We start from the raw sequence: 280,884 nt of genomic DNA on the forward strand, positions 1-280,884 counted from the left end.
GACTAAAGAACTGAAGACCAAAAAAAGCACTTTGGGGGATAAAAGGATAACTTTATTCTCATTGTCGTTTTTGTAAAAAAAAAAAAAAAAAATATTCAAAAGATAACTTTTTGGGGGGTAAATATATTTACTTTTGTAAAAATGCAACTTTACTCAAGTACAAATGCAATGTTTTCTAAAGATTGACATCTGCCTAAAAAACACGACTTTATTTGCGCAAAATTAGTTATTAGTATTAGTAAATAAAAATCCACATGAAAATGGCATATTGAAGTTTTTTTTTTACATTTGATTTTCAACAAATTAAGTAAATTATTTAGTAAAATAAAAAAAATACAACTAAAATACTTAATGGTACAATATACATTTTTGTATTATTTACAATAAATACATTAAAAATCTGCCTAAAAAACACAACTTTATTTGCGCAAAATTAGTTATTAGTATTAGTAAATAAAAATCCACATGAAAATGGCATATTTAACTTTTTTTTTTACATTTGATTTTCAACAAATTAAGTAAATTATCTAATAAAATAAAAAAAATACAACTAAAATACTTAATGGTACAATATACATTTTTGTATTATTTACAATAAATACATTAAAAATCTGCCTAAAAAACACAACTTTATTCACGGAAGATTACAATTTTTTAATCAGTGGAAAAAAAGTAGTAAGATTGACTTTTCTCGAAAACAATTGAAGCCCCCCCCCACCCACCACTCCCCCACCCCAAAAAAAATTACAATTGTATTTTTGTAAAAATTGTGAATTTATTTTTGGCAAATCACGAGCCCTCGGGGAAAAAAAGACTACTGTAGTGAGATTGAGATGACTTTTGGGGAGGAAAAATGATAACTTCATTTAAAAATAATTCTAAACAAACTTCTAAACAAGAATAAATTTAAATATTTAAAAAAAAAAATCTTTATTCCACCCAAAAAAAACAACAACTTAATTCTCACTGAACTTTATCATTTATCTGTCAAATAAAAGCAACATTTTTGGTGTAAAATTACAACAACAAAAAAAAACGCTCTACTGGTAATATCCAGCCTTTTTTTCCTGGAAAAAAAAATCGTAGTGTTTTCGCAGGAAAAAATATAACTTCATCATTTAAAAAAAATCTAACTTCTAAAAAAGAAAAAAATCGATATTTAAAAAAAACAAAAAAAACTTTATTCCACCCAAAAAACCCACAACTTGATTTTCACTGGACTTTTTCATTTTTCAGTCAAATAAAAGCAACATTTTTGGTGTAAAATTACAACAACAACATCAAAAAACGCTCTACTGGTAATATCCAGCCTTTTTTTTCCTGGAAAAAAAAATTCGTAGTGTTTTCGCGGCGGAATGACGGCGAGGGGCGTGGCGTAGTGAGACGAGCGGGCGGGCGGGCAAGCGGAGGGCGCATTGTCCCACATGTCTGCGGGGGGGCTGTCGTGGGGCCAATGGCGACGCAAGAATGCTGACGGGACAAAAGGCCATAACTGGCTTGTGCGGCAGCACAAGCGGGCCATTGTGCACTTACAGGCACGCAGCGCCACCACAACACACAAACCGCAGCAAAGCCCTGCGTGGCACGCCGGCGGGCCGGCGAGCTGCAAACGCTTTCCCACAGCGGCAGCCACAGGACGGAGGGTTTTGGAACTTTGGGCGAGCGAGCATAGGAAATGCAGAGAGAGAGAGAGAGAGAGAGAGAGAGAGAGAAAGAGAGCGAAGGTCCTTGGCTCGGTTGAGTTGTTGTGTCTTCACGCCAAGGACAATTCCCACTGCAGGGACGTCCTCCCTCAACAAAACAAGAACACAAAACAGAGGGGCCAGGTCATTAAGAAATGAGGAAATAAAAACATAACATTTAAAAAAATGTGCAAAATCATTGACAATAATTCAATTTTTAACTGTATTTTATACACACTAATTAGAATTAGTCAATTTAGCAAATGTAAAATATACTTATACAATGGTTTATTTTGTTTTTTCAAATGTATTATTTACAATCAATCAAAAGAAATGTCAAATGGTTTGCGCTACCTACACTATTTTTTTTTTACATTTGACCTATTTTTAATGAGGTATCTGAATTTTAAAAAGTTGTAAATGTGTAGTTATATTTGAGTAATACATTTAAAATGTCATTTACAAAAATCCACGAATTAATAATTTAGTAAATTTAAATCCACATGAAAATGGCACATTTAACTTTTCTTACATTTTATTTTCAACTAATTAAGTAAACAATTATTTAATCAAATAAGAAAATACATCTGTAAAATATTTTATGGTAGAATATACACTTTTGTATTTATTTCAATAAATACATTAAAATTTTTTAATGAAATAAATACATTTAATATATTTTTTTAATTAATTAAAAATTGTTTATTCAACTAAATAATTCAATCAGATTTTTCATCGAATTATTTACTATTCGAATTATAATTATACAATCCGTTGTATAAAAAAAAGTTTGACCAGTATTCAGTTTTTCTAAACCAACTAACAAATTGTTGAGATAAATTAATAGAAAATGAGTACAATACATTTCAATTAGCAATTTGGGGGGAGACTATGACTGAATGAATGCAACAGTACTTTAATTCATGTCTTGCCACAGTTCTCGTTCCCGCCATGCTACGGGAAATCTGTGAACGGTCACTGAATAATACTGAAAACCCCCCAAGAAGAGCGTCTGCTCACCTCTGCCTGTCAGACAGGTGAGCCGCCTACGACGAGCCAAGAATGCGTCAGCACCTCGCGGCCAAACGCGTCACGGCCAGTGGGCGGAAAAGGGCCCAAACCCAAACAGCGCAGACGGTCGACATTCTGCGGCGCCGTGTGAAGGCAGGTTCCCGGCTCGGCTGTTTTGGGAGCCATGCTGACGGATTGACTTCAGCACACGGGAGAGAAAGTCGCAGGCGATAAGGATATTTTTGACAAAGCTGTGTGAAGAATTTCAAGGTCTGAGTGGCGGCCGCTGGAAAACAAGATTAGCGGGCTGTTACATAAAAACAACACACAAGACAACAGCGAGAGAATCAGGAAAAAACACAAACTTTCAAGTTAAACATTAAAATTCTGCTTTTTGGTGTCTATGTCACTGAAATTTGCTAGGTGGCTTTGCTATCATGTGTAAATATGGGTAAGTTAGCCTAGCCTAGCATCAGTTTCTGAGCAAAGTTAGCCTATTGGCTACAGTTGTTAGCTGGGTTGCTTGAGTTTTAGGAAAAAAATGTTGAGTAAAGCTAGCTAGCAAAGTTAGTCTAGTAGCTTCACTTTTTCCAGACAGTTAGCCACTTAGCTTCAGTCTTTGAGTAGAGATGTAACAATCCATTAACCAACATGTTGAAATCTTTTATTCCAATTCACCTGACATTTTTTTCCTGTAAAGTTAGCCTTTGAGCTTTACATTTTCTCATCATGTTGACCAGGTAGTTTCAGTTTTTGAGAAAAAAAAATCTGGAGTAAAGCTAATCAAGTAACTTTAGAAAAGTAGCGTCACTTCCCAGTTTAGGTGAGAAAAGTTAGCTTCATTTTTTGAAAATAGCTTACCAAATAGCTTACCTTTCGACTGCCGCAGTCAGCTCCTGCTACATTCCTGATCATTCATAAACTTAGAGAGTTTTTGGGATGAAAAAGAGTAATATTAGTCACAGTCAGGTTGCTTTAGTTCTGAAGTCATGAGTAAAGTTAGCCAGCTAGCCAAGTAGCTTTAGCCTAGCTTCAGTTTCTGAGCAAAGTTAGCCTCATAGCGTCAAACTTTCATGAAGTATGTGAGCAGCTTTAACCAGGTAGCTTCAGTTTTTAATTACAATTGAGTAAATGTCATAATATATATATTTTTTTGGTATTATGTTTCAAAATTACGGAAGCGTATTGCATTCACATGAAAAAAAAAATCCTGTTTTTCTGAGTATTTTTTTTGGCCTTTGTTTTTTTTTATTTGTTTTTTTTCATTTTTTTTGAATATTTTTTTTCTATAACAAAAAAATATACAGAAAAACAGAAAAAAATATTCAGAAAAACAAAAACAAATATTTCAAAAAACAGGAAAAAAATATTCAGAAAAAAAATTATTTCAAAAAACAGGAAAAAAATATTCAGAAAAACAGCATGCCAGTTTCTGTTTTTCGGAATAATATATATTTTTTTTACCTCTGAACGCCAAGTGACGTGTTGCAGACTCGCTAATGGCAGACTCCTTCCCGCAAACCTCATCCTGCCTTCAACTTTATACCTAAGCCGGTTCAATTAAAGTAAGGCATGTACCGTAATTAGTAACACAAAGTATTAGCTGTGTTTTATGCTTTTTAACTGTATACGTTCCTCATAATGTAAGATTATATCATTTTTAAAATTATTCAGAAAAACAGAAAAAAAATATTCAGAAAAACTGAAAAAAAAATATTCCAAAAAACTGAAAAAGAATTACTCTGAAAAACAGAAAAAAAATTCCATAAAACAGAACAAAAATTATTTAAAAAAACAAGAAAAAAATTACTCTGAAAAACAGAAAAAAAATATTCCATAAAACAGAGAAAAAATAAAAAATAAAAAAAAACAAATCCCCCCCCAAAACATTTCCCAGAAAAACAGGATTTTTTTTTTCATGTGAATGCAATACGCTTCCATACAAAATAGCCTCACTTCAGTTTCTGATCAAAGTTAGCAGAGAAGAATCCATTTTTTCATTTTTTTTCCTACCCAGTTAGCCTCACTTAATCAGTAAACCGTATTAAAGGGAGGCACTAACATTACCCAAATATCTTAAGTAATTTGAATACTTGTGCTGTAAACATTCACGGGAAAAAAAAAATACATGAGAAAAAGTCATGGTGCGTTGATAATTGTATTATCATTGCATTGAAAAAGCCCTCGGGGATGGCAAACAGCGCGCGTGTCGTGGTGATACGATGCTACAAAAACCGTACAAGCAAAAACTATCATAAAGCTGAAACATTGCTGTCACATGACAATAATAATATTTAAATCGATATACAAATAACACTGTACAAAGAGCACATGGAAGGAAGGAAGGATGAGTTGTAATAGAACTGAAGATGAAAAAAAAAAAAAAAGAGCTGGACTGGGACTGTGCTCGTGCTTAAACCTCCTCATTCGATTCTCCTCAACACGTGTGCGCGCACACACGCTTCGACGTACACACACTCAGGCTAATACATTCACGTTTGGGGGCAATTGGCTGCCATTTCGCACCCGGACCGGCGAGGACCGAACCACCTGCCGTGGCTCGTATGGCTTGTTCTCTCTCTCACTGCGAGTGTGTGTGAGTTTTGCGCGTGTGTGCGTGTCCACTGTGTGTGTACGTGCATCTTTGTGCGTCCATATTCCATTCCAGTCCATCTCGCTGGTTAAAGTGCGCAGAGAGCTTTTTTTTTTTTTTTCTTTTTTTTTTTCCCCCACCATCGTCAATCCGGGTAACGAGGCCAAAATGATAATCCGAGTTGAATAATCCAGGCGCGGAGGCCGTCTCCGGGAAATAGTCTCACCCGTGCGTGTGCGGGTCTACCAGTTGCAGTCCTTCTTGAGCAGCGCCAGCACTTTGCGGCCCAAGCTGGCCGTCCAGGGCTTGACGAAGCTTTTCATGTTGACCAGCAGGTGGCCCCGCTTCCTGTCGGCGTGGCCCGCCACCAGGTACTCCACACCTGAGCAACGTCACAAACAGCGGAGTCACACGAAAGAAAATGTTCCTTCCCTAGCTACGCTTTGATTTTTTTTTTTTTTTTTTTCACAATGATTTACAGCTAATTGTTTTGTTTACAAAATTTGAAACCCACATTTCACATCACTAATCCTGTTTTGAGTTTTTGACACCCTCATTTGAAAGCCTACTTTGAAGACCTAACCCTTATTTAAAATCTCAAACCAGACTTGAAACCCTAATCCTGTCTAAAAAGCCTCGCTGGAAACCCTAAACACTAATTTTGCTTTTAATTCTGTGAAGCACATTGAGTTGGCTCAAATTGAAACCCGAACTTAACCCTTGTTTGATAATTGTGTATTTATTATCTTAAAGCGAGTCATAATTAATGATCAGCTAATCAAAAGTAGAACGCGGCCACGCTTGGAAAAACGAGCACGATAAGGACGTCGGCCAAGTCAACAGCGCTTCTCCTCATCTCACCTCGGACTGGAGGGAAAAGTGAAAACTGACCTGGGTTGAGGATGGGGCAGGTGCAGCCCCTCGCCGTCCACGACTCGGGGTAGAGCGTGACGCGGCCCCGCTGGAGCTTCACCTTCTGACTCAGCACCTTCTGGACCTTCACCTCCACCTCGGCATGCGAGCCCTTGTCGTGGGCCGACAGCACCTTCACCTTCAGAACTGAAACCAACAGGCGCGTGCGCGCATTTTTTAGGGCAGGTGCTCAAGCCACCCATCGTCAAAATATCCATTTTTAATAGTGCTGTCAAACGATTAAAATGTTTTAACTAATTAATCGCAAAACAAATTCCATAATTAATCGCAATTAATTATATTTTTCAACTACATTTTTTTTTACAAACCTTGATATTCACTTGAGTGAAATCTTGGAGTTAATGTGGGAAAAAAATTGAAAGTATATTTTGAAAGTATATTAGCTTTCTTAGATTCTTGAATACGACTCTTTCAACTGTCGAATGTTGAAATCACCATTATTCAAACGATCATTTAATTTTGGGTACAAAGCAAGAAAATGTTCAAACTAGTGCTGTCAAGCGATTACATTTTTTTAACTAGTTAATCGCAAAATTTTCCATAATTGATCGCAATTAATCGCATTTTTCAACGACTATTTTTTGGGGGGAAGCTTGGAACCGATATTTACTTGCGTAAAACCATGGAATTGTGGAAAAAAAATCAAAGTATGTTCCGATTCAAAGACTGCTCTAATAGCTTTCTTTGATCCTTAAATACAACTCTTTCCTGTAAAATACAAAAAGTCGAACAACAAAAGACGTCCAACTAATATGGTATTTGAATTTGGCTTTGCAAAGTGGGCAAATTATTTTGGATTTCTCCAATGAGCCGTCGAACAACTTTTTAAAATAAAACTACGTAAAAGTCCGTCTTCGCGACAGTGAGCAGAAGTTAATTAAACTGAGTTAACTGAGTTAAAAAATGTTAACGCGTTATAAAATGTAAATTAATCTCCATAGTTAATGCTTTAACACGCATTCTGTTTTTGCGCGTGGGCCGGTAGCCACGTCATCTTTTCAACAGCGCTATTGTGGTTAATTTTGCACCAAACCTTATCAGGGAATGCACAAACATTCCTACCGGTCTGTTTTGAGTCGCCCAACTACATGGGAGCCAAAAGGAAGATGACGAGGAGGGAGGGAGGGAGGGAAGGCTGGGGGCAAGCATGGGCATAGCTGTACAATTCCCCCGAGGGCTCAAAAAATACCCATCAGATATGAAAACACTTTAGGTGGAATTGACGACAGAGTGTAATTTTTCACCCTTTTACATATTGACGAATGACGACAAAGATGGGGCTGCAGAAATTAGGGCACTCTTTTTCATCCGGGGCAAAAGCGCGCCACCTAGTGGCTACGTCCGCACGTGCCTGGAAAGCGCCGCCGCCACCAAGCTGGCGCTCAACTCGCGCGCCGTGTGCGCAGAATGGCTTACCGTAGGCGTAGTTGGTGGTGCAGAAGAGTTTACTGTTGGTCAGCGGCTGCTCTTTGCACTCGCACTTCTCTGCGGGGGGCAATCACAGCATCCATTAATGTGCGTGCGTGCGTGTGTGTGTGTGTCCGCTGAGGAATGTGCCTATGAAAGCTACCGGTGGGGTCCGAGTCATGGAACACACACACACACACACAAATCGTTGTTCTGTGTTCGATTTTCATAAGCGGACAGTCAACGCTTGGCCACTGGACGGCGGAGAAACGGGAATAACACACACACACACACACACACACACACACACTCACGAACACACCTGAGTAGTGGAGGGCAGAGAAGAGCTCGTCCACTCTGAAGATCCTGACAGGCTCGCTGGAGTTTCCCTCCAAGTTGTACAAGTCCGACCTGCAGCACAACACAGCAATTTATTTGCAGATTCAGCGCCAATCAAAAGTATTGGGACGTTCAGAAATTGATTTACTAAAGAAGGCCTTCTCAAACATTTGACGACGAACGTTATGACTCTCTAGTTTGAGAAACGCTGGTCCAGAGGATGTGTCCGGATAATTTTATGCGTGACTCACCCGAGCACGCAGTCGCCCGTGAAAGGGTCGCAGTCCCCGGCGCAGTCGCACGGCCGACAGCCGTACTCGTGGAAGCCCCAGTATCCCACCATGCACCTGTCGCAGTGGGCGCCGCCCACGCCGGGCTTACAGATGCAGTCGCCGTTGGCCGGGTCGCACAGCGCGTCGCTGGCGGCGTGCACGGCCATGGAGCCCAAAGGGTGACAGTTGCATGCTGGAAGGAGCCAGGAGGGGAGGTCAACTTCAGCGAAGATTAGCTACGTAGGGTTAAGTTTATTTGTTCCAGTCTTTGTAGGCAACGTTAGCTACGTAGCTTCAGTTTTTTTTTTAAAGCAACGTTAGCCACACATTTACTCTTTTATTGGTCGACGTAAGCAACGTTAGTCATCTTTGAGCAAGGTTAGCCAGATAGGAAATGTTTCTGAGCAAAATTAGCCACATATTTACTCTTTTGTTGGTTTACATAAGCAACGTTAGCCATGTAGCTTCAGTTTTTGAGTCATCTTTGAGCAAAGTTAGCCAGGTAGAAAATGCTTCCGAGCAAAATTAGCCACATATTTACTCTTTTGTTGGTTTACATAAGCAACGTTAGCCATGTAGCTTCAGTTTTTGAGTAATCTTTGAGCAAAATTAGCCAGATAGCAAATTTTTCCTAGCAAAATTAGCCACATATTTACTTTTATTGGTCTAGGTAAGCAATGTTAGCCATATAGCTTCAGTTTTTGAGTAATCTTTGAGCAAGGTTAGCCAGATAGCAAACGCTTCCTAGCAAAATTAGCCTCATATTTACTCTTTTATTGGTCTACTTGAGCAACGTTAGCTATGTAGCTTCAGTTTTTGAGTCATCTTTGAGCAAGGTTAGCCAGATAGGAAATGTTTCCTAGCAAAATTAGCCACACATTTACTCTTTTATTGGTTTACGTAAGCAACGTTAGCCATGTAGCTTCAGTTTTTCAGCTTATGTTTCTCAGTCGATGGCGTAGTAACTTCAAACTTTTTCCAACCTACGTGAGCAATGTTAGCCACGTAGCGTCAACTACCCTGTTTTCAATTTTTAAGATAAGTGAGCCTTCCTTTTCCCCGTTTTATACGACCATCATTAGCCAGTTAGCTTCAGTGTGTGAGTAATCCTTGAGCAAAATTAGCCAAATAGCTTACATTTCTGATCAAAATCTGCCAACTAAATTTGAACATCTTTGTATTTTGAACCCACATGAATTTTTCTTTGTTTTTATGTCTATTAATCTAGGCGGTGTCATCCCGACGAAGGCAGACAGACTTATCACACACCCAAGCGTGAGAAGATAAACTACTCCCGTGGCAGACAACACCAATAAAATCATAAAGATATCACGTTCGGGGCCTTTACGAGCACATTTATGTGCATTTTTACGTGCTTATCTAGCGTGTTAATGTTCAACAAAGATTACAGTCAGCTCCATGTGATACCGGAAACGTGCATGTTAATGTTTTTGAATATCACACTATTGACAATCTGAAAGTGATGGGAAGCAGTGCGGTACAAATACTTGGTTGCTGTCCTTAAGTAGCTCGCCCTCCTGCTGTGTACTAGCTTGTGTGGCGCATGACAAGATTGTTTTCTTTACGCCGACCCCCCCCCCCCCGCCCCCCCCCCCGCCCCCGCCGACTCTGGTATGATCAAAATGTTCCTCGCCAAGGAGGGAAATTCCTCCATTGTCGGCGCGAGAGGAGAGGATTTCACAACCTTGATCGTTTTGATCCTCAGTCACACGCAGCCCCTCTTGGACGTTCCATTAGGTACACCTGGTGTGCACTCCTGCTCATATTTTGACCGTCTCTCGATTCAAAAACGCGGTTCCATTTTTGCCATGCATACTATTCGTGTAGGCATTTAAAAAAGCTGGAATTATACTTTATATTGAAGTGTTATCCATGTTTTTAAAATAAAAAAATGAAAAAACACCTCCATAGATATAAGGTCTGGGACGATACAAGTTTGTTCCAATACGATACGGGTTGCGATCCGATATATAGTGCGATACTTAAATATTATAAAAACATATATATATAAAAAATGAGGCGTGTGTTTCCAAAATTTTAACTTAAGGGCCATTTGACATTTATTCAAGTGTCACGATTGAAAAGTGCATAAACTGTTCCAGTAACTGTTCCTGATACACAAGAGTGGAATAAATAAAACTGCATTCACAAAGCTCAACTTTAAGGACCTCAAATGTTCCGAAAGTATTGACACTTCAAAGTATCGATAACTGGTATCGGTATGAAAAGCATCACGATACATCGCGATACACTATTTTTTCCCAGCCCTAATAAATATATATATTTTTTAAAAGGAACATGATAAAATATGATCAGATATCCTCATAAGGCCCTTTGGTTACCATGGTTACAATTAAAATCAGCAGCAAATTGATTGCGGGTAAACACGGCGTGTTTTGGGATGGTCTGGTGCATTTTGACAGTTGTTTTGGACACACACACACACTGCAGCATACCTGCAAGGCTAGCTCACAACGGGGTCACATCTGACAGATAATCGCTGGCGAGAATGTAGCCAGCGCCGCGTGTTTATAGATGACTATCTGGTGTTTACTCAAGACTTGTCTCATCGGCGGAGGCCCGGCAGCACGCCGCTCGGCCCACGCGCACGCAAGGAACGCGCAAACACACGCATGCGAGGTGGGGACCGGTCTGGAATGATTACCCTGCCGCCGTGATTTAGAAAGCACCCAAAAAGCCAAGATGGCCTCCGGCGCAAATTCCGCCGGGAATGAGGAAGAGCGTTGGCGGCGCGTGTGTGTGCGTGCTTTTCCCGCACGCGTGTGTCTTACGCTTGCAAGAGTCGGGGGCCGCGTGCGGCCGCCGGGGGTCCCGGTAGAAGCCGGCCCTGCAGTTCTGACACTGCCGCCCCTCGGTGTGGTGCAGGCAGTCGCACACGCCGCCGCTGCGCTGGCCCGAGTCCCGCCACGCCGTCCAATCGAAATGGCAGCTGTGAGCGTGGCCGTTACACTTGCACTCTGGCGGAGAGGGAGAGAAAGGTGAGTGGGTGGGCCGCATGCAAGGAAGCAGTCATAACAAGATTGCAAATAATCCTTGGTATCTATAGCTACAGTTACTATTTACATTAGCCGGCTAATTAACAAGCAGCGTCGCCAGGCAACTGCATATCAAAACACCCGAGCCTCACACATGTACCATACCAATATGGCCGCCCAACACACAAATTTGAAGCAATTTAATGTCAGGGCGAGCAGTATATTGCAAAATAGACTCATCGGGCCGTCAATTAATTCCACATGAACAAAAATCCAAAATAGAATGTGTGTAAAATTATGTTTATATAGAAAATGATCCTTTAAATGTGTGCGTTTGACGGCCATATTGGAGTGGTACAAGTGTGAGGCTCAGATTAGCATTTGTTGTCCGGTCTGGAGTAGTTATTAAAGCGGAAGTCAACCCAAACATATTTTTTTCAAGAATATGTTCCCAGCAGGAACACTAGCTGAAAGACGACATTCTGATTAATTTTGCGTTTGTGGAATATAAATTAAGCAGCAAAATGTACTCGGTTTTAGCCACCTCTGGGGGCGGCCATTTTTTCTTCTGTCGACTGAAAATGACATCACGACTGCTCACAACGACTAATCGCGGCTGACCTGTTTTCTAAAAGTGAGCCGTGATTGGTCGTTGTGAGCAGTCGTGATGTCATTTTCAGTCGACAGAAGACAAAATGGCCGCCCCAAGAGATGGCTAAAAACGAGTGGATTAACACTTATTCCACAAACGCAATATTTATCAGAATGCCCTGTTTCAACTAGTGGGCTTGCATACAAGATATAATAAGTCGGCTTCGGCTTTAAATTCTTGTCCGGACATTCAACACTGCTGGGCGGCCATGTTGGTAAGGTCGCATCCCCACTCACTGCGACACTCGTGCGGCGCCCCCGTCAGGCCGTCGGCGGGCTGCCACGGTCGGTCGTTGTAGAGCGCGGCGCAGCGCTCGCAGTGGTCGCCGGCCGTGTTGTGTCGGCACACACACTTCCCATGGACCTGCCGCACATCGGACGAGGGAGGGCTTCATTAGCGACAGATTCGAGGGGACCAAAAAAGACGTCGGTTTGACGGCGAGGCCCGTTTTTTCCCCACGTGAGACGTCACAACCCCGCCGAGTCGTCCTCCCTAACCCGATCTTCCTTCTTCACCTCTGACAACTTTTGACCCTTCCGGAATATCCTCCCACTCCATCTCTTTCTCTGGCCTATTACCTCCGCTGAAATTAGTGAATGGAGATTGATTGTTTGGCTTCATCGCTGGGAAACAATAAAAAAAAAAAAAAAAGGGGGGCTCGCGTCTGAAAAGCCCGCGTGTGCGCGCGTGCGCGCGCCCGCATGAGAAGAGTGCAAGTATGCAGCACCGAGAGCACAATAACAATCTCCTTGTCATTCCTGAGAGCTGGAATGCCATGTATGCTGGATAATGATTGAATGGGGGGGAGGGGTGGGGGTGGGGGGCTCAAGGCATCTGAGGAAGCTCTTTATTTGTTTGCGCTACACCGTGCTACTGCTATGTGGGACACACACGGTTATACAACATGATACATGCCAACAAAAAGTATGTTTTCTGAACTCCAACATGGTTTCCCACGGTGTGTGTGTGTGCGTGTGACGTGTCGCCAACTTGAGCCCAACACGTGACGGGCCCGATGTGTCCTCTCGCTGAACTGACCTCGGATCAGCCCGCCACATACACACACGCACTGGGAAAGGATTCTTGCATCACATGTGTGCGGACCCGAATGTGTATTATCGTCTGGTAAATTTGAAAAATTACTTAAAACAAGCAAAAATTGGCAAGTATGTGAGATGAGAACAATCGATGAAAAAATAAAATATATAGATATTTTTTTTATTAAATCGAGAAAAAAAAAAAAAAAAAAAAAAAAAAAAAAAAAATCGAGGAAAAAAAATAAATCGAGAAAAATCAAGCTGTTGCGGTGAAACCACATCCTGCTCACTTGTCAAACAACAACCTTACGACCTGTAAAAAAAAAAAAAATGGACGGTGACAATAAGGCACTCTAATGCGATAATGCGAAGCCCTGGTCCGCATGCTGGTTGTCAAATCGGATGTAAAAAAAACAAAAAAAACCCAATAATTATAATAATCAATAACACATCTTCCTGGTGCTTTTCTCACTGGAATGTGCGTGCACTCATGGCCGACAATGAGGTGCTCTAAAGCCTCCAATCCAAATGGAAAATACATTTTCAGGATGGTGGCACAGATGCAAGATGCATCGCTGATGTGAACAAAGACGCTTATGTTTTTATAAATTGTGGGAGGGTCGAGTTGACTAGAAGTGCATCACGATGCTTAACTCTTTAACTGCCAGATATTTTCAACCCCCCTTTTATCCTAGCGTTTGAAAAAATATATAAATAAATTCCTGGGATTGATTGGCTGGACTGTGAAAAGACGAATAAAAACGTTTTTGGCACGGAATGAGTTTAAAAAAAAAATCTGGAAAACTGAAATAGTGAAAAACTACAACTGAGTACTACATAGTCTTTGCACATTTTCCGCAACTATCTTCAAAAATGTATTTTGTCTTTCCAAGAAAATCTCTCCATTTTCTTTACAGGGTCAAGGTTACATAATTCATCTGAGTGGATTAGGCACCCAAAAATGAGCAGATCAGCATTTTCAAGAGTGAGCGGAAACAAGCAGCAACAAGATTATTCAAGTGGACCAATTAGTCCGGCCACTGTGTGTGCGTGTGTGTGTGTGTGTGTTTCCCCCCATGTGTGTGTGTGTGTGTGTGCTCCTATGGCTGTCCAGGGACGTCATTATGACCATGTGTATGAGTGTTAGCTTTGTGGCTAACTAACAGACAGTGTAATCACTCTGAACAGGAGTTCCCTTCATCCAAACATTCACACACACACTGTCTGGACTCTAATGACTCCACTTCCACACACGCACGCACACACTTGGCCAAACCAAAACACATTCTGCCCACCCCCCCTATTGCGCAGCACACTTTTGTTAGGTTACTAGCTTCTTTTTGAAAAAAAAAAAAAAAAAACAATTCAAAGCGTGGACGTGCTCTCCAAAACACAGCCACAGGATATTACACTGCGTTACATTCATTTCCTGGGACTTAGCCATGAGCGATACTGGCTTAGCATTTAAGCTAACCCGCTGTCTTCAACTTTTATTGAGCCTTGAAAAAACAGGTGTCAAATTCATATATTAAAAGATGTATCATAGTTTAAGTACGAATATATTATTTTTTGTCATTAAATCCAAAAAAAGGGTTTGACACGCCCCCTTTCTGGGTTGCGCCTCTCCTCATAAGCCGTCTTGTAGGGCTTTAGCGCCAGCGCCGCTTATGTAACCGTGTTTGTCCAAAAGCTGTCCAGGTGCCGCTCGCTCGCTTAGCTCTCTCTCTCTCTCGCTCGCTCGCCCGCCCGCCCCGGAGACGCTTGAGAGAGGATTTACTGTTCAAACCTGCGCCGCCGCGCAAATATTTGCAGGCAATATAGCACACTAAGACCGGCGTCGGAATCTGGCCTTTCAATATGGCAACAGCCGAGCAATAAAAGAGAAAATGATCGGTGTTATTGTTTTGGGTTTAATATGCTCGGCAAAGCGCCAGAGGATTGTCAGGCACTCGCAAAAAGGAAATCAAGTCAGCTACCAAATTAACCACAGCACGCCTTCTTGTGGTACCAACTATACTTGTACCTGGATCACTTTTTGGCACCTTCTGTTGTTCTACCAGGGGTACAAATACGTGTCTCATTTTACCGCTTTTTGGGCACCCTCCTGGATGAGAAATGTACTGGATCACTTTTTGGCACCTTGATGTTTGTGTTCCCCGATGGAACCCCAAAAAACAAATCTCCACTGTAATAATTTCAGTGGTCTATATTGGAACACTTTTTGGCACTCCCCCTTGGACTAATATCCACTTTCAAAGGTACCAACGATCCCCTACACGGCCTTCAAAAGCATCTCTCCAACACACTTAGCGCTTTTTTTTTTTTTTTTTTTTTAAGAACTACTGCCAACTGTAAAAGTCAACAAACGGCAAAGCAAACACGAGCCGCTTGGCACGGCGTAAAAAGTCCCGAGTGAAAAGAGGAAACGGATCAACGTGTTTGTTTCCCGCCGCTGATTGCAAAAGGAGATGGATGTGTGTGTGTGATTATCGGAGTGGGCGGGGCCGAAAGCAAGCACAAAAGGTGACTGGCAACCCCATCGTCAATCATACTCTCATAACACCAACACCCCCCCCCCCCCCGCCCCCCTTCTCCGGCTACCATTATTATCATCAAGACGAGTGGCAACACAAAGCGGCTGCACGTATCATTAAGGCCGCTAATGGCGTGTTTGCGTGTTAGCTTCCTGAACAAACATAGCCGCCGCCGCGCGTCCGTTTGACAGTAACGACGAAAGCAAAACCATTACGAGCGCAAATGTCAAAACAGCTACCGGTACTTGATTGTAGCAACGCCAGAATGACTTTCAAGAATCGGAATGTCACTCAGTCAAGCAAATACCGCCGCTAGCTAGGGACAAAAAAGCTAATAAAAAAAAACAAAAAAAGACTTTGTTTCAAAATTCTAAACCGTCTCGTTAGCTTACCACATGGTTGGTACGGTCCCGGATGGGTTGGTACCCCGGCGCGGGGACGCACTGCTCGGCGTGCCCGTTGCAGAAGCAGCTGCCTTTAACGATCAGGTCATAGATGGCGAAGTGGCGGGTGGGCGGAGCTTGGCCCGGCGCGGCGGCGGCGGCGGCGTCTTTGGCCTGGCACGGACACGGCTGCCGTTTGAGCAACCGGATGCGGACGTTGGTAACCCGCAGCTGCTGCTGGCCCTCCAGGCCGAACGGGTCCAGAGACTCCCACTTGGGGAGGGTGCGGTAGATCACCTTGGGGAGGGGGGAGGGGGGGGGGAATAATTGAAAAGAAAAAGCAGTGATTAGACTGCAGAATTTGACTAGAGGCTTTCTGTGAGGGTCAACTTCAGACAAACCTTTTGACATTTTTCTCTTGGCGTACAAACGACAACTGGCAGCCATCTTTGTCATATCAATTATTGGGGTACCAAAATAAAAGATGTACAATATCGCTTTCAGCACCTTGAGGGGTCTCATTTGTCATTTTTGGCGCTCGAAACGTTGCATCCCGTCGTCGTGGCAACGAGGCCAGGACATCTTTTAAAATGGAAGATCCCCTTTATGGTTCCCGTCGCCATAGCGACGGCTGCCGCTGGTAACCAACGCCCCGAGGAAAGTGTGTGTTTGCAGTGTCGCTTCATCAAAGTGTGTGTGTGTGTGTCTGTGTGTGTGCGTGCCTCGCCCTGATTGGTCAACCTGGCGGGCACCAAAAGTGTGATGGGAGGAGAGCTATTAATTTCCTGCTTGTTGCAAAAAGGTGGCGGGGTCGTGGCATTGTGGGGGTGCACGGGGAGGGGGGGGGGGGGGTCCATTGGGGGTGTCGGTCTGCGGGAGAGCACGGAGAGCCCGGCCAGTCAAAGACGGGGGACAGAGACGCGGTCGCACATAACTCAGGGCGCCACAAAAGGACCGAGACAGCGCGGCCATTCCACACGCACACACACGCACACACACACACACACACTTGCACAAAACGTCCTGTTCAGGTTTTTACTACTCCTCATACATACAATTGATTTTTTTGGAGAGGTACCAAAACAACACGTCTTGTATCACTTTTTGGCAGGTACCAAACCAACTAATTGGTACAGCGCCACTTTTTGGCAGCCAACTATTCTGAGCCTACTAAAACGACCAAACTGGACTCTGCCACTTTTCGCACCCTTCCGTCGTCCTATTGTTTAAATTGCATCCGCGTGTGTACGTCTAACCTAAATAGAACCTTTGCACCGTGTTAGCATATTAATGATTAGCGCTCAGGGTGAGAAAGGCTCTAAACGTTTGGGTGAGCGGGATCCATATTTGACTTTTTATGAGGGCTGAGTGAGCGAGCAGGTTCACTGCGGGCCACTCGTAATCTTCCTCGCCCGAGTTCCGGCCTGCGAAAAAAGCAAGTCTGGCTTTGAGGCGTCTAATTCCATCAAAGCACACTGGACTGTAACCTGGTAAACAGGCACAATGGGCATTGATGGAAGGGGTGGTGGGGGGGTGGGGGGGTGCGTCTGGCTCATAACATCCATCGGGGCAACAGCGGCCACTTCCTTCCCAGCAGACATTTCGCTGACTTCAAGTGTTTATATGGAAGTATGTCGGCCTTCCGCTCGGCGTTTCGCAACACTCGCATTCTTCAAGTGTAAATAATACATGCGCGCGGAACGCAGATGAAAACCCCGCTCGCCTGCTCGCGGCGGATGAACTCACCGCCCCTCGCCATCCATCACAGCTCGCGTCTTTATCAGATCCCCCGCTCACATGCTTTGATGCCCGCCGCAGGCCGTCCCCATCGTATTACGTTACAATAACTCGATATTCCTAACCCTGCTATTGTCTATGGAATTTAATAGCCCCAAAATCAAATTACGCCAACTGTAAATGGTGGTCCCGGGTTATTTTGGCACCCTTCAAAATGCTTGCTAACAAAGCAGAATTGTGCCCAAAGGTGGTACGGTGCTAATTTAAATGAGGTCCAACATATGGATAGGAGCCTGTCAGGATTTAGGAAGGGCATTGATAAAAACCTCTTAATAGTCTATGTACTTCAATAGTCATTATACAGTAGCTGTATAATTGATGCCAATTGCAGAGGTGCCAAAAGTGGTTGTAATTTATTTTGCCGCATTTAAAATGATACCAAACAAAGCCGGAGGGTGTCCAACGCTGGTATGAAACCGATTTCAAAAACTCATGCTCTGTTAACAATATGCCTTTAAGACTTAAGTGGGGGCAAGAATAAAAACGACCTTATTGTCTATGGAGTTCAATAACTCCAAATTCTTACCCGACTGTATCGTATCCAAGTCAACAAGCCGTTATCGGTTATTTTTGATGACTTCAACATGGTTGGCAACTAAGCAGAAGGTTGCCTAAAGGTCAAACGATAGCGGTTTCAATAGCTCACGGCATATTGGTAACACGCCTGCCAGACTTAAAGGGGTGCATGGGTAAAAATCCCTTTATTGCCTATGGATTGAAGTAAAGATTAAAGAAGAATAAACAGGGATGGATCCACATTACATATGCACACGCGCGCACAGACTGCTTGCATTAAACATCAATGGCGTGCGGGGTGCTCTCATGCTGCGTCAAAGGCACGCCTGTTAAACACTCACTCATGCACACACACACAATTCCGTGCACATGTGTCTGTGGCATGTCGCCTCAGCATCTGCATGAATTTATTCCACTACGACTGGCAATCAATGATTTATTGCAAGCTGGCGATGATGTCACCATAATTTGACCCCAATGTGAGCTGTCGAGGTATTTTTTTGGTACCCTCAAAATGGTAACAAAGCAGATGGATGCTTTTTTTTTTTTTTGTATTATGCATCCTACGGAGTACCAAAATAATAAATCTGGACTTGTGCCACCATTTGACACTCTTATGTTGGTGTCTCAACTATTACAGAGGGAATCTAGGGTTGACCCATTTTTGAGGGGCACCAAAATATGACAGGTACCACTTTTGGCATCTTTGTGTTAAGGTAACAAACCAGCAAATAAGTCATGGAGCACTTTTTGGCACCCATGCGTTGGTGCTCCAACCATTTTGTACTGTATCAAAATCCATTCTGAAGGTTAGCAAAATAATGTTAGCAGTCAAGCAGGAGTCCAAAATGTTATTTTGGTTCCCTTCAACACCACCTTGGTGTCATTGTGTGTCTATTATTAATTACCAATTGCTGCATCTAGGAGCCTGTTATTAGCATGCTACCCTGGCATTAGCACGGCTAGCATGTTAGCGTTGGCCACGCCACGTGACGTTTGGCGCCTCACCTCCCCTCGGGTGCACGGGTACGCCCCGGAGTACTTGGCCGTGCAGGTGGCTCCGTCCCGCCCCGACGCGGCCGCCTTGCCCCCCTGGATCCCGAAGGCGGCGCTGCAATTACGGGCGTAGTACTGCAGCATGTGCCAGGTGCGCCCGAAATCCTGCGAGCGCTCCAGCGTCATGGCGGCGGGCCTCGGCGAGCGGAAGACGGCAATGAGGTGCGTGAAGTAGAACTCGGCCTCCAGGTCCAGCTGCACCGTCTCCGACTCGGCGCCCTCGGCCGACTGCCACCAGGTGTCGGGGTGGCGGAAGGACGAGTCGGACATGGCGCCCGCCAAGTGGGACAGGTGGGGCAGGGCGGCGTTGCACTTGCCGCACTTGGCGGCGCCGCACGCCAGGCCCGGCTCGGCGTAGGCGCAGTACGGCTCGGTGCCGTTATTGCCGCACGCGCTCTGCGTCAGGACGCGGCGGCCCAGCGCCAGGTTGCCCATGCGGGGGTTGCAGGCGCGGCTCTCGCATCGCGGGGCCACGCCCGCGCGCGACAATGCCTCCGGCGGGGCGCCTGGGGAACCAAACAAGAAAAAGAAACCCTTTAAATCAAACCACCTTTAAACCCTGAGTGAGGCCGAGCTGGATCGGAAGCGTTACGCAAACGGGATAATGTGCACCTGCCGGCCTCCCGCCGTGACGCCGATCAAGTTTGGCAGCTCGGCCGGGCCCGAGCGGCGTTCGGACGCCTTCCGGACACTCCGCTAACAACGCCTAGGGGCCGGCCCCGGCCCATTTATTGCCTATGTGCGTCAGATGCTCAACACGTTCAACATGAGTGTCGGCCGGCCTGTCGTGTCAAGGGCCATGTTTTGCGTTAAACAGGAGCTGCTGGTGGATTACGTAACTGTCTGCAGGTGGGGAGAGGTCACCCGAGGAACACATTGTGCTCATCACCGGGGGGGGGGCAAATTAACACTTGTAGCGCAGCTTTTTACACACCAGACTCCAATCGAAATATCATGAATTTAACAACAATGACACTCCAACATATTTGACGTGATTGCGGCCATTCATGGGATTAAGATTGAGAATATGAGGTTGGTGATGTGACTGTTATAGAAAAATAAAAGTTCAACACTAGCCATAAGCGGGACAGCGTGTTAAATGTACATCAAAGCTTCTCTGATGTTGTAATATAACAAATAGTCAATATTCAAAGAGAGTTTTGCATTCGCCAGGGATGTCATGTTATGATACCAGACTTCATTCCAAATCGCAGGAAATTAACAACAGTGAAAAGGCCAAAATATTAACTGTTATCATGTGCATTAATGGGATTGCCATTAAAATATTAGGTTGCTGCCATTATTGTCACAGCAGAACAAAAGTGAAACCGTGACTACAAGTGAAACTGCGCGTTGGAACTGTTTCGTAACTCTTTTCGTGCTCAGTGATTCAAAACGACTACTTTTTCAGTGGACTTCTGTATAGAAATGCCAAAACTACTGACCTGCACCTGACAACACCGCCACGCTCAGCAGCAGCAGCAGCAGCATGTCGGCTCAACTCAACAATCCACGAAGACCCGCACGGAGGGCAGGTGGAGATGTTCTATGAGCGAAAAAAAAAAACAAAACAAAAAAAAACGGCGCGGGTTCAAATCCGGTGCTGCCTGTGTCTGTCACTCAGCTGAGGCGAAGGTGCGCGGCGGAGGAGGAGGAGGAGGATGAGGAAGACAGCGGCGGGAGGAGGAAGCATGATCCCGTGAGGAAGCGCGCCGAGCAGGAGGAGGAGGAGGAGGAAGACGAGTGAAAGTCCAGCTCGTGTGCAGCCGCTCCGGAACCTGCCGCGTCTTTCATTTCCACGCGCAGCGCTTCTTCGCCCTGCCAGTCGAACTGAGGGCACACACGCGCACGCACCCGCGCGCGCACACAGCGAGGAAGTCGGCTCCTCCTCCTCCACTCTTGCGCTTCACTTAAAGGAACATCCCCGAATGGGATGGAGCTCCTCGCGCATACAGAGCAGCTCAAGTGGTGTAATAAAGATATTTTTTCCCAAATGACAATAGTTTATTGGATGTTTTAAAGTAGTTGTTTGCATATTCACTTGTTTTTTTTTTTGTTAAACACTTTAGTCTAACATAAACATAGTGCTTTGGCACCATCTTGTGGCATCCTGGTGTCAAGGAGCTAAATTGAAGTAAGTTGAGGAGCTTCATTGGTCAAGCTTTGCCGCCATCTTGAGGCGCCGAAAGCCAAACTGGACACTTCATTAGGTACACCTGCACGATTTAGATTGCCGTAGTTTTGACTTTATTGACGTGCCGAGAGGTGTTCTGGATATTCTGGTGACCTTTTTGAGCCCTCAGTATGCAAGGTGAACTACGAGAATAACGATAAAAATATGCCAATGAAAATTAAGCACTTTTATCATCATGAAGGCATTTTCCCCAATTTGATTTCATGAGATTTGTGTACCTAATGAAGTGTCCGGCGAGTGGGAGCTATGAAAGAGGGGAAATGGCGCCATCTGGTGGCTTTTTCATGGCACATAATGTGAGAATTTCTCTCTCTGTTTGAGATTTGCTCTGTTTCTCTGCTGCAAAATTAGACCACGACCTCCATTTTGCGCATCTGACCCACCTGTTGCGCCGCTGACGTCAATCATTTTTTGGGAGGGCGCGGGGGTGTTGACGCGATCATCTCCAAAGTCGGGTTAATACTTTGCGCAAACAGAGCGACAAGAGCCGTCAGCACGCCGCGGTCATCACGCCCTAAGTGACACGGCTGCTGATGGACATGCCGCTTATTAACGAGTCAAAAGGTGATGTAAGAGCAGCAGTATTCCAAATATGCGCCAACAACTGCTGGGAGTTTGTTCTGCGAGAGAAAAGCACGCCCTTTGGCGGGCAAAAAAAGATCAGGTTTAAACTTGCCACATGGTTCGGCAACGCTTGGGTGCGTAAAACCGAGGTACGCTTTCAGACAATTTAGCGCCCGGAGAGAAAGAGCTCCCCAGACATAAAGTCACGGCGACCCAGATATGACAATCATTTCTCTTCTTGCTCCATTTCCTACGCCGGGGTCAAGTGGATGTCAAGTATTTCTTACAGAATGTGTTTTATATAGCATACACATTCACAAAAATAAAAAAAACAGCATTTTGGTGACTTTTTGAACAATGATATTGGAATGATCAAAAAAATTGAAAATCATCCAAAACTGATGTGGGCTTTGAATGAATATATTCATGACATAGCTGGAATGGAGAGTGCAAGTGGTGGTATGCATGGTGAGCAATGAGTAAAGATAGGGAGTCTAACCAATGGGTGTTGTTTTTAATAAACACAGCACAATAAATTTGCATTTGCGCTGTGGAAAGAGGGCAGTCTGGAGGGAGGAACTAGGAGCATTAAAAAAAAAAAAAAAAAGTGTTACGGCATAAAAATTGGTTAAGAGTGCCCAAACAGCGCATTTTATATTGTTGATGTAAATATTGAAAATATTAATTTATAAGGGTTGACATGAGTGCAGGAAAGGATGTGTCCGGGCAGGATAAGTATAACAATACATTGTTTGCAAAACTAGACGTATGGCTAGGATGACTGTGAACAATCGATAATCTTGGTTAAGAACACTGATGGGCCTGTAACTGGAGCATTTCTTTTCATTTTTTCCCTCATTCGGAATCACCGATATTTTTTAGTTATTAAATTACGGAGACAATTTGACATGTTTTTAAATATCACTACAGCATAATTGCTTTTAACTTATTGTTGCAATAACAATAAAGAAATGCTTGCTAAAAAAAAAAAGTTCTGCCTCAAGCAACTAAGCTACTATAATATTAGGCTAACAATAGTTTAAGCCTTCTTTTTTCCTACCGTACCTACAAATAACGTGATCTATCTGTCCGATTTAAATATCCAATGAGGATAAATGATATCAAAGCACTGATAAAACGCTTTCAAATCAATTTGTTTTAGTAAAGAGGGATTTGCTGTAATGTGCCCCTCCCGCCAATAGATGGCGGTATGAAAACATACCACGACTTCACGGAGGTCAATCCTTAGTTCTTCCGGTTAGGCGGGCAGCGCGTGAGTGCGCTATTGTGACGACAAGCTAGCGACGAAACTCCAAACTAACGCGTTACATACTTGCAACAAGTCAAAATGGTGAGTCTGCTTTATTTAATCCGCCCTCTTGTATGAGATTAAGTTTTGTTCTCTCCGCGGTTTTGTTCCCGGCGTTTTCTCGCCGGTTAGCAGTTAGCCGCGTTAGCTCCTTCGCAGTGTATTCCAATGGAATGAATGAAGCGCCTCGCATCCACTCCTGCTAGCGTTTAAATAGATTCAGTCAGACTTCTTATAGTACGGGATGAAACAGGAAGGCTTTATGAAATACCCCTTTGTTGTTGCCTTTTTAGAGTTTACCACTGAACCCCAAGCCCTTCCTGAACGGGCTGACAGGCAAACCGGTGATGGTGAAGCTCAAGTGGGGCATGGAGTACAAAGGCTACCTGGTCTCCGTGGACGGCTACATGAACATGCAGGTGAGCGGGACGAACACTTCACGTGATTAAATGTGAACGTTTACCTTATCGTGAGCGTTGTGTGACATGTTTGTGGGCAGCTGGCGAACACGGAAGAGTACGTGGACGGAGCGCTTGCGGGTCATCTCGGGGAAGTCCTCATCAGGTAATCCCAATTGAATCTGGATTCAAAGCAAGTGTAAATGAATCAGGAACACTGCCCAAGACGCTTTTGTGCAAGTGGTAAAAAATAAAAAAAAAATCTTCTCCTGCAGGTGCAACAATGTTCTGTACATCCGAGGTGTGGAAGAAGAAGAGGAAGACGGAGAAATGAGAGAGTGATGCCAACAAGGACGGAGTGCGTGTGGTTTATAGTCAAAGTGTGCTTGTGTTTTCACCATGTGAATCTAAATGAATGCTTGATTCCTTTTTTTGTACTGTTTGAGACCAACTTTTTTTGTTGTTGCAACAATAAAAAAAACATAATAGTGCTCTTTGTTATGAAACTGGACACCTCTGTTTATTCGATAAATGCATGTATTACATCCAGGTTTTGATTATTATTGGGAATAATAAGGGAAAAAGACGGGTGATCGTTCTCTGGATGTGAAGGCAGTTCAACAGGACAAGAATAAATGCAAACAGAAAAATTTGACAAGTATATATCTAAAAGATAAAGATGAGCAAAATCGATACAATACACCAAACAAACATGTGCATTGTATTAAGTAGAATTACTGCACTTTATTTAAACTGTTCTTTGACTTTACACGTGCATATTTATTGCACTTTATTAGATTACATATTTTAATTATTGCACCTGTTAGACTAAAGTCACTTTAGTGTGGAGTACATATTGATTTTTACTATACAGAATGGTAACAGGGCTGCTTATTATATTAATCATTTTGTTAACTGAAATTAGCATGTCGTCACTGTCCCGTGAAAAACACTTATATCCCAATTTTAAAAACTTTAAATTTTCACTTTAATACGATGTCTGTAACGCGGAAACACGATTCATCTAAAAGTAAGAAAAAAAAAATGGAGATAAGTAATTTTCACGTGAGAGCGACAATGTATTTTTTGGTCCAAAACAAGAAAATGTTTAAACGTAAAAAATATAAAGACAAATGTAAGTTCCTTTTGGACTAAACAAAATTTCTAAAATAAAAAGGTGCAAATGTACAGTATTTAATTCAAGTATGATTTCCTTGTGTAAACAGTGAATTGGATAGAAATGACGATTAATCGTTGACGATTGTCAATTTTGTAATTGTGGCGTGTAATAATCTTACATTTTTATAATTGCGCAGCCCTAGTAATTAAGTATTGCATTTTAGCCAATTATGCTTCTTTATTGCAATTCCTCTGACTTAGTCTAATTTAAATGTGCTTATTAAATGCACTTCCTATGTCTAGCTTTATTTTTTTGCAGTTTATTTGACTTGATTTACATATTGATTTACTGCACTTTAGGTTGATTATTTCTTAGTAGTAGTAGTTAATTAGTAAATTTATTGAACATGTTGATAAAAAAAATTACAAACAGAAGCGCATTGCGTTCCGTAATCAACTTTGGAAAATAAATCCTTAACCCAACAATGCATTTTTTTTTTTTTTTTTAAGTTTTCGAGTCCAACCCACCACAAGCCTCTTTAGTTTAACCGTTTCTGTCTCAAAATCTATTTGAGTGCTTATTCATGAATGTTACATTTAATGTAAGGAGTAGACAAGACTTACATGTTGACTGCAGGCTTACCTGTTTTTCCTTTTTGGAACTTTGGAGCCCCGCCCCTTGTGCACTTCAGCCTCTGCTGCTCAAATATTTGTTAAAGAACAACGGGAAAAAAAAAAGAATAGAAAAGCCAGGCTGCTCCTTGAAGCGTAAAGCTCGCACACATCCAGACAAAGAGACAACATGTCGACAGCTGCTTTCAAATTACTGGTGAAAAACGCACAGCAGGTGCTTGTGATTTGTAACAAGGGCGAGAAATACCTGACAAAAGTCAACGGCGAAATCGACATTCACCTCATCGAAAATGCAAGCGTCGTCATCGGCAGGTTAGTAAAAAAAAAAAAAAAAAATCAAGCTACAAAATAATTGACACAATTCCCGTTAAAGCAACACTGGAATTTTGCTGAGGGGGATTTTTGCTGCGGTTGATTGGGATCCATCACATTTCAACAGCGCCCCCAGAGGCTAATGCTGGTCACTGCACCACAACACATGCTGAATTAAAAATTGTATTTCTTTTTTTCCTAATTCATTATCACCATTGGAATTGATAATTTTAATTGAATTATTTTTCAACATTTAGATGAATTCAAAGTTATTGTGATTTTTATTGCCTCTAATACATATTTCTAATAGTTAGTGGTTGATTTCAATTTATTTTTGGGTTACTTTTTGAATTTATAAATTTTGTATTTTAATTCATTATTATCAGCATGGGATTTTTATTACTTTTCATTTGTCATCTTATGTCCCTGTAGGCTTTAGAAATGCATTTGTATTGACATGATATTATCAATTGCGAATGATGCCTGTTTTTGTGCTGGCCAGCGACGGTCTAATTAAAGCGGTCGGTCCCGCCGACGTGATCGGGTCCGAGTATTCACACGCTTCCTTCGATCGCGTGATCGACGCCACGGGGAAGTGCGTCCTGCCTGGTGAGTGTCGGCCATCTCCGCTCACCTTGTCGAGTGTTTAAAAAAAAAATCTTTCGATGATGATGATGATGATGGCAGGCTTGGTCGACGCTCACACTCACCCCATTTGGGCCGGCGACCGCGTGCACGAGTTTGCCATGAAGGTAAGCCGGCGCATCGCCGCGACGACGCTTTCGCACATACTGACGCCGTTTCCCGCGCAGCTGGCGGGCGCCACCTACATGGACGTGCACCGCGCGGGGGGCGGCATCCACTTCACGGTGGAGCGCACGCGGGCGGCCGCCGCCCGGGACCTCCTGGCCTCGCTGAGCGGCAGGCTGGAGCGGATGCGGCGGGCCGGCACCACCTTGGCGGAGGTCAAAAGCGGCTACGGCCTGGAGCTGGCCACCGAGTTGAAGATGTTGGAGGTGATGGAGGAGGCCCGCCGCACCCTACCCGTCAACATCTCCTCCACGTACTGCGGCGCCCATGCCGTGCCCAAGTATGCCACACTTCAACTTTTTCCTCCATAGACTCTGCGGGTTCACTTTTTTTTCACCATTGTTTTTCACCTAAATATTTCTGGAGTGATTCTGAAACTCATATGTACTTACTTCCATGCCCTGTGGTGCTCCGGCGCCCACGCTGTGGCCAAGTATGTCACATTTCAACTTTTTCCTCCATAGACTCTGCGGGCTCACTTTTTTTTTCCACCATTGTTTTTCACCTAAATATTTCTGGAGTGATTCTGAAACTCATATGTACTTACTTCCATGCCCTGTGGTGCTCCGCCGCGCATCGCAAGAGGGAAGACAGTGGAAGAAGCCACCGCGGACATCCTGCAGGTTCAACTTCCCGCGTTGAAGGAGCGCATGGCGGCCGGGACGCTGCGGGTGGACAACATCGACGTCTTCTGCGAGGAGGGCGTCTTCGATGTGCCCTCGACACGTGCCATCTTGCAGGCGGGCAAGGACATGGGCCTCAACGCCAACTTCCACGGAGACGAGCTGCACCCCATGAACGCCGCCCAGGTAGGCGTCCGTTTCGCGGCCGGCGCAAAGCGTCTTTTTTAACGTCCCGTCTACAGCTGGGGGCCGAGCTGGGAGCGTTGGCCGTCAGCCACCTGGAGGAGGTGACGGACCAGGGCATCGCCGCCATGGCCCGGGCGAAGACGGCGGCCATCTTGCTGCCGACCACGGCTTACATTCTCAGGTTACACACACACACATTCCTAGGATGGGAAGAAACTGGACAGATGTATCCCCATATCGATCAATAATTGCCATTGGTGTGTGAATATTACAACGGAGCGATACACAATTAGGGTAGCAACTAACGATTATTTTAAACCGATGATCATTTTTTCCACTGATTCAATAAATCAGATTAAAAAAATAAATAATAATTAAAAACCAGGATATTATTACAGAAATTGACAGGGAAGAAAATGTCGCCATGAAAATGTTGATCGTTGTTTTCCAAAGTAAAAGCAGATTTTTGCAAACTTCTTATTTTGATTCAACACAAAGATGATCACGCTTGCTTTCATGGAGGACTAAAATAATTGGACAATATTTATTTACTGTTGAGAATCTGAAATTCCGAGGATTTGGACAATTTGAAGTTCAAAAATGTCTTGAAACGATTATCAAAATAGCTGTCGATTAATTTCATAATCGATTAGATGTTGCACCATCACAATATCAACACTGGATGGTAGGAGTATTGATACTGGAGTGTATATATATATATATATATATTAAAAAAAAAAAAAAAAAACATCACCGCATCAATATTAATTCTCATCATATAACCAAACAAAATATCCGATGACAATACGATGACGTCACAATGATGAAATTTAATGTTAGCGTGTGTTTACTGTACCTCAAAGGACCACAAAGCGATATTTGACGATATCAAAATATTCCATCCCGGATACAATATATCGCCATATTGATTTTTGATGCCTTTGTATTGACTCTCTCCATGTCCTAAAAATTCCCATGGCGCTAACCGGCGCGCGGCCAGGCTAGCTCAACCGCGGGCGCGAGCCATGTTGGACGCGGGCGTGATCGTGGCCCTGGGCAGTGACTTCAACCCCAACGCGTACTGTTGCTCCATGGTGAGTCGTGCGCCGCGCATGCTCCAAGCGCCATTGCCAATTTCCCCGCCTTTCCCTCCCCCGCCCGAAGCCGCTCGTCATGCACCTGGCCTGCGTCAACATGAGGATGTCCATGCCCGAGGCCTTGGCGGCGGCCACCATCAACGCCGCCTACGCCCTCGGACGTTCGCACACGCACGGCTCGTTGGAGGCGGGAAAACACGGCGACCTGCTGGTCATCGATGCACCGCGGTAAATAGCGACAATATATATTTCTTTTCATGGAAATAACCTCAAGTATTGGTGTTTTTTTTGGGGGGAGGGTCTTCCGTAATACCCTAAAGTGCCACAAGATGGCGTAGGGGATTACTGTACTGTTAATCATCATGAAAAAAAAAAAGAACGGGATTTTTGGGTTTGTTTACAGGTGGGAGCATCTCATCTACCAGCTGGGCGGACATCAGGAGCTCATCCGCTACGTGGTTGTCAAGGGCGACGTCGTCTACGACAACGACAAGACGCTGGCCTTGTGAAGACGAGTGCCGGAATAAAAACAAATGATTCGGTGTATCTTGTGAGTTCCGTTGACGATAAACGCCTTGAGAGACGAGTGACCCCGACTAACATGTTTGTGGAGATACGATTATGAGCTAATAATAATATTACTGCAGTTTGCTGACCAGCTATGACCTTCAACACCAAGGCACGCACACCGGAAGGAGCAGCACAATGTCCACTGAGCTGAAGCAAAAAATGTAGCAAAAACTATTTGTCATTGCTGTATGTTTTAAACTCATTCACTGCCAGATATTCAGATTTCAGACCCTTTTTTACCCTTACGTTTGGAAAAATGTGAAAAAAAATATAAATAAATGGTTACCTGTGAAAAGACGGGTAAATCCGTCATTGGCAGTGAATGAGTTAATCACAGAATGCATATATGAAGGCATCACTCCACTTGTATGTAGAACAAAAAACTGGAACAACTGTGTGCTTTTATTGAACATGTCAGGACACTTAACACTTGTAACAAATATTTTGCGGTATTAAAAGTGATTACTCATAGTAATAAACGAATGTGTAACAGCATATGCTAAAAATATCGAGGTGTGTATATACCGCATACTGTATGTCGAAAGTACCGGGTTAGGCTTCGTATTTCTTCCCGGCGCGGTGAATCTGCTGGTACAAGGTCATGGAGAAGGCCATGCCGAGGAGCTGAAAGCGACACGGGCGATTAAAAACGTGCCGCCGCGCCACAAAATGGCGGCCGGCCAAGTTTGTCGCCCACCTGAATGACCAACACACACATGGCGATGGTGCCCAGCAGGTGCTTGTTGTCGTCCAGCCACTCCTCCACCTTTTCGTAGCAGCCCTTGAAACAAACGCAAAATGGAAGCCACGCTACAATATGGCTAACGGCTAACTGGAAGTTTAAAATATGGCAAAATTGACATTGCATGATAACAAGGAAACATTTTCTTTCGAAAATCAATAACATACCCGCGTCCAGAAGGCGTTGGAAGCGTTGCGTCCGCATCCCGAATGGACGAGCTGACAGCAGCTGTCGGGGACGGCGTTGACCTGTAGCGCCGCGTGCCAGTCGCTGAAACTCGTCACGCCGCAGCAGCGCCACTGCGCACGCATCATCGAGACGTCACAGTGAGCCGCTTTTTTTTTTTTTTTTTTCTGGGGGGGGGGGGGGCTCACACATTACGTCTTACCTCCCCCTGGATGGCGTTCCACGCGTCCCTCAGGCCGGCGTTGTTGTCCGTGTTGTACAGGACCAGCCCGTCCTTCAGATCCCGTCGGGCGTTTTCCCTCACCTACGGCAAGTTGACGGACGGATGAATCAGGCAGTTATGCGGAGTGGATACGAGAGGCGTCCTACCTTGTCGGTGTAGACGAAGAAGAGGATGAGGAGGATGAGCTCGGCCAGCAGGATGATCAACAGGACAATGAAAAACTGAGGGGGACAAAGTGCATACTTTTTTAGTAACTTTGCAGCTGTGGCAACAAGAGGAATAATTAGAGTAATAATATTTGCAAGATTTGTAACCCAATTTTTCACGTCAGTTAAAAGAGCAAAATTAGGGCATAAGTCATGAAATCAAAAAGAAAAGTCATAACAATTAAAAAAAAAAAAAACAATAGTTTGAAATTTTATGTACTAAATGTAACAATAATCGCATAAAAAATATAAGATTGTAAAAAAAAGAAGTATAAATTAATTTTAAAAAATATGAAAAAAAAAAAAAAAATCTGTCATACCATAAATAGTTTTGTTGTTTTTCTTTTCTTCAAGTAACGCTGAATAAAAGGCAACGATGCCCGCTGGCTAATTTGAGTAATAATATAATATTTGCAAGATTTGTAGCCCACCAATATTAACAATTGAAAAAAATAATAATAATTATACAATAGTTTGAAATTTTATGAACTAAATGTAACAATAATAGCATAAAAAATATAAGATTGTAAAAAAAAAAAAAAAAAAAAAAAAAAAAGGGAAGTATAAGTTAATTTAAAAAAATTATGGAAAAAAATACATAGCCTGTCATGCTATAAATGTTTTGTTAACGCTGGATAAAAGGCAACGATGCCCGCTGGCTAGCAGCTCGCAGCTGACTCACACTAAGCAGGAGGCACTTGTTCTCCTTAATGGCGCCCAGGCATCCCAGGAAGCCTGTCACCATGACGACGGTGCCCAGCGTGACGATGAGGTTGGCGGCCGACAGCGACGGGAAGGACGGCGACAGCGTGGCGAAGTTGCCCTGCGACACCGACAGCCACACGCCCACGCCCAGCAGGCCGCACCCGCCCAGCTGCAACAAAGACAGACGCGGGTCACTCACTTCCTGTCACGTGCGGGACGGGGTTCGATTCCCAGCGAGTCGTGCCATTACCCAAAAAAGCAGGTTGAAGAGGAAGAGCATGTACTTGACGCAGCAGACGCAGCCGCGAGCCATCTTGCAGATCGCTGGACCTGGAGGAGGACACTTTTAAAAATAATCATTTACTCTCTGTTGAAGTACTGTATATTTTTTAGATTAGAACATCACAACAAACTTACCGCTTGAATACGATGACAGGGGAGAAACTAGAACGATCTGGAAAACATCAACATTGACACTTAAGTGATACTTCACATTCTGGATTCATTTAAAATACACTTATAATTAACGGCAGACGTATTATACTTGTCTTTCCCTATTTCGTGGCCTAATAATGAAGCCATCTTAAGGCTCAATTCTATAATAATAGCGTTAAGTGTAATACTATCATTATCCTAACCTATAATTAACTTCATTCACCGTCAACTCCTAACAAACTCTTGCCAAGTGACGTCACTGGAGTAAACTTCAAATGAGGCTTTAACAAAGTTTACGCTTAAAAAAACCCCCGCAAATTCAAAACCCATGCTACGTTTGAATTAAACTCCCACAACTACAACGCTTATAAGACGGGAAAGACAAATAATAGTTTTGAGCCCACTTTGGAGGGCTTTCTCGAAGGCCATGACCGCTTTTTGTGCCAGGAAAAAAAAATCACAACAAGCGTAGAGGGACTATTTCTTACCGCCCTATGCACTGAAGCTCGTCATTCCGCAGATTACTTGCCAGTCGTCATCTTTCACATGCTGCTTCTGCGGGAAAAGTTAATTTAAAACAAAAAACGAAGGCTCGGATTCGATAGAGAGCCTGTCAAACTTTAAACCACGACCGAAGCACTTCCACAGTACGAGGGGGAGGTTCTATGTGCGGAAGGCGGAGCCTCCGCACGGCGGAGGAAGAAACCGCACAAGGTCCCGTTTTGTGCGCATGACCGAAAATCACTGATAAATGTTTGTATAAATCACATTTGACGCGTTTAAGTACATCAACGAGAAAATAAGTCGGTTATGTTTATTTGCGTGACTTTATTTAAAAAAATCGCTCACATAATTCAAAAGGAAAATCGAAGTTATGACCGTTATAATTTGTACTTCCTGTGTGAATCGTTAACTCTTGTGTGTAAATACCGCCACTCCAAAACGGCGGCCAAGTAAGGTACTGCAGCTGCGTGACAAAATAAAATGCAAATCACTGAAAAACAGTCATAAAGGACTTTATTAAACTTTAATAAACAACACTGATATAAATACATGACTCTCAAAAGAAACCCAAATAAAAATGTACCCAAAAAATACAAAGAGGTCCGTTTTTTCATCCCGTCACAATTGATACTCGAGGCGCAGTAAACCGCTGACTTGAGCGTTTCTTGCTTAAGTGATTCCAGGACACCTATCCCAGTACCCAGCGGTCCGCCTGGGAGCTGTTGAGCTGCACAGATTCACTGCTGTCACCTCGTTCATGCTGAAAGACACAATTTGGGACATTATTGAAGTAGAAAATTTACATTAAATTAAAAAAAAAAAAATCTCTCTCTTGAAAGATATCCCTTGACCCGAAAAGTTTGAGAACCCCTGACTTTTAGGATCCAAAAATGGGCGCGCACACACCTTGTTGGCGATGGCGCGGAGCTTCCCCAGCAGGGAGGGTTTGCGGGGGCAGACGGCGTCGTCATCGGGGTCGTCTCCCTCTTCCAGGCCGCAGCTGTCGGCGGCGGGCAGCTCGCACTCCTTGTTAGCCGTCATCACCAGACGAGAGTACTTGTACTCCAGCCTGTCGCAAGTAAAAACCACGTCACGTGATGTCATACGTAGTCAAAAGATGAGGACGAACCTCTTGTTCTTTTTCCAGAAATAGCAGGTGAGGCCGACGAGCAGCACGGCCAAAAACGCTCCGCCGCCCACGCCCAACTTCAGCCACAAGGCGACCGACTCGCAAGGGGCGGAGCTTCTGGGAGGCAGCGGGACGCCTTGGCTGCACAGCTTGGGCTCGTTCCACAAGTAAAACGTTTCCTGGAGACGCAGCAGGATGATGAAGGGAACGCGGCCACACGTCGGGATGTCCCCGCGATGAATGCGTGTGCGTGCGTGCGTGCGTGCGTGGCGGCTTACCTGGACGCCACCCTTGCAGGCGCCGTCCAGCTGGTGGTAGTCGTCGTGCGTGCAAAGCGGGCAGGCACTGGCGCTCTCCCACAGGAAGTGGAAGGCGCAGCCGTCACACGTTCCCGCAGGACAGGAGCTAGAAAACCAAAAAGACACATTGACTCCCAACTTAATTGGCAGGCTTGCTTTGTTTTCATCAAACTGCATTTTGCATGTCAGATTTTTGTATTTCTTTTGACTTTGTGTTATTTCTGAATATTCATGTTGTGATTATTTCAACAATTGTATTTTTTTTCTTCAAATGTTCAATATTTGTGTATTTTTCCCTAATATGTTTTAAAATATTTTGTCCAATATTTATTGTCTAATATGTCGTAATATTTTTGTACTTCTGAGCCATTGCCGTAATACTTGTGTATATTACAAAAAAATATATATACCTACATACACATATATATAACATTTTTAATTCGTACAGTATTTTAATATTTCTTCCTAATATTTCGGGGAGTTTTTTTCCCAATCTTAGTTTTTTTTCCCCAAAAATATTTTTCAAATATCTAATATCCTAATCTATTTTCAAATATTTTATGAAACATAATTCAAATATTTTTGTCTAATATTTTGAAATATTTTTGTAACTATATTATATGGATATTTGATTTTTTTCTCATTATTTGTCTATTTTGCATATAATTTAATATTTCATCCCAAAACTTTGATATTTTAGAGCATCACTTATGCATTTTCTAATAATTTTGTTACGATATTTCATTCAATTAGTATTTTTATCTTTCCAAAATATATATTTTTTCCATTCAAAATTTTATTTATTATTTTCCTGTTTTGTTTTGGGGGTTTTTTGTAATTTTTTTTTTCACAACTTTATCAAAAACCTTGATATTTTCAAAATAATTTGGCTCTTGCGTACCTAATGTTTGGACTCGTACCATATCCCGTTAGGAAATCCCTGACATAGTTCTTTTTGCAGTATCATAACAATACTGATAGCTGTGATAATTCTGTTGATTATAACGATGATTTAACATTTCCATACTTTTTTTTTTTAAAAATCTCTCCGCAGCAGCTTCGCCATATTTCCGCCATCCCTTTCGACACTCGACGTCATTGACTGACCTGGGCACAGAGAGCTCTCCGCGTTGGGATTTTTTGGGATTACAGCGAACCACGATGACCGAACTACGGCCTTGATCGCACGAAGATGTCACCTGCGTCGACCTGAAATGAAAATTAAATGAATAAACACGTCAGGTGGACAGAAAAACAGAAAAAGTCTGTCCTCTAATTGTCCACCTGTAGAAGAAGTTAATATCAGGAATATTGTTGGCGCTTTCCGGGAAGAGCTCGGCGTTAGCGCTCACGCCGTCGAGGAAGCGCTCCACCGTTGCTCCTGCGGGGGGCGCCAAAAACAACACTGACAGCCAGCTGAGCAAAACGCAGCCGCCCCGCCCGTTAAACAGCCGACGCACCGAGAAACCTGTCGGCCAGGCTGACGGACTGCGAGGAAATGGGCGTCCGGAAGCCGCGCCCGTCGGCCGGGATGATGGTGGACTGGCAGATGAAGCCGTCCGCGGCGTTAGCTAGCTGCGCGGCGCCGTTGTCGCCCCGCTCGTCTTTGCTGAACATGCCGCCGAAGTCGGTCAGGTTGTTCCTGCACACTGCTGCTCTCCCGCCCTGTCCACCACATGTAGCTTTTATTTTCATATTGACTTTTGTTTTTTCAAATTCAGTTTTAATTTGTTTTCAGAGCTGTTTTTTTTTTTTAAGTTTGTGTACTCATATTGTTGCACACCTGGTGCCCGCACAGGCTGATGTTGAAAAGGTGAAGGTACTTGGTGCCCTTGGTGGTGAAGCTGGGGTCAAGGGTCAGCGAGGCCACGTCGCTCAGCGCTCCAAAATTGTAGCGCAGCGTGCGGTTGTCGCGCAGGTGTGAGAAGGAGCAGTCGCTATAGCAACGGGAATGCTCCTGGTAAACAACGTATGTGTTTTATTTATTTTTCAAATGTTTTTTTTTTTTTTTTTTCCCAAATCAATCAATCACCCACCTGGTTGCTGACGCTGCCGGGCCCGCACGGCACGCACGCTTCGCGGCCGTAGGTGTGGCGTCCCGCCAGGTGAGTGCCGGGCGGGCACTCCTTGCAGCGGTTGCTCTCGGCGTGGATGTAGAAGCCCGGCGGGCACGGCACGCACGAGGAGCCGGCCCGCTGGGAGTCGTCGGGCACCAGGGCGCACGCCCGGCAGCCCGAGGCCACGCCCTCCAGCACGTTGCTCACGTGGATGGAGAAGAGCTTCGCGTTGTCGCCCACGTAGCGACGCACCTGCGCCAATGGGACGCTTCATTATTCACAATGATATTGACACCCCAAAAATTTGACTGCGTCTCTGATTATTACGATTTTTAATGTTTTTTTTTTTTTGGTTTTTTTTTCAAACTTACATCCAGAGCGCGACTGGTCCTCTGGAAGGCCCACGTGAAGGTGACGGAGTCGTTCCTGCTCATGCTGTGCGAATACGACTGGCGGCCTTTGCTGCCCTCCCACGACTCCACCACGGTGGTGCTCTTGCTGTGCACGTCCTGCGGGGGGCGCCACAAGCCAATCAGCCTCACCGCCCTTCTCTCTCTGCCAGGCCATCGGCGCTCACCATCATGAAGTACAACTCGCAGTCTCCGCTGCACGCCGTCTCAAACTCGAAGGTGATCCGACCCACCTCGCCGCCGCTCATGCCCGACAGCGACGCTGGCACCCTGCATGCCAAAAAAAAAAAACAACAACAACAAAAAAAACATTCACGCGGCCACTCCCTTATGAACACTTTTGACCCTTTCAGCCTTCCTTACTTAAAGCCCAGAACGTGCAGGCTGAGGATAAGGTAGTCGTTGTCCGACGATCCGGTTCCGCTGCGGACGTGGTCGCCCGCTACTTCCCAACCTGAATGTCAACACGCACACTTCACGTTTGGATTTGGATTGGCTTTATCGAAGCTAATCAAATGTCTCATGCTCGACGTATTAGGCGCAGGAAGCTAACGGGAAGTCGCGTTAGCAAATTCGTACCGTTCATGCCGTCGCATTTGGAATTCCCCACGTTGAAGCAGGAAGTCTTCATGTTGGGGGGCAGGACGTTCCACCATCTGTACTCGTAGCCCAGAACCGGCTCTGTGCCTGAGGGGCATGGCGTGCATGCTACACGCACACACAAAAATGTCAGGAGTAGCCAAGCTGGGGGCTTATCAGGGGTGGGGCATTGCGATTTCCTAGGAACGGTGTAGAGGTGATCTTTTAAAAATGTAAACGCTTACAGATATGTATCAAAATAAAAACGTTGTATATTGATATTCATTTTGTTCCTACCTTGTTAAATCATCAATCAACAACAGATTGCGCAATTCGGATGCTACCATGCGCTGTCATTTATAGCTGAACCTAACCATTCATAAATATTAGATTATGATTTTTTTTCTTTTTTTACGATGATAACCCGATGCACTAGAGGAAAAAAAAAACCAAGGCCAGATTCGGAATCTGCGACGCCACTCGACATCGGCTTGCCTCGTGTCATGACTGCTTCTTCAGGACCAACCAGTCCGGACACATGCCGGGGCCGAGATAACATAGTGCGCCTGTTACCGTAGGTGCCGTCCGAGCGGGTTCCGGGCGGGCACGGCGAGCAGGTGGAGTCGTTGCTGTTGTAGAAGCCCGGGTTGCACGGCGGGCACGGCTTCCTGGGCTCCGAGGCGGGCAGCGCCGCGGCGCCGCTAGCGTTCTCGGCGCAGATCTTGGGCTGGACCCAGCGGTACACCGCCTGCGTCTGTGCTCACAGTTGATGCATTATGTTGATGTTGCAGACAGACTAGTGTGTGTGTGTGTGTCTGCTGACCTTTCCTTCGCTGTCACAAGGCGTGTGGATCTGGAAATAGTCCTTGTCACCACACGGCGGCCTCACCTTGCACTCGGCCCAACCCTCCACTGAAACGCAGGCACGAAACCACGACGGCATCAAAACGACACACTTATAATTAGCTTAAATCTGCTTTCAATTGGAACACACGGCAAAAATGGAACCGTTTATTTGCTGGCAAGCCATGATTCAGCACATGTGCATCTTACGCTACGGTTAGGGGTGTGACGATTAATCGAAAATCGATTCGCCCCGATAAGTCGATTCGATTAATCAAAATGACACATTTATAATGAGCTTAATCTGCTTTTAATTGGAACACACGGCGGAAATGGAACCGTTTATTTGCTGGCAAGCCATGATTCAGCACATGTGCATTTTATGCTACAGTTAGGGATGTAACGATTAATCGAAAATCAATTCGCCGCAATTAATTGATTGGATTAATCGAGTTGATTAAATTCATCTAGAAAATGATGTCTGTTAGCAATTTTTGAAAAATGGAATCGAATCGAAAATCGGGAACTGAAAATCGAAAATCAAATTGAATCAGGGCTTGAGTGAATCATTACATATCTAGCTACAGTTCATTTCAAAATGGAATATATAAATTTTTCCCCCGAACGCTTACCTGAAGTCATCGCTGTTTTTGCTGTATGTACATTTGTTGTCTATTTTATTTGTAATCAATTGGCAACAAAAAATAAAATAAATCAAAGATTTTTCAAACTCGCTTCACTTCCCGAAACAAATGTGCGCGCGTACGTACGTGAGTAGTGGTTATCGGGGCAGGCGGTGCAAGACGTGGCGCTCTTGCCGGAGAAGGTGTTGCTGGGACACGGCCGGCAGGAGGACGAGCCGGCGCTGGCGCTGAACCAGCCGGGTCGGCAGGGAAAGCACTCGGACGTGTAGGCCACGCCTTTTGCCGACAACCGAAAAGAACCGGGAGCAAAATGAGCGTCCGGATGGGACATCGGCCACTTTCAGAGGGAGGGGTGTGACCTTCGATTTTGATGTCCTTGAGCAGGACGGGTTTGACCATCTTGACGCCCACCAGGATGCCCGTCGTTCTCCAGTACAGGATGTTGGTGCCGGCCCACAGGTTGATCTGCAACGCAACTTCCGATTAGTCACACGGACTGCGTATGTGTGCGCCGTTTGTCTTTGTGTGGCACTGACCGCGTGCGTCCCCCATTCTCCATTTCCGGTGACCTTGATCCACTTCTGCTCATCACTCTGGCTCATCTCCTGGCACTGCTCGTTCTGCACCTGAACACAAAGGCGTCACGGCCCGAAAAACGGCCCAACGCGCGGGCGGCGACGGTTTTCTCACGTAGAACTCAAAGAAGATGTTGTTGTCGGGGTACTGGTAGGTAAAGGTGACGGAGCCCTGCTTCTCCAGGTGGACCACGTACACCAGCGACACGGTGCACTCGTCCCGGTTGGACTCCAGGTACACGCCCTGCGGCGTCCACGTCGAGCTGCGCCAAAAGGACGATTACAAAATTGGCATAATCGTAAAAAAAGATTACGATTAATTTGTTTACATATGGAAATGATACATTTGTACATTTTATAAAAGCAATATAATAATAATAATATAATAAGTAATTTTATACATTTTGTTTTGGTCCAAAAGCAACTTACTTTACATTACATTTGTCTTTGTTTTTTTACGTTTAAATCTTTTCTTGTTTTGCAGCAAAAATAAATGATCGTTTGAGTGATCGTGATTTCAATTATTACCAAAATAATGACGATTAACTCATTCACAGCCAGACATTTTCAGATCCTCTTTCACCCGAACGTTTGAAAAAATATGAATAAATTCCTGTGATTGAATGACTGGACTGTGAAAAAACGAATAAATACGTCAATGGCAGTGAATGAGTTCATAAAAATCATAATCAAGCAGGCCTATTTCATACACTTTTTTTCCCCTCCCCTACATTCGTCCTATCATACCATTCTTTCCTGACATAAGTCGACTATATATTCTTTATCGCTGATTGTGGAAACGTAAACATGACGTACTTGCTACAGGCCTGGAAGTCGCCGTTGGGCGGCCTGGCGTTGAGGAAGCTGGCGATGCTGATGAATCCGGTGGGGAGGGCGTCCCACTGATCGAAGCGCAGCCCGCTGCCCAGCGAGTAGGAGCCGGCCGCGCACGGCGTACACGACTGCGTGGACATCTCCAGGAACTTTCCGGCCGAGCAGGAGAAACCTGAATGGAGACGGATGAAAATTAAAAATAAAAAAAACACACTAAAATAAAATAAGCCCAGGAAAGACCATATGAAATATTGATGCGGGTGAACCCTAGTGGTGCTATACTCACTGCAGTCCGTCCCCCTGCTGGGGGGCGGGAGGCCCGAGCAGGTGCCCGGATTGAGCGGGATGGCCACCCTCCAGCGTGACCCCATGGTGTCGCACTCAGTGTACTGGTAGTAATAGTCCATCTGCACAAACAACGCACACATTAGCGTTAGCAACATCCCCATTAGGTTGCTAGCGGCAATCACTAATGGACAGCGGTGGGGCCAAAGTGGCATCGGTGACCCTGATCGCCGCGGCAACCAATGCCACTAATGGGACGGAAATGGAAAGAGTAGCGGGTCAGGCTACATGCTTGTGATGCGTGTTTTCGCCCGAGGAGCGGCTTACTCAAATATGAGATATGGTACATCCACAAGGCTATTTATAATAACACCACAGCGATGCTCAAGCATGCCTGAAACCGATAAGGAGCCGAGGAAAAAGACAAACAGCTAGCTCGTGTGATGTGTCGGTCTCCCGGGTGACTCATGCCGGTCGCCATGGTGACTGATGAGCGGACGAGAGGAGGGAGAGAGATTGAAAAGGGGGCAGGCTATAAAACAAAAAGAGGCAGTCATAACAACTGAAGCTGAGAGGAAGAAGGCAGCATGAGTAAAAAAAAAAAAACGGCATTATATTACACTAATGGTGAAGATAGCTGGCTAGCTTAGCATAAGCTTGGCTAGGGAAAGGGCCCTTTAATGGCAACACATTTCATATGGAGCGGAGGATGATATCAAAGCTTCAATGTGCAATAAAACTACTTTGCTAACATGTTATGCATAACAATTTGGGTATACTATAATTCATCACTGTTATTATATATATCACATCGTCTAGAATGTTTTTGCAGCACAATTATTTAAATAAAATATTAGAAAGAGGACCACGGTATCAATTAACACTGACGGCCGCTTTTGAGCGTCAACCAGGAAGTTGGTTGAAATATGAAACAGTATTATTCAAAGTATTGCATAAATATAATCGATAGTGCGCGCTAACCTCATCGCATGGCGGTAGCGTCGTTTCGGCGCAGGTTACCCTGCGAGCGGCGATAATAACGAGCACCAGCAGGCAGCGGGGGGACCAGGAGGCCCGCGCCGGTTCCCACATCCTCAACTCGGATTATTAACAGCGGACGGCTCGCTGCCTGGAGCCGGAGAGTCGAGAATGTCCGGGCGTGTGGCGCCCAAGTCATTGATGCGCCGCTGTCTGTCCGTCAAACAACAGCATACACACCAACGTCAAGCCACACGGAATGCATAAATGACATGTACGGCTTTCAAATTAAAAGATAAATCCAGAGGGAACGCATAATGTCATTTCCTGGTTTCAAATTAAAAGACCATCGGAGAGAACATTTTACAACCTGTCACAAATGACGATAAGTATTAAGGGGTTCTTCCAAATCAGGTTTTACAAACCTGTTCGACTCGTTATTTATCATGAAAGAAGCAGAGAGTTATAGAAAAAAATAACTCGCCAATCAAGTCAAACTGGACGAGGCGCTGTGCTGTTGCGCTCAGGGGCCGCAAGGTGGCGGCAGCACACAGCAGTTACACAATAGAGCTACAACGAAGACGTGCGCTCGGAACCAAAACAATCCCAAAGTTGGCAGCGAAGGCTGACAAAATGAGACGCAATTCACCACTGTCGCTTTTGGGAGCAATTTACGTCACTTTACTACAACTTTAATGATCTGGGGAGTCAATTAACAACGGCCTCACGCGGAGTGTTGAAGCGCGCCTGTTTGTGCTTGGTGCCTGTGTCGTTAGCAGGTTAGCTTCCATGGCTACAGAAAGTTGCTCGATGACGACCTATGGGCCGAACATGGCCATATTTGGAGCGCTCCACACCGGTGAGATGTAAACAAAACCAATTTCAGTCGGCCTGCTGGAAACGCACTCTTTTCGACATGTCGTCGGAGCAGAACATCGCCATCGTGATGGAGGACAAAACGTACGAGGTGAACAAGAGGAAGCTGATCGAGAAGAGCGACTACTTCCGTGCGCTGTACAGCTCGGGGATGAGGGAGTCCACGGAGGACTCCGTGCAGCTGCAGGGCCTCAGCGTCCCCGGCCTGGAGCTGGTCCTGGAGTTCATCAACACCTCCAAGGTGGAGATCGCCAATGAGACCCTTGAGGACCTGATCGAGACCGCCTCCTTCCTGCAGGTCACCTCCATCCTCAAGCTCCTGACGGCGGAGATCCGGCTGGACAACTGCGTGGAGCTCTACAGCCTCTCTAAAGTCTACGGAACCCACGAGCTGCGCGGCGCCTGCCTCAAATTCATGAGCTGCTACTACCACCCCATGATGAGGCGACCCGAGTTCTGCAGCCTGCCACCCGCCGTCAGGGAGCAAGCAAGGGAGATGCGGATGAGGGGCGCCGACACCCTGGTGGCCATGGGGGACTTCAGCAGCCTGTGCCTGGACGTGCCGGACCAGGACGAACCTTGGTCCATGCTGAGGTACGGCGAAGCCGAACAGCGCTGGAAGCCCCTGGCCAACAACCTGCCGGCGGACATGATCAACGTGAGAGGCTACGGTTCGGCCGTGCTGGACAACTACCTCTTCGTCGTCGGAGGCTACCGAGCCAGCAGCCACGAGATCTCGGCCGCGCACTGCTACAACCCCTGCAGGAATGAGTGGACGCAGGTGGCGCCACTCAACCAGAAGAGGTATCGTCAACAATCATGAAGCGGTTTTGGCAGACAGTCGAACCATTCCTTTAAAAAGAGCCTACAAGCTCCGTCAAACTAAACATGAAAAAAACCTGTGTATTTAAAACAACCACATAGCTTTGCCATAGATAAGTGTGTTAAGCTTAATGCTAACAAAAAATGCAAAACGCTATAGACAGGATAACAAATAGCGTCAGTGTCACAGCGTTATAACCCTTTAAGCAACGGCTATTCAAACACAAAAATGGAGCAATAGGTGGACAGATAATATAGCAATGCTCACATGCATATATTATTTATCCTCTGTGAAGAACAGCTAGTTTTACTGTAGCTTACGGAGAAGCTGTGACCACCTTATACTACCCCGAGAAGCACAATGTCCGTTGAATTGAAGCAAAACATGGAATAAACAACTTACATTTCTGTTGTACAATATTAGAGTGCTATATTTTTAAAATTGTGAAACACCTCACAATTTTTTTTTGGGGGGGGGTGAGGTTGGAATGGATTAATGGCATTTTAATGAGGAAAGGTGATGAGTGTCTTGGGTTAAGTAGAAGTACTGATTAAAAGGTACTGACTCAGAAATGTACTTCAGTTCAAAAGTACAAATGAATGAAAAGACCACACATTAGCCACAATTCTCTACTTACATCTTGAGGTTAAAAAAAAAAAGTAAACGGCACTGCTTTGTTTTTAAATGCAGGGGCGAAAAGTAAAAAGTTGTCGGCACTATAAACACACAAGTACAGCCTGTCACAATACTAATCTGTGCTTTCACTTTTGACACCTGACAAAGTGGAACTGACTACTTTTGCTGTTTTCCAGATCCAACTTCAAGCTTCTGGCCGTGCAAGGGAAGCTGTACGCCGTGGGGGGCCAGAGTCTGGGCACGGTGGAGTGCTACAGCCCGGAGAACGACTTCTGGACCAGCGTGTCGTCCATGCCTGACCCGCTGGCTGAGTTCTCAGCCTGCGAGTGCCAGGGAATGATCTACGTCATGGGGGGATACACGACCAGAGGTGGGCACAAGGGCTGAAACCGCAAAAGTCCCGTTTCCACCCAATCAAGCTACTTCGCTTATTTCTTGCGCTAGGTTGCAATATCTAAATTGAGAAATTCTGACATCATCAGAGTTTAAAATCACGTTGGGATGGGCCAACAACTCGGATTTGGCGGTGACGTTTGTGTCTCCCAGCAGTGCGGAACACCAACCTCCTGCGCTACTGCCCCGTGGCCGACACGTGGACGGCGTTCCGCCCGTGCGCGGTGCACGTGCGCAAGCAGCAGATGCTGTCGGTGGAGGACACCATCTACCTGGTGGGCGGCTACACGCACAAACTGGAGAACGCCCGGCGCTGGCCCAGCGAGACGGAGGACGTGCTGACCGTGCAGTCGTACAACGTCACCACCGGCGAGTGGCTGCAGCTCAAGGAGAACACGTCCAAGTCGGGCCTCAACCTGACGTGCGCGCTGCACAACGACGGCATCTACATCATGAGCCGCGACGTCGGGCTGTCCACCAGCATGGAGCACCGCGTCTTCCTCAAGTATAACATTTTCAACGACGCCTGGGAAGGCTTCCGCCGCCTGCGGGCGTTCGGACAGAACATGCTGCTCTGCTCGCTTTACCTCCCCAACGTGCTCTGATGGAACCTCGGAGACAAGACTGCGGAGTTGCTTGTTTTAAACACACCTCCTACAAAATTGAGGCCAAATTGAGCCGACTTGCACTTTGTATTTCACACTCCAGACCAACAGGGGGCGGGCTATGAGCAAAGCGCTGGGAACTTTGCTAGCATACGTTGATGTTGAAAATCATGTTAGCGGTCCAAAAACACCCAATAGTTAAAGTCAAAATGGTTGTTATTGTTGCAATGCTATAAATATTCACTACGAACCTTAAAAAGCATTCCCATGATGGAAAAAAAAAAAAAGTTGAAATTGCGTGACATTCAATTGCACACGTGCCTTTTCCATTACCAACTTAATCCTCCCAATAAAAAAAGCACTAAATGACCATACTGCTGTTTTTGTTGCTAAAAGCAGACTTATTTGTTGTTTGAATAAAGGTGCTTTTCACTCCCAAATAAGTGAATACATGAAACATTTGGGGGTGAATGCTTTAAATGTCTGATTTAAGCTTGTTTGACACTTTCATGAGACAATAAAGTTGATGTTCAGGGCTCTGTTCGTTGTCAAGTCAACCAGATTTTTCCATTTAAATGGCACTCCCAACATTCTCATATAAGGCACTATATGCACCTAAGATATTATATGAATAGAATGAAGTTGTTAAGTTGGATCGAAAAATAAGCTTCGGATGGATAGAAAAGCGTGTAGTGGACAAGTGGCCAACAGAGGGCGACAGATACCATCCAGAAATCCAACCTAAATCACGTTCACAGAGACACCAGAACTGCATCTAAAAATCTGTGCAATCCAGTTTCTGTCAGTAAAAAAAAAAAATTTAGGAGTGGGAAGCCCGTTTCCACTTGTTAGAAAAATACAAATACTGGCAGAAAAAGGCTTCCAACTACTGGAGTAAAGCAAACAAATGTAAATAAAAATAACGGGCTTCCCGTCACTATTTTTAAACGAACAGAAATCGGCTTCCGTAAAAATCTATCCAAACTGATATAAATAATAGAAAATGTATTTTGAGACAAATTGGACAATGACCAAATACCTACAGTGCAGGAAGGTGACCAACAGAGGGTGACAAACCAAAAATCGACCTAAATTCACCTTCATGAGCACTCAACGACTTCTGTTTACAATCCAACCAGACTGATGTCATTATTCAAAATGCAGCTCAGTGTCAGCACAGATTAATTTGACGAGAGAAATGCAGACAAACTGCCCACAGAGGGCGCCAAACACCACTAAGAAATCCAAAACAATTTAACCTTCACAATGACAAGAATTCCTGTTCAAATTCCGCACCAGATTGATGTCATTACTAAAGACCAAATCCTCGTGTTAACACAGACATTTCATTCTGTGTTTACTGGTGTGAAAGGGACCCAGTGTGACATGTTGGAAACAATCGTTGCTGCACGATTGATCGGCTCAGGCTGTGTGGGGTCATACCGCCAGAGCGGAAGCGCAGGGGCTATTCACCAAGCATCCAGCAAGCATCCACCAGGACGCCAGATACAAGTGAGCAAACGTTCGCTCTTCATCGGGGTCTGACAAGGGGAGGGAGGGGGAGGAGGGTCGAGGGAAGAGAGAAAGCAAGCGAGCGAGGGAGGAGAATCCACTCGGAAGGAAGCATAGACGGGAAAACACGCAGGAGGATGCTCGACCAAACCAGACCATCATCCAGGAGAAACACAAGAAATCAACACTGTTCTCCTTGAAGATCCACATTCCTACATCTCTGTTGTCTTTTTTCGGGGTTGGAGGGTGGATTCCAATTTTTAAGACCATGAGTGAGGCCAAAAAAGGTGAGCTGGCCATCCGAGATAAAGCCATCCTGCACCAGCAGCGTCGTCTCAAGCAGGCCACTCAGTTCACACACAAGGACTCGGCTGACCTGCTGCCCCTGGACGGTCTCAAGAGACTGGGGACGTCTAAAGACCTGGTAAGTGAGCACACCCTGAAGGACATCAATATTGAACTACTTTACATGTCACTGGTGCCTCTACATGGTTGTTTAAGAGCAGCAAGTAGCAGTCAATGGAAAACCTCACAGTCAATTTTCCAGTCATGGAAAACCTCACTTATCATACTTAAACCAACACTAATGTCACTACTACTAGCATAAATGTATATAGCGCCTTTCAAGGGACCCAAGGATGCCTAACAATAACTCATGATGGTAATTAAAAGTCCACCTGCTGATAGCCGGCCAGCCTGGCAGTAAATGGCAGTCAGGTGACGCTCCTTGTGGATTGGATGCTAAACTCAAATTGGAAGCTAATTTTAAAGCTAATGTTGGGGCCAAGGTCTGGTGCTAACATTGGTCTTTCTTAGCGCCAATGTTGTAAGCTAATTTTGGAAGAGAATATTGGTGGTGACGTTGAAGCTAACATAGGAAGATAAATAGAATCTAACGTTGCAGGAATCAGTTTTACTTAGCTCCAACATTTATGGTAATGTTGGACACTAACTTCAAATGTTAACATTGAAGATTAACACTGGAAGTTAAAATCGGAAGCTAATATTGGAGGCATCATTGGTTGGAAGCTAATGTTGAAGCTAATGTTTGAGCTATTGTCAGAAGCTAACTTCAGTTTTCTTTAACTCTGACATTAGAGGTTACCCTGAAAGCTAACATCAAAATCTAATGTTGGAGGTAACATTTCAAGCTAATGTTAGAGGTAAGGTCGAACCTAACAAGCTAACTTCAAAATCCAACTCTGGAGGCACTGTTGGCTGGAAGTGTAAGTTGGAGCTAATGTCAGAAGCTAAGCTCTGACAGTAGAGTTAACTTCAGAAGCTAATGCTGGAGGTCACCTGGGAAGCTAACTGTGATAGCTTAACTTAGAGGCATGGCTGAAGCTAGCGTTAGATGTAACATTGTTGTTGATATTGAAAGCAAATGTTAGTAACATTGGAAGCTAGCGTTCATTAATTCTAACGTTCAAACTAACCTTGGAGGTAGCACTGGAAGCTAACATGTAGTTGTAGAAATGGTAAAGTTGGCAAACTATAATTTCATCACCTTTTTGTTTGAAAATGTCTTTAAAAATTCCTTAGTGTATTAACATCCTCTATTTAGGCATGCTCTTGCTGGGTGACAAACAGATGAAAAATAATCAATGTGATTCATTTTAAAACTTCCAGATGTATGTACAACGATGGCTGGCTAAAAGCTAACGGAATAGCTGGGATTATTTTCCTGCATGTCTTGTTGCTAGCTGGAATTGTGGAGCACATAACCAATAAATAGAAAAAATACCAGTCACTAAAAAAGGACGCCCCCCCCCACTACCATTTAACCACATTGCTGCGTTACATTTTCATCAACCTTTTCATTACAAATATCATAAAAACGAAATAGTGCAGCGCATTAGCATGATCTATTTTCCAAATCTTTCTAGCTAAGCCTAACAGAATTGAAGAGGTTATTTTTTCTGTGTGGGGTGTAAACCCAATAAAAAGGAAATTAAGTCACTGGGAAAGGAAATTTAAAATACCATGAATCTGGCTTTGAATGGCTAAAACTTGATTAGCTTTGAGGAGCTTAACACGCTAGTCATTCATTAGCTGTCCGCGCTCCAACCGCTAGATCAGGCACCCGGTCTGCCTCTCATGATAAAACCAATTATCTGGAATGACACTCGTCTCGGCGCTGATGGGGGAAAAAAATACAATCCGTCAAGCGTGGCGTTGACGACTTGAGGCGGCGGGAGTGGAAATTGTCCATCAGACGAGAGCCTGGGTCGCTATTTAGCCACTTGAAAAACTCATTAAATGACAAGAAAGAAGGTTCTGCAAGGATTCCAATTATTCATAAGGATGTGTGCAAGCTTACATCTATCGCATCTATTTCTTTCATCTTGTTCACATTTTTAGCATTTTCCCTCTGGATGAAACGTAGCAAAATAGCATGCTAAGTAGGGTGTTTAAAGACACGGATCTGGACAGTGTGCAGCGTGTTGATTGGTGAACATAGAAGGGTCAATTCCTGATCGGCAAAACCACGAAAAACAAACATGATGCCAATGAGCTAAAAGTTAGCTGTTGAGCCTGTAGCTTGCTGTCGACGAGCTAGCAGTTAGCTTTTGACAAGTGGATAGCCGCTACTTAGCTGCTAGTTTAGTTGAGCTAATCACCAGCGAGGAGTTGGCTATCAGGGATTAGCTAAAAGCTATTTGCCAGATGTTAACGATTAATTAGCAGTTGCAAGTTGGTTGTTAGCTGATGTGTAGCTTTTGACAAAAGACTAGCTAGTATTTACAAGTTTGTCATGGTTCACTGGGTAATAGACCCTATTTGCTCGTTGGCAGCTTGTTTTTAGCTACCAATTAACAAAAAAAAAAACAACAACCACACATTTATTTGATTTTAAAATAAGCCTTTAAAATGTGGAAAAAGTGAAGCATTGTTAATACTTTCCGGAAGCACTCTATATGAATACATAAATATTCACGTCATAGTTGGCAGCTAAATAGCATCCTACACTCACAATTACTTGAGAAAGGCATCAACAATCCACCGCCGGCGTTTCCACTCTGATGTGTAATTCAGCAGTGTTGGTTACGCAACCTTTGTTTTTGTGCTCTTTCGCCTGAGGTGCTGAGCAGATAGCATCAGCGAGCATGTATAAAAAAAAAAAAAAGAAAAAGGCCACATTCTAAAGCAAAGTAAACGTCGTCTTGAGACTGGGTCACGGAGGACCTGTGCTCCTTCATTATGCAATCATGTGTGCATTAAATGAAAAGAAAAAAGCACAGACGCGTGGGAATTGTGTGTTTGGGAAGTCAACATCTGAGTCCAGTGACCAATCCAGGATATACCCCGGTCCCCGTTCGCCTAGTCATCTGGGCTAGACTCGATTTCAACCAGCCACATAAATGAAGCGCTGTAGAAAATGTAGGCACTAGTCGATGTGTTTTTGCTCCACAAATTCTGCCTAGCAACAAGCTTTACAGGTTGTAAGAAATGAAAATAAGGGACCGCCACCACCATCTCTGGCAATTTATCCCCTCGGTTCGGATACATGCACACAGAAACTAAAACGTTTAAAATACAACTACGAGCGAAACTGGAATATTGTCACTCAACCCTGCTCTACAAAATCAGACGGCAACTATAGCTTCGCTCTGGGCAGCACCCGACTCAGTGGTGAGTTGAATAGGGCACTCTACATTTAATGGCCAAACAGGGAACCATTACGTATTTTACAGAACGGGTGGCAATGGCTACTTACAGGGCAACCTGCTGAATTGAAGGGAACGTTGTGGCCAGAAGATGTGCTGCGCGCGGGCAGATGGTGCAGAGTTGACTTAATCCTGCAGCAGGTGTTTTATATTCCTCTCCAAATGTGAGTTTTTCCCCCCCCCTATCAGGCAGCAGCAGAAAAGAACAGCACTTCAAAGTCAAGCACACTCACAGGAAACCTTGTTCCCCCAAAATAAAGACAGCTTAAATGTACCCTGCATTGTTATTATTATTATTAGCCACAAGACAATTAGCTGTGTTAAGCATCAGTGCATGTGTGTGTTGTGTGGGAAGACGGGCGGCTAAAAATAGTCGACTTAAACAACCCCAACAACGGTGAAGTACAAAACGAGCCGACAGCAAGATACAAGCTAACAACTTGTCAACATTTAAGTACAGCATCAGCAAACAACTAAGTCAATAGCTAAACAACTGCTATCAACCACAAACTAGTCAACAGTTAGCAACAGGCTAGTCAACAGCTAAGTGCAGTATCAGCTACCTCCTTGTCAATAGCTAAATAACGGCTATCCACTTGTCGAAGGTTAACCGCTAAGTATTCAATGCATTGCAATCGGTTACCAATTTGTCAAAAGCCAACAAATAACTACCCCGACAGCTAGCTACAAGCTAACAACCAGTCACAGCTACTGTAAGTGTAATATTAGCAAAGACTTGTCAAAAGCGAACTGCTCACCAGCCGAGCAGCTGGCAAGTAGTCAAAGGTCGCGTTCAGTAATAACTAATGACTGATCAATCAATCGACTGGTTAGCGGCTAATAGCAACCATTCACTCGCTAAAAGATAAATAGCAGCTCGCGACTGGTCATATTTTCTTTTGAGGTGTTTCCTCTGTGCAGGGAAGCAGACCGTTGGGATAAATTCAATTTATGAACACAATTGAATCTGGAGCTCCATCGTCGTCTGGTTGTGCTCCGGGGGCGGGGGCTGCACCCCTGGCACAAATCACGTTAGGAAGCAAGCGGCTAGCAGGCGGGTCCGTAGTGTCGCCACTTTATTAGGTACAATGCACAACGGTGAAAAATGTGCGGTATTCATTTAATAGCAATCGGTAGGCGGCAGATGTAAGGCCGCCATCGGGAGCCTCCTGCTCGGTGCCACGGGGAGTCCCAAAGAGGTTGTTCCAAAGACCACACGTCTGAAAGCTGATGCAAATCAGTAATTAGCTGCCACGCCGATTAGCCTCGAAACACACTAACAGAACACTGTGTTCATAGGACATTTCAAGTACAGTTTTATCATTTACTTTACTACTTCTTATCCAGAGTACTAACGAGTACTTAGCGGTTAACCAGTTGCTCGTGGGTTGTTAGCTGGTTCTCCAATAACGTTTTGACCAGAGAGCAGTGACTATTTACATTCTATGAGGCGCACTTGGGCCGCTTGAAAGGCGCTATATAAACGCAAGTTAGCATGAATTATTTTTGTTATTCTGAGAAGTGTCTAGTAAGCAAGCAATTAGCAGGTGGCAGTCTGGAACTAGCTGGCGCATTTGCCAGATGCTACTGGTTCCGGTTTGTTTAGGCCAGTTAGTTAGCGATTAGCTTAAGTAGCCAATTCGATTTGACCGGGCGGGAAAAAAAATGATTAAAGGATTTGACAATGACCTCAAATGTGGAGAGTAAAGGAGTCAAAATGAAGTGATGAAGAGAGCCTTTTGGCTTTCTGGTGCTCAGCCAAGCAGACAATGTACTCTCTCTAAATCTTACCGGCACACGGCTGCCAAATGCGACTCCCTGGTGTAACGACGGCGTGGAGCTGAGCTTCTTCCCAGATGGACGCTGAAAGGCAATAAGAGACACGGCCAGACATGAGAAGACTTCATTACATCCATGACAGCATCACACTGATACGCTGTCGCATTTCCATAGCAACCGCACAGCATCGTGCAGCGCCGCCTCCTGGAGGGCAACATCACGCGGCTGCGGGGCGAGGCCAGGGAACCCGCCGGCCACGTCCGCTCGCCGCTGGCCGACAACGGCGGTAAGGATGGGCCGGCGGACGGCCAGGACGACAGCGCCGACGACTCCTCGGCCGAGGAGAGCGACAAGAGTCTACAATCGGACGACGACGACAGTGGCGACGCGGGGGCTTCCGAACCGACACGCCTCGCGGCTCTGCTCGTTCACTGCAAGGTATCCAAATCAAAAAGCAGCACTGATTTTTTTTAAATTAATAAGTAAAAGTTAGCTTTGGTGTCACTCTGACTTGGAATATCCATCACTGAAAGGACCCACAGATATTATCAAAACATCCCTAGAATGGCTGACTACCTGTGTCGGTTTCTGGCATGACTTCCTGACTTTCTTTTTTTTTTTTTGTGGGTTTACTCATGATAGACACACCTACCAAATTTCAAAGTGCTATGTGAAACTGGATATGGGCTGAATTTTTCAAACAATATTAAGGACAGAGACTGCCTGGAAAGGACCCCTAAAATGGCTGCTTCATCAGGGCTTCTTGAAGCTTTTTTGTGAGTCTACTCAAGATTGACATGCCTACCAAATTTCATGTTCCTAAGTGAAACTGGTTTTGAGGGCTGAATTAAAAAAGTAAATCCTGGTCTTCTGTCTTGGAAGGATTCCTGGAAATTACAACAAAAATGACCACTTCAAAAGAAAATGGCAGGCTTAGTATGTCTTTCTGGTCATGGCTTCTTGAGACTTTTTTTGTGGGCCTACTAAAGATAGTCAAGCCTACCAAATTCTGGGTTCCTAAGTGAAACTGGTTTTGGGGGCTGAATTTTCAGGATCTGTGCTTGGGCCCAAATGATAAAAATCCATCCAAAAATAATCTATACAATATCACTTTGATCACCCAAATGAAATATTTGTGCAACCTTTCTGCAATATTCAGCAGTTTTCTTTGCACTTTGCTAACGCGCACCATTGCTAAGTGCTCTAGCTGCATGCTTACTTATCCGGCATCTATTTTTAAACTTCACAGCGAGAAACGAGTGAGAGATTTTAGCACCGAGACAAAACAAAAAAAGCGTTTGTGGTGTTGCTGATAAGCTACTCTGCTTCTGTGGACAAAAGGAAGTAGGCTCAGCTTGAGCACTTCAAAACAATGGAGAAAAAAAAAAAGCTCACCTTTTTTCCAAGGGAAAAATAACTCGAGGGGCTTGAGTGGACCAACTATTGATTTATTTTAAAAAAATGCCAGAAAAACAACACCTTCAAACCAAGATGGACGACAAACTGTGCTCTGGGGGCCCAAGATTTTCCGACTTTGTTAAAGCCCTAAAAAGGTGATTTATTTGCTATGAAATAATAAGAATTAAAGCTACTGAGTGGGTGACCTCTGACCTAATGGGCCTTGTTAATATTTGATGACGCATGAATGAAGAGTCAATCATGGCTTCATGTTTAACTCCATTCATTATGGATAATTAACCAGCAATTTATTTTTGATGTCAAAGTTTTACAAGTCAGCACAAAGGTGGCATCCATTTTGCGTTTTGACAATAACATACTGCATTTTCTGCCCTCCCTACAGTGCTGTGAGAGTGAAGTGAAGGTTTCTGTAAACACCAACAGCGTACACAACCACATCTCTGCACCTTGCTGCCAAAGGCTCGGGTAAGAACATCAACGCACAAGCGTCTTATTTCGTCTTCAACTAATCACTTCATGTGGCTGTAAAGGTCCAATTTAAACATGAAGCTTCATACTACAGTGATACGCATTCAAACACATCACTATGACACGATAGAAGCACTAAGAAAAAGAAAAGGCATCATAAAAAAACATTCATTGCCAGACATTGTCAGACGCTCTATTACCCTAATGTCTGAAAAAAATGTGAAAAAAATATAAATAAGTTTCTATGATTGAATGGCTGGACTGTGAAAAGACGAGTAAATTCGTCAAAGGCAGTGAATGAGTTAAAAAATAAATGAATAAATTAAATTAAAAAAGAGAGATCCTGTTCCACTCCAGGCCTGAAGGTGGCAGCAATTGCGCACCAAAGAGTTTGCCGAACAGATTTTTTCATAATTCATCATTACTACTATTATCATTTAATCAGAACGTATACATTTTGTAATAATAATCTTATAGTAATACTTTATTTAATAACACTTTACGAATATGTTTAAGTTATGTATATGTTCTTCGTTACAGTGTTTTTTTACCTGTTGTAGTTGTGATCCACTTCGACCTTTGTGATGACGTTTTCGCGTTTCCACAGCCTCTCGGCGACCAGCCGGGACCGAAGCGGCTCGGTGAGCGGCCTCAATCTTCAGCTGGGCTCAAGGACGATCCAGTGCTCTGCTTTGGTCCAAGGTACCGACAATAAAAACATTCCAAAACATACACTTTTGTTGAAGATCTTCAAACCCCTGTGCATGTTTTACCTCTCAGAGGACGAGACGTGCGAGCTGAGCCTCGGCCTTCACACTCTGCTCCAACTCAAAGTAAGATTACGCTTCAACAAATACAAATAAACAGAAAAAGAGGACGATACAGATGAAATATGCTCATACTTGCCTTTTGCAGTGCTGCCTGGACCTGAACCGCCGGGTCTTGAAGCTAGGGGGCGCTGAGGAGCTTCCCTTCCTGAGTGACGAAAAACCCGACAGTGCAGAGGTGTGAGCGCCCCCCTGCTGCCGCGCTCGCATCTCGGTCGTCATCGCGGTGGTTTGGGAACCACTCGGGCCCTCGGACCGCAAGCGTTTCACGCCATCAGAGCCCGGATGAGCGTTAGCCGCCGAAGAAATTAGCCTCGTTGGTTGAGCCCATGTGTGTTAACTGGCGCTTTTCTGTCAAATGATTTGAGGTATAAAAGGTACACGAATCACTTGTTCAAGATAACAATTCAAATTGGGTTTTGTCCTTGTCTAAATGTTGACGCGAAGCTAAATATCAACTGTTAGCTTAGCCTAGTCTAGCTTAGCATAAGACCAGGAAAACATACTCCCAGTGAGTAAAAATGTTAATCAGCTGAGCTTCCTGTCAATTCAACAATTCAACATTTCAGTAGCAGTAGGCTATGCTAAGCTAACGACTGCCACTTTAGCGTGTGCACACGCTCATGCGGGAAGCGGCTGCGCTCACCAAGAGTTCAAGCGTTTCGTCCTCCCTCTACCTCCACGACACACAAGGACAGAAGAATTTGAAATAGCGATTAGCGGCTGAGCTATAAGCCAGCCGCGCACTTAGCGATCTCATCCTTCCATATTTATCATTGATATAAATCAAGAGAATTCGGGCTCGTACTTTTAATGTCCTCGCATTTTTTATTAATTCACATTTTGCATGTTAACATTTCCAAATTAACGGAGGCATTTTACAAATGGACCTAATCCTTCCACATCCAACTCATTCAGGAATATCCATAACTATATTATCACATTCCCAAATTTCTTTTAAAATTCCCAAATGTGTTGCTCAGTCCCAACATTTTCCAGTTTTTGCAAAGCAATTCCATATTTTCCTTGAAAACTTCCCAAATCAATAATGACATGACAAGTTTTCCAACATTCTGAAATTTTCAAACGAGTCAACATTGTACAAATTCTTATTCATTGCAACAATTCAATTAACCATGGGTTATCACACTTGGTGTGCGGCTGGCTTTAGCAATTCCGCCTGCTAAAAATAGCCTGTCACACATTTATATCCGGGTCACACTCGGAAATATGAAAACATTCCATGTGCGTGGCGTCGTGGCATTCCGCATGCATGTTTGTGTACTCGTCTGATGGCGTGAACCCCGGCCGGGAGTGTGTGTGTTTTTTTCCCGCTCACACAGAGAAAAAAAAAAAAAAAGAAAAAAAAGCCGAGCGGGTACAAACAAGCTGCCAAACAAGCTGCCTTCCTACCCCGCCTTTGTCACATCTTCACAAGCTTTGCAACTTTTTGGGATCATTTTGTGCATTTTAGCACCTTTTGAGACCTCTCGACGTTTGCCTGTCGGAAATAGAGTGCCACCTGCCTTTATCGTTTTATATTTAAGAAAAAACTAAATTAGCACGTTAGGATCCTGCAAATCACAGATGTACGGATACATAAAAAAATCATGTAAATAAACTAGAATTTAAAAAAAATCCCCACCAAATAAAAAAAAAACCCACCAAATTTGAAAATTGCGGCAAAGTGAATTTTCATTTAGTGAAAAAAAAGGAAACTCTTCTATAATATGGCTACCTAAATGTAGTTACCAGATAAGCTAACAGCTATCTTAGCTTCTTCACTAGTTTGTATTTTACCGATGCCCTCTGGCACCACGCTGCCTCTCACTGGTCATTCCAGGTACTACGCCACAATTCAGGTGTTGAACTGAACAAGGCTGAGATGTCCAAATGACGCACTTCGTCGACAGCCACTCGTTTTTCTGGCAGATAATTGTTGCACATCTGTGGTTGGCAGATAATCGGCGCAGCTGCTTGTTTTTTGTTTTTGTTTTTGTTTTACGTTCCGCCTTTCACGCTCCGTCAACCAGTGCCGTTACGATACGACAGAAGTTTATTTTTGGTGTTTCTCCTTGCTCGTCTTCTGTATAACAGTATTTTCTCTGGCTGACAAATAAAAGATATGTATTCTGGCTAGCTCTGTGCGTCTTTTTCCCTTTTAAAGGGCACACATGTTAAATATGTCATCTTATCTGCGCCCAAGCAGACAGCTGGTGGCTTGGCAAAGGTTACCTCTCACACTCCCTTGAACGGCAAAAAAAAAAAAGCTCAGAATGTGCGACGAAATAAGGACTCATGACCGAGGAAGCAAAACAAATTGTGGTTACCTCATTTTGCGACATGAGAGGCTCTTAAACACTTGAGGCAGCTCGCACAAATGAGCATTACTAATCCTCTTCAAATTGCTTGATTTAGGACAAACAATTCAGTTTTTGAGGGTTTTCCCATACTAGCCCCTGCCAGAATGTTTAGAAAATTCAGCTGCCGAAGCCTGTTAAACTTGGCAATGTGAAATATGGGAGACAGGTGGAATTCATGACTAGACCCACCAAAAAAAGCCAAGAGGCCGGGCCCAAAAATACACACAAAGTCTGCCATTTTGCTTTTAAGCAGCCGTTTTGGAGGTGATTTCTATGCATCTTTTGTTTTGGATTTTTTTTGGGGAAAAAAAAAAAAAAAAAAAAAAAATCAGCGCACAAAGTCAATTTGACTTAGCGACACAAAAATTGGTAGGTAGCTCGATAATGAGTAGACCCACAAAAAAGTCTCAAGATGCCATGCCCAAAAATATGCACAAAGTCTGCCATTTTGCTTTTAAGCAGCCATTTTGGAGGCGATAAGACAATTTGACTTAGCGACACAAAAATTGGTAGGCAGATCGATAATGAGTAGACGCACAAAAAAGTCTCAAGAGGCCATGCCAAAAATACACACAAAGTCTGCCATTTTGCTTTTAAGCAGCCATTTTGGAGGTGATTTCTAGGGATCTTGCGTTTTGGATTTTTTAGGGGGGGAAAAAAAAAATCAGCGCATGAAGACAATTTGACTTGGCGACACAAATATTGGTAGGCATATTGATAATGAGAAGACCCACAAAAAAGTCTCAAGAGGCCATGCCCAAAAATACGCCCAAAGTCTGCCATTTTGCTTTTAAGCAGCCATTTTGGAGGCGATAAGACAATTTGACTTAGCGACACAAAAATTGGTAGGCAGATCGATAATGAGTAGACGCACAAAAAAGTCTCAAGAGGCCATGCCAAAAATACACACAAAGTCTGCCATTTTGCTTTTAAGCAGCCATTTTGGAGGTGATTTCTAGGGATCTTGCATTTTGGATTTTTTTGGGGGGGAAAAAAAAAATCAGCGCATGAAGACAATTTGACTTGGCGACACAAATATTGGTAGGCATATTGATAATGAGAAGACCCACAAAAAAGTCTCAAGAGGCCATGCCCAAAAATACGCACAAAGTCTGCCATTTTGCTTTTAAGCAGCCATTTTGGAGGCGATAAGACAATTTGACTTAGCGACACAAAAATTGGTAGGCAGATCAATAATGAGTAGACCCACAAAAAAGCAATTGGCGCAAAGACACAGGATGTCTGCCATTTTGCTTTCAAGCAGCCATTTTGGAGGCGGTAAACAATTTGACTTGGCGAAACAAAAATTGGTAGGCAGATCGATAATGAGTAGACCCTCAAAAAAAGCAATTGGCGCAAAGACACAGGATGTCTGCCATTTTGCTTTTAAGCCTCCATTTTAGGATCCTCACAGATCCTTGTTCGTCGATTTCAAAGAAAATCCAGCCCCTGAAACCGGTTTGACTTAGCATCATAAATTTGGTAGCCATGTTTGTCATGATGAGTAGACTCACAAAAAAAGCCTCATCAAGCCATGCCCATGCTCCTTCAAAGTAGAGCTTGTCTGGAAGATTTTTTTCCAAATTGGCAACTCGCATACTAGACTGAGTAGTGTGAGTCATTGCATGTGGGCTGAGCAGGATGGTGAAGTTTGATGTCTAACCATAAAAAAAAGAGAAACTCAACTTTTATCTACTGGCTTTAATTAAACCGAAGAAGTGTCCGAAATGAGCCAGCACTGGGCTTCTTGTCCTTAATACCCCCTTGCTAGTTAAGTCTCTCCTCTTCGAATTGGGCAAATATCTTTAGTTTTTTCACGCCGGCGATAAGCCGAGCACAACAAGAAGGCGACGACGGAAGTACGAGTAGGCGTGCGAGAGAAAATCCCCGCTTCAATCAGCCGCCTCGCTTGCTCCCTCTCGCCTTGCCACATCCTGTTAGCGAGCTAGCGGTGACACCTGTGCGCACGCAAAAAAAAAAAAAAAAAAAAAAAAGATATCGCTTTCGCCTCTAAACCGCACACATATACACACACAAAATGATATAAGTGGAACGTTCTTCCCGTCGGCGACCCAATACTTTTGCAGCTAGCGTAGCTGAGCTCGTCTCTCCGCAGGGAAGCGAATATTGATCGGCTCGTCTGTAAGCGGGGCTTATGTAACGCTCCGCCGAGAGCGAGTGAGACCTGTGAGCCAGCCAGGCAACGAATACACGCTCTCTCGAATGTCTTATGTTGCCATATGTTAAATGTGGAAAGCCGAAAAAATATGTTTAAAAGGGCTAATATTGGGTGATGAAATCATCATTAATCAAGATTCCTGTAATATTCTCTGCGTTCATTTTTTTAATGAAACGATTGATCGTTTGCAGTGCTCATTTTTCAAACTCGTGCAATACTCCCTCAAATGATTTTGGGGTGTTTACATAAAGCAAAACCGCAAAAAGGTCTGCCTTGACAAAGCTAAGAATGCTCATTTTTTCGCCGACAACAGTCAAATGATAGTCTTGTTTTTGTGGGCTGAGGTGTCATGTGATGAAGTTCCCGAGGCGGGAGGCGCAGCTGCCTGTCACCGCCGATCGGATCAGGTTTACGTAACGAGCTCACCGGGCAAACGCCTTCCAAAGCCAGCAAGGATCGTCTTGCTACGCCCTTTGATTTGTATTCTTGACGCCGACTGAACGACCAAATCAATCGACTGTCAGGTCCCGGCCGTGGCGTTTAACGGGCGCCGTGTCGTGACATCGGCGCTCGAGTCGGCGCGTGACGAGCGCTGTTATTTTGTCGCCGTGCGTGAGGAGCATGAGGGAGCTTATGAAACGTCCTGGAGGAGAAGAAGATTGACAGGAGGGAAAAAAAGGGAGGCGGCGCCAAGTGACTGAAGCGCTCCCACCGGCCTGTCACATTTGATTGGCGGCGGCTTTTTAAGATGAAGAGGAGGAGGAGGAGGAGGAGGAGGCGTGTTGCCAAGTGTTTATTAGCACGGACAAGACTAAAGATGAAGATCAGTGCGCGTCCTTGTAGAGAACGTCCGACAGCAGCGATCTGACGGCCGCCGGGTCCGAGCCACCTGCGGAGAGTAGGGGCGACAAACAAAGACCTCTTAAGGGCCGAGCTTGCGGCGCGGCGCTCTTAAGGCAGCAGGGGGCGCTAGGAACGAGGGGGCGGGACTTACCCGGTAACTTGAGATGCCCTCTATAATTTATGATATTGCCATCGCAGAATTGCGCCATAACTCACCAAACGGTATCGTGCCATGACATCATAGGGCATGACATGCCGTTGGATATGAGGATTTTTCTCTAACGTCGACATCAGTAGATATAAAAAGTCTACACACCCCTTTTGAAATGCCAGTTTTTTTATTTTTTTTATAAACTTTATCCACCATCACGCCACCGCGACGGTTTATTTTTTTTCCTCCCCCGCGTACTCACCGAGCCCCAGCGCCGAAAGCTGCCGTCTGAACTCGGGTCGCTGGTCCAGCACGCGCATCAGGTTGGTGGACTCCATGCGCTCCAGCTGCACCTTCCAGTACACGAAGATCTTGTGGTTGAAGCTGACGTACACCAGACACGGGCTGTTCTTGCCCTCCTTGCACGTGTACTGACCTGCACGCACGCATGCAAAAACAACCTGGATTCATCAATTTGTATATTTTGTAATTAACTCATTCACTGCCAGACATTTTCAGACCCTCTTTTAGCCTATCATTTGAAAAAAATATTCATAAATTCCTGGGATTGAATGGTTGGACTGTGAAAAGACAAGTAAATTCATCAATGGTAGTGAATGAGTTAAAAAAAAAAAAAAAAATGACTATTGAATATCATATTTAAAATGTACTAGAATGACAATTAAAACAACTGTTTTGCTTTTTAATTCGTTCATTCTTATTTAATTGGCTTTACACTGATTTCGTTTGCACACAAAGTAATTGGCTTGAGAATGTGTGGCTCTCTGCTGCCACCTGTTGGCCGAATGAGGTGGTTTATGTTTTCATTTTTATAGTTGGGATAAAATTACAAATAAAAACATTAAAATCATAAATGGTTTCAAAAATAATATTGTATTCAGAGATTAAAATGAGTATAATAAATGCAATAGTGTTAAAATTAGTAAAAGGAATTTTTTAAGGTAAAATGGAAGCCATGTTTTTGCTTTGTTAGACGCTCGTGGGGACAAGTCAGTTCCATGGATGGATAACTTTTAAAAAATGATCATTCAAAAATCTATTAAATTGGTTAATTGGAAAATGAAATCCTTTCAGGAATAAAATGAATATTTTAAAATACTTTTTTTTTACGAGCACTGCAAAATGGCATTTTGTTAAGATAAAATTAATCAATGTTTTATTTCTTTAATTACCAAAAAAAAATCAAAAGTCTAAGTTCATTAAAAAAAATCTACTTTTATGGATTCAAATTACTGTTTTAAATATAATACAATCTAGAGGTGCAACGATTCATCAGCTTAACCGATAATTCTTTTTGATAATGAATCAATCATGTAGATACCTCTGTCTTGAAAAATTTATTCAATTAAAAAATAATTATGAAAAAATTATAAAAAAAAGAATTTACAAGGGAATTTCCTTTATGGGAAATTCCATTGAAAAGGTGAAAACGGTAACTCGTTACATTAAAATGGAGGCCATTCCTCACCAGCGCAGAAGGCGTTGACGTTCTCGTCAAACTGGAAGCGCACCACGGCGCGGTTGTGGTCGATGATGTACGTCTGGCCGTCCCAGGCGCACGCCACCACCTCCTCGCGCCCGTCCCTCTGCCACAATCAAAACACGACATTTGCTTTCTTTCTTTCAGTGAGTGAGAAATTCGTGAAATAGTCCACAAAAGAAAAAAAAAAAAAAGGGACCGTGACGTCGAGCTTCTGCAGGGCGAAGAGTTGATGGTCCACCTGCACCGACCACAGCAGCTGCTCCGAGCTGTCCATCAACTTCAGCGTCCCTGCAGCACATAATCACACATCTTATTTGTCATTTTTGGACGCGTTTGCCTTTTAATATCTCTCATTGCATAAAGAGTGAAATTCCACAAGAGGAATTGTACAATTGCATCCAATTGAGGACTTTTTGGCCTTGGCAGAGGTCGCGCTCTCGTTCTATTTGAATCCTGATGTCTAATTGGAATGTAGTGCACACTGGAAGCCTTGGGGGAGGTCGCATAATCCCACTCGTACTCGTCATGAATTATTGATGCTCTTACCATCCAAAGTGCAGAGAGCAAAGAGGCCACATTTGGAAGACTCCTCCTTTGAGCCTGTTAACGACATGACATCAATGTTCAGCCTGCTAATCATCAATATCATCTATTGATTCCCAACCAATTTCACTTAGCTGAACGGATTTTTTTTTTTAACTAATGTAAAAAAAAAAATAAAATAAAATAAAAAAATGGGCTCAGTGACGGTTGTGAAATTAATCAATGAAATGAGTCTCACCTTTACTGATGCTCCCAATGAGATGCGTGGAAACGTTCTTGTTGTGGATCCGCCCGGTGGTCAGATGGAGAATGACATCTCGCGAAGGCCCCTCACTTGAAAGAAATAAACGTGAGCAAATTCTATTGTTGACGTGACGCGAGATCACGGCCGGGTTTTGGCACCTGCCGGACGCGGCGCTCGCATCCTCGTTGTCGCTGCCGTGGCCGTCGCCCTCGCCCGGCGAGTCCTGCTGCGTCCAGGAGCAGAGCAGGATGGCGTAGCCACAGCCGGGCTGGGACACCATGAGCTCCGGCAGGCCCTCGGGACCCGGGTTCACCGATAGACTGTCCACCTGAAACACAAGTAGCATGAAGACGCGCTACCGACATTTTGTGACATTCACTTTAGTCGACTAAAATCGCCCTTTATTTTCGTTGACTTAAAATTAGACTAAAACTAAAATACAGTCAGATGACTAATTTATGACTAAAACTTTAAATTTAGTCAAAAGACTAAAACTAGATTAAAATATCTTGTCAAAATTTCCACTGGTGTTGAACGAACTTTTCATTTTAAAATTGTCATCGCTTCTTTTTAATCAAATGAAAATGGCAGCGTCCCACGAATGCTACGGGAAATACCATTTTTGTCCACCAGGCGGTGCTCCTTCTCCCCATCGACGCAAACAGCAATATTTATACATTCATGGCTGTTTTCTGCATTGGTGCTTCGCTACTCAACTGGTATGCGCGTCACTACTGATGTTCGACAAACTAATTCCATATTTTATTGAAAAGATAAATAAATAAAAAAAACATTTAAACCAAAACCATCTTCCTAGCAATTTATGTGACTGTCACTTGGTCAAATACGTTATAGCAATACAATACAATACAGTACAGACATATATCCTTAAAAATAGTCTTTGAAATTTATTTTAGGTTAATTCATTTTTTTTCAATAAAATCCATATTATGTTAAGTCAATTAAAGAGTTCAAATGCTTTCCAAATTCAATTTTAAAAGATTTTAAAAGACAGCTGGCATAGGCTCCAGCACACCCGCGACCCTTGTGACGATAAGCGGTTTGGATAATGGCGGGATGAATTTAAAAGATATCAAATATGCCACATATAATGTAAGTCATTCCCGTTTTCAATCTTAAAACTGCTCAATGTAGACCTGAAAACAGGCCAAAATGCCAAAAAATAAATAAATTGAATGTGAAAATAGCCCAAATATGAATGTGAAAATAGCCCAAATATGAATATGAAAACAGCTCCTATGTTTAACGGAAAACTGCCCCAAAAGACGCAGTCCCAATTTAAACCTGTAAGCGGTGACTTCAAATCAGCTTCAAATCAGACTGCCATATTTGAAGCAAGCAATAAAAATTCTCCATCTGAAGGAAAACTGAGATGACTTCATTAAAAGCCCTGAATACAAAGATTAAAGAACACAAAAGGTGGAACCTGTCCTTCCAGCAGCCATTTCTTGAGCAGAACCAGCTGACCACATCCCGAGTCGGCAGTGTCCGAAGGTTCTTCCCATCGGAACGCTCGCACCACCCGGTCGGTGTAGCCCACCACCAGCTCGCTGCGGCCGTCGCCGTCTGTCATGGAGAAAAACGTTTCAATTCACAAGATGGCTTCAAACGAATGCAACAAGGCCGATCAACCAGTACCGATATCGCTGATGAGGATGACTTTGGTGTTGGCCGGGATGTGCTGCGTGAAAAACGGCTTCTGCTCGTCCAGGGCGAAACCTTCGTGTTGACTCGCAGAGTCGGCCTTGGCGGCGCTCAGGTCGAACAGGTGGAACCAGCCCTCCGCTCCCACGGCCACCACAAAGTTCTGAACCGGTACCTTTCATTAGCACGCGTTCAAAACACACGCTCACGCCGGCGGTCTCGGACGTACCTTCCCTTTGTTGCACACGTCTCCCACGGCGACGCATGTCAGCTGACCGACAGCGGCAAATTGTCAGTTGAGGGATTATTACCATGGGAAATTGAAAAATGAACCAACTGGATTGGACCGACCATGCCCACGCAGCTCCTGGTGATCCACGCTTTGCTGTCGTCGTTCTTGTACACGTGCAACTTGCCGCTCGTGTCGCCCACCACAAGCTCGTTCAGCTGCGGACGCGCGGGCGGAAGAATTGGCCAAAATTCTGACAGGCAAATCTCAAAACACATTTAGGCGGACAGTGATGGCGGAAGGTATAGAGGATGAAAGAAGAGAATGTGACAGAAAAGGTAGGAAAGGAAGGCTGGAAGGAGGAAGTAAAGCTGATAGGAAGGTACGAAGGAAACAAAGGGGAAGGCTGAAATGTAAGGAGTTAAGGAAGGAAGGAAGGCAGAAAAGTAAATTGAAGGTCGCGTGAATAAAAAGTAGGTCAGAGGAAAGAAGGGAAAGAAAGAAAGGTCAAGTCTTAGAAAAAGGAGAAAAGTCCGAAAGGCTGTCGCGAAGTCAAATTTAACATGAATGGCTTTCGTCCCCAACGAATGTGTGCTTACCGTGTCGTTGTCGGCATCTCCCAGGCAGATGGCGTGAGGAAAGAGCGTGCCCGTAAAGTCCAAACTAACACGCTGCACGTAATTCAGCGACCTCATGGCGACGAAATTTAGCCAAGTGGAAACTTTGACATCAGTTTCGTCCCAACCTTCCCGTAGCTGCTTGTAAACCCTTGTGTGGTGTTCGTGTTTTTGTCACTCAGCCATTGTTCATCGCTCTGGTGGGCCCGCGAGAGTTTGGGGTTTTCAAAACACAAATAATTTTGTTAAAATACTCAACAGAAGTTTACGACATCCCAATTGCAAATCACATGAACAATATTTGCCCTTTATCTCTTGTTAGATCACATTTATGAATGAATGTGCTACTGCTTTTTAAAATAATAAAATGTAATCTAAAAAAAAAAAGAGAAATTCCAATAACAAGAACGGGTCCCACGACCCGAACACCATACAAGGGGTAAACTAGCCGACGGTAAGCTAGAAACTAAACTTGAATGAAACCGCAACCTTGAAAATAAACGGCGTCCTTGTTCAACACCTGTTTCCTGAAGTACATTTTAATTTCGTAAACAAGTCTCCTTTACCTTCGTTCTTTGCTAACGTAATTGTCGGACGCGCTCTTCCTGGTAAACAAACTCACGTGACTGAACACCGTATGGAAAAGCAGAAGAGACAAAATAGAACATTTGCGCTAAATCTTGCAATGTCAATTCTGTCCACAGGAGGGCGGTGTTCGCTACAATTTTGTGATACATGACAATCACTGCAGAGTACAGTTCAGCTGCGTCGAACTTTTTTAAGTTAAAGTGCTTGTTTTAAACATTTAGGCTTTTCTAAAGTCACTCTTATGTACAGTGTACTTTATTTGACTGATTATTTAAGTTTTAGTTGTTTTTGTTAGAATCCAAAAGCAAAATCTATCTGCAGTATTTGCCAATTGGTGGATTTCACATTCAGCAAGACAAGTTTTTTGTTTCGTCATAAAAGTACATTTAATTGATGGATTACACCTTCACAAAATGCATGGTGTTAAAAACAAAAACAAAAAAAAAACCCCAAAAAACAAAAAAAAACCTTTTTTGTTACTTTTCTAAAAAAACAAGTTGTGTTGCATTACGTTTTGCTTTATTTTACTCCCTTTCCTCCTACAATGCAAAAAAAAAAAAATCTGCAGTAGAGTGGAACCCCAATAAGTGAACCGCGATATGGCGATGGACGACTGCAATATCAAATATCATTTTGTCGTTTTTGATTAACACATATAGGCCTACTGGCTACTGCATTTAAATGTTGGTCATGCAGGTGCAAATTATTTTTTGGGTGGTGTAAAAAGTTTGAGAACCACTCATCCATAAGACATTTACTTCAGAGGGAACTGGGAGCGGGTCTCATCTCATTTGTCCATCACATGACTACAAGTTCACAATGTCATTTGCTGCTCTTCAGTTATCTGGCCAGCAAACTCCCTTGCCACTTTGGCCAGTAGCTATTCCTATTTCTCTCGAGTGAAGCACTCAGTGAGTGGGAAGGTGTTTGGAAGTGCGCCCAGATGTCACGTCCTTCATGACGGCGCACGGGAAGCCCCCCGTGGGCCCGCGCGCGAGTGGACTACAAGTCCTCAAAGCGCTAATTGAACCCGGCGAGCGGCTGAGAGCGCCTGGATTGGTTTCACAGAGGCCGGCCCGGGCCGGGGCCTGAATAGAACCCACGCTCCTTTTCCAAACTCCCTTGCTGGGCCAAACACACAGGCAGGCCTGAAGGGGGGCCGGTGGGGTGAGGGACAAATAAAGGAAAGTATTGGTGGAGTGAGAGAGTGGGGGTCTCCCTCAATGCAAGCCTGATTTTGAATGCCACGGCCAATGCAGAAAATTGCACAATTTATTACAATCCCTCTTCAGGACGCAGGGACGGGAATAAAGGAGGGAGTAGGAAAGGAAGGGGGGACAGAGGTGCAGGGGGTGAGGTGGGGACTACACTTTGCTGTGTTTTGTTCCAGCCTGACTGACAAGTCTTATTATGCCGCACTCTCCCAAAGCGACAATAACGCACACAGCGCAGCGCCTGCTGGACGCTACTGTAACACTATCAAGTGGAGCCAATCGCACACAAAGACAAACCCCCCCCCCCCCCACCTCACCCCCTCGCCTCATGTGGACGATGATCCGCTCCAATCAAAGTGGAAAATTTCAGCCTGGGACATCATCGGTAGAAGTCTTCACTCTGGAGCGAAACATGAAAAGAATCCGAATGAGAATCACAACAATCGCTGCTAATTGTTGTTCCAGCAACGCTGTCATGAGCAGATTGCACAGAAGTCCTTTATTACGCAATGTGAGCCAAACACATTTTAAAAGAGCCGAAAACGAAATGAAAAGTGCCAATTTGAAGAAGTTAGACTTACAGTTTACAGTCCGCAAAGTATTCAGACCCCTTGATAATGTTCACTTTGTCATTTGCCAAAATCAAAAAAGTTCATTAATGTACACTCAGCACCCCATCTTGACAGAAAAAAATCAGAAATGCAGATTTTTTTTTTGCAATTTTTTTTTTTTTTTTAAAGATGAAATATCATATGGTCATAAGTATTCAGTATTTCAGTTTTTCAAAAAATTTCTACGTTTCTGATTTTTTTCTGTTTAGATGGGATGCTGAGTGTACATTAATGAGAAATAGAATTCACTTTTTTTTTTTCTTTTTCGTCCAAAAGACACAAAGTGAAAAATTTCAAGGGGTCTGAATCATTTCCGTACCCACTTTATGACAGATGAATATCAGTAAAATGTCATAAAACAACAACTTGAATGCATTTGCTTGCAGGCACAAAACAACCACAAAGTGAAACAAGCAAGCCAAGACAACAAAGCAAGGCGGGAAAAGTGTTAAAAATCTGCAGGTGTGTTATTTTTCCGAATAATAACTTTGATATTCTATTTTATCATTACACACGCACAAAACATAAGCAGTCATTTTGAAAAAATGTCACAACAGAGCCTAAAAAGTTCAGATTTGATGTTTGAAAAATACTTTAGGGGCAGTCAGGTTTTAATAGCATATAACCTAAACACACAGAAAAAAAGTGCCAATTGATTTCATATCTTAAACACTAATTTGTGCTAATAAATGATTCGAACATTAGCAAAATGTCATAAAAACAAAGAACTATTGTTTTCCTAATGAAGAGCAAACATCAACCATGCATGTTTGCATATATTAATATTCTGCTATTTGTTAAATCTCCATGATAGGAACTTCGTTAACTTCACTTGTTTGTTTTTCTCGACAACTCCCCCCCTCCCGCCCCCCCCACTCGTCACGCACACATGCAAAAAGAACACACACGCATGCACACACACAGCCAGGCTGTTTGTTTAGTGCTCCAAGTGGCACGCGTCAGGCGCGCGCAACGCACCGGCGCAATGGGCGGAGCCAAGGTGTGGCCACGCGGTCGGCCGTCCGTCGGCGGCCGTTGAAAAGCGGCCGCCTCTTGTCTGCTGGTCACACTCCACCCGCCAAGCGACGCGACACGCACGGAGGTGACGCGCGCGTCCAACCACGTGACCGGCACGAGCGAGACACGCACCGAAAGAAAATTCGAATTCATTTTTAAAAAGTTTTTGGGGTGTTTTTTTTTGTTTTTCCCGCGCAACTTATTTTTATTAATGCTCCCAACTTTTCCTTGTTTACAAAGCTTTTAGGAAAAGTAATTTCTTTCATTTTTTATTTTTTGCACACTTCACTTTTTTTTTTTCTTTTTTTTTTAACTTTACAAGCAATTTTCTAATTGAAATTCTCCGGAGCGCACCATGGAGCTCGCCCCTCCCGCTTGCTTATTCACCGCGCAGAGCGTCCCGCTGAGCCCGAGCGGCAAGTCCGCGGCGGCGGCGGCGGCGTCCGCCAAGCGTCCCCGCTCGTCCTCCCCGGAGCTTCTCCGCTGCAAGCGCCGCCTCAACTTCGCCGCCTTCGGCTACTCGCTGCCGCCGCAGCAGCCTCACGCGGTGGCGCGCCGCAACGAGCGCGAGCGCAACCGCGTCAAGTTGGTCAACAACGGCTTCGCCACCCTCCGCGAGCACGTCCCCAACGGCGCCGCCAACAAGAAGATGAGCAAGGTGGAGACCCTCCGCTCGGCAGTCGAGTACATCCGCGCGCTGCAGCAGCTGCTGGACGAGCACGACGCCGTCAGCGCCGCTTTCCAAGCGGGCGTGCTGCACGCGTCGTCGCCCGGCATGGCGCAAGGCTACCCGGCGGCCGACATGAACTCCATGGCCGGCTCGCCCGTGTCCTCCTACTCCTCGGATGAAGTGTCGTACGACCCCCTCAGCCCGGAGGAGCAGGAACTCCTCGACTTCACCAACTGGTTCTGAACTCCTACTACTGGGTAAGGCCCAACCCATACACCAAGAGCCTCAAAAGACTACTCTCCTTCACATTAGAAACCAACTTTCCTTTTCCTTCCACACAGGAGTTAAGAAAAAAGTTCGTCTGCAAGCCCCGGGTGGTCGCGGCCGGAGGTGGCTCATGAAGAAGCACCCAGCTCGGGATGACAACAACAGCAACAAAGGACAAAACGTCTGGAAAAGTTGGGAGGAGAAGCCCGCGGGACGTCGAGAAGGGGGACGCGCACACGCAGAGACTTCTGGGGGTCCGCTGGCCACACACAAAAACGAGCAGCACATTATTTAATATGAATAATAATAAGGATAGGAAGAATAAACTATGCTAAATCCAATCAGCCTTTGTCACAACAGCTTCCAAGTTGTAGGAAAGTCTCTCAAATGCTCCGTTGTTGTTTATTTGCAAATATCTAAACTATTTTTCTATGTAAAGAGATTTATAGACCTTTTTGTACACATCCTTTTTTTGTATATATATTTTGCTTACATAATTCTATATACTATGTCACGTGTGTTATTCCCTCCCTGAACGCAGCACCGACGTGTCTTATTTAAACGTGTCAACTTTGTCCATGATCAAAACTTATTATGCAGCTAGTGTCCAAACAAGCCAGCACCATGTTGTTAACTATTATTATTATCTGCCTGATAATAATAATAATAATAATAATAATAATAATAATAATAATAAAAAGCATATTTTCTATAGTGCAACAATAAATGATTTGCTACTGAAACCTACTGTGTGCGGATTTGTGGGGACATTTTACACACAATTTAACAATAATATACATATATATATATATATATATATATATATATATATATATATATTTTTTTTTTTTTTTTAAGGAAGTTGAATGTAATGAAACGGCCTTTTTAGGGCATCAAAACAAGGAGAAAGAGTATGCTGTGCAGGAAGCGGGACTTAAGGGGGTTGTGTGTGTGTGTGTGTGTGTGTGTGTGTGTGTGTGTGTGTGTGTGTGTGTGTGTGTTTGTTTCAGCCCAAACCAAGTTTGACAGGTGAGGGAGGGGACGGGAGGCTTTTGGCGTGTGCCTGCTGACACGCAGCGTCGAGCCACGCGAGTCACTCGCCGTCCAAATTCCCGCCCAAAAAAAAAAAAAAGCACTTGGTGCGCTTGTTTCGTTTGATTTTCGACCAATAAGAATGGAAACATGCAAATGTTTCATCCAATTTACGTCAGTTGAATTATTCACACGAGATGAGTCACTGGCGGACAAAATGGATAAAACATGGCATCCAAACAGGACCATTTGCACACAGATTGTCATTTACCCGATGGCACTTGAATGCAACACGTCTGCTATATGTCAGCAATTAAAAAAAAAAAAAAAAGTGATCCAGGAGGATAAAAGTATACTTTTGCCGTCATTCGTTTGAGTCCAAAGTTCCCGCGTGGTGGGCTGTCAAAGTGCGTTAGGGTCCGGCAGGCGTGGGCGGCCGTGTCCAATTTGGTGACAATGGCGCCGTCTAATATCTGATGGGCGGATTATTCATTGCAGACTGATTGTTGCATCGCTACATTTGCATGATAAGCACGCACCAACGCAACCTATTTGGTGCATTGTTGCAGGGGGGAAACTATTGCTGAGTCAAGGTTGAGACAAGCCAAATATGCCGGGTCAAAATTTAGACTAGGAAAATGCTCCCGAGTCAAGATTTAAAGTAGGTTAATATTGCAGACTCGAGGTCTAGATTAAGCAAATTTTCAAAATGTCAAAAAGCTTTGGCGGAGTCAAATATTGCTAAGTCACTGTTTAGAGTAGGTCAATATTGCTGAGTCAAGGCGCGGAGTCGGAAAATATTACAAGATTAAGAGTAGGTCAGTATTGCCGAGTCAAGGTGTATGAGCCATAACTGAAGAGTCAAGATTTAGATTTGACACATTTTGCAGAGTCAAAATTTAGATTTTACAGATATTACTGAGTCAAGGTTTGGACTAGGTCCATGTTGCTGAGTCAAGGTCTTGAGTAAGACAATATTGCTGAGTCAAAGTTTAGACTAGGAAAATATTGCTGAGTCAAGGTGTAGAATAAGCTAATTTAGCAGAGTCAAGGTTGAAAATAGGAAAACATTTCCGAGTCAAGGTTTAGACTAGGTCAATATTGTTTAGTCAAGATTTGTAGTAGACAAATATTGCTAAGTCAAGGTTTAAAATAGGCAAATATTGCAGTAGAAAACGTTTCAGATTTGGCATATTTTGCTGTCAAGGTTAAAAGTCAGCAATTACCAAGTCAAAGTTTAGACGAGGAAAATATTGCTGAGTCAAGGTGTAAAATAGGCAGGTATTTCCGAGGCAAATATTACCGAGTCAAGGTGTAATGTAGGCAGGTATTTCCGAGGCAAATATTACCGAGTCAAGGTGTAAAGTAGGCAGGTATTTCCGAGTCAAGGTGTAGAGTAGGCAAATATTACTGAGTCAAAGCTTAGATATTGCAGAGTCAAATGGAGCAATGCTGCTTGAGGACATTTCAGGACCACAGACAGCAACTTGCACACGCTTTTTGTTTGTTTCGACTTTTACTTTTTCAATCCACGTGACATCGCTCGCATTTGCCTACCTGGCCCGAGTTGCGCGGCGTCGTCGAGCGGGTTGGCCACCACCGACGCGTGGATGAGCATGAAGAGCGGCAGGTAGGCCAGGAAGTCGAGCAGGTCGAGAGGCGGAAGCTTGCGGAGCTGGCGCCCGATGGCCGCCTCCTGCGCCGGCCGGATGCCGCCCGCCTTCAGCTCCAGCGCCAGCTGCTCGGCGCTGATGAAACCTCGCCGGCCGCCCGCCTCCGCGCGATGCTCCTCCAGGAGGAACAGGAAGAGCTGCTGCAAATTACTCGCTTGATTATGATTGATATGAATATCGAGCCGGATGTCAACACAAGCCTGCTGACAAAACTTTTTGTCTTCAAGGGCCTTGTTTTAAGAGTTTTAAAACAAAATGTGGACCTAAAATAATTGTAGTTAATGACAATGGCAAATTATGATTGCAATCGGTGAACAAATTCTTAATTGCATTTTTTTAATGCATTCATTTTGACTTTAGAACATTTTCAATCAAATCATTTTTATGGAAATGTTTTAAAAACCTTGTAGTTTTTACTACTATCCAATTATTTAATGAGATGTGTTTTGATATATTTTGATACACTTATTTGTATTATTTATATTCAATGCAAATACGCAACACATTACATAAAGTTAAAAAAAAGTGTTGAAAAAACCTGTATGTGAAATAATAGGAATTCATTCAAATGTTTTATTGGATTTATTTTATTATTATAATTATTTAAAAATTTTTAAAATGTTATATGTACAAGGGATTATTGTAAGTATATTTTGCATTTTATTATGTACAACAACTAGAAAACAAGCATTCAATGAGATCAATTTTCCATTTGTATTTTTTTTTTTTTTACAATTCATTTAACTATAACCAATTAGCCAACTATTGAATAATGTAATATGAATAAAAATAACACGTGGAATTTATTATTTTCCTAAATGTTAGGTAAACGGGATTAAAGCCGGGAGCCAGCCATTTAAGTGGAGGCACCTCTGCATGTGTGTGTGTGTGTGTGTGTGTGTGTTGTTGTGTAAGCGTGCGTACGCTATTGTGTGTGTGTGTAGTTATGTACGTGTGAGTGGGCTGGTCCGGCGGGCGTCAGATTACCTCAGCCTGTTTGTGCTCTTGTTGGAGTGCACCTGTTTGCACACTTAATGCAGGCTGGAGAATAATTGCTGGGGAAGGGGAGGGGGGGGGGAGGAGGAGGAGAGAGAGAGAGAGAGAGAGAGTCGGGGGGCGGGGCAGTCGGGTGGGGGCGGTGTTGCTACTAATCCCCGCCTTGGCAATTAGCCAATTTCCCCCTGTAAAGCTCGCAGGATAACAACGCTATCCCTGACAGCTCGGCCACTACAAAGCTGCAAAGCTACCTGCGAGCTGGCTGGACAGATGTGCGTGTGCGTGTGCGTGTGCGTGTGCGTGTGCGGGGGATTACAAGCCGGCCCTTTAATGAGATGAATGCAGCGCTAATCAGTGAAAAGGGAAAAGCAGACGCCGCGTCTCTCCCGCTCGGGAATCCTGTTTTGAAAAATCAGCTTCAAATCAAGACTCAGTCATTCATTCATTGGTACACCCGCAAGAGATGACTCACTTTATTTGGGACTTCTTGGCAACTTTGACCCAAAATGTCAACAAAAGACCCAGCCTAGCCAGAGCCCTGACCTAAATTCCATTCAAACTCAATGGGGTGAACCAAAGGGGGGCGTGCACGGAAGATTCCCTTGCAATCACTGAATAGAACAGTTTTGCTAACTCAAAGTGGAGACTAGGTCAGAATTGCTGAGTCAAGGTGGAGACTTGGTCAGAATTGCTAAGTCAAGGTGTAGTCTAGGTCAGAATTGCTGAGTCAAGGTGTAGACTAGGTCAAAATTGCTGAGTCAAGGTGTAGACTAGGTTAGACTTGCTAAATTAAGGTGTAGAGTAGGTCAGAATTGCTGACTCAAGGTGCAAATTAGGTCAGAATTGCTGAGTCAAGGTTTAGTCTAGGTCAGAATTGCTGAGTCAAGGTGTAGACTAGGTTAGAATTGCTAAATTAAGGTGTAGAGTAGGTCAGAATTGCTGACTCAAGGTGCAAATTAGGTCAGAAATGCTGAGTCAAGGTGTAGTCTAGGTCAGAATTGCTGAGTCAAGGTGTAGACTAGGTTAGAATTGCTGAATTAAGGTGTAGAGTAGGTCAGAATTGCTGACTCAAGGTGCAAATTAGGTCAGAATTGCTGAGTCAAGGTGTAGACTAGGTTAGAATTGCTAAATTAGGGTATAGAGTAGGTCAGAATTGCTGACTCAAGGTGCAAATTAGGTCAGAATTGCTGAGTCAAGGTGTAGACTAGGTCAGAAATTCTGAGTCAAGGTGTAGACTAGATCAGAAGTGATGACTCAAGGTTGCAGATTAGGTCAGAATTGCTGAGTCAAGGTGTAGACTGCGTCAGAAATTCTGAGTGCAGGTCAATTCTAGGTCAGAATTGCTGAGTCAAGGTGTAGACTAGGTCAGAATTGCTAAATCAAGGTGTAGAGTACGTCAGAATAGCTGACTCTCGGCGCAAATTAGGTCAGTATTGCAGAGTCATGGTGTAGACTGGATCAGAGTTTCTGAGTCAAGGTGTAGGCTACAGTAGTAGTGCCAACATTCCTGACTCAAGTTTAAGACCAAGTCAATATCGCTGAGTCAAGTTCTAGACTAGGTAATATTGGCAAGTCAAGGGTAGAATAGGCAAATATTGCTGAGTCATGTCGCAGGCCAATAATGCAGAGAATGATGGGTTCAAATTGGCCGGGCCAAGTGTTTGTTACCTTGACTTTGAAGAGTCGTACTTCGAGAGAGCGAAAGTCCATGTTGGTGACCAGTGACCTCATGAAGTCACTGCAAGAGAGAGAAAGATAACGGCTCACTTTGGTGCCAGCGCGCTTTGGCGGCCGACGTATTTCTGGGCGGGGCGGACGGCCGGTCCCGTGCCACGTTGCGTTTGCGCTGATGGTAAAGTGTTGTGAGTTCATTGTGGTTGCTCAGCGCGGCCTGCCTGGCAAACAATGCGCGGGCACACACACACGTCCCGCCACAATAACGGCTACAACTGCTTTGGGGAAGGGGGCCAGGAGAAGGGGGGGGGGGCGGTCGGTGGGTCAAGTTGGGGTGCGAGGGGTATGCGTGGAAGCTGAGGGAGGAGGGGAGCGAGCGGGTGACACCAAAAAGTAGGTCCGGCGGGACAGTCAGAAACAATGGGGTGTTAGTTGAACTTGCAGCAAAAGTATTGGGACACACCAGTGTTATGATATGAAGTTGAAAAAAAAATACATCCTTGGAAGTTTCCCATACCAAAGAATAGGGATTCTTTAATATAATTTTTTTGTAGTTATCTATAGTTTTTTAAAGAAAAATTCAACTTAATTAAATCCTATTATTTTTTTAGGGGAGGGGCCCGGCATAAACAATTGGAATGTCCTAACGAGGTCCACCCCCCCACCCCGGCTGGATGCAAAAAGAATGGGCGAGCGCGGGCCAGTGAGTGCACGCACGCTACACCTCGTGATTGGCTGCGGCGTGGGGGACTTTTTGGGGGGCGGGGGCGGGGCTTGACGGGGATGAGGCAGGACAAGGCAGCTAATGATCATTAACTGCACTTGGTTAGAGGTTAAAAAAAAGAAAAAGTCCAAATGCAACTGTGGCGTGGTAATGGCGCGCGCAGACCAGGGTGGGGCGCCCCCATTTTCCCTCCCCGGGCCTCCTGCCGGGCTACCGCAGCAGACTTGTCGCTTATGTAATCCCCTCCCGAAAATCTTTTGGCGGTCTCTTCTTGTGACCCATTTTGAACCGCGGCGTCAGTCGGCACCGATGACAACTTCCTGTGACCATGTTTGGTCGATGAGTCGACCTGCCGAAATGTGGCGCAATGCGAGATTTGGCGACCCAGAAAGAAATATTTTTGCTGCTGTTCACACTTTTATATTGTTATTTCTGCATTATGAAAATGTTACATTTGGATTGACAGTATTATTGTGCTCAAAGCCTTTGAAGTTTTTGCGGTTCCGCTGCCCTCCTAACATTTTTTTTTTTGGGGGGGGGGGGGGGGCGAGCTTAACGGGTACAATCAATGCAAATTGCAGACGGCCGCTCAGCTTTCAAAGGGCGGCGAGCGCGAAAGAAAAGACCGATTGTGTAAGTACAGTTGCAGCTCGCACGTAAAAGCGGGATTAGAGGCGGCGGGATTAGCCCGGGCCGCAGGTAAGAGGATCGGATCGGGACGAGGCGAGGCGGCAGAAGGCTGCTTTTGTTCTCCTCCCGCCCGCTATCATCGGCGCTCATCTCCTCGCAACGCGTGGATCTTACAAATCCGTCGACGGGCCGCATCAAGGAGACGGTCATAAATCTCGGGGACCCGTGACCCCGGCCCGAGCCTGACTCATAGCGGGACAAGGGGGGGGGGGGGGGCACCGGGAGCAGGAAACCCCCCCCCCCCCCCCCCCCCCGGCTCGGGCGGCCACAAAGACCCCCGGGACAGGAAGATGGCACTGTGTGTGGGAATGTCACACACACTGGTGGGGGCGGGGGGTTTGAGGGGGGCCGGGGCACAAGGACGGCACACATGCTTTTCTTTTTTTTCCGAGCATCTGTCCAGATATTTCTGCACACGACGTTTTGCATTTATGACTACCTCCACCACGGAATGACTTGTTGCTTACTCGATCAAAACTTAGGATGAGAATCTTAAGGCTGATTCCTTTGAAATGACATCAAAATGATTCTTCTTTTTTTAATGTAAAATATAATGTATGCAGTATATAATGATAACATTGTTAAATTATTTTATTTAAAGAGGAAAGTCAACCCAAACATATTTTTTTCAAGAATATGTTCTATGCAAGTCCACTAGTTGCAAGAGGGCATTCTGATAAATATTGCGTTTGTGGAATAAGTCTTAATCCACTTGTTTTTAGCCATCTCTGGGGGCGGCCATTTTGTCTTCTGTCGACTGAAAATGACATCACAAGTGCTCACAACGACCAATCGCGGCTCACATTCAGAAAACAGGTCAGCCGTGATTGGTCGTCGTGAGCACTTGTGATGTCATTTTCAGTCGATAGAAGACAAAATGGCCGCCCCCACAGATGGCTAAATAGGAGTGCATTTTGCTGCTTAACTTATATTCCCCAAACGGAAAATTAATCAGAATGCTGCGTTTCAACTAGTGGGCCTGCTGGGAATTTATCCTTGAAAAAAATGTTTGGGTTGACTTCCGCTTTAACAAAAAAAAAAAAAAAAAAAAAAAAAAAAAACTCACTCCATGGATGCGATCTTTTGCGCCAGGCCGGCGATGACGGCAAAGAGTCTCAAGTCCACCAGGCCGTCTGTCACGCGGAAGTCCACCAGGGCCAGGATCTTGTACATAAAAAAAAAAAAAAAATTGCATGTTGAAACACCAAAACGTTCAACCATATCATTCCTTGTCACTGAATAATGCTAGCTTAATGCTAACATATAAAGGGAAATGCCATTAACCGGCTAACGGACATTAGCAAAGACGTGAAACTGATTCTAACTCTCAGACTTGCTTGTATAAAATTTGAAACCCATAAAGAGGTTTACTCAAAAACCCGCGACAAAACAGAAAAGATTCAAACCCTGTAAACGTAAATCTCCTCCTCGTCGGAGAGGAGCTCGGCCGGGACAATTCGCTTGAGGGCGTCCACCACTTGGACGCATGAGATGTAACCATCGCCGTCCGAGTCTTCCTGCAACATTCCATTGAGGGTGTCCCAATACTTTTGCTCATACAAGTAGTTGAATTGACTTTTTCTTTTTTTTTTTTTTTTTTTAACTCACTGCTTCAAAGGCTCTCTTGTACTCTTCCAGCTTCTCCGGACTGAAGATGCAGAACTTTGCCAAAAAGTCGACTGCAACGACAACAAGGCGACAGACGTTCAAATTAATAGGAACGCCGAATTTCTATGGACATAAGAGGGATTGAATTGTCCCCTTCTGGCCAACATGGGGTCAGGCAGGCCGGACAATGCAGGGCGAGTGGTTCACAGGAGCGGGTTCAGTTGGCCTCAGGGTGTGTGTGAGTGTGTGTGTGAGAGAGAGAGAGGGTTAATAGTTCCTTCTATAAAAGCATCTTAATAGATGTCACAGGGGAGCCTGAGGCACAGATTCATGATTAAATTCCCAAAAGGGGAAGCACATCATCAATATGGTAATTCATTCATGATCTTCGACTAGGGAGGCCCAAAGAGAGACCGACAATGGCGGGTCAGTTCATTAGCACATTTGGGAACGCTTGCAATTGCTCCGATCAGGAACAGGTTAGGAGTCACCTGATTCACCTTGCACATGCTAAGTACCTTTGGATAAAATAGTGTCATAAAACACACAGAAAAAAATGTGAAGGAACATTTTGAGCTAAGAATGTTTTTTGTTTTTTTTCAACTCAAATTATTTCTGTTTTTAATTTTTTAATTTTGGGGCCATGATTCCCTGGAGCTTATGTCATTTAGTAACCCTTGGCATTTTGGGGCGACGAACTCTAGATTTCGTCCGATAGCTGAACGTCTTATGATGGTCGACTCTTAACTCATTCGCTGCCAGACTTTTTCCGACCCTCTTTTACCCTGTTTGAAAAAATTTGAAAAAAAATATAAAGCAATTCCTGGGGATTGATTGGCTGGACTGTGAAAAGACGAATAAATACGTCAATGGCAGCGAACGCGTTAATTGGGAGGAATTTGAGTTTTTGTCATTCTGTTGGAAAAAAAAAAAAAAAAGCCCGAGCAATTCCAGTAGCTAAAGTGAGTGAGAGAGTAGCAATCATGAGGGTGGGGCGGGGTGGTGGGGGGTAGGTTTTGGCTTTTAAGCTGCTGCCACTTCAATTTAGCAGATGAGAGTGACTGCGCTGCATAAAGGCCGCATTCATGGCCCGTGTGTGTGTATGTGTGTGTGTGTGGGGGGGGTTCGAGTTGATATCGGTGCGTCTGACTTAAACCTCTGGACCGGCGGGCTTTGTGCGGCTCGGGCCATTTATCAGCTTAGTTCTCATCCGAAGCGGGCCTTCGCCTTTGTCATGCAGAGTGCGACATTGGCGTGCAGTCAACTTGACTTGTTGAAGCTTGATGGATCAAAAAAAAAAAAAAAAAGAAAGAAAAAGAAAGCTCCCAGCATCTGTTTGCAAATATCTCACAGCTCAGCTGGGCTTTCAAATGGCGAGGCGCTAGCTCGCGACTACCTGCTTGGTCCTCAGCTCCGTCTTTTCGGGAGGGGGGGGTGGGTGGGAGGTTGCCACAAAAGGTGCAGTGGAGTGAGAGATTGAGGGAGGACCAGCGGTGGGACAAAGCCGGCCTGGAAAAGCTCCCGCCTGAGAGTCTTATCTGATTCCACTCCAACGCCTGACGCCTTTTCTCACCCCCTCCCCCCCTCACCCCCCAAGCAAAGCAGCACAGGTTGCGCCTTTTCCGTCAAGCCGAGCAGAAAATGTTCATCAGCCAGACGACTGGGCGGAGAAAGACGAGACTGAAAGAGGGCGAGAAAGACACTGGCAATCCGTAACCCGAGACCTCAGTGATCCCTGCGTTTGTTTTGACATCATGCAGGCATGGCTGGAGACAGCTATGGGGTCCTGAGCACCTCTGGCTTAGCCAAGGGACACACAGACGTGTTTTTGGGTGTCAATGGGGACACTGGTGTGGACATTTCGTGTCGGCGAATGGACAAATTAGGCGCATGTAACAAACGGACTTGACTTTGGAGTCAGCCAGCCCTCTCTCAAAGCTCTCCCGTTTTTCCACACGCGTCATGTGACCGACATAAACGAAAAGAAAAGATTCATGTTCAGGCAAATAAAAAAAAAAAAATTAACTTCAAAGCTATTTAAAAAAATAAAAAGACAATAGCGCTATTGAAATGTGACTTTAAGGGAAGGCGAAATCAACTAAAAATATGAAAGCGTCAAGGTTACAAAAAAAGAAAAAAAACCCCCAAAACGATTATTGTCCATCATGAGCGGCTCATTGAGCGCTTGCTCGTGGACGTCAACCTGACGGATGAAAAACAGGACAAATATGCCCATGCGCTAGGTGGGATTGATTTTCCATTCTATGGCTGCATGCACACGTTAAAACATTAATTCCACTGAATCCATTCCAATGTCCATCATTAACGTCATATTTTTTTTCCCCCCCATTTTCTTGATACATGTTTATGTTCAAAGGAGGAGCAGCAATTGTCTTCATCACATTTTTTTTTTTTTTTTTGGGGGGGGGGGGTGGAGGCGCCAAAGCAGGCCGGTGACATTCTCCCGCTATTAAAAATAAAAAGAGTGGAGAGGGAAAAAGTGGGGTGTGTGGGGGAGGGCATGGGGGGGTCGTCGCCCGTGCTGAATGTAAGCTTTGTTGAAAGGCATTGTGGGACACTTTGGATACAGTGGCGTTGAGGAGCCCCAAAAAAACAAAAGTCTGGGATGAAGTGGGAGCAAGCTACAAAACAATAGTGCACCATTGTCCACTCTCATGTCTACGTGTGTGTGTGTGTGTGTGTGAGAATTCGGAAAAAGCGAGCGTACATGAGAGCGCGCGCGTGTGTGTGTGAGCGCTTATTAGCGTGCGTGCGTGCGCTAGCAAGGCAAAACAAACAAAGCCACACGTAGCCGCCACGCTCATGGCCTCGCCACAAACCACAAGTTACTGACACACGCGCCCCTCCCCCCACCCCCCCACCGCCGCCGACCAATCAGCCGGCTACGCGCGCCCACCTGAGCGCCGGCGTGACAGATGTGCGCAGATAGCCTTCCACAAAAGCAAAATCACGGCCTATTATGACACGGCCGCTCCTTAACGTTGCGCCCATTGTGGCCCATTGGGAGCTTTTGACAGATGCGGCGGCCATTTTGTGTCAATGGCGAGTGACGGTAAACACGGCGGGGCAAACACGCCTCACATAAAAGGACGTGGCGCTCAATGCACACGCGTGTACGTACGCCTCCATTCATCGGGTTTCATTGCTCCGATTGTTTTCTCCCCCCCCCCACAGGTAAAAAGTCAGAAGCGAGTGGGCGGGGCCAAAGTGACGCTGACCGCAAGGCTGGCAGGTGTTTGCGAGCCTTCTTGTTGACATAAAGGAGGAAAAAAAAAACATATTACTCGCTTGACTATTCTAAAAAAAAAAATATATATATATATATATATATATATATATATATTAGGGCTGGGACAATAGACGTTTGTCCCAAGCCGATACGGATCCTGATACTTGGGTTGCGATCCGATACGTATTGCGATACTTTAATATTACAAAAATATATTTGAGAAAAAACGGAGGTATGTGTTTCCAAAGTTTTAACTTAAGTGCCATTTGACATGTATTCAAGTGTCACGATTGAAAAGCGCATAAACTGTTCCAGTAACTGTTCCTGACACACAGAAGTGCAATAAATATCACTCCATTCACAAAGCTCAACTTTAAGGATGTTTAAATGTTACAAAAGTATCATAAGTGTCTCAAAACATAACATAAGGTATCGAAAGTATTGATACTTCATCAACGTATCGTATTTTTTCCAGCCCCAATATATATATATATATATATATATATATATATATATATATATATATATATATATATTATATATTAGTGCTGTCAAACGATTACATTTTTTAAAGTAATTAATCGCAAAAATTTCCATAATTAATCGCGATTAATCGTCTTTTTCAACTACAATTTTTTCCGAAGTTTGGAACCGTCATTTACTTGAGTAAAATCTCGTGGAAATGTGGAGAGAAAAAAAAAAAAAATTCGATTCAAAGACTGTTCTAATAGCTTTCTTTGACCCTTGAATACGATTCTCTTCCTGTAAAATACAACAGCTGAATGATACACCAAAGACGTACAACTAATATAGTATTTGAATTTGGTTGTGCAAAGTGTGCAAATTAATTTGGATTTCTCCAATGAGCCGCCAAGCAACTTTTTTTTAAAAGTAAAAATATGTCGAGATCCGTTTTTGTGACAGGATGTAAATAAAACAGTTAACAGTAAATTTTTTTAGTCCGTTATGAAATTCAAATTAATCTCCATAGTTAATGCTTTAATTTCGACAGCCCTAATATAGACATTAGTGCTGTCAAATGATATATATATATTTTTTAACTAATTAATCGCAAAATTTTCCATAATTGTTCACGATTAATTGTATTTTTCAGTCCTAGCACATTTTATCAGTAACTATCCTAAATATATATATATATATATATATATATATATATATATATATATATATATATATATATATATATATATTTTTTTTTTCCTTTATCATTATCCCCCCCAAAATTTTTAAACTTGTCTAAGCGCGTTCATTGCATGAGAGAGCGCCCTAAACCAACAAAAAAAACGAACACTTTCTCAGCATTTGATCACCGAAAGGTGGCCACCTGTTCCATAGCGTAGACAATCCACAATTAAGCAATGCGTATACGAATGCCAACATTTTTTATTTTTTTTCCCCCCCTTTTGTCATTTCCAAGCAGCCGAGCAACAACAAGAACGTGCGTGTGCCGCACAATTAGCTTTGCAAAACTCCAAAAGTGCCGCAGGGCGCCCACGCCAACAGACGGCAACAACAAGAAAAACAACAGTTTGGAGGTTAGCCTACGCAAAGCCACGACCTTGACAATAATTGACACGACCCACAAAAAGTCAGGGAGAATTTGGGGTCAAATTTGAGGACAAACCTATAACGCAATTTACAAGTGAACTTAACTCGACCTTTGGTCAACTTTGGACTGCAACCATTTCAGGTTTCCATACTTTTTTTTTTTGTGGCCAGATTTTTACAATCGAATTTTTTTTTTTCGATTTGTGACGTCGACCGGTTGTATAGTCGACTCATGGACTAGTCAACTAATTGGTTCAACCCATCGAACGCGCCAATACCGAGACTCTGTCCAATCAAATTGCTCGGCGGGAAATGAACTTCGCTAAAGTCGGATTGTTAGCTTGCATGCTACGTGGCTACTTATAGGGTTGCCGCTAGACGAGGGCAGCTTGTATTTTTTTTTTTTTTGTCCTTAACTCCCCAGTAATGAGGGCCCGCTGCCACCGGTGTTTGGATCTGAGCGGTGCAACGCAAACTTATGTGTGTGTGTGTGTGTGTGTGTGTGGACACACGCGACTAACACAAAAAAAAGGCCCAAAAAAAAAAAAAAAAGATATGACAGATTGTACCAGCATACACTCTGCAAACATGACACACCCTGTACACTCTCCAACGACAACCTAAAACACACACGCACGCAGGCACGCACGTACAGTACAAACATGCGCACACATGCCAAAAAAACGTTTGTTTTGAAGTATCCAGACTTCATTTGCATGAACGCAGACTGCATGGCACTGAGGGCTGTTTCTAATATTTTGGTGACCTAATTTAGGTTAACATCAATAGAATGCATGTGTACGGTGTTGGGGGGGGAGGGTGGATACATGACGGTTGTCTAGAACTCATTTTAACAAAAAAAAAAAAAAAAAAAAAAAAAAATGAAAACGTGAAATTGTTACCATAATTTCATTATGATCAACTATTTTTTTTTTTAACAAGACAAAAAAATTTTAAAAAACTGAACAAATATGTAAAATATGCAAAAGCTATCATTTTAATGAATTTAATTATATACATTTGCAATATCATACTATATTAACTTGTTTAATCAATCATTTAATACAATGAATAAAATGTCAAAATATAAAATTATATTCTCACTATTTACATCGATTGAATTATCCTACTGTAAGATTATTTATTAATAAATACCAATTGCAAAAAGTAAAAAATGAGACGAAATTTCTCACATTTAAAAAAAACCCCAAAAAACAATTATATTAATTACAACCATTAAATTATGTGTAAAATTGTTCATTTTACAAATAGGTGCAGAAATAATCCTGCCAAGAATCGGCGGCGCTCATTGGCGGACAGCCGCAAGGGTCCTCGCCCGGCTGTCCAATCAGCATGAAGAGCCGGCGGCACTTACAAGAGACCTGGCTGACCCCCGCCCCCCCCCAACCCCGAACCCTTCAGTCGTCCTCGACAGCCTTGACCTGAGGTGTGGGACCCCATTGTGGCCACGCAAAAAGGGAGGGGGGGGTTGAGTGGGGGAGAAAGTGCTGGCTAAAGTGATGCTCGGGGAAAAAAAGGAAAAAAAAAAAAAAAAATCAAGTGCACTAATTGACGAGTCGAGAGGAGCAAAAGGAAAAAAAAAAAAAAGTGTGCTTTTGTTTGTTTTGAAGGACAAATGACGTAAGCACCCGGTGGACAAAAGTATTGAAGAAGAATTTCATGGACGTGTCCCAATACTTTTGTCACTTGTGCGTCACATACATCGAGACTTTTGGGGGGATTTTTCTAGCTAAAATGATGCTTTTTGTTTTCGTGCGTGACGACGGCGGCCGGCAGACTCACAGTCGTCGAAGTCGGAGCGGACGCCGGCGTTTGCGGGGATGCGTTTGGCGGGGTCCTGCATCTTGTACAGCATGTTGAGGACTTTGTTCTTCCTGGCCTCCGCGCTCCACTCCCGCGCCTCCTCTCCCACGTCCGGCTCCTCTCCCGCTAATGTCGGCGTTTGGTCCTGAAGACCCGCGAGTTCCGCGTCAGAGCCTGGATGCGCAAAACAGGCAAGGAAATGCTACTTGTCGCGTATGTGTGTTCGGTAGGGATGTAACGATGAATCAAAAAAACGATTTAAAATCGATTCGCTCCGATTAATCGAATATTAATCGTAATTCTTTTTTTTTTAATCTAGAAAATGATGCCTTGAAACCTTTTTTTTTCCATTCCAGATGCCTAGCACATTTTGAATGTGTCGATCAAATGATGCTTTTGCGCCAAAGCGTTTGTGGATGGCTGCAGAACTACACTAGTGCACAGAGACAAGCATGCTAGCAATTTTTAAAACATCGAATCGAGTCGAGAATCGGGAAGTGGAAATCGAATCGGGACTTGAGTGAATCGTTACACCCCTATTATTTAGAGATTATATTTTCGATGCCAACAGAACTGTAAAGACCCTCCAGAGGGTCCAAACTGCTGCTTCATTTATGTAAAAGAAATGATCAATAATGTATGAGCGAGGTCCCAGTTTCTGCTTCCCGAGTTCTGAATAGAACCGGGAGAACAGATCATACTTTTGTTTGACGGTATTGTTTCTAGAGTTGCTTTGTTTCCGCCAGCATGTTGGACAAGGCGAGATATTTTTGGGGGGGAATTTGTCAAAATGTTGGCGCGGTTACATGGATCATGTGGCGCGTTTTGCTTGACGTGGCGTTCAAATGACATCCCTCATCCTGTCCTACCTGTCATCCCCGCCGACTGGACGCCAATTCGGCGCGTCGGCGCGATTGCGTGCGGCGCGCCGGATGGCCGCCGCCGCCGTCTTCTAGCAGACAGTCTCGCTTTGTTGACGGATGTTCGCCTCTCAAGCCAAAATGTTCTGTGTGAACTCGTCAGGCTATTGTCATAGACGTGTGTGTTAAAAACACTTCCCAAGATGTCTTGAATGGGCTGAGAGGAGGTCACGACATTTCTACCTCCTCATTTCTGAACATTAGGGATGGAACGATTCACTCAAGCCCCGATTCGATTTTCAGTTTCCGATTTTCGATTCGATTCAAAATGTGCTATGCATCTGGAATGAAAAAACTTTAAGACCTAATTTTCTAGATGAATTTAATCAATTCGATTTTCGATTAATTGAATCGATTAATCGATTAATCAGGGCGAATTTTAAATCGATTTTTGATTAATCGTTACATCCCGACTAAATAATGATTGACAGGATAGGATTTTTTTTTTTTACTTCTAGGCAGAGCTCGGGAAGCAGCATTTTAAAATAAAATGTCATCTGTAATACACAGTTGACCTTTTTTTTTTTTTTTCATAAAACTGCAAATAAGCTAGCAGATAACGGATGAGTATGATTTATTGTCCTGGTTCTCGTCGGGTCTCAGGCATTTTTGGGGACAGCTGGAGAGTCAAAACAAATTTAAAATGACTTCGTAACTAAGAGTGCCATGAAGCTAGCCACTAAAGCGGACAACTACGATGCCTAGCGCTGCATCTGAAGGCGACAGATAGCCACCAAATCCCCCCGACGGAGGACAAAAGCCGCTCGGACGCGAAAGCCAGGCCAGGGCAAGGTGCTCCGACTTGTCTGTCTTTCTTTGGCAAAAGGATGAGCAGCGGCGGGACAATCGGCATGGCCCAAGCTATTCAAGACATGGCCCCCCCCTCCCAAGAATGCGCAAACGATTATTCATGGGCCTCTCAATTAGGCCCGACTAGTGCCAATCAAAGTTGGGCGGGGCCACTGGAGGACTTTGGGCGGACAATGGCGACACGGCCGGTGTGTGGTCCTCACGCTTACGCCGCTAATCGGCCGACTCAGATTAACGCTCTTTTGTGGCCGGCCGCTCGTCGCCGCGATAACGTCTTGGCTCGCAGCTGAATGCTAACCGGCGGGGGGGGGGGGGGGGGGGTTTGGGGAGCGCTCGGAGATTAGTCCACCTATGAATTCCCGATGAGCTCAAAGGTCGGATCGCGGCGGTCGCAGCTGGCCCCGCCGCAAAGATTGAGCTCAAGACTCGGCCGAGTGGAAAATCAACCACTTTGTGACGCAGATGACAATTTGGTTGGAGTAACTCCGACGGCAACTACGATCTCTTCTCATAGTTTTAGTCGGAATAGGGAAGAAGCATTTTTGGCCGTCAGAACTTGGCCAGCGGCATTCGCGGATCAGCCGGTTCATTTTTTTCCAGAGGATCTGATCATCCAAAATTTGAGCTCTAATAACTAGGGATGTAACCATTCGCTCAAGCCCCGATTCGATTCTCCGCCTTCAGCGCCCGATTTTCGATTCAATTCGATTTTTTTCAAAATTGCTACCGCGCTTGTCTCTGTGCACGGCATACGCAATGATATTTGAAAAAAACAAAAACAAAAAAAACCGTTTCAAGTCATCATTTAGATGACTAATCAATTCGATTTTTCGATTAATCTGGGTTAATCGATTTTCGAATCGATTTTCAATTAATCGTTCCATTCCTACTAATAACTAACTGGCACGTCTTTAGTAAGAAACCGCAAAGTGTAGTTAACAAATAACTACGATCTGTTCTCCTAATTCTAGTCAGCGCTCGGGCGGCGGCATTTTGGGCCAGCTCGGGATTAATTGGAATCGGTCTGATCGGCCATTTTTCTTTTTCTCTCTCATGTACAACACGTGACTTGAGTTTTGTGTAAAATCATCTCTAGTTGTAGTAAGAAATCGGGCAGCAGCATTTGCGGAAGCATTTGTGGTAGTCCACGATTGAATTACGAATAAACAACTGACAATTTTTTGGGGAAGAACACACTGGATAAATCAGATTTTGGACCATCCGGACGGTCTTCGGAGTTTTGCCGCGCTGATTTTTGGAGTGTATTCTAGTCGGAGAAAATATCGATTTTACTCCTCGCCGAAGAAGGCTGGGAGACAGATGGGCCGGCGCGGGAGGACGCGAGGCGCAGCTGACCTTTTTCCTTGGCTCGGACCAACACACGCGAAGACGATATACGGCGGCGAGGATTAGGCCGTCTTAAGTGTACCGGAAGTGGAGGAGAGTGTCGGGCGCCGATGCCGAGCCCGCCCACCCACCGGCAGCGGGGAGAGCCTTCCGGCGGATCACGTGCTTTTGCAACGTGCGTGCGAGGTGCGCAAAAAGATTGAAAGCGCCACGCCACTTTGGTCGGGCCAGGACCTGGACGACAAGCGGTCGTCATGACGACGTGACGCACTTGGCTCGGTGAGGCACGATGATGGAGACCGCCAACCTCCCATGGACCAGTCCTGGAAGGATGGACACGTGCAGTCGTTATCATACGGACGCTAGATTCAAATTCATTTTTGTAAGGACTTAGTCAAAGCGTATTTAGGTATGATCATATAAATCTGATGATTATTATCATGATTAACTCATTCACTGCCAGACATTTTTAGACACTGTTTTATCATAATGTTTGAAAAAAAGATAAATAAATTCCTGGGATTGAATGGCTGGACTGTGAAAAGACGAATAAATCCGTCAATGGCAGTGAATGAGTTAAGGGAGACTTTTTAAGATCTTTGCAAAAGCCACTTTGATCAAATTTAAGACTACCAGTTCATTAAATATGAAATCTCATAATGAATTACTTTTTGGACTTGGACCGTTTTTTTTTTTTTACTTCCGATTATTTCGAGTTGTCCTCTTGATTTCTACTATTAAAAGTGCCACTTATCATAAATCGCCGGTGAGAAGAATCATTGCGTTAATCGAGTGCTTCCCAATAATTTTTTGTTACTAGGAAGAAGAAAACATTCGGCGCCAGCTAACCAACTCTCTGCCTTGACTATAAATAGTATCATTCGTCCATAGAATTGTTTTAAAATCACCTCTGCATAACACTGCGCCCTGATTAGCAATAAAGAAAAATAAGGAAAGAAATATAGATCGATTTACAACAAATGCTAACCTTATGAACTCATTCACTACCATTGACGGATTTATTCGTCTTTTCACAGTCCAGCCATTCTATCCCAGGAATTTATTTCAATTTTTTTTTTTCAAATGTTAGGGTAAAAGAGGGTCTGAAAAAGTCTGTGAAGTGCATGATTTTGCCTGGAAAAAAAAAATACACAGTAGCTCCACTGCCACCTAATGTCGTGGATGTGCAATTACACTTTATTCTCTTGAGTTAAAAAAAAAAAAAAAAAAAAAAAAGTTTGCTGGGGGCAACTGGGAGGCCGCCCCCACTATTCAAGAAAGGCGACGCGAACCACATGACAGTTTGACTCCGTCTGTTGATTTCTTTTGGTGGTGGTGGGTCGGTCACTCACCGACTTGTCATCTTCCGGGACCTTCCGCGGCGAGTCGGGAGTCCCCGTTGGGCCTGGCGAGGGGGACAGCGTGAAAGCAGCTCAGATCACAGGAAGTCATTTGTGTGGGGTCGTGTCAGGCAGGCAGGTGAGTGTGTGTGTGTGTGTGTGTGTGTGTGCGTGCGTACATAAACGCTTGCCTCTGGCACACACACTCACTTATCTTTTGTAATGGAGTGTGTGTGCACAGATATGAGTAAGGCTGATGCCGTGTGTAATCTGTGAGCAAATAGCGGCCGTCAAAGACCAGCACCTGTCTGCGGGAGCGTGCCAGGTGCAAACATTGTTCATAGGACGCATTTCGGGTGTGGGGGGGGGAGGGGGAGGCGATTTGGGGACAAGCTCACTGTCAACATTCATACAAATAGGAGAAGTCGTGTCTGGGGTGTGTATTGTGGCATTTTGTCGGGGCGAAACGAGGGATTCCCTGTTTGAGTTGTTGGTCGTTTTCACGTGTTTGACAAAACGCCGCAAGGCATGCTGGGAAGCTGGACAGTACAGACGATCTAAACGGCCACGGCGCCTCCGTAAGACGCAGTAGCATTTTCTTTTTTCCATGCGGAGGACTAAGAAGATGTGCCTGTTAGTGCTATCTGTCATTAATATAGATATAGATGTATATTAGGGCTGTCAAAGTTAAAGCATTAACTATGGAGATTAATTTACATTTTATAACGCACTAAAATTAACTCCGTTTTATTTACTTCCTGTAGCAGCCAAACGTAGAGGCGAGTCACTGTCGCAAAGACGGACTTTGACGTAGTTTTACTTTAAAAAGTTGCTCGACGGCCCATTTGGAGAAATCCAAAATAATTTGCACACTTTGCAAAGCCAAATTCAAATATGTTAGTTGTACGTCTTTGGTGTATCGTTCAATTGTTGTGTTTCACGGGAGAAGAATCGTATTCAAGGATCCAAAAAAGCTATTAGAACAGTCTTTGAATCGAAATATACGATATATGAATATTATATATCGAATAACGGTTCCAAATTTCGTAAAAAATGTTGTAGTTGAAAAATACGATTAATCGTGATTAATTATGGATAATTTTGCGATTAATCAGTTTAACATTTTTAATTGTTTGTCAAAATTAAAGCAATAACTAGGGAGATTAATTTAAATTTTATAATTTAAAAAATTTACTAAAAATTAAAAATTAACTCAAGTTAACTCAGTTTTATTTACTTCCTGTAGCAGCCAAACTTAGAGGAGAGTCAATGTCGCAAAGACGGACTTTTACTTTTTTACTTGAAAAGGTTGCTCAAATTTTCACACTTTGCAAAGCCAAATTCAAATACCATATTCGTTGTACGTCTTTGGTGTATCGTTCAGCTGTTGTATTTTAAAAGAATCGTATTCAAGGATCAAAGAAAGCTATTAGAACAGTCTTTGAATCGAAACATACTTTTATTTTTTTTCCCCACATTTCCACAAGATTTTACTCAAGTTGTAAGAATCATATATTACGATTCATGTGTTGGATTATTATTATTAGGCTTGTTAGCTTTATTAGCTTAGCTTATTAGCTTTAGCTTTTTCCATATCTAGGCCCAACTTGCTTGACGTGCTTTCCTTCCACATATGTACCTGACACAAGTAAATAACGGTTCCAAACTTCGTCAGAAATTGTAGTTGAAAAAGACGATGAATCGCGATTAATTATGGAAAATTGTGCGATTAATGAGTTAAAATGTTTTAATCGTTTGACAGCACTAATATTTATATATATTATATATTAATATCGATGCTGTTTGTTCGCAAGTCTACTATATGGCATTTCTCGTTACTTCTTAGCGATTTCGGCTAATTGGGAAATTCCGAATGTTTAGCTTGAACAGTGAATGACTTTCTCCTGGCTTCTGATTGGCTGGAATGCTCCTGTTCAGGCTTGCAGCGCCACCCGCTGCTTCGGGACGCGCGCCGAGCGTCTTTATGGGCTTTTTACGAGCCCATAAAGGAGAGTTTATCGAGCGGTCGCGCGAAGCGGACTATCTGTGTCGGACTTTCCGGGGTTAATGATCGACGCCAGCGGTTTGATCTTTATGAATTTGCGACATGAATATCGGGGGAAGCAGTTGAGCCCGGGGGAGGGGGGAGGGGGGGGGGTCATATTTGAGACGCTTGCCGCCTATGAAGCTAACGCATCCCCGCCGCCCCAAAAAGACACAAACACGCACGCACCTGCCCGCTTATCACGCCATCTCGCCCAAACTGTCGGAAAAAAAGTGGCACGTCTGGCCGAGATTGCTGCCGACGACATGTGCGAAATGTGCCTTTTGCCGCATCAATCATATTTTCATAAACAAATACAAGCTGACACGGGAGGGCGGAATGTTTGTACTTTGGCGTCGGCTTCGGCTGCCTCTTTGCATAATCGGAAATAACTGAAAAATCAATCATGAAACTGCTCACGAACGACGACAACAATAAAGGTGGCAAAAAAAAACACGGATTGTCCTTCACGAATGAAGATTATAAAACACAGCGTGCGGATGCATAAAACACATTCATATGGAAAATAAATAATTTAGTAAATACATGAGAAACAAAATAGTAAAAAAATAAGTTAAAAGAATTGAAAACAGATCATCAATAATATAATACAGCATACAATCATGTAAAACAAACAAAAATAAAGTTTAAAAAAGTACTTGTAATTGTATTCTATGCAATAATTACATAAATTGCTGAAATAAAACAACTCATAATTATATAAATAAAATAAAATACAATACTATATACAATGAAATAACTCGCCATGATTGCATAAGATAAAATTTGTGAAAAATAACTCATTCATTTTTTTAAAAAATACATCTTTCTCTTATATCTTAAATATATCTAAAGAAAGAAAAATGAACAATACTAATACGGTATACGAGAGTAAATTCATTTATAGTGTGAGTATAAATTAAATAAATAAATAAAAACATCTTAATTTTCTATTGAAATATAAAATAATTGCATAAACAATAAATGTAAAAAACAATAAAAGAACAGAGAATTATATTCATATTGCATAAGGAATTATAAAAAAAAAAGACAATATAAAATAAAACCAAATACGAATAAAAAATAAGAATATTCAAATAAGAATCTAATTTAATAGACAATAATACTATGAATATAGTTAATAAAATACCTTACAGAGCAGAAGAGTTTAAAAAAAAAAAACAATACGAAAAATAACAAGTCAAGGCTGAATGTCGGCCGAGTGTGACGCAATACCTTCTGGGGTCACCGTGCCATCTTGGCGGGGGCTCCGCACGTCGGGGAGGAAGTGCTCGCCCTCGTCGCCCTGCTCGCCCGCGCTCTCCGGCGCGGGGCGCCGCCGCTGCAGCAGCAGCAGCTGCACACGCGATAGCGAGCCCAAATTCCCCGAATGGCGATCCACCGTCAGCGCCGCCAGGCCCTCGCACAACGACGCATCTCAAACACAAACAAGTTGAAATACATTAGTTTTCGGGCCGTAGCGATTAATCGAAAATCGATTTAAAATCGATTCGCCCCGTATCGAGTAATTGAAAATCGATTTAAAATCGGTTCGCCCTGTAACGATTAATCAAAAATAGATTTAACCTCAATCCTCCCGATTAATCGATTCGATTAATCGAAAATCGAGTTGATTAAATTCATCTAGAAAATGGTGTCTTGAAACGTGTTTTTTTTTTTTTTTAAACATTGCGTATTGTGGGTGGCTGCAGAACCACACTAGCGCACAGACAAGCATGGCAGCAATTTTTCAAAAAATCGAATCGAATCGAAAATCGGGAACAGAAAATCAAAAATTGAATCGGGGCTCGAGTGAATGGTTAAATCCCTAATTTGTTTCGTTTCATCTGTCATGACACTAGCGCACAGAGACAAGCGTGGTAGCAATTTTTTTAAAAAATCCAATCGAAAATCGGGAACAGAAAATCGAAAATTGAATCGGGGCTCGAGTGAATGGTTAAATCGCTAATTTGTTTCGTTTCATCTGTCATGACACTAGCGCACAGAGACAAGCGTGGTAGCAATTTTTTTCAAAATCGAATCAAATCGTAAATCGGCAAGAGAAAATCGGCAAGAGAAAATCGAAAATTGAATCGCTAATTTGTTTCGTTTCATCTGTCATGATATTAGGAGTTATTCCTATGCTAAATTCATGAAGCAAATTTTTCCAAGAGGTGATCTAAAAACGAACGTTCATTTTTGTCTTTGGAATGACTTGTTGAACTAGAACGGGAAATTCCGCGCGCGCACAAAGTGGTCACACCCAATTAAAAGTGGATCAGTGACAGTGTGGCTGGGTGCCCATGCAAATCCGTCTTGAGCTAACCCACACACACACACACACACACACACACACACACACACATGCCGTTGTGGTGGCCAACAAGTATGCGGGAAGGGAAGACCCCCCCCCCCCCCTCCCCCCGGAGAGAAAGTCCAAGAGATCGTTTATGTGCCCGTGGCAAAAAGCTTTGTGGACTTTGGGAGAGGAAATCCCGGGATAACGGACGGCCACACTTGCGGCCGCTTCATCATTAGCCAAAAAGCGGCCAAAAGGACCGACGGGACACTTGGTGGGCGGGCGGACGGAAGCCCCGCCCACCACTAAAAACTAATCCGGGGGCTAATCCCGCCGTTACCACCCACTTGAACACTACACGCTCCACACAAATATTTTTTTTTACTCCCCCAACATGTAATTCCTTTTTTATTTTAACCCCGCCCCATGCTGGCATTGAGCTAGGCGTCTAATTTTGTTGCAAAAATGAGACTACTGTATATCAGGAAAAATTCAAGCACTGAATTTATTTATGAATGCACTTTTTGGGAAGGGGGGGGGGGGCAAACCCCCCCGCACCCCGACTTGATTGTATCACACTGGTTGCTGTGGCAGCGGCCCACCCTGATCCTTCCGCAGCCCGGGGGTCAAAGGTCGGAGGGTTCAGACAGAGGTTGGCAGGTTAAACACCTTGTCGGGGGGGGGGGGGGGGGGGATTAGCCAGGAGGGAAGTCTTCATTTGGACGGACGGACGCTGCACGACACATGTGAGTGGCTTTGCGCACTTTGGGAGGACGGGCGGGAGGGTGGCTGAAATGATCTGGTCGGAGGAAAGGGAAGCGTGGCTAATTGAGACATTAGCAGAAGGGAAAAAATAAAGAAAGCGCCGCAGTCCATGATGTCATCATGATCGCGGCGGTCCGACTCCACCCATTTGATGAGCACCGAACAAATGAATTTTGCTGTTAGAGCAACTGGAATACATAAACCTTACAAAAAAAAAAAAGACAGCTTTTGATTTTTTTTTTTTTTTTTTTGCATACCGTGGCGAGGCAAAACTCCGCCCCCCGTCGAGTCGGACGCTCGGTCCAGAGACGAGCAGGGCGAAGGCGACGAGGGGGCGACGGCGTCCACTTCGTCAAAAAGGTCGGAGTGAGCGCCGCTGAGTTCCGTGTCCGAATTCGGCGCCGTCGAGCCGCAGCGCCCTGCGACAGCAGGAATTCAGAAAAATTCGATTGTAGGGATGAAACGATTCACTCAAGGACCGATTCGATTTTCGATTTTCAGTTGCCGATTTTCGATTCGATTATTAAAAATTGCTCCCGTGCTTGTCTCTGAGCGCTAGTGTGGTTGTGCACAGACGGGGCAAGCGGATAATTTGAGCCACACTTTCAAAATGTGCTAAGCGTTTGCAATGAAAAAATGTTTCAAGACATCATTTTCTAGATCAATTAAAATAAAAACAAAGACAAACGAATTTTCGATTAATCAAATCGATTAATCAAATAAATGAATCGATTAATCAGAGCGAGTCGATTTTAAATGGATTTTCGAGTAATCATTGCATCCCTACTCGATTATGAAAAAAATATTAATCACGATTATTTTAGCAGTAATTGAAATCACGATTACTCAAACAATCATTTATTTTTGGGTACAAAATAAGAAAGATTTTTAATCGGAAAAAATATAAAGACGAATTCAATTCTTTGAAACACTATAATTATGTAAGTTCCAAACTAAATTTATAAAATTAGTTATAACATTTTAAAAAAGGTGCAAATGTATCAATTCAAGTACGATTTCCTTGTGTGTAATAAACATAGTGCTTTAGATATAAATTCATATTAATAATCGTTTGTTTTTTTACGATCATGCCAAATTTGTAATCGTGGAGCGTAATAATCGTAATTGCAATTGAATTTCAATTAATTGCACAGCCCTATGTATGACAAAAAACGGCATTTGTGTGGAAAACAATATCGTGATTGAATTTAGTAGGATTTTGTTCAGAAATAAAAATGTAAAAAAAAAATCACTATACTTTGTTTCAAAGCAACATTTTGGGGAGTCATTTTGTTAGGGATTATGAAAAAAATATCAATCACGATTATTTTAGCAGTAATTGAAACTACTGACGAAGGCTTTATTTTTTTTTTGTGAGCGATTAATGTTGTAAAAATGAAAATCCTTTGAAAGTAGGAAAAAAGCTAGCATTTATTTGAAAGAAAAAAGAAAAAAAGGTTGTCAGCCATCTTTGTGGAGGGAAAGGAACAAATCTAACCAACACATTTGGGGTGAAATACCAAAGACCACACCCCCGCACCCGCCCCCGAGGACGTCATCTGACGTGTCGTTATCGCACCTGAGATCTGGACTGGGAAGTCTTCTCAGGTTTAGTGAAATCCGCTGTCGTGCAGATGGCCTTTAAGCCCCATAATTACCAGCAAAGTGACATTTCGATTTCAATCCATTTATTTATTTTTTCCCTTGAATCAAAAATGATATGAAGTCAAAAGAAAGCGTTTCTGCCGGAGCATGTAGCGAATGACGAATATGTCGGCCATCTTTGTGGCGCGATTTATTAGGAACAGATATGTGACGCTAGAAATTGACCGACCTTTACTCACAATTTGAATCCGATTTCAGTGCATATTAAATTGTTCATGACCGGAGACGTTTCTTTGTCTGCCCGAAGGCAATCGGCAACCCTGAAATTGGACCATCTTGAAATGAAAAAGGACATTAGCACGGATTTCCGCGTGAACCCGCACCTGTTGAAAATGGAGGGCGTAAGGGTTACGAATAGGGATGTACGATGAATCGAAAACGGATTCAAAATCGATTCGCCCCCGATTAATCGAAAATTGACTCAAAATCGACGCGCCCCAATCAATCGAAAATCGATTCAAAATCAGTTTGCGCCGCTTAATCGATTCGATTAAGCGAAAATCGAGTTGCTTAAATTCATCTCGAAAATGATGTCTTGAAACTTTTTCCCATTGCAGATGCATAGCACATTTTGAACGTGTCGATCAAATGACGCGCTTGCGCCAAACATGATTGCGTATCGGATGGCTGCAGAACCACACTTTTCAAAAATTGAATCAAATGGGAAATCGGGAACTGAAAAACGAATCGAATCCAGGCTTGAATTAATCGTAACATCCCTAGTTACGGACCACGTGTGGACTGGAGCTCACCTTTCCGGGGTGAAATCGGAGGCAGCACGGGCCAGTGATGGCGGTCCGCAGAGGGGGTTCTTCTCGAGGCTAACCCGGGGGGACCACGATGGGGGTGCAACCGAGGGGGACCCTCAAAGGTGTCTTCGGGTTTACTGGAAGGGCAGCGGGGGACGCTAGGTGGGACGGAATTAACCGGAACAAAGCCGGCTTCGGCGTTCAGCGGAGTCGGCTGACATTTGGATCGTTTTGGAAGTTTCGCTGATGACAGCTGCCGTAAATCTTCTGCAAAATGGACATGGCAAGATTAGCACATGCGGAGATCATGAATTTATATTGCTATCGATATACGACTTTACACGTTTCTCATGAATTTGTTTTCACCCCGATGACAATTCATTTCATTTTTGGACTTGTTTTAGATCGAGACTCAAATTTCCCAAAACCTTACAACGAAGGAAACTAATGTAACGATGAATCGATTTAAAATCGATTCGTCCCGATTAATCGATTTGGTAATAAAAAATCTAATCGAATATCGGGAGCTGAAAATCGAATCGGGGCTTGAGTGAATCATTTCATCCCTACTTACAACGCTAAAGGCTAAAGCTAACCGGATGGGACGCTGCTCCGGCCGCTGGCCAGGTCGGTGCTCCGACTGAACAGACCGGAGGACGGACGACTGAAGTCCGACATGGACGAGACCTCGGAACGCTTCGACCCGCTCGGACTCAGGCAGAATTCCCAGCGAGGTTCTCCCGCTTCGGGTCCAACCACTGGCTGATCTTTCCCACCTTTGGGAACAAGACCGCCGTGGACGTGGGCTGCTTTGCTTTGCGGTCCTCCGGGGTCCAAGTGGAGAGGTTTCGGATTCCGGATGGCGGATGACGGTGGAACGCGAGGTAGGACGGCATTTCGGACGTCTTGACGAGCGCGTCCGTCGGCTCCGATGCGGTCGGACCCTTCAAAGGCAAAACACCAAGAAAAGCTTTTTTTTTTTTTTGTTTGAGCGGCATTCGGATCATCTGCGGCTGACATTCTGGTTCCCAGTGCCCTCGCAGTGGGGACGCGTTCGTTCCCCTGCTGGGCGAGCGAACAAAAGGCGGCAAAAGGAAAAAAAAAAAAAAAAAAAACGCGGCTCCGTGCCGGGAGCAGCTGTTGCCATTCCCAACTTGACAATAGCGAGCGCGCGTTTTTTTCAGCTAACAGCTGGAAAAAAACAAACATAAAAAAAAAAAACAACCGCGACCAGCGCTAAGGCTAACAAGCGCTAACACCGCTCCTTCATGATGTCGTGTCATTGCACAAGTGTGCACACCCTCGTAAGCGGGATGTGGCTGTGTTCAGGGTCACTAAACTAAAATGGATGACAAAGCGCGAGGAATGTGACGATTAATCGAAAATCGATTTAAAATCGATTCGCTCCGATTAATCGAAAAATTGCTTTTTCAAAAAATGATTCTATTTTTTTTCAGCTGTTCTTGGAAGCTTTTCCCACCAATTTGGAATGGTCCGCAATCCCTTTCCACCGTTTTACCACCGATGCACGACAATGACAACTGAGGGCCCGCCGTTTGAATCCTCCTTCCCGGGCAAAAAGTCCTCATCTTTCCTTTCCGGGCCTCCAGCACAAACACGAACTCCTTGTGGCGCCACCCCTGTTCCCTTTGGCCTTTCTCTCCTTTCCCCTTTCGCACACCCCCAATTCTTTTCACCGCTCTCTCTTTCTTGGCCAACCGCCGATTAGACGTGTGCGTGCGTGTGTGTGAGACGGGGGTGCTTGTTGGACAATCTCCTCTTGTTTCCTCCGCCAAGAGGAGTCAGCGGCGGGGATAAAGAGCCCACATTGCTGCACTGCTGCCCCTTACAATGCGCCGCCATTCCCATCTGTTCAGGAGCGAGCGAGTGACATGTGTCGGGGCGTACGAGCCGCGCCGGCTTCCTTCGGGGCGATTGTGAGCAAGGCCCGCCGCCATATGGCGGAATAATGACTTTTTAGGCTGCTCGTGGTGAAACACGCCGCCCCCCCCCCCCCCACCCGTTTGGCTCCCCTTCCCGTACACGGAGACGACATGCCTTCACAGCTTGTGAGTATTCGGCCCACCAAAAGGGCGGCGCTGTTTGCACCGAAAGGGAGACTCCGAGAATGAGGCAAATACGGCGCATTTGTCAATCAGGCGGGCAGGTCAGCCTCACCCGGCGGCGCTCGGCAGGGGCGGGCGGCGGACGGGGGTTGCGGTCGGGGCTTGGAGCTCAGCAAATATGGAGGTCGGAGGCCTTGGCAGTCCGACTTCATGTGGGACAGGAAGCGGGGGCACAGTGCGGACGGACGCTGGGGGCTCACGCGGGCCTGTAGAGAAATAGGAAGAGGACAATTACTCGTGTGTAGGGATGGAACGATTCACTCAAGCCCCGATTCAGTTACCGATTTCCGATTCGATTTTTTTTTTTTTTTTTTGCTACCATGCTTGTCTCTGTGCGCTAGTGTGGTTCTAGAATGCGCACCTGGAATGAAAAAAACGTTTCAAGACATCATTTTCTGGATCAAGTTAATCAACTCGATTTTTCGATTAATCGAATCGATTAATCAGGGCAAATCCATTTTCAATTATCAGTTCCTGATTTTTGATTCAATTTTTTTTTGGAATTGCTACCATGCTTGTCTCTGTGCACTAGTGTGGTTCTAGAATGCGCACCTGGAATGAAAAAAACATTTCAAGACATCATTTTCTGGATCAAGTTAATCAACTCGATTTTTCGATTAATCGAATCGATTAATCAGGGCGAATCCATTTTCAATTATCAGTTCCTGATTCAATTTTTTTTTGGAATTGCTACCATGCTTGTCTCTGTGCACTAGTGTGGTTCTAGAATGTGCATCTAGAATGAAAAAACGTTTCAAGACATCATTTTCTGAATTAAGTTAATCAACTCGATTCTTGGATTAATCGAATCGATAAATCGGGGCGAATCCATTTTCGATTTTCAGTTCCTGATTTTCGATGCGATTTTTTTTTTTTAATTGCTATCATGCTTGTCTCTGTGCACTAGTGTGGTTCTAGAATGTGCATCTGGAATGAAAAAAACGTCTCAAGACATTTTCTGGATGAAGTTAATCAACTCGATTTTTCAATTAATTGAATCGATTATTCGGGGCCAATCCATTTTCGATTTTCAGTTACCGATTTTCGATTCTATTTTTTTTTTAAATTGCTATCATGCTTGTCTCTGTGCACTAGCGTGGTTCTCGAATGTGCATCTGGAATGAAAAAACGTTTCAAGACATCATTTTCTGGATGAAGTTAATCAAATCTATTTTTCAATCAATCGAATCGATTAATCGGGGCGAATCAATATTAAATCGCTTTTCGATTTACCGTTACATCCCCACTCATGTGGCATATTTGAATGTGGAATGGAAAAATAAATGCTCCTTTTCATGTAAAGTACTTATGAATGTGAGAGTATTACATTTGACTTCATTTATCTGGATTATTTATATGCATATGTATTATAGCTTTAATTATTTCCTTCATTGCGTTTACATCTCACTACACTAGGTGTCTTTTTTTTTTTTGCAAAAATATATCAAGTGTGACTTCATTTGTCATGTTTCCGCTGCAAGTTGACCGAGTTCAAATATCAATTCGGCATCTCTGTCGCCCCCGTGTGGCCACGCCTCCCACTACATCGTGATGGCCAACCAAAAGATGAGCAAGCAGCCACAGTGACCTTTTCCGCAGCAAATGATAAATGTCCTTGTGTTTGTGTTGGATTTCAGAGAGCGCCTCACCCTTTTAACGCATTTGAGCAGACATGGATGAGAGTGATGGAGGGATGGACGGAGAAGGGGGGGGGGGGGGGCTGGTGGTGGTGGTGGGGGGGGGGCTTTAGTGTCTGAGCCTCACACAGAGAGGCTCAGCTTGGAAATCGCAAGCTCTCAGATGTGCGGCTTTAAAGATTTGCATTCTTGTGATGTGCACGAATGAAGCGCAAGACGCTGCCCCCCCCCCCCCCCCCTCCTCATTACCTGCCACTCAGGACCCTCAAAAGAGAGGGAGGGGGGGGGGGGCAGGTGTGGACATGTCGCGCGCCAACCCATAAGATGCTTTTCATGCACGCCATTTGACTGTGCAACAAAAAACAACTTTTGCTTTCATTCACCGCCATTGACGGATTTTCTCGTCTTTTCACAGTCCAGCCATTCAATCCCAGGAATGGATCTTTTTTCCAATTTTTTTCAAATGTTAGAGTAAAAGAGGGTCTGAAGATGTTAATGAGTTATATATTTTTTTAATTCGATAGCCGATAAATGCAACACGTTTTTCTCACTCATCAACTAGACTCCCCGCCTCGCTCAAGCGTAATCAAAGGCACGGCGGCAATCCCCCCCCCCCCTCGCTCGCCCAGGAAACGTGGCGACCTCCTGGCGTCAGGCAACCCACGCGCCGTCCCCGCCGCCTCAGCCTAATGTCATTAGAGGACATCGCCCGCAAGATGGACGCCGGCGTCGGAGGTGGCCCGTCCGTGAGCTGATGCAGACGCGCTTCATTAGCCGGCGAGGACACAAGCGCGTCTATGTCGGCGCGCATACGCGGGTCTTGGCGAGAAAGCAGATTTGGGGCCTAACAAGGTTAAATCCAAAAAAGTGACTTTTTACATCAGGGAGATTTGTGTTTCTGCGGGGTGTAATTAGCTTTGGTTCGGGGGGTCTGCGGGGCTGGATGAAGGTTAGGGGCTGCGGGGCGAGGAAGGGCGGCGAGGGGGCCGACACTGGGCCGTATTGTTGCGAGGACGCAAATGTGATTATGGGCCGGTGTCAGAAGCCAGGCTCACATGCGGCTTAGCCTCCCGAGCAGCAGAAACTTTGGACTTTTCTGCCTCGAGACAATGAGCTCGCTTGACCGGAGACCCCCGCCGGACCCCCGCCGCGCCCAAACACTAAAAGACACAACACAGTCGCGGATTCAAACTCTCTTTTAGGTAGGGGTGATTCAATCGAGACTGAAACAGGAAACACTTTTTTTTTTTTTTCCATTTATTTTATTTTATTTCAATTGAATTTCTTATTTTTTATTTTGACGTAATGTTTATTTGCATTTCTCACTTTTTATCAGCGTAAACGCCACATTCTTCCAAGGTCCGTTAATGAATAATTCCAACAGGCAGTGACATTTTTTCCCATTTATTTTGAAGATAATTTGATACTCATTGTTATGATTTATTGATTTTTTTTTTAAACATCATATTTCTTAACAGACAGCAGAACATGACATTTGACTAATTCAATTTTATTTGTATTTATGTATTTATATTCATGAAATCACATCCCTTGGAATCACTCATTTGCTCCGAAATTAACATTAAAAAATTGACAGGAAGTGAAACTTCAATTTTATTTTTTGTATTAATTTTTAGACATACATATACATAAATATATATATATATATATATTATTTATAGCAATTTTCTTTTTTTTTTCTATTTAATTTTTTATTATTTTATTTAAAAAAAAATTTAGTTTATATTTATTTATTTTATTTTTTCCTATTATGCGTAATGCGCGCTGAAAACGCTGCACATGTAATTAGGAATTTAAAAAATAGCATTTTCCGCTTCCTCCCCGCAAGCGTGCGGTTTTTGCCGCCATCTTGTCGACTTGTTTGGGCACCTGTGCATTCTGACGCGTGGCCCCGGGTGACAAAAGCGGCGGGCCGGTCAAAGTAGCAATTTATTCCACAGTGGCGGGCACGAGTGGCAAAGACGCTCTCGTATGCAAATGAGGCCGGCGCGGGCCATTTACTCGTTTGTTTAGCCGGAGGCCGAGACAGGAAGTCTGCCGTCACCGCGGCAACCCTAAATAGCGCTCGCGCGCGACAAAAGAGCGACAAGTGTGAGGACTAACTTGATGCGTTGATCATACGGTCGCACCCACAGAGCAAATAGTTCAGATTTAATCTTTATTATTTCTCTGGGCAACTTTTCGGGGGCTTTAAAATAAGTCTCCAAAATTGGCCTTCCTGTTAGAAATTCACTTTAGGGCTCTAACTAATTTTAAGAGTCTAATAGCGATGTAACGATTAATCGAGAATCGAGTTAAAATCGATTCGCCCCGATTAATCGATTCCATTAATCGAAAATCGAGTTGATTAAATTCATCTGGAAAATATCTTGAAACGTTTTTTTCATTCCTGATGCATAGCACATTTTGAATGTGTCGATCAAATGATGCTTTTGCGCCAAACATCGTTTGCGTATTGCCTTTGTGGATGCCTGCAGAACCACACTAGCGCACAGAGACAAGCATGGTAGCAATTTAAAAAAATAAATAAATAAATAAATAAAAATTGAATCAAAAATCGTGAACTGAAAATCGAAAATTGAATCGAATCAGGGCTTGCTTGAGTGAATCGTTACATCCCTAATCACTACGTTGGCTTACATTTTATAGTCCATGTAAAACACTTTTTTTAAAATAAAAAAATCAAGGGAGAGCAAAGATTTCTATTTCACACTTTGACTTCGTTCCGCTCATACGAGGTTTTGCTTTTCCGCCATTTTGTCACGTATTAGCTTAGCCTAGCACAGACATCTGACGTAAAAACGCACGCTTCCGCATGCTTTTAGTTTTTTGGGTTAAACTTTAAATATTGATTATTATTAGCTATGAAGTAGAGATGTAACGATTTGATTTTCAGTTCCCGGTTTTCGATTCGATTTTTGTTTGCCGGTTTTCAATTTGATTTTTAAAAAAATGCTACCATGCTTGTCTCTGTGCACCAGTGTGGTTCTGCAGCCATCCACAAACGCAATACGCAATCATGTTTGGCGCAAAAGCATCATCTGATCTAAACATTCAAAATGTACTATGCATCTGGAATGAAAAAACGTTTCAAGACATAATTTTCCAGATTAATTAAAAAAAAAAATTCCGATTAATCGAATAGATTAATTTTCTAGATGAATTTAATCAACTTAATTTTCCATTAACCGTTACATCCCTAGTAGTGATGCACCGGGATCGCAATTGAATCGAAACATAGGCCTCTGAATCGGAATCAAATCGAATCGTGGGCCTGTAAATCGGAACCGGATCGAATCTTGAGCTACCCATACATAGATTGCCAACCCAATGCTTGTTATGTGCTATGCAACTGGAATGAAAAAACGTTTCAAGACATCATTTTCTAGATGAATTTAATCAACTTGATTTTCGATCCATCGAACCGATGAATCGGGGCGAATCGATTTCAAATTGATTTTCGATTAACCGTTACATCCCTAGTAGTGATGCATCCGAATCGCAATGGAATCGAACCATGGGCCTCTGAATCGGAATTGAATCGATTCATGGGCCTGTAAATCGGCACCGGATCGAATCTTGAGGTACCCATAGATTCCCACCCCTGTGCTTGTTACGACGTTACATTTCTGCACAAACAAAAAAAAAAAGGAAAAACTTAAGGCGCCACTCATGCTCGTGTGTGTGTGTGTGTGACGACTCACAGTACGGCAGGAGACGGGCCTTTCCCACAAAACGGCTTTGCTGACAAAAGACACAAAGACGGGTCTCTGGAACAAACAGAAAAACAGGCATGTTGATGTTTTGGATTAAGAGTGGCAGCAGAAAACGAGTCGAGCGATGAAGACCGAGGCCCCGCCCCCTTCCTCCTCCTCGTGGCCGAGTACATTAATAAGCCGTCCGTCTTGATTAGCGCCGCCACTTGACGGAGTCTGCTCTCCCACGCAGCAGAAGCCTTTCGGCTCCATCTGCTCATCCGGCTTTGAACCCCAGTCGCCGCGCGCAATAACAATAGAGCCATTCCGATTCGGAAATCGAAAAACCACGGTAAGCGCGGTGATAGGACCGGGCCCGCCGCCGTCTTCGGCGATACCAACGAGGACTTCCCGGCAGATGGGATTTTTCCAGCCGGCGTCCACCTCCAGGTACTTCCTGTCCGCGTGACCCACGTGAAGCAGGAGGCCTGATCGAATTACCAATTTGGGGGCTCATGGCCAAAGCGCCGGCTGCTCTTTGACTCCCGTCGCCACCTGCTCGGCCTCCTCCGGGGAGCCTCGCTCCCCGCTTGGGGATGTTTTATTAATTTGCCTGATTACCTCGACGGCCTGCCGCTTAATCGGCATTTCATCAGGGTTTGATTAGCAGCCGGCAGTCGGCGATTTCTTTCCCATGGGGGGCGGTTCCGGACACAGTTTTTACACATCACCTTTGCCGGAAATGATCACTTCACGGTGCAGCCATTTTCCAAAATGGAACAACTAATATTACTTTATACCAATATTACTTAATAAGGAGATTTCATGTTTGTCCATGTCTGTATTTTGCCGCCCCCCGATGGCCATGGCATGCACAGCACAGGGAGCAAATTCTAGAATCGAAATTCCAAGTGTGGTTATTAGAGATGGTTTTTTTCAGGGCCGATACCGATTATTCAAGGAGGTCGATATTTGGAGCCGATATTCATTTTCAGTAAAAAAAAAAAAGGAAAATATTTTCATCCAAAAAAATAAAACAAATGAAAACTCTTAACTTTGTTGAAATGCCTTTACGCATGTTTGTTGAATTTTTTTTTACAGATTTGCATAATGTAGATTTTTGGCATCTTTGTTGTACAATTCTAACAAAGTTGAGGGAGCTCCCAGGGTCATCAAAAGTGACATGAAAACTTAAACAATTACTCCCTGTAATTTCCGACAGTAAATAAGTTCTCCAAAATTTCAAAATGGCAGAAATGTTCAAATTTCACTTATCTTTGTTTGCATTTCAAACAAAACCAAAAGGTGCAGCGTGTGCCCAGGTTCAGTAGAATCTCTTATAAAGTTAACTGAAAATGTAAACAAATAGTTCCTTGAAGTCGAAGCTGATTTATCATCGGACATCAGATAAAATTTTTTCTTAAAAGGCCGATACCGATATTCATCAAAATGCCAAATATCGGCACCGATAATCGGTCTATCCCTAGTGATTATATGCTAAAACTGGGGCACGTTTGCATGTCGTGTGAAGACAACAACACAGTCACCGGACCTCAGGACAAAAAAAAACCCAACGCACACCACAGGCAGGACCTCCACCGCACAAAAGGAGGCGGAGCAACTCAGCATGCGAGATTTCAGCCCACAATCAAGCGCAAACGTGAGCATCCGAGCAATCCCCGGCAAAAAAAACAAAAACAAAAAAAAAAACATTCAGGCATCGGGTGATGCCGGTCGGGGTCCGGGTCAGGGCGGCTGCAAGGACTCCGTGACCCTGAAATGAGCTCCCGGGACTCACTCGGGTCCCCTGCTGGCGCGACAGCGCTCCTTTTAAGGCTTCAAAAATCTGCCAGCCGGGAGATCAATACGCCGACTATCGGCGCGGGAGTCATTTTCGGAGGGGGGCGGGATCGAGGTCTCCGAGGGGTGGGGGGGACGTCGCCACAAAAGCCGAGCTGACAAAGAGTCGGGCCGGTGGCGCACCAAGTAGATAACCTACTTAACATTCATTAGCGTCACGGAGGTGCGAGGGACGGCTCGCTACAATCTGAGCGATGGGCTCTCCGCCCGGCATGGGGTCTCGCATTCACCCGGATGAGAGTGAAAAGATCGGCAAAAGCTGAATGGAGGCGGCTGGATACTTCTTGCTTGTTGAACACGTTTTTTTTTTTTTCCCACCTTTAATCCGAACTTTGTTGGCGTTGTGCTTTGGATTCTGGCTTTTCTTTGCTAAGCCTATCCAAGCCAGACTTCAAGGTAGGTCGTTTGGAATCGAAAAATGCTAAGGCAAGGATCGTCAATGCGATCTTTAACCGAGCTTTAGTGTACGTTATTCCCGACTGGGGCAAATATTTTTCGGACTGGTTACTCTAGTGAAAAAAATTATTAAAAAACAGCATTATATCACAAAAATACAGATACAAAATATCCGTACACTTGGGGTTGTCACATTTCACACTATATCTGTGACTATGAATGTGTGTGGCTTGAAATGGCTGGGCCTGGCCTGGTGAGTGACGTGGGTGTCAGCAAAGTAAGGTGGAGAGTTGCCTGTTGGTTTTTCATGCACAAAGGTCATATATTGACAGTACTCTCAGTCCAGAATTTGGACATTGTAATCCTAAAAGGATTTAGACCCTTTGGAGTAAAGCCGAAAGATCTTCAATAACCACTGCCTGCCTTCAACTTTTGCCGATCACCATGTCCCGAATCACCGGCAATCTCCGTAGACGAAGTGTTGGGTTGACTCACCCCGAGCCCCTCGGGCGGCCAGCTGCCGACGGGACGCCGGGGCCGGTGCAAAAGCCTGCGGGGACGCCTCAAATCGGCGTTTCTGGCAGCCGCCGAAGACATGCCGTCCGCAACCAAGCAAACTAGTCGTCGTCACTACAGCTGAGTCACGGACAAAGTGCTTCATATGCTTCTCGGCGGGAGGTGAAGCCACCTCAAATAGCTCACGCGTTAATTATTACCACTCGCTCTCCTGCATGCATGCACATGCTTTTGCTGAAAGGAGTGTGCTGCTTAAAATGTTGACGGTTTCTTTTTTTTTTTTAAGTGCGGATGGACCAATTACAAGACATTACAACATCAAATGTAATAAAATGCGAAATATAACACGATGCACAACGTGGCGTAACACGACGTATCGCGACACGTATCGTAACAACGTATCGTGACATGTATCGTAACAACATATCGTAATACAACATATTGTAACACAATGTATCATAACAACGCATCATAATGTATCGTAACACATCGGATCGTAACACAACGTATCGTAACAAACCGTATCGCAACTACGTATCGCAACTACGTATCGCAACTACGTATCGTAACACGACGTATAGTAATACCACGCATCGTAATACGACGTATTACAACACAATCTGGCATAATACGATCTATCATAAAATGGCATAAATTGTATCACGACGTATTAAAATGACGTGGCGAAGCACGACATATCGTAACACGACGTATCGTATCTTAACACGATTTTGTAACACAACATGCCTTCTTCAACGCGTGTTGTAATACAGAGGTCGCAAAACGACATGCCAAAACATGACAAATATGCGCCGTAACAGGACGGTTAGATTATTTACCAGCGGAAAAAAATGACACGGTACATTCTATGATAACGTAAACACACGCAACACAAAATATAAACTAAGAATACACAGTGTGGAGAAACACCACGCTCCGTAACACGTGATGCAATTTACATGAAGCGTCCGAAGGCGATTCAGCGTAACGCAACATTTTGAAACGATGCCTTGCAACGTTCCATAATATCGTCGCCGTCCTGTGAATAATCATGTCAATTTTCTTTTCAATTTTCTTATTTTTACGTGAATGGTGTTTCCACGTTACAAACATCACAATAACGTGAAAATCAAAACAATTTTTCCAAAATTGGACATAAGTGTTTTTCACAGCCCAGCGACGATATACTGAATATCCTTCGATTTTAATGCCCGCCGATCTTGACGTAACACCCCATCATCACCGTCCTCACTCGATGACATTGATCCATTCATCCCATTTCCGCCGATATCAGCTCCGTCATTTTGCCATGCTCGCCAAACTTTTCCGACGGCCATCTTGATTGTCACCGAGAATATAATGAGGCGAATATAACGATTTTTTTTTTTTTTTTTCCGTGCCAGAGGCGAGGAGTGACGGGACAAAGCAGTGCTCGGGTTGTGTCTGCCCCACAATAGCACGAATGTCCCTGCTCTTAATTACATTAAGGTCATATAGTGGGGAGCTGTGTGCCAACAAGACGGCCTATCAAGCGCACAAATCAGAGTCTCAGCGCCCACTGTGCGCGCGCGCGCGTGTGTGTGTGCGCGCGCGCGCAAAGCTTATTATGTAGAGTGCATCTCAAAGTGGAGCTTCTTCATTTTGTGACGTGCAAAGCAGCAAAATCCAGTTAAATGGCACATTGTGTCACATTCACCGCGCCCGCGGACCAGCGAGGGGGCCCGTCGCCACGGCAACCGCAGCAAACACCCCCCCCCCCCCCCCCGCCGGAGCCCTCCCTTTTCTCTCTACGCGCACACACGACTAAAGCTCTCCCTCTCACCTCTGCCGGACATTTGTAAACACTGGGAGGGGGGGGGGGAGTGAATGTTTTATTTAACTTGCCTGCATAAAGAAGTGAGAGCGCTCGGGGAACAAGTGCTCGGTGGGGGCGCCGCAATGCATTTTGGGTAATCCGGGAGCCACAGTGACTGTTGCTAAGACACGCCCAAAAAAATGCGGGATTTTTTTTCGTCAGAATGTCATCGGAACATGATATCGTATGCCTGAAATCATGTTGAACATGAATGAATTCAACTCCTTTAAATTGTTATGAACATGCGGGGAATGTATTTTGCAATTACTGTAGCTTGGAAATAAAAATTAATTTCTTTTATTTGATGAAATGAACATGATGTTTTAGTGTTTTTTTTTTAAATAAACAACATAAAGAAACTTGAACCAACACTTTAGGCTAGTTGCAAAATAATTGTTAAAATAAAATAAAATTGAAGATTTTTATTTGTTCTATCAAGTACCTGTAACATGGAAAACTAAATAATATATTTTTTTAAATAAATGCTGAAAAACATTATCTTTTAATTAAGGGAACTTTTAGTGCATTTTAGTGCATCATATATTAGTGCTGTCAAACAATTAAAATCTTTTAACTAATTAATCGCAACATTTTCCATAATTAATCGCGATTAATCGTATTTGTCAACTACATTTTTTTTTACTAAGCTTGGAACCCATATTTACTTGAGTCAAATTTGGGAATTGATATGGACAATTTTTTAAGTATATTTTGATCCAAAGCCTGTTCTAATAGCTTTTTTTTTTTTTTTCCATCCTTGAATACGATGCTTTTCCTGTAAAATGACTGTTGAATGAAACATCAAAGACGTACAGCTAATATGGTATTTGAATTTGGCTCTGCAAAGTGCGCAAATTATTTTGGATTCCTCCAATGAGCCGTCAGGCAACTTTTTAAAGTAAAATTACGCAAAAGTCCGTCTTTGTGACAGTGACTCTCCTCTAAGTTTGGCTGCAAAGTGAGCAGAGGGAAGCTGCCACAGGAAGTAAATAAAATTGAGTTAACTGAGTTAATTTTTTTTTTAATGTGTTATAAAACTCAAATTAATCTCCATAGTTAACGCTTTAACTTTGACAGCCTTAATTATATATATATATATATATATATATATATATATATGAAAAAAATATGTTGAAAAATGTAATTAGATATTTTTTTAACTTACCCCTTTTCCCAAAAAGTGGAACTTATCTTTTCAAGGCGATGGTTTCTGTTTAAACACCTGCAAAATAAACACAAATACAATTAAATACAAATAAATGTCTGTAATGGACTTTAATTACCTGCAAAAAAAAAAGAAAAAAAACACAAAGTGAAATACTGTATAATCAAGGTTGTCTAATAAACCAGCAAAAACATACAACGTGCTATTATATACTTATTATATGTTTTGGATTTAGTTTCTACGTCTAATCAAAGAGTAATGATTGCTTCTTTTTTTTTTTTTTCGAAAGACAAAGCGAGTCCAAAATAAAAACATCACCGCATTGCACAAAAAAACAAACAAAAAAAGTCCGGTGGTAGCATTACGAGAGCTTTGAGGCCGCCGCACACCGGGCGTTGCCCTTTGGTGCCCGCACAATCACAAGAGCGCTGACCTGCCCCCCTCCGCCCGCAGCCCCCCCGGGATGCTCTGTTATTTCCTCATCTCATCAATCTGTCAGCTAAGCCCTTTGACACGCCGCCGCTATTTATTTGAGCCCCTCTCAATATGGTTCTAGCTTTTTAAGATTAGTCACCTCGTCCAAGAGGTCTGGACCCCCCGGCTGGTGCCACGGGACCCCGGAAGGGGGCGCCGGGTCGGGAGGAGGGGGCGGACGGGTGAATATAGTTGCTAGAAGCCGTGACAGCTATCAGGACCAGGGGCAGGAAGCGTCGCCTTGTTCTTCCGATGACTCCGCTCGCAGCTTTTTTGGACGTCAGCGTTTTGATGCATCACTGACAATGACAAAAATAATCAAAACGGAATCGAATGAAAGTAGCGTTTTAGCAGGGATGGATTTTTTTTTCGGTCAACTATCTGCTAATTAAATGATAGAAAAATAAAATAATTGGAATTGAAATTAGGGTTGGTTTTGTAATGCAAAAAAAAAAAAAAAAAAAAAAAAAAAACAATAACCAGAACTGACATTTTAACGGGGACTGAGTCATTTTTATAATTAAAAGATAAAACAAAAACAATAACATTACTAGAACAGACATTTAATTGGGACAGATTTTTTTTTTTTGTGACCTGCTGAAAATAAACTACAATACTTAACTCATTAACTGCCATTGACGAATTTATTCGTCTTTTCACAGTCCAGCCATTCAATCCCAGGAATTTATTTATATTTTTTTTCTATTTTTTTCAAACATTGGGGTAAAAGAAGGGCTGAAAATGTCCGGCAGTGAATGAGTAAATTAAAAAAAAAAATTACATTGTTAGGGTGCTTTTTTTTTTTTTTTTTGATGGTCAGATTTTTTGTATTATTACATCAAATAACTGGAACTGAGATTTTCTTTTTTTATTTGACTTTTTTTGCAATTACCTAAAAAAATAAATACATTAAACTGGGGCTGATATTTTAGTGGGGATGGATTTGTTTTTTGATTATTTTTTTTTTTGCATTATCAAATATTTCGATTCTTTTTAATTACCTGCAAAATAATAATATTGAATAGCATCTCACTGAAATAAAAAACATTCTCTCTGAAATGAAAGTTTTTAATGCTACTTTGTGCTTCTGTGGCTTTTTGCTTTGCAGTGTTCTGCTCTTCAATATCACTTTGCCAACAATGCAACTCACTAATTTTACTGTAACCATGACAACTGCGCTCTTTTTTTTCCCCCTTTTTTTGTTTTCCTCCTGAGGGTAAAAGTGTGAATTGGCGATATGCTTTGTGGACAAAAGTATTGGGCCATTCCATCTCCAGGAGGTGAAAGAGAGAGAAAAGAGGAAGCGATGGGGTAGTCTCCATTTGTTTTTGGGGGTGAGATAGAGGTGGAGGGAGGGGGGGGGGGTCGTGTAGGGGGATGTACTCAACTAACTCCAAAAAGAGACCATTCAATTATAGAATAAAAAAAAAAAAACAGCAAAAAAAGAGAAAGACAAAGCTGCGGAAGGGAGGGGGGGCTTGTATGAGGGGGGGGGGGGGGGGGGGCTGCATAAATTTCATACACACAGCAGACAAAGTGATTGTTGCTCCTCCCCCCCTCCCCCGAAAAACTTTTCTGTCCCCCTCCAGAAAACACTTTCCCTGCTGAATGGCCACCTATTAGTGACTCCATTATAGCCGCGGGGCTTTTGAATGGCTCCTCACTGTGCGTCTTTATCGTCGTCGGCCGTGAATACAGCCTGGCCCCTCCCTCGGCAAAGACCACACCACCAATCAGCCCCCCGAACGCCCCCCCCCCCCCCATCGCCACCTCTGTTGTGTGTTCCAGGTGTGGCTGCTTAAAGCACATTTGGCTTTTGCACGCGGGATTTTACAAAATGATTTGCCTCGGTCACAGCTAATCGAATTTTAATTCCGATTTCAATAGCTCATGGTTTGGTTTTATCACGGTATTGACGTCACAAGTATGATATTTATTGCAACATTGTGTGAAAGCTCACATACCCTAAATACAGTCGGGTTAAAAAGAACACAATTTTGGATCAAAAGTGGACCGATGCACTAATTGGGTCAATTTGACCCACCTTCTTGCGTTGCTTTGTGCAAAACAGCCCAATTTTTGGGGAGTTGTTTTCTGCAAAAACAACCCAGAAAGTTGGGTCAAATTTACTCAAGAGTGGATCGGTCCAGTTTTTTTTTTTTTACCCCAAATTGTGTTATTTTTAATAGAGATAGACCGATACGCTTTTTCCAGGGCCGATACCGATTATTAGTAGTCAAGGAGGCCGATAGTAAAAAGGAAAATATTGGCATCAAAATCGAAAGAAAAATGCACTCTTAACTTTGTTGTAACGCAGGGGCGGAGCCAGAACGTGGCTAATGGGTGGGCCTGGAAAAATCAGGGTGGGCCTTGAATATTTCTCTCACTGAGCACGATCCTCCTGTCTCAACACAACGCACATTCAAATAAAACAAACTGAATAATATGAAGTTGGGCTATTCCTTAAACAACCACAATTATGCCATTTTTAATATTGAAGAAAATAAAAAACACAATGAAACACTAATTCAAATATAATTCAATAATAATTTACTAACAATTTTAAAGTATATATTTTTTTCATGAATCCCACTTCGTGGGCAGTCTTTCAATCTGGCTCCGCCCCTGTTGTAACCTTTTCAAGCATGTTTATTGAACAATGTTTCAAGTTTGCATAATGTTGATTTTTTTTTTTTTTTTTAATTATGATTTTTGACAGTATATACCTCTGCTATAAAATTCTAACAAAAAGTTCAGGGAGCACCCAGGTTTGTCAGCATTTCTTAAAAAGGATAAAGAAAAAAGGTAAACAATAGCTCCATGTAGTTTTGTACCACAAATGAAAATTTCAAAATGTCAGAAATGTTCAACTTTCACATATCTTTGTTTTGTAATGTCACTTGCGCCAGTCAGCCAATCACCAGTGCGTCTTTTCAGACGTGGCAAATGATCACGTGCGTTACGCAGCCAATTGGGTGGACGATTACATTTTAAGAAGAACGGCTCATTATTTTGCAGCGAAACAAGACCAGGACGATAGCAGGGAACTTTTACCGCAACATTGTGTGCCCCCCCACCTCGCCAGACGCATGAAACCGGCCAAAAGAGCCGGGGGTTGGCCAGGCCTGCTTTAGGGCTTCGTTTAAATTCACTCGGTGGACTGATGGGAGCGAGTCATGTCGAGAGAATAAAAGAAGAAAGGACAACAAAAATTGCAGATGAGCTGACCTGTGATTGCACTGAATAACATTTATGCAGTTCGCCATTTTTGTGAAAAGTGAAAATCGACGATGAAATAAAAAATAATAATAAAAACTTTAAGCACATTTAAATCTGTACTCAATCTCACGCTGTCAACAAATGGGAGACTTACATATAACATCACTTTTTTTTTTTTTTTTTTACATACGCTCTCTGTAAAATCGGACTTGGTGCAATATTAGTAGCAATTCATCGAAATTCAATTACAATTACGATTATTACACTCCACGATTACAAAAATGGCATAATCGTCAAAAATGATTATTTATATTAATTTATATCTAACGCAATGTTGTTTGTTTACGCAAGGAAATAAAGCTTGAATTTACACATTTGCACCTTTTTTTATATGGTAGTTTATAACAAGTAATTTCATACATTTTGTTTAGTCCGAAAGGAACTTACGTACATTTATTTGCCTTTATATTTTTTACGTTTAAACATTTTCTTGTTTTGTACCCCCCCAAAAAATCATTTCATTAATCTGGATTTCAATTATTACCAAAATAATCATGATTAATATTTTTTCCAAAATCGAGCCGCCCTAAATATTAGGGATTTTTTTTTCCTGTTAAAAAAAAAAAATTGCCAACAATTTTGTCCAATCAATGTATGTATGTATTGTGAAACTGCGATATCCAGGCTATCGTACCATCAGAATCGGATTTTCCAAAATAAAACTTCTTTCTTCGGCATGTTAGCTGATCTCTACAATACCAGCAGTCCCCCTGAAAAAAAAAAGAAAAAGAAAAAAGAAAAGTGAACCACTGCACTGCGCCTGCCCGCATTGTTGGCGGATTATTCCGGAGTTAGTCGGAAGAAAGAGAATGTACTCAGAGGAGGGGGGCGGGGCTAAAAGTGGCGTCTTCTTTTTTTTTTTCCAGAGAGAGGCCAAAAACACCTGCAAGAGAGCCTGATTGTTGATCTTGACTTTATCTGCTCTCCTAAATGCCGCAATGTACAGTAGGCCCCTGAATGCAACACTTTCTATTCATCAGAGGCCTCTATAAATAACCTGTCACGCTCTTTACAGCCGCACAAAAAGTACTTTTGGGGCCTTTGAATGAGCCCTGGCACAAAGCGCGCAGTGAGTAAATATCAAGTGGAGTGTTGATACTTTGACGAAGGCTCGGGGGGGACTTTATGATGAATATGGACGCATTGTGGGCCGGCCGTGGCGCTCGACTCGGCGGGGAACCATCTGCTCGCTGTCAATGCATCACCTGCTCGGGTTGAGCGTCGCCGTGGCAACAGGGACCGCTGCGGACTAGCAAGGGGGGAAAATGAGGAAGAACAGGACGTCAGCGGTGGAACACTGTCGCCCTCTAGAGGCCGATCTAGTCATGGATCAGAAACGTTCTATAGTCTGAGTGGCAATCAGTCATCAGGTGCTTGTTGGGATGATGATGACGGCGTCTTTTGTGTAACAGGAAGCGGAAGCCATTTGCACTTGAAAAGCTGAGCAAACACACACCTGAGGGCAGGAAATGAGACCTGAGCGATGAATGAGGCGGCAGCTGTGCGTCAATGCATTTTTTTCCCGCTCTCTTTAAGTCGTTTCCAATTTTTCCAAGGGTAATCCATAAACCCCCTTGACCACTAGGGGCAGCCAAGAGTTTGCCTTAGCCCCCTTTAGGGTCCAGGTCGCGGTCCGTCGCCCACCTGAGCCATCGTCGGCAGACGGCGCGTGAGGGAGGAAGTGCTGAGTGACAGGTGAAAGTGAGCCGCTCGCCTGCGAGGGGTGAACACCTTTTGTGCGTGATCGGGGAGGCGGCGAGGGGCGGTGACCCCCAAAGAGGGAGGGCGGGTGCTAGTGGTGTTTCTCTGACGTCATCAACACAATCTTATCTGTATCTTGCTGTTGTTTGGGATGCTAACAAGATTAGCAGAGATGACAAATGCGCATCTGCAGGCAGCACTTCCTGTTTACACTCGTGGCTGGAATTCCGGATTGGGGAGGAGAGAGGAGGCTCATCCTGGGAGATTTGCTGTCAGGGCCACGTGCGAGGGTGTAAAAGTCAACGGTGGGGGCAGTTAAGAGCCGTGGAGGGAAAAATAAAAAAAAGGCTCCATTATGCTGAGTGAGAACTGCGCATGTGGCCGAGCGCGTTAAAGTTTCACTCTTTTCTCCTCTCCCCCTTCCGTTCACCCCCACAACAATGATCCGTTGGGAGCCCCCCGCCGGGAGAGAACGCGCCGACGACATTCACAGGAGCAGTCCATTAAATCTTGGGAATCTTTGAAAACGAGTGACGCTCCGCTCCGCCTCCCTGGACAACACTTAGGCCTTTTCATTGGAACAAACACGTCCAAACAAACAACTCCGCTGCATGCCAGAAAAACTGGCAAAACCTCCAAACACAAAAACCGAAAGCCACCCAAAGTCAGAGTTACTAATGGGAGAATCCCGCATCGATGCACCCTAGGAAATGACTTCAACAACATTAATTTATATGAAGTAGTAGGAATGTAACGATTCATCAAAAACCGATTTAAAATCGATTCGCCCCGATTAATCGATTAGATTAATTGAAAACTGAGCTGATTAAATTCATCTAGAAAATGATGTCTTGAAACGTTTTTTCATTCCAGATGCATAGCACATTTTGAATGTGTCGATCAAATTATGCTTTTGCGCCAAACATTACGTATTGCGTTTGAGGATAGCTGCAGAACCACACTAGCGCACAGAGACAAGCATGTAGCAATTTTTTTAAAAATCGAATCGAATCGGAAATCGGGAACTGAAAATCGAAAATCGGATCGGGGCTTGAGTGAATCGTTACATCCCTATGAAGTAGACTAAATTGTAGTTTAACCCAAATTTCAACAAATCTAATTTGACAACTGTTCTAATTTTCTGCTAGGCAATGCGCGCACATAAAAAAAAAATGGACACTTTAATCAATAAGTAATTAATTGGGGATTTACAAAGGGCTTTAATGTGGACTCTTTCAAGTTTCAGTGACTAGTACGTTTGTGAGAATAAGTAATACAGAGAATCGATGGGATGCAATTATATAACGATAATTTGACATCTGAATCAATAAATAATGTGATGCATCCAGAATTTTAGTGTGCTTTAATTAATGCACACTCTTTCAATATTTAGTGACTATTTTTTTCTGTTAAGGAATGCAAGTAAATTACAATAATCTGACCTCTTCATTTCCAAATAATGTGTTGCATCACAGGTTAATCACCAGTAACTTTATAGTAGGTGTCAGCCGCAGGCACCAGGTGGCTCTCAAGGACCACTTGAGTCGCCCGTGGGCCTGTCCTGAAAATAGCTCACCCGTGACATAGGTATTTTGTGTGTATTAGGTGTGTTACTATTCAATAAATAAATAAATACAAAAAAAAAAGTTTTTTTTTTTTTTTTTAAATCACACAGGTGGAAATACAGTAATGACAACACAAAAACGAAACAAAATTGGCAGCCCTTCCCATTTATCAGGAGCCACAAAGTCGCTCTCAGTTTGAAAAAGGTTGGTGGCATTAAAAACAATAAGGAGATTTTTGCATGTGTCATGGCTGCCATAAAAAAAAACATCAAATTGTCTGATCACAAAACAAACAAATTCAGTATTAGCTTATTGCCTCACTGCCATCGTCAACCTTTTGTTTTTTTTTAATCGATCAATTCACCACGACAACGCCATGTGTCCCCACAACACCAACTAGTGGGCCACACACACACACACACAAGTGTGTACTTCCTGTTGATCTATCCAAAAGGGCACCTGTGCGCCTCATACTTTATCTTCCACTGCCCTCTTGTGACACCTGTTGATGCCTCAGCAGGCCTCAATGGGAAGAATGAATGACAGTTAACTAAACACCAATGAAAGCTGATTAAAGGACAGCACGGTTGCTACCAGCAATTGTCAACGACTGTCCTGACTGACCGAGAGAGACAGAATTGACCTTTACTCCGACTTCCCCGCGATCCCTGCGCGAATCCAATGAGCAGTTCATCTGCATTAAATCGATTCTGATCGACTTCCCGAGAAAAATGGGCCGCGTTGTCTCCCTCGGAGTTATTAATAACCCGTAGAGATAACATTTTGGAGGCATTTTACTGAGTAAATACAAGTCAATTAGGATCACTGGGAATCCAAAAGAAACTGACCTGAGATGCCTTGCGGCCAACGTGCAGAAAGGGAACGAGAGCGGAATTGACGCAAAATATTCCAAATGCACGTTGACTTCCAAATAAAAAATTTTTTAAAATTATATATATAATTCAAAATTCATTTCATTATGTTCATTATGATGTGTTACCAATTAAAAATAAAATAAAAAAAAAAAAGAAATTGTTAAATACAAAATAGTTTACCGGGCATTTTTTAGATAAATCAATCAACTTACCATTTAATAAGAGGACATAAAAAATAATGCATTTTGTTTCATTCATTTTTCAATTTCAGAGAAAAATTGATATTTAATTATAAATAATGGTGATTAAAAAATGCATAAAATATGTCAAATAGTTTACTTTTATAATACATTAATTTTCATTTTGAGTACATAATTTATTTCATGAATAAACCCGAAAATTAAATGTATATCAATATATTTTAACTCATTCACTGCCAGAGATTTTCAGACCCTCTTTTTCCCTAACGTTTGAAAAAATGTGAAAAAAATAGAAATAATAATATTCTTGGGATTGAAAGGCTGGACTGAGAAAAAACAAGTAAATTCATCAATGGCAGTGAATGAGAATATATATGGACTTAAAGCAGAAATTATGTCATAAATCAATCTTGGACAAAAAGGAAAAAGAAAAAATGAAAACAATTGTGGGGGGGGACAACAGAAAATGAATACAACACATATCAAAAGACTCCAAATGATGTAAATGCTTGCTTGGTCAAAGTGGCTTAAACCAACACTGAAACGAATTAAAAGTTAGCATTTTTAGGTCTCCTCAAGACTTTGGAGCCCAGCAAACACGAGAATTGAAATTGTAGGTCACCGCCGCTGCAAACGCAACCAGATGGGCCACATGGGCCCGACCGCAGTTGTGTTTAACAAGCGGCGGCCCATCACATGCCAACGCAGAGGGCTGTGCGTGTGCGCGCGGGGGAGAGTCACGTGACCCGCTATGTAATAAGAAGTGGCGGCCCCGCGTAACACAATCCGCCAAAGCCGAACGCTGCGCACACGCAAGCACACACGCGGCTCACCTGCACGTCAGAGACGATGGATGCGGCTTACAAGAGGGTCAACGGGAACGACAGTCGGGACGCCGAGCCCAATGAGCAGGACAAAGGGGTAGGTCTGGAGAAAAGAAAAAAAAATTAAAATAAGTCAAAATGCTGTTTTTTTGTTGTTTTTTTTTTAAGTCACTAAAGCTCCTGTGTTGCATGGAATCCACCAACCAGGACAACAGCGCACATTTGCAAAAGTCAGTTTCAATCTTGAAGTGTATCACACGTGTTATTCCGTTCGAGTTGTATAAGTTATACTCTATAAGCCTACGACAAGTGCTTCGCACCTGTGTTGCATGGAGTCCATCAATCAGGATCAGCTGCCAAGCGATTTTCAGAAACACTGCTAATACAACAAAATGTCACGTTTGTTCACTTTCTGGAAAAGGAATAACACAAGCGATCCGTTTTTCTTCCTGTTTTGCTGTGGGGTAGAAAAAGTGTGGCCAATGCAGCCGTCGATACGGAAATAAAAGCTGCCGTGATTCATATCATTATTTTGTTTGCGTCTGTTGTGCGGGTTTTTTTTTTTTCAAACACTGCTGTTATTATTCTCAATTTTAATGGCCGTGAACGAGGGCATCCGGCCCGGAATATTCCGGGGACAATAGCCGGAATGTCCACGGATCCTCTGTGGGAAAACAGCTGATGAAATCAGACAATGAGCTGTTGGTTTTAATCAGTTTTTCGATGGGTTCTTCGAGGCTGTCCATCGGATTCTAAAAAGAAGGTGTTGTTGCTTTGCTTGGCAGAGGAGGCGTGGCTCCATGTACCTGGAGGAGGAGACCAGCAAGAAGAACGAGGTGGTCTCCTGCATCTTCTCGCTAAAGGAGGAGGTGGGCGCCTTGGCCAGAGCGCTAAGACTCTTTGAGGTAAACTCCTCCTCCATCGTGCGATCGGTTTGAAAAAAAAAAAAAAAAAAGAAAAAAAGCAACTATTTCCTGCTAGAGAACAGACAACACAGGAATGTGGAGTGCAACAAAAAATATTTGTTTAATAAGAAGAGGAACCTGAAAATGTATTGGTCGCGTATGCGAGTACGGTAAATGAAATTTCTGAGGCAGAATGCGTCCTGCAAAAGGATGTTTCTCCCAAAAAGGGAGAGGTTTTTTTCCGTGCCAATTATCATTGCCATTAAGTCATTCACTGCCAAAAACGTTTCTATACGTCTTTTCACGGGCCAGCTATTCAATCACAGGAACTGATTTTTTTCTATTTTCGTCAAATGTTAGGGTAAAAGGGGGTGTGAAAATGTCTGGCAGTTAATGAGTTGACTGACACCGAAAATCGAATTTTAGTTTTCAAAAAACGAATATAGAATCTTACTGTCTATCGAGGTAAACTTCCTCATCGTCATCATGATCGTGACCTCACAGAACGCAGCAGCGGACTTGCTGCTGCTGTCATGTGATCCGTCGGCGGCATTCAGGACCAAATACGAAATTGACCCGAATTTGGGGGCTCGGAAAAGTAAAGGTCTGATCATTCAGCATCAAAATGTTGATCCCGGTCTTGTTTTTGTGCCGGCGACCTTTTCCAAGTTGCCCCATGACTAAACAAACGGAGCTTATCTCGCATGTTCGCAGGCCGCATTGATCCACTGAGCTACGCGGCACAGCTGAAGGTGACTCTAAAAAGTTGCTGCTTCAACTTGCTACGACAGAACGCCAGCGAGATTGCATTGCAATGGCACAACACAAACAGAACGGCCTTTACTGACCCAAAATTCACACAGCTTTGACGAGGCTCAAATTGAGCCATTTGAAAATCGAGTAAAAACAATGTTTGTGATATATTAACTAAAATAAGCAATTGAAAAAAATATGACTTCAAAATAATTAAACTAAATATCGAAAAAAAAAAAAATACTGAAATTGCATTTCAGTTACAATTCTACGACAAAAATGAGCGTACAAACGCTACTTTTGAGAGGAGTGATTCTCAAAGTGGGCGCTCTTTAATGGTACGCAAAAGAATGAAGTGCAGTTTTCCTAGATTTACGCACAATGGTTATTTTTTTTTAGGAATAAAACCACTGCCTTGTTTTTGATGAACACTTAGGCCTACTAGTTACTGTATTTCAACGCTGGTCATAATGGTGGAACTTTTTCAAGTATTTTTTGAGGTGGTACTTGGTGTAAAAAGTTTGAAAACTACTGGTCTTTAGAAATTGCATCGCAAACTAGTACTACTACTTATTAATAATGAAGTTATAAGAAGCTCCGTCGTCGTTCGTGCGTAAAATGCTGCAATCGAAAGCATGACCCGTGTTTAGAAAGTCAACTTTGCAAACATGATTGCATCTGCCTCTGCGTTTTATTTATTTTTATTTTATTGATTTACAGAGCCTGCGTACGTGACTTTTTGCTCGAATCAACATACGATTGGCAGCACTTCCATTATTTAATCACCATCAGCATGGTTACGCAAGTGTTCCTTGTACTTCGAAAAAAGCAAAAAAAAAAAAAAGCTAAGACAACAGAGAGAATCCACCGTTAAAATTGTTAACTATGTTTTGTGGGTTTTTTTCCCCCCTTGTTGTGCTCATTGTTTTGGGGGGGTGGGGTGTTGTTGAATGAAAACACAAGATCCTCTTTGGGCCTATGAGCTCACACTCTCCCAATCCTCCCCCTGAGCCTCCCACCGCCTCCGCCATACAACATCCCAACTGACCCCCAACCTCGTCCGCACGCCCCCTCCAAGCGCGCTCATGCCCGCGCTCATGTGACACCGACATGCTGCCTGTCATGTGACACCCTGAACCTGGCTTTTGGGGATTTCGGAGCTGGTTGACATCAAAAAAAAAAAAAAAAAAGCGCTTTTCCGTGAAAAGAATGCCTTGAAGGAATTACAAGTAGAAAATGCCATCGTGGGCTTTCTTATCAGTGGAATCCAAATGTGCTGACGTCTTTGTATGAAAAGCCGATTGAGTCTTTATACCACACCATTGATATCTCTTTACTAGTACGCTCTTGGTACTCACTAGTAAGACAATTGAGCGCACTAGTAGAATGACTAGTCGGACAAGAAGTGAGGCCAAACAATTAGAGGGCATTTTGGCACGATTCGTAGGATTCGGGAGGCTACTAGTGCGCCCGAGTCGTTTGACTAGGGCACTGAAGGACAAAAAGAATACTAGTACCTGGACATCAAGGAAATCCGATAAATGCGCTAAAACGAGCAGGACAACTTTGGCACATTAGTAGGACAACTGCAGGCTACTTAGTGGCCATTTTGGTGTTACCAGAAGGGTCCAGGAGGCTACTAGTGTGTGACCCATGTCTACTAGCCGGGACTAGTAGTGTTACTAGTGCAGCATAGTAGTTTCCTGTAAAGGTTTACAAAAAAAAACCACGAGTAAGACATTCCCTCTATTGTGCAGAGTCATTTTACTCGTGCAATGAAACGAACTAGTACCTTGACTTTAAGCTAGCTGTCAAGGATATCTAATAACTGCTCGAATGACTTGATGTAAAGCTTATCCGGAGCATTTTTGACATTTCTGCATACTACTAGGACCATTAAATTACTGGTGAGGACAAAGAACGTACTAGTACATGGACTTTTAGCAGGAAATCAAGAATATCCAATAAATGAGCAAAGCCAGCAAGGCAATTTAGGCATTCTAGTAGGACAACTAAGTTAGTGAGACAAAACTGATACGATAACGATAGTTAACTGATCACTCCATTAGAGTGTCTTAATGGTTTTATTAGGCCCTCAGCTGGATATCAAGGATATCGAATAAACGCTCAAATGTTTGTGTATTATTGCGTCACCATTTCATACACAAATGCACGGCCCATTTCTCAAAACGTATTCAGAAGAAAATCACTTCCAAAGAACCAAGTATGAACATTTTCGATTTTCTGCTCATGTGTTCCACTATGTTTGCCATCTTTCGTCTTCCCCACGCAGCGTGTTTCATACGGCCTCATAAATGGTCCATTTCTGCATATTTGGGGCTTTGAATGGCTTTTGTACTGTACGTCTTCAGTACATTCTCAAATCAACATGTGCAGCTGTTTAGAAATGACGCCCAAAGACTTTACAATTGTCCTACTTTGGTTTTTACGACATTCCTTTTTGCCCCGTTCTTCTGAGTGGCGGTTAGTCCAATGAGTGCGGTCAAAACAGAAAACTACCAGGGCTACCAAAGTTCAGAGACATTCTACAACCTTACGTATTTAGAGTTTCCCTGTCCAAACTCCAGTCAGAAGTGTTCAACACCTGACGGAACTGGAAGCAAGGCAGTATCCGTCCTTAGACGTCAGCGAGCATTTCACATTCTTTTTCGGGACTTTCAGGAAGATGTGATCAAGGCAATCTGAACCAGATGCGCTGGTACTGGGAGGCCCCCGCCACTCACGCCCTCCACTTCCAATTGGCCTATCGCAAAACAGAACGCGACATCCACCCTCTCCCATCCGTTGTGTATACCACGCGAGGATGCCTTCCAGTGGCTCATAAACATCCGCACCAGCCTTATACAATCTTTATAGCCTTTATGGAAATCTCTGCAAATTAAGTCAATGTGTGCGCATACTGATCCCAAAACATCTGGGGGGCGTATAAGCAGCTACGATCGTGTCTAGAATCTGACGACAAGACGAACCTTGTCCAAAAAGCACCTTTCGGAGTAGATTTTGTCAGGCTAATATACGGGTTCTGCGGGTTTTAGTCAAGTCAGATTTAAGACCTCCTTGATCAAAATTAAATATAATTTTCAGCTAATCATTTATCGGAACTGAAAGTACTAAAAAAAAAAATCGGAATGAAACACAAGGTTGTTTGTTGTGTCTATGGAATCTTTAAACCCTATGGAACAACGGGTGCAAGGGTAAAATGTTTATCTTTAACAATAATTGAAGCCTTTGTTTTGGAAAGCTTCCTCTTACTGTATGTTGTGGGGCAAATTGACTTGCTCTCAAATTCAAAGAATGTAGAAAAACAATTTTAAAAAGGAGAAAAAAATATTTGGATTAAAAATGTATCACCTTGCATTTATTCTTTTTCCCCATCAAATGCTGGCCAATCAATACAATAATTACAGACATAAAAGGGTTAAGGTGCCACTGACATCTTGTTCAAGTCCAAGAAGAGGAACCTGACAGAGGAGGTTATTAGACAACACCGCTCCCTTGTGGTCAAACCAGGGAAGTGAAACAAGGCACTACCAAAAAGCACACTGTAGATTTACTCACATCAATATTATCCTGGCGCCGTTTTGCAGGAGAAGGGCATCAACCTGACGCACATCGAGTCTCGGCCGTCGCGCGTCAGCAAGGAGCAGTACGAGTTCTTCATCAGCGTGGACTCGGACTGCTCGTCGGTCCTGGACGACGTCATCGACGGCCTGCGCACGCAGATCAGCGGCCAGGTGCACGAGCTGTCGCGCAACAAACAGAAGGACACCGGTGAGAGAAATCGAGAAGTATTCCAGAGATGAATAAGCACCTTGATTCATGGGGAGAGGCTACTGATTTGCGAACATATAAGTTGCGAAGGTGGAAAATGTAGGATTTGGACAGATGTTTGATAGCCACACATGAGTGACAAGTGGTTGAGCATAAACTACAGTGGGTAACAGTGGCCTCTAGAGGAAGAACAGTGTGATTGCCAATAAGGATGACCGGGTCCTTACAAACCGGTCTATTTATGAACTGCGTTGTAGTGCTTCCACTCGCTAATGGACAGCCATCGTCGCCGACTAGACGGGTGGCTCGCCACCCCAGCGCTGACCCCTTTATTAGTTGTTTCCAGAAGGACATTAGTTTTGCTACTCATCACCAACAGGCCTGGCGGGAACAGGGGCGCTCTGTGTGCCTCCCGTCCAGGGCCAAACTCGCCAAGGTCACAGCGGGCCGGGACTGACAGGCCCTACCGAGATGCCGGTCAGGGTCAAGTGGACGAGACGATACTCATGGTCCTGTTGTGAGGGTAGCTTGTTAGAGCCTCATTGTCCCTGCGCAGCCTCGGGCCTTTGGGCCACATGGCGCAAATGGAAATTCATGAGCGTCTTTGAGGGTCATAAATCCAGAAGAACAAGCAGATGGCCTGTGCGCACTGCTCTGTCGAATGTCAACATGCCAAGAGATCATGATGTCCTACAGGCCAAAATGCTTATCTCCATCGTCCATATCCATTTGTGCTCCTCTAGTCATACAACTACCGCTATTTGTTAATACATATCGGTTGCTTTTAGTACACTCCCGAACTTACTACCAGTTAGTTACCAATCCGAGTAAACACGGAATAAAGCTCTTCAAGGAAATTTCCAGACATAGATTTTGGAGACTTTTTTTGTGGCGCCACTCATGATAGACAATTTATTTGGCCTGAGAAAAAGGAGAAACCAGAATCAATAAAATAATTCATCCATCTGTACCGCTTAACCTCACAAGGGTCGCGGGGCAATAAAATAATTAATTGAAAAAAATCTTCTCTCCAGTGCCATGGTTTCCCAACGACATTCAGGACTTGGACCGCTTTGCCAATCAGATCCTCAGTTATGGCTCGGAACTGGATGCTGATCACCCGGTAAAGTTCTCGCTCATTTGTTATGCGCGTCCGTCTGTGTGTTTGCGCATCTTCTGACGCCCACGCGGCCAATGAAAGACGAGGCCGCCTATTCTCATGGAAACACACAAATTGATGTCATTGCTGTAATTGGGGCCCCTATAATTATAGATAATTGCTCTCTTTTGCCACCATCATTAAAGCGAAATATATTCATCATAAAGAGCTGAAAACCCCTCTACAAAGGCTTCATTTGAATGCACATTTGCATGCTCTCATTGGGGACCGAGTGCGTAATGCTGTCAAAGGCCACGGGGTTTCGTTTGTGAGATCTAACACGGTTTGTCCTTTTCTGCGTGTGCGTCCACCAGGGCTTCACAGACCCCGTGTACCGAAGCCGCAGGAAGGAGTTTGCTGACATCGCCTACAACTACAGACAGTAATTTAACTCTGAACTCTTACTCATGTGGAATTACATCTAAAAATTCTGGTGGTGAAGGAACATGCATCTGAAATTGGTTAAAATTGTTGGACCCTACCATCCTACCGGGGATGTGTTCACAAGAACTTTTGTACGACTACAACCCCACAGCCTTGCATATTCCTGATTCGGAAAATACTTATTCCCATGGTTCATGGGCCCTTTGGACTTCCCTTGTGTCATTCTCTTTCTGAAAGCAGTTGTTACTGATTGGTAGTTGGTTGTTCTGGTGCCTAAAGTTTGCATCTTCGCCCTCTCAGTGGCCAGACAATCCCTCGGGTAGAGTACACAGAGGACGAAAAGGCCACATGGGGCACCGTATTCAAGGAGCTAAAGACCCTGTACCCAACTCACGCCTGCCGTGAGCACAACAGAGTCTTCCCTCTGCTGGAAAAATACTGCGGCTACAGGCAGGACAACATCCCACAGCTGGAGGATGTGTCCCGTTTCCTGCAGTGTGAGTTGCTGCATCTTTGTAGTTTGCATTTCGTAGGTAATTGAGTCACCAGTTTTTTTTTTTATCCCGCCCCATCCCTCCGCAGCCTGTACTGGTTTCCGACTTCGCCCGGTTGCCGGCTTGCTCTCCTCCCGGGACTTCCTCGCTGGACTCGCCTTCCGCGTCTTCCATTCCACGCAGTACATCCGTCATGGCTCCAAGCCTACATACACACCTGAGCCGTGAGTGTGGGCGGTTCCAATTGGATGACACGACAAGTTCGTAGTGAGGGATTACGTTTTTTTTTCTTTTCCAGTGATATCTGCCATGAGCTCCTGGGGCACGTCCCGCTCTTTGCCGATTCGGGTTTCGCCCAGTTCTCCCAGGTATACAAAGCACAGGGACAGACTTCTTATTGCAGTATATGCCTGCAGAGTTGATTTGTGGGCCACAGAAAATGCAGCGGGTCAAACCTTGCCCCCCAGCCGTTGAATTTGACACTTGTGACCTCGAGTATCTAAAGCTTCCCTTCTTTATTCTTCCAAACAGGAGATCGGCCTTGCTTCTGCCGTTGAATTTGACACCTGTGACCTTGAGTATCTAAAGCTTCTCTTCTTTATTCTTCCAAACAGGAGATCGGCCTTGCTTCTCTTGGTGCCCCGGACGAGTACATTGAGAAACTTGCCACAGTAGGTTTCTGCATCAAATTGAAGATTCTCAATCGAGCAAGTGTTAACTGGTCTTTGTTTCTGGATCAGGTATATTGGTTCACCGTGGAGTTTGGGCTGTGTAAGCAGGGCTCCGAGACAAGAGCATTTGGAGCGGGCTTGTTGTCGTCGTTCGGAGAGTTGCAGGTAGGTTCATCAGCTCAGCCACCAGAGTGGGCGGGGGGTCTGGGTTCAGGCAGTGGGTTAGTGGTCCATTTAGGTTCAATGTGTCAGTGACTTCGCCTGGCCAGCGGGGAGCGGGAAAAGTGGTTCACTGGCTCAGCGTGGGCCGAAAGAGCATCTATGGTGGTACACACGTTGCATCCGCAGAGGATGTGCGCTCAGACGAGTCCAAGGGGGAATGCCAAGAGGCCGTAATCATACTCCACTTCCTGTTTTTAACAGGAATCTCAAGGCTCATTGATTGTCTGAGAACCAGTGATCATTTTGTTGACTAAAATTTTCATCATTTATTTCGTCACAAATATTTTTATTCAGACGAAATCGAAACGAAAACTAAAATAGTAAGAGAAAAGAACCACTCAGAAAATGGAACAGACGGGATGAAGTGAAAGCGGCGAAAGGATTTTTGGGCCCATTTCACCTTCAACAATGAAGAAAAATGACCAAGTGTAAATAATGTGGAACGGTCATTCGTGGGAAGAACACGACGAATTTGAACTGAAGCAACATCAACAGAATAAACATCCTGAGATGTTCTCTAAGGTACATTTGTTGCCGTTGCTATCGTTGTTGTAGTATTAAACTGTGGAGAACTGAAAATAATTGCGTGCATATTACGCTGTGGTAAATTACAGCAGTTTGACACCATTAGCATTGAATCTGTTGTTGACAATGCTAGATTCCCAAGCCCTTTTATTTATTTAGTCAAAAGCTATTTTTTAAGGTCTAAGATGGCATAATGTTGTCATTTCAACATTTTTCATTGAAACAAAGTTTAATAACGACAATTGTGTTAAATGTGTGTCTTGCGTGTTAAACTAGTTACAAATAGGTGTGTTATACTTTCTGTATAAACGATTCAATGTATGCTGGAGGAAAGACATCCACTAAATCAATTTATTAATTAAATTATTGAGTTCACTAAAATTGCTCTTTATTTTCATTGACTAGAATTGTACAAAAATTACAATTACAACACAATCAGATGACTAATTTATGACCAAATCCTTCATAAATTTTAGTCAAAAGACTAACAAAACCTTAATTTAAATATCTTGTCAAAATTAACACTGCTGACACCACACTGAATGTGTCATTGCTTGTCTTCCAGTACTGCCTGACCGACAAACCCAAACTGCTTCCCTTTGACCCCGAGAAGACAAGCATCCAGAAATACCCAATCACAGAGTACCAGCCGGTTTACTTTGTCGCCGAAAGCTTTGAGGATGCCAAAGACAGAGTCAGGTATGTTATGTTGAACTGTAATACGCTACTAATGTCTTGAAATTTCACCGAGAGTCAAATATCCCTAAATTTTGGAAAGCTGTGTATGACTGACAGTCACTGAGCTTGTGTGGGCCTTGCAGGAAGTTCGCCGGCACCATTCCCCGCCCCTTCTCTGTGCGCTACAACCCGTACACCCAGAGCGTGGAGGTGTTGGACAACACCCAGCAGCTCAGCAATCTGGCCAACAGCATCAAGAGTACGTTCCAATCCTGTATTATAAAAACCTTTTATTTTGATAGGCTGCATCCTAACATGTTTTTATTCTCTTGGTTTCAGGTGAAATGGGCAAATTATGTGAAGCCCTGAAAAAATTGGAGTGACGTCGCGACCGACCAGCCTAAAGCATATTATACTTAGCGGATCAGTTTTTTGTATTAAAACACGTCGTCACTACCGGGATGCAATAAAGTATATTATATGTCTTTTATTTTAGTGAATCATGTAAAACTTGTAGATGTCAAAACCCTCTAATGTGTTACTCTATTAGTATTGTAATATACACACTAAAACCTGATTTTACATTTATATATATGTAGATATATACATATTATATATAGATACAGTTTTAATTCATTTTTATGCATGGAATATTTTAATGAAACTAATAAACACGATATTAATGTGGTCGCGGCTGTCCCATTTTAACCGTAAAAGTGTTTACTATAGTAGGCAAACATGTTGCCCTTGTGTCATAGCCAACGACGGAAAACAAGCAATGCTAAAAATACAAAGCATTTTTCCCCCTCATCATTCGTTATTATTTTTAGAAACATTCATGCAACCCGTGAAGAAGACCTGTTTCGGTTGAATGGCTATCACACGGTGGCATTAAGTAACAAGTGGATGCTCAATGACTTGCTTTTGGCACTGTGACGCAAAAGCCCCCCCCTTCAAAAAAAAAAAAAAGTAGCCACTCATCTGCATTCAGCCCTCAGATGAGACGCTATTTAAATGCCTCGGTCTCACAACGGAGCACATCTTTAAACCATGAAGACGGACAGCAGCGCGGGCCAGGTGGCACCCTTCAGCGGTCGGAGGCAAAGTTTGATCGAGGATGCCCGGCGGGAACGCAGCGTTGGAGGTGGAGGTCCGCCAGGGACCTCACAGGGGGTGGACGCGCAAGTTTTTGAGGAGAAGGAGGGCCAGGTGACCCTCAACGTGCTGTTCAACCTCAGCAATGAGAAGAATGCACGGTTCTTTAAGACAGGCAAAATATTTGAGGTAACCAAAGGGAGGGGGTACCAAAACTTCTGCCTTTCCTAACAGCTTAATGCCTATTGCATTCATTTAATAATGTTTATTTTTGTTGTGGCTGGTAATTGAATGTTTAACCTTATTTAGCTACATTTTACCGACGAAACAGTGATGTTTATGCTAACACTGAACAGGGGACGTTTTTTTTTTTTTGGGGAGAAAGCTAGAGATGGACTCCACATAAACCTTTATTTTAAAATAGGTGAACTGGTTAATAATGAATCGCAAATATAAGTCGTTTGCTATATACTAATTCAACAATGTGTTTCTGTCACCTTTCCAGACATTTGACGCCAAACTCCTCCATGTCGAGAGCCGGCCGGGCAGAAGATCCAAGAACAGCATGTCCGACTTGGAGTTCTTGATAAAGTGTGAGGTGCACAGGTCCAACCTCGACGTCTTTGTCAACTCATTCAAGAGAGTTGTCGATAATGTTAGGTCCATCCCAGAGGAAAAAGGTTTGTTTTGCATAAGCGTTGGTCGCACCCAGTTGAAAAAAAGATCTAATTGCTTCTTTTCATCTCCATCGCAGTCCCCTGGTTCCCACGACTGATAAAGGATCTGGACAGATGCAACTTGTTGATAACCAAATTTGATCCGGACATGGACATGGACCATCCAGTGAGCATCCAATGAAATGTTGCGTCAGCTTTGTTCGAGAAAACACACAGCGTACAAACAATGTGTGTCACCTGTGTTGCAGGGCTACAGAGACCCAGAATACAGGAAGCGACGCGCCTTCATATCAGAGCTGGCCTACAGATACAAACAGTGAGTGTAAAAAGGGAGATTCTCCTAAAAATCACTCAGTTGTTAATTCATTTTGTCCGGTTTAATGGAGGGGTGACCCGCTTCCTGAGGTGGAGTACACAGCAGAAGAAACAGCCACGTGGTGAGAGAACAAGTCCGTGATGAGTACCTCAGAGAAGTGACGACACGTGACCTAAACAAAGTGTTTTAAAAAAGGAGGGAGGTATACAAGAAGCTGAGGAGCATTTACCCCAACGTGGCCTGCCGACAGTTCCTGGACGGCCTGCAGAAGCTGGAAAGCGAATGCGGCTACGGCGAGGAGCGCATCCCACAGCTCGGAGCCATTTCCGCCTTTCTCAAAGGTGAATAACAATCACAGCCACTCACAATGGAAGGCAGCGGATTCGTAGGAGCTGTTGGGGCACACCTGTTTATTGACGAATAAATCTATCAGAAGTTGGACTTCAATTCCCTGCAATTGGATATTTCCAACAGTCGCCTTTGAGTGGTGTTCCATAAGGTGAACATGAGAAACTCCACAGGTTGATAAGCTTGTTGTCCTCCCCAGAAAAAACGGGATTCCAGCTGCGTCCGGTTGCTGGCCTGCTGTCCGCCAGGGACTTCCTCGCCAGTTTGGCTTTCCGAGTGTTTCAGTGCACGCAGTATATTCGCCATGCGTCGGCGCCCATGCACTCTCCTGAGCCGTAAGTCCCGCTGGGTTCGTCCCGCCCAATCAACCCCCATGGGTAGCTCCTTTTACTGATGTTTGACCTCCACCTACAGGGACTGCTGCCACGAGCTACTCGGTCACATCCCCATGCTGGCAGACAAAGAGTTCGCCCAGTTTTCCCAGGTATGCTGCGCATCGCGTTGTTTGGTTCTTTTGCTTGAAACGCCACTGATGAATGCGGTCACTTACAGGAGATTGGATTGGCCTCGCTTGGAGCGTCACAAGACGACATTGAGAAATTGTCCACGGTAAGAAATATTGCTCTGAATGAGATCCGTTGATTGATGAAAATCGTAGGACTGAAACATTCCAAAGAGGCTGTGGCAACTGGAATAGTTGTTGTTGAAATGTTAAACTTGAGCAGCACCTAGTGGCAAAAGCTAATAGCCGAATCCACTTTGCTTCTTCTTATCTAGCTCTACTGGTTCACTGTGGAGTTTGGACTCTGCAAACAGAATGGAACAGTGAAAGCTTATGGTGCAGGACTACTCTCATCCTATGGAGAACTTGTAGTGAGTATTCACGATGTTCATCATAAAGCAGATTTCATTCCGTTCTTGGTGCCTTGACACTCTCCGACCCATCTTCTAGTATGCCCTGTCCAATGAACCCGAGTACAAGCCCTTCAATCCTGAGGAGACCGCCGTGCAGCCGTACCAGGACCAAACCTACCAGCCAGTTTACTTTGTCTCGGAAAGCTTCGAGGATGCCAAGATTAAACTGAGGTATTGTGTTTGCGCCCATCTTATAGGTAACACTTCTACCGCAATGATCATCTAATCCTGTTTGTTTCTGTACGCAGTAAGTACTCTACAACCATCAAGCGACCATTCGCGGTGCGCTATGAGCCAATCACCTGCAGCGTGGAAGTTCTGGATCAACCCAGCAAAATCCAAAACGCCCTGTGCAAGACACAAGACGACCTAAAGATGCTGCAGGACGCCTTGGAGAAGCTCAGCTCCTCCTGAGAACACGGGCAGACAAATAGACGGGAGCTGAATTACATCCGTCCAAAATAAAAAGCATCATTTGCTGTTTATTTGCCTTTGTCTCTGGTACACGCACCGTGAAAGAAATAAACATTTATTTTCATTTCTTGTGAGTGCATCTCTCTTTTACATACAGTACGTGATAAGGGAAAAAAAGCCAGCAGGACCAAACCACTACACAAGCAACACTTGAACAGAGGCCGTTTGTTTCCAAACCGACAATTTCCATGTCGAAAATTCTTGGAAGGCGTTGATCTGCATGTGTTGTTAAGCAGGGAGATTGAGCTTATTATGAATGATTTAAGTATCAAGTTGCCTCCGCTGGTCAAAGTCAAAGCCAACAGTGAGGCCTAGCGGGCCGACAGGGCCGGGTCAGCGGGACCTCACAGTCGACCAAGAGCCGTCCTCGCGGCCGCAGTGAGTGCTGGCACGTAGTCGTCTACTTTTCATATCCTCCCTGAGACGGGAGATGGGCAGCTCTTTGAGGTTTGACTGAGGTCCAGGCTTCTGATCTCCACAGGCGACATCAGAGCCACGCTCATCAATACTCATCACTCCACTATCAACACAGTCAAGTCCTCAGATCAGCCGCTTTTCTCCCTACTTTCCAATAATTCCCATGGCAAATTATAGCCTGCGCCGGCCTCTATGGGAAGCTTGCGAAGAAGAGAACAGCGATTAGGGAGTGGCGAGTGCAGGCAAACCAGACTCCCTCAATCCTTGCATCCGACGCTTTCAAAGCCACAAATCCCAGAGAAACCACAGCCAGGATGCGGGTCTGCCTGAGGGCCAAATAGCAGCAGGTTGCCGCGGCAACCACGAGGAGATCCAGCGAGATTCTTGCGCTCGGCGCGGCTGGCCACAAATCCCAACAGGCGGTATCATCCTGACTCCGAGCAGAAGTGTTTGCATGGACATCCCGAGCCGCCTTGGCGTGGTTGCCTCCTTTGGAGCTGGAGCGCGGGTCATGGGGTTCACCGAGTCCTGTGAAACGCATGTGGAGTTCATGATTCCATTCTAAACACATTACAAATGCTATTTGCATAAGTTCACCGAAAGGACATACTGACAAACAACACGGGTAATAAATGCAAGTAAATGAATATCAAGACTTGGTATGAGCCAATCCTATTAGCGTTCGACGGTAGCTGCAAGGTCGTACATTAATCTATCACATTTAATGGAGGTTTTTAATCCCGGATAAACCAGCGGCGGGCGAACAACTACAGCAAAGAGGATCCTTGCATCTGGTTTTCCAAACTTTACTTTTTTGACATATTCTTACATCATCGTGGGAAAACACTCACAGCAAACGGGACGCGAGATTAGACCAAACACCCGCCTCAAAGAGTTTTAATCTCCTGGCCTTCGTATGATGTTGCTCATTAGCTCCGCCGCTCTCGTTGAGCTTAAAGTTTTAAGCAGAAAAAAAATAACTGCAGCAATTAGTCGAAAGTCAGATCAATGCAGGGTTGTAGGAACAAGGTCGCAACTTACTTCCATCCTTGTTGTTCCTCTCCTCAGCCTTGAGATGGCGTCCTTGCGGCAGTCCTGCGGAGCTTGCGAGACCCGCGACTCAAATTTCAGGGCGAGAAAATATCTCAGTGTGCAAAGGGAGGTTTGATAGCATTTGGAAAACATTCAGAGTGTGCACACACCATTATGGCTCTCTGGCTTGCGTGCAGCTGCTGCTCCGGCACCTCTTGCCCCCAAAAGCACAGCAAACGCCCGAGCGGCGACCGCATTGGACTTGTTCAAACATAAAAGGACGTACACGGAGAGCGGTAGCATGTTATGCTTTGCGGCCGGCGGTTTGAAGCACCCTGGCCAAGAAACATACGAGGTTGACGTACTGGTTTTTAAAGAGCTAAAGGTCTTGAAAGGCCTCGCGTCGTTGTTGGAGGGTAATTAGATGTCAAGAACAGTAAGATGATTCCGTGGGAGGCCATGAACCACACAGTGCCTACATGCAGATGGATTGAAGGGCCCGTAATCCTCGACCAGGATTGGTCTGGCAAGGGCGCTCATCGCCAATAAACTCAAATGTTGTTAAGGTTCAGGATCAAGTAAGCCAATATGTCGGCACCCTTGAGACATCCCAAACATTTTGTTGAAAACTTGTTCATAGCATTAGTAATCATGCTAACAAATGGATTCAGCTAGCAGGAGGTTCAAAGTGTCTCGTTTTGACACCAGAAGGATCAACCTTTGTTAGGGTTGATCCCAGTTAGAAAAGAATCTTTGATCTCTACCAGAGACATCTCAAATACGTTTTTATCTTTTGCTGACAAACTAATTCAGGACACAGGAGGTTTCAAGTTTTTCCCGTTTCGGACACTTAAAACTACAAACTGCATTCAGGTTCAGTTTGTCTTCAGGAAGTACACAAATGTTTGTAAAGAATACTTGATCGAAAACCAAAGACAACTTAAACATTGTAAATCAGTGCATAGCTTTACTAGTCATGCTGATATCATATATCTGATATCAATCTGATCATATAACATCTGGGTTTATGCTTTTTTTTTTCTGAAAGTACTGTACACATACTGCATCTTGGTCAGTCATTATTGATCTGTACCCCTCATTGTAATTCTGCTCATAGTCTTCATGATATTACCCAAACATGGCAGGACCAAAAACCCAATACTCTCAATAAAATATTTCGATATTTTTCGAAAAGATTTAGGTAAAATCTAAAGAGTTCCTCCCTAAATGCTAACCAACAGTGAAAGATAGCTCCCCCGAATTAAGACCTCAGAAGTTCCTGTCACTGGCACATTGTAGATTACAAGTAACATCCATTTCACAGCGCCATCAAGGTAAAGCAACACACTTCCCTTGACTTAGCGCATGATTTAGCCTCTCTGCGGTGGTTATACGCTTAACAGAGTGTGGAAGGGATCAGTCAAATATGCAGCGTATTTCTCCACTTCGGGATGTGTCACGGGGTGGGGAATGCTGGGAAAGCGGCAAGACGGATGGATTGACGGCGAGGCGGACTGGCGTTGGCACAGGTGCCTGCTTTTGAACTGCAGCTCTTTTGGCACAACATAACAGGCCAAAACGGTGCAGGCTGAGTTATGTGCGAGCGCCTGGATAACCACACCGCGCCTCAGCCTGGATGAGATCCTGCCAAGCACCTGACTGGCCGAGAGCTAACGGTATATCGCGATGAGTTACGACATCGGGGGATGGAAAAGTGCAGCAGATATAGGAAGTTTTAAGAGGGCTGCACACCTCGGGGAAGAAATCCACAATGTGCAATAAAAGCTCGCTCGTGTGGAGTGTGAGGAAATTCTGCTGTGTGAAGAGCCTTGGCGGAGAAGTTGCCACATCAGTGCTCACGGGAAAGACAGATGAGGTGAGGCTGACACGAGAGTCAGTAAAGAGAGTGCAGGGGGAAACAAAAAAAGTGAATACAACATGTCCACAGAATTCCGCGCACACGCAGCATCTACTCAGAAAAATATTTTATTGAACCCATTACAAGAACAGCAGCAGAGATGAGAACACGTGCTACACGCTACATCTCCGTCATCCAGAAGCAAATTTTTCGGTCGCCGCCGATCACGCACAGCGGGAGCGTGCGGTGCCAACTGAGACTCGAGCCCACAGTCACCGAGCCCACCGTCACCGGCTGGGATAAAAAAGAAAAGCAGAACTGCTCATGAGAACGGTGAAAAAAAACACAAAAAAAACAATCGCACCCGGGTGGATGACTGGGCTTGGGCTTCATATGCTCCCGATTGACAAATATTAACGGCATCCCCTGATCGTAACCTCCAGATGACCTGGTGGTCCTGATTTGCCGCTAAGTACAGTCACTTTAAGTGGTTCAAATCCATCTTCCCCATTGAAATGAATTGAAATTCCATTCATCCGTTCCAGAGTAACTTAATAGCTCCATTTTTTTCTTTTATTGTACTCAAGTATCGTACCTCGAGCTCACTCGAACCTTGAATTTTGGCTCGTAACACGACAGAAATAGCTGACTGATCGATTACCGACCTGCGGGTGGCCGAGATGGTGGATGAGCAGCTGACTGCTGATCTTTCCGGGACATCCGGTGGTGGCGAAAAGGTTCTCTTGGGCTCGAGACCACCTGACGACGGAAGACCAACACTCTTGTTTGTGAAATTCGTCTCCTCAGATATTAAAAGTTACATCCACGCTGTTGGAAAACCTTCAAGGGAGGCAGCATATTTACCTGCTCGTCATGCATATCGAGGAGCGCGTCGAGAGGGCTGACGTCCACAACCACCGGGATGAAATAGCTCCAAAATGCTAAATACTTTTGTCCATATTTTCACGCGGTTGCACTTTTTTTGTTTTTTTTTTTAAACTTACCCGCACTAAAACCAGTACATAAACAAGAGATTACGACTCTCTGTCCAGCTCTAAAAAGCAGGCTGTACTCAAAATAATCAGCTGAGCAAACATAACAGCTGAATCCCATAGGAAGCGTATTTAAAGAGTTATTTATGTTTTTCCACGTCTGTTGTGCGTTGAGGTAAGTGAGACGGGGACTTTGTGGTTCAGGGGAAAAACAGGTGGAGCATGCAGGTAGACATAACTCCTTTGACATCTTTTGGCAGCAAATGTTTCTTACTTGAACTGCTGGGCTTTATCTCGGTGCGCCGGCCTTTTTTCCTGGGGGTAGCTGCGAACCGGTGGAAACAAAAACAAAACAAAAAGTTCTCTTGGTGTAGTGGGCGGTGTAGCTTGCAGTCAGGTCAGGCCGGGCGCTACCTGGAGCGGGTGATGTCCCAGATGAGCCAGTCGCTGCCGGCCACCGCGCCCACTTTGATGGTGTTGGCCAGGCACCAGTCGGCGGCGCTGAGCGGCGATTGGCCGCAGTCCAGCGACAGGATGGCCTGCTGGCTCACCAGGTCGTAGAAGCGGATGGTGCCCTTCTTCTCGGCCACCATCAGCTGAGGCACAGGCGCTTCTGATTAGCTGTCCACGATGCCTAAAGGGGGTTAACGGCGCCTACCTTGAAGACTTCCTGCGGGTGCCAGCACACACTGATGCCAGGAGAGCGTAGTCGGAAAATGACGCTTTCATTTCCTTCCAGGTCCCACACCCTGCAAGAAACCAGAACATGATCGCCTATTTTTGTGCGAGTAGAAATGCATTTTCACCCCCAACATTTTTTAATCGGCCTGATCCATGTTCTAACATTTAACACGAGCACCATCGGACGTTTATCAGAAAATATTACAAATAATTTTTTTTTAATTGGAAAAAATTTGAAAACAATATTTGAAAAAATATCATCAATAAATAATAAAATATAAATAAATTCCTGGGATTAAATGGCTGGACTGTGAAAAGTAAATTGGTCAGTAGCAGTGAATGAGTTTGACCTCTCATTTCTGTTGAGATTTTTTAAAAAAGGTGCCGATACGGATCATGTAGCCAAATATCGCTCATGTAAAAAACGTTCATGAGTAAAGAAAACGAATGCCACACCCGATTCAAGTTTACTATCAAGCTAAATGTCATAAAAAGGAGAATTACACATGTATTTAAAACAACCACATAGCTTGAAATGGTTATAGCATGTTTCATAAACAAGGTTAAGTGGGCCCCCACCTCCTCTATTTTTTCTGAATGTGGCCCTCATCGGAAAAAAAAAAACCAAGCTTTGGACATCCCTGCTGTAATGGTTCAAAAGCAAGCCAAAATCTTTTGCTCTGGATACGGGCACTTCCATTTTACGGCGCTGACGACACTTGGAAGCGCTGCTGCCTGCGGCGCCCCGGTGCGGACGATGATGGCTTTACTGCAGAACAAGTTACTTTTACAGTAGGAAAATGACAATCACTGTTGACGGGAAAGCAGTCAAGGAGGTTCTTGTGATAGCAAAAGCAAAAGAAACACACGCACACAAAAATGGACGTCGCAAAAGACTTGGACGGAGAGGGAAGCGGTGGATCTCTTGGTTAACCAGAGGAATGAGGAAAGGTGGACAGGAGGGCAAAAATGGGGGAGCTGCAAAGACGGGAACTGGTGGATGAGGTCACCTCGCACGGTACCTCCCAGGTCAGCCCCGATGCGGATATGCCCCATTTAACCTCGAGGCCAGTCACTTAACACTACACTTTTACCCCCCAGGAAGAAGGTTCCCAGCTGACACTAAACACACACACACACACATATTCTCACACACAAGACCACGGGAGCAAAACAATGACTCGGCCTTATTTTCGCAGAGCGCCGGCCAAGGCGAAGCTCCGTTGCACGCTACTCGACCGGAGCCAAAGTGCGGTCCACCGCGTTACCCTTCAAACGGGGCTCCGCGGACAAACATGAACAGCAACGAAAAAAAAAAAAAAGAAAAGAAAAAAAAGAAAAAAAGAAAGAAAAGATACATGACACCGCTGACCTGCTGAACGCTTCATCGCTCGGGACGCTCCAAAGGACATCTGAGGTTGGAGCAAGAAAACATGGAAATGTACAACGCGCCGTAGAGAAACGATTAAGTACTCAGTACTCACAACAACGTTAGGCTTGCAAGTGTGTCATTACCAGACTGCTATTACAATTTTGATTTTTCACGGTTTACAGTAACATTTAGGCACCATGATTAAAAAAGAAAATGCAAGAGAAAATCCAATTCGTCCAATTACGGTCAATCTTTCTGAAATATGTATCCAAATTGTATGAATGTCACATTTTGGGGCCAACTTGAGTGGGCTGACAACAACACAATCACCGGATGTGGTGGAAGTGACTTCAAAGAGGAGAAAAGTGCCTCAAACTTGCACAAGCAGCAGCAGGTGCCTGTCAGCTGTTGACAGTGAACCCAGTCAACCCCGAATCCCAGCAGGAGCGTGTCACTACCCCTTTTGCCCTCTAGGTGGCGCTTTGGCCCACCGACTGCTTGTTTTGGGCAACATGCAGCAAGTGTAATGTGTCAAGAGGGGGAGGAGGAGGACGTGGGAGTCTGAGTTCCCAAAAGTGCAGGGGCACGGCGATGATAAAATGTGGTCGCTGGTTTCATATCAAAAAGTAATAGTTGCCATAAAATAATGGTAAATTTGAAAAAAAAAAAAAAAAAACGTCACCATAAAAATCTTCCCTCATGGCAGAACATGTGAGCACTCCTGACAAAAACTGCACACACAAGTGTAAATAATGTTAAAGCCGTGACTAATTAAACACAATAAAACTAAAATAACTTTGTCTCTTAAAATGTTTCCTTCTTTTGATATATTGTTTTTTTTCATTTGTTTGCTTTCTGTTGGTCATCAACTGGAATGTCATCGTTAACTGGCACTGACAATCAAACGGACTTGACGAATCATACGTCAATTATTATTATAATTTATTAAGGGTGGAACGTGGGCGACTGGTTAGCACGTCCGCCTCACAGTGCCAGTGCAGCGGTCGTGGGTTTGAATCCGGCCCTGGTTTCCTCCCACATTCCAAAAATATGCATGGTAGGTTAATCAGACACTCTAAATTGTCCCTAGGTATGATTTTGAGTGCAAATGGTTGTCTTTGTGTGCCCTCATGAGGATAAGCGGTTTTGGATAAGTGATGGATAGATTTATAGAGTTTGTTTTCCAACACGTAGGCGTGAAAGATTCGAGATCAGCACAGATTTTGAGCGGAAGATAAAGATTAGGTAGCGAATCTCGGATTGTCACGGCAATTATGAGGGAGCGAAGTGACGACACGTTGGCGGTCGGACTTCCAGAGTATGTGTCACGGAAAAAATAGTGACAGTGTCTGTGTCACAATTTTGAGAAACGACATGTTTATGGGGTGAATGACGAACACCATGTAAAAAAATCCGCTGATCGTGAGTCTGAGTCGGTCATGGCGCATTTCTCATTTGTGTATTTGTAAGAAAATAATTTTGCCATCAGTCTTTGTTGTTTTACAGTTGGCGTTGCAAAAGCATAAAATATTAGCGTCTGAGCCGCTGTTTTGCTCGTCATGTTTCTTTTCACAAAAAGCGAGTTTTCGGCCCTTTTTGGTCAGAAAAAGGGTTTTGGGGGCATGCGGTGAAACCAACTATTATTCTCGTTATTACGAAAGAATGGAAAACGCTCGAATTTCTTTTTTTCTCCTGATAAAAGAAGAGTCCACTCTTTCTTTTGGTAGGTTGAGTGCTCATATTGTCCCAGAACACGATATTCTGCGGTTCTTGAAAGATGAATCAAACTGTTGTAAAACGGCTGGCAGTGAACAAGCGTCCTTGGGTCTCTTCAAAGGCAGCGCATAAATCGAAGCTATTATTGTCATTATCGCGGCTTCTCTTCTGGGGCCGAAATCTCACGAGATTTGCCCAAGTCTCGCGCGACGACGACCTACCAGAGAATCCCCGCTGTCGTTTCGACTGTTTACAGCCGTTTGACTTTATTTACGTGATGATACCCGCGGCGAACAAACATCCATAAACGACTCGTAAACGACTGCATTTCACCGAAAGGGAATGAGTCACAAATCCGAGGATCCGTCATATTGGAAGGTTTCGTTTGACTCGGGCTGGCGCTTGATCCTTTCCCCCATGTGTCTTGTGCTGCTTTGTGGTTTTGCTCTCCGGCAGAGAGTGGATGGAAACATTAGCAGCAAAACAAGCAGCTAAAAAGCCGCTGACAAGACCAAGAAAGGCCGTCATGGGGCCCTCTCCGGGGGCGTGTCCCGGAGGTGACCCTTGCTACTCCTCCTCGCACTTTTTTTTTTTTTTTGTGTGTGTGTGTTAATGACAAACCTCCTCCTCGCAGAGAGTGAAAAACCTTGTGCGGCTAATTGGACTTCCATATTTAAGCAATTAGCTCGCAAAACAGCTGGGCGCTTACGCACGGTCATAGCCGAGCGTGTTGTGCTTAGCGTCACGTTTCACTGTGGAAACACGGCCGGGACTTTCTGAACCCGTAACAGAAGAAGAAGAAGAACAGAACTCCAAAACCAGAAGCCGGGGGCCCCGAACACACGTACTGTAACGCACGCAGCGGAAAGAAGAAAAGAAGAAAGAAAGACAAGAAAAAAAAAAAAAAAGCCAGTTGGACCTGCAAGTGTGATCATCGCTGACGGAAGCGATTTGTTTCCCTTCGGTGGGCTCGAACACCAAATGGTTAACGTAGCTGCTGTGGCCCTCCATCACCTCATGAAAAACACACACAAGACAAACAGCGTTAGCGTACGGCCTTCGCGCAGACTTTGAGAACTTCCGAGGGGAATTTTCCGGCTTCTCCCGCTGTGGCGAATCGTGCCAGTGGAAAATTGCACATTTTGGCACTCAAACACTTTGAGATTCGAGGGAATTTCGAGGAAAACATCACCTCCCTCGCCGCATGTTTTCACAAGCCGATCGATGATGCTAAGCTAACGAGAAAATGCTACTGACGACAAATGTATTTTAAAAAAAAATAAAAAAAATAAAATCCAAAAGTTCAATCGAATCAGCTCGCACTTCACAAAAATTAACAGATATTGGAACACAAACGGTGCATCAATGCGTGTGGACAGACAACTCACAGGCATATATTCTTTATCCTCTGCGAAGAACTGTGACTGTCTGTGTGTATATCCATGTCTACACTGTATTACAGTGCCCCCAGGTGGCCAAGATGCGCACACCAGAAGGAACAGCACAATGGGCATTAAATGAAAGCAAAGAAATTATAATATTTAGCGGCAAAAAATGTTAGACTCTTCATTCAATTTAATTACTGTGTGTCATGAGTGTGTTTTGAGGGCTACTTTTCCTATCAAAAACATTTTTAAATTGGTAGGATGGAACGGATGAATGACATTTCCATTCCTTTCAATAGGTAAAGATGATTTGCGATGTGTGTTTTGGGTGCAACAATTAGGTTTTTTTTTTCCCCCGCGTGTTAGCCGCCGCCGTACCTTGACCTCGTGTCGATCCTGAAGGTCCGACGTCAACAGGCGGATTTTTCTGTCGGGGGCGGCCGTGCAAAATCTGCAAAGACGCGGGAGCCGACGTGTGAAAACAATGCAAAAACACAGGAAAAAAAAAAAAAAAAAGAGGCGTGTCACTCCAAACATGCACTCTGCGTGTGTGCGTGGTAGAAAGTTGGATCAGGCTGCCCGGGAGATTGTAATTGCACGCTAATGTAAACACGGGAGAGAAACAAGAAGGATTCCCTCCTCCGCTTCCCTCTAATCAGGCGCTGCGTTATTTTTCACGCAATTACGCTGACTGGCTCGTGACAGGGAAAACACACACACACACACACACATGCGCACTCACGCGGGCGGTGTGGGACTTGGCAAGACGTGACGCGGCAAATCAGATGAGATGATATTAGCGCGGGCGGCACATTAGGATGTTATTGGGAGCGCTGTCAAAGCAAAGTGATGAATGTCAAACAATGGGACAAGCGCAAATAAAGCTGCCATTAGGCCCAGAGCGGCATCAAACTCCAACCGGCGCGCGTGCGTGCAAATGTGGGAAAACTGGAGTCGGGTTTTCGGTGCCGTGGGCTTGAAAAAGACAAATATCGATTTCAATGACTTAACACTTGGTCATCTCCACTTTGAGGTAAAATCGGTTCCGATACAGGAAAATAATGAATTCAATATATCAAAAACAAGAACTAGGGCCGTCAAAGCGTTAACTATGGAGATTAATTTAAATGTTATAACGTATTCAAAAAAATTAACTCAGTTAACTCAGTTTTATTTACTTACTGTTCCAGCTTCCCTCTGCTCACATTGCAGCTAGAGTCACTGTAACAAAGATGGACTTTTACGTAGTTTTACTTTTAGTTTTACCAAATAATTTGCGCACTTTGTAAAGCTAAATTCAAATACCATATTAGTTTTATGTTTTTAGTGTATTGTTCAAAAGTTGCATTTTACAGGAAAATAATCATATTCAAGGATCAAAGAAAGCTATTAGAACACTCATGGAATCAAAATATACTTTATCCTATATTAATTCCAAGATATTACTCGCGTAAATATCGGTTCCAAGCTTTGTAAAAAATTACAGTTGAAAAATATGATTAATCGTGGTTAATTATGGAAAAAAAATGCGATTAATTAGTTAAAACATTTTAATCGTTTGACAGCACTAGTAAGAACATATTTTAAAGTGGAAGTCAAGTCAAAAATGTTTTTGACAATAATATGTTGTATGCGCCGACCACCAGTCTAAATTGCGTTTGCTGAATATACAAAACAACTACAGCTCTAACAAAGCACTTTACATTGCAATAACAAAATTGCAATAGTATAACAAGTGAAAGCAATAAATTAAAACACAAATTACAATATTGAGACACTGGAAAAAAAGCAGAAAAGTTTCAGTCTCATATCGGATCAAAAGCCATAGCATATTCCACAATCGCAATATTTTAGACACTTAAAAGGGAAATCAATCCAAACATATTTTTTTCAAGAACATGTTCCCAGCAGGCCCACTAGTTGAAACATGGCATTCTGGTTAATATTGCGTTTGTGGAATATGAGTTAGGCAGCAAAATCCGCCCGTTTTTAGCCATCTCAGGGGGCGGCCATTTTGTCATTTCTGTCGACTGAAAATGACATCACAACTACTCAGGGCTCAGGTAACGACCAATCACAGCTCAGCTTCAGAAAACAGGTCAGACGTGATTGGTCGTCATCTGAGCCCTGAGCAGTTGTGATGTCATTTTCAGTCGACAGAAGTGACAAAATGGCCGCCCCCAGAGATGGCTAAAAACGGGTGGATTAACTCTTATTCTACAAATGCAATATGTACCAGAATGCCTTGTTTCAACTAGTGGGCTTGCAAAGAACTATTCTGGAAAAAAATATGTTTGGTTTGACTTCCACTTTAAGACTGGTGGGCGCATAAATATCCTACTGTAAAAAAAACCTACTCTTTAATTATTTAATTATTTACATTTTAAGTAGTAATTGTATTTTTGAACAGGTTATGCAATTTTCAGTTTTGAAGAAACGGCATAGTTTAATTTATCTAACTAACAAAACAAATTAATTTTAAAAATCCCCTTGAAGGAATAACAAGTTATTTTTATTATCTGTTTATTTCATTGTTTCTAGGAATTGCATTCATTATCTGACCTTCATTTCTGCTTATTTTCGTCTAAATACACACGCACATACAGCATTGGATGTACTTGGGTATTGTTGCTAAATAAAAGGGAGTCATGTGGCTGGCTTCTCGCACTCCGCGCGAGGCCCCCGCCTGAGTGCTTTCCTGGCAGCGTACGTGCGACGATGGAACCCGAGCGTAGAGTCATCCGCGCAATAACACGCGCGCACGTCACAGCGCCTGGCCGCGGCTTGGCCCGCGGCGATGCGAGCGCCGCGGGGCCTCGCCGTTACGCAACGACGACACTTGGACGCCGGGACCCTCCCACCCGGACGGGCAATTAGTGGAAGGGAAAGCGCCGCTGTCGAACAATTGCGTCGTTAGCGGCTCCTTGGCAGCCAGCGGCGACTACTTCAACACAGCCGCTGCTTGTGCTGGATGGAATTATGAATGAATAATCATGACCTGGACATGGCGAGGCTAGCCTGACATCTTGGATGTGTGCTTACGTAACACGAATGGAGAGGTGAATGGCTTCAACCTGGAATTCACAGAATATCCAGGGGCTGCCTGCGCTGTACAAAGCATTACATGTCCATTTAAAACAAGCACACAACTTTGCCTGTCGCTTTCGCTAGCTTAATGCTAACACACAATGCATGGTATCCATTAAGAGATGTTTGGACGGAACTGGCATATTAACACATAGACGACATAGCAATTCTCACAGGCATATATTCTTTATCCTCTGCAAGGCACGACACCTTACTGTAGTCTACTGATCCACAACAGTACTGTAGTTGTGAAAGTCGTCTTCATTTGTGTCTAAATGACTATTATACTGCACCCTGGTGGTCAGGTCGTGCACACCAGAATGAGTCACAATGAGTGAACACACTTTTGAATTCTTTACATTTCGTTTTATTTTGCTATTACTATATGTTTTTTAAAGTAAATATTAAAATGTGTTGTGATTTTCTTGGTCTCATTTTTTGTAAAATAAATTTCCCCCCCAAATTTGACAGAATTTTGACACTCTGGAGCGACTTTTATGTTTTTTATCTTCTTCATGATGGAGTTTTTGATTGTTACTACGGAGCAACATATAGTCCAGAAAATACGGTAAATACTTCATAGGAGAAGACAATGGCGAGCACAGCAAATCAGAATGGTAGTAACGCTGCCTTATTTTGATCCAGGAAAAACCCTGGTACCTGAGTGTGGGAATCCTGTCCAGGCGGGATTCCGGGCTCCAAGCGAGCGCGTCCACTCGCGAATCGTGATGGAACGCACGGAGAACGTTGAACTCCACTCCCTCCACGTTCATGTCCTCCTCCTGAGGGAATGTTTCATGGTGAGGGGGGATGTGCAAAATTTTATTTTAGAGCATTTGCTTGCATCAACTTCCACAGAAATAAAATGAGTAATTTTATCATTCATAATTGGAATTCCTTAAATACTGTACGAACAAGTACAAAAAAAATGATTGTCGGAATGACTCTGATTAGGGCTGCGCAATTAATCAAAATTCAATTACAATTATTACACTCCACAATTACAAAATTGGCATAATCGTAAAAAACATTCATTAATATAAATCTATATCCAACACCCTCTATTTGTTTACACAAGGAAATCGTACTTTATAGATTTGCACCACAAATTTTATCAATTTTGTTTGGTACAAAAGGAACACAAATAATTATAGTGTTTCAAAGAAATGCATTTGTCATTATATTTTTTACGTTTAAACATTTTAAACCAAAAAATAAATGACCGTTTTGAATAATTATGATTTCAATTATTCCCAAAATAATCATGATTAATATTTTTTTCATAAATCGAGCAACCCTAACTGTAACAAATGAACAACTTTGAATAGGCTCCAGAATCGTTTTCAGATTTACTGCAATCTGTGAATACGTGAATGGATTTTTTTTTTTTTTTAAATCACATTCACACACAAACTAATTCTCCCGCTTCACTCCCCAGGTCAGGCCCGACTTTATAAAGCCACACACATCCAAAGTCACAGACGGAATGTGAGGATAGTGACCTTAAGTGGACTACAATAATACCTTCATCTCACATGCACATTTTTTTCAATTGATTGCCTTCTTTATGGTGTCCGTTTCTCAAAGTGAATTAAACTCACTTGACACTTTTTGGAAAAATAGCGGCTTGAGAGGCCAGAAAAGTCACAAATATCGCCTCCAAATGGCTAAGCTAGCAACACAGACTCTCCTCTCTCTTTGGTGCCACATTGTTGGATGCCAATGCCTCACCTGGAAGAGACAGGTGCCCACCACCACATACTGGTTGCAGCCATAAGCCAGCAGGGAGGCAGCCGTGCCCGAGGCGAAGGGGCTGAACTCCACCACGTGAACGTAGTCATCACACGGCACCGTGTAGTTGGGACCCCGGCTGGCGTTGTTGTCCCCTGCGCCAAGTGTCCTGGCAACGCTCATGTCGAAACACTATGTCTGAAAGGAATCATTTAAAAATGTGATTCAAGTAATTCATTTTCTATACTCTCCAATTCTAAAGAAATTTTTTTTTTTATTATTAGGCAGGTAGATAAGGAAGTTGATTTGACTATTCTGTGAATGGATTCCAAAAATGAAAAACAAATGAAATTTCTGCATAAAAGATTCAAACCCCAAACCTTAGAAATGTGAGGCAGACATGCTAACCACTACTGCCTCTCAGTAATTCATTACAAATAAAAAACCTCTCTTGACGCCATTTTGAGTGCAATACATACTACACAACCACTAACTACATTTCACGCACATTTGCCTTTTTTTTATACAATGAATTAGCAGGTCAATTCATTAGGTACCCCAGCACAAGATGCCTACTAAAAAGCCAGTCTTTTAATGACATACACCGCTAAATTACAAAGAGCTCTCGGTGTACTTCTGTTGATAGACACGAAAGATGAATCTTAAATGACATTTTGACTCCGTGTGAAAAATGAACTTTGTAAGCATGTGGCACATGAAGCAGCTCACAACCGTTTTAACATTTGCTCCAACAGCTTAATAAACTCCTTTTATTTGTTTATTTTCTGACTGAAAAGGCTCACATTCGACCTAAAGCAAAGAGCAGAGAAAGGACGTACTAATGTGTCACCTTTTTACTTTCAAGTAGGTCCCGTCGAGTCAAACGGAGCGCGGTTTGGGGGATGTCGCCGACTGTCTTCCGGGTTCTGCTCGGAATGGACCACTGTGGACCAAACGCGGGGGAACACTTCAGTGACTAATGACTTAAAAACCGTCTAAATGCATATTCAGAAGCCCCAATTTTAGTTTATATTAACTATGGAATTATTTTTCACATATTTTAAGGCTTAACATGCGTTAATCGCACGCTTGACGAAAAGCAAGAAACAAAACGATGAGAGGGTCTCCTGCAAGCTGATTGGTTCTTAGGCATAGACGTCATCAATTATTTAAAATTTTAAATCATCTGCTTTGCCTGTGGACGTCGACGGTGTTTTGGAGTTTGAATTGGCAACGCAATTACAGGTTAGTAGCATATTAACAGTTTATATTATTTATACAATATTGTTCTGTGTGTTTACCTATATTTATAAATATATTAGTGTGTATTTTCGTGGTGACTATAGAATGTGCTTTAAGTGAGTGAGTGCTTTAACCTGTGGGCTGTTCGCGTCTGTAATGTGGTTATTAATGCACCATAAATCACTGACTGCTCACACCTGTAACATATCAACACGCTCTCATTGCAGTGAACAATGCAGGCTATAGGAGAGCGTTTGAAGCAGATGGTGAGAATCTTTAGGCGAGAGAGCCACCGCTTTCTGGAATCCGAGAGAACAACTGTGTATGGAGCCGACGCCATGCTGACCGTGCTGCAGCTGGTCATGGCCCAAGTCAATAAGCAGGTGAGTTCAAACCAATTGCAAAAGTGCAAACACCTGAGAGGGACCATTAGGGACATCATTCAGGGTTAGCTCTCACATACTACTGAAACGCTCTCATGCACACAGATGAAACGCTGACATACACATGACACACACACATACTACTGAAAGGCTGTCATGTACACAACAACTAAAAAGTTGTCGCGCTCACATGATTAAAACGCTCTCACACATACACACTCAACTGAAACGATCTCAAGAACACGGCTGAAACGTTCTCATAGTACACACCTGAAATGCTCTCATGCTCAGTTCTGAAACGCACGGAGGCACACACAACTGAAATGCTCTCACACACTCGGATGAAACAGTCTCACACACACAGACAACTGAAAGGCTGTCACGCGCATCTGAAAGCTCTCATGCAAATGTGTCTGTCTTCAAACTACTGAAACAGTCACACACCCAAAACTCTCATACACACAAAAACTGAAACGCTGTCATTTACACACAACCGTAATATGACTCAAATGATTAAAACGCTCTCACACTCACTCACAACTGAAATGATCTCAAAATTACTACTAAAACGCTCTCGCACACACTTCTGAAATTGAACAACTGAATGTTCTCACACAATAGAACAATTATCCTGTCATGCAGACTATTGAAACGCTGGCATGCACGAACACTACTGAAACGCTTTCTCACACCTAAAACGCTCTCACACACTACTATATATATATATATATATATATATATATATATATATATATATTGTCGCTGTCCTGTGTAAAACACGTATGTCCATTTTTTTTCATTTTTCTTATTTTTACGTGAAAGGTGTTTCTGCTTTGCAAAAATTCTTCCAAAATTGGACATAAGTGTTTTTCACAGGGCAGCATTATGAATGCATTTTTGTTATACAGTAAACTTATTGTAAAAATACATTCCTCATAGGATGAATAGGCTATCAAATGCAATAGTATGTGTGAGAGCATTTCAGTCGTGTTTGCATCTGCAGTTATTCGGGAGTCCCTTTTTCGTATCATCGTATATCTTTATAGAAAGGACAGACTGCCCGTAAAACCGAATGGCCCTTGCGGGGCTAATAAAGTCTATTCTGAATGCGTGTATGTGAGAGCCGCGAGATAATCCTGACTGATCTCCCAGACGTAGACGTGTCTGCTCGTCAGCGCGGCGGCGTTGACGCGACGCCTCAAGCTGACTGTCACCGCGTTCGCACGTGACGCCGTTCTGGCAGCGGCGCGGAAAGCTGACGAACGGCAGCCCCCGGCTGTCTTTTCTCCCGCCGACAGCAAAGCGGCGAGTTCCGAGTGGCCCTCAGCGACGTCCTGCTGGCCTGGAAGCACTTACTGGTGGACAAACTCGGCCTGCGGCCCCAGGACGGCGAGGCCGCGCCCCGCGAGAGCCGCGCCGTCACGCTGGAGGCGTACGAGGCCTTCCTGAAGCGCTCCAACGCCGTGGATCTGGTCCACGTCCTCAACATGTGCCGGCGGCTCGGGGACCGCTCGGACCCCCCCGGGGAGCTCGTCAGCCCTGTGAGTAGAACGCCGGCACCTGGCCAGGAACCTTTGGAGCGCCGTTGTGTGTTTGGACTGATGTCTAAATGCACTTCTGGGCTATTTTGTTTGATTGAGCCGGCGAGGAAGCTTTGATCTGCCCACTTGCCAATTAACTCATTCGCTGCCAGACATTTTCAGACCTTCTCACATTTTGAAAAAAAATTGACAAATATATAAATACCCGGTAAATTCCCAGGATTGAATGGCTGGACTGTGAAAAGACAAATAAATACGTCATTGGCAGTGAATGAGTTAAACGCTCTCACATAAATCTGACATACTGCATGAATTGTCATATGTTCTTGTTTAGAACAAAAGGCGTATTATCACAAGAATGAAGTTTTTTTTTTTCTTCAGAACAAAGTGTCCATTTTTTTATTATGAGAATGAAGTGGTATTTTGACATTTATTCTGCAAAATATGACTCTTTGCTCGTTATACTTTTGACTTTAATGTCCTAATATTACGACTTCATTCTTTTAAGACTGACTTTTAATCACAAGAAAAAATATGTCTGGTCTTTTTTTCCCACATATAAATGTTTTTTTCTCGATGACAGGCAATCTGCTCTATGAACCAGTTATTTCAAATGCTTTATTGTAAATAACAAAACAATCAAATGTTTTGTTTGTTTATCTGATTATAATCAGTTACCCAATTATTTAATCAAATAAATACACAAATGTTTTATTTAACTAATGTGTTGATTGTTGAGGGCTAAATTAATAACAAATAAAACATACATAATTAAATACATTTTAATTGGGTCACGCCCACCCAATTCACCTGAAGTGAAACTAAAAGTTAAAATGTCACTTCTGTTTTTTTGGGGGGGGTTTTCCCTTCCCAAAGGTCGAGCTCTACGAGTTCCTATCAGGCAGCACTGAAGTCTCGGACGCTCCCGACTCGTCCGCCCCGTCCAGCCCGTCCGCTAAAACCCGAGCGTGCGGCTCGCAGGTCAAATCGGCGGTGAGGAGAGTGTTCTGCTCTTACCTCAGCTTGCTGGTCAACGCCAAGGACGACTTGGCCTTGGCGCTGACTCTGGACGTCCCCGGCCGTGCGCTCGGACGGCAGACGTTCACCGATGTGAAACATGCAGCGCACCGGACTGGCATGTCACTCTTTTTGGTAAGCAAGCAAAACTTGGACGGCATTTGCATTTTTTTTTTTTTTTTAAATCAATTTTTTGCAGGGGACTTGTCTGTACACTGCAAAACCGGGGCTTGAAAAAAACAGAGAGAAGAGGAACATATTACTGTTCTTGATTTAAGCAAAAATAACCGCACGATAGAGTAGGCAATAAAAGTAAATATTGCTACACTGCAAAAATTTATCTTAAAGCGGCAGTCAACCCAAACATATTTTTTTCAAGGATATGTTCCCAGCTAGTTGAAAAACATCATTCTGATTAATTTGGCGTTTGTGGAATATAAATTAAGCAGCAAAATGCACTCGTTTTTAGCCATCTCTGGGGGCGGCCATTTTGTCTTCTGTCGACTGAAAGTGACTTCACAACTGCCCACAACGACCAATCACGGCTGATCTGTTTTCTGAATCCGAGTCGTGATTTGTCGTTGTGGGCAGTTGTGATGTCACTTTCAGTCGACAGAAGACAAAATGGCCGCCCCCAGAGATGGATGGCTAAAAACGAGTGGATTAACACTTATTCCACAAACGCAATATTTATTGGAATGCCCTGTTTCAACTAGTGGGCTTGCATAGAGCATATTCTTGAAAAATAATGTTTGTGTTGACTTTCCCGAAAAAGTGATAAAATGAGAAATATATGACAGTAGAGTGTTATCTTATTTTTTCCTGAACCTACCCATCACATTTTCTAAAAAACGATCCCCAATTTATTTGTGTTTTGCTGTTTTGTTTTGGGATTTTTTTTAAAAATTTTTTTCTTCCTACCAATGCCACGTGAGTGTCAATTATTTTTGTGGTCGGGCTCTATTCCTACCCCCAATTAAGAGCAAAAATGTTCTGCCAATAGAACAGGAAAGTTTGACTTGGCAAGAAAAATAAGCAGATGAAAAAGCAGCAGATATAGTAAAAAAAAAAAATTAAAAAAAAAACGCAATCAAGCAGAGATTTCCAAAACGAAAAATTTGTGAATGGCGAACCACAAATATGCTATAATCGGAAAAAAAAAACGTTGCATAGCTTGTTTGGTATTAGGATAAAAAACTAATTCCAGAAGGATGAGGAAATACTTGTCTTAAATGATGTTACTGCTATTTTCTTTTTCTGTAAAAAAAATCGATTTGAAATTGGATTATGGGATAATCGAAAATGCTATTTTAAGTCCAAGATCACCTAGCCTCTTAACCTGCCTTGGACAGTTGAAACTTTTCCTCCCCAATTGGCAGGCGGTGACGTCGTTCGTGAGGGCCGTCCAGCTGGGCGGCAAGGGCTACGCGCCGGCGCCCTCGGACCCGCTCAGGAAGCACATCAAGGGCCTGTCCGCCTTCGTCCACTTCCTGGACAACCTGGAGGACATCCTGGGGGAGACGCCGGACCCCAGGTACCAAATCTGCTCCACGCTTTTTGAATCAACGCCTCCTTTTGCTGCAAGAGAGACACACTGAAATCAGTTGTTCGTAAACGGCCACCTTGCACAATCGCACACGTGTTTGTGGGGACCGTATGTATGCGTGTGTATGCGGATGGAAGCGTGCGCGTGGATAGAACTCTGCGTGCGCGGATGATGTTGGACGCGCAACACAAGTCTGGCAGCAAGTTGTTATCAGGAATGATTTAGCCTGCAGATCATGTGAGGGGCAGGCAGCTCGGAGCAACACATCGGGGCTCTCGGTTCACAAGACACGGATGAACTCGGACAGTCAGCGAGTGTGTGTGCGAGCGTGTCTGCGCGTGGAAGTTTCCTGGTGCGATAACACCTTCCGCCCAGAGTTCATGGCCCCTCGATCGGGGAAAAGTTGTTTTCCCCCCAAATTTCTGGCTCCTGCAGCAGTGCCAATATGCAACCTTTAAATGGATGGGGGGGAAAAAAAACTAAATAAGGAGCCTTTCCGTTCAAGTACCGTACGGACTGAAAAACGGGGTATTGACTGGAGGGGAAGTCTTAAATTTGATGGCAGTTGTAATCAATTCAAGTACACAAACACTTGACCTGGATCTTGACTGTTCTTTGACAGCGTATGCTAAGGTCTAGACATGGCTCTTGACTCTGTTTTGAATGATTTTTGACCTGGGTCTTGAATGATTCTTGACCTAGGTCTTAACCTGGGTCTGGACTTGAATCTAACGTCCGTCTCCTTCCAGTGTTTGCGGGTCCAAGCTGGTGTGTGCCATCCGGGGGGCTCTGGTGAAGGGTTGTGAGTCCAGAGACATCTGCTCCGCCGCAGAGGAGACAGCAAGCCAGCTGAAGGAGGAAATCTGCAAACTGCACCAAGTCCAGAAAGAGACCGCACACACAGCTGGGACCGGGATCAGCCCTGCCAGGGTAACTCCACTTAACCCTTTTCATAAACCCCAGCTCTTGACTGGGATCTGTTTGGCTCAGTTTTTTGGGGTCTCAAAATGTCTTGACCTGGGTTTTGGCTTGGCTCTTTGACCTAGTTCTTAACTGTTGAATATTTTTGACTTGGGTTACCTTTTTTTAAAAAATACTTTTTACTTTTTTCTGGGTCTTGACTGTTTTTTTTTTTTTTTTGCTTGAGTTCAAACACAGCTCTTCACTTTTTCTTAACTGGTTCTGGGCTTGTTCTGTGTAAGGTTCGTGACATAAATCTTGACTTTGAAGTTTTTTTTACTTGATTCTTGACTTCATCCTGCCAAATCATTCTAGACATGGTTCTTGACGTAGTTCTTGACTTTGTTCTGTGCATGGTCCCGGACAAGCATCGTGACTTGGTTTTTGACTTATGAATGTGGTTCTTCAGTGCTGGAGTTCAAACACAGCTCTTGACTTTTTCTTGACTGGTTCTTGACATGGTTCTGAGCTTGTCCTGTATAAGGTTCGTGACAACAATCTTTACTTAGATTTTGACCGTTTTTTAATTTAATTTTTGACTTCATCCTGCATGTTGTTCTAGACATGGTTCTTGACGTTGTTCTTGACTTTGTTCTGTGCATGGTCCCGGACAAGGATCGTGACTTGGTTTTTGACTTATGAATGTGGTTCTTCAGTGCTGGAGTTCAAACACAGCTCTTGACTTTTTCTTGACTGGTTCTTGACATGGTTCTGGGCTTGTTCTGTATAAGGTCCGTGACAAGAATCTTGACTTAGATTTTGACTGTTTTTTGACTTGGTACTTGACTTCATCCTGCAAGTCGTTCTAGCCATAGTTCTTGACTTTTTCCTGTACCTGGTTCCGGACAAGGATCTTGACTTGGTTTTTGACTTAACTGGTCCTTTCCTTGATTTTTGAAGCAGACTCTGAGTGGTTCTTGACCAAAGCCACCTGTCTCCCCGCAGCCGAAGGCGTACGCTGTGAATCACGCCACGGCATACGGCGGCCGAGATGCAGTGAAGGTACTGCTGGCTCTGCTGGACGAAGAAGCCGTGACGCAGCCGTGCGCTAACAAGGCCGACCTGCTGTCCGAGGACCAGGCTGTACTCAACGGGAGCGAGGGCACCTCCGTCCTCACCTTGTTCAGGTTCACCAAACAGTCATACAACTCCACCAAAGTGGGAATCAATCCACTAATACTGTGCCCCTGCCCTCACCCTCCTCAGATCCCCTGAAGTGTCCACTGGATCTTCTCCAGAGCCCCTGAAGAAGCGAGTCCAGAGCCGCCTGGACCTGCTCAAGCCCAAGGTAACGCGGCAATCAGAGCCCCGTCAAATTGGATCAGACGGCCAAATGTTTTTACATCCTGTCATTTCTCCCCGTGCTTGTTTATTTTTGCTTCGCCCGAGTAACTTCCAAGTCCCCAGCTGAGCGTTTGCACAGCTGCCTTTCCGCTTCCCACCGTCCACCGGCATGAAAGCACCTACTGGAGAGGGAGGGAGAGAATTTGAGGGGGTTCAAAGCCCACCAATAGACGCCGCCCCGTTGCTTACGGTGCAAAAAGTAACACTGAGAACATGCTGAGGATCCGATATCCAATCTCTTCCTTCTCCTGGGCCTACGTTGTTGCTCCTGGCAGCCGTATGCTTGTTGCCTGCTAATTAGCATGCCCGCTAGTCCTTTTGCCTCCCTCACGCTCTAAACCGGGGATAGGGACCCAGCCATGCCGCGAATGGTGAAAAAACAAGAACTATTAAGACCTCACTAAAAATGTTTAGTGCCTTTCGTAAAAAACGTAAATAAACTGTGAATACTCTCTGAATGCACTGTGTTTGTAGCCGTCATCATGGAAAACGAAAAATCGCATCACAACTCTGGAAAAAAGTAACAAAATGTTGCCGTATTTTATTCCTTTCAAGGAAACGGTCCTATTGTTGATATAATGTAAATAACAAGGGCCGGCACTGCTAAAATTTGAAGGCCCCGAGCAGATTAGTTGACATGGCAACACAGAGAGGCTGCAATCGGATTGGACCAAAAAAAATGTAGCATCCACATGTACTGGAAGCAGTTAAGCCAAGAGAAATGCTACCAAATGAAGAGAATAGACTTTAGGCCGGTTGCCGCAGTTTGCCATCCACTTGACGGCCTTGTATTTGAACTATATTGTTGCAGCTGGAATGATTTTTTATTTCAGAACTATCCGTGTTCATGCTGGCGCGGCGACCGTGTGAACGTCTGCAGAACACCAAGCGTATGCTAAACACATTTTGCTCCTTTATGCGATCCCGCGAGCAGATGTCATCTGACTCAGCCTTCCTCTCCGAACAGTCCCCAGGCGCCTCGCCGCTTCCTCAACTTCCGCTTGGCGGCCATGTTTTTGGACAGGACTCGAAAGGTTTCCCCGTTGTCTGTCTTAGCAGCACATCAACAGACATTGGCTTCCTGTTTTTAGTGCCAAAAACGTGAGGGGGAAACTTCATGTGAACGTGTCCCTGATGTCAACTTCTGATTTGCTCCAAACCTCTAGTAGCCAGGCTATAACCTTGAAGTCATTATTAGTGTATTCTGACAGTTTTTCGACTTGTTTGCTTTGGCCTGGTTCTTGACTTGGCACTGACCAGTCTTGACTTTTCTCTGACTTGTCTGGACTTGGGTCTTGCCCTGGCTCTTGACCAGGGTCTTTACAAAGCTCTTGACTGATCTTGAACTGCACTTGACCTGACTGTTGACCAGGCTCTTGACATAACCCTTTACCTGGACACTGGACCTGGCTCTTGACTTAGCTCTTTATTTAGACACTGGACCCGGCACATGACCTGGTTCTTGATCAATGTCTTAACCAGGCTCTTGACATAACTCTTGACCACGGTCTAGACATAGCTCTTGAATCATCTTGACCAGGGTCTTGACATAGATCTTGACTTGGTTCTGACTTGGGTTCTGACTATGGTGCTGAAGAAAACCCTTGACTAATCTTAAATTGGATCTTTACTCGGATATTGACTCGGCAAGACCTTGCTTGTATCTAAAGTTTTAACATGCCTCTTGACTCACCTTATTGTGGGTCTTAAAATGGCGCTTGACCTGGATTTGACTGTTTTCTGACTTGCTTCTTGGTAGGGTTTTGAAATTAACTTCTTAGCTTCTGGTATCCAGGCTGCTGCTGTACTAACAGTTGGCAACATAACTGGACTGTAATCTAGAAATGGGCTTCAGTTTGAGTAACAATACAAACTAGCAGTGGATAAGCCATCATTCAACAACTATCTATCTCCTCTAGATTGGACCCCGAGCCGTCCGATCCCAGTTTGCTTGCACCTATCAGGACGACCAAGAACCGCCCCTCAATCGTGTTCTGCACTTCCCGAGCTCAAGCCAAGTGGCCACCTGCGTGCACCCAGCACCCAAGCCTGCGACCTCAGGTAAATGGATTCCATTTTTCACGCTAGTTTTTGACATCAGCTGCCAGTTCGCCATCTTTACTGACCCAATGTTTCATCAAGCCAAACCTTCCGAGATCGTCCCCATACTGGTTCCCAGGAGCGGGAACGCCAACCTGGCCCGAGCTCCGGGTTCAGACGACGCAGTCAAAAAGACGACAAAGAAGAGGAAGCAGGCAGATGTGGAAACTGAGAACGAGCCGCCGGAGAAGAAGAAGCAGCCGGTGAAATCTAACGTAAAAACCACCAGTACCAAAAAGAAGAAATTGATTGCAGGACAGGCGACCCTGACCAACTTCTTCAGAGTCTGAATATGCTCCTTTTTGAGAACTGTTTTTATTTCTTATTTTTTATGTGGCAAAATGTCACATTGGGGAAGGCTTACTTTGAAATTCTGAGCCAAAACTGTTGCACTGCATGTGTGAAGGGTACAAAAACATTTGTGGGGGTAAAAGGTGATCAAAGGGCTGTATTTTGAAAACAATATTCAGTTCAGGTGCGTGAGGATTATTTTGTCCCATTTACAGCAAAAAGGAGCATTTGGGGGAACGTAGTTATCCCTATGGGCATTTTTTGTTTCCTTTTTGTGGTGGAAAAAGTAGTCTTATTTTGAAATTCAGAGCCAAATCGGTAGATACAAAAACTTTCTCTACACCACCAATGACAACCCACAGAGAAAAATTATGCTTTTTTTCTGTAACACTTACTGCTTGAGAGGCCATTTTGGGTGCTTTTGTGTTTCTTTATTGTGGGGGGGGGGGGGGGTGTCAATCCAGAGAGCCTTATTTTGAAAGGTTGAAACCACATTGTAAATATGTTGCAGAGTTGATTTTGAAATAAAATTTTATTTTGTTTTACACACTTGTCTTAATGCTTGTAGAAGAAGACGGCTGATGTTTATGTCCCTCCCCAGCAGGGTCGGTACACTCGTCCGATCATACAGCGCAACACTACTTGGAGAAAAACACACACACACATTTGCGTGTAAGGTTTACGGATTGTTGCAGTGTATTTACGGGTACTCACTGTCAATGTCAGTGTCCCGGCGGTCCATTCTCTCAGCGGCTGGATTTTGGTTCCAGCGTGGCTCGTTCATCACAGGAAGTCGCTGGTTGAGACCCCGAAAAGGCGATCCTCGACGCCTCGTGTCCTGCAGGCAAAAAAAAAATTAAAAATGACACGGGAAGATAGTGTGGTGCTTTCCTCTTTTGTGAGAACGCTCTTCCGCAACAAACTCGGTTCATCAAGCTGAGACCAGGTTGCTAAATAGATTCCACCTGATAGAAAAAATATAAAGCTATTGAACTTAATCTGACCTAACTTTGCCCCATAGGTTTATTTGATTTTACCTCATATCTCAATCAAAATGTTTCATTTTCACTTATACTTTAGCAATTCATTATTGTCATTCATTTCACATTTCGATATTTTTAATTGAACTTAGTTTTACCTTAGACCTCTTGATTTTCATTTAATGTCTTTTTATCTTAATTTTAATTTTTAATTCTTTAATTTTTTTTTTTTTAATTCTTTTAATTTTTATGTCTTTTTCTTATATATATTAATGCCTTGAATATGACTATTTGACCTTATTAAATTGAATTTAAATTTAAACATTTACTTTGATACATTTTTAAATGACATTTTACCTCAATTCAAATGTATTTGTATTAAATTTGACCTGATTATTCTTAATGTATTGATTCATTTAAATGCATCTTTATTAGATTTTACCCAATTGATCAATTTAAATTTATTTACATTTACCAATTGATTACATGTATTTACTACTTTTAGCTTTTGTAATTCAGACTTATTTTTAATAGCATGCTTTAATTCAAATGTGTTTTATTACGGTTTACATTATTGAGCCATCTACTGTATTTTTAATACATTTTACGAGGCAATATTCATATTTTACCCTATTGAATAATTGTCTTTTTTTTCTATTTAATGTAATTTAACGTGATCAGTTTTATTTCTTTTAGCAATATTAATTCCCCCTTTTTTTTCTATTTCATAAATATTTGACCTATTTTGATTGATTTTAGTCTAATGCAGTTTTAACCCAAATATACTTGGTTCGTTTTGACCTGTTATTTAATAACTGTATTATGTAATTAAACGTTCTTTATTTTTCTTTCTCGTTGTACCTTGATGAATTGAAATTTGCTCTTATTCTACAGTTAACCATATCTTTTTTTGATTATGTTTTGCATTATTTTTTACCTAACTCTTCCTTGCTAAGCTACAGGAAAAGAAAATAATGTTAGTGTGACGCACCACAAAATACAAGCACAATAAAAAATGATGCTCCTTACCGTCAACAGGAGCACTTTGGGGCTTCCGTCGTCATCTTTGACGTCCCACATCAAGTTCGTCCTGAGGCCGGCGGTGGCGGCACTCTCGTCGCCCATCAGCGCGCTCAGTTCATCCTTGTCGGCGTTGCCGGCGACCAACCGTCTGCCGAGGCTGGAGAGGAGCAGCAGAGCGATGACCACGAGGCGGACGGAGGGCATGTTGTCGCTTGGACGCCGAAGCGCTCTACTGGTCTACGACGCGGCTCGGCCTGGGCTTTTAACGGCCAACGGCCAACGAGCGTCATGGCTGCTGACGAAATGATGCCATAAGGTCACCCACAGAAGTGTCAGACTTCCTTTGACGGGATTCTGAAAGGAGTCATTTTGTTTCTTTACCCGGTTGTAATAGGGGTCAGGCGCAGGTTAGAGGTGGAGGCTTCATTAAGGAGCGCACATTTCTGAATGCCGAACCAACCAGCAGGCCTTCCTCGGCATCGGAGCCAAGCAGAACGAATAACAATACAGCCGACTCAAATGTTTCTGTCGAACAAACACTAAGTCAAACTACAGGCTGAAAACTATACCTGTTGAAGCCTTTCTGTGTATTTTTCTGCTCTTTCTGGAAGATTTTAGTCGAGGCTCCGATAAAGAGTGTGGTAAATTTCACAAGAGACAATGTAGAGAAAGATCTCAATAGTTATTAACAGCGGTTTTGGGGCTACGGGAACGATCATCAAAAAACTGCCAATAGGGGTAGGATAGATCACTGACCTTTAGTTGGGCCAAAGGTGGGAACTTGGAGCAAAAATTCTACTTGGGGCAGAGTGTCAAATCCAGGTCGAGAAAGTAAAAACCCTGCCACAGTTTGGCTTTAGCTACAGGTGTTTCCACTGAAGAGCTCGTTTACCTGCCGGTTGAAGCCAAACTGTGAAAGGGTTTTTACTTTCTGGACCTGGATTTGGCGCTTTTGGTTAGGGGCAATTTATCAGTGTTCAAAGACCCCTTTGCTCTTGGTTTGTGTGGGTCCTGAAAACCAAAGCCAGATTGACCCCCGAAAGTTCGAAGAACCTACAGGTCCTTAAGCTACAGTAATATTTCCGCCTAACAGTCCAGGAGGTTTTAGTTCTCTGTAGTTGTAGCTACTGAAACTACAGCTGCGTTTCCACCTAAACCTTCAGGAACTTGCTTTTAGGTCTTTGTACTTCTAGGTTCTGGAACCAAAACGGCACTTCTATGTAAACTTCCAGAAACTTTCAGTCATTGGTTACTTTTTAGGTTTGTCTCGCCAAAGCCCAGGATGTTTCATTTCTTGGCGCACACAGCTCCTGGACCCAAAGTCACATTTGTAGCTAAAGTTCCAGTAATATTTAAATAAATTCAGACAACAGGTCCCCCAGGTCCACACACATTTTGATTCTCCAAACGTTCCTAGAAAAGCTCATTTGTTCATGTTTTCATCAATCACAGCAAACCTCACGAATGTGACATCAGCAACACTTCATCACTGCCAGTCTTCGTCTTCTTCTTCTTCTCTTACGAGAGAAGAGAATGCCGTAGGTACGTGTTGCGGTTTCTTGTGGGTTGCCCCCAAGAAGAGCCCCCGCGCTTTCCTGGAAACAATGCAGCTGATGAGGAGCTCTCCAAGGAAAACAAGGATCTGACATCATGGCTTCTTCAAGCTCACAGCTGAGCCAACACCAGGGAGCCTCAGTGAATTTCCACTGCCGGCTGACACTTAAAAACCGGGACAATCTCTCGGTAGTTTTTTCCCGTAAACGCTAATATGCCAGCGTCAGTGTGGGGACAAATGCACTTGCTAACCGGTGACACACTTCTACTGACTCTTGTGTGTGTTTGATGCATGCATTCATCCATCCTTCCATTGCTTCCCCTTCATCCTAGTCACCTACCTCGGCATTCATTCATCCATACATACCCGTCTGTCCATCCCAATATGAGCCACTACCTATCTAGTTATTTAAACTTATACTTTCTCAAACCTTTCTTGCCTACCTAGCCACCTGACCATACTCCACTCATTCACTGCCATTGACGGATTTGCTTGTCTTTTCACAGTCCAGCCATTTAATCCCCGAAATGTATTTTTTTTCCTATTTTTTTCAAACGTGAGGGTAAAAGAGTCTCTGAAAATGTCTGGCAGTGAATGAGTTCATCTATCTCTGCTCAACCTGCCAATCGATCTGAACCTTCCCTATCATTCAATCGTCATCGACCGAGCCATTCGGGGGTAACCCTTTCCCGAAATCAGAACGACTCCAGCAACTGGTACGATTTTGGATTGATCGCCCTTGATTCATGACCATGTTTACACAAAATATATATAGCTAAAGTAAGGCCAAAGTTCAAAAGTAATGGTCTCGAGATCAGAGTCTTGGCCAGGTTCTGCACCTGGCGAAGGCTGACGATCGTCTTCTGGCACTTCTCGTTGATATTCTTTCCCGTGTCTTCCGGTGACGTCACCCTCCTGTATTAGAAATGCACAAATGACCCCGTCCTTATCCTCTTTTAACATTTCAACCCTACTTTCCGCTTTGTCCATCACTGTCCTTGTCCTATCTGTGACAACCCATCTTTCTACACTTATCTACCCATTTGAGCGTACCTCCTTACCTAGAAATCCATTTGTCTATACCTTCCCTAGCTTTCTATATTTCTAACAAACCCCAAAAAGTCATATCTTGGTGATAATGACGCTAGGTTGTGTTGAGGCCTTCCTATACTCTCCGTTGACATTTTGGTGTAAATACTGCAAGCTTGCAGACTACCACAGGGTCATTAGGTCCACACCATTGATTCCCAGGATGAAATAACATCCAGGATGGCAGCGGGAAAAGAAGAAGTGTGTGGGGGGGGGCGTGTGTGCCAGTCTACCGCCTGACCGCCGGCCAAGTCCTCAAGGATTTTTATTTGGGGGGGTGTTGTCCTGCACCGACTAACTCCGAGCGTCCCCCCCCCCCCCCAAAAAAAAAGCGCTGACTTGGCAGCTCCGGCCGGCAGGAGCTGCCACGCCCCGCCGCTCTGTTTGCCTTGGCAGAGGCCACCACCACTTGGGAAGTATTGCTCGCGGCGGCGGCGCTTTCAAGCCGGCACCGCGGCTCGAGTTACCGGCCGCTCCGTCTGGAGGCCGGCAAACATTTGCACACGCTTCTTAAACATGCGTCTTGCGTAATCCCCTTCACAATCGGCCTGGTACACCACTACTCACCTCAAGAACTAATCATAATATTAATGATGATGTTAATACTACTACTAATAACAGCTTCAAATACTAATTGAAATGTTGGAATATGGCCGCCAGGTGAGAGCTGGCCGGCTTGACAACAAACAAAAGTGCGATGGAAGGTTCCAGTGGATTTCTTTCCCCTCTTCCTTCCTCTCTTCTTTCAATTTATACATCCATTTTTCTTTTCCTCTCTGCCTTTGTTCCTTAATTCCTTCTTCCTTCCCGCCCACTTTCCATCTTAAGTTATTTATTTCCTTCCTTTCTTCTCTGCATCCTTTTTTGTTTCTCCCACCTTCCTCCCCTATTACTTTCCTTGTTTCTTCCTTGCTTCATAATTTCTCTTTTCTCCCTTTCGACTTCCTCCGTTCTATCGTCCTTATTTCTTTCCTTACTCGCCATCTTCCTTCTTTCTTTCTTTATACTATACTTCTTACCTTTCCTTTCATCCTTTTACTTTACTTCTCTACCTACCTTCCTGCTTCCTTTCCTTTCTAGTTCTTTCCTTCCTCCCTTGCTATCCTACTTTATTTACTTCTATCCTCCTTCTTTGTCCTGTGCTTCCTCCCTTCTTCCTTTCCTTCTCTCTCATTTGTGTCCACTCTTCTTCCTTTGTTCCTTCACTCTTCCCTGATTTATCCTTTCTTCCCTCCTTCCTACCCTTTTCCCCGCCTCATCCTCCAACCAAAGTTGCAGTAAATGCCCAACTAAGATAATTCCATTGCGATACATTATAGAGTATCTATGTATCACTGAGACCAAAATTAAATCAAATGGCTTATAGGAAAGAAGTAATTGCAATTTTTTTTTTTTTAATGTGTTGTGAAGCGGGGACGCGACACCAGCCAAAAAAGGCTCCACACACTCGCTGTGATGTTGACAAGTGGTTTATTCAGCAGGAATGGTGAACAAATTGTCACTTTTTTCTTTTTTACTACAGAAGGCAACCGAGTGCCGCGAGTATTACACAGCGTTGTCTTCGTTGTCGTCGTCGTCGTGCTTGAACAAGTAGCAATGACAGTTGTCAACATGAGGGGCCAATTTTGAGTCCAAAAAAAGTCTTTGGCTTGTACCGCGTTTTTGATCAAAAGTGCTTCAAACGCTCAAATGACAGTTATTTCATGCAGAGATCTGTTGACGTTTACATTTCAAACGCATTAGTGCGGACTTAAAGAGAGACTACATAACTGCGACGTTCATTCAACACACTTCCGTTGGTTGCTAGCATAGCTTAGCTACTACTAGCGCCCTTGTTCTCAAGATCACCAATTAACACATTAAAGATTTAGTAGATAAGTCATCTTTAATGACAGATGCTAATCTGGTTAACTATTTGCTTTGCGCTAAGCTAGGCTAACTGGGTTATCAATTTAGGCAAGGCACAAGTTTGCCTGTGCCAAGCTAGAGGCTGATCAGGTTAGCCATTTTGCGCTTTGCGTTTGCACATAGCTAAGCTCATTTTCAGTGTTGAACAACGTCCAAATGTTATGAAGTCTATTTTTAAACACGCAACTTCAATTAGGTTAAACCTTTGTAGCATAGCAGGCTATCTCATAGCGTTAGCGGGAGCCGTTTCACTTCACAGTACTTTTTGTGGAGCTATTTGTTGATTTTCTTTTTTTTTTTGGCATTCAGGGCTCTCGAGTGTGGTTGAAATAATTTAAAAACAGTAGAAAAAATAGCATTCCCGCCGCTATCTGCTCTTTTGAAGTCGCGTTCACAGATCTCGCCACAAAGCGCTCAAATAAACAAAGATTCCACGAGCGGCCACTAGGCTGTGCAAAAGGGAAGCCCCCCTTGCCCACCTGTCCGTCACAAAGTAGCACCATTATACAGTGGACACTTGTTTGTATAGGAAATAGTAATGCATAGATTATAACATACGTGTTTAGGATTATATGCAGGCGGAGCGATGACCATGAAAATGGGTTGGCATGTTTCTTCCGTGTGTGTGTGTGTGTGAGTGTGTGTGGGTGGGTGGGTGGGTGTGTGTGTGTGTGTGTTGGACCCAACACAAATCATTAATTCCTTGCAATTGGCCTTGAACGCTGCCTCGTTTTCGGTTCACTTTTCGAGCCCGACCGGACGGTTGACAAGAATCCAATTTGGCCGGCGTTTATTTTATGTGTGTGTGTGTGTGTGTTTGCCTTCTGCTTGCACCCGCCCAAATGCACTTTGAATCTGCAGGCGACCCATTTCTGACAAGCACTGTAAAAGGAGAATAATTCACTTTGGCTCCTGCATTACATAGTTTATTTATTTATTTATTTATTTTCAAAGAACAACAAGGGGGGGTGCGAGTGCAGTGTGGCTGTAAATTTTCTCTAATGCGGCGGTTCTTAAACTGAGGTGCCAAGACAAAATAATTTGCACTACACGATGTTGTATTTTACGAAAAAGTACAAATCTACAAACATCCACAACCAGTTACTCCTCCCTACCTGAGCTTTGGGCCAATTAAAAGCTTGATTGTGACGTTATCATCTCATAAATGTGACATCCATGCCCCAATTATTTTTTTTTTCCAGAAAAAAAAAGCCTTTCCCCCCCCCCATAAAGATAGTCCTGTTTTTAAGAAAATAAACATGTCCCTACCAAAATTTAAATGTAATATTTTGAGAATAACGTAGATTTTTAAATTTTTTACTTGTTAAAAAGGACTTTCTTCTATTGTTAAACTTTAATATTGTAACATTATCACTTACTCAAATATGCCATTCTTGTAAGACTGAATTTTTATCCTGAAAAAAAAAGGCATTTATCTATTCTTAATTGTTCTAATTTACTGATTTATTTTTGGAGTCTGGTTTTGAGACTCACAAAAATGTCATTGTATATTGTCCAAGCTTTATTTTCTTGAAAAAAGAAAAAAAAAATCTGACTTTTTACTTTTTACAAACTTATTATATATTATTATAATTACATCTTTATTTTTCCAAAGAAAAAATATGAGGTTGTTACTGGTACATTACGATTTTGTTTCTCAAAACCAGGCAACATTTCAATTCCAATGGCAGTTAAGGGTACAAATGGTAGTTTAGTAGCATTTTTTCCTGGACCCAAAAAGTTTGAGAACCGCTGCTCTACTTGTCAGGGTTTGGATCACAGATCACACATGAACGTCCTGACCCAAAAAAAAAAAAAGCTATTTGCGTTAAATATCCGACTATGAGCCACCTCGGTCTTTAGGGTTTTGTTCAAAGAGGAAAAAAAAAAAATTCTGCAATGTATGATGGGTAAATGGTCGGAAGATGTGAAATGGTTCTTGTCCGCTTATTGACTTGTCTGGTAGCAGCTAAACTAGCGTCTGTTACGTCGCTTTGAAAAAGAATTGATCCCGATTTAGAACGGTGCAGTGTAGAAAACAATGACAACGTCCATGGTGGCCCCGCCTCTCTCCGTCCTTTCGTCACGTTACCGTCGTGGTTTACGGGCAACCGTTTTGGGGTGGTAGCAGCGGGGTCGGGGGGGGGGTTGGGGTCAGGTAAGGCCACCGCCTTCTCCCCTCGCCTACATTCGGTAGTTTCGGCCTGGGGTGTTACCTCGACTTGAGTTTTTGGGATGCACTTCCTGCGGGGGAGAGAGAAGTACACTTAGCAAAAATCGGCGCTCTGCAAGGGAACACCTGGAAATGGCCAAAACCAACCTAAAATGGCTTCCTCAAACCAACCATGGAAGACTTCCTGTGTTTTTTTCTGGTAAGACTTTTTTGTGGGTCAACTAATGATAGACATGCCTGTCGATTTCGATGTTGCTAAGTGACGCTAGTTTCTGGGGTTGGACTTGGGGGGGGGGGGAGGAAATATCCAGAGGTCCCTGAAATGAACCCGAAAAGGGCTGCTTCAAAGCGAAATGGCACACTTCCTGTGGGCACAGCTTCTTGAAACTTTTTGTTTTTTGGGGGTTTTCTAATAATACACATCGACCAAATTTCATGCTGCTAAATAAAATCAGCGCCTTTCAAGGGCTGAATTAAAAAAAAAAAAATCCATGGGACAAAAATCCCTAACAAATTTTTGCGTCTTTTTGGGTATGGCTTCTTGAAAATTTTTTATAGGTCTCCACATTATGGACAAAGCTGCCAAATTCAAGTGAAGCTGGTTTCAGGGGCTGAATTTGATTTTTTTTTTGTTTACACAAAAAAATCCAATGGGGTACCACCCCCTCTTTACTAGTGTAAATATAAGGTGGTGCGGTTAATGTTCTAAGCTACCTCCAGGGGGCGATCAGGCCCGTTTTCGTCCGACTCAAGGCCGTTTAATGGCACTTATGTGAAGGCTCCCTGATGTGCCGTAACATCGATTCGAATTTTGAAGATGAAACATACACGGCGTGTCTTTAAATCTTATTTAATATTCGAAGAGATATGCTAGCGTGCTTTGAGGCTTTTCTCCCTGGCATTTCTCCATCGGATCTGCAAAAACGTGGATTGCCGCCCCGGCCGTAGCATGCCGTGCCAGCGCCTTCCCTCCGAACGCTCAAGACGAGTGCGATACCCTGGCATGCATCAGGCGAGCGCGTAATGCACAGTGGCAGAGAGGAGCGGGAGTGCCACTCGGTCTACCACGAAAACCACTTAGTTCCTTCGCTCGCTAATGCTTTTTTTTCTTTTTTTTTTTTTTTCCTAAACAAGGAGAAGAAGAAGCGAGCACACGCGGCACATTTGGTCTGAAGAAACGCGTGAGCATCAAAAGACAAAAGAAGAGTTGAAGAGCGTACCTTAAAGGCTGAGTGACTGTGTCCGGGTAAAGGTCTCTGCGGGGAAAAGGGGAGGGGCTTAATACACGGGTACGTCGCCAAATCAGAATGCGCTTCCTCCACTCACCTTCTTGTTTTTTGTCTTGTCCGTCTGCGCGGCCGCCCGTCGGTCCGAGCCCTTGTCGGCCTTGTGGCCCCCGCCGACCTTGGCGGCCCGCGGCGCGTCCGTGTGGCGCTGAGCGCGCACCGAGCGGGCGGCCTTGCTGGTCTTGGCGGGAGCGCAGTACATCTCCAGCCGCCGCAGCTCGCAGCTCTGGAAGCAGCACTCGTCCACGATGCCCCGCGACCGCCGGGCGTTGGGGCCGTAGCCGGTCGGCTTACCTGCGGACACGAAAACAAACCAGATCTTTTACAAAATTCCACTTTTTCGCATTTAAGTCATTCACTGCCATTGACGAATTGACTCGTCTTTTCACAGTCAAGCCATTCAATCCCAGGAACTTTTTTTTTTTTAAATGTTAGGGTAAAAGAGGGTCTGAAAATGTCTGGCAGTGAATGAGAGCAGTTTAAGCACACTTGGCCCTGATGCTACATACCATATAGACATTATGTTATTTGCACCTCGAACCAACCTTATTTACATGATATTTATTGCTCTGTACACCATAATTTACATCATACTTAATCGTCTGTGTCAGTGTAATATACGTTTGTTGCGTATTTAATGGTCTGTGCGCCCCGAACGTAATAATCCTATTTAATGACAATTCCACACTTGCTGCTTCCGTGACAAAGTGTAAACAGTGTTGTCCAGCCACGCGGGTAATGCGCTCCACATACGAGGCGCGCTGACTGGAACAATGGCAACCACGCTCGTTTGCTCCAGTCGAAGATTTACGGTGGCTCACGTTGCACACTGCCGAATGTTTATGGCAGCCGTTACGCCCCCCCCCCCCCCCCCCCCCCCCCCCCCCCTGCCCAAGTCATCCAAATCACCCCCCCAAAAACATTCAAAGTGCAGTCACCCAAATGTCAAGCCTCCAGCAAGGCAAAACCACACATAAGAGTAAGGTGGATTTTTTTTTCCCCACTTGTTCAGTACTTCAACTTTTTTTTTTCACACACGTAATTTTACAGTGAATATAGAGGGCCATGCATGAATGAGTAGCGAAAACGTGCTCAACTCACTTTGGCACCAGGATGCCACAGGATGGTCATTTTTTATATTTACTTAAGTAATGGACTAGAATCGGTACATCTATATTTAATAGAGTTTTTTTTTTTTAATTTTTAAATAATACTACTTACAGGAAGTCAACCCAAACATATTTTTTGCAAGAATATGTTCTATGCAAGCCCACTTGTTGAAACAGGGCATTCTGATAAATACTGCATTTGTGGAATAAGTGTTAACCCACTCGTTTTTAGCCATCTCTGGGGGCGGCCATTTTGTCACTTCTGTCGACTGAAAATGACATCACAACCAATCACGGCTGACCTGTTTTCGTGAGCAGTTGTGATGTCATTTTCAGTCGACAGATGTAACAAAATGGCCGCCCCCTGAGATGGCTTAAAAGGGGTGGATTTTGCTGCTAAACTCATATTCCATAAACGCAATATTAATCCGAATTCAACTAGTGGGCTTGCTGGGAATATGTTCTTGAAAAAAAAATGTTTAATTTCCTTTTTAAGTACAGCGCGCGAGTACTTTTGCCACCCCTGAACAAAATGGCGGTTCAGTATACATTTGTCCACATGTGGTACGGCTTTGGAACGGGCCCCCCCCCTTTCGCAATCCCCCCGCTGGCTTTAAGCAATGCAGGCCCTGATGGGCTTTTCCTCGTTACCAAATGAAATAATCATAATTTAATATGGCATTTACAAGGAGGAAATGCCTTTCCCCTCTCACAGTTAATAGCTTTTGGCTCTCCGGCTCACCAGCGCTGACAAAGTCCATTAGGTTCTGCCGGCCGACCCAACGCGCTGTGGTTCTTGTTGTTCTGGAGGCTTTCATTCAAAGAAACGCAAGCGACAGTTCGAACGAGGGGGGGTGTGAACGAGTCGCCAGGGTTTTGGGAGCTAAAAATATGATGAGCGGCTGCATTATTTAGGGAAGCGGCAGATTCACTCATGGGGATTCCGTCAAACTGGCTCCCCGTCCCTGCAGTGACGCAATACCTTCGGAGCACTGCTTTGCTAACTTTTTGGGTCCAGAGCATTTTTTTTTCCAGGGACCCCTGATAACAGCAATTAACAGAATAAAAAAAGACTATTATTTTGAGAGAAAAGTTGAAATGTCACAATAATAAATTTGTATTTTATTATAAAGTCATATTTTTCATCGCAATCCCTACAAGAACAAGAATTTTTTTTTTCTACAGGATTACCCCATCGATTGATCGGCTAAAAATAAATTTTACAATATTAAACAATAACATGCATGTGAGGTGCAGGTATTATTTTTGTTTGTTTATTTGGGGTCGCCATTTTCACGTTCTACTGTCATTTTGAGTGTTTATGGCTTTAAAATGTGTGCCGTGGCCTGGTGAGTGACGTGGGCGCCGGAGAAAGAAAGTAATATTCTAACGAGTGAACTGTATTTTATTCTTGTCATATTATGATTTTTATTCCAGAATAACCACCTTTATTCTCGGATGAAAATAAAACTGCCCGCTCCAAAAAGCTTTTTTAGCATTAATTCTCGAAAAAAAAAGGACTTCATTTTTGTTCCTTGCATGAGTCTTGCATGTCCGTGTGTGTATGACCTCACCTAAAGCGAGAAGCAGAATAATTAAATAACATTAGCAAGTTACTTTTCGGACCCCCAAGTTGGGTCTTGTGAACCCCATTTTGAGAAGTGTTACGTCGCCACCTGATGCGCATAAACTGCCAATGAGAGATTATATAACGCGTGTCCAATGCCAAACAGCCATCCAGGCCTCATTACTTGCACCGCTCTCCCAACAAAAAGCCTTGCAAATTAACATCCGCTGTTATCCCCCAAAATAGCTGGCAAACCCGCCGGCTGAGCAGCTGGACGAGTTGGGTGGTGGGGGGTGGAAGAAATAAATCAGCTGGCATCGCTTGGAAGATCAGATAATCAGCGCCGGCAGGTCAAAAAAAAAAAAAAAAAAAAAACATGCACATGATAATAATCAGGTCTTAAAGCTTTATACGCTTTTAAAACCCATTGGCTTCCACGGATAACGCCTGTAATCCGGCGCAAACAAAAAACCTTTTTTTTTTTTTTCCAGTCTCCCCACGCGGCGAACAAACCAGCTTTTTCGGCCGTTCTATCAGTCGAGGCAGAAGGCCGCCCCGACGACGCACGCGCTTGTTGTTTTTTCCACCGCGGCGTCGACGTCTCGAGATCCCGATTGACACTTTTTTCCCCCCTTCAAGATCCGCCGGCTCCCCGACTTTTTCCTACACGTGATTTACTCTCCGAGTCCGTCTGTCAGCAAGGCCCGGGCCGGGCCCACCTGGAAGCAAACGGTAGCGGCAGAGTCTTCCTCCGTCTTCATTTTTCTGAGCAGCGGCCCTGCAGGGAAGCATCAACGGGTTGGATTCTCCGTCCGCCATCATTCCAGAAGGGCACACCGAGCTTCTTGACTTTTACAGTCTGGTCACGCTGTTCCTCAAAACCCGACCGTTTTTGGGAGCCGGCCGACGTCGGCGACGCTTTACGGCCGAGCGGGAGCGCGAGGAGCTGCTGGTGTTGGACCGGCCGTCGTCGTCGTAAAGACTGCGTTTCATGCGTCAGATCCAGTCATCTTTTGGACATTTCGTCCTCGGTGTAAAAACTTAAAGAGGCCCTGGTTGATTGGGAAAACGTGAGCTCCCTCCAAGGCCAGCTTGTACCAATACATCAAGGATGGCGCTTCCAAAAGAAACACACTGATCGGATTAACTGGCCATTTGTTGCTTTTACGACCCATTTTAGCTGTGTTAATGCAAATGTAATAAAATTTAGCAATAGAGTGGATTTTTGTCTGAGTTTGTCATTTCCAACTTCAGCTCTCGAAATATATCAACACCAAATTGGACCTTTTACCTCTTAACTGGAGGATTAAAAGGATTCAAATGAATTGATACAAGGGATGAATGATTCACTCAAGGCCCGATTCGATTTTCAGTTCCCGATTTTTCGATTCGATTCGATTTTTTAGAAATTGCTAGCATGCTTGTCTTTGTGCGCTAGTGTGGTTCTGCAGCCATCCACAAACGCAATACGTAATGATGTCTGGCGCAAAAGCATCATTTGATCGACACATTCAAAATGTGCTATGCATCTGGAATGAAAAACTGTTTCAACACATCATTTTCTAGATGAATGAAATCGATTTTAAATCGATTTTCGATTCATCGTTACATCCCTAATTAATACTAATGACAAAAACCGATGTTAACTCATTCACTGCCATTGACGGATTTATTCGTCTTTTCACAGTCCAGCTATTCAATCCCAGAAATTTATTTGTATTTAAAAAAAAAAAAATTCAAACGTTAGGGGAAAAGAGGGTCTGAAAATGTCTGGCAGTGAATGAGTTAAAAACCTTCCGCAGCAAAAGGAGCAAAATATATTGAAGAATAAATAAATAAATATTTAAATAAAATATTTAAATCAAACTAGACCAGTTCAACAGAATAAGCAAACAGGACTCCATTTTCGAAATCCTCATTTCTTTGCACAGAAGCTCCACATGTGTGACGGCATCAAACTAATGAGGTCTCGCCGATGTTTTCGTCCTCGGAGGACCCCCCGTCGGTGCTTTTCACGAGGGGCTTTAGCTCAGGTCTTTGAGATGCTGACGACACAGGAGGTCTTTCTTTGCACTTCGCCGTGCATTCAGGTTTGCCGCGGGGAGGGATGGGGAGTCTGATCATCCTGTAATCCCCCATAATCCCCTGCTGCTGAGGGCCAAGGCCTCGCCGTTTGCGTGCATGCATGTGACGTGCTGTTTACACATTCCCCATCGGTAGCTTCCCCGCGTCAAATCGAGCGAAGGCCGCGGCCGCCGGGACCAATTTCCTGCGTCCCTCCCACCTGTGCGGACAGCCTCTACGCCCCCAAAAAATACTGCGCCAAACAATTAGCTATCGGCTAAATCAAAGGGATTTTATCCATCTGGTCATTAATTTCCTTTTCAAGGGGATGGTTCGTTCTTTAAAAAAAAAAAAAAAAAATCAAGATAACGATTCTCATGCTCACTCGAGAGCAAATATTTCAGTTTGAACTCAAAGCGGCCCAACACTACAGGAAGCCAGAAAAACCTCCTGTAACAGGCTCGGATTCACAGAAACCGGTGCAGAGGCAGAAGCACTGCAAAGACCGACGTGGGATTTCTAGGTCAGAGCAATAATTGGAAAAAGTGACTACCGATGTGGATTCTTGCGCTACCGCAGTTTGTTTCCACCCAGCTAAGTATTTAGTAATCCTGTCAGGGCAGAAAGTGTGTAGTCCTGAAGCGTAAGTGACATGCGTAAGGTGGATTGACGCTGTCCGCGAGGCCGGCGGTGGTTGCGACCGCGCATACAATGTCAGCGGGCCAACACAAGCAGACGGGATGAGAACGGGGGACGGGGGGGGGGGGGGATTGTCCTGAACTGGACGGCGCCCAAATGGATTCTCCAGATCGAGACGGTCGCCGGTGACAAGCAAGGAACCGGCAGGAGGAGCTCATTTTCCGAACGTTGGTCGAACGCCGCGATTTTTCAACACGGGCTCCAGAACGTGGCGGCGATACATGGCGGCCGTTGCCGCGCTCCGACGTAAGGCAACGCAGGAAAGACAAACAAGTCGCGCACCGCAAAACGGTCTGTTCTTGTTTAAGGAGTGTATCCTGCGAGATCACTCAACGGCTTGGCCGCCGTTCAAGGCTTCCACATGAATACGACACTTTGTGCTCGCCTTCGGGGAGAAGCGGTCGTAGTAAAAGCGGCGCTATCGGGAGCCAAGGTTTCATCGAGTTCGCACATCAACTCGGCCGTCGCTCGTCACGCTTTAGCGACGCGCTGACGCAACGGCCGCTCGGAACAGCCGACGGCTCATCTTGGCCTTGCCATCCGTCCGATTAGTTTCTATACCTCCGATTCCCTGCGGGGCTGCGGACGTGCTAAACACCCCGACACTGATCAACTGTCAATCACTGGCAAAGAAATGCTAATGAGTCTTCTGTCAAGGTAATAAAGTGGTTAGCTTGACTTTTGAGTGCTGCGACTCTCAACTTTCAAGTTGCCAGCTGTTGCTTGATCGAATTTTTTTTTGCTTTACGTTGCGAGCATCTGAGCGGGTCTGAAGGACAAGAACATGGTGCGTTGGACAAGACGAGTAGCGCACCAGCAGGAATCCAAAGAAAAAAAAAAAAAATCCCAAGTGTTACTGGCAGAAAGCTGGCACTGTCACCGGCACTTGAGCGCTGGCGGGCGCAGCCAGCAAAAGTTTTGGACGGGCAGGGCTCGCTGCCGTTCAGAAGCTTGGTGCCCCTCCAGCAGCAGAGCCTCTGCGGCCAGATCCAAAGTGCCTGGCAGCCGTGCGCTGGGAAGGATGGATGGCGCCAAGCGAGGAGCAAGGTGCACTCTGACGCCATTCGGCTGCTGGTTTTAGACCACTCCGCAGTTACAGTGTTTCGGTCGCCGACTCCAAGCTCTCTGTTGGAATCGCTCCTTAGGTGGCGCGGTCGTTGACGTTTGCGATGGTAGCGAAAGATTTGAAGGCTTGCCAAGGACCAGGAAGGATGCCGTTCGTAACCAGTTGCTCGAAAGGTTCCGTTACCTCCGGTACCCAAAATGAGCGCTGACGGCAGGGGTCCATTTTAGGACACCCAGCAGTTGTGCTAACGTCCGAAGCTCACACGCAAAAGTGTTGCGTCAGCTAAATCTACGCATGCACAGACGTCCGGATTCGTCTGAGGAGAGGGTGACGTGCAAAAAAAAAAAAAAACGGAGAAAAGTGGGCAGCCGCCTTCCTCCGAAAAGCCTGCAGTTACGCATTAGCGGTCTGAGGCGGCGAGGCATGTGGTCTTGATGAAGTGAGCAGGCGGCGGCGTGAGAGGAGCCCACTGACAAGTCAATCAAGCGGCGATGGCGGCGAGTCAAGCGCAGCCTTGTGCAGACAAGTGCAGTTTCCACCGGCGCGGGCGGCGGAATCTCCGAAAGAAGCCGCGCGCCGGGGTTTAACGCGATGCTACGACAAACAAAGACTGACTGACAATTCGCGCTTGTCAAGCAAAGCTGGTCAAAGTACTTTCACTCCGTACTCAAGTAGAAGTACAGATACATTAAAAAAAGACACAGGTTAACCTCCATAGTTGCTAGTAGTTGTTTCAGTACTACCTCGCATCGGCTTGAATTGTACGCTATCAAAACAACATGCTAGCAAAGCTTTGTTTCAACTAGCTAACAACTAGCTAACAATTTGCTTAACTGAAAAAATACACCTTCCTTGCCAGAGTTTTAGAAGGCTAGAAGCTGATGTTTTTTTGTTGTGTTTTTTATTGTGCTGGCTCACACCAAACAATTCTCTTAAATAAGGCCATGGGTGGACAATATCTTGTTTTAGAAGTACAGTTACGTAAAAAAAAGACACTGGTTAAGTTACATAATTTCTAGTAGTTGTTTCAGAACTACCTAGCATTGGCTCAAATTGTATGCTATCAAAACAACATGTTAGCAAAGCTTTGGTTAGATTAGCTGACAACTGGCTAACAATTAGCTTAACTTCCTTGCCAGAGTTTTAGAAGGCTAGAAGCTGCAGTTTTTTTTTATTTTTTATTAGGCTGGCTCATATCAAGCAATTCTCTTAAATAAGGCCATGAATGGACAATTTTTTGCTTTAGGAGCACAGATAATTGTAAATATAGGAAGAATTCTCCCAATAGTGATACAAGGATGGAATTTGGTGCCTAAGTTTGACTCTCAGTCTTTGCACATATACCGCTGGTCACACAAAATCTATTTCAGTTTGAAAATGTCAATTTTGGTAAATAAACGTGTAGAAGTCGAATATAAACATGACATTTTATTGCCAAAAGCCTGTCTTTAGCTATTACAGTTGTTCAGCTACAGCATGATGAGAAAAATGTGCTTCTTAGCCATGATTTGAAAAATACACATTTTCTGCTTCACAGAGATATTGTAACTCGATAGAAAGAGTACAGGAGCAAAGTATTTATACTTGATTACTTTCCGCCACAGTACAAAAGATAATCACAAAGTCAGAAAGGGAGACGCGACGTACAATTCAGAGCACAGTCTCTCATCATCTAATCCTTCATAATTCAGGCTAAAGTGACCAATTAGTGGAAAAAGAATACAAGTACAAAAGCACTTGAGATGCTCCGATTCCCCGCATGGATCGCTCCCATAAAATGTCTTTCTGGAATTGGCAGCTGCCAAACGTTGTGTGGAAAAATCTCTCACAGCTTTGGGACGGGACCAAAGCCTCACTAATGGATGTCAAAGCGCCACGCCGGTCCATCGATTATAAGCGAGATGGGGTTGCGAGGGATTTTTTTTTTTTTTTTTTGGGACACATTCGGGTTGAGAAACAACGACGGCGATGTCATGTTTCACTGTAGGGAAGGAAGCAGCCGTAATGGAACAAGCTGAGATTTAACTCCTGCTTTTCTTTGGGTACTTTTCCCCTTCTCGGGTGGAAAACATTAAGTTTCTAACCCCCACCCCACAACTCCACTTAAAGACTTTCCCTGATGGCCAAAGCTGCCACTTGACACCCGCCATCATCTTTCTCTGCTTGTTTTAAGCCTTACTTGTGGTTTCAAGCGCTGTTGCGAGAAGGTTCCAGAGTCATGCGTGCCGGTGGCATGTCTCTCTGGCTTCCGTTAGCCTACTTAGCATCGCTGGAGCTAAAGGCAGATTCGAGTGGATGCCAGCTAATTTCAGCTGATGTTTTCATAAAATCACAATTTTTTTAAAAATGTTTAAATGAAAAGGTGTTTTTAAAAATTCAGCTGGTGTTTTCACAAAAATATATACATATATTTTTAAAGAGATTTAAGGGGGTTTGAGTTTAACTTTTTTGACGCTGTACAAGAATAAAGTGTAATTGTACATCCACTACAGTAGGTGGCATTGACGCTCATTTGTTATTGTAATTGTTTTTTAAATTTCAGGCAAATTGAAGCACTTTTCTGTGACAGACTAAAAAAATTGTACATAAAGTTCCTTGTTGTAAGTTCACCGATATTTCCTTCTTTTTTTAAATTTCCTCTTAATATTAATAAGGATACAATGTTATGCAGAGGGTGCAAAATATATAAATACTTTTTTAAAAAGGGAATTTGGACATCACTTTTTGTCATTTTCATTATAACTGTGGTAGAGGAGTAAAAAGATCTGTGAAAAAACATCTCTGCACCTCTAATTTGATTTCTTTGCTGAAACTATTGCGGAATATTCATTACAGTTAGCAGTAAAACATCAAATGAAGGAATAGAATAAGCCTGTTTGTGATTTTTAATAGTTTGTGCAATCCAAAAACTTCAAACAGAAAACGTGTTATCAACTGCTTTACGAATAAACCTTGCGACCAACATGGCCGCCATGGCTAATGTCGGCTTGTTTACATCTTAGGCGTAGCTTTGGTCAGAGACTCAGCGGGGAGGCTTCATTCCAATATTGCGAGCTGTTTTAAAACGGAAAACATTTGACCCGAGCTTTTAAATGGCCCAACTACATTCGTCGATATTAAAAAAAAAATAAAAATTTTAAATAGGGCAATTTATTGCAATTGTCCGAACGATAGCGTGAAGGAGCTCTGAGAATCTCCATTGCAGGTGTGAGAAAACGGGACGGGATGAGCATCTTCCGGAAAGGATGTGAATGTCAACGCGGCTGCTTTTTTATTGATGAGCTCAGTCAGCCCTCGCAGAGAGTCTTCATGAATAAAAAATAAGAACGGAGCGCGCATGCGGGCCGCGGGTGCACTTACTGAAATAAAAGCCCCTCTCGCCGCACACAAACTGCAGCGTGTCGACCAGCTCCGCCCCGCACAGCGTCTCTGGCCTCGCCCCTGAAGCCGCCGGAGTCAGGCTGAGGACGCACAGCAGTAGTGAGAGGGTGTGGCTACGGGACATCCAGCACATCGCACTCTGCCAGGGAGCGAGAGAGCGAGAGAGCGAGAGAAAGAGAGAGAGAGAGAGTGAGAGAGGCGGCGAGAGCATCACCGCCGACAACACACACACACACACACACACGTTCCCACAATCGAGTTTCACACTTTCGTTTGGATTCCGCAGTCCGTGTGCAAAAAGCATTCAAATGACTTCAAATAGTGAGTCTAAGAAATAAATGAAATGAAGTGACATTTTAACAACGCTGCTTTTAAAAAAAAAAAAAAAAAAAAAAAAAAAAAAAAAAAAAAAAGGGCTTGACTGTGTCCCCAAAAATGTTTCATCGTGCGTAATTACGCACAAAAAAAAACGTAATTGCGAGCACTGAACAGCTGCGCATATCCGCGAGGACGACAAACCGCCGGTACAATAAAACATCCTATTGCACGAAGTCACATTCACGAAAAAAAAAAATAGTGCGGAATAATCACGTCAATAGAGGGACAAAACACAAAAAAACAATAAAGCGATGCAATTGTGCGAGAGAAAAAAAAAAAGACGTAAATGCACACGAATGTTGCATGCAAGTGGGAATAAACTTACGCATGCACATGTCATGTGTTGAAAATAAAAGCACATGATGATAATAATATGAAAAGTGTGCGAGTGGAGCAGGTACGAGTTACCTTGAGGACGTCCCATAAATGCCACCGGAGGGAGGAAAGAGCGCAGGACATCCCCGTGGGTCTCCACAACCACACACACACGCGCGCACACACCAAAAAAAAAAAAAAAAAAAAAAAAAAAAAAAAAGCCGGCGAGAAGTCAACTTGTTTCAAGTCATTAAAAAACAGAGAAAAGAAGGGGAAAAGAGAAGAAGAAGAAGAGGAGGAGGAAGGAAGGAAGAAGAACGAACGGGGCAGAAAAAGCGGACGAGATGCGCGCGCCGGGGGCCAATGTCACATCTCAACATTCCCACTTTTGTTCCATTGCGCACGCTCGTTTTGGAGAGAAGTGAGATTTAGCGAACAGGAGACGGATTTAGCGAGAAAATCCCTCACATTTATCTAACATTACACACACAGCAAAGACATGTGGAGCAGGAAACAGCTGGGCCAGCGTTCAGCCTCGCGCTCCTCCGAAGTTATTCATTAAGGATTTTTGGGCACGCGTTCAAATCACGTCATTCCCTTTTTTTTTCTCCCTCTCTCTCTCTCTTTTCTGTTTTTTTTTTTTTTTTTTTCTCCCAGCTTCTCAGAAGGGTCTCGAACCACCGTGCGAGAGTTTCTTAGTATAGTGCTTCACCACTTGACTTTTGATGATCGCAAACATGCGGTTGTTGCCGCGAAATTGAACGAGTGTCTCGGGTCAGTTTCACCTTGCGGGTTGACACATGTTGACACCGGGTGGTGGTGGTGGTGGTGGGGGGGGGGGGTGCAGGGGGCGCCACTGAGCGATGACAGCGCACGCAGGGCTTAAAGGGGAGGGCGCGCTGGCACGGCGAGAGCCAGTCACAAAGCGGGACAGCCGAGCGTGCGTCTCTCCCGGCATGCATCGGCCACGAGGGAAGCCAAAAGACACGCTAAGGTGGGGAAGTGGGTCAAAGCGCATGCGCAGGAGCACGATGACGAAGACGATGATGATGACGATGATGACACCGAAAGCTGCTTTGGGCTCACAGGATGACCCCGTTGGCGGCAAGTGGCGAGATGGCGTGTCGATGCTTTCGGACCTTTCGGACTCTGGATTATTTCTAGTGGATGTGATCATTTCTTTATTACAAGATGGCGGTCATCATCAATAACATGTTCATCAATTTACCACCCCCGGACATATATGTTTGTCCGGTATGCCTTTAAGTGGGTGAAATTGAAGCTTCGACAACTGTAATGACGAACGGACGCCAGTCGATGGCAGCGTCGCATCACTTGAGAGTTGACATTAGCACAGCTTTTGAGTAGAAGATCAAGATGAGGTTGTCAGTTAATACAATAAATTAAAACATAAAAAGAGGTAAGGTGGGGCGAGACTATTTAAAGGGTTAAAAACAAATAAATCAACTTAAATAAATGAAAAGTGTAACTCTAAATGCAGGAGTGTAAATGTGCTCCCTCCTACGAGCTCCAGTGAGGAGGCGAGGAGCAGCGTTTTGGAGACACTTGAGAGAGGACTGGCTAACTCCAAAATAACGTGCATTACAGTAATCCAGACGAGATGTACGACGGCATGGATTACTAAATACTGTTGTGAAAATTTTTCAGTGCACTACACCAGAACTTTTTTTGATATCCAGGCATTGATTTCTTCAAAACATTTAACAAGTGGCCTTAAGGAGAACATGTCCTTTTAGCTAAGCTAGACTGTCATCTGAATAGCGGGGAAAAGAAATACCATGTTTTCTCAAGATGGAACCAAGGGGCCGCAACTACAATGAAAACAGCAGAGGCCCCAAAATTGAACCCTGTGGAATACCAGAAATGCCACTACGTTATTTTGCCTTCAAAAAGCCGTTTCACAGTCTTGTTTTTTGAGGTGTCAAAACAAATAGTGTCAAAGTCACTGTTCTGCGTTTCCACAAAAGATTAATTTTCTTCAATTTTAGGTCCGATATTTGTGTTTTTGATGAAACCAACCCATGTTCTACTGCAGATTACAAAAAACTAGAAACAAACCTTTTTGTGGTGGTAAAAGAAACATCTACGCAACACAATATTCCTTGTTGATGGATTAGTCAAAATGCTCTGAAATGGCAGACAATATTGAGAACTGCAGTAAACTGTTATTTTTTGTGTGTGTTGATTTCTGTGATGCAAAGTGCCGGTTATCATGTCCGTGCGCACAAGCAGGGTCACACGAGGATGCTTGATTAGGAAAGCCATTAATCCTCCGTTCTCCAGATTAAATGCGATGCTTCTGACTCTAAAATCTGGTCTCCCAAAAAAGGAAGAAATTCAAATACAGAAATGTTTGTGGCATTTTTAAATCCCTAAAATTGAGGAAAATGCACTAGTATTTATAATATGTTCTCCATTGTAGTTTATCCAGACGCAAGGATTTCAAAGTTGTAAACGTTCCGCTTGTCGGAACGTTCATATGGAAGAAATGAAGCCAAGCAGAGGGGTGCATGTTTTATCGTTTCCGCGGTAACGTGCAAGGGTCGCCGCGGTTTCCAGCACGCCTGCTGACAATCAAAAGCAATTTTTCAGTGCACTTGTCGAACGTTTGACATACTGCGTCATGTCAGATTCTGACACTTGGAAGTGGGGGGGGGGGGAAATCGGTGTATTTTTTATGATTTCACCGCAGAACCTTCTGTCGAAAATCTTGTAAATGTCGCTTTTTGGCCAGCTACTGCTATTGCAAAATTGCATGTAAATAAAGGCTAGTTTGTCAAATATTCCTGTGGTAACTTCATTTAAATGACAAAATGAAACCAGCGCATGCATGGGGCCATAAATCAAACACCCACAGTTAAATATAGTCATTTTCTTCAACTTTCATGGGAATATTCTTGCAATGACTTCATTCATTAATGACACTAGTGAAACATGTCATTTCAATGACGGGGCCATAAATCTCACCGGCGTGCTTCAAATCCACATCACATGATGGCGCCAGCAAACTTAACAACATCGGGCCACCAACATTGGTTTCCTTGCAAGGAAGGACAATATCAGTTGGTGGCACTAATGTGCCATTAAGATGATTTGACAATCGGCGATAGAACAAGGAAGAACAATAAATTAGGTACAGTCGTGTCTTGTGCTCACGTTTTCAGTTTTTGTGGGGACCAAATTGCTTTTTATTATTATTTGTGTGCTTTTATACAGTAAGGTACTGTTGAGTGCTATTTTTCTTACAAAAAAATGTTAACGATTAATGTTGGTGTTTTGGGGGAACAATCTGAATGACACCAGTGGAAAAAAGTAAAAAGGGTGGGGCCACAAATCAAGAATAAAAGTCTGCTCTAAAAATCAAAGGCTAACAGTGGGCTTTAGTGTTGTATGATGTAATTAATGGTAATTGATTACCACTACATCCAGTGAATAAAACATTTTGGTGCGCTCATTTAGGTTAACTTTTATGCAAATATTCATGGACAATAAATCAATATTAGATAAAAAGGGCTAGACGTACAAGCGCTATAGTTGTGTGTACATTACCAGCACACCCTCTCATATGCCATGCAGTCATTTCCTTCGCAAATACGAAAATAAGCACTGTTTGGAGTCTGGCGTGCGACCGTTTTGTGCGCTTCAAAAGGCTATGCGAAACAATATAATATTTATAGGTACACACACATACATGAGGCCCATATGTGTGCGTGTGTTGTGATACCTCACAGTGTGCAGGGAAGCCGCACGCTGAAGCAATTACAGGCCGGCATAAATCAGCCGAGCTCCGGTTTGGACGGGGAGAGGCTCCGCGGAGTCATTCTCGCTTCCGCTGATGACGCATCGGAAGCCGGCTATTGAATAAGTGACATCGCGGCCAAGCGGAGCTGGAAGACACCAAGAAAGATTCAGGACAAAAGGACAAGCTGAGCATCGTTATCAGGAAGGGTTATCTTGTACCGTTGCAGGACTCCAATAGGGGGCGAAAAGGCCGGATGGTCCGCTGCCTGGTGTTGATTTCCGCTACTGTGCTGACACCTACTGGTAAAAACAGGTAATGACATGTAAAAAAAACAAAAAAAACATGGCGCCACGTTCGACATTTTTAAAATGGAATTAGAGTTTAAATTACTTTAGGATGGATTCCTTACTTAGAAAGTTGAATTGAACAATTACGTACTTATATGGAATTCTCATCAACCAGGGATGTACCATTACGTTTTTAGATTAAAAGTACACTTTTCACGTACAAGAAATCTGCATTTGAGATGGGTACCAATTGCATCATTTTTGGGTGAAATATTTCTTACCTCGTAAAGGATTGTTATATTTGACAGATTTCTCGCTTCAAAAGTGGAGAAATTAAGTGAAATTTTGAGAGAAATTCAACTATTCTCCACATCAAAGGTATAAAAACAGGAAAAGATGACTGCATCACTTAGTTTGAAATTAAGTCAATAAAAACAAGAGTACAGTAGCGTCCATTCTGCGTTGGGTTTGTTTATTTAAAAGATTACAGCTTTGAAAAAGAGTGAAGCAAGCACCGGAGGCATGTGCAATTTATTCGGGAACAAAAAGCGAGCGACGGAAGGAAGGCGCGGCCGGCGCCACGGACGTCGTCTTTGGTTACTGGAACTCGATCCTGACTTGCGTGAAGGTTTGCTCCAACTTGACCGAGTGCATGGCGGCGTGCTCCCACAGCGCCTTCCTGTGCAGGAAGGACAAGTCGCAGCGCTCGCAGGCGTAGGTCTTGACCTTGGCCGCCTTGGCGGCGTGCGTGCGCCGGTGCTTCTTCATGTGGTAGGACATGCGGAAGGCCTTGTGGCACACGTCGCACTTGAAGGGCTTCTCGCCCGTGTGGATGCGCACGTGCGACTTGAGGTAGCCCGACTGGATGAAGGCCTTGCCGCACACGTCGCACTTATACGGCCGCTCGCCCGTGTGGTAGCGGGTGTGCAGCCGCAGCTCGTTGGCCGTGAGGAAGGTCTTGCCGCACTCGGTGCACTGGTACGGCCGCTCGCCCGTGTGGATGAGCTCGTGGCGCTTGAGCGACGTCTCCTTCATGAACTGCTTGCCGCAGCTGGCGCACGGGTAGCGCACGCCGATGTGCACCTGCTCCACGTGGTTGCCCAGCTGCTGCTTGGTGCGGTACGCCGCCGGGCACTGCGAGCAAGCCCACGGCCGGGCCTCCGAGTGCGTGCCCATGTGCACGGTGAGCTCCGAGGCCGAGCGGTAGCACTTGCCGCACTGCCAGCACAGGAAGGGCCTCTCGCCCGTGTGCTTGCGCTGGTGCACCGTCAGGCAGTTGGACGAGCGGAAGCGCGCCGGGCACGAGTCGCAGGCGAAGGGGAACTCGCCCTTGTGGATGCGCTGGTGCACGGCCAGGTAGGAGAGCTGCGAGAAGCTCTTGTCGCACTGCGGGCACGGGTAGGGCCCGGCGAAGGCGTGCTGCTTCTCGTAGTGCTCGCGCAGGCGGCGCAGCAGCGTGAAGCTCTTGTCGCACATGGTGCACGCCATGGGCCGGTGCATCAGCTGGTGGCGCTCGAAGGCCGCCTCGCTGCCCAGGATCTTGCCGCACTCCTTGCAGTAGAGCGGGTCGTGGATCCTCTGGTGCACCTTGGCAGAGAGGCGCACATTACACCACCGCAAATTGGCGGGCCGTCGCAAGTGTCTGGCTCACCTTGAGCATGGTGAGGCTCTTGAACTCCTTGCCGCAGGCGCCGCACGTCAGCATGTCGCGCAGGTCCGCCTTGCACACCTTCTCCTGGTGCTCCCTGAGCGCCGACAGGAACTCAAAATGCTTGCCGCAGTTGGAGCACCACACGGGGATCTGGAGCGGCTGGCCGTCGCCGTGGCTGGGCCCGGCCTTGGCCTCCTTTTTCCAAGAGCAGCGGGACGTTTTCTTGTGGCAGATGGCGTAGATCTGGTGGCGCTTGAGGCCGTGCAGGTGCTTGAAGCGCTTCTTGCAGTGCACGCAGTGGAAGGGCCGCTCGTCCGTGTGGCTCTGGATGTGGCGGTTCAGCGTCTTGACGTTGGCGAAGGAGCTCGCGCACACCGGGCAGGCTTTGGGGGCTTTCCCGCCCGGCCGGCGACGGGCGGCCGGCTGCGCCGTCGCCTCGGAGACGGCGCCGCCGTCCCCCGGGTTCTTCTCCGCTTCGGCGAGGATCTCCTCCGCGCTCTTGCTGGCCTCCTCGCGGACGCCCTCGTGGCCGTGGATGATCTGGTGCTTCTTGAGCGTGTCGCGGTACTTGAAGCCCTTGTCGCAGGCGACGCAGATGAAGGGGCGCTCCTCCGTGTGCGAGCGCAGGTGCTTGTCCATGTCGGCGCTGCAGGGCAGCGCGCGGCCGCAGATGGGGCAGACCTTGCCCTCGGCGGCGGCCGCCGGCTGCGGGTCGAGGCTCTGCTCTTCGCGCCTTCTGGCCGCAGGCCTCTTGAGCTCCTGACTCTTGCAGAACTCCTTCTGGTGCCGCTTGAGGACATAGCGGGTCTTGAAGCGCTTCTCGCAGAAGGAGCACTTGTGCGGCCGGTCTTCCGAGTGCGACGTCATGTGGCGCTCCATGTCCACCTTGCGCGCGATGAACTTCCCGCACAGGGCGCAGTTTTTGTCGTCCGGCATCTCCGGGGAGTGGGGCTCCGCCCCCGCCGCCGCCACCCCCTCGTCGTCGCCGCCGTCGTCGTCGTCCCGCTCGTGGACGCGCATGTTGTGCCGCTTCATGTCGTACTGGTCGCGGAAGCGCTTGTTGCAGCGGCCGCACTCGTACTTCAGCTCGCGGTTCTCCGAGTGCGTCTCCTGGTGCCGCCTCATGGCGGCGGCGCGCAGGAAGCTCTTCCCGCACACCGGGCACGTCTTATTGGTCGGGTGCTTCTTCCTCTGGCGCTTGGCCGCCTCGGAGGAGTCGTCGGCCTTCTCCGCCTCGGCCGCTTGCCTCTTCAGCTGCAGTCGCTTGCTTTGCTTGAGCGGTTGGAACGCCGCCGGTTTCAACGAATCGTCGTCCGCGTCCTCGCCCTCCTCGTCTTCTTGCTCCTCCTCTTGAGGGGCGGGATCCATCAAGCCGGGTGTCTGATCAATGTGTATGTAGTCCAAGAGCGTGACCGTCTCGCCTTCCACCTGCACGGTGACGCATCCCGACATCTGCTCGGTGGGCGGCTCCAGCTGGATGTGGTCGGCGTCGATGACGACCTTCTCCAGCTGCGGGAGGGCCAGCGAGGACAGGATGCAGTTCCCGAAGGAGGACACGATGCTCTGAGAGTCGTCTAGTCAGGAGGAGGACAAACACAAGCGGGGAAAATTGATGGTTTTTATTCAGCGGTGGTGGTGGGTGTGATTCTTCCACCGACGAGCCTCACCGGTTAAATCGAAATGTCCGAGCGCGGTGTGGTGCAATAGCGCCGCCTTCAAGTGAGGTAGGTCAGGAACCGAGTGGATGCACTCGTCCAGGGCCTCGGGGGCGGCGCTCAACATGGCCGCCGTCTGGATGGGACACAAAATAAATCCCACCGCTGTTTAACTCATTCACTGCCGGACATTTTCAGACCCTCTTTTACCCTAACGTTTGAAAAAAATATAAATCAATTCCTGGGATTGAATGGCTGGACTGCGAAAAGACGAATAAATACGTCAATGGCAGCGAATGAATTAATAAAAATCACGGATTAGTTAGACAGGGGTCCTTATATATAGCCTGCTTTGGCATTTGTGGTATTCATTTTAAAAACACCCGAGTACACTTGTACTACATGCTGATTTCTGGTACCTGCTGAATGTCCGGCACTGGCAGGAGCTTCTCCAGCCTTGAGATGAAGTCCAGTGTGAGCACCTGCAGAGCGCTGTCATATTCAGGTCCAAAAGCGGAGGGAAACACATCCTGCAAAGGGATGGATTGTTTTCAAACAGGGGCCACCAAAATATTTTTTTTTTTTTACATTTTAACAGCAATACAAACAAACCTGAAAGAACTTGTCCCTCTCTTCGGGGTCTTTCAGGAGCAGCTCGATCTGATCCACAAAGTTGGATTCAGGAAATTGGACCTCGGCAAAGCACGGCTGACACACAAGCGTGAGCGGTTAAAGTGGACAATAATAAAAGATGCTCATCGGAGATCCATTTCGGATGCTCACCTGAGCCGCCCATGTTGATATGAGGTCCTTGATTCGGCTCAAGTGAGTCTCAATGGTGTCCCTCTCTGGGTTCACCTTGGATCGACACATTTCCAGAACCACCTGCAACATGCAAACAAATACATTGTTTTTACATAACTCAAGCGGCGGCGTAGCCAACGCTCCCTCAAATGTCGTCCTTCCTCTAGCCTACCCGTGCCCGCAGACCCAGCAGCAGCTGTGCCTTTTGGTCGGCATTCAAGAGCTCGGGTAAAATGTCGGTGACGGTGCTGACGAACTCCTCCACCGTTCCAAAGTCCCGCACGTCGCCGCGCTGCACCACCTGCCACATGGCGGCCGACACCAGGCGCAGAGGCGGGATGAAGAGGCGCAGGGACGGCAGCAGGAGTGGAGAATCTGGACACATATTCCAGAAACGTTTCATTTGAAGTCAATCATGGATAGACATCCATCCATTTTATACGCTTGTCTTCATTTTCAGTTGTATTTGTGCTGTGGACTGGTTGGCAGTGAATCGCAGGGCACAAATAGCAAAACAGACATTCAATCTATGGACATTTTGATTCGTGTGATGCAGGAAGACAACCACAAATTTCTAAACTGTGCAGCAGATGTGCTGCTCTAATTTTTTGGGGGGTTTCCTACATTTTTTGGACAACTAGAATCGTCCATTGAGTCAGTAAGAAGTAAATTATTGTTTGTGTTTTTAGTTTAATTCTAACTTATGGCATTCAATGTCAAAAAAGTAAGCAGGAAGTCATTACTGCTGCTGCCTTCAGGGACACACAAATGATATCGTCATTTGAAACTACGAGGACAGGCGTCATTTTTGTGCGTCAAAATTTGGGCCAAATTGTGACGTGGTTTGCTGCTTTAGTGTGACAAAACTCGTCGTTTGTGCGTGACCCAGGCTTTTCACTTTAATACTGCGCTATATTTGCGTTGTCCCTTTAATTTTGAAGCAAGTTATCAAAAAATATATAATTTCCGGCGAGGTCCACAAACGCCGCATCTCACATTTGTTAAAAATATGACTACTGGCTCGAACAGTAGAAACGGTTGTGGGATTTCCTCTAGTTCAGCGCGGCTGACACTTAAATATTTTTTAGATGACTTAGCTTAGCATAACTGGCAACCGCTGTGCTTCTTCCGGGCAAGTGAGCAAACAACCTTAGCTAAGCGCCATCTCACAGCGGGCTACGCCATGTTACGAATCGGACGCACACAAGGAAAAAGAAGACCCCGTAAACTCGCCAAGAGTGATGCATTCATCATTTCTGTTCATTTTACCGTTTTCGGTGCGATGTAACGTGTCCATGTTGACACGGAGGTCTTTGAAAAAGCGAGGAAGGCGAAGTCGGGGTTCGATTGTGAGTCGACGTCCGCCCGTCTCTGCGCTGCCAGTTGGCGGGGAGGGAAAAGGCGGCTCGATTTTCGTTCCCGACTGCGCAGGCGTCGTCCCTCTAAGAGGATTTCTGTCGTCTTCAGTCAGCTCCTAGCAGTATAAAGTTGAATTTCAATAATTGTCGATTAGGGTATTATAAACTGCGGTTACAAGAGAATGAAAGCCCCACGATGCAGTACATGAGCAAACTTTCTTGCCCCTTGCTCCGCGAGGAAAGCAAGCTAGCAAGAAAGACGACTCTTCTTCGTTTGGGATTTATGCGGTGACGTGAACAGGCACTGCTCTCTACAGACCATTTGGAGTATTGCAGCAACTAAAAGATTTTTTTTTCAAACCATAACATAAGTACATTTTCAAACCACCATATGTTAAAGGTACCGTAAATAATGACAAAATAATTAAAGTAAAAAAAAACAAAATAAAATAATGGAAGGGTGGTGGAACAGAGGGAAAAAGCAGGACTAGGGTGGACACAAGCAGGTAAGGAAGGAAGGCAGAAAAGTAAGCCAAAGAAGGAAGAATGTAAAGGTGGATAATTGAACAACAAAACAATGTGACGGAAGGAAGAAAGGTAAGATGTTAAGAAGAAAAGAGGGAAAGACTAGGTAAGAAGGAAGTAAAGAGGCAAGAAAAGGAGTGGACACATGTCAGAAAGAGAATGGGTAACAAAGCCAGGAAAGATGTCAGGAAGGAAGGAGGGACAACATTTGCTCAAAACATTAAAAATCCAATATTCTATAATACGTTCTTTTTTAATAGTGTGCACATCATGAGTAGAAAAACAATCAAATGCAACATATAGATGAAAATGTAATCATTTATTATCTGTCCACAGAAACATGGAACGTGTAGCACGAGCGTAACCTTTGCTGCTGTTAGACTCAACTACATACTTGCTTCTCACACCATCTCTCATTTAGACTTTCATATTTGTATATATCATTTGTACACTATACATGTTCTCCAAGGCAAGAAAAAAAAGGTCCCTTTGAGGGCATGGTAAATTCATGTTTTAACCCTCAAAATGAAGCATTGTGGATACTGTCAAGTGCATCCGGAAAGTATTCGCAGGGCTTCACGTTTACAGACTTGTATCATTTTAAGGAAAGAAAATGCTAACATTTTAGCAGGCAAAGTAACAGTGGGACAAACGACAGGAAAACGAGACAACGAAAGCGCATTGCCAACAACGAGAAGAACCATGCGGGCCCACATGGACGATGCTAGCACCACTTCTAGCAATAGCATCGAGGCACCAGCAGAGGCGCTAGCGACAACACCATAAAGCCGCTAATGGTACTCACAGCGTCCGACCAACAGGGGGTGCCGTTCTACAAGAAAAAGGACCACACGAGTAATAGGCTCACGCTACAACGACTCGCCAGCGCCTCTGCTGGAGCAAACGCGGTAATGCGGCGAAGCAGTTTTTCCGCTCAACAAAGTTTGATTGTGCAGCTTAACACGATCAGAAAAAGTGCTGACATCATTAGACAACTCCATTCAAACAGCTTTCAAGACATAGGTGGCTTTTCTATTAAAAAAAGACTTCGAAAAATAAAATAGTTAATTCTTCCCTTTACTTCATTCATCCATCTTCAATGCTGGCTCTCTTCGGGGACTGTAATATTATCAGGAAATATACACTCTCATTGAAATATTGCTTTTAATAGGATCCTTTTTATATGCATCTCAACAAAATAGATTAAAATCAAATCTGTGGGGCTGAATGTAAGAAAATAAATAATATAGGATTTCTGTCACTATTATTTACAGCATAAATAAATTTGACTAGACTTGACAATCATTTATGTGCCTACAATAAATAGTAGTACAGTACTGCATTACTATTGTTTTTGGTTGACTGCTGGACTGGACAAACTGCATATTTTGTAATTTTTAATAAACCAAAGAATTCACTGTGCCACTGTGCCATCTGTGAAAAGTTTGAATCCTACAGCCACCTCATTAAAGTACACTTGAAAATCAAAATCTCCAGTATTTCTGATCACTTTTTCATCACTTGTAAATATTTTTTTTGCTCAATTTCTTTGATGATTTTGGTTGTCTTTTGAACTGGACAAAACACATTTAGACAACAAGTATTCCAAATTTCACGTTGCTAACAAACTGGTTTTGGGCACTGAATTAAAAAGAAAAGGCGATAACTGGAAATGGCCTCTTCAAACTAAAATGTCAGACTGTGTGTTTTCGGGCATGTCTTCTTGAGACCTTTTTGTGGGTCTACTCACGACAAATTCCTACGAAATTTCATGTGAAAAAGGATCCAAGGAAATGACTAAAATGGCTGCTTCAAAACAAAATGGCAGACTTGCGCTATATTTTTAGGCATAGCTTCTTGAGACTATTTTTGTGCGTTTACTCAGGATAGACATAGCTACCAAATTTCATATTGCTAAGTGAAACAGGCTACAGGGGCCGAATTTTCAAATTAATAATGGCGGCAAGCATCCTTGGGAAATGACCAACCTAAAATGGCCGATTGCAAGCAAAATGGCAGACTTCCTGTGTGTTTTCAGACGGTTTCTTGAAACTTTTTTTGTAGGTGTACTCCCTATTAAATTCCACATCGAACATTTAGTAAAATATTTAAGTGAAACATTTTACCGGCCCACCTTTCAGCCATTTCATCAGGTACACCCGCTGATCAACAAGCCTTGTATTTAACGACATTTCAATCCCTTATCAAGCCTTTAGCTTGATTTCAACAAACTGGAGGAGAAAATGTCCCGCGAAAGCAAGACAGCGGCCGGCTACAAATGTGCAACGCACGCTAGCACGCATGCGCACATTCAATTCAGAGACGACAGTTGGACATGAGACCAAACGTGGTTCTATTTACACTTTGCATTATTTCAGTGGCGTCCTGCACTTCCTCCGTGTGGAAGGCTGTGCATAAAAGGGCCTCATGCAAAAAAAAAAAAAAAAATCTCGATTTTGGTAACACAGTGTCCCAGATGCAGAAGGTTTGGCCTGAAAGGTTCCTTTTGCTGGCTTTGCTACTTAACACTCGTGGTCACACGGTCCCCAAAAAACCACGTCACACCACCGAGCCTTTGGAGGTGGACAGGTGGATGGAGTGGACGCGAGAGGCAAGCGTCCTCTCCAGGTCGTGCAGGATGTCCGAGCAGAGGGCGGCGGCGGCGTCGGAGGAGGAGGAGGAGGAGGGGGCCGGCGACGGGGGCTCGTACAGAAGCTGCTTGAAGGCGTCCAGCTCCACCAGCAGCGCCATGTTCTTCAGGAAGTAGCCCTCGATGAAGCGCGTCAGCTCCGAGGCGCCCAGGAACTGCGCAGCGGACACAGAAACAGAAAAAAAAAAAAAATCAAAATATGAAAACAACATTCATCCATTATATCCACTTTTTCAAAAAAATTCAAAAACCTTGACCTTGGCGTGCTTGTAGAGGTCCACGCAAGTCTCGGTGGTGATGTTCTTGGAGCAGATGATCTCACAGTGTCTCTGAAGGGCCTCTAGTTGGAAGAACTTGGAGGCAGACAGTAGCTGCCCGACACACGCAGCGATCCCAGTTACAGATGCTAACAGCAGCTAGCATATGCTAACCTAACCCAAGGCCTCTTACCTCCATGACTTCCGTGTTTCGTATGTGCAAGAACTCGGTGCCTCCACAGTAGAGATACTGCATGACCAACTGAAACAGACAGGAAAAAAAAAATATATCAGCGTTTCTGTTTGTTAGTGTAATTTGTTGCCACACTGCCCCCTAATGGCTTGGAGTAAGTCTTACATGGAATATGTTATACTTGACGTGGCTGATCTCGATGCAGGTGTTCTCGGCCGCCGGTCGGTTTTGCAGCAGCGACTTGAACCTGAAATCATTTGATTTATTTATTTATTTTTTCCCAAGATTTTGCAGAAGATAATAATGAGGGAAAAAAAAAGATTTACCTGGACGATGCGGTGAAAAGGAGAACTTTGTGTGCATAAAAGGGTTTCCCCTCCACCAGGAAGGTGACGTCCGACATCTCCTTGTTGTTGAGGAAGTGCGGGTCTGCCGATACGACCACACAAAACGCCTCATTAGTCATCTCGTCTGAACGCTGAGTGCAGCATGCGATGAAACTGATGTGCTCCTTCATTACACGGCTCGCCAAGTGGCTGACACGGACGTGTAAGGAAAACAATTAGAATATCAAAGCTGAATGCCTTCCCTGGCCTTGTGCTGTTTCCTGTTTTATGGTGAGTCATCCAACTTTGCCGCCATCCTCCGCCAACACGCAATTAAAAAAAAAAAATCTAAATTCTCACCCATCTGTCTGGTCGACGTGAGCCAAATTTGGTAGCAATCAGACAGAATCTATCAGAGGAGTCTTTAAATCACCCACGGTCAACATGACCCTAAAGTGGTCGCTTCAAAACAAAATGGCGGAACCCGTGCATGTTTAGCTTTGGGGCCAGATTTTTCAAAACAATGCTTACGGTAAGGACCCCTAGAAAAAAAACACCTAAAATGGTCACTTCAAAGCAAAACAGTTGACTTCGTCGGTGCACTTGACACGCCTACCAAATTTCGCGCTGTTAATCGAAACTGTCATCAGGGATGAATTGGACTCAGTGGGTTGTGTTGTTGCAATGCGACTTTTAAACAGTAGGTGGTGCTACAGCACAGCATGAACTTTTTCAAACCTCATTTTCCTTCAAATGATATACGAAACAACAAAGTGAAGGCATTTTCAGAGCGGCTTGATTCATATTTGATAAAAAAAAAAAAAAAAAAAAAAAAAAGAGTGCAGTGACATTTAATGCGCAAGCCACCAACTTAAAAGCTTTAACATTTGCCAGAAAGCTAAAAATAAGCATCTTCAAGTCGTCAGTCCGCCACAACAAGCAATGTTATGTATTAGCATTTTGAGGGCGTCACCTAAACGCGAAGTCTGCTTCTTCTTGATCTCGGTGAGTTTGGGGATGGGGAACGGACCGTAGCACTGCGTGAAGATGACAGACAGCTGCTGGCTGATCACCTCGTTCTACACACACACACACACACACACACCCACACACACAGTTCGAGAGTTAAGAAGGATTTTCAGTTTGGTCATCGTAGTCTGCTTGCATCAGGGCCCCAAAAATAGGTGTTTTTTTGCTTCACTTTTTTTCCCCCTCATAAAATTTTAATAATACAATTATGACTTAAATATCGTAAAATGATGACTTTTTCTTGTAAAATGATTTCTTTAGTCTAGTAAAATTATGACTTTTTCCTTGTAAGAAACTTTTTTTCTAAAATGACTGTCTTAAACTATTATGGTGTTTATTATTGAAAGGTTATGACTTATTTCTCGAAGTAATTTTGGCAAAAAAAGACTTTCTTGTAAAAAAAAAAGCATGACATTATTCTCGTGGAATAAGGACTTTTTTCTTGCATCATTGTAGCATTTTATTTTATTCCAAAAAAATTTTTTCTTGTGAGATTATGAAATATTTCAAAATGTCTTATTTCTTGAAATATTCCCTTTACTTATGAAATCATACAATTTTTCCTCATTAAATTTGGACTTTTTCTTTGTACTGTAAAATTTAGACAAGGCAGCTTTCTTCTTAAAACATTTAAAAGCATTTCCAAGCATAATCGCCAAAAGCAAAGTAAAGAACTCTAACTAAGGTACGCGAAGGAGGACCTTGCAGGATCTGAGGATGCGGAACATGAGCGGCAGGCCGTGCGTGAGCAGCTCCTCTGTGTACTCGTCCTCGCGGATGCAGCTGAAGTCCTTGAGCAGAGCCTGGATCAGCGGGCGGCGCTGCTGCGCGAAGCCCGTCCGCAGCGACTCCAGCCACGTGTGCAGCGTCCACGGAACGCCTGAGCGCAACAATCACAAACCCGTGGTCATCATCCACCGGCCGGGGCGCTGTCAAGGGCGGCCATGTTTCCATCACTTGATGATATAGGTGAGTGCATGTGAGTGGAATTAACAGCAGGGGAGTTCAAAGACCCTTTTTTTTTTCTTTTGGTTTTTAAACCAAGTCAACTTTTCAACAGACCACCTCATTTATTGACAACAATGAATTCTGGAGTAGGGCTGCAACTAACGATTATTTTAGTCATCAATTATTACAGGACAAAATATTTTTTACTGCTGGCAAGCTGAAATTCTGAGCATCTGGACGATTCCAAATTAAAAAAGGTGTCTAAACGATTAATCGATTATCAAAAATGACGATTCATTTGATATTCAATTAGTTGTCGATTAATCGATTAGTCTTTGCACTGCTACTCTGTCTCGACCACATTTTTTTTTATTTTTGCATTTGAGTGCAAGTCAGCTGATTTTGAGCGTCTGCCGATACCATGTCCTGATCTGATATGTTGGCGACGCTTTACAAAAAAAAAAAAGTGCATCCAACTTGTCTCAATTGCCTTCATTTTTTAAATTTGAATAAAGGAATCCCAACATGAGCCTTTTTTCTAAGGCAATGATTGACTGTAGCTTTGGTTCAAGCCAAGTTAACTTTTTAAATTTTTTTAATTTTTTGAACATTTGAATTTTTTTGAAAATATTTTATCGGTTAACTTGTGTAACCAATAAAATATTGATTAACCTTAACGCTGTTAAACGACACATCAGCAGTGCAGCAAAAAAAAAAAAAAGAAAAAAAAAAGATGACATTTAAATATCCTGATATATATAAACCAAATGTAAATATTGAAATATTAGAAATTCCACTTAGTGTCGTATAACGAAATGAAAATCAATTAATGGTAATAAGCTATAAGCTAAGCTATTGCGTTTTCATTGGCAAGAGCTGGACCTCATGATTTTTTTTGTCGCTTTATCACCTATAAAAAAATAATTAAATTAAAAAAAATCTGATATCCTCAACGCATACCGATATGCTAAAAACGCAAAAAAACTCGATCATTTTACATTCTAGCACACAAAATGCTGACTGGCCACGAACAAAATCCAAGAGGGATTGTTCCGATAAAGTGGACGTGAGTGTCGCTTATGTCAGGTGGAGAATGAAGAGCGTGACATGCGCCATAGTGACGGCAACTGCCTGATGATGATGAGATGACAACGACGCCTTGACTTACAAGTTCAGTTCATTCCCTGACTCACTTGTATCTCAAATCAACTATGGAAATGAGCAGTAAAACGGCTCGTCTGCACGTTTTGCGCCACCGTTTGTGATGCTAACAGTTAGCCCCCCCCGGAGGTGTCTTGCAGTGCTTGTGAGCATGAAGCTAGCAAGAAATGCGTGCGCGGCGATGCAAGCTGCGAGTGAGTCTGACCTAAGCTGCGGATGTCGATGGTGATGTCCACATGGGCGTGCTCGGCGCTATGGTACATGGCCTCTTTCAGGGCGCGCAGCTTGGCCTTTCCTGTTCGCAACGTCCCGCCGCCGCCGCCGCCGTTGGCCTGCGGGGCCGAAGCCTTCTGCGTGCACGGCGTCGAACCCTCGGCCAGGATCTCCTCCAGGGAAAGAACGTCACCCTTGTCCTTCTCCGACTGGGACAGAAGCTTCCGGAACACGTTCCTACAAACACAAAAGTGGACCGTTGTCATTGAAGGGAAATCAAGTGGGAAGATTACTAATTGGAATTTCAAGACGGAAAAAAAAAAAATGGTTACGATTATGAAAAATATGCTTTGAATCTGTAGGCAATAAAGTCTGTATGTAATTCCGAACCGCGATCGACCTGTGCCCGTGCGCCGCCGCCAGGCTGAAGGAGTTCATGTCGCCGAGCGGCGTCGACGAGATGCCGTTGCGACACGTGGTGCCGATCATGGGGTCGGCGCCTCGCTCCAGGAGGAGACTCACCAGCTCAAAGTTGCCTGCTCGGGAGAACAAAAAAAGAAAAAAGAAATCTGAATAAAGTCACAATATTCTTGGAGACAAGATCATAAAATTGTCACATTAAAGGGGAATATGTAATCATTTCAGACAATTAAGTGAGAATATTAATTTTCTTATTAAAATAATATTAAAAAACAATCATTTTAAAACATAAAAGAATAAAGTTGGAATATTACGCAACTTTCTTAAAGAAAAAAAAAATAAAGAAAAATAAAGTCATAATATTGCAAGAATAAAATCCCAATTTTATGAGAATAAAATGAATGTATAAGGAGAAATGCAATTGACCGATTCTGAGCCAATTACATAATTCTTATTTTTAGAACTGCATTAAAAAATATATTGATGGATTTATTCCCCTTGAAACCCTACTTTGAAACCCTAACCTTAGTTTAAAACCCTAACTACTTTAAAACCTGTGGTCACACCTTCTGACACCTGAATTTTAAAAAAATCAAATTCGGAACAATTCTTAAAAATTGCAAACCCCACTACTTTGAAACCTTAACCCTATTTTCAAACCCTACTTTGAAACCCTGACCCTACTTTGAAACGCCCCTTTCGACTAGCCCTTATTCGAAACCCTACCTTGGAACCCTAACCCTGTTTTGAAACCCCAATTTGAAACCCCAACCTTTGTTTAAAACCCTAACCATCGTTTAAAACCCAACTTTGACATCCTAACCTTACTTTGAAACCCTAATCCCAGTTTAAAACCCTACTTTTAAACCCTCACCCTACTTAGAAATGTTGAATTTTTTTGTCAGTGTGAAATTCTGGCCTTCAGCCTTCACACAATAGCATGTGATGCGCAAGTGTTATTGTTATACACTTGCCGTTGCTTTCCTCGTGTTATATTGTTTTATCTGTAACTTTGAAAGTGTATGGCTTGGCCTGGTGAGTGACGTGGGCGTCCGTGAATGAGATTGTAGAGTTGTCTGCCTGGTATCTTGCTAACCCAAACTTGCTAACTCGTTCGTGGGAAAAAAAAAAAAGCGAGCTCTCAGATATTTTGCTTCGACTTATTTTTTAAAAAATTTGAATCAATTGAATTATACGATTAATCGTTCAAATCTTAATTTCACCTCTGGTATCAATTATCCTCTTCATGATTGTCCAGCATTCCGAAAACGGAATGATCCAAACAGCAGCTTCAAAGTAAAAGCCGACAACGAACGAGGCGCGAGCGCAGCGCCGAACGGAAACGCGCAACGCTTCTTTGGTGCTCGTGTTTTTGCGAGATTGCGTTGTGGACCTGCGGCGGAGGCCAGCTGGAGCGGCGTCTCCGTGTAGTTGTCGGCCCCGTCCTGCAGCGAACCCTCCACGCCGGCGCTGTTGTCCAGCAACAACTGAGGCGGGGGCAAATGGGGGCGGGGCAAAATGGGGTCAGAGGAGAGAAAAACACAAACACGGACATTTTTCGACACTTATAGAATATTCTGGAAGCGCTGCCATCAGTGTGTATGGATTTATGGACACAATGATTCGGAACACACTAAAGACGCACATGATATCATACAGGCTACTCGTATTCATTACTGCAGTCTTTATTAACGTGTTGTTTTTTTTTTTTCCGATTAATTTTTTGTTGTTGTTGTTGTTTTGGGGGGCGGGGGGTCACTACCTGCACGACGGGCGCGTGTCCGTGCAAGACGGCGAACGTGAGCGGCGTCCCGCCGCGTGCGTCGGGGTAAACGGACGGGTGCTTGTGCACTGCGCCAGCCACCTGGGAAGTCACATTACACAAGTTAACGGCGGCCAGCGGGGGGGGGGGGGGGGGGGGGGGACGCTACAAGCAGTGCAGTTGCGGGAAGTAGCGTAGTTAGCAGGAAGTAGCTTAGCTTGTTGTCGTCGCTAGGGGTTACGGCTAGTTTGTGGCGCCGCGTTATGGTTTGACGATATTAGCAGGTGAGCAGAAGCCAGCGCTAAAAATATTAGCATTGCTAAAATATGTTAGTAATAGTCAGGTGATACCATGCCAGATGTTTAAAGCCTCTCTAAATAAAATACTCACTTCACTCACTTCTCCTGTGTGTTTGGATTTTTTTAGCCTTTTTGTGGGTCTAGTCATTATGAACATGCTTATCAAATTTCACATTCCTAGGTCAAACTGTCATTTATCTCATTCACTGCCATTATTTATCTATTTGTCTTTTCGCAGTCCAGCCATTCAATCCCCCAGGAATTTATTTCTATTTTTTTCAATTTTTTTCCAAACGTTAGGGTAAAAGAGGGTCTTAAAATGTCTGGCAGTGAATGGGTTTAAAAAATTCAAGCATCGTGGTAGACGTGCTGTGTTTTTTGGGGACTTATTTGTGGGTGTAGTTATGATAGACATCGCTACCAAATTTCATGTTGCTTAATTAAACTGTCATTTTTTTATTTTATTTTTTTTTTTTAATGGAATTTACTCTTAGAATGCAAAACAATAAGACGTATAGACAGTAAGGGTTAGCATATTTTCAGGCATAGCTTCCTGAGGGTTTTTTTGTGAGTCTACTCATGATAGATAAGTCTACCAAATATTACTTTTCTCAAACTGTCTTTGGAGGCTGGTTTATTTTTTAATCCAAGAGGTGAGAAACTATGAAAAGATCTTTCGAGCACTGAGACTTTTTTGTGGGTCTTTTCATGATAGACATTCCTACCAAATCTCACTTTTTGAAGTGAAACCGTCTTTTTATATTTATTTAAAACAAAAAAAAATCCGAGATCCAATGATCTGCAGAAGAAAAGCAATATGGCTGACTTCCTGTTTCTTTTCGAGCATGGCTTCTTGAGACTTTTTGGAGGGTCTGCTCATGGTCGACATGTCTACCAAAATTCATGTTGCTAGGTCAAACTGTTTCCAGGGGCTGCATTTTCATAAAAATTGGAGTGATTTGGCGTTAAACAGGCTACGCGATGTTGGAGTTGACGACGAGCCGACAGCGTTCATCCCAATGGACGTCGGCGGACTCGTTAAGCACGCTTGTTCATTAAACCGGACTGCGGCGGTGAGTCACACGCTCTCTCCAGGAACGGCGAGCATGCATTATTGATGAGCGGCAAAACAAATAAAAAGGCCCCGCAGTGGAGCGACAGCAATATCATTCTCATGCTGCAGCTTCAGCAGCCAGAAAGCAGCAAGCGGCAAGCACGGCGGGGAAGTCACTCACCTCGCTGTTGATGTCGGCGCCGGCGTCCAGAAGCATTTGGACCATGGCCTCGTCCCCGCGCACGCACGCGTACATCAGCGGCGTCATTCCCTGGAACACAACATCACTGATTTAGTTTGAAGGGTACTGACGATTTTTTCTCATCAAATTAGCAATTTTTCTTGTAAAATCACAACTTTTTTGCTCGTGAAATTCAGACTTTTTTTTTTTGTTTCATTATGACACTTTTTCCTAGTAGGATGATGTCTTTTTATCCTGTACGCTTCAAACTATTTTTCTCAAGAAATTGAGGATTTTTTCTTATCCTTTTATGAATAGAGTCATGATTTGATGACTTATCGCTTGTGGCGGCTTTTTTGGGGGTCAAATTTGAACTTTTCTTGTACAATTTAAACTTTGTTTTTGTCAAATTATGACTTTTTCTTGTTAACTTTACAACATTTTGCCTTGTACGATTTGAACTTTTTTTGAAACATTTGGACTTCATGTAAATTTTTGTTTGTGAAACTTTTTTTGCTTTAAAAAATGTGCAGTTTTTTTTTTCTTGTGGACTTGTGCATCATCTCTTTTCAACTTCCTGAATAACGATTATTTGTGAAATGACCACAGTATTCATTTTTTTCTCATAAAATGATGGCTTCTTTTTTTTTTTTACAGTAAATTAAATTTAGGATTATTTTTTCTTGTAAAAGTCTTGCTTTTCCCTGTAAAATAATGTTAGATTCTTGTAAAATTATTATTTTTTTTTTCCCCTTGTAAAAGTCCCCAAAATGATTTGCTTTCCCGTTGGCGTCGTGGTCTGCATTTCCGGCGTTTTTCAAGGCCCTCCAACACATGGCGCCTCAGCCAAAAGTCTGTTCCACTGGATTAATGAGTCATTGTTTTGGCTCAATCCCCCTCTGCAGTGTGTCCCGCTGCACCACATTCAAATCGCTTTTTAATTTCTATTGTGCGATTGGCGCATATCACAAAGACGTGGCGAGCGGAATCGGGTTAATTACGCGACACGTGCTTTACGTTGCGCTTTTTCCCCCCAAGCCAAATGAAAGGATCAACGGATCATTGAGAGATGGCCTCCCTTCCACTTGGTGGCAGTAGAGACATGCCACGAGCATAATCTAGTTGCCTCGATTTCTTATACACATTTTTTTTAAAGTAGATGTGCAGTCTACTAAAAAAAAAAAATGTACCGGATCTAGATGATTTTTGCTTAATGAAATAAAAATGGAGTCATTTCAACCCAAAAATAATTCTGTGTATATTAGATATATTCCCAGAAGGCCGCCGTTGAGGCGATACCTGCTCGCTGACGCTGTTGACGCCGTCGGGTCCGAGCAGGTTGACGGCCTGCTTGACGAGGTCGGTGCGTCCGCAGTTGAGCATCCGGAAGCCCAGGTCCTGCAGGAACTTGGCCTCCGTGGAGGCGGCGTCCAGCTTGCGGGCGCCGCAGAAACAATCCTCCGCTCTAAACAACAACACGCGCATGTGAATAATGCAACAACGTCATTCAAAAGAAGAAATACAGCAGGCCACTTGTGCCTGTACAAGTTTTACTTTCAACTCAGAAAATGCAGAGTAAAAACATGTTAGAGTAGCCTTAAACTTTATTCAATTAGAGTATTTATATTGATAATTAAAGTTACAAAAATAAGCATTTCCACTATAATAAAAAAAAAGCAGTACCAAAAATGTAAGCATTCCCTTGAAGTTTATCCTTTAACTCAACAATTTAAAATACAAAAATGACAGCACCCAACCTATAAGAATTTCCTCTCCAAAAGTATTATTTTACAAAAGAAATGATAAGCCTTTTATTGATAAAATCTAACTTAAAAATATGTAATGAGGTATTTCCTCTATATGATATTTTTTTAATTAAAAAAAACAATATTGGACCAAAATATCTAAATATAAATCTGCTGTACAATTATTCTAAAATTAATAGAAAAATATTTTTAAAATAAAGTAAACCAAATCTAAGCATTTGGAATATAACATTTCATTTTTGAAATGGAAAAATAGAAATTTAACTCATTCACTGCCAGATATTTCCAGACCCTCTTTTACCCTAACATTTGAAATAAATAAAAAATATATATAAATAAATTCCTGGGATTGAATGCCTGGACTGTGAAAAGACGGGTAAATCCGTCAATGGCAGTGAATGAGTTAAAAACACATTTGTACGATAAAATGTCATTTAAAATATGACATGAGCCAAAATGTAAGCCTTTTTGTTTACACAATTATTTTTTTTAAGGTTAACCTTGACCTCGACGGTTTGACGGCCATACAAGTCCAAGAGCCAATTCAACTGGGTGGCCAGTGATTGAATAGAGTACCCAAAATATCAGCGCTCCCTGTCCTGTATGGAAATGAACTATTTACTAATTTAACAAAATGTAGAAAAAATGACTACACGCGGGGCCCCAAAACTGAGCGTCGTGTCTTTGGTCTGGCGCGGCGCTCTCACTTGATTTGTCTGGGCTCGCAGTCGACGCCGGGCAGCATGAGTCGGGCGGCCTGCCGCACGTCGTCGCTGTCCACCGCCGGGCTGCGGCGGTGCTCGGCGTGAGCCACCGCCACCCGGATCCACTCCATCAGCGGCGGCAGCACCAGGAAGGGCCTGAGGGGGCCAGAGCGCCTCGCATAAATCGCGCCGCATCGACTTCCTCATTACACTTATCTATCAAGGCGGATCGATGGTCATAAAAAAAGATGGAGACTTCCTGTGAGGGGGAAGATAGATATGCTAAAACGAGTGGCCTTCAATCCAAATAATACTGTGAGCTTGACTTCATATTTCATTGGTTCTATGCGTGCTCGAAATCTCGTTTTGTCCAACAATTGTAGTTTTAGTATTAGTTTTATTATTTTATATATATCATACATGAAGTATAATTTGATTGTGATTGATCCTATAAAGGCGTTAAACTTAAAATGGTCCAAATCTTCGTAATTTCAGCATCTTGACAATAAATATTCTCAGATTTCTGACGCCCTCCATGAAACCACACTGATTGATGACTGATGTCTGACATCTTTCAACATTTGTTTTTAGTAATTGGAAAACAATAAACAGCATTTTGGGTGATTTTCTGACAGATGTTACAGATCAAACAAGTTACTGAATCAAAATTAACTCCCATTTGCGCATTCTCTCCACTGACAATTTGAAATGTTCCATTTTTCAGTCAAGTTTGTTCTTACCCTTTTCATCGATTAATTGACAAAAGGATTGACATGTTAATCGATTAGCAAAATAATTATTAGTTGCAGCCCTAATATTTGCTGAGTGCAAGATAGCATAAAAAAAGGTCACAATAAGTATTGTGCAATAATGTAACACAATGTTTGTTTTATTTTAGAAACGGAAAATGCCGTTTCACTTAGTTTTCCATTTTGCTTCCTCATTTTTATTTTTATTTCATTTAGGGAAAATTTGGCAGCAAACCATAATAACCTTGATGGAGAGAGCCAGTTTGCTCTTTATCGAAATGACTGCGTCCTTCCTGTGCTTTGAACTCGTGCAACAACAGCAAGCTAGCTGACCAATTAGCAGAGTTAGCTTCTTCGCTAGCTAGCTGGCTGTCCTAGCTGTCAGCAAAACGGCGTCGTGAATTCCCTCTGAATGCTAAAAACAACGAAAACGACATAGTGACACTTCTGAAGCAAAATGGTTGACGGTGCGGAGCATAAAAAAAGAAAGATGGCCGCACATGTTTGGTCACGATAAAATGGCCTCCAACGTGTTGCTATCTGGGTTCGCGCTAATCATCTATGGAGGAAGACACCTGGGAAAAACCAAGACCGTAGTGCTTTGTGGTGCAATTACGCCCGATTTCTGTTAAAATCACACTTTTGCCTCTGCGGGCAGATCAAAATAATCCTCGCAAATCAAACGACTCAAAGTTCAACGCTTTTCAATGAGCGAAGAGTTCGTTTTCACCAACTTGACTTGAATTGTCCATTCAGGCTGTTCGGGTTCAAACAAGGTCGACCTGGAAAGTAAGCCGGGCCTCATCTGGAATTGCCCTTCATCGCCGGCTTCTATTTTTTTCCTCATCTTCAATTCATTTTACGCTGGCGCGCTGTGTAATCAAGCATTCACTTCCTACTTCTCTGGAAGTGAATGACCGCAAACAAACACAGCAGCAAGTAGCAAGGCAGCAAAGTTGTTTTATGCTGCAAATCGCAAAAAAAAAAATAAATAAAAAAATAAATTAAAAAATGGGTTGAATTGTTGAGCCGTACCTCTCGGTGTGCAGGGTGACCTTGGAGGGCTCCACGTTGGGGTTCTCCCACTCCATCTGCGGGCAGTGCATGAAGTAGCACAAGGTGTAGAGCGCCTCGGGCTCCCAGTGGACGCCGGCGCAGGCCGCCGCGCCCGAGCCGCCGGCCGCCGCGGAGGCGGAGCTCTTGTGCTGCTGATGGTGCAGCGGCGTTCCGTTGCTGGTGTTCTTGACGTGCAGCGGCTGCAGGTGGTGCATGGCCCGCGACACCAAATCACCTGCGAGGAAATGCGCTATACAAATAAAATTGTATTGTATTGTATAAATAAACTCCCTATCAAACTGTCCACCTTCCATCAACAGGTTCTACTTTACTGGAGAATGATTCACAAACACAATTTTTTGTCCCCACAGCACCCCATTATGGAATTGTGGATACGTTTTGTTGAGAAAGAAATCATTGTCAGTTGGTCAATTTGGTCAGTGATGCACCTCTTGGATAGTACTGGACACATTATACCCTTTGATAAATATCAAATGAATGATAAAAGGCAATATAGTAATATCATCAAATCAATTCCTCAATCTGTTGTTGTGATGTCTTAGAATTTGTTTCAAAATAAAGGTGAACCCCTCACTACCTTTGCTTTTGGTGGATGGACACAAATATCACGGATCCTAATATACCTAATGTCAAAATCCGACAATTCTTTGTTAAAGAACTGTATCCATTCTCATCAAACCGGATTTCAAGTTGACAAATTTTCTCAAAAAAAGAAGTTCGAAGTTTGAAATCTAAATTCTTTAATTTCCCCATTCCCCACAAAGCAAAGGAAATTCATTATAAAGTTGTCACTAGGGTATACCCATCGTCTGAATTTTTAAGGAATCGCTTTAATTTGGACCACAACAACTGTTTATTCTGTGATAAAGACATTGAAACAACTGAACGACTATTTTATGCCTGTAATTTTTTTAATGCCTTCTGGGAAGATTTGTTCCCTAAATTGCCCAATTTTTCTACTCTGTCATAAGAAAAATGTTTTGGATGGTTGGAGTCAGCCTAATAATTGACCCATTTATCATTCTCAGAAAATATTTTATACATAAAAATAGATGTATCAAATCCCAACCTAAATTTGATGTTTTTCATAAAGAACTGTGTCATTAATTTTCATCATTGAAATGTATGATGAAGAAAAATGCTGTGACATTATGTAGATTAGTAGAGGAGCTGAACCTTGCTGAAAACCCCCAGCCTCCTTTCTTCTTTTATTTCTTTATAGGTTATTGTATTTATTTTATTTTATCACCCTTTTTTTTTTTTTTTTGTCGTGTTTTGTGACCCTTCTTGAGGCTTGCCGTTTACCTTTTCTATCTTATGTGAACAATGTACTATGCCAATATGTTTTGTACATTTGAAGTTCAATTAATACAAAAATAAATGAAATAAAAAAATAAAAATAAAAATGCACCACTTCCGGGTGCCTGTATCCGCAATACTGGCACGCGATTGGCTTAAAAATACACTAATGATTGGCTGACTGACAACACACACACACACACACACACTACTAATATAAAATTCTGGCATGAAAGAGCAATACCCTAACCTTTAAAATTATTATTTTTTTCATAGTATCCCATCATTTTTTTTCATAAACTGTATTTATTTTTCTTTTTAACTATACATTTTCTTCTTGTAAAATGTCCTCACGATGTCACAATCAAATAGCGGCAGACATCTTGGGATCGACTTGGAAGTTTGCAGGTAAAATGTCAAAATGATTTAAGTGCAAATGAAGGCTTGCAGAAGGTGAGTTTGACTGCATTAGATTTTTTTTTTCTTCTTGGAACTGTTGAAGGTTGTCGGTCACGCCTTCTTTGCAGGAAGCGGGCCCGGCGTGAAGATAAAGAGGACAAAAGGAAAGAGAGAGAAAGCCAGCGAGCGCGAGCGACGCTTGTGGAACGCGTCCAAGCCTGGCGAGCCGAGAAGCTGTGGCGGGGGTGGATTTGGGGGTTCATCCTCTCGAGGGATTCGGCCACGCGCGTCTGTAAATAACAACTTTGATTTTTAACAAGACAAACTGTTTATGCCTCCCTTGATGAAGCGCCTTCGTGTCACTTCATTAATTCTTCTGCTGCCGTTGCTTGTTTTTTGGGGGGGGGTGCGTGTGCTCTGACTAGCTCAGCCCAAAAAAAATTATATTTATATATATATATATATATATATATATATATATATATATATATTGGGGCTGTCAAAATTAAAGCATTAACTATGGAGATTAATTAAAATTTCAAAACGCACAAAAAAAACCTCAGTTAACTGAGCTTTATTTACTTCCTGTTGCAGCTGACCTCTGCTCACTGTGCAGCCAAACTTAAAGGAGAGTCACCGTCGCAAAGGCGGACTTTTACGTAGTTCTACTTTAAGAAGTTGCTTGGCGGCTCATTGGAGAAATCCAAAATAACTTGCACACTTTGCAGAGCCAAACTCAAATACCATATTAGTTGTACGTCTTTGGTGTATTGTCCAACTGTTTTATTTTACAGGAAAATAATCGTATTCAAGGATCAATAAAAGCTATTAGAATCCAAATATACTTTTATTATTTTTATTAATATTTTATCATATTATATAATATTAATTCCAAGATTTTACTCAAGCAAATATCGGTTCCAAGTTTTGTAAAAAAATTGTAGTTGAAAAATGCGATTAACCGCGATCAATTATGGAAACTTTTTCGATTAATTAGTTCAAAACATGTAACTAACACACATATACATACATACATACATACATACATACATACCCCCCCCCCCCCCCCCCCCCCACACACACACACACAATTGTAGTCTTACTGTGTCATGTGTTCTTTAAAATGTAAACAGATGAAATGAATGCAATTGCATCCTTCATGGCCTAACATGACATGACAAGAGTCCCGAGTCAATCGGTCTACAGTGTCCAGATGAGACAAAACATCGACGATCATTCCGGCCCGATGTTTATTGTGTGGCGGGGAAAAAAAACGAGGACGTTTGGGATTAATGGATTCATTGTTTAAAGTGAATCCTTGGCAAGCGAGGCCGCCGCTGCCTGTGTTGTCCTCGCACTCGATCCTGGAAGGCCGCCCTTACGACACATGCCAAAAGGATTGTGGCGGACGCACGCTCGCAAAACTTCAGTCCAAGAACACAAACACGAATCAACTGTGAGTACGACTGGGGGGCATTCGGATCGGCACGCGGGGACGTTTCATTAGGCACGCTCGAAGAATGGCATGACAAATCATGAGTTTAGACTATTTGATCGATATTCATCAAACTCCACTTGCCGTGGCCCACATGCAATGACAAAAACTCAAAATTTACGCTAGCGTCACTCATCTGTCTTATTTATGTCGTTCCAATATTGAAGCAATTAAAATCCGTGGGAGGTCGTTCCCTTTGGAAGAACCCCTGCAAAGAGCCAAAATGACTCAATTTAAGTATCAAATCAAAATGGCAGACTCACGATGACTTTTCCTGTATGACTTCAGAAGATTTTTTTTGGTGGGTCTAATCACGATAGACGTGCCAACCAAATATCATGTTGCTAATTTCAGAGCTGAATTATTTTATTAAATCCAGGTAGCCGCCGTCCCTTGATGGGGCCCCGCAAACGTCCGCTTCGAAGCAACATGGCAGACATCCTGTGTCTTTTCAGGCATGGCGTCTTGAGGCTTTTTTGTAGGGCTACTCATGATTGACTTGCCTACCAAATTTCAATGTGACTAAGTGAAACAGGCTTCAGGGACTGAATTTTCAAATCAATTCTGGGGGGGGAGGCTATATAAAACTAATTGCCGAAATTGGATCTGATTAAATGATGCTACTTCATCAAGTCAATGATATTTGAGAGGCGAGTAGTGAGAAGCGTGAGACACTCCCAAACGTCTCAATGATGCTTAACAACCGTGTTTATTTTTATAATACAGCCCATAAATTCCAACACTAATGCTTCGAGAATTAATGAAGCACAGGTCAGAGCGGAAGCGAATGTCTTAAAAATTCAGCCCCCAAAGCCAGTTTCACTTAGTAACACGAAATTTGGTAGGCATGTCTATCATGAGCAGACGCACAAAAAAAAGGCTCTAGAAAACATGCAGGAAGTCGGCCATGTTGGTTTGAAGCCGCCATTCCCACGGATCCTTGCCTCTCGTAATTGTCTTTGAAAATTCAACACCTGCAGTCATTTCTACTTAACAACACAAAATTTGGTAGGCATGTCTACCACGAGAAGACACAAAAAAAAAAGGCTCTAGAAAACATGCAGGAAGTCGGCCATGTTGGTTTGAAGCCGCCATTCCCACGGATCCTTGCCTCTCGTAATTGTCTTTGAAAATTCAACACCTGCAGTCATTTCTACTTAACAACACAAAATTTGGTAGGCATGTCTACCACGAGAAGACACAAAAAAGTCTGAAGACGTGCACAAAAAGACACAGGAAGTCAGCCATTTTGCTTTGGAGCGGCCAATTTCAGTGTCATTTGGGGTTATTACCCGGAGTCCTTCCGAGATTAACTTTAAATTGGAGTTTTCGTCATTGCGTGTGGGCGGAGCATGGCGGCAAAGTTAGGTGACAGGCCATAAAATAGGAAAGTCAAATAACTCAACTCCAAATGTCATTCCTGATCATTAGCACATCCCGTCAGGCCACGGTTTTTGCCTTCGATTCCATTCTACATTCCCTTCATTTTTCGACGCGTCACGTCAAGAAAAATGAAACGTGGCAGCGTATAAAGTCTAAGATAATAAAAAATAGATGGCCTGGAGATGAAAGGCGACGCATGCCGGTGAATCTCTTGGCTGTCTGCGAGTTGAGAAGCTCTTCCATTAGAAGATGATTACAATCCCACGAGAACATACGGATAATGGAGAGGACGCGCCGCTTTGAACGCACTCGTAGGGAGAAAGACGTATGAGAAAGAATTTTCACTCTAGAATCTCGTCGGAGCGCACTTGTTACTCACTCAGCTCGGCGATGCTTCCCACCCGCGTGGCGAGCAGCGACTGTTCCACCGTGCGCAGTTCAGCTGGAGTGTAGCATCCGTGACCTTCGCCTCGGCCCGAGCGCTGCTGCTGATCCCGGTGGAGGTTGAGACTCTCGGGGAGGCTCAGCACACCTGGAGAGATGCCAGACAAGGTCAGGAGCAGGAAGTCTGGAAAAACAGGCTTACGAGTGTCGCGTAGGGGTCAGGCAGGAAGTTCCAGAATCCTTTCCCACAGAATTCCTTTGCTGCTCCCATAAGGCCTTGCAGGAGAAAACCCACGCAAAGTGGGGACATCCAAACGATTTATACACTCCGTCCTACCCAACGGACAGGTAGTAAACAATGTACGGATCAGTTTTCACAATGGAAACACACTGCTCGTGTGCCACTGATGAGCAGACAAGCAGAGCATTAAGCCGCAAGTTCCTCTTAAATCTGATCATATCTTGTATTAAACACTATAAAACACTTTTATTCCGTCAAGCTGTGCAGCTTATGGGATTTTTCTTATCAACGTGACTCCAGAAGTTAATCCCTGTGCAAACACGCTCAGAGAACGTAGGCATTTACTTCTGGTCTTAGGGAAAAGTGCGGCGTAAACAACATTTGGAGTCAATCCCCAAATGCGAGCTTGGTATTCAGCGAGGAACGCGGCCGGCAAATGCAAGCAGGAGGAATTCCGGCAACCTCTCCTTGGAAAGTCCCAGCGAGGCCTCATCAAAAAAAAAAAACACTCTGATATAAGGAAGACTCGATGCAAGTACAGCGCTTGAAGGAAAGTCGCACTGCGCCCACACAAAATCGCAAATGCCTTTTCAGGCTTTGCTTCTTGAGACTTTTTTGAACATCTACTTATGACAGTTGGAATGTTTCTAAGCCAAACTGACTTTGGGGGCTGAATTTTAAGAAAAGATCCATTGGTCACGGATCTTGGAATGACAAATACAACAACATAGCACACTTTCTGTGTCTGTTCGGAAACATCTTCTTGAGACTTTCTTGTGGGGCTGCTCATGATACACACGCCTACCAAGTTTCATGTTGATCACCCAAAGTGGCCCCAGGGGCTGAATTTTCAAAACAATACTGGTGGGAAGGATCTCAAGAAATGACCCTTAAAATGGCTGCTTCAAAGCAAAATGGATGACTTCCTGTATTTGTTTGGGCATGGCTTCTTGAGACTTTTTTGTGGGTCTGCTCATGATACACACGCCTACCAAGTTTCATGTTGATCACCCAAAGTGGCTCCAGGGGCTGAATTTTCAAAACAATACTGGTGGGAAGGATCTCAAGAAATGACCCTTAAAATGGCTGCTTCAAAGCAAAATGGAGGACTTCCTGTGTTTGTTTGGGCATAGCTTCTTGAGACTTTTTTGTGGGTCTGCTCATGATACACAAGCCTACCAAGTTTCATGTTGATTACCCAAAGTGGCTCCAGGGGCTGAATTTTCAAAACAATACTGGTGGCAAGGATCTCAAGAAATGACCTTAAAATGGCTGCCACAAAGCAAAATGGATGACTTCCTGTGTTGGTTTGAGCATGGCTTCTTGAGACTTTTTTGTGGGTCTGCTCATGATACACACGCCTACCAAGTTTCATGTTGTTAAGTGAAACTTGCTTTGAGGGCTGAATTTTCAGAAAAAAATCCATGCCTGGAAATGACCAATGCAATGGCCACATTAAAAGCAACATGGCATACTTTCCATGTCTTTTGGGACACGGCTTCTTGAGACTTTTTTGTGAGTCTACTCATGATAATCACACCTACCGAGTTTCATATAGACCACTGAAATTGGCTGCAGGGGCTGGATTTTCAAAACAATACTGGTGGCAAGCATCTCACGAAATGACCGACAGAATAGGCACTTCAATGCAAAATGGCTGACTTCCTGTGTCATTTCAGGCATACCTTCCTGAGAGTTTTTAGTGGGTCTACACGTGACAAACATGGCTACCAAGTTATATGTTGCTAATTCAAACTGGCAAAAAAAAAAAAAAAAACGCTCTTTGTCATTCATGTGGGGATCAAGCAGAAGGGTATAATAGCATTTTCCTGAGCTTCTATTTGATGGCGGGCCAATCCCTCTGGAATGCCGGCAGCATTGGTTCACACTGCACCTTTGAACACTCGCACAAAAAGACAAAATTCCTTTTTCAACGGGATTACAGCGGCGATAATCCTTGTCAAGGTCAATTAGGTCACATTGATCCACCGTCTTGATGACGTGCTACTTGCGACTGCATCAAAAAGGCGGCCTTTCTTTTTTTTTTTTTTTTTTTTTTTTCCACCTGCAGGAATCGATTCTCTCCAGGAGGAGTGCGGCAATCCCTCCAAAACCCCACCACCGCCGCCCACCCTCACCGGTGAGAAAACTCACCCGGAATATTAACAGGTAGTCGCCATGGCAACAGGCGATTGCGCTGTGATTGGCTCAGCAGGCCTTAGCGTAAGGGAAGCACAAACACAATGAAAAGACCCTCACAGCTGCATGCGTGGCTGGGCAAGCACAATCCGATTCCCAATTGTAGCGGCGTTGGCTAACAGCTGTGTCCTGCAGCAATAATAATAATAAATCAATACACCGTTTTTTTAAAAAAGTTCTCCTTTCAATCAATGAGATTTATTTGCTGGTGCTAAGCGCTGCGGAATGAAAGCAAAACAGTGTTGAAAGCTTTCAGTTCAAGCAACAAGTCATTCGCTAGAGTGTTACTAGCTAATTATTCATTCAGGCCCAATTAGTGTGCTGCCTCAAAAGCTAGCGGAAAGAAACAGATATAAAACAGCAATCTTGGATGTATTAGCAGGCGCGTTAGTGTAGTATAGGTCAGAACACTCGAAAAATGGAGAATGTTGAAAAATGTGCAGGTGATGTTGACAAAGGTTACCGTGGTAACTCCCCTCGCATAGAAGGTGGCGCCGTACAAAGCATGGCAACAATCGTGATGACATAATTCCACACGTTTGGGAACATTCGGCGAGGCAGCTCCAGCTTTTCGTGCGACCGCCGCACAACAAATGCGCTTCCAGGTCAACGGACGACCAGTCACGAAGGTTAAGTTGGGACGGTGCTTGAAGTTCACAACCGTGATGGCTGACAGCCCCGAGGCCCTTTTGGGAACACTGTGGTAGCATAGCGCAGGGAGACATTTTAACCATTAGGTCTAAGAAATTCCACAACAGTTTCCAAAGATAAAAAGTCCTTTTTGCCAATCCGGGATCTAATTAATCTCAATCGTAATCAGTAAATGTCCAATGATCAAAGGTCATTTATCTCAATCCACAGTAAAATGATTCTTATTCCAGACTAGTGCGCAATGACCAAAAGTCATATATACTATTTTAGGGTCACAAAAATCAAAATTTCAAACTAGTTTCCACTGACTAAAAGTTATTTTCCCCATTCTGGAATGAACAAGAATCTCATTCCAGACCAGTGTCAAATGGCCTAAGGTCCCTTTTGTCATTCTGGAATCAAAGAAACATCTTTCCAGACCAGGGTCCAATTACCAAGAGTCATTTTGCTTTTTCTGGGCTCAAATTAACAACGTAAAGTCCAGAGACCAAGGAATCTCATTCCAGACTAACGTGCAACGCCAACAAGTCATTTTCCCGCCATCTCTGGGATCAAATAATTCTCATTCCAGATCAGTGTCACTTACCGAAGGTGTTTTTTCTTGTTCTGGGGTCAAAAGAATCTCATTCCAGACTCATTTTCAATGACCAAGTCATTTTTCCTATTCTGGCATCTCAAAAAACTACAATTTCAGAAGAGTGGCCAATAACAAAAAGTATAGCTTTCCCATTTCAGTCAAAGAAATCTCATTCCAGACCTGTGTCCAATCACCTGGATTTGATTTTTTTAATTCATGGCAACCAAAGGAAACCTCATGCCAGGTCATTTTTCCCCACTTCAGAGTCAAATAAGATCTCATTCCACACCAGTTTTCAATGACTCAAAGTATTTTTCCCTATTCTGGATTCAAGCAAATCTCATTCCAGACCAGTGTCCAATTACCTGGAGTTGATTTTTCAATTTGTGGTAACCAAAAGAAACCTCATTCCAGGTCATTGACCAATGATCTAAATTCATTTTTCCCAATTCAGAGTAAAATAAGATCTCATTCCAAACCAGTTTTCAATGACCAAAGTCTTTTTTCCCCCCATTCCGGATTCAAGAAAATCTCATTCCAGACCAGTGTCCAATTACCTGGAGTTGATTTCCTCAATTCATGGTAACCAAAAGAAACCTCATTCCAGGTCATTGACCAATCTAAATTCATTTTTCCCAATTCAGAGTCAAATAAGATCTCATTCCGGACCAGTTTTCAATGAATTAAAGTCTTTCGTCTTTCTTCTTAAGTCATTTTGCAACTCGTAAACTGGAAGTTGAACACTGCAACGAAAACAAAAGCTCCTCGGGGGAGGTAACAATGCTACAAAGTGAAGTCCTGACAATAGCATATCTGAGCAGTTAAGACGTCCATATTCTTTTCGCTGCTGTCAGCACCATGGCAACATTGCGGCCCCTGACAGCTAAGATGCTGACCGAGGTTGAGGAGGCGGGATTTGTGGGTGGGGTTAAGGTCGGGGTCTCGGGCGGGCCGCCGTCCCAGCCTGCCACTTAATGTCACCGTGACGACCCCCGGGGGAATTGCGGGTGACGGCGCGGCCTGTCAGCTGGGCCCTAATGGAGGTGTCAGGTGTGCCACTGACATTCAAGCTCTTATCCAATCAGACGCCTTCCTCAATTGGAAGCCGCTCTCAGACTTTCCCGCCAGGAGACAGCCGTGACGTGATGGACGGCAGAAGCCCCGGCGGGGTCACATTTCCTGCCGCGGCTGACGGACGCTCCGAGCAGAGGAAGTGTCAAACTGACACGTCGGGTCTAGTCAACCGCCAGCCCCAACCCGCCGTGCCCGCCCCCCGACGACAATTCCTGCACGAGAACCAATGTCAAGGATGGTTCCTGGGAACTCACAGGCACAAACGACAAAGCATTTTAAATTGTATAATAACACTAATAAGAGCATGTACATATGATAACACAATGCATTTCAACTCCACTGGAGGATTGTGGGAAATGTAGTCCACTAAGACTAACGCATGCATAATTTTTCTTTTCCGCAACAGCGGTATCACCGCTCCTAATGTGGCACCTCCAGGGACGCCACTCCCGCCCGCGGCGCGGCAGGCAACGCAACCAATCCCGACCGGAACGCAAACGAGGACAGCTTAGGACTGTTTGGGGATCACCTTTCCTTTTCCGACGGGAGGCCTTTGTTGTCACTTAGCGATTGCATGCGCTCAGCCGCTAAACGCTCTCATTTGTGACGCTGAGGCGTCTTTTTTGGCACGCCGCCGGAAAGAAGCCGTCAACACTTCCTTTCATGCTGACGCACAGTGAAAAGTAACAAAAATACTAAGGGAGGATTTGAGTTTGCGGAACTTCCTGTTTGGCTCCAAAGTCCGTAAAAGTAAATATGGCTAACTTAATGCTAGGGATGTTGGATACCACTTTTTTTTTTTTCAGGCTAAAACCAGTGTCCACTCTCTCTGATACAGAGTACCGATACCTCTCGGAACTTTTCATTCATTCATTATCCAGACCGCTTATCCTCACAAGGGTCGCGGGCGTGCTGGAGCCTATCCCAGCTGTCTTTGGGCAGTAGGCAGGGGACACCCTGAATTGGTTGCCAGCCAATCGCAGGGCACACAGAGACAAACATCCGCACTCACAATCACACCTAGGGGCAATTTAGAGTATCCAATCAACTTACCATGCATGTTTTTGGAATGTGGGAGGAAACCGGAGTACCCGGAGGAAACCCACGCAGGCACGGGGAGAACATGCAAACTCCACACAGGGAGGCCGGAGCCAGGATCGAACCCACGACCTCTGAACTGTGAGGCGGACGTGCTAACCAGTCGACCACCGTGCCGCCCTCTCGGAACTTTTGATTTCTAAAATGTCCTTTAACAGAATGACAAAAAAAATTGCGCAAATGTCTTTCTTTCTGACACAGATGCCGCAGAATAGCGCCAACTACTGCCGAGGAGGACTTACTCGATCTAAATTTTATTTTTGCCTTAAAGCGGAAGTCAACCCAAACATATTTTTCTTCCAGAATACTTCTATGCAGGCCCACTAGTTGAAATACAGCATTCTGATTAACATTGTGTTTGTGGAATATGAGTTAAGCAGCAAAATCCACCTGCTTTTAGCCATCTCAGGGGGCGGCCATTTTGTCACTTCCGTCAACTGAAAATGACATCACAGTTGCTCAGGGCTCAGATAAAGACCAATCATGGCCCAGCTTCAGAAAACAGGTGAGCTGTGATTGGTCGTTACCTGAGCCCTGAGACACTGTGATGTCATTTTCAGTCGACAGAAGTGACAAAACGGCCGCCCCCAGACATGGCTAAAAACGGGTGGATTAACTCTTACTCCGCAAAGGCAATATTTATCAAAATGCCTTGTTTCAACTAGTGGGCCTGCATTCTGGAAAAAAATATGTTTGGGTTGACTTCCACTTGAAGTATCGGTGGCTGGTATCAGCAGCCTGTACAAGAACACCATACCTTAAAATAAGGCCGGTATTGGCTGAAAACTGATACAAGGTATCAATACCCGCCCATCCCGACTGAATAAAAAAATAATAAAACAGGACTTTTGAGAACATCTACAAAAACGTAGCGCTGCGTATGTTGACAACATTAACCTGCAGGGACTCTATGTGGGAAAGCACATTTTTTGTTTTGAGGCTTCTGGTGTGTTGCGGGCAACATCCAATTAGCGAAGTGGGTCAGGAGCAAGAGGAGCGAGAGGAGCAGTGGGCCATGAGAGCATGTGAGGACGCTGGGTTAGTTCGCGCAGGCCAAATAAAGCTAGCGTTGCCACCACATTGCGGAACGCACGACCTTGCCCACATCACTTGTACATTCCCCAAATAGTCCAAAGGAAGTGGCCAACCATGCAAGGGAACATTGTCATTTTTACTTTCTATCATAATCATGGGACTGGGATGCAAGGAGAGTGAGTAGAAGCAACAAAAATTAGAGTCAAGAAGTTCCAAATGAAATTGGATTTCCGAGCTTGAGTGCTAGCTTGCTTTGTTTCCGGTTCACCATATAAGGGCATGAGTTCATCGGTGTCCTATTTGGAAATTAATGACAGTTTACTCAAAATGAAGTACATTTAAATGAAATGAAAAACTATTAGATAAATAACATAGGCCGTTTTTTTAATGGATTCATATGAATACAATAAGTGCTTAACTGTGATGACGCTACTTGGGATATAACTAAAGTATTTTTAGGCAGTTGCTTTAAGAAACTCCCACTTGACGTTTCCTGTCAAAGTGCACAAAAAGAATGACATTCTTATTGTGTTTTTAAAACAAGCCTTAATCCTCTTATTTTAATTTTAACACAAAAAAAAATCCGGGCTAACGGAGAGCATCTGCACAGCAGTGTCATAAAACAATATTTGAATACAAACATGCAGCAACACATGTAGACAGACAGCATAATACACGCAGGCATATATTCTTTATCCCCTGCAAAAAAGGCGAATATTACAACATCTGACTGAGGACTTGTGACCGTCTCCAAGTAACTCTGTATGATACTGCCCCCAAGTGGCCAAGTTAGCACACTCCTCCTCCTCACTCCTGGGAGTCAAAGCGTTTTTAATCATTTTATAAGGGGAAGGAAGAATTTGGTAAACAGCACATACAAATGTCAAGTGAGTCATCTTACCAGCTTTGCATTGAGCTCGACAGGTCGCTCTAATTCATCTAACACGTTTCATGATTCGGCTTTATTGTTCACGCCTTGCCTCGTTATTAAAAGAAAAAAAAAAACACACACGCAGCGGGATGTCGGCCAGCAGTTGCCTGGACACTTCCTCCGACACGCTCTGAATCTTTTCAAAGGCAACCTAAAGCCAATTGTGGGTTTTTTACCTCCATCCAAGACGTACCGTCCTCCCTCAACCTCACACCAAATCAAAAGAAATGCTGCCCGAGCGTAAAGCGCTTCAATCGGTGCACAAGAACTAACGCCGAGCGCTCTACTTCAACGCCTTCACAAAAACACGCGAGGGCTTTACATGACACAAACGTGGCCCTAACTGAGTGAATCCCTTGAGGATCACTGCAGAAAAAAAAAGAAAAAAAAAAAAAAAGAAAATACTGCCCGAGTGCCACATACAAATCTTTGACTTTGAAGTTTGAAGTTTGCTTCTCCATGATTAAAATGTAAACAAATGCTACCCGCTAAAAATCTTTCATTATGCATCACTAAAGTGGATCTTTATACTCGTACCTTTGCTCCTAAGAAGTTAACTTTTTTTTTTTTTTTTTTTACTGACATCACCATGGACCTAACCAAGTGAATTCTTCAAGTACACACAAAAAATTAATCAATAAAAAAAAGATACTACCCGGGTGTGACATGTTCATCCCGGACTTTGATATGGATCTTTATCCTTGTAGGTTCGCTCCCCAAGAACTTGATTACAAAGTGGAAAGGCCCATAAACGTGCAGCGAACTGAGTGAATCCCTCAAGGAACACCAGTAAACACATGCTGCCCGAGCGTGACGGAAAAAGCAATGCTGCCCGAGCGCGAGGTAAATAAATCTTTCATTGTGAAGAACATGGATCTTTACGCTTGTAGATTTTCTCCTCTGTTTCTTCAAAACAAAGTGTGACGGCTTCTCATGACATAAACGTGGACTTAGAGGGGAAGACAACGTAAACGTTTTTTTTTTCAAGAATATGTTCTACGCAAGCCCACTAGTTGAAACAAGGCATTCTGATAAATATTGCGTTTGTGGAATAAGTGTTAACCCACTCGTTTTTAGCCATCTCTGGGGGCGGCCATTTTGTCTTGTGTCGAGTGAAAATGACATCACAACTGCTCACAACTACCAAATTAACGCTCAGATTCAGAAAACAGGTCAGCCGTGAATGGTGGGTGTGAGCAGTTGTGATGTCATTTTCACTCGACACAAGACAAAATGGCCGCCCCCGGAGATGGCTAAAAACGAGTGCATTTTGCTGCTTAATTTATATTCCACAAACTCAAAATGAATATGAATGCCGTGTTTCAACTAGTGGGCCTGCTGGGAACATATCCTTGAGAAAAATATGTGTGAAGTGACTGCCCCTCAAGGAACACTGAAAAAAAAATGCGAGATGCTAAATGCTAAAATAGCTTACAGTAGGGGTTGGAACCAGAGTTTGGGTTTTAAAGTTTGGTTTAAAGCCTAGGCTAGAGTTTGAAGTTAGTCAAGAATTTAAGTATGGTGTTAAGGCACGGTTAGGATTTAAAAGTAGTTTCTCAAACCTGTGTTAGGGTTTCAAAATAAGCATAGGGTTCAAAATAAGGTTTCATTCAGGTTTCAAAGTAACGTTTTAAACCTGGCTTAGGATTTCAAGGTTAGGTCAAGTTTTCAAAACAGAGTTGGGCCTTGAGACGAGCGTTAGGGGTCAGAATGAGGTTTCAAATGAGGATTTTAAGACAGAGTTAGGGTTTCAAGCCTGGGTTAGGGTTTCAAGTGAAGCCAAGTGTGTGACGCAGTGTTGTGTTGCTGGTGGAGGATCAATGGCGGCTGCCCGCAGGCCAGCGCCGTTCGCTCCCCACATGATCCGCCTCAACGATTTGTGCCATCGCGACCGCTTGCAATCGATAACAACTCCTGCGCGGCGGCCATTTTCACCTCACGACATCAGAGCGCCGCTGCGTTAATCGCCAAGTGCGCAGCCGGCGGAATCGTTACAGCTCACCGGTCTGCTTATTGAAGGGGACACAGGAAGAGCCCGTTGCTATTCCTTTGGTGTCCACATGAAGGCGCCAAAAACAAATGGCATCTTTTGTGGAAGATTATTTTGTCTTCTCCCCATTCTGGAAGTGATCATGCCATGACCACCAATCACCAAAAAGCAGTGTCTAGCCCCATCCTTTTGGGTACCTGACCAATGCAATTGGTACCCAAATAGTATGTGTCAAATGGTGGAAAAGTATATAAAGTGTGTGTATATATATAAGTATATAAAATATAAAGCATGCTGTGATCTCCGAGTGAGTCATCCAAGCCAAAAGGGGGCAGCGCGTGCGGATGAATTACTAGGATTCACGACGGGTGGAATATCGACTGGCGGCCCTGGGAGGAAAACACTTGATTGTTTCTCCCGCGTTTCCCCTCAGCACGACAGCTGAGGAGGAGGCGGGCGGCGACAATGATGTCGTCGTCGTTGGGGTGCATTGCGACAGATTGTAAATTCAGCGCCTGCGGCCGCGCTCCGCTGCCATCCATCTTTTCATTCCGCCGCTGTCTTATCCGCGCCATCGCTTGTTGTCTTTGCGCCGCATCTTTTCTTTCAACAAAAACAACAACCAAAAAAGCCAAGCGAGGAGAGATAACAGAGGAGGCGGTGTGATATACTGTACCTCCTAGCGGGTGACGGGTGAAAGCAACACATGGACGACTCAGGCAAGTTTATCTTTGCCATCAAAGCTGATGGAATTAGCATCCTCGCTAAATGGAAATAAGATGGATGAATCACTTACAGACACGATTATGTCATCTATTAACAGCCAGACAGACTTTAAGTGTGCATTAGCAAGTGTGTTTGACATCAAAACAATCAGAAATTTGAACCCCTGATAGAATGAAATTGATCACTATTGAATTCTATCACACAAAAAAGCGTTTTTGTATTTATTTTTTAAAAAAAAGGCTTGACTACCAAACAACTATTGGATTTTATGACAATTTCCAGAGGTAGGATTCAATTCTCAGAGACTTGGAAACAAAACAATCTGAAATGATTAATTGTAGACCCCCTGGTGCAATGCGCTCGACAGCTGTTGGATTATTAGAAGAATGAGTTCATTTTCTTACTGAAATTAGGTGAACAAATCAATTTCCAAAGGTGAGTATGTGATATGTTTACAGTATTTTTTGTTATGATGTGTTCTTAAAATAAGAAATGCTTGATTGTAGACCCCCTGATACAATGCTCTTGACAGCCATTGGATTATTAGAGGAATACATGAGTTAATTTACTCACTGAAATTAGGTGAACAAATCAATTTTCAAAGGTGAGTATGTGGTATGTTGACAATATTTTTTGTTATGTGTTTTTAAAACAGGAAATGCTTGATTGTAGACCCCTGATGCAATGCACTTCACAGCTATTGGATTAGTAGAAGAATGAATTAATTTTCTCACTGAAATTAGGTGAACAAATCGGTTTTCAAAGGTGAGTATATGATATGTTTACAATATTTTTTGTTATGTTCAGTTTTCGAAACAAGAACTGCTTGATTCTAGACCCCCTGATGTAATTATCTTGACCGCAATTGGATTATTAGAAGAATGAGTTAATTTTCTCACTGAAATTAGGTGAACAAATCCATTTTCAATGGTGAGTATGTGATATGTTATATGTATGTTGTGTTTTTAAAACAGGAAATGCTTGATTGTAGACACCCCACCAATTCATTCCATCAACGATTGGATTCTATGAAGCAAAGTGATTAGTTAATATTCCGAATGAAAAGAAGACAAATTAATCAGCTTTCAAAGACCGGTTTGTGATAAGTTAACACAACTGCGCTTTTGAATCAAAAATTGACCCCTAAAACAATTTCCGCCAGACAAAAGGCCCAAAAAGAGACATCCTAGTCATTTTTTCCCCACTCACCCATGTCCCAATACTATTGTCCAGATGCAACCTCCATTCATTAGTTCATTGACTGCAATTGACCACAACTGTGCCTCACGCTAAACCAGGTCACTCGCACTCTTTTAGTTAATTACAAAGTGTGCTTTGAAAACACACACGCGCACACACACAGAAGCCTGCAATGCAATGATCTGACTTGAAAAAGAAAAGACACAATATTTAATATAACCAGGAAAGGTAAGTCGCAGTAATTAAACCGTGATGGACGACCATTCACCGCGCTACATCCGTCATGCTAATTTCCGGAATATTGCACACGCCTTCTTGCTGGAGAGCCCATTTACCATTTGGCGGCTAAAGTGAGGAATTGTGCCAAAACTGCGCGTTGTTTTCCCCGGGGAGCATTTGTCAGCTTGATGGCAGACCCCGTTGCAGACTTGAGTGCTTATTTGAGGACGTGGGAAATACTTTCAACCGAGTGGATGAAAAGTGAGGGAATTTTGAGGGGCCTGGTGCGGATTGCTGAAATTGCTCCAAGTTGACATCAGAGAGGAGCTGACAAAAAAAATTTAAAAAGAAAAGAACAAAATGTCCTCTTGAGTGGATTAGTGGCAGAAAACGAAGAAGCTGCCCCCCAGATGCCAATCAAATTGTCCACTAGTAATGCACACAAAAACAAATAATTGCAATTCATTTGAATATTTAAAGACTCCAACGCCATTTAAATTCTGCATTGTTGTTCACTGCCATCATATTTGGGGGGAAAGTCAAGACAAAAAGCATTGGGAAGCACATAAGGGATTCCAAAATTTTGCAACAATGGACCTAATCCCAATAATCCCGTCTTTTGACACTTTTGAATGCTCCAATCCAATTTATATGATGCGTTTTTGCTCATTTCCCATCAGATTTTGGTAAAACCGACAACACAAAAAATGCACACACAAAAACGTTTGGGAGCACACCAACCCCATTTAAAGAGGATTCCCAAGAGCAACAAAAAGCCGTTTCAGAACAATGGACCTAATTAGGATCATTTAAAATACCGGTACTATGTAATGTCTCCAACATTTAAAAGACGATATATTTTTGATTAATTTCCGTCATATTTTGGAAAGTAGTACCCATTGGGAAGCACGTGAAGGATTCCCAAGAGTGTCAACAAGCAGTTTTGAGGGGGGGGGGGGGGGAATGGACCTCAGTCCAATCATTTCACAAAAAACAAACCTCATTAAATGCTACATTTATGTTACTTTGGATCATATTTTGGAAACCAATTGAAAAGCAGAAATCGAGAAGCTGCGCTAGTTTAAAAAAAAAAATTTTTAAAAAAAGCACACTTGAGAGTACTACCAAGATTGTTAACAAGCAGTTTGGGAACTATGGACTTCATTTGGATTGTTTGGAACACTAATTAATGGCTCCAAGTCCATTCAAATGCTGCACTTTTATAATTTTCTATTATATTTGGGAAAAAACAGACAAATAGCACACCGGGATACAAACTGAGGATTTCCAAAGGACAGAATGGACCCCATTCCTAAAAACCTAAAAGGATCCTTATTGTCTGATAAATGCAGTTTAGCTAGTCCTAATTAGCATCGTTGTCCTGCTGCCCATATAAGAACATGAAACAAATCATTTCCTTATAAAACTCCTGTAAAAAGATGATGATAAATATGGACAAGTTCCGTTAAGTAAAAACGATTTAGGATAAAATCATCTCGATGTAAATATGTACGCCACAAGGACTCATCTTTAGCAACAAGCGACTCACAGATGCTAATTTGAGTCCTCCACTGTCACGTGTCAGATATTTATCCACTCTGCTTTGGAATCTCCACCAGCCTGGAATTCTAATCAGGAAACGTTGAGGCTATGCGACGGAGGAAATGATTTATGTCGAGATTGTCCGTAGAAAACTGAATTTGTGATGCGAAACGACAAGAACGTCGGACTGCCAGATCGGAGCAAATAAAAACGTTCCGACGCTCCAATTACCTCCCGGTGGGCGGAAAAACTGACATTTACTCGCCTCCCCGTGGATACGGACAACGCCTGAGAGGAGAGCGGAATACCAAGTGGCGGCGGGAACACCGGGAAGCACCTTGACAAATTCCATCAAGGTCAGAGATGAGGACAAAGCTGGAAGGTTACGAGTCACAAGGGCAGCGAGACGACGGGGAGAAATTTCCCTTGAGATGCAACCTTTCTAAATGTTAGCAAGTCAAGAAAGCTAATCCGAAACACATCAATATTAATACACAGACACTCTAAAATTCCATCAATTCAGTGTAGACACTGCTTGGCCTTGTTCACCATGAATTGGGGAGCATGGGATCAGATAATAATGCAGGTGAAGCAGCATGTGGAGCGTCCTCCAAGATGATTTTTCAACACCCAAGGGACAAAAATTGGATGCTTACTAGAGCTGCAGGGAGATATTTGAAAAATAATAATCACAAAATATTTGGATTAATATTGAAATCACAATTAATAAACACGAGTATTGTTTGAGTTCGTATTTATTCAATGACAAAAACTCAATTTTAAATAGGAACATGAAAATACATTAGCAACAAAGTAAAATGATATGAGGCGCCGTGTATGCACTTAGTATGCGATTGAGCGGAAGTCAACCAAAACATATTTTTTAACAAGAATATGCTTTATGCAGGCCCACTAGTCTAAACACGGCATTCTGATTAATACTGTGTTTGTGGAATATGAGAAATCTACCCATTTTCAGCTAGCTCAGGGGGCGGCCATTTTGTAATTTCTGTCAATTGAAAATGACAACACAATTGCTCAGGGCTCAGATAACGACCAATCGTGGCTCATCTTGAGAAAACAGGTCAGCCGTGATTGGTCGTTACCTGAGCCCTGAGCAACTGTGTGATCTAATTTTTAGTCGACAGAATTGACAAAATGGCCGCCCCTGAGCTAGCTAAAAACAGGTGGATTTCTCATATTCCACAAACGCAATATTAATCAGAATAACGTATTTCAACTAGTGGGCCTGCATAGAACATATTCTTGTCAAAAAATATGTTTGGGTTGACTTCCTAATATAATTAGTTTTTCACACATTACAAAAAATAAGTATACCTTTGAGTACACTACTGTAATACTTTGGAATACTAAGTGAAAGTAAGTGCTTCTCATCTTGTGAAAATGAAAATTTTGTCAAAACATTCATGGAAACAGCATCCATATTTAATGAAAACATTTTTCTCAAGTAGTTGCGAGAGGAGTTGGAAAAAAATGCTAAATTGGCAACACCGACTTTACTTTTACAAGTAGTACACATCAGCGGGGCGTACTTTAAACACACACACGCACACACAAAACATCCGACACAAATAAAGTCAACTTCCACGGGGGAGCTTGTTTTCGGACAGGAATCAATTTGGAGGTACAGCGCGTTTTGGATGCCAGCCCAGATAAACGTGTCATGTTGTAGCGGGATTGGATGATGTAATGTGACCGGATTAGTGCATTTGTGCGTCTGCGTGTGTGTGTGTGCTCACCGGCGAGCACGCAAACTTCTCTTGACAGGTTTGCAACTCCAATTTTTATTTACTGATAATATTTTTTGCTGGTGACTTAATGGATTTCAATCGCTGTTTTGATTTGAGCTGCATTGTCCTAATTAGCATATTTCAACTGTTGCCCATATTAGGACATGACTGGTGGGTGCACATAGTTTGAGAACAACGGACCTAATTTCAATCGATCATTTAAAACCCTATTGAGAAGCTACAAGCCTCTTAAACTACTTCCAAATTTGGTATAACGTCCCTATCTTGTTTTGATCATCTGATCATTTCTGACACAATTTAAAGACTCAAATTCAGACTCTCTAATGACGACAAATTGATCGTTTTTTTTTTTTTTTTTTTTTTTTTTTTTAATAGGGCTTCCACATCCTTGCCATGACTACAGTACGGCGATGTTCCCGTAATTGCCCGGCTCGGAGTGCTGTCATGGCAACACAGCGGCACATTCCGCAGAGGCAGGGAAAAAAAGTGATGTTTTTTTAATATAATTGTTATTATTGTTGTTGGTTGTTTTGGTGTTCAGAGGAGATGAGCCGCACGTGCCGACTGTGCACTGCGGGCCAGCTGTTCCATGCCCGCTGTGATTTCAATGATTTTTCCACAGCATTTGACATCAGTTTGACCTGCAGCTGTGTCTTTTCGAGACTTGCGCCTCATCATTTTGTCAAAAGCATGATAAGTGCTGGTGAAAGTTTCCTCAGAACCCCCTTTGGCTTTCAAAAAATATATATATTTGCCGCCTCGTGTGGCCCCTCTTGTCCTTCGGCATGCAATGCGAGTTGGTTACATGACTTCACCCGACACCTCACACATCATCGGCATGTTTCATATTTAAAAATGGTCATTTTAATAATTCGTTTTGTAACTGCTATCTGCAATTACCAAGTCGAGTCTAAAAGGGTGAGGCTCAAAGGCTGGCTATACAAAGAGACGTTGTGTGTTTTATTTATTATTATAAAAAGAGCAAAAACTATGTTCATATAAGTCATACTGATGTTCTTTTACCCAAAACATAGTTTGTTTTTTTATTCATTTATTTACTTTTTTTGCAAAAATGTTAATTTTTATAAATAGTTCGCCAATTGCCTGATTCTTTCAAAACCTCCTTTGACTTTTTGGAAAGTGCCCTTTGCCCCTTCATTTGTTCTTCATCAGGTCATGTGAGTTGGTCACATGACCTCATTCGGTTCCTTAAACATCATCTGTGTGGTTCAGGGCTGAAAGAATTGATCAAATAGCCTTTTAAAGCCCCACACATTCAATGTCACAGAGATTACTGTGTGGAACGTGAGGATTGCACCCAAGTGGACAACAATAATACCTACACCTCACATCCACATTTTTAGCCTTTTTAAAAATCCGATTAACCAATGGTGTAACCGACTTAGAAAATATGAAATAGCCGAAGCAATTGATTTTTTTTTTTTCATAAACACTGAAAAATCGACAATGTGCCTTTCCCATCATTACTGATATTAACTGCCCCTACATAGCACATGCAGCTATTCTCTCATCCAATCATTTAGGTGAACAACTTTAGTTTTCCAACACTGTCCTTTGAAGCAGAAACTCTCCTGATTGCAGCAAAGTAATTCATCGCCGCCCAAGTGGAAGTTCTAAGGAGCCAATTACAGCTCTCGGGGCGGCGACTTTCAGCCGGCTGTTGGTCCAAGAGGGCTCAAGACGGATGGAGGTCCATTAGGACTCAACGGAGAGTCGGTCAATAAAAGACCTGGAGGGAAATTATGGCAACGGGCGGGGCAACCGGGGTCCATTTCTATTACCTGAACAAATGTGCACCCGGCCCTCATCGCTCACCCGCGACCACGGGAAGATAAGGCCAGCGCAAGAATCAGATGAAAAAAAACTAACTTAAGAGCATTGGACAGGCACGCGTCATGCTGCAGCGCTGCCGACTGCGGCGTGACACACACTCCTCTGCAGCTCGCTCGTGACTCAACACACTTCAGCTTCCAGTCCTCCCACTGCGGTGGCCCCGCGCTCGCACCGGTCGCCGCAGATGGCCATCACTGCCGTCAATTATCTCACAATTGCTTGTTTGGTTTTTTTTCAGGCGATATGCCACGACAAACTCTTAGTGGAAACAGGCGACATGATGGCATTACAGTATCAAATTTTTTTTTTTTGACTTCACGTGAGCGGCAGCATGTCTTAACATAGCTAACACTGCAAATTTTAAAATATATTTTAGAATAAAATGTGAAAAAATTTTGCTGGGTCACTATTTACAAGGCTACAACTAAAATCGTTAGTAGTTAATGAGTTCATCTTGTCTTATATTGTCGCTGTCCTGTGAAAAACACATACGTCCAATTTTGGAATTTTCAAAAGTGTTCACGTTAATGCGATATCTGTATTCAAAATGAAAATAATAAACACCATAAAAATAAGAAAATTGAAAAAATTGACATGTTTTTCACAGGACAGCAACTATATGTCCAATAATTAGATTTATTATTAGTTTTTTATTAGAAACTAGTCAAGTTAAAAGAAAAAAAAAAATTGTGTTAAGAAAAGAAAAAAAACGAATTAAAATCTTTAGACATGCTCAGTTGTATTTTCGCCAGTGTTTCCCCTTGATCCTAAGTATCCTGTTCCGGGTTTTGTTCCAGCTCATCTATTGGTTGTTGCTTATGCCACATCATCGCAAAAACTGAAAGATCTGTGATAATATCAAACGCGTTTGAGATAGTGGGAAGGCCAAGACTAGGAAAAGACCGATCTAAAATCGATGACATCACCAACTTGCACAAAACAACGGGTCTTCAATCCTGTTCCTCAAGGGCCATTTAACTGGATCTTTTCCATCTCTCCCTGCTGCAACACACCTGATTCAAATGATCAGATAAACAGCAAGGTCTACAGAATCTGGATAACCATCCTGATCATGGAAAACATCTCGGGAACCGGCCCTCGAGGAACAGGATCGAAGACCTTGCACTAAACGATGAAGATGACGGGCGCACAATGTGACTCCAGTGAAACTCTAAAACTTCCATCCGACTAAATCCAAAATCTGACCAAGCACCAGAATCCTTCTTGGACTGGAAGGACGCTCCTGAGCAAAGTGGCAAAGAAAGAGGGATTCTTGTCGTTCTCTCGACCAACCGCAGAGCGCCACCGTCGCGTTCCGAAACCTTTAAGTGTGGCATGATTCCCGAGGGAGCGAGCTCGGCGGGCGGCGCCATCCATCAAGCTTGTCACGGGGTCGCCCGGGGCCAGTTGGCGAGGGCCCACGCGGGACTCGGCTCATTTCCCCGCCGTGATTATCCCCAGTTTTGCCAGGCGGAAACAAACGCGGGGCGGGCCAGAAGACAATCACTTGGCCTCTTCATCTCTTCTTCTAGTGGGTGGCAATACACACTTCCTTGCTCTTCGGGTTATCGTTTTTATTCATTTACGCACACGGAACATTGTTGTGGGGGACATTTGATTCACGCAATAGTTTAAAATGATATTAAAATAGGCTATTTTACGGACATATTTTCAAGATTCAATCGAGTCTGCCCACCGCTGGTTTAACAGCTGTCAGTGTACCAGGGCACGCGTGGGGGGTAAAATTCCCGGATCCTTTTTTTGGGGTTCTCACACTGACAAAAACATTCCAGATCATTTCCACAACCTAATGGATGGCTCCCGGGGTGATTATCTAGCAGGCCGCAAAAATCTAATCAAAACTGCTTCATTAGTTTTTATATAACTGCGCTAACACACAGGCACACACACACACACAGATACATATACACACAAGTGCAGTCGTGAAGGATTGCATCGTTCTGTGGTATATTTCAAAATAATACCAAGCAATTAACTCTTTCAACGCCAGCTATTTAAAAAAAAAGAACCTATTGAGTTCCAGCCAATTTAGAGCATTCTGACTGATGTCTCAAGGCTCACCGAATATTGTGTTTTACGACTACGTAAACACGGAGGCTACCAAATGAAAGATTACACTCCTCCTTTCATCACGCACACACAAAAAAGTTTTTCTACCTTATCCCATTTTTTAGTAATCAGCAGTAGAACATGTACGAGTTGATTTCACCCAAATCACCAATTTTGGACCCCAAAAATGAAGAAAATAAGCCTTTTGTGAAAAGATATGTTTTGTGCCCACCAGTGACTTTGATGTTAATCATTTTTCAGTCCTTTTCTTCAATAAAATACTAAAAGCAACTATGAAAACGTGTTTGTGAATGCAAACTAATGCATTTACAAAATAATCAAATTTTCCAATTTTACATTCGACAAACTTTACAAACTATTTGCACACTTGTTGGTAGAATTAGTAGTAGTAGTATTTAGTAGTGTGTGTATGTTCACTACATACATTAGGTCCTCACTTCCAGTTCTAAATTTAAATTTAGTCTGCTTTGTGACACTCTTTGTAGTTGGTTTGACCAACACAACACAATTCAGATGAGTGAGCATCACAAATGCTTTTGTTTTTTAAATACTTTTTATGGGTGACCAATCTTCAATAAACTTAAGATGACTTTTGACGAGAGAAGTGGAGTACACCATGGACTGGTCTCAATACATTTGAGCAGTCACGCTTAAAAACCGGTGCTGGCTACTTTGGAAGATCCAGTGTATTTAAATAAGGTATTAAAAGGCGCCTCTTACTGGCTTGCTTGGTTGCGGGCGCTCCCGGCTACGAGCTGGCCTACTTTTGGAAAGCCCAAAAAACCCAAGCGAGGCCGTCTGGCCCCGCCTCCTCGCCTCCTCTCACCTCCTCGCCCCGCTAACCCGCATGCCTGCGCCTCCCTAGACGGACTGCGGGCAGGCTCATCATGCTCTGCAGCGCCGTTTACACTCGCTCGTGACCTCATCTGCGGCTGAATCACTGGTTGACCGCCCGCCCGCCCACACACACACACACACACACACACACACGTTTATATAGTCAAAGTGGGCCGCGTGGTCGTGTCTGTAGGGGGAAACGTGCAGCAGTACATTGATTTATGCATGGAATTAATACGGATTGACGGCTGGATGGATAGGTAGGTTGATGATGTGGTATGCTATAAATTACTGAGTGAAGTGCACCATAGGAAGTATAATATGTACGAAATTGTTGATATGCATTGAAAATGAAAATGTAAATAATAAAATGTCAATGTGCAAATTACTGTAAAGACTGAAGATAGAATCACATGAGAATCCCGCAGACTCAACTCAAATATTCTTCCTCTAAATCTCAAGTAGACACATCACGGAGCCCGTAGGAGGCTGTCGAGGCTTGACGTGCCCGGTGTGTGCGTGTGCGCGCGTGTGTGTCCATGCATTCGTGCGGCAAAGAATTCACCAGCTAGCTCCTTTATTATTTGACACACACACACACTGGAGGGGGGAAACCAAAGACGAGACTGTCAGGAATCCAACGAAAGGCCCGCTGACATAAATGGGACGACAAGACCACCGCGGACCCCCGGAGTGGCACGCATCACGCACAGGTCTGACACGGAGTTTCATTTGGATTCCTCCAGCAGCCCATTGAGGCGGTTTAACATTTTTTTGTATGCTTGCTGCCATGCGGTGAAATGAAAATAGGCAGGCAACCTTTCTCGCTAGAATTTTTGACAAAAAATAGATTTATGCTCTAGGGCGGGCAAATCCAGTTTCATTTTGATTTCTGCAGCAGCCCGTTTCGGCAGTTAGCTATTTTTTTTTTTTTAATTTTGCAACATGTACAATTTCATATAAAGTGGAAAATGCACTGTCATTTGAAAGAATCTTCTAAAATAAAAAATACATCTTTTTTTTTTAATTAAAAATAAAACAAAAACACAGGAAGCCAGCAGTTTTGGCAAATATTTGGCCTTTTGAGATTTTATCCGAAAAAAAAAAATTAAAAAATAAAATAAAAAATAAAACATTTAAAAAAAAAGAACCTCATGTACTGGACAGATGGGCCCTCTATATTGTTTTTAGACTTTTTTCATCATTGCCTTTCGTCACCTTCCTACTAAAGATAGCCAGCGCCATGTTTATGTTGCAATATCACACACATACAGAAACCTCGCAGCCAGTTTCAAGTTGAGTGAGACTGACTCACCCACTTAGAGAAAAAAGAAGGAGGCGAAGAAAGAGAAAAAAAAAAAAAAAAAAGAAAAGCTCTCACGCCGCAAAATGCAGGTCAGAGAAAAGACGCGCCGCCTCTTTAGATGACACATTGTCGGGTGAGAAGCCGAAAAGCACCCCCCCCCCTCGAACCAAAAAAAAAAAAAAAAAAAAAAAGGTGTGTTGTTGTGCTGACGGCAGAGAGATGATTTGTGGAGCGGCTGCTGTGAGAAAACAATCTCGGCCGAGGCATGGCAGCGTAGGTGTGTGTGCATTATTAGCGCAGCATGTGGCAATACAGTATTGCTCAAATAGAGCCGATATGGTCGGTTATGCAAGACTTTGTTACCCGAGCAACAGGTGACATGTACGATTTTTACAGGAAAAAAAAAGAGACAATCTACTTGGGTGGCATCCGAATAGACAAAGACATTCCCTAAATTAATAACTGATCAACATTCGAAAAAAAAAAAATACTAAGCTAACTATGCACCACCAAATTGGGGATGTTCCACACAATTTATAAACAAACTTGCATAAACAACGGGTCTGATTCGCCGATATGCTTGTCACGATTTTGTCAACTTGTTCTTGGGAAAAAAAAATGCCAAGATAAAAAGAAAATTGAAGCGCCCCATGGGACTAAAGTGGAATTTTCATTTTTACCGCAGCCCGTTTAGGCGGCAAATGACTTTGGTCATTTTGTGGGGCCTGATTGCTGCTTCAGGAGGAAGTTTACATGTAACATTGACTCATGGCGACTTCCACAGAATTGACAAAATGATAGTTTTGATTTTGGTCTCGACAGGAGCCCGTTGAGGCGGTCAACAATTATTTTTAAATGGTTTCTGCCACATAGTGAAAGCATGAGGCGTCTCTTCACGCGAGAAGCTTAGTGTCATCATTTTCCAAGCAGATTGTTTGGCCTTGGCGGAGATCTGCACACAACTGAAGAATGTTTTGGTTTTATTTTTTACTTTTAAAGCAGCCAATTTAGGCAGAAAACCACAAGGAACAGCCGATTGGATTTTTTATGAAACGGGTCAGACTGCTTCCGATTTTTGGGCCATTGCAGAGCTCTGCACTTGACTGAGGAACATCCTAGTTTAATTTTGACTTCTGCAGCAGCCTGTTTAGGCAGGAAAATATTTTTAAATCGTTCTATTGACCTGATAATAATCATGAGGAACAGTCATTTTTCAATCAAACGGATCAGATGTGGAAGTTCTAAATGTCATTGTCGTTAATTTTTTATTCCTACCGCAACCCGTTTAGGCATTAAACTTTTTTTGAACGGTTTCCTAGCGAAACCACAAGGCTTATATTTATGCGTATCGTCCCAATTCTAGAACACATAGCACTCGTTTGTCGTTGATTAGTCGTGCTTTTATTGAAATCTTTGCGCGGCAAAAAAACAAAGCGACAAGTGAACGGATGTGGCGACACATTAGTAAATGAGAAATTCCAAGGTGGCCTCAAATGCCACACTACGGATGATGATGCATGTGGTGGGGGGATTTTGACAGCAAAGAGTTCCCCTTTGCAACATGTTGCCTTTCATAATAGTTCTGAAATGTATCATGGCTGTGGGAGGAGGAGGCGTTCCTGCCTCCACATAAGCTAGCCTGCATGCTCTTCTCCAAAAAGCGCGTCTCACTGGCCTAATTTGTGTCATGGTGCCGCCAGATGGTTCTCCCCAGAGGCGCTAGGAACTTGCCCTGCGCTCGCCCCCGTTAATTAAAGGAGCAGCCAGCGGTCCTGTCGGCTTCCAAAAGCTCACAGAGGACAGCGACCCAAAGTTGTTTTTTTGTTTTGTTTTTTTATTTTCTTTTAAGACACAATTTGAAAGCAAAGCCATGTTAGCGTTTGAGCTAATCTGACAAAATGCTACAAATGAAATGTTCAATAAGATCACCCCAAAAAGGTTCAAAATGTCATGAGGCAACAAATGATCGTCAGAGGCAGCGGACATCACCACGCTAGTGACCCGGCAAACCTCCGCCGGTCACCATCATGACAACAAGTCGGTGAAGGCCAGCCTATGATTTGTTTTATCAGCCATGACAGAAAAATGTGAAGGTTGTCCATCATTTTTGACAGATGAGAGCAAACAGCCAGGTCGCTGGTGCCGAGGAACCCGGAGGGTATTGTGTGCCAACGAAACGGACCAGCACACAAGCGGAAACGTTGCACGAACTGAAACACCACACAAACTGCAACATGAACTGAAACACTGCACCAACTGAATCACAGAATAAGCCCAAACTACCACGCAGACCAAATTTTGGGGACTAAAGATCCATACGAACCAAACCACCACAAGGACCAACCCGCGTGTGCATGGAGCAAAACCAATAATTTACAAGCACATGCACTCTAAAAACACTTGGGTCAAAAATAACCCAATTTGGGTCAAAAACGGACTGATCCACTAATTGGGTCAATTTTTGGTTGTTGTTTTGTACAAAACGATCCATTTTTGGGGTTTGTTTTGTACAAAATGACCCATCTTTTGGAAAGTTGGGTCAAATTGACCCAAGTAGTGGATCGGTCCATTTTTGACACAAATTTGGTTATTTAGAACACAACAGTGTGCAGAGTGTAGCAAACAACGGCACGCTATACAACAAACATATACATATATACATATACATACACACATATCTATATAAATAAACAAACAAGTAGCCCATTTATGTCAAGTGAAAATTCATAGATTCATTCAAATAAAAAGAATGAACTTAAGTCAAAAGAGGTTGTCTTTATTTTATTTTTAATTCAAAAAGACATTTTATTCTTAAAAAAACCTATTGGCAGAACTGGTTGTCAATTTGATGAATTCTGCAGGGTTGTCGACAACTGTTGAATGTATTCAAATCTAACTTTACTTTTAAAGTCAAGCAATCAGTAAAATACGAAACTGTGTTACTTTTTCAAAGTAATTGGCAACACTGATGACACAAAATGTCTCCACTCAAGCAATGTTTATCAGGAGGCGCTAGCTAACTTTAGTCACCAGCATGACAACACACATACGCCGGCTCGGCACTTTTGGAAACACAAAGCCTCCGCAGAGCAAAGGAGAAGAAGAGACGTCCTTGAGAGCTTGTGATTGAAAGCATGCGATGGGACGGGCGAAAGAAAAACACCGTGACTGACTGACTGACTGACAGCATGATCCACTTTGTGCAAACCACCTGACTTTCTTTTTTTTTTTTTTTTTCCCCCCCAAGCACACGGCATCTCAGTCGACGTGACTTAACAACACATGAGCTGGATGCGATTCAACTTCTGCTTTAGCTCAAAAGTTTGTGAACAAATAAAAGCAACGGGAAAAACATCTTTGGAATCAAATGTGGGTCAATAGAGTTTAAAGCAGGGATTCTCAAACTGGGCTCTGAAAAGTCATGGTCGGGGAACCTGCTGGGTTGTCAATATCGTCATCGTGCCGCCGCCTCAACAATCTCCTCCATATGCCCACCTTTGACCCGAGGCAAGTGGCGGCATTGGTTTCATGGCAAACTCACAGCGGGGGTGAAAAAACAAGTCAATGGCTGTGTCAGAGCGACCCAGTTGTAGGGGCCGCATTTCGCAGCGGGACGAGATGACACACGCAGATGTCACAACATACCTTCACTGAAAGTTGAACAATTATGACGCCGTTGAAAACAACACCGAAAAATCGCAATATTTTTCTGTATAAATACATTGAAAAATGCGCCAGAAATGCAAGGACGCAGCCGTTTATGTCTCCGTTTCGCAACCCATAGTTACTACTTTCCTATTTACCAAATTATCAAATTCTTGACTCTGCGATACATGTTATGTTTTAAATACATACTCTCAAATTGCTGTACCTTCGGTTGCTAACTTCCACCACCGCCAATTAACAATCCAGACTTTTCTCTGCATCATCTTAAGAGGGTTACCGCCCTACTTTCTCCAAGGAGCCTCAATTGGAATCTTCCATACACAAGATTTGAATTACGCCCATGATATTTTCATGCATCTTTGAAAGGTGCTCTCCACTGTAAATCCAAGCTATAATAGGGCTGCAATTTACGATTATTTTTATAACCCTTAATCTATCTATTATATATTATTGATTATTTAAAAATAACAGTTTTATCAATTATTTTATTGAAGTTACTGGTTTGTTCGGTAATGTCAGATAATGGGCAAATATGTTGATCCTTGTTTTCCGAAGTAAAAGCAGATGTTTTCAAAGGTCTTATTTTGATTCAAGACAACAATAATCAGGTCCCAAAAAAAAAAAAAAAAAAAAAAAAATCGGAAGATTTCCTGTCGAGAGGCTGAAATTCTCCGGATTTGGGCCAATTTTCGGTCTCTAAAGGAGCAATCGATTATCGAAAATAGTTTGATTAATTTGATAACGAAATTTCCTTTAGACCACAAATTGCCTATGCAACATTGTCGTGGAGGCCTGAGCTTGTTGCTATCCATATTTCGTAAGATTTTGTACAAAATAAAGTGCTATTAGTCGTCTTGACACAAACAATCATGGGATGCATTAGTGCCAATTGCACCTCCTCGAGTGCTTGTCCTGATGTGGCATTTATTTACACTCAGTGCGATGATATGTCGCAGTCTAATGAACCCGCTTAGAATCGTCTCGCAGCGACAAATTACAGCAATCGCCATCTTTTTGCTCCTGTGGATTTCTGAACTAAACAACCTCACAAGTGTTAATTAAAGAAAGCTGTTTGGGAATTGTGTCCCTCAAAAGCAGCACATTCCGGCCTCGGGATCGGCTGTGAAAATGAATGAGAGGCACAGGAAAAGAAAGTCACGGGGGAGCTACAAATGGGATGCGCATCATAAAACAAAAGAAACAACTTCCCGATCTGGCTTATTTTGTCTTATGAAATTACCCGCCGCATAAAAATCCATCACGGCCGGCGAAATGACGGCCATGCGTCAGCCGGCTTGCCCAGAGGAGGGCAGCTAATAATCGCAAGGGCAACAAAAGGCTTATGAGCGAGAATAAATATGCAAACGGAGAGGTCGCCCCCCCTGGCAGACGGCATCTTGAATGATGGAAGCGGGACACGGAAGGGGAGACGTCCCGCTGCTAATTTAATAGAGCGGCTACGCAATAGCATTCCGCTGCTGTGTCATCTATCCCGCTACCGACGGTTCCTTGACTTGCAACTAGGGAGTCTTACACCCAGAGTGAACTTTTCCCATGTTTAAAATTGAGTATATTAGTTTGAACCAAAAATATTACAAAATGTTCCCAAAACACATGAATATCATTTCAAACTCATGCGACATTATCCATAAAAATAACTCGAAGGATACTATCATATTGCCAACTACAGCTAAGGACCGTTTGTGCATGCTAACGATAGCGAACAATAGCCAACACATGCTAGTGACTGCTACTAACCGCTAGTGGCAGCAAAAGACTGCTAACTGTTGCTAATGAATGCTACCAATAGCTGGCAACCACTAATGACTGCTGACAACTGCTCATGACTGTTAGTGACAGCTAACAACAATTTGCGACCGCTAATGACTGCTAACACCTGCTAGTAGGGTTGCCAACTGTCCCGTATTAGCCGGGACATCACGTATATTGGGCTAATTTGGTTTGTCCCACACGGGACCTTAAATGTCCCGTATATTGACTATCAACTCTTGCAAATACAGAAAACTGCAATCTATGCGCTATATAAATAAAATTGTATTGTACTGTATTGTACCGGTCCTGTAATATAAGATGCTTTTAGTAAAGCTTTGGATGGCGATCGATTGTCAATAACGACGGACACAGACGGGTTGCCAGCTAAATGTCTTTTACTCGTATACTTGCTCGAACATACATTGCTGGTTCTTAAACAGTGATAGCACATTACAGCGCTCCTAAATGGAGACTCTCGGTACTACACATTACAGATCTTCGATCAGATAAAGCGTCAATCTCAGAACAAGCGGCAATCACTCCACCTGTCATGTAAGGACTTCTCTCTGGCTGCGCAAAAGGACAGAAGACTGCTTGAGTCAGTCAAAAGCAGCCAAAAGTATCCATGGAAAAATAAATTTGGTGAGTCACACTCCTCTTTTAGATTTCATATTTCTTACACCTGTTTTTTGATGAAAAGAGCCAAATTGTGGTTTCATATGAGGTGACATATCGTCGCTGTCCTGTGAAAAACAGTCAATTTTGTTCATTTTTTCAAATTTTTACGTGAATGTGGTTTCCGCACTAATGTGAAAATTAGAAAAAAAATCCCAAATTCATACATCATGCTCACACCACCGTGGCACCGTGCACCTGTCCCTTATTTAGAAGTGAGAAAGTTGGCAACCCTACCTGCTAGTGACTTGTAACGCCTACTAGTGAGAGCTAACAACCACGAACCACTGATAGTAAATGCTAATGACATCTAGCGGCTGCTAGCGAATGACTGCTAACGACAACTGGTTACCACTAGCAAACACCAATGAGAGCAAACAAGTGCTAACAGCTAAGAACTGATAATGACCACTAACAACTGCTAATAACAGCTAAAAACACAAACGCACACTTAAGACTGATAATAGTTGCTAAAGACGGGTATAGTGACTGCTGACAAGCTCTAACTTCTACCCCCTGCTCACCCTAGCGCATCTTTCTTTGCTTCCTCTTGACAAGTTTACCACTCTGCCTTCTCCGGCGGAGAGATAATTCCATTAATTCCTGTGTGAAAAACTGAATCAGTATACTGCAACCAACTGTGCTCCACTTTTGAAGCTATCACTGGATTTGCAACCATGTTACTGGATCAAAATCAATACTAATCTTGCAGTTACAGACAGCAATAATCCCTGAAGGGGGTGGAGTTGAATCAAGTAAATTCGGCTGCCATCTAAGTGTGGAAAATCTTTAAAAGTCATCAGGCTCATCGCTTTAGACGGTATGTTGGATGTATAGCATCCAATCAGGCATCGTCTCGTTTGGCCTAGAATTGAAGATGTGCTTTTCAGGCTAGAAAACAACCTGTCATGTTGTACCCGAGCACACCACTTCAATTTGGAGAGCCCGATTCCTCCGCTTTGGGAACAATCTTCCCTCGCTTCTTGAGTGACGGCTCGTTCGCAAGACGCAATTGCGCCATCAGCGAGTGCGGCATCTTTGTTGTGTGCTCATTTCCATCTCCATACTTGTGCACACACACACAACACGCGCTTAGTGAAAACTAAGACATCGTCAAAAAAGACACGGTTACTATTTCACACTTATCTTAATTAGGCAGATTAGCATCTTTGTCCCGAATTAACACACACGCACACGCACATGCGACAAACAAATGATAAAGAGCGACATCGTTAGTACTAAATGAATGCACACAGTTAAGGACGATAATTGGATCATTTGCTACTTTTGGATGTCTCGAGAGGAAATTCTGATTGTATTACAAGCGCATACGTACGCAAACACACTAATATACAGTATATAATCCCATAATGATCCCTATGCGGTACAGAGACAGTAATTGGTAATTAGGAACTTGGAGTAGAACATAAGGTCTAGTTCCACCACAGGAACCGCAGAACAAGGTACTTTTGGAAGACCTTAGTTCTATTGTAATCAATCACTAAGTGTTCCTGGAACTTGGCTATTTTTGACTTTTTGGAGGACCATGGGTGTTGTTCCTGAAGAAATACCAAGAGCTAAACGTTTCCAGACTTTAGCAGCAATACCTCAACCCAGACTTGGAACTTTTGTTGGATAATGTGTTAGTTCGAGGAACTACAAGTACCAAGTACATTTTTCCAGGACAATAGGACCAGGAATGTTACTCTGGAACTCTGGTGTTTTAGTTCCAGGAAGTACTCAGGACTATAAGTTTCCTAGACTATGGGGCCAGGTACATTACCTCGAAACTATAGAAACGTTTGCAGGACCAGTGTGTTTAGACCTTGGGAACAATTTTCAAAATTTTGTTGCCCTGCTACGTTAAGAGTACTTTGTAGAGATCCAGGAACTTGTGGAACACGGTCTGCAGCACTATAGAGATCTGATTGTAACATTTTACTGTAGTTCCGGGAACCACTCTCTCAGTAAAGGTTCCAGGAACTTTAATTCAAATGATCAGGCTTAATTTACCAGGGCCAAAGAAGACCCAGCTAGGTACTTTTTTTTTCTTAACTTTTGGGCAAAACTGAACATATCTGCTTGGAACCTTTTAGTTCCAGGAAAGTAACTAAAGTACAAGTGCCTGTCTGTAACTTAAAGGTGGTAATGACAATTGATTTTACCGCTGGAGTTCTTCCCGCAGACGAGGTGCTGGCACGGCTGCAGCAGGCCCCAGATTTCCGAGTCGGCACCCACGGCCTGCTCCAGAGCCTCCACACTGAGGTCGGGCACGCCGTCATCCCGCTGCAGCAGCGCGCTGCGCACCACGCGGCCGAGCACCTCCCGGAAGAGGCTCTCCACGCACGCCGTCAGGTAGATGGCGGCGTGCTCGTGGACGCGCAGCGCCACGCGACTGTCCACCATCCACCTGAAGAACTTGCCCACGGAGAAGACCAGCCCGCAGCGCGCCGACTTGCCGCGGCCGAACTTGTCGGCGCCGCTCATGTTGTACAAGGACAAGGCGCTGAGCGCGGCCGCGATGCAGTTGACGGAGATGGTCCAGGAGAGCACCACCTTGACGGCGGTGTGCACCTCCAGCTTGGTACACTTGGCGTAGCGCAGGCTGAGCCGCTGCGCCTCCCGCGCCAGGCGCACCAGCGCGCGGCTGACGAGCGCCGAGAGCCGCGCTAGCACCTCCGGGGACGGCGGCGGCATCGGCGGCTCCTCGTCCGGCCGCCGCCGCCGCCGCAGCGCGCCCTCCACCTCGGCCAGGCTCCACGGCACCTCCTCCGGCTCGGGCAGCTTGGCGCACAGCTGGGCCGCGCACTCCAGAGCCTCCGTGTCCTCGGCCAGCACGGTGTTGACCGTGTCCAAACTGTTCTGTCGGCTGTGCATGGATCCCGTCAGATGCCAGCGGTTGCCGCCGTGCGAAAGCGACTGCAGGGGCGGGTCGGAGCAGCACAGCGACACGCTGGACGACCGGACCGAGTCCGCCGCGCCACCATAACCGGAATCGAGCGTTAGGTCCTCCAGCGTCCTCACCGCGGTGTTAGCGTTGCCTGCCATCGCTGCACCGCATACTGCTGGGCATGCGTGCGTGCGTGCGTGAGTTCTTGCGCGCGTCTTATAAAGCTCATCCGCGGTGGGGTCTTCACTCTTCACCGTGCCGGGCGCGACATTGCCCGGGTTCGCTGCGACGTCGGCCGGCGGCGGACCGAATGAAACTTTCTCTGCTTCCGTCCTTTGGCTCGACGCTCTGCGGACGTGCGTGGGGCTACACGACGTGGAGGAGGAGTCCGTGTTGATTGACAGCTGCAAAACAACCTGCACTAACAAATACGGATGCTGCACACGTGTCACAATTTAGGAGAGCACCAAAGGCTCAAGATGCACAACCATCTCCCAACTGCAAAACCCTTTTCACCCGTGCATTTATTATTATTTTCTGGGGGGGATCGCATCTGAAGGGAAAAAAACTATACTTTAATCTATCTTTTTTTTTTTTTTTTTTAAATACCAGCGCATTCCAGTACTCTAAAAAATTTGCTGGAGATTCCAAAATTATTTTTATGATGGACACAAATGGGTCATGGAACAGATTATTTAAAATTTTCATTATCTCATAAATTAAACTGTAAAAAAAAAAACAACATTTTTTAAATCACATTTCAGGGGGAAAAAATCTATGCAAAAATGTAATTATTATACCAGAGCGCCAATGCACTATTTTAGAAATTTTCTGTACACTTTACTGTACATTTATTTTATTCGGCCATTTTCTCTTCAAATGTATGGCGATTGTTTTCAACTGCCACGTTGGGGGAAAAACAATGTAGTAAATTCAGCAAGATTAAAAATGCAATAAGGGATAGACGTTATTTTAAGGTATCGGGTGCTCATGGAGGCTTCCGATACCAACCTCTGATACTTAAGGCCCCCAAAAATCTGAGATCGAGCGCGTCCTCCTCGGCAGTAGTTGGCGCTATCCTTTGCCAGTTTCACTCATCAGTGAATCATCATCTGCGAAAGACGATTGTAATGTCATGTCTGGTAACATAATGACATTTTACATTTTTTCTTTTGACTCATTACTTGACTCCAAGGGGAGCGTTCGCTTGATAAACTGTGTTGAAAGCATCACGTAAGTGCTACAGTGGTTCCGTTATGTTTACAGCCTGCTTACATGAGCTCCACTTTAGGCCACAAATCAAAGACGTGTAAATCTTTAGTAGAACTTTTTTACGGCTGTGCAGGCTTTGGAGCAACATCTGGTGCTAACGGGCCCACTCGGAGCACCTCGTAACAATTTATGTCCTCCACAGTAAAATTTTAGCCGTCCAGAGGTACCGTCAGGGATTCTCCTAACTTGGACCAGGGCCATCTTTGGAGACGTGTAAGGTGTGACGCCGTGCCCAAACCAGTATTTTGGCCTTAAATTAGCCCCTGAGAAAGAGAGTAGGCTAACTTCCTTGGTATTGTTTTCAAGTGAAGTGCAAAAATGAATAGGGGGAAAAAAGCATACCTTTTCAATGATTACTAGGTGAAAAAATTTCAATTTTGCAGTCCATTAATGCACTCAGCACTTTTAATGCTCTTCAATGCAACACTGGGCCAACTCCCATTTCCAAGATGGCCGCATCTATGAAACCTGGTTCAAGGTTCAGGATCTTTTGATTGAGTGCAAGTGTCTCCTTATGTGGGGATTTATTGATCATCATTCATTAACTATTGAAAGATTTTGTGTTGGACCTAGACCACTATTGCACCAAGTTGAACACTTTTTTTTTTATTTGACAAAATGCCAAAATCTGAGTTGCTGCCTTCCTTCATGCTTCCTTCCTTGCATGTCTCCTTGTTTCCTTCCATCTATCCTCTCTTCCTTCCATACTGTCTCCCTTGTTTCATGCTTATCTATCTATCTATCTATCTATCTATCTATCTATCTATCTATCTATCTATCTATCTATCTATCTATCTATCTATCTATCTATCTATCTATCTATCTATCTATCTATCTATCTATCTATCTATCCATCCATCCATCCATCCATCCATCCATCCATCCATCCATCTATCTATCTATCTATCTATGGAATGAAAAACCCCATAATCCAAAGCATACCATAATTTTTCTATATATCTGTCTATGGTTTGGAAAACTCATCATCCAAAGAATCCTCCATCACCTCTCAATCGTTTCTGCAGCAAATTCCCCGGCTGTCTTTTGTTGTGGTGTTTCAGCGCTATCCAGTGGACCAAACGTGTCAATGCCTCTACACGTGCCCGCGTGAGTTCACTTACATAATTAGAGCAGTATTTATGTAAGGTAATCTTGTGGAGAGAAAAAAACAAGACAAAAGAAACAAACAAACCAGAGTGAAAAGTGACATAAGAAGCAGCAATGTGGTTATAAAACAATTCTGTATTTCTCTTTTTTTTTGGACATGTATACAAACGATCTTCGTAACTACATTACAATTACTTTTCAAAATTAATGATGATGACGAGTTTTTCTTCTTAAGATTCAAATGATTCAAATGAAAAAAATAAAATAAAAAGCTGAAACTCACGTCGGGTGACGCTAAAATGACCCCAAATGGGCACACTGAATGATTTCGTAGCTATTACAATGTTTAATTTGTTACAATATTAAGATCGTCTTCATTGAGATTGATGTGAATAAAGTGAAATAAATACAATGTGATTGTAATTTTAATTGTACAGCGAAATGTGTCACACAATTTGGCTTCAAGCAAGACCTCTGAACCCGGAAGTCTCGTCGGCCCCGGCCAACGACTATACCGGCCTAAATACGAAGTTTTATTTTTTTTTTTAATTTGACAATATTCTTAATTGTGACAATTTATTTGAAGATCGATGTGTGTATCGTGAAATGAGAAATAACATGCGTGATGAATATTATTGGAATTGGGTCACAAGACGTCATCCGCGCCACTGTTACATGATTGTGAATCTTCTCTCGTGTTCTCCAGTGAGGAAACCACGCTGTGGGAACGTGACTGGGTTGGGGGCGATTTGGACCAATCACAGATCCCCAAACTACGTGCGTCACCCAGTAGGCGGAACTAAGGCAGAAGGTGCGGCGCGAGGACTGAGTTGACGTTTGTGTACGTTGCGGAGGAAGTTTAGCCATCAAAACAGCCAAAACACTTGTCCAACCGCGTGGGATAGGAGGCAAAAAGATCCAGGAGACATTTAGAACAGATAAGTGTAAATTTGCGTTGCGATCTGTCGTCGTTTTTTAATGTGTCGCTGTTGCTACGTGTATTTACATAACCAGCTTTCCCCGTGTTGTGGCGGGGACATTGCGATCGAGTAGCAAACTCGTTTACAGTATCTCTTGTTGCAACTTTGGATAAGACCATGTATTTTGGGTGCAAATACGCGTAAAATAACTTAATTTGGTGGAATTTTGCTTGTTTTTTGACGGTTTTCGAAAAACAAGTTATACAACAAGGCTGCCTTGTTTGCCAGCCGCGCAGGTCCTAGCGCCCGACGGGTATCCTGTCACGTTGCGGTTGAGCGCGCGCAGCCTCTTGAGGGCCAAATGGTTCAGATTCTGACGCGTTCTAAATTCTTCGTCACCATGGAAAAGGTTTTATTAGAGCAAGGTTAACTCCTACACATACTGGCCAGAATAATTACGGATTAAAAAAAAACCTGGGATTCCCTTTTAGTTATTATTGCGCCTAGATCTGTTTTAGTTGAAAGAAGAGGGATTAAGAAGATCAGTAAAAGGCCATTTCCAATCTTGAGGCCTCCATCCATTTGAGTGATGGTCGTGAATACCATCCACTGGTTCAGGAAGGGCTTGCGGCTCCACGACAACCCGTCCCTCAAGGAGTCCCTGCTTGGGGCCGACACCGTCCGCTGCATCTATATCCTCGACCCCTGGTTTGCAGGCTCGTCCAACGTGGGCATCAACAGGTGGAGGTGAGACCACCACAAACTCTCCACACACCCTTGCACGCTCTCCATTTTAGGACAGTTACAATTTCCATACGCAAAAATATTGAGCAAATAAATACAAGATTTGGATGTAAATAAAGCAGCTGGGCACATTGGAATGTACTGGCAAAGGTTCATAGCAGTGGTGCAGAAACCTTTTACACCACGTAGTACCACCTTGAAAATATTTTGCCCATTGAACAGGAAAAGAAAGAAACCCTACTTAAAATGTATTGTTAAAGTAAGTTAACATAACATAAAAGTTAAAGAAAACATGCATTTAAAATGTTCAAACACTAGCAATCCCTAACAAGTAAATGCAAATGAATTGAACTTAAAAGTTAAATACAAAACACATAAGCAGACAGTTTATTTATATGAGATATAGTCTAAAATCACCCTCCCCTTGAATGTGGAGTGATTTAGATGCATTTTGTGCTTGTGGCCTCCTGAAAACATGATCAAAAGTATCATACAAGTTTTCAGTAAATGTCAGTAGGCTACATACTGCTTTGATGGCATTATTCATGATTCCCTCCTTTCCAAAGCTTTGAAAATCTGCTCAATACCTTACAGTGGAAATCACCCCAAACATATTTTTTTCAAGAATATGTTCTATGTAAGCCCACTAGTTGAAACAAGGTATTCTGATAATTATTGCATTTGTGGAAAAAAAGTTAATCCACCCGTTTTTAGCCATCTCTGGGGGCGGCCATTTTTCACTTCTGTCGACTGAAAATGACATCACAACTGCTCAGGGCTCAGGTAACGACCAATCACGGCTGACCTGTTTTCTGAAGCTGAGTCGTGACAAAATGGCTGCCCCTTTACATGGCTGAAAAGGGCTGTGTTTTGCTGCTTAACTCATATTCCACAAACGCAATATCAATCAGAATTTCAACTAGGGCCTGCTGGGAACATATTCTTGAAAAAAAAATAGGTTTGAGTTGATTTCCACTTTAAGAAAGTGTGTTGTTCCCGACCAGTTTGGATTTTTTTAAAGCCGATTACAATATTTCGCAAAATAAAATACCCATAACCGATTAATCGGCCGAGTAATTTAAAAAATATATCATGAATAAAATTATTTAGTTTTGGGTACCTTAATGCATTAAGGTAAACACTAAACATCAACACTAAAGATCTGCCAATTTGTTTTCCTCAATTTGTTGCCAAAATTTTAAAAAGTCTGATATTTAATATCTTGAAGTGTTAATGTGAGGGCCGGCATCGGGGGTGGCCCCACGCGAGCATGTAACGGTGTGCATTCATGTTGGTTGCGCAACCGCTGACGCACACGCCTTTTGTCACGCGTGAATAGAAAGCCTCGGCCGCCGCATGAGAGGAAACTTGATTGTACATATGAGCAAGTGAGCACTCAAGGTGAACCCCCAGTTGTGTCGATGTTATATAAGTTGGTCAGTGTGTTACTAGACCCCCCACGCCGCCTCCTCCTCCTCCTCCTCGTATTTGTGACCTGATTCCACACTGAGACCCCCCCCTCGACTATCTCACCAGAGTAAGGGGAGCGCTAATCCCAACAAAGCCCTTCGTGATGAACTTTTCCACAAAGTCAAGAGAAAGCATTGTTTTGAAAGAAAAATCTTGAAAAAGTGCGTTTTTTTTCTACCCATTTTTCAGGCAGCTCAATTATGCTTAACAGTTTGCTTGGTATGTAAATAATTAACACTGTGAGCCGGAATCTTGCGGAACCCGGGCGGGAGGCTTCCACCTACCCAACTTTGGTTGCCATGGCAACAGTACGGGAAGCTCCGTATTAGTGCCGCTTACTGTGAATGTGTTTTAGGCGGATAAAAAGTTGTGTTTTTCCGCCACCTACGCAAGCCCAGCACACCTGCCGGTTCATGTGCGTGGATGCGGCAGCTAGCCTATTGTACAGCTGACATTTTCTCATTGACATTCACATTATTGTACATTGAGAACATTGGAGGGAAACGTTGCAAGTTGACGTTTCTGTCCTCTGTCCCCTCCCCGCAGATTCCTGCTGCAGAGTCTAGAGGACCTGGACTCGAACCTGCGCAAGCTCAACTCCCGTCTGTTTGTGATCCGGGGCCAGCCTACCGATGTCTTTCCAAGACTCTTCAAGGTGCGACGCCCGCGTTTGACAAGCAGTCACAAAGAAGTGCAGACGCTGCAGACTATCCTTGCCGCTGTCTGCTTTGACTTCACTATATCTGACATCTATTTATTTACGTACAATATGACTATTTACTGTCACATGTTGTTTGGTTTGCTACAAACAATGTTATTTGTGCTGTTTGCATGCTAGCACTTTGCTTATTGTGTCGTTTGGCATTCCAGGAGTGGAACATATCCCGCTTGTCTTACGAGTACGACTCGGAGCCCTTCGGGAAGGAGCGGGACGCCGCCATCAAGAAACTGGCCTCCGAGGCCGGCGTGGAGGTGACAGTGCGCATCTCGCACACCCTCTATGATCTTGACAAGTAAGAACATGATCGGGACCCGCCCCCCGCAATCCTCATCGGAGCGCCACTGAACGCTAATCTCACTTTCCAGGATCATCGAGTTGAACGGCGGTCAGTCGCCGCTCACCTACAAGCGCTTCCAGACCCTCATCAGCCGCATGGACGCCGTGGAGGTGCCGGCCGAGTTCATCACGGCCGACGTGATGGGGAAGTGCAACACCCCGCTCTCCGACGACCACGACGACAAATTCGGGGTGCCGTCCCTGGAGGAGCTGGGTCAGTGGAACAGAATTGAGGAGGAGTTGACGTCAGGATTAGCACGTGTAACATTTGATGTTCCTTTCGCAGGTTTCGATACCGAGGGCTTGTCGTCGGCTGTGTGGCCCGGAGGGGAGTCCGAAGCCCTCACGAGACTTGAGAGGCACCTCGAGAGGAAGGTTGGTCACATTTATTCGACATTGACAAAGTACATTTCAATGCTAATTTCCTGAGCTAGCGCAATTGCTAATCCTGGTTTCTTCTTTTCAGGCCTGGGTGGCTAATTTTGAGCGACCTCGCATGAACGCCAACTCGCTCCTGGCCAGCCCCACCGGCCTCAGCCCCTACCTGCGATTCGGATGCCTCTCATGTCGCCTCTTCTACTTTAAGCTCACCGACCTCTACAGGAAGGTATGGAATGCTTCTCCTTCATTTTAGATGCAAGCAACCAAGGTTATTATAGTTCAAGCAGAAGTCAATCCAAATCTATTTTTTTCTAGAATAGTTCTATGCAGGCCCACTAGTCTAAACACGGCATTCTGATTAATGTTGCGTTCGTGGAATCTGAGAAATCCACCCGTTTTTAGCTAGCTCGGGGGGCGGCCATTTTGTCACTTATGTCGACTGAAGATGACATCAAATGTTGCTCAGGGCTCAGATAGCGACAAATAACGGCTCACATGTTTTCTGAAGCTGAGCCATGACTGGTCGGTACCTGAGACCTGAGCATCTGTGATGTCATCTTCAGTCGACAGAAGTGACAAAATGGCCTGAGCTAGCTAAAAACGGGTGGATTTCTCATATTCCTCAAACGCACTATTAATCAGAATGCCGTGTTTAGACTGGTGGGCCTGCATAGAACATATTCTTGTCAAAAATATGTTTGGGTTGACTTCTGCTTTAATGAAAATAAAACAAAATAACAAACTCAAAATTGAAAGTACATTTTTATTCACGAAATAAAATAAAAAAGGCAATGCTTTCCGAAAAACGAAAACTAACTGAAACTGCATCTTAAGTTTATAAAACTATAATTATAGAGAATATTTTCTTCGTCTTCGTCAATTTATATCATACATGAGCTTTCGGGGTTCATGTTAAAAATATTTATTTTGTTATCGCTGTATGTCTGTACAGAAGAGGGAAGGTCAAGGTTTTTTTTTATTTTTTTATCTTGCACTCGACAAATACGCCATGCAAGTAGATTTTACTGACATTTTTAAAATTGTCCCAAAAAAATTTATTAAAAAAAACCACACCCAAAATACAAGCATTGTGTATTTTCTGAGAAGTCATTCAGCCCAGAAAAATACAATTAAAATAAATACAATACAACATAAATATTAAAAAAATAATCATCATAAATAAAATAAATGCAAATCATTTTCAGAAAAATCAATTCATTCATTAATTGGATAAAAATGAATTTAAAAATTACATGTAATTTGACACACGTAAAAGGCCAAATAAAAAAAGTCATGAAAACTGAAAATAAAATAAAGAGATGAATGTCAATACTGCAACTAATACAAAATACAAATAAATTACAGTAAAAGAATTCAAATAAATTATGAAGTGTTCAAACAAATATATAAATAAAAATAAATTCAATAAATTAAATGTATTCAGCCAGATGTAAAACATCAAAGCAATATAAAAGATACATATTTAATGATTAATTAATTAATTATCTGAACCGCTTATCCTCACTCTATACATTTAACAAATAGAAAAAAAAAAAAACACTTAAAGAAAAAAACATTGGATACGCTTACATTAAAATATATTTTTTTCTCAGTTGACTGACTCCGTTAACTCGTCCCGTGAAACAAAGGTGAAGAAGAACAGCTCGCCGCCGCTGTCGCTGTACGGCCAGCTGCTGTGGCGCGAGTTCTTCTACACGGCGGCCACCAACAACCCGTGCTTCGACAAGATGGAGAGCAACCCCATCTGCGTGCAGATCCCGTGGGACCGCAACGCCGAGGCGCTGGCCAAGTGGGCTGAGGGACGCACCGGATTCCCATGGATCGACGCCATCATGACACAGCTGCGCCAGGAGGGCTGGATCCACCACCTGGCCCGACACGCCGTGGCCTGCTTCCTGACCCGCGGAGACCTGTGGATCAGCTGGGAGGAGGGCATGAAGGTAGGTGCAGGAAGGCGGACATTTTAGCTTCATTTTGGTCCAGGGCTCCTTCTCAGGCCCACTACTACTTGAGATTTTGTTCTGTACCAACCAAATTGGAAACTCACTGTCAGACATTTTCAGACCCTCTTTTACCCTAATGTTTGAAAAAAATGGAAAAATATATAGATAAGTTCCTGGGAGTGAGTGGCTGGACTGTTAAAAGACAAGTAAATTCGTCAATGGCAGTGAATCAGTTAAGAAGATTTTGATTGCTCGTCATTGCGTGTCGGCGGATCATTGCGGGTAATTTTGATGGTTCGCCATCAAACACATCACTGATCTGAACTGTAATAATCGTTTAAAAATTCAGCCCCTAAAGCCCGTTTTTCCTAGCAACATGAAATTTAGTTGACATGGCATGAGTAGACCCTCAAAAAAGTCTGAGAGGAGGCTTAGCTTGAAAATATGCAGGAAATCTCCCACTTTGGTTTAAAGTTGCTATGTCAGGGTTCATTTCCAGCAATGCTTGCCGCCTGAAGTGGTTTATGGAAATTCAGCCCCTGCAGCCACTTTGACTTAGCAACATGAAACAAGTAGTCATGCTCATCATGGGTAAACCCACAAAAAAAGACACAAGACCCACTCCAGAAAATATGCGGGAAATCAGATTTTGTGCCTTAACGCGATCACTTCAGGGACATATTGACTTCAAAGAAGCACTACTTTTAGTTTTTTTTTCTTTGCTAGCAAATTCAAACCGTATATAGTCAACAAATGGACGAGACCTTTGGCCATATTGGAGGTAATCCGATGAGTCGATGTTTGAATTTTTTTGTGTGTGTTTGTGCAGGTGTTCGAGGAGCTGCTGCTCGACGCCGACTGGAGCGTAAACGCCGGCAGCTGGATGTGGCTGTCTTGCAGCTCTTTCTTCCAGCAGTTCTTCCACTGCTACTGCCCAGTAGTGTTCGGCCGGCGCACCGACCCCAACGGCGACTACATCCGCCGCTACCTCCCCATCCTGCGGGGCTTCCCGGCCAAGTACATCTACGACCCGTGGAACGCGCCGGAGGCGGTGCAGAAGGCTGCGCGCTGCATTGTGGGCGTGCACTACCCCAAGCCCATGGTGCACCACGCCGAGGCCAGCCGCCTCAATATCGAGCGCATGAAGCAGATCTACCAGCAGCTGTCCTGCTACAGAGGCCTCGGTACGAAATGCGGAATGAAAATATCTGTCATCTTTTTACTTGACTGTCTGGTCAGAACAAACCAGCCCCTGAATGAGACCTGAAAGCTTATTTTTATCGTCATTATTCTGCAGGTCTCCTGGCGTCCGTTCCCTCCACCTCCAACGGAAACAGTAAACCCCCGTCAGACGTGATGGGCTACTCCGTTGAAGCTCCTCATGACTCAGCCACTGCCGCCGCCGCGACCGCTGCTACGTCTTCCGGTGAGTCGTCTTTTACCCGCCATCGGAGCGTTCATCACTGTTTGGACTAAAATTATAGGAAGGTTTAGGGTCTGACTTCCGCTGCTGACTCGCAAAGTGACCGGCGGTCTTTTGTGTACTGTAGGCTATCCCATGCCGGGACAAACCCAGGCTGACTGGCAAAGCTCCGGCGTCATGATGTACCTGCAGGGGGACTCCCAAGCCGGCGTGGGCACGCATCAGCAAGGTAGTGGGAAAATACCACAATGCTGTTTGGGAAATGTGACATTACCCGAGGAGTTCGCAGGCCTTCATGCTGCTTTATTCTTCCAGGTTACGTCAGCTCCAGCATGATGTGCTACCCTCAAGGCAGCCGTCAGAGTCCCGCACTTCAAAAAGGTCAATTTTCCTTTTAGATAAAAACATAAAAGTACAGTGGAACACGAATGGGGATGAACGTAATGGAAAAAAGCTGAATGACCTGATTGTTTTTTCATAATCAAAATCAGGGGTCCCAAACCTTTTTTCTGCCACAGACTGGTTCATACAAGTCTATACCCTTCGCGGCCCTGTAACTATTAACCGTCAGCGGAGGTGGGGGGGGGGGGGGGGGTGGACCTTCCAAGTACTTGTTTGTTTTACTCATTTGCTAGCTTGTGCGTTTAATATTAGCGTTACGCAACGGAGACAACTTTACATGCGTTGAGACGGTCAAAGATGGATGTAACGGAGAAAATCCGGTCACTTTTCAAATTAAAATATTTTTCAGCCTCGGATAATAAAAAAAACTGGAAGTACTGCCCGGTACCGGTCCGCGGCCTGGTAGTTGGGAACCCCTGCTCTAAATCAGTGTTCATCAAAAACAGCAGAGGTTTTATTCCAAAAATGTTAAGCTGTTGTAACATTATGCACAGTTTGAACATATGTTCAAATATGGGAAAGTTAAACCCTGTACTTAAATTGATTCCATTCAAATGTTTTTATTATTTATAATATTATTATTATTATTTTTATTTATTTATTTTATTTTAACTTTTTAATCTGTCTTTCCAGGGCTGGAGCATCATTCCAGCATCACTCCGATGAGCAGCAAGCGTCACTGCGAGGACTCCGGAAACTGCAAAAGCTCCAAAGTCCAGAGACACTAACCATAGGAGAAAGCACACACGCAAAAAAAAGTTTGTCATTTTCTTCTTGCTTCACTTTTACGTACCGCCGTGAATTTCCAACACTGACATTTCTTTTGTGTTTTTTGTGCCTTGCAGTAATCTTCATGTGGTGACGCCCTCGCCCGCCATGAAGGAATCAAATGTGTTATTAGAAATGCTGACATCCCTGGAAAGCGTCGCACTATTTCTTTTTCGGGGTGTGGATGCAAAGAAGGTCGTCGTGTATATAAAGAATTTTGCAAAATTCAACTCACATACAACTTGTACATATTTGACTATTGTATGTGCGTCCTCTCTGTGTAGCGTCATAGATCCATTATATATATTTTTGATATGATACAAAAAAAAAAAAGTCATGAGTGGATGTTTCTTTTGGAGGACATTTTTCCAAAAAATTGAACTAAAAAGCTCTCCATTAAACAAAAAAAATGTATCATGAAAAATCTCATTCATTCCTCCTGTTTCAGCTTATTTAAAAACAGTGTTTCAGTGCTAGTGACTGGTTGTGTTTCCCACTGTAGATACAATATCACTTTGACCTTGTTATGACCTATTGCCCACAATTCATATCATTGTGCCCCCCACCCCACCAGTGTATAACCCCTACCCACTACTACAAACAATTGCTTCTAAATTGTGCTTGTTTCATTAAAATAACTTAAAACTACTCGTTGCAATCTTTTTTCCTTTTTTTTTGTACATTACAATTACATTTTAAAGTGTTATCAAATTTTAAATATGTCCCCCACAAATTCCAACCTGCATCCATTTTCGTAAAACTTTCTGATATTAAGGATTCATAAATTTTCATTGAAGGTTGAGGGTTTGAAAGTAAGGTTTTAGGGGTTCCAAAATAGGATTTCAAGGGAAGGTTTTCTGTTTGATGGAATGGTTTGGTTTCACAGTAATATTTTGAGTTATGGTTAAGCATCCAAATGAGAGTTAAATAGGAGATATAAAATATAGGTTTCAGGACCTTATTGTTTCATTCCAAAGTTAGGATTTAAAAATACAATACATCAATGGGGGTTCAAGCCATGGTTGGGCTCCAATTTAGGGTTTCAAATAAGTACTAGCGATTGAAAGTAAAGTTTCAAGACATGATTTGGTTTCACGCTAGGTTACGGGTTAAAAAGTAGTGTTTCAAACCAGGGTTAGAGTTTCATAAAACGGTTGTAGGGTTTCAAAGTAAGGTTTCAAACTGGATTAGGGTTTCAATATACTTCCTGTATAAAGTCACTTTTCAAACTATATTAACATTGGTCTCATCATTGACCTAAGAATAAATTAACCGCCGTTTTGCGCAAGACACTTGACTCATCATCCGGGTTACTTGTTCGTACGAGCTCCTAGAACTTCTTGACTCGTGAATGAATTGGACATGACCCCCATAAGCTAAAGCAAGAAATTACACGTTTATTTTGATTTACAACGTTTTCACACCATTTATGTCGGTATGTACATAAATTAGATGAATTGTGTTGCTAAAATTGCTTCTTAAATGTGTCCCCAATGCCAGTCCGCTCATTTAAAACCTACATTTGTGTAGTCATGTGTAGCTAGCTGAGATAGGTAGCAATTAGCGTTTCGACAAAAAACGACAAAACTCGACGATAACGTTAAGTGAAGGTGCCTATTTAGTTGTTTGTTTTTTACCAACTCATATTTAGTACAGTAAAAATTGACAAAACGAAGCTAAAAGCAAGAAATGTACTGTAATGAATGCTAATGTTATCTATCCCATGTATCCAGGTGTTTATTTAATTATGACCATTTAGGTATTGAGTGAGTATTACCTGCTGTCACCTTGATTGTATAGTATTTATGAATAAATTTGCTAAAGTCAATTTCTCTTTTTATTACCCCTAGCTCAACAATTTAGGTACTATAAAAGACTACTGTATGGAGCAAAACCTCTTGTATTACATCATATTGGCCAGTAGAGGTCCTTCAAGGCCTCCGTCATGTATCCAGTTACCTTCACGCTCCTGCATAATTGAGGTAAGGTACAAAACTGAATATATTTTCCCCTAAAATCAATTTAAACTACTATTTTATGCAGGGACATGCACCCCTGACTAAATTGGGTCCCCATTCATAATTTTATTTGGACGAGCCCCCACTCGACCGCTCCCCATCTCCTATGTAATGACCATACCACAACATGTCATTTGACAGTCTTTGTTCAGTGTAAACAGTAAATATCTGTAATGAAATAAAAGAATCAACTCGATTTTGATCAATAAATATAAAGATAACTTCAAAACTGAAAGAAATAAATTGATAAAAAATAAAGTTAACATGCAGGTGTGTCTGTTACAGAGGAACACTTTTGCATTTTTGGGGATGCAAAGTCATCCATTAGGTCATTGACAAATGCTGTGCAGTATCATAATTGATACATTTATGATCGCCAAGCCACTTAAGCACTCTTGTGCCATTGGTGAGCGGGAGGTAAGTCTGCAGTTGCTGTTACAATACTACCTATTATTATAGACAATCATAAGAGTACTAGCCTACTACTACTACTATTAGTACAACAGAAATAACATACATTTAAAGGATATAAATTGATGGGCTTACTGTTATCAATATATTGCCTATATTTTATTTACATATACAACCACACATCGGCCATTTTGCTATTCTTTTTTATCCAATGAATGCAAAAGGAACGACAAAGATATTACATAAATCGATCTAATGAGTAGCAGGTTTGAGCTATTTCATTTTTTTTTACCTCTTGCTTGCTCCTGACACGTGGTATCATTTGAGATGACACATCCAGTCTCTGATTGGTCAGATTAGTATCATCATAGCCGCATCATCTCTTTCCTTAAAAGGAACTCTGTCTGTAATAATGTTTTCTCTATATGATTTATTTGGTTGTTAGTAACATAACTATAAGATGAAATTCTCAAAAATAATTTCCAGTTTAATACATTTTGTAGAAACTTTATTTACATGTATGCCGCCATGTTTTCTCGTGTGGCATGCATCCTGGGATGATGCTGTGGTATCGTTGCTGCCCGCCACTGCGCAAAGCAAACAATTGTGAACTTCTTCTAGCAGCGAAAGGGAGTCAAAATGCCACACTGCATACATTTTAGATGTCATTTTCAATCTAAGGGGAATAAAGAAAGTGAGGTAAGCCTCCAAAGCTTTCCTGAAGAAAGAAGTTAAGAAGACAGTGGGAGGATGCTGTTGGAAGAGTCCGCCTGCCCAAAAAAAAGAAGAAAAAAAAAGGCACAAAAACAACTAGATTGAAGAACTCCCATCCCGGCGACAAATTCCTTGTGTGTCCAAGTATGCGTTTTAACATACTTGGCCAATAAATATTGTGATTGCTATTTTTAGTTGTCAGTTGTTCGCGGCCACCAGCAAAGCAGAGTGTTCTGCTTTGCGGCCTGGGAGCACCTGCTGCTCTCAATTTGCGCTCCGGCATGTTTGCTCAACAGGCAGTTCCCGCCGGGTGTCCAGGTTTTCCCGGCGGCATCCTAAGGCCTCGTTAGCTTATCTTCATGTGGAGATTTCTAGCCAGACTGAAACTCAACCCGAGCTGAAGATAATGAGGTTCTATTGGCTCGAAGGAGGCGCAGAGGGGGCATTTTAATTGGGATTCCTGGGCGCCAGAAAGAAAGAGAGATCACCTGTCCCTTCCATCATTTGGCTAGCTCGTCCTTCCCCAAAGGCGCCTTTTATCCTTTCCACAAATAACCCCAAGACTTGGGAAGCCCTTCCTACACGTCACTATTTAAATGTCTCAGCGCAGGAGCAATTTCCCCGCTAATCCACTGTGCCGAGAGCCTGGGAAAAGCTGAAACGATTTAATTACCTTCCAGAGCGGAGACGGCGAAATGCAAATGTTGACAGACCAATGGGTGGCTGCATAGACGGATGAATGGACAGTCACGGATAGATGGAACAAACAAAGTAAGGCTAACCCCGATGTGAACCTTTCAACATGAACTTTACACGTGCGATTACCCATCAGGCCTTAGGCACAAACTGTACCGTCACGTCAAAGATGTGGACGGTTTCGTAGTGACAGCATCGGCGCAGAGAATACAGTGAGTTTTGAACGTTCTTCACAGCGGACCAGAAGAGTCTTCGAGTCTGAGAAGAGATCTAAATGCTCCCCAAAAGAATTGTTACGAGCTCTACGGAATCGTGCACAAGTCACTCAGTCGACCATCCGGCGGCATCTTTCGATTTTGTGAGTCGCAGGTTAATTTGGGAGCGAGTTTCGTCATACCGACGTCGTTTGGACTTACAGTATTCCACTCTCATCAATGTGTCCGTTTTTGTTTTGTTGTTATTGTCGCGTTCATTTTGTCAGCGACAGCTGCTCAATTTTGCGATTGCATAACTCGCGGGCCACCCCTGACGTCGTCAAGACTTGCGGTTGGCTTGGTTCGAAGGACTCTGATAAATTTAAACAATCCAGATGGATTAATGCGTTCGCCGTTCCATAGGCTGTCCCCATCGACATCATTGTGAAGATTGATTTACTTATTTGTTTTGGCACTATTGTTGCTTGCGTTGCTTATCAACAGCCTTCCACACTCTTGAATTTTATTGGTTGCGGCTGCACAAGTGTGTCGCGCATCTGTTGTGCCTCCGAAATAGTCTCTCCTGGTGTCCTTACAAAGGAATGAAGAGTGCTGTGGGGTCGGACCGGAGCAAGGGGGTCTTTGGGGAGGGGCGGGCTCGTCTGAAAGACTTGGAGAAAATAGATGCTCGCATCTGTCTCGTAATCTTTGCTGTGGAAAATGTGGTGTGTCACATGATGCCGGCAAAGCATTAAAAGATTCCAACCAGCACTACCCACAGCTCAGTCTTCAGATATCAGCCGGTCTTGGTGGTTGCTCAGCTTCCGGGAAAGACATGTCGGACATTGAGGAGATCCTGGAGGAGCAGGAGGACCAGGATCAGGAGGAAGAGTATGAGGAAGAAGAGGTGGAGGAGGATGAGAAAGAGGAGCACGAGGAAGAGTCCAAACCACGGCGCAAGACCACGTACGTACCCAACATTGCCCCACCCAAGCTGCCGGAGGGCGAGAAGGTGGATTTTGACGACCTTCACCGCAAGCGCGTAGAGAAAGACTTCAATGACCTGCAGGGCCTCATCGAGCTGCACTTCTCCAACCGGCAGAAGGAGGAGGAGGAGCTGGTGGCCCTGCGGAGCCGCATCGAACGGCGCCGCTCGGACCGGGCCGAGCAGCAGCGGGAGCGCGCCGAGCAAGAGCGCGAACGGCAGGCCCGGTTGACGGAGGAGCGGGTGCGGCGCGAGGAGGAGGCGGCCAAGCTGCGTGCCGAGGAGGAGGCCAAGAAGAAGAAGATCTTCACCAACAAGTCCTTCGGCGGCTATCTGCAGAAGGTGGACCAGAAGAAGGGCAAGAAATTGACGGCGCGGGAGGAGAAAAAGAAAGCGCTGCTGGAGCGACGCAAGCCGCTCAACATCGACCACCTCAACCAGGACAAGCTGGCCGAGAAGGCGCAGGACCTGTGGGTGTGGCTCCACCAGCTTCACGCCGAGAAGTTCGAGCTTGCGGAGAAGCTGAAGCGGCAGAAGTACGACATCTACGTGCTGCGCAACCGCGTCAGTGACCACCAGCGAGGGTCCAAGGCATCCAAGACCACGCGTGGTGCCAAGGCAAAGTCCGGCTCCTGGAAGTGACCGCATGGGGAAAACACACAGACATTTTAAAAAACATTTTTTTAGCCAGCACCTGTCCTAAAGGCTCCCCATAAACCCACTCTTTTATTGTTTGTTCACACTATAAATATTTACCCCTCTTGTTTGATGGCATGACTTTTTCCCATACCTACGATTGAGGTCTTTTAAAAGCATTTTCAAAATCAATCTTACAAATTCTTTTTCTCCAACTAATAATTTTAGTAAGCTCCCAATTTTGCAAATGCTTTTAAATGCTGTGCCTTTAATGATGTAAAGCACATCGAGTTACCTTATGTATGAAATGTGCTGTATAAATAAAGCTGCCTTGCCTCGCATTGTCTTATGTCTCATATTTGCAAGTATGATGCAGTACAGTTGTACAGCAATCTTGCGGTGCAGAATATCCACCTGCAGCAGGCCAAAAGTACTGTGTGATTGAAGTTAATGCCCCCAGGGGGTGCTAGAGTACCGAGTGGTATGCTGCGTTAGCATCAACATTACATTGTTTTTAATGCAATGTGGGAATTAATGTAGTCTAGACTAGTGGTTCTCCACAGTTGTTAGCTTGGGATGTACATTTTCCTGCGATGTACATTTTCCTGCGGTCGCCACTTTATTAATGGAAGTTAAGAACAATGAAGAGAATTGATCGATAAAGAAGTACCCCTTCGAAACACAATTGTTTAAAAAAACGACACATTGCTTATATTTTCAAAGTGCCTTTCAGAGCATCTTATTAAGAAACGGGATGAACAGGATAAAGATAATGTACAATGAATTTAGCTGAATTAAATATCAAAATTGCATAAAACACGGGACGGAATTTCACTTCAATCTTTGGGGGAAAAAATTGGCTTCAGCACCAGTTTTATGCGTGGAGTGCCTTTTAAAATCAGTGCTTTAGGGAATTTATTATTGCAAAACAGTGAGCAATGATTTTGTGGTATTGAAACTGTCAGTTCTGATGGGACAATTGATCAAAGTTGCCACTCATTTGAGATCCACAGGAACTGCCGTGTATTTTAGCCGAGAGTGCAGCAGCGTCTGTGTCCGCCTGAGCTTTTTCACTGTCAGCGCATGGACTTTATGTTCTCAAGGCCGTGACAGGCCATTACAGATCCACTTCCTAGATTTGCTGTATGCCATCCGGTCACCATGGAGACTGGGAGAGTCCGTCCATGCTGTCAGCCCTCCGCCCACCAACGCGTACACGCTCCTTCTCCAGCTCCAAGGTGAGCACTTTGTATTGATGATGCCGTGGAAGGGGTGGCGAGAAAAATGGCTCGAATGGACGTCTTAATGGGCTTTCCGACCACGCGCCCAAAGAACGGCATGTTCCCGTTCGATGACGCCACAGGTGGTTGATGGGAGGTGTACACTTCATCTGCCTGACCTGCTGTGCGTCCCGCAAACATGCTGATGAATCGTGTTGAGCTCAAAAAGAAAACGCTCGCTGTGTGGATGCACAACAACAGCTCAGGGGGGCCAGACTCGTTAGCGCCCCGCAGATGAGGTCGTATCTGTGCCACAGAGATTGACAGTCCTCAACTCCAACTGGGGTTTCAGTTTCTCCTGATTGGATTCAGTCCAATGTCATAATTACATTCCGTGCTTATAGCATCCGTGATCATCTGGAGAAGCCACAGGTGAGCCATTATTGCTAATGGGAGTTCGAAATATGGTGGTCTTTATTTTTTTTTACTTAATTTCACAATTTGCTTTGAATCTGCTGGACTTATTTTTACTTTAAAAACTAAGTAGATATTAGGATACGTATATCCTGTGGCTGCTGGGGTGTCCATTCACAGTCTCCTGAGCCTGCTTTGTTGGCACGCGCCCCGTGGTCATCATCGCACCTCTACTTCTGGTCCTTAAGTAACTTGCTGTTCATATTTTTTAACACACACACAAATGGTGCAGCCCTAGAATGATCTCAGTTCTCCACATGTTGTCATGTGAACACACAATTCCAGGGTGACAGTGGAAAGAAAGATCCAGCATTCGCAGGTGGATACATTAGGCTGCTCCAGCTTCGGCCTCCTCCAAATTGCGGTGGGACTCGACGGCATCCAGAGGTATGAACAAAATTTGGGCACCTCCGACAGCGCATTCATCTCAGCCGAGTCTGAAAGCCGCACGCCCCCGCGAGGCCGCATAAAGATTTTATGTCGCTTTGCCGCATCGGCGGGAGCATGAGGCTTTAGCTGTTGTTTGTGTGCTTTATTGGCTGGACGAGAATAGCAACAGTGACGACTTCATCGCCCGAACGTTTGCTTTGAGCTTTATTCTGCTGCTTTTCAGATCATTTTCTTCATTGATAGCATTCCCATTTGGGCCTGAAGAAGCTTCTCAATGGCAGTTGTTAGCATCAAGGAAAGTTGCTTAATTCGTTGCCCCGACCATTAATCGCGTCAGAAGCTGCCTAAAATTTGTTGCATTAATTTAGCTATTTTTTCCGAAAATTGTTTCTTTTCATTTATCTCATTAAGTAATTGTCTTTTGCCAAAATAAAAGAAAGTAAAATTTATCAAATATTTACTACTTCATCATTTTACATGCATATTTAACATTTGTTTAACTTAATGCCTTTATCGTATGTACTCATTTATTGAATCGTTACTTTATTTTGTTTATTTTCAACATGGCAAGGAAAATATTAAGAAAAGAAATTTAATTTATTTAATTTGTTGTTTTAATAATGTTAATAACAAAAAAATTTAAAAGGTAATACAAGATTACATACTGACATTTTGAATTTGGAATAAATTTCAATTATTGTAAGTCAAAGAAAACAAACGTAAAATGCACAATTTTACATATACATTTAATGTTTTTGTTTATTTTATGTTATAAGTGTAAATAGTACAAAAAGTAAAATATATGATTTTGAATATACAGAATGTTTAACATGTTTTTATTGATCAAGTAATTAATTGATTTATTGTAAGAATTGAAGAAAAGAATTTGGGGCGGGGGAAAATACCTGCATTTAATTATAATTAAATTAGTTATATTGCAATGTATGCTGCTTGTTCTCACTAGGGTCACAGGTGTGCTGAAGCTCATCTCAGCTGACTTTGGGTGACACCCTGATCTGGTTGCCATCCAATTGCAGTAAACAAACTATTATTTTCGTAACGCAAACAACAATATTTAACATACATACAGTACAACTTTATTCATGTATCAATTTTTTACCTAATCTTGTAATGACCTGGCCCGTCTGTCCTTTTTCAAAATCAAATGTGGCCCTTGAGCACAAAAGTTTCCCCACCCCTGCTTTAGATCATTTTACTTGACTATTGGTATCATGCCACTAACTCAACTCATTTGAGGCAGGTCACATCTTGTTCCCGACTGGTTTGTCGTGAACCGGACGATTATGAATGGTGCTCCCAATGTGAACGGCCACATTTAGATTCACGCTCACGTTCTCCACTGTTGGTCCCTTGGGTGATTCATGCCCACTCCCACACACACGTGTGTTCGCCATCGAGAACTGTCAGGGAGGCCGGGATGGATGAATCACATTCCATTAGCGCGTTATATTGTAAGATGTGTTGTGGAGTCATTGGGAAACACTTTCAGTGGGGCTCAAAGTACTCTAATAGTGGTTGTTGAGGCTAATTTGAGGATTCATGAGTCAGGCAGTAAATGAGAGCATCACATGTTGAAAAGTTAAAGCTTTACCCTTTTGGGCAGCACAATGTTTTTTTTAAGTTGTTTTTAAAACATTTTTTGCTTTTTTTAAAAGCATTTTTTATAGCTTCTTCCGTAGTTCAAAATGCTTCCACGCTGCCGGGGATTGCTTTTACAAATAACATGGCCGCGAACAGAAAGGACCTAGTTTTTACAAAAACAGATTCAGTGTATCCAACCTTTCCAAAGCCTGCGAGTTTAGTTTAGTTCAGTCGCGCTGAACATTCCCAAAGACGTGATGCTCATTTGTACTGTAGGTTACAAAAGCAATTATTTGTCCACATTGGAAAATTTTGCCCCGAGGTATGTGCACCAGCTGAACCAAAAATTTGACAGCTCATTTTATGATGTTAAATTGTTGAACATTTAAAATGTCAATTTATTGAGGATTGTGTTTCCATAAATACTTGACAAGAAGGTGACATTTTTCCAAGCAAAATAACTAATTTCACAAGAAAAAAAAACATTTATTTAGATTATTTTGTGGCAGTTGATGCAAGTTGATCCTAAATAAGAAGGTAAAAAACGTCTTGGCTACAAACCACATCAAGTCGGATGTTGAATTAGAGGCCACATTGACGGCGTATTAGATCTTTCATTTATTATGACAATATGCCCTCATTTAATGACACAGTGACCAAAAAAATCACATTGCCTTCAAATCTACTTTGAAGGTGTTGAATCTCTGAATGTGACCTCTGAGTGACCACCAGCTTCCAAAAGTTTGCAATTATTTCCGTTCTTTTTTTTCTTCCTGTCAAGACGCATCAAGCGAAGGCGGACGAGTGATGAGAGCGGATTCTCATGCTCGCACCCATGGGGTAAAACATCTATTTATAAATGCGCAGAGCGTCAATATGTTTACCACCCCCCGCACTGGGCCGAACGCTTCATGAAAACACGCTTATTTGGATTGCTTATACTTCCTTAAATGCAACCTAATAGGCAGAATTGTTGAGCTTGCTTTATTTGATATGGTTATGCGCTTACCGGATACTTGATTAGGTACACCTTCCAGCAGAACATGCAAAATCAAAAAATCTGCATATTCAAAGATGAGAGAGTCAGAGAGACTTCAGAGATTTCATTCATCAACATGAGTGTAACGGAAATTCACCTGACAAGGCAGCTCCTCGTACACGTAATCAGATAATGATCTTTAGACTTGGTGAAGTAGCATGTGACTCATAACGTGCACCCTGTTCCACATAAAAGTACATTTGTGACAGTAGCATCTTGCAGGAAATATACTAGAAAGGCAACTCTTGGTGTGTCGTATGGAAAATAGAAGACCATGTGTACTTTTTGCTTGTATTATATGACTTCTCTCCAAAGCCATCTTTCACTTTAATGGAGGCGCCATAAAACCGCCCATTAAGGCCATAATGGCTGGTGACATTGCATTACTGTCTACCCAGTTAGCCCCTTAACGTCGATTGTCCTTGAAATAGGAGTGCGTGCTGCCAGCGCACTATCAGCATCGTGACTTCTGACCCGCCCGGTGTGCAGCGGAAAGCCTCCCCGTGATAATAAAATGGAGGCGTCTACGCTTGGTAGCGCAATTTAATACAACGCAATTTGCTCCTTTATAAATATTCATGCTAGTGTTTGCAAAGACAAATCTCCATTTATTGGCCCAATGATAATCCACACTGGCATTAAGCAGAAAGAAGTAGTGCAGCAGGTTACTAATAGCTTTGTATTCATTATGAACAGATTTCGGCTAAATTATTTAGACATATAAATGCAAAAACAACCAATTTCCTCCAAAGAGGGGGAATGAATTGTGTCGATTTCCATAAAGGTACAAATAAAGGAATGTATATCACATTTCATTTCCTTTTTTATTTTTACGGGGATCGTGTTACTGCGTTACAGACATCGCATTTACAAGAAAATGAAAGATAAAATTCCCAAATTGGACTTACCCGGTACATATTTTTTCCAGGGCGGCGACTATATATTTTTTTTTACTGTGAATGTAACTCATCCACCTCCTAGAGTCAGTGGCACTTCCTGTTTGTTCATAACCCTACATAAAACAGAAAGTAGACTGCTAACTAATAAATAACAAACTGAGATGTTGCTCTTGTTTTCACTTTTAAAAACAGTTTAACTCCGGAAGACGTCTGTTCTCCACTGACTAGTATTCTATGTTTTTATAGCGCTGCTAAAATTTGAACATCAATTCGTTGAAAGACGTTTGCATAGTCCTGTATACAAATGCAAAGTGTGACTAATGGACCAGCTGCATTGTTGACGTTAGCCCTGTCTTGCCTGCCTTTTAAGCTTAAATTACACATATTATTGTACGGGGCAATTAGGGCATCCTAAGTAGGCCTTTGGTAGTGGTCGTTGCCAAGGGAAACCAACGTTAGCATCGCCGCCCATTGTGCGGGTCTTTTCCAGTTTCAAAAAGGAAGGGATTTGCAGTGCCAGATCAGAATGTTCTCTTCATGTCATTCATCAAAAAGATGCATTTGTTTTTGTCGAAACCATCTTAAAAGCGCTTGAAAATCCATGTGACATTTAACGGTATGCTAATGTGTACCGCTAACAAAGTGGGCCGATTTTCTTTGATGTTTACTTTCTAGACGAAATCTAAATTTGATAGATGAATAATCACAAAAAAGACAAATTTAAAAGACTAACCCCATTTTGTTGTATTTTTAGGTTGGCTGCAAATTACAAGTGGCGTCTTCCGAAAGTCAAGCAAAGTCGGTAAGTCTCATCCACGAGCTTTTTAAAAACAACAATTAGAAAAAAAACTCCAGTGATCATTCAGTTATGATATGACTGTTGCTTTATTTTGATAAAATACATATGAAACCGATACAATAAATGATATTCCAAATGTGGACTTTGAGTTACAAAAGTTATCACAAACTGTCCATATCAGGACATGACATGATGTCGTAGTACAGAACGCTTAAGAAACGTCACTCCATTGTCACCAAACAATAGAAATACAACAAGCCCATACTCTCTTCTCTTTTCATTATGTACATGTGTAAACACGACATATTCATAACTTAAATTTCTCCCAAAGACATGAGAGGCATGCTTTAAATTAAATATTGATTTTGAACATTAAGAGCACTGCACAGGAGAAAACATCATTGCACAGTGTGCTTGTGCTAATATAATAACAGTACATAGCCTTTTTTTTTTCCCTTTCTTTCTTATTACTGACAAGACACTCAGTCGTAGATGCATGAAACACTTGTATGGCTTTGTGTAAAAAATATATGTTCATCTTCAATTTTTTTCCCACTATTGAACTGTAAAAGTTGCTGTACAATAAACACCAAAATGTTGGCTTTTCCCGGTTTGTATTTTCTGCAAGTGGATAACTTTGGATAATGGATGGATGGATGGTAAAGAATCGATGTATTTGTTAAACTCGCAAGCTAGCGCAGTGCTGTGTTTTTGTAGTAGCACATTGATCCACAAGAGGGAGCCGTAAAAGTTTTTTTTAAACATATTAATATTCAAACAAATTGCACAAGTCAAGTGAAACTGATTATATTATTTGAGTAGATCAAAGACGAAAACTTGACTAAAACATTAACATTGTTAGCATAGCATCCGGGACCAGAATAGTGGATATGTTAATTGTTATCGTAAACTGTTTTTTGTTTTTGTTTTTTAGATATTAGACTGATGACATACGATTCTTTTTTTTTCTGAATCACAGACACATTAAATCTCATCCACATTAAAAACATCCATTGATAACTAATTGTTCTGTACATATATATTATGTACTATTTTGTGTATATTTATGTATCGTTGTTCAGTAGAATGTGAAACCAAAGCACAGAACAATCACTTCACGTTTTACTTTGACTGTGATTGTAGACTGAATAATCAACTACAGGCAGAAGTAGTCAAATGTGGGAAGTAAATATAAATCAATATTATGTACTCTATATTCTTTCTATACATACTGTTTGTCTGCTACATGTATCTGCTACTTTCTCTCCATCTAATGGTCTGATCTTCTTGTGTTATGACTGATGCATGCTCTGAGATATGAACCCAGCCCTTGTGCATTCAGTTACCTTTTAAATATATTTATTTTCTTTTTGTACCCAGTAAATGCTTTTATGGCACAGAGCCATGTAGCCCTTACACCTTGTGCCATTTCAGAGTAAAATGTTAGGGTGTGAAAAATGTCCGTAATATCACGGCAGGATCGTCAAATTACGTTTTGTGAAAGCAAAAGGCAGAAAGTTGGCAGAAATGCCTTTACGTGATGGATTCATGTGCACACAACCTGCTAGCAACTTCATGTAATCTTATTGGCGCTACGTTACGGCGTCTGTGGAGGTTTGGGTGACGGACACGAAGCTTGACTCTCGAAGCTTGCCCCCTTTCCAGGCCACTAAAAGATTTCAAAACAACAAAACTCGCATTGACTTTTGTTTTCAGCTTTGACGGGCTACGGTAAGAAATGAACAGAAAGGTAAAAAGGAAAATGCATAACTAGATTTTTGGTAGATTTTTTTTATTCTCCAAATAAGTCATATACTGTATACAAGGTGTTTCATAAGTATATGTCACTTCACAAAAACTCATATCTTAGGAACTGGCAAGGGGTAGCAAGATAAAATCATTTTCGCTTGAAAGTTGAAATCTTCAAGTTTTCTGCTGCGGTGATCTTTTCAGTCCATTGTTACGTCACAATCAATGTTTTACTTTTTGTGTAAAACATTTGCACAGATTTCATTGCTATTTAATGATAGTGATGTTCACTGGAAAGGAAAAGACGTTTTGTGTTGAGAGTGAGTTGTGGACACGTGTTTCAACGCAGATTTTGGATAGAATTTTTAAAGCCTTTGGCGAGAAACCTTTGCCGTCCAACCAAGGGGTCACCGATTGAATATTTGTGAAAAATATAATGAAAAAAGTAATTTCTTGGATTTTTGTGTTCAAATTTTTGCTATAACAACTTGAGATGAAGATCTTTCAGGAAATACAAGTTGGACTTTCATATCTTCAACATTGATTGAGCTATAAGGAAAGAAAGTGACACCGAATTATGAAACACCTTGTACTTATTCTCTGTGAAAGCTTTCAAGATTCTACTGAGAGTTCAGGGCTTTTATCAGAAATGTCATATTAGTCAATGTCCTGTGGCTCTGAAAGGCATCCATTGCAGGCACTTGTGAAAAGCTCATTTTTGGAAAAAGAAAGCCTTACCTCTCCCAGGGCGTGCCAGTGGGTGATGGGTTTTCGTGGGTAAGCCAACATTTCATTCCAGTGATCCCGTCCGAGGCCTTCGGCGTCCGGCCCGGCGCGACAGATACCGATCACCTCGTTGTGTCCAACCCTGTGAGCGAGATGTAGTTGCCGTTTTGTTAGCAATACCCCAGACACGCCTAAGCCTGTTGATGTTGTACACATGTGCTCACCGATCGTAATCCATCACCATGATGGAGAGGCTGACTTGTTCCACATTTTCCGGGGGGATGTCGAAGATGATGGCCTCGTTGTACACTGGGTTGAGAGTGCTCTTCTTGGTCGTGGTTTTCCGTTTCTTCAGCCTGCGTCCGTCACAGATCAGGTGGACTTTTACGTATGGATCTGGAAGACAAAGTTGTCTCTTTGGGCGAGCGGCAGGATATATCCTGGACTGCTCACGAAGCCTATCGCAGGGCACATGTAGCACACCTCTGGACAATTTCGAGTCCACAATGAACCTAAGCTGAAGTACTCGGATGCAAACTCCTCACAAAAAGAAAGCCAGAGCCGAGATTCGAGCCTTGGTCATCAAAACTGTTGAAGCAGACATGCTAGGAACTAGGACACAGTGCATTTAAGAACTGAAATCTGTCGCTCTTTGTCCATCGCATTCGGATGGGCCAAAATGCCCCATCATTGGGCAGTAGTAGGACCACCTGTTGCTTTGGCATGTGCTTTTGCACAATGTGGATTTTTTTTCAACTCCTTAGTTGGGCTTTTTAAGACTAGCTTCATAATTGAAACCAAGCTCAAGACTCATGTCTTGTATTCAATCCCTATTCCCAATTAGGCAATTAATGAGTTCCCGGCGCACTCCGTCCGTTTCATTCTCCCGTCGCAACTCTTAAGTGCCCACCTGCCGTCGAGTTGTGTTTGCGGTTCGGCAAGTGCTATTTGATGCGTGGGTGTACCTGAAGAGCCTGTGATGTCCATGGCTTTGAGGTTTCGGCATTTGATGACCGTCAGAGTCATCCTCCCTGCTGTGGGAAGGTAGCACAGCGAGTACATGATCTCCCCTAAGTCAACGGTCTCCTGTGGGGGAGGGAATGACATTTTTGGTCATGTTGTCGTTATGAAATGTGTGATTGTGGTAACAGGTTGACAGTCAGGTATCCGTGGTTACATAACTTGTCAAACTCTGTGCCTAAATTGTTTTGAGATGGAAATAAGATGTTATGTCAACCAGCTATTTGATGGACGTGGCCTTTGCGTGGAAGAGTCGGCGATTAGCAAAATGAAAAGCCTTTAAAAGAGCAAAAACAAATACACGATTTAGTCTCAAGTCCTTGATAATGAAGGCTCATAATGTAGTTGCCAAAAACCCTGTGCAAATAAAAACTTGCCTTTCATTATTTATCGCGTTTCAATCTTTAAAAATACCAACATAGATGTTTTAAAAAGCACACATTCCAGTCATTTGTGAAATTGATGAACAATTCTTTAGCCTAGGTAAGTGTTATTTCTAAAATGTGTTGGTTTTGTGATTGTCTTCTTTGTTGCTATAATTACGCTCGAGTACCCAAGACTTTGTGGAAACGTGGGTGTTGTTGGATTTATGTAATGCATTTCGATTGCCACTTTTGGATGATTTCTGCCTCTCGGGGAGATTAAGTGTACCACTCCACGCTGGATAAAATAAAATACTTTATTCATTGGCCGGCGCGGACGCCGACTCACCGTGGTTGCGGCGTGGATGTCCTTCCACACCACCGCCTCGCGAGAAAGGTCAGAGAGCTCAAAGAGGTTGTCCACCACCACCTCACCGATCATGTCGTGGCTGGTGAACCGGTCAAAGTCGTAGACGCTCAGGTGCAGCTTGCGGTTGCAGAGCTCGTCATACACCACGGGGAAGCAGAAGGTCTCATCGAACGTCGGGTTCAGGTTCTTGCGGTGGACTCGTGTTTGGAACTTCTTCTTCCTCTCTGGCAGCAGGTAGATCTTCACGTAGGGGTCCGAGGTTCCTGTGAAGTCTTTGGCGGGTAGGTCCAAGCCTTTGAGGATGGTCACCACCAGCGCCTGCTCCTCGTAGTCGTAACGCAGCGAAAAGCTGAGCTTTCCACAAGTCTCGACGGGTTCTCTGGGCTCACCCTCCGAGTCCACAGACTTCTGCTTGTAGAGTTCCGGTTTGATCCTCCCGATGCTTGCCGTGGAGGACTGTCGGAAAGGCACCGCGTCCATGCTGAAGTCAAAGCTGTTGACGTTCATCTGGCGTGGCAGGTGGCGCCGGAAGGAATTGTGCCTGTGGGAAAAGGTGGCTGTGAGGCAATTTGGGTGAATTATCTCTCATCCTTAGAGCCTTAATGCGATGAAGCTTGAATGTTCAAAACCAGCTTCCAATTATCCTCATTTTCATCCGTGCGAAAAATAAGGCCAGTGCCACTTATTTAGAATCTAATGTAGCAAATGATCCTTTTGACACCACCATCTTGAGCCACAAAGTAGTGTTGAAGTTCAGGTTTATGCTTCCATACAAAAACACCGAAACGCCTTGAATTTCTGTGTAGTTCTCTCCTTTCGGGCGAAAACGACGACTATGTTCACCTCGCTAGTGTCACCAAGCAACTGGACCGCCTCCTTTGTAACGCTTGTGCAATCGGCGACGTTCTCTCACCTGTTATGGCTTAAAACTGACCAACTCATTTCTAAATACTACGACGATGACAAACCTAACTGCAAGACCAGCCAAAACTGCACTGGTCAGGGTGCTTGCAGTGCGAAACAGAAACCTGGAACCATTTTTCAAGTAGTCATCCAAACGAAAAAATATGGGACAAAATGTTTTTTAAAAACACTGTATAAATACAAATACAGTAAGTATTGTATGTGTATGTATTTTTAGTGGTCTGTCTGGGATAGATAGCAGCATACTAAAAACATAAATAAAAGCAAGGCAAGCTTGTTAAACAGAATGATGTGAGAGAGAACATCATTCATTGTGCATTCGTGAGAGTTCAATATTTTGGAGGTCGCCTCCGGGCCTTGTTATTCAATGAAGAGGCATTTATGAGTGCTTGGTATTAAAAACAACAACTAGTTTTTGCATGAATAAGTAAAAGCAAGGCCTCATAACAAGGTTTACTTTGAGAGTTAATACTTTGTTAATCCCTTCACGCATTAATGACAGGAGTTGAAGTCACCGGGTGCCCAGTGGTATTTCATCAGTGATGAGTGCGTGGCGTGGCGTGAGGGTCCACACACACAGCTGCCTGCTGCGTCACATCTTTGGCCAACCTGCGGCAATGCTAATTATGGACATTGGCCTTGAAACGCAGTCCTAGAAAACAAAGGCGCAAAGTGTGGGGTGATTGTTTAATTACTGGGGTGGCTTGCAGGCGTTGTCATGGCAGCTGGGTTCACACGTACAGCTAATAGTAGCGTTACAAGCCTGTGTGACACAACTCGTGAGCCTGGAAGAGGTTTGTTTTGTTTTGTTTTTTTTAACTGTGAAACGCACAATTCCCACAAGAGAATGGAAAGGTCAGTGTGACACTGTGCGTGACTTGGGCCAAACTTGCCCGCAGATGTCGGCCTCATGTCAACATGACCCCCACTGAGCCGAGCAGTGTTAATTTCGTCGACTATAATTTGCCCTCGTTTATGTCGTCACAAATATTTTTATTTAGACGAAAGCTAAAATAGAAGTAATTCATTGAGACGATAACGATAACTACATCAATTTCGTATATAAATAAAATTGTATTGTATAATGTCCATGATATAATAATAATGCTGGTGGAAAGCGACGAAAGGATTTTGGGGCACATTTCACCTTCAAAAGGATGAAGAAAAAGACGAAATGCAAATGTGGAAGGGTGATTCGTGGGAAGAATACGACGAATTTGAACAGAAGCAAGGTCAACAGGATGTACATCCGGAGATTTGGTACATTTGTTGCCGTTGCTAACGTTGTTGTAGCATTAAACTGTGGAGAACTGAAAATAATTGCGTGCATATTACGCTGTGGTAAATTACAGCGGTATGACACCATTAGCATTGAATCTGTTGTTGACAATGCTAGCTTCCCAAGCCCTTTTATTTATTTATTTAGTCAAAAACTATTTTTTAAGTTTGAAGATGGCAAAATATTGTCATTTCAACACTTTTCATTGAAAAAAAGTTTGATAATGTCACAGTGATGTTTAATGTGTGTCTTGCGTGTTAAGCTACAGTTACAAATAGGTGTGTTGTACTTTCTGTATAAAAGTTGAAATGTATGTAGGAAAACATCGACTAAAATCGGTCTTTATTTCCGTCGACTAAAATTGGACTCAAACTAAAATACAATCAGATGACTTATTTATGACGAAAACCTTAATTAATTTTAGTCAAAAGACTATAACGAAAACTAAATTCAAATATCTTGTCAAAATTAACACTGGAGCCGATAGCGTTAGCATTGATGAGTGTGCAACCGGGTGCTACCTGGAGGACGACGTCGGCTCAGTGGTTTGCCTCTGGATCTTGGCCTGATGGCTCAGCTTCTCTCTGAGTGTGGTCTGCACCTCAGCCGGGATGTCTGGCGACGTCTGGCTGATCTTCATGGCCGCCTCCAGGAGCTTGACCGAGCTCCGGCCTTGTATCGTCACCTCGGGCGAGTGCTTCTTTTTCTCTTCCGCCGGCGGCGCTTGATCGGACAAGAGTGGCGAGTTGTTGGGAGGCGCTTCGGGAAAGGCGACGCGGAGCCCCACATTTCCCCCGTGAACCGTCAGTGCCTTGCTCCTCCAGAGAGGCCAGCACAGCTTCCAAAAGACAAAGAGAGACACCACCAGCAAGGCAAGGCCACAGAAGCCCACCACCACAGCCAGGAGGCTGATGGAGATGTCTGCACAGAAGACAACCGGGATTTGAAGAACATGGGCAAACAAGGGACAATCGAGGACAAAGAAATGGAAGCTTGCCCAAGTGTGTTCTCACACAGCTGTGAAAGCTTCACATATTCAGATAATTAGATGTGTTGCAACATCAGCCCCAACCTGTAGGACAGTGGAAATTACCTTCAGGTCAAAAGAAGTTTAGATAGAAATGATTTATTATTCCGTGAGTGGTTAGCATGTCTGCCTCACAGTTTGATGTTTCGGGGTTCGACTCTAGGTTGTTCCGTCTATGTTTGTGTGGATTTCTTGCACTTACTCAGACTCGCCCACATTCCCAACAAATGCATGTTAATGTCATTGGAGACTAAATTGTCCGTCGGTTTCTGTCTGTCTCACCAAAAGGCAGCTTAAGTTCATGAAAGACTCTAAATTGTCCACAGGTGTGAATGCTTATTTGTCAATATGTGCCCTGACAACGTCTTGCAACCAATTCAGTGTGCTTTGCTTCTCTGGCCAAAAGTCAGTTCAGGTTAATAGAAGATAACAGTAAATTTGTCTGTCGGTGTGAATACAAGTTTGAAAGCTTCTTTGTCTTTATGTGCCCTGACATTAACTGGCAAACAGTCCAAGGGTACCCCGCTTCTTTCACCCAAAGTCAACTGGGATATTCGCCAGAAAAAAACCAAGACGCATGGCTATGATTCAGTGTCAGCAACACTGTAATTGATATGAAATGAGACCTGGTGAATTCAGTCTGGGTCATCTCCTGCTTGACTGGGATGACCGTGACCCTGTGATGGATGGAAAGAGGGGGATTCCTTCTATTTTATTCGCATGCATGCATGCACAACAGAAGTTTGCTGAAGAAAAAGGAAATGAGTTGATTGTATTTACCTGCGTATCCTTTACTTGGTATGCCGCTGCTCTCCAAGGGGAAAATGTCCGAACATTTCTCCCGGTCCACATGTCCGGTTAGGCAAAGGTCCGTCACAATCTGCAGAGCCCTCTGGCACAGCGTGACGCCGTCCCCGCTCCGGACGCTCATGTCTCTTCGGTTAAGCCATTGTATGCCGGAGGAGGATGAGGAGGATCCGGGGCGGCGGCGGTTCATCTGGCCCGCCAGTCACAGGGCTGCCTTGAGGCGGAAGCGCGTGGCGGCCGCATCGGCATCCATACTCGCAGCAGCGGCGATGGTGGTGTCGTCGAGACGAGTGAGCGCAACAGGCAGCGCGCAAAGCAGGCAGCCTCCGCGCGGCTCTTGAGTGTGAGACAGTGAGGCGGACCTGTTGCGCGACAGGAGTATAATTCCCCACCTTCCCCGGGACCACCCCCTCCTCTCGCGGCACTGACTTCTTGTAGCTTCTGCTAGTGAGGCGCGTGGGGGGTTCCCCCTACCGTTTTCAGCCTCTCATGTGGGTACGGCGAGCATAATATTAGGAACAGCTCTTAGTTTGTTGCTGTTGATGACTACGACCTTTAAATGAATACTCCATTATTATTCTATGGGAAGAATTTTGCATCAGGTTTCTCAACATTAATCGAGCCAAGGTACACATATTACATTACAAGAATCTCATGGCAAGCCCACGAAACAAAAATGTATTTAAAAAAAAAAAAGTTAAAATACATTGTAAATTACATTACAAGAATCTCATGGAAAGCCCACGAAACAAAAATGTATTTAAAAAAAAAAAGTTAAAATAATAACATTTTTAAAATGAAGATGTGTTCTTTTCTCCATGTCTTTATGTATCCCTGGCATTGATGGATGAACAAAGATAGATTATTTCCCAACCTTTTATTGAGCCAAGGCACATACTTAATTAAAAAAGAAATCTCACGTCACAGCACCAAACAAAAATGTCAGAAGGATTAAATTCTGCAATGATGATCTGGTCTTAATTTACTCATATGGCAAATTTGAATTGCCACAGGTGGACACAATTATCTTATATTTGACCTCCTGCCAGGCGGCACGGTGGTCGACTGGTTAGCACGTCCGCCTCACAGTTCAGAGTTCGTGGGTTCGATCCCGGCTCCGGCCTCCCTGTGTGGAGTTTGCATGTTCTCCCCGTGCCTGCGTGGGTTTTCTTCGGGTACTCCGGTTTCCTCCCACATCCCAAAAACATGCATGGTAAGTTGATTGGACTCTCTAAATTGCCCCTAGGTGTGATTGTGAGTGCGGATGTTTGTCTCTGTGTGCCCTGCGATTGGCTGGCAACCAATTCAGGGTGTCCCCTGCCTACTGCCCAAAGACAGCTGGGATAGGCTCCAGCACGCCCCGCGACCCTTGTGAGGAGAAGCGGTACTGATAATGGATGGATGGATGCATTTGACCTCCTGCCATCTTGTGGAAGAGCATTTCATTGACGATAGAAAAGATTATTTGTAGTGAGTAATTTTGAAACTAATTAAGTGGAAAGTGCATCATTTTCCATGGTTGGGAATCACTGCATTATAGAGTGCAGGTGTTTATAATGAAGTGTCTATAACCATATAAGCCATACCTATGTAACAGAAGCATTCAGTATGTATCTATATTCTTGTGCATGTTCATGATCCTTTCACATGTATTGTTACAAAAGACAGTGTCTTTTTAGACGCTCAAAGTGTGTTTTTTTATAAGATAACATGTTTAACAAGGATTACATTTTGCTCACGGGCTAACAAAAACTTGTTTTTAAATTCACCATTATCCACTCAATGGAGATTTTCCTTAAAATATTCCAATTTCAAAAAAATACTTGAATTGTTACACATGCACAAGGACATTCAATTGCAAGCAGGGCTGTTTTGTTGCCAAAATGCTAATATTCCTCATGAAAGTTAACCACACAGCGACCTACTTTAACGCCTGCTGTTCTGTCTTTGCCATTAAACTTGAATATAGAGAACAGAAGAGAGTGGCGGCGCCATGGTTACCGCCATGAAGCCTTGCAGGGAAGAAAATGACGGACAGATGATGACGGAACGACGTGCCCACCACTGGAAAATCCTTTCACCACTTTTTAATATACGATATATTTTTTGTCCTAGTGAGTTTACCTCTTTCTTCACACTTTAGGCCATTACTAAAGCTGTTGCACCTAAATTTAGTTGCTTTTTGTATGATTTTTTTTTCGAAGTAGGAAAGTGAATTTTGTACTTTAATTTAAAAAGAAAACAAGAAATAAATAACATTTTAGGCAAATAACATCAGTATTTAGAGATTTTTTTTAAGACAGGTGAATACAAATGGAATTTTACAAAAATGCAAATTGTTTTATCAAAATATCAGGCAAAAATATCTTCACAGGAAAAAAACGCCATTTCATCATAGTTAAATTATTTCTATTAACTAAATCCTCCATAAATTACAGTGTAACTTTTTTTTTTTTTTAAAGAATTAAGTCATTTATTTATTTATTTCAATAAATAAATGTAATTTTACAAGAATAAAGTTTAACATTATAAATACGTAATATAAAACATTTCCACTGCAGTTTTCTTGAATTTGTTACTCCTTGATTGTTTTTTTTTAAACGTTAATCACGTTTAGTTAAACCTCACCTTTTTTCATTACATGAAATGAGAAAATGTCATGACAAAACTTTTCAATCCCAAACTTTCACCTTTTTGTCCGTGTTTTGTTGTAATGTGAGACAGAATCAGGGAGTAACTTTTTCATTTGATATTGGTGACGAAAGATGATGAAACATCCTCTATTATTAATGCTTTTCCCGGCAGATAGGCCACATAGATAATAAGATCAAAATTTGTTGCAGTCAACTCAGTAACGCGTGGGATCCCAATCATGCATGCTCATGAATTGCAAGGACAAATTTGTTGTATTTTTATTTCATCACTCATCCCTGGCCTGCCCTGATCCTTCTGGGAGTGTTTCATTTCAGCTTAATTCCCAACTTGAAATCTCCCAACGCGAGCCACACAGGTGAATCAAAAGGGCCTGTCTCCTTGACAACAGTATACACGGGGAATTGTTCGTTAAGCGTCTGGCCGAGCAAGCAAAGGGAGATAGAGAAAGCGGGAGGAAAATGCTGTCTGCCGGCGTGCGGCTATCAGAAGACCAGCTGATAAGCAATAGAACAAATGTACCTTTACGATAATAAAAAATATTTTGGTTATCTGCCGGGGCAGGGTCAAACTATTTTCCCTCTGTGTGAAAGGTTATTGTGGGTTATTCTTAATCCGCCCCAAATTTGATAACCACTTCTCTCCCCTTAATGATTTTAAGTATAATCATAATTACTACGCACGGCGCCGGATGGTTGAGCACTTCTTGTTGCTATGGTTACGGTAATTAATGCCACTCGTAACCTCTCAACCCACTGTCAGAAAACGACACTTTAATTACAAATAGGAGCGTGTCCCCACAAAGGGGTCGTAAACCAGCATGGTGAGCAACTGAGCACCTATTAAAGCAGAGGTTAAAGAGGATAAAATTAGTCTAAGTGAACAAAAGAGGCAAAGAACAGTGAAAAAGTGACTATAAAGTGTTTTAAATAGATCTGTAAGGAGTTGAAAAAACATGGGAGAAAAAAGAGCCTTTAAAGCTGCGAAAAGGCCAAATCTGGCCAACAAGAGGCTCAAATAAGGCTAAGAAATGTCTAAAAGGGTAAATAAAACAAAATAAAACAAAACAAGAAATGGCTAAAAAGTGTGAAAACTTAAGTGAGGTGGCTCATAAAAAAGTTTGGCTAACATAAAGCTAAAATAACCTCTAAAGAGACTTAAAAAGTGGCTAAAGCAGGGGCGGAGCCAGAACGTGGCTAATGGGTGGGCCTGGAAAAATCAGGGTGAGCCTGAATATTTCTCTCACTTCGCACAATCGTTCTGTCCCGACACATCGTATATTCAATTAAAAAGACAAACCGAATACTATGAAGTTCACATCTTCCTTAGACATCCACAATTATGCCATTCTTAATATTCAATTTAAAAAACACAAATAATTTCATAATTTACTAAACATGTAAAAGTATATATTTTTTCATGAATCTCACTGGGTGGGCAGTCTCTCAATTTGGGTGGCCCTGTGCACACCCAGGCCCACCGATAGCTCCGCCCCTGGGCTAAAAGTACCTAAATATGCTCAGAAATGGCTGAAAATTAGCTAATGGGAGGTTAAAGCAAACAAACAAAAATAGTCTATGAAGACACTTGAGACAAGAAATGTCAAGGAAGTGGGAAAAAAGTATCAATAAAAATCACAAAAAGAAGTGGATGAGAAGCGCTTTAGAAGTGTCAAAAAAATCGCTAAAAAGATCATTTCTCTTGTGGATGAATGAAGTGTCTGTTTTAATTTAAAAGCAGAAAAGGTTGAGTTTCGATTTGTGGCGGTGCCAGAATGTCATCAGGCAACAGGAAATTGAAAAAAACACTAAAGATTGCAGCGAGAACACTTTTTTTCCTGGCAAGACGCTCCAAGTGACACTCAGCCAACATATGTTCCTGCACTCGAAAAACAGTTGGGGATTTTCATTAACTCAATTTTTGGATTGTTTGTGTCGGGGGTTATTTCTTATGAAAAGTAACCCAATTAATTTGGTTCCAATTACATGTTTGTGCACATTGTATGGGCGACGCAATTGCACGACATCTTCATCACATCACCTATACAATCCACCCTCGGCTCTCAAAGAGCTATCCAGAGGCTACTTATTACAAATATTGTTGTGTTGTTCCTGTTTCAGACTGTCAAATCAGCCCTGTATTCCAAGACCAGGTGGGGACCAGATCCGTAAAGAATACCAGAAAACAAAGTGCCTTTCTGATAGCACAAGAAGAAAGATGGTGAATGTACTTGTGGCAGACATGGTGGCGGGTCATGGGTGAGTGAATCTGTACTATGAACACATTGTTTTTTAATTTTTCCTCTTTGTCATAAAATGTTATACAGTTAAAATCCTCATAGGGATGAGATATCCAATACTGTTTAAAGTTTGTATGGACTGAAGAGGAAATTGTCTGGATTTAATGGCACCTAAATTGTGTCTAGTAATTTCTAATAAAGTGACTGACAACAATGGCTTAAAAGCAACTAAACGATGCAAAGAAGTCAATAAGGGTAAGAAAAAAAGCGACCGAAATAAGGCGAAGAAGAGGGTGTGAAGTTGCTAAAAAGAGACACAGAAGTGGCTAAAAAGAGGCTTAAGAGACTAAGGAACAGCTCAGAAATAAATGAGAAAAGTCTAAAACGGAAAGAAAGAGGCTACAAAGTGGCTAAAAAAAACCCAAAGTCTCAGCAGCAGCTAAAAAAATGGTCAAAGAACAGCTAATTTTTAAACATTTTATCCAAATGGGATCATTTGTAGCTTGGGCTTTCATTTATCCACCCTGGTCTAAAAATAAGAATTCTCGTCGGTTGCAGTGCAAATGAGTTCCTGATCCGCCACTAATCATGCGCGTGTATCGCGCACGTGCCGCGTTACTCAGCTGCTGGATCAATAAGCGTGTGGATGCAGTGTTGATTAAGAAGCCATTGTCCTTTGGAAACGAGACGTGATTGAACAGGGACACCAGACATGATTGAATTGTTGATTGCTCGTCAGTCATGACTTTTTTTGTTGTAAACACGGCGCCATCCAGAGCTGCCGCGTTGCTCTTTGAAAAAGCTGTCGTCATGGCGACCAGGTGCCGCTCAATAGAAACTGGGGGCCACCGGAGAGACTCTCCCCACTCGTCTGTGAGCTATTATTAAATGCAACTTCCAGCAAACACCCCTGCACGAATGTTATTAATCATTGAATGAGTTGATGATGGAGTGTTAATCGACTAAAATGCTGAAATAACGGCTAAAAAATTTCACGTCGTGTATGTACGAAAAATCAATTTCTGGGTTTAAGCGAGTAAGATACATCGCCGTCAAAACAAAAATACAGTATATACAGTAAAGTGTATATATAAAATATGTATTTTGATAAATTAGCGGCCGATGGTTGGCTCTGTCTCGCTGCTATAAAACCAGGAAAATGGGCATGTGCAGTTACTTGCTGCATCGCTTGTAAAAAAAATTTTCGGCCAATCAAATGACAGTGATGTTCCGGCCCTTGTCGGCCTGCATTTTAGAACCACCACGGCGGAGGTTCTAAAAGAGTGGTTCAGTTGTAACTGCATGGAAAATGACACACAGGACAAAGCGTGGTGGAAAAGTGATCACTCGGGACTGAGCAACTCAACTCAACTTTCAGAATCAGACCTAAAAACAGACAGTTAAGACAATAAATTAAGAACATAAAGACAGTAAATTTGAGATATGAGCAGGGTGAAAATCTATAACTCAAGGCACCATTTTATATGGATGAAAACATATTTTAAATAGCTGTTCACTGTAAAGACCTATGCACAACTTTTACATTGTTTAGAACAGGGGTGTCAAAGTCAAATGGACGGAGGGCCAAATAAAAAAATTTGCGACAAGCCGAGGGCCGGACTGATAGAATGAATGTTCATTGAAATTTTTTAAAATGTCCAGATTGGATCGGGTCCTTCGCGCCTGCTGATGATGTCACGCTTTATATATCTGTAATATATTTCTTTGCAAGAATCTCATGGCAAGCCATGGTGAAATTGCCCCCCCCCCCCAGCTGTTGTGTTTTTATCTTCGGAGTTACTAAATAAAAAATCAAATAAAGTACATTACTGCTACTTTTGCGAGGCAGCTCGTACGTCACTTCCGTTTGACTTTGAAACTGGAAACAATTTTCTGGTTGACTCGGGCTCCAAGATTGTATGAACTATACATAATGTGGAGTAAAACGGAGAGGATCATATGATTGGTATGATGTCTCCAGCTGACTCTATTTTAGAGTGGCAAGGTATGAATGTGGGTGCTCCCGTCAGAGAACACAGGCCCGTATTCCACTTGACACATCTATTTATTGTGGTCTGCAACAACACAGACAAAGAATAACTTAGCAACATCATCCAATGCATATCCATTTGTTATGAATATGCCTAAACATTACAATTCACTGTATTAAGAAATTAATCAGCCAAACAATACATACAATACACATTCACGCGTTTCATCACTAGAATAGTTAGCATATGAGCCAACTAGTGTTCATCAACGTGACATCACTCACGAGAACATATCTAGGCTATTATGTACAGCAGTGACCTGACACGAACTTAAATTATTAAACCCACCTTTTACCATTTACACACAACAACAAACGTGGTGAAACACGGGCAATCTGCAACTACTGAGTTTGCTGGCACGAACAAACTACGAGCTGTGTCGAAGGTGGAAAGAGAAAAAAAAAAGTCACTCACTATCAACACTTAGCGCTCGAATAGCGTTCAATGCCTGCTCACAGTGTGGGACATCTCAGCACTACGTCGAAACTCAATGAATTTAGCAAATGCCAACGATTGCTAACAATAAAACAACGGGAGATTTCTAACTTGAAGTATTTCTAATAAAGTGTGTTTTACTCCAAATAACCTTTCGCCACAATCCGATTCTGAAAGCCACGAAAAGTGACGTGAAGTCTTCAGTCAGCATGTAGAACAGCCATGGGGTGGCAAACATTGATGCAAAGAAATATATTATAGAAATCGTGTAACGAATTGGGTTGTCTGTGTGTTGTGGTCGAATTTGTGTCATGCCAAGTTGTTTTGTTTCCGAGGTTATTGAATGCATCGTGCGCCTTGACTTTGACATATGTGGTTTAGAAAGGATGCATCTTAAGTAAAAAATTGTTGAAAAAATTCGGACAAAATTGCACAACTGGAGCTTGTCCTTTAAAATTAGCAACAGCCCCAAAATCAATGGATGCAATCATGGCCAAAGCGGCAAAAAAAAAGCCAGTTCATCTCTCTTAATCCACCCGCCTCCCACATCTTGTTGGCGGGCTGCCGCGATTTTATTCACGTCCAGAGGTTCATGAAGCAGAATCCTGACCTGCAGACACCCAAACAAACACAGCTAGAAAGTTCTCATCGTCACTAAAAATCACAAGTATTGATCTCTAGGATGACACTTTCCTTGCAGGTGTGTTCTTTTTTTTTTTATTTTTATTTTTTCTTTTTTTTTTGGATAGAAAAAAAAATATCTGGGGCCTGTTACATAACAGCAAGGTTGGTGTTGTGTAACACCTGTGGAGCGACACATGCTGGGATTGACATGCATGATGGGAAATTGTTCTCACTCCCGCCGGATGAAGTCGGTGCCTTGCAGGGACGTGAGGTGGAACATGCAGCCGTTTGACTTCAAAGCTTCCTTCATTGCTCCGAAATTGAAAGGGATTTTGCCTGTTCTTGATTCGGACTTCAAAGCTACGTTCATGTATCACTCCAAATCAATCGCCGTTTTATGCCAATTCCAAATCAGTGGCTTTCTTGCTCGCCCTTTCATAACTTTGTTGACTTCTTCAGAGGTTTCTATGAAGGCCACAGACAAACCTTGATGGCTTCCACAGAGGCGTCAATGAGTGCTTTAATCATTATCCCGCTCATTCAATTAGCTGCAGGCTAATCCGCCCTAAGTGTATAAGCCGATATCCCACCCCTTGCAAAAGCAATCTGTTGAGCCTCGCCACTGTCCGCCGACTGATGGGGAGGCGTCACAAATGCAATTATGTTCATATAAAGCGCGATTACGTTACCAGCTCCTCCAAAACGGGTGACTCTCCTGGGGGATTACACTCTTTCAACACTTGCTGAGTGCTTGTGGCCAAAAAGACCCTCTGTAACTTTTACAAGTACCCAGAGTTGGTCGATAAGGCCTGAAATTAAAATATGAGGGTTTTTTTTCCAAAGTAAACCCATCTCAATCTTTTCCCCTATCCCCTTGGCTGATGCTTAATTTCTCCTGATACCAAGCCAGTGTTTCCCAGCATTTTCTCCTCCAGCAGTAACTTGCATCGATAACGTGGGATAAAGTGCTTCCTCTTGACATGACAAAATGTCCCGAAATGTCCCTTTTGTCAAAGCATGTACACTATCGTTCAAAAGATTGGGGTCACCCAGACAATGTCATTTTTTCCCTAAAGTGTTATTGTGATATATTGTGCTTATCTTTTGGTTTCTTTTCACCACATTCATAATTCTTTATAGTTACCTTAACTGAAAAAGACTTTTCTCTCAAAAATGACGACATTCCCCTGCGACCCCTTTTTACAGGTAGTGTATGTATGTAAACATTGAACTCCATAAATTAGCATTTTAAAGTCTCTGTAGAGTGACAGTGAATATGTCTTCTAAATTTGACTCATCAGAAGTGTTGTTAGCAAAACTGCCAAATTTGCATGGTTAAAAAAAAAAATCGCGAAGTATGTCAAATAAGACTTCAAAATCAAGTTTGTCTCTCCGAACTCAAACTCTCTAAAGCACAACATGCAAACAATGTACAAATATTTTGTTCATGTTGCGGGAATTAAACGTCACTATTTTGAAAAATCGTCACTAGAGGGTTCAGGAAAGTATAGCGACCAATTCACTAAGTTGTCAACAATGACTGATTTAGTCAACTATTTTTGTAGCCTGGCCCCGCGTGTAATGAATGACTTTAAGGGACTCGGCATTGCAATGATTAAAACAACACGTTTGATTCCTTGCACTCGTCATTTTATCGGGTTGGATTGAAGAATTATTATTTGTATTTGTTATTGAACGATTATCACATCAACAAGCCGTCATCATCTTTTTTTGTGTAGGCCTACTTTCAAATTGCAGTTTTAAAAATCATGCGGCTTGTAATCCGGAGAATATTGTCTGTTGTTGCTATGGCAACTCCCCCTGGATGAACTTCTTTGCTTCGCTTATGTTGTGTAAATGCTGAGCTAACATGACTCTCCCTTTGATGGGGAAATGTTTTACATTTTTTCTTTCCATGAATGTTTGCCGGTTCAATGTCAACATACTTGAGAGAATGCACATTGAATGCATGTTTAGCAGGTCATACAAAACGTAAATTGCGAAAAAAAGACCACTACACTGAATCATATGCAAATAGAAGAGAGCAGCTTTTCAAGAGCTGCCCACTTGAGTGACTGATTTTTCAGTTTTGACATCAAATTTCATGCCGATTGTACAAAATATCTTCTTTCATTAGCTGTCCACCCGTTTGGATAGTGGACGGGTGGATGGATGTAGTGATGGATGCCTGGCTTTGATATCAAGCTGGGGAAGCATGCATCTTTTGTCACGGGCAAAATAATGGGTGAACCGCTGCCACATTTTGTTACAATTCAAATGAAATGCAGACACAACACGTGCGGGAGTATGTATGTATTTGTTTGCGGATGGCTGGGGAAAAGGTCAAGTTTGTAACTAGTCAGTGTTTGCCTTGCATCCAAAGACACGGAAGCTTTCGCATCCGCGTGGTTGAAGACGCAAAGGTCAGACATTGTCGGGATAAAACAAAGAGGAGGCTTTTACCAGAGGTCAGCCGCAAAGTTCTTGAAAGCTTTTCTTTCATGTGAACTTTCTTTGATCCGTCCAATTTTTACGGGCAAGCCAGAGCCAGCTAACTGGGAGTGTAAGGTGGTGTACCCCATGGATGGGTCGCGAGTCCATCTGCGTTATTCGCACTCTAGTTCTCCGCGCGGCCCATTTATAACGCCTTAACCTGAAACAGTGCAAACATCAAAACGGAACACCGGGCTGACATTATAAACACAATAAAAATCTGATTCGGACCAGAGAAAGCGAATCGCAGGTGTGAAAGCACCATTATCAAGCAAATTGGAATTTCCATAAAACCCAACGTGAGATAGCTGCGTTCGCTTGTTTTTCCAGTTTCCCGTCAAGCAACGCTCTGCCCGGGAGCGGGTAATTAGTCTCTTTGGAGTCCCGACTTTCCTTAGGCCGTCTCCACCGGGCCCTCCTGTCACACTGTAATTTGTATCATCAGTACAGTCTCTCGGATCATGTTTCGCGCGAGCTTCCCAGTCCCTGCCCTGTTATGCGAACTAATGCCTGGGAAGACCCTCGGCTGTTTTTTGTTGCTCCGGCTTCTCGAACAATCAAAAACAAAGCCTCCTACAAGGATTTACAGTACGAATTTGTCCTACTCAACAACTAGGGTGCCTGCGAATCCTTAAACTGGATTTCCTAAGGCCTTAATTATCAAACTTTATCCGCGAACACAAAAATCATCTCGTAGCTAAAAATGCTGCGTTCACAATAAAAAAATGTTACGCGGAAAGATTTGCAATGCATTTGACAATTGTGGTTTGTATTTTAGTGTAACAGGACTCAAAATGAGTTTTACCATCGGCAGTCATTCAGCTGTCATTTTTGTTTTTAGTCATAAAGAATTGCTCTCAAAATGTGACGTAATATTGAGCCCCTATCGCCCGCTCTTTGTGTGATGATTTCTTTTTGTTGGTTTGGTTTTGATTGGATTTAGTTTTGTTTTCCGTGTGCCTTCTCGTTAGATTTGTGCTTGTCAACACACACGCCTCTTGTCCAGATGTTCTTGGTTGACTCTTGCCTTCCTGCTTCTCTGCACTTGGGTCCTCAACCATGCAAATCCATGACACCTTGCCGTCACATTTAGTGAAAAAGAGGCATACGTGTCTTCATAAAAGTCTTAAAAGATACCTAGAGACCTCTTCCAAAGTTCAACAAACCTTATTTTCACCAGCACCTTTGTAGATACCCGCCTCCAGCCTCGACAGATATTCAATCCTGCTCTCTAAAGAAGGAGGTAACAAGCACAATTTCTTCAGTGGTAGTGGGTGTTCTTTGGCATTTGTGATGATAGCACCTCGGTGGCAGGTGTGTAAAATGTAGAAGAAAGGTGAATTATGTGGAAATATCATCGCCCTCTCGACTAGACTACAACAAAAAAAGGAAGCAGGCATTCATATTTTACCTATATTACCTTTATTTAAAGTTCAGCATCATTTTCCCCAGACATCATACATGCAGAGACAAGCTAATATCTTTTTTATTTTGTATCCAACTCCTGCTCAAAGTGGAAGTCACCCCAAACATATTTTTTTCAAGAATATGGTCTATGCACGCCCACTAGTTGAAGCAAGGCATTTTGATAAATTGTGTTTGTGGGATAGGAGTTAATCCAGCCGTTTTTAGCCATTTTGGCGGGGCGGCCATTTTGTCACTACTGTCGACTGAAAATGACATCACAAATGCTCACGGCTCAGGTAACGACCAATCACAGCTGAGCCCTGAGCAACTGTGATGTCATTTTCAGTCAAGAGAAATGACAAAATGGCCGCCCCTCGAGATGGCTAAAAATGGGTGGATTTTGCCGCTTAACTCATATTCCCTAAACGCAATATTAATCGGAATGCCTTGTTTCAACCAGTGGGCTTGCATAGAACATATTCTTGAAAAAAATATCCTTGGGTTGACTTCCCCTTTAAACACATCACGTGTCTCGTCATGTGTGCAAACACCACTAACGGTGTACCTTATGCCTTCCATGCTTCCATGCATCGCAATTAGCATTTGACCCCAATCACATAATGCCTTCTCAGAACGAATCTCCAAAGCTACAGCATTAGCAATTAAACACGGACTAGAAATGGTGGTAGTCGGGTTACGGAGGGGCGAAAAAAAACCTTGCCTGTGTGCTGACAGTAGCCAA

General features: G+C 43.4%; 20 protein-coding genes and 2 long non-coding RNA genes across 40 annotated transcripts in view; 11 read left to right on the forward strand and 11 right to left on the reverse strand.

Annotated features, from left to right (window-relative positions):
* Positions 1-4,832: 4,832 nt before the first annotated feature.
* ntn4 (netrin 4) lies at positions 4,833-25,698 on the reverse strand. 3 transcript variants are annotated; one of them, XM_086022201.1, is made up of 12 exons: positions 25,457-25,698; positions 23,760-23,876; positions 20,675-20,775; positions 19,182-19,735; positions 15,870-16,157; positions 12,143-12,269; positions 11,051-11,236; positions 8,217-8,430; positions 7,949-8,037; positions 7,636-7,704; positions 6,178-6,345; positions 4,833-5,668 (listed from the first exon to the last, which is right to left on the reverse strand). In XM_086022201.1, exons 3-12 carry the CDS (start codon positions 20,718-20,720, stop codon positions 5,529-5,531), a joined length of 1,881 nt encoding a protein of 626 aa, XP_085878327.1. In that variant the 5' UTR covers positions 20,721-20,775; positions 23,760-23,876; positions 25,457-25,698; the 3' UTR covers positions 4,833-5,528. The 3 variants fall into 3 exon arrangements, with proteins under 3 accessions (XP_085878327.1, XP_085878326.1, XP_085878328.1); XM_086022200.1 differs by lacking the exons at positions 23,760-23,876; positions 25,457-25,698 and having other exon boundaries at positions 20,675-21,096; XM_086022202.1 differs by lacking the exons at positions 20,675-20,775; positions 23,760-23,876; positions 25,457-25,698 and adding an exon at positions 19,842-20,058.
* LOC147126806 (uncharacterized) lies at positions 18,956-21,217 on the forward strand. Of its 2 annotated transcripts, XR_015084709.1 has the most exons (3): positions 20,149-20,261; positions 20,641-20,764; positions 20,854-21,217. It is a non-coding gene; the product is annotated as an uncharacterized LOC147126806 (long non-coding RNA). The 2 variants fall into 2 exon arrangements; XR_015084710.1 differs by lacking the exon at positions 20,149-20,261 and adding an exon at positions 18,956-19,391 and having other exon boundaries at positions 20,641-21,217.
* snrpf (small nuclear ribonucleoprotein polypeptide F) lies at positions 23,187-24,185 on the forward strand. Its single transcript, XM_086022212.1, has 4 exons — positions 23,187-23,338; positions 23,590-23,715; positions 23,796-23,860; positions 23,970-24,185. Exons 1-4 carry the CDS (start codon positions 23,336-23,338, stop codon positions 24,034-24,036), a joined length of 261 nt encoding a protein of 86 aa, XP_085878338.1. The 5' UTR covers positions 23,187-23,335; the 3' UTR covers positions 24,037-24,185.
* Positions 25,485-29,539, forward strand: amdhd1 (amidohydrolase domain containing 1). 2 transcript variants are annotated; one of them, XM_086022206.1, is made up of 10 exons: positions 25,485-25,758; positions 26,261-26,367; positions 26,446-26,510; positions 26,571-26,848; positions 27,152-27,377; positions 27,434-27,558; positions 28,378-28,471; positions 28,542-28,702; positions 28,878-29,024; positions 29,122-29,539. In XM_086022206.1, exons 1-9 carry the CDS (start codon positions 25,616-25,618, stop codon positions 28,981-28,983), a joined length of 1,305 nt encoding a protein of 434 aa, XP_085878332.1. In that variant the 5' UTR covers positions 25,485-25,615; the 3' UTR covers positions 28,984-29,024; positions 29,122-29,539. The 2 variants fall into 2 exon arrangements, with proteins under 2 accessions (XP_085878332.1, XP_085878331.1); XM_086022205.1 differs by lacking the exon at positions 29,122-29,539 and having other exon boundaries at positions 25,486-25,758; positions 28,878-29,064.
* LOC147126809 (tetraspanin-9) lies at positions 29,426-32,224 on the reverse strand. Of its 2 annotated transcripts, none has more exons than XM_086022208.1 (9): positions 32,030-32,224; positions 31,524-31,560; positions 31,357-31,436; positions 31,084-31,275; positions 30,342-30,416; positions 30,175-30,276; positions 29,954-30,085; positions 29,742-29,825; positions 29,426-29,668 (listed from the first exon to the last, which is right to left on the reverse strand). In XM_086022208.1, exons 3-9 carry the CDS (start codon positions 31,417-31,419, stop codon positions 29,597-29,599), a joined length of 720 nt encoding a protein of 239 aa, XP_085878334.1. In that variant the 5' UTR covers positions 31,420-31,436; positions 31,524-31,560; positions 32,030-32,224; the 3' UTR covers positions 29,426-29,596. The 2 variants fall into 2 exon arrangements, with proteins under 2 accessions (XP_085878334.1, XP_085878335.1); XM_086022209.1 differs by having other exon boundaries at positions 31,357-31,449.
* Positions 32,225-32,541: 317 nt separating this feature from the next.
* On the reverse strand, positions 32,542-58,763 carry LOC147126810 (endosome/lysosome-associated apoptosis and autophagy regulator family member 2-like). Of its 3 annotated transcripts, none has more exons than XM_086022193.1 (25): positions 53,764-58,763; positions 53,409-53,544; positions 50,983-51,054; positions 40,682-40,891; positions 39,702-39,822; positions 39,398-39,587; positions 38,697-38,844; positions 38,543-38,632; positions 38,366-38,471; positions 38,133-38,282; positions 37,343-37,431; positions 37,093-37,273; positions 36,520-36,648; positions 36,304-36,394; positions 36,108-36,210; positions 35,902-36,039; positions 35,510-35,782; positions 35,257-35,430; positions 34,934-35,138; positions 34,758-34,854; positions 34,581-34,682; positions 33,453-33,579; positions 33,175-33,353; positions 32,952-33,114; positions 32,542-32,805 (listed from the first exon to the last, which is right to left on the reverse strand). In XM_086022193.1, exons 4-25 carry the CDS (start codon positions 40,790-40,792, stop codon positions 32,734-32,736), a joined length of 3,039 nt encoding a protein of 1,012 aa, XP_085878319.1. In that variant the 5' UTR covers positions 40,793-40,891; positions 50,983-51,054; positions 53,409-53,544; positions 53,764-58,763; the 3' UTR covers positions 32,542-32,733. The 3 variants fall into 3 exon arrangements, with proteins under 3 accessions (XP_085878319.1, XP_085878321.1, XP_085878320.1); XM_086022195.1 differs by lacking the exon at positions 40,682-40,891 and adding an exon at positions 49,242-49,373; XM_086022194.1 differs by lacking the exon at positions 40,682-40,891.
* On the forward strand, positions 41,201-44,550 carry klhl42 (kelch-like family, member 42). Of its 2 annotated transcripts, none has more exons than XM_086022203.1 (3): positions 41,201-42,358; positions 43,190-43,383; positions 43,560-44,550. In XM_086022203.1, the coding sequence occupies exons 1-3, from the start codon at positions 41,499-41,501 to the stop codon at positions 44,009-44,011; spliced, it is 1,506 nt and encodes a 501-aa protein (XP_085878329.1). In that variant the 5' UTR covers positions 41,201-41,498; the 3' UTR covers positions 44,012-44,550. The 2 variants fall into 2 exon arrangements, with proteins under 2 accessions (XP_085878329.1, XP_085878330.1); XM_086022204.1 differs by having other exon boundaries at positions 43,563-44,550.
* Positions 45,301-55,823, forward strand: nrip2 (nuclear receptor interacting protein 2). The gene is made up of 6 exons (XM_086022207.1): positions 45,301-45,947; positions 51,145-51,408; positions 52,772-52,854; positions 53,465-53,559; positions 53,638-53,690; positions 53,773-55,823. The coding sequence occupies exons 1-6, from the start codon at positions 45,792-45,794 to the stop codon at positions 53,866-53,868; spliced, it is 747 nt and encodes a 248-aa protein (XP_085878333.1). The 5' UTR covers positions 45,301-45,791; the 3' UTR covers positions 53,869-55,823.
* A 230-nt stretch (positions 58,764-58,993) lies between the features above and the next one.
* Positions 58,994-113,105, reverse strand: itfg2 (integrin alpha FG-GAP repeat containing 2). Of its 3 annotated transcripts, XM_086022198.1 has the most exons (19): positions 113,027-113,105; positions 109,214-109,412; positions 108,640-108,696; positions 102,857-102,922; positions 97,547-97,700; positions 95,965-96,312; positions 95,372-95,635; positions 93,212-93,373; positions 91,127-91,327; positions 87,859-87,911; positions 86,724-86,829; positions 83,409-83,603; positions 76,787-76,857; positions 76,585-76,695; positions 76,245-76,342; positions 73,759-73,828; positions 70,979-71,234; positions 66,142-66,224; positions 63,566-63,623 (listed from the first exon to the last, which is right to left on the reverse strand). In XM_086022198.1, the coding sequence occupies exons 5-18, from the start codon at positions 97,644-97,646 to the stop codon at positions 66,220-66,222; spliced, it is 2,040 nt and encodes a 679-aa protein (XP_085878324.1). In that variant the 5' UTR covers positions 97,647-97,700; positions 102,857-102,922; positions 108,640-108,696; positions 109,214-109,412; positions 113,027-113,105; the 3' UTR covers positions 63,566-63,623; positions 66,142-66,219. The 3 variants fall into 3 exon arrangements, with proteins under 3 accessions (XP_085878325.1, XP_085878324.1, XP_085878322.1); XM_086022196.1 differs by lacking the exons at positions 108,640-108,696; positions 109,214-109,412; positions 113,027-113,105 and adding an exon at positions 105,599-105,741 and having other exon boundaries at positions 86,778-86,829; XM_086022199.1 differs by lacking the exons at positions 66,142-66,224; positions 70,979-71,234; positions 73,759-73,828; ... (13 more) ...; positions 109,214-109,412; positions 113,027-113,105 and adding exons at positions 58,994-59,115; positions 59,483-59,656; positions 60,710-60,827; ... (6 more) ...; positions 63,406-63,447; positions 64,005-64,190 and having other exon boundaries at positions 63,528-63,623.
* Positions 63,505-69,096, forward strand: ascl1a (achaete-scute family bHLH transcription factor 1a). Its single transcript, XM_086022211.1, has 3 exons — positions 63,505-63,743; positions 67,775-68,379; positions 68,464-69,096. The coding sequence occupies exon 2, from the start codon at positions 67,808-67,810 to the stop codon at positions 68,363-68,365; it is 558 nt and encodes a 185-aa protein (XP_085878337.1). The 5' UTR covers positions 63,505-63,743; positions 67,775-67,807; the 3' UTR covers positions 68,366-68,379; positions 68,464-69,096.
* Positions 113,106-117,488: 4,383 nt separating the features above from the next.
* On the forward strand, positions 117,489-127,827 carry pah (phenylalanine hydroxylase). The gene is made up of 13 exons (XM_086021844.1): positions 117,489-117,654; positions 118,343-118,462; positions 122,824-123,007; positions 124,042-124,130; positions 124,481-124,548; positions 124,851-125,047; positions 125,133-125,268; positions 125,343-125,412; positions 125,659-125,715; positions 125,785-125,880; positions 127,028-127,161; positions 127,284-127,399; positions 127,480-127,827. The coding sequence occupies exons 1-13, from the start codon at positions 117,583-117,585 to the stop codon at positions 127,521-127,523; spliced, it is 1,383 nt and encodes a 460-aa protein (XP_085877970.1). The 5' UTR covers positions 117,489-117,582; the 3' UTR covers positions 127,524-127,827.
* A 154-nt stretch (positions 127,828-127,981) lies between these two features.
* th2 (tyrosine hydroxylase 2) lies at positions 127,982-131,029 on the forward strand. Its single transcript, XM_086021845.1, is given in 12 exon segments — positions 127,982-128,424; positions 128,741-128,915; positions 128,990-129,078; positions 129,161-129,228; positions 129,299-129,349; positions 129,424-129,569; positions 129,776-129,911; positions 129,991-130,060; positions 130,129-130,185; positions 130,354-130,449; positions 130,529-130,662; positions 130,740-131,029. Coding segments are annotated over 12 exon segments (1,473 nt in total). The 5' UTR covers positions 127,982-128,190; the 3' UTR covers positions 130,957-131,029.
* Positions 131,030-134,384: 3,355 nt separating this feature from the next.
* Positions 134,385-146,337, reverse strand: nup37 (nucleoporin 37). 2 transcript variants are annotated; one of them, XM_086022899.1, is made up of 10 exons: positions 146,076-146,337; positions 145,237-145,434; positions 144,166-144,287; positions 140,797-140,869; positions 139,953-140,047; positions 135,923-136,013; positions 135,679-135,860; positions 135,539-135,589; positions 134,938-135,031; positions 134,385-134,566 (listed from the first exon to the last, which is right to left on the reverse strand). In XM_086022899.1, exons 2-10 carry the CDS (start codon positions 145,417-145,419, stop codon positions 134,453-134,455), a joined length of 1,005 nt encoding a protein of 334 aa, XP_085879025.1. In that variant the 5' UTR covers positions 145,420-145,434; positions 146,076-146,337; the 3' UTR covers positions 134,385-134,452. The 2 variants fall into 2 exon arrangements, with proteins under 2 accessions (XP_085879025.1, XP_085879024.1); XM_086022898.1 differs by having other exon boundaries at positions 146,087-146,310.
* Positions 146,338-146,421: 84 nt separating this feature from the next.
* Positions 146,422-156,069, forward strand: parpbp (PARP1 binding protein). Of its 2 annotated transcripts, XM_086022896.1 has the most exons (10): positions 146,422-146,481; positions 146,706-146,861; positions 148,160-148,402; positions 149,279-149,554; positions 150,799-150,953; positions 151,715-151,895; positions 152,871-153,052; positions 153,132-153,213; positions 155,189-155,330; positions 155,412-156,069. In XM_086022896.1, the coding sequence occupies exons 2-10, from the start codon at positions 146,712-146,714 to the stop codon at positions 155,657-155,659; spliced, it is 1,659 nt and encodes a 552-aa protein (XP_085879022.1). In that variant the 5' UTR covers positions 146,422-146,481; positions 146,706-146,711; the 3' UTR covers positions 155,660-156,069. The 2 variants fall into 2 exon arrangements, with proteins under 2 accessions (XP_085879022.1, XP_085879023.1); XM_086022897.1 differs by lacking the exons at positions 152,871-153,052; positions 153,132-153,213.
* Positions 156,070-156,161: 92 nt separating this feature from the next.
* pmch (pro-melanin-concentrating hormone) lies at positions 156,162-158,500 on the reverse strand. 2 transcript variants are annotated; one of them, XM_086022712.1, is made up of 4 exons: positions 158,420-158,500; positions 157,670-158,017; positions 156,375-156,498; positions 156,162-156,298 (listed from the first exon to the last, which is right to left on the reverse strand). In XM_086022712.1, exons 2-4 carry the CDS (start codon positions 157,865-157,867, stop codon positions 156,246-156,248), a joined length of 375 nt encoding a protein of 124 aa, XP_085878838.1. In that variant the 5' UTR covers positions 157,868-158,017; positions 158,420-158,500; the 3' UTR covers positions 156,162-156,245. The 2 variants fall into 2 exon arrangements, with proteins under 2 accessions (XP_085878838.1, XP_085878837.1); XM_086022711.1 differs by having other exon boundaries at positions 156,162-156,301.
* Positions 158,501-161,760: 3,260 nt separating this feature from the next.
* On the reverse strand, positions 161,761-180,358 carry igf1 (insulin-like growth factor 1). Of its 4 annotated transcripts, XM_086022835.1 has the most exons (7): positions 180,235-180,358; positions 179,999-180,161; positions 176,347-176,407; positions 175,540-175,699; positions 165,715-165,968; positions 165,609-165,644; positions 161,761-164,459 (listed from the first exon to the last, which is right to left on the reverse strand). In XM_086022835.1, exons 3-7 carry the CDS (start codon positions 176,395-176,397, stop codon positions 164,400-164,402), a joined length of 561 nt encoding a protein of 186 aa, XP_085878961.1. In that variant the 5' UTR covers positions 176,398-176,407; positions 179,999-180,161; positions 180,235-180,358; the 3' UTR covers positions 161,761-164,399. The 4 variants fall into 4 exon arrangements, with proteins under 4 accessions (XP_085878961.1, XP_085878960.1, XP_085878962.1 ...); XM_086022834.1 differs by lacking the exon at positions 180,235-180,358 and having other exon boundaries at positions 179,999-180,223; XM_086022836.1 differs by lacking the exons at positions 176,347-176,407; positions 180,235-180,358 and having other exon boundaries at positions 179,999-180,223.
* Positions 180,359-180,754: 396 nt separating this feature from the next.
* On the reverse strand, positions 180,755-186,066 carry LOC147126821 (uncharacterized). Its single transcript, XM_086022829.1, has 8 exons — positions 185,683-186,066; positions 184,586-184,788; positions 184,393-184,494; positions 184,222-184,317; positions 184,029-184,139; positions 183,622-183,745; positions 181,955-183,528; positions 180,755-181,890 (listed from the first exon to the last, which is right to left on the reverse strand). The coding sequence occupies exons 1-8, from the start codon at positions 185,708-185,710 to the stop codon at positions 180,901-180,903; spliced, it is 3,228 nt and encodes a 1,075-aa protein (XP_085878955.1). The 5' UTR covers positions 185,711-186,066; the 3' UTR covers positions 180,755-180,900.
* A 530-nt stretch (positions 186,067-186,596) lies between these two features.
* LOC147126822 (ankyrin repeat- and BTB/POZ domain-containing protein 3-A-like) lies at positions 186,597-236,828 on the reverse strand. Of its 2 annotated transcripts, XM_086022831.1 has the most exons (17): positions 235,668-236,799; positions 206,041-206,193; positions 201,044-201,299; positions 199,263-199,415; positions 198,089-198,254; positions 196,790-196,879; positions 195,256-195,357; positions 194,887-194,980; positions 193,474-193,609; positions 193,066-193,310; positions 191,453-191,631; positions 190,696-190,801; positions 189,723-189,825; positions 189,562-189,643; positions 189,397-189,465; positions 189,204-189,317; positions 186,597-189,101 (listed from the first exon to the last, which is right to left on the reverse strand). In XM_086022831.1, exons 1-17 carry the CDS (start codon positions 236,548-236,550, stop codon positions 188,856-188,858), a joined length of 3,177 nt encoding a protein of 1,058 aa, XP_085878957.1. In that variant the 5' UTR covers positions 236,551-236,799; the 3' UTR covers positions 186,597-188,855. The 2 variants fall into 2 exon arrangements, with proteins under 2 accessions (XP_085878957.1, XP_085878956.1); XM_086022830.1 differs by lacking the exon at positions 195,256-195,357 and having other exon boundaries at positions 235,668-236,828.
* Positions 236,829-239,498: 2,670 nt separating this feature from the next.
* Positions 239,499-248,548, forward strand: LOC147126823 (cryptochrome-1-like). 2 transcript variants are annotated; one of them, XM_086022840.1, is made up of 13 exons: positions 239,499-240,438; positions 242,452-242,560; positions 242,776-242,918; positions 242,992-243,176; positions 243,249-243,337; positions 243,429-243,569; positions 244,957-245,304; positions 246,137-246,491; positions 246,605-246,733; positions 246,858-246,959; positions 247,046-247,111; positions 247,766-247,890; positions 247,978-248,548. In XM_086022840.1, exons 1-12 carry the CDS (start codon positions 240,281-240,283, stop codon positions 247,858-247,860), a joined length of 1,920 nt encoding a protein of 639 aa, XP_085878966.1. In that variant the 5' UTR covers positions 239,499-240,280; the 3' UTR covers positions 247,861-247,890; positions 247,978-248,548. The 2 variants fall into 2 exon arrangements, with proteins under 2 accessions (XP_085878966.1, XP_085878967.1); XM_086022841.1 differs by having other exon boundaries at positions 239,502-240,438; positions 244,993-245,304.
* Positions 248,549-249,226: 678 nt separating this feature from the next.
* The window catches only part of LOC147126824 (troponin T, fast skeletal muscle isoforms-like), a 42,109-nt gene continuing 10,451 nt past the window's right edge, over positions 249,227-280,884 (forward strand). Inside the window, exons 1-7 of the mRNA XM_086022842.1 lie at positions 249,227-249,335; positions 249,751-249,882; positions 252,715-255,435; positions 255,534-255,635; positions 259,933-259,980; positions 270,211-270,355; positions 273,014-273,151. Of these exons, the coding sequence (XP_085878968.1) occupies positions 249,330-249,335; positions 249,751-249,882; positions 252,715-253,560 (984 nt within the window). The 5' untranslated portion in view covers positions 249,227-249,329 and the 3' untranslated portion in view covers positions 253,561-255,435; positions 255,534-255,635; positions 259,933-259,980; positions 270,211-270,355; positions 273,014-273,151. The remainder of the gene's footprint in view (positions 249,336-249,750; positions 249,883-252,714; positions 255,436-255,533; positions 255,636-259,932; positions 259,981-270,210; positions 270,356-273,013; positions 273,152-280,884) is intronic.
* On the reverse strand, positions 252,956-259,531 carry LOC147126825 (uncharacterized). The gene is made up of 3 exons (XR_015084806.1): positions 259,188-259,531; positions 253,387-253,550; positions 252,956-253,251 (listed from the first exon to the last, which is right to left on the reverse strand). It is a non-coding gene; the product is annotated as an uncharacterized LOC147126825 (long non-coding RNA).
* Positions 260,040-268,621, reverse strand: syt10 (synaptotagmin X). The gene is made up of 7 exons (XM_086022827.1): positions 268,215-268,621; positions 266,929-267,328; positions 264,184-264,745; positions 263,418-263,538; positions 262,677-262,848; positions 262,465-262,594; positions 260,040-261,646 (listed from the first exon to the last, which is right to left on the reverse strand). Exons 1-7 carry the CDS (start codon positions 268,429-268,431, stop codon positions 261,575-261,577), a joined length of 1,674 nt encoding a protein of 557 aa, XP_085878953.1. The 5' UTR covers positions 268,432-268,621; the 3' UTR covers positions 260,040-261,574.

Source organism: Filicampus tigris, chromosome 22 (genome assembly GCF_054856515.1).
Source record: "Filicampus tigris isolate MCC_2025a chromosome 22, RoL_Ftig_1.0, whole genome shotgun sequence".
Lineage (NCBI taxonomy): Eukaryota > Metazoa > Chordata > Actinopteri > Syngnathiformes > Syngnathidae > Filicampus > Filicampus tigris.

Coding starts and splice junctions, on each gene's coding strand:
- ntn4 (XM_086022201.1), bottom strand. CDS start 20,720: ATGCTGCTGCTGCTGCTGCTGAGCGTGGCGGTGTTGTCAGGTGCAG. Junction 8,431..11,050: donor GGCCCCCGACTCTTGCAAGC/GTAAGACACACG, acceptor GGCTCCTTCCAG/CATGCAACTGTCACCCTTTG. Junction 6,346..7,635: donor CACCACCAACTACGCCTACG/GTAAGCCATTCT, acceptor TGTTGGTTTCAG/TTCTGAAGGTGAAGGTGCTG.
- snrpf (XM_086022212.1), top strand. Junction 23,716..23,795: donor ACGGCTACATGAACATGCAG/GTGAGCGGGACG, acceptor GTTTGTGGGCAG/CTGGCGAACACGGAAGAGTA. Junction 23,861..23,969: donor CTCGGGGAAGTCCTCATCAG/GTAATCCCAATT, acceptor CTTCTCCTGCAG/GTGCAACAATGTTCTGTACA.
- amdhd1 (XM_086022206.1), top strand. CDS start 25,616: ATGTCGACAGCTGCTTTCAAATTACTGGTGAAAAACGCACAGCAGGTG. Junction 26,368..26,445: donor GGGGAAGTGCGTCCTGCCTG/GTGAGTGTCGGC, acceptor TGATGATGGCAG/GCTTGGTCGACGCTCACACT. Junction 26,511..26,570: donor TGCACGAGTTTGCCATGAAG/GTAAGCCGGCGC, acceptor TTTCCCGCGCAG/CTGGCGGGCGCCACCTACAT.
- LOC147126809 (XM_086022208.1), bottom strand. CDS start 31,419: ATGGCTCGCGGCTGCGTCTGCTGCGTCAAGTACATGCTCTTCCTCTTC. Junction 31,276..31,356: donor TCTTCAACCTGCTTTTTTGG/GTAATGGCACGA, acceptor TCTTTGTTGCAG/CTGGGCGGGTGCGGCCTGCT. Junction 30,086..30,174: donor GGAACGCCATCCAGGGGGAG/GTAAGACGTAAT, acceptor ATGCGTGCGCAG/TGGCGCTGCTGCGGCGTGAC.
- LOC147126810 (XM_086022193.1), bottom strand. CDS start 40,792: ATGTGGGAACCGGCGCGGGCCTCCTGGTCCCCCCGCTGCCTGCTGGTG. Junction 33,580..34,580: donor GGAGAGCTCTCTGTGCCCAG/GTCAGTCAATGA, acceptor TTGGTTTTCTAG/CTCCTGTCCTGCGGGAACGT. Junction 33,354..33,452: donor CCTGCAAGGGTGGCGTCCAG/GTAAGCCGCCAC, acceptor CTGCGTCTCCAG/GAAACGTTTTACTTGTGGAA.
- klhl42 (XM_086022203.1), top strand. CDS start 41,499: ATGGGCCGAACATGGCCATATTTGGAGCGCTCCACACCGGTGAGATGT. Junction 42,359..43,189: donor GCGCCACTCAACCAGAAGAG/GTATCGTCAACA, acceptor GCTGTTTTCCAG/ATCCAACTTCAAGCTTCTGG. Junction 43,384..43,559: donor GGGGGGATACACGACCAGAG/GTGGGCACAAGG, acceptor TGTGTCTCCCAG/CAGTGCGGAACACCAACCTC.
- nrip2 (XM_086022207.1), top strand. CDS start 45,792: ATGAGTGAGGCCAAAAAAGGTGAGCTGGCCATCCGAGATAAAGCCATC. Junction 53,560..53,637: donor GTGCTCTGCTTTGGTCCAAG/GTACCGACAATA, acceptor TTTACCTCTCAG/AGGACGAGACGTGCGAGCTG. Junction 53,691..53,772: donor ACACTCTGCTCCAACTCAAA/GTAAGATTACGC, acceptor TGCCTTTTGCAG/TGCTGCCTGGACCTGAACCG.
- ascl1a (XM_086022211.1), top strand. CDS start 67,808: ATGGAGCTCGCCCCTCCCGCTTGCTTATTCACCGCGCAGAGCGTCCCG.
- itfg2 (XM_086022196.1), bottom strand. CDS start 105,700: ATGTCTTCGGCGGCTGCCAGAAACGCCGATTTGAGGCGTCCCCGCAGG. Junction 102,923..105,598: donor GGCCGCCCGAGGGGCTCGGG/GTGAGTCAACCC, acceptor TGTTTGTTCCAG/AGACCCGTCTTTGTGTCTTT. Junction 91,328..93,211: donor CGGAGTTTTGCCTCGCCACG/GTATGCAAAAAA, acceptor TTTGTGTTTGAG/ATGCGTCGTTGTGCGAGGGC.
- pah (XM_086021844.1), top strand. CDS start 117,583: ATGGATGCGGCTTACAAGAGGGTCAACGGGAACGACAGTCGGGACGCC. Junction 124,131..124,480: donor AACTGGATGCTGATCACCCG/GTAAAGTTCTCG, acceptor TGCGTCCACCAG/GGCTTCACAGACCCCGTGTA. Junction 125,413..125,658: donor GTTTCGCCCAGTTCTCCCAG/GTATACAAAGCA, acceptor TCTTCCAAACAG/GAGATCGGCCTTGCTTCTCT.
- nup37 (XM_086022899.1), bottom strand. CDS start 145,419: ATGAGCGTTGCCAGGACACTTGGCGCAGGGGACAACAACGCCAGCCGG. Junction 144,288..145,236: donor TGGGCACCTGTCTCTTCCAG/GTGAGGCATTGG, acceptor ACATTCCCTCAG/GAGGAGGACATGAACGTGGA. Junction 136,014..139,952: donor AGCGATGATCACACTTGCAG/GTCCAACTGGCT, acceptor GGTTTCTTGCAG/GGTGTGGGACCTGGAAGGAA.
- parpbp (XM_086022896.1), top strand. CDS start 146,712: ATGCAGGCTATAGGAGAGCGTTTGAAGCAGATGGTGAGAATCTTTAGG. Junction 150,954..151,714: donor GGGGAGACGCCGGACCCCAG/GTACCAAATCTG, acceptor GTCTCCTTCCAG/TGTTTGCGGGTCCAAGCTGG. Junction 153,214..155,188: donor TGGACCTGCTCAAGCCCAAG/GTAACGCGGCAA, acceptor TATCTCCTCTAG/ATTGGACCCCGAGCCGTCCG.
- pmch (XM_086022711.1), bottom strand. CDS start 157,867: ATGCCCTCCGTCCGCCTCGTGGTCATCGCTCTGCTGCTCCTCTCCAGC. Junction 156,499..157,669: donor CCAAAGTGCTCCTGTTGACG/GTAAGGAGCATC, acceptor TTTTGCCTGCAG/GACACGAGGCGTCGAGGATC. Junction 156,302..156,374: donor CCGGGACACTGACATTGACA/GTGAGTACCCGT, acceptor TTTTTCTCCAAG/TAGTGTTGCGCTGTATGATC.
- igf1 (XM_086022835.1), bottom strand. CDS start 176,397: ATGTCCTGCGCTCTTTCCTCCCTCCGGTGGCATTTATGGGACGTCCTC. Junction 165,969..175,539: donor CGAGAGGGGCTTTTATTTCA/GTAAGTGCACCC, acceptor TCGTGTCCGCAG/GTAAGCCGACCGGCTACGGC. Junction 164,460..165,608: donor ACAGTCACTCAGCCTTTAAG/GTACGCTCTTCA, acceptor TCTCCCCCGCAG/GAAGTGCATCCCAAAAACTC.
- LOC147126821 (XM_086022829.1), bottom strand. CDS start 185,710: ATGGACACGTTACATCGCACCGAAAACG. Junction 184,140..184,221: donor AGAGGGACAAGTTCTTTCAG/GTTTGTTTGTAT, acceptor ATCCCTTTGCAG/GATGTGTTTCCCTCCGCTTT. Junction 183,746..184,028: donor CAGTGCCGGACATTCAGCAG/GTACCAGAAATC, acceptor TGTCCCATCCAG/ACGGCGGCCATGTTGAGCGC.
- LOC147126822 (XM_086022831.1), bottom strand. CDS start 236,550: ATGGCAGGCAACGCTAACACCGCGGTGAGGACGCTGGAGGACCTAACG. Junction 195,358..196,789: donor GCGCCGACATCAACAGCGAG/GTGAGTGACTTC, acceptor GTGACTTCCCAG/GTGGCTGGCGCAGTGCACAA. Junction 189,466..189,561: donor TCAAGTATAACATATTCCAT/GTAAGACTTACT, acceptor TGTCTGTTTCAG/TTGGTCATGCAGTATCTCTA.
- LOC147126823 (XM_086022840.1), top strand. CDS start 240,281: ATGGTCGTGAATACCATCCACTGGTTCAGGAAGGGCTTGCGGCTCCAC. Junction 243,338..243,428: donor AGAGGCACCTCGAGAGGAAG/GTTGGTCACATT, acceptor TCTTCTTTTCAG/GCCTGGGTGGCTAATTTTGA. Junction 246,734..246,857: donor GACCGCTGCTACGTCTTCCG/GTGAGTCGTCTT, acceptor TGTGTACTGTAG/GCTATCCCATGCCGGGACAA.
- syt10 (XM_086022827.1), bottom strand. CDS start 268,431: ATGAACCGCCGCCGCCCCGGATCCTCCTCATCCTCCTCCGGCATACAA. Junction 264,746..266,928: donor GAGCCGACGTCGTCCTCCAG/GTAGCACCCGGT, acceptor CTTTTCCCACAG/GCACAATTCCTTCCGGCGCC. Junction 263,539..264,183: donor ACATCCACGCCGCAACCACG/GTGAGTCGGCGT, acceptor CCTCCCCCACAG/GAGACCGTTGACTTAGGGGA.